General features: G+C 39.7%; 5 protein-coding genes across 12 annotated transcripts; 4 read left to right on the plus strand and 1 right to left on the minus strand.

Moving 5' to 3' along the window:
• The first annotated feature begins 812 nt into the window (after positions 1-812).
• On the plus strand, positions 813-86820 carry SV2C (synaptic vesicle glycoprotein 2C). Its single transcript, XM_005532510.2, has 12 exons — positions 813-1500; positions 21978-22158; positions 38051-38202; positions 55616-55749; positions 55927-56016; positions 60153-60263; positions 62223-62311; positions 62662-62826; positions 65495-65628; positions 66872-67075; positions 67957-68116; positions 77350-86820. Exons 1-12 carry the CDS (start codon positions 921-923, stop codon positions 77531-77533), a joined length of 2184 nt encoding a protein of 727 aa, XP_005532567.1. The 5' UTR covers positions 813-920; the 3' UTR covers positions 77534-86820.
• An 11846-nt stretch (positions 86821-98666) lies between these two features.
• Positions 98667-223476, plus strand: IQGAP2 (IQ motif containing GTPase activating protein 2). Of its 6 annotated transcripts, none has more exons than XM_014261058.2 (38): positions 98667-98718; positions 120360-120459; positions 163498-163654; positions 164820-164897; positions 166645-166721; positions 171236-171303; positions 171671-171784; positions 175543-175724; positions 176287-176374; positions 176938-177101; positions 177633-177720; positions 180136-180299; positions 180836-180996; positions 183309-183433; positions 185457-185620; positions 193947-194037; positions 198400-198561; positions 199759-199901; positions 200874-201044; positions 203806-203889; positions 204591-204662; positions 204826-204895; positions 205201-205409; positions 206087-206236; positions 207024-207187; positions 207818-208042; positions 208559-208699; positions 209041-209125; positions 210558-210790; positions 212908-213040; positions 214449-214551; positions 215439-215580; positions 217316-217403; positions 218256-218468; positions 219318-219478; positions 220275-220418; positions 221981-222089; positions 222546-223476. In XM_014261058.2, exons 1-38 carry the CDS (start codon positions 98673-98675, stop codon positions 222657-222659), a joined length of 4983 nt encoding a protein of 1660 aa, XP_014116533.1. In that variant the 5' UTR covers positions 98667-98672; the 3' UTR covers positions 222660-223476. The 6 variants fall into 6 exon arrangements, with proteins under 6 accessions (XP_014116533.1, XP_014116534.1, XP_014116535.1 ...); XM_014261059.2 differs by having other exon boundaries at positions 175543-175721; XM_014261060.2 differs by lacking the exons at positions 176938-177101; positions 177633-177720.
• Positions 187982-191945, minus strand: F2RL2 (coagulation factor II thrombin receptor like 2). Its single transcript, XM_014261062.2, has 2 exons — positions 191786-191945; positions 187982-190075 (listed from the first exon to the last, which is right to left on the minus strand). The coding sequence occupies exons 1-2, from the start codon at positions 191841-191843 to the stop codon at positions 188988-188990; spliced, it is 1146 nt and encodes a 381-aa protein (XP_014116537.1). The 5' UTR covers positions 191844-191945; the 3' UTR covers positions 187982-188987.
• A 3867-nt stretch (positions 223477-227343) lies between the features above and the next one.
• F2R (coagulation factor II thrombin receptor) lies at positions 227344-235258 on the plus strand. Of its 2 annotated transcripts, none has more exons than XM_005532505.3 (2): positions 227344-227550; positions 233795-235258. In XM_005532505.3, the coding sequence occupies exons 1-2, from the start codon at positions 227490-227492 to the stop codon at positions 234994-234996; spliced, it is 1263 nt and encodes a 420-aa protein (XP_005532562.1). In that variant the 5' UTR covers positions 227344-227489; the 3' UTR covers positions 234997-235258. The 2 variants fall into 2 exon arrangements, with proteins under 2 accessions (XP_005532562.1, XP_087910465.1); XM_088054339.1 differs by lacking the exon at positions 227344-227550 and adding an exon at positions 227824-228090.
• A 29819-nt stretch (positions 235259-265077) lies between these two features.
• On the plus strand, positions 265078-271348 carry F2RL1 (F2R like trypsin receptor 1). 2 transcript variants are annotated; one of them, XM_088054272.1, is made up of 2 exons: positions 265078-265136; positions 268538-271348. In XM_088054272.1, the coding sequence occupies exon 2, from the start codon at positions 268552-268554 to the stop codon at positions 269638-269640; it is 1089 nt and encodes a 362-aa protein (XP_087910398.1). In that variant the 5' UTR covers positions 265078-265136; positions 268538-268551; the 3' UTR covers positions 269641-271348. The 2 variants fall into 2 exon arrangements, with proteins under 2 accessions (XP_087910398.1, XP_014116532.1); XM_014261057.2 differs by having other exon boundaries at positions 265083-265209.
• Positions 271349-288358: the final 17010 nt, after the last annotated feature.

Raw genomic sequence — 288358 nt, forward strand, 5'->3', positions numbered from 1 at the left:
CAGCAGGGGAGCAGGGAGATGAACTGAGGCAAAATATCTGGGTGCTTTCATGCAGCTTGGTTAGTGGGAGCACTTGGAGATGCATTAGCTGATAATATACAGCTGTTCCACTCTGTTCCTACTGTGAGGATGGATAGGGAAAGGAATATAGATAGGGAAAGGAATGTGTCTGCCCATGACTTAGGTACTGGGAATCTCCAAAGTGTGAAAGTGCCAGAACTTCTTCCCACACAGCTCCCCACACTGAATTTTTAAGGGTGGGATTTCATATTGCTAAGACTTGGTGTGAATGCACTGTGAATGCACTGGCCAAATTCTGCCAGCTTTGAGACAGTGATAGATTGGAGGAATACTAACTTCCTGTAAGATTTGTGTTAAATAGAAGGAGGGCTAGAGAGATATTTCATGGTAACTCACTGGTTTAGTGGTCATAAAGGTTAGTATTTGTAACCCTTTCTTACAAGACAGGGAGTTCAAATGGAAAAGGACACTGCAGAATGAATATGATGTATGATGCATGGAATTGTTTGGTTTCTTTCAGAATAAAACCTGGTATCCAACACTAGAGAGTAAAAAATTGAATTCTGAAGATTGATAGAGATATTAAATATATCTTCAGCATGTTTTCCTTATAACCTGTGGTATTTGTATCTCTGAAGAAAATACATGTTTTTATATTCAAAGCCCTGCATTTCATTCTTAAGTCCATTGCTTAAATAAAGATTGGGATGAGTCTTTATCAGTGTGAAAGGGCATCTAAAAATAGTGAAGTGTAAGTTTTTTCTCTTGTATTTTACAGGTTGAATATTACAGCTTCACTTATCCCCGGGCTTTCTCCACTGATGTCTGACACACAATAGACATTCCAAACAATATTTGGCAGGTGCCTTTGCAGCTTAACAGCAGTCCTTTGATACAGGATGGAGGACACATACAAAGACAGGACTTCACTAGTGAAAGGGGCCAAAGATATTGCCAAAGAGGTGAAGAGGCAAGCAGTGAAAAAAGTGAATAAAGCTGTTGACAAAGCCCAGGATGGCTACACACAGAGGTCCTACAATAGATTCCAGGATGAGGAAGATGATGATGATTACTATGGCCAAGGAGGAAATTATGGTGTAGAAGCTAATGATGATGAAGGATCAAGTGAAGCAACTGAAGGACATGATGAAGATGATGAAATTTATGAAGGGGAGTATCAGGGAATCCCCAGCATGGGGCAGGGTAAGGATGACATGGTGGCCTTAGGTCAGTCCATGCGTGATGAATACAAGGATCGTCATGAACTGGAAACAGAGAGGAAAGCTGATGAAGAAGAGCTAGCACAGCAATATGAACTGATAATACAAGAATGTGGCCATGGTCGTTTCCAATGGGCCCTCTTCTTTGTGTTAGGAATGGCCCTAATGGCTGATGGGGTTGAAGTGTTTGTGGTTGGATTTGTGTTGCCCAGTGCTGAAACAGATATGTGTATACCCAATTCTGGATCAGGATGGCTTGGTAAGTAAAGTCTTCATTCTGTCTTTTTGCTATTAAAAGTTTTGCTTACACTAAATATAGTAACACTAAACATGTATTTGTCAACACAAAAGCTTATATGAAAATAGGTTCATCTTGAATATAAATACAATTATTAAAATTAAAATTAACTGTATTCATAATTTAATTTTGTCATTTTGTTTTTTAGATTACTATTTTCTTAGCCAATAAATAAATCACTAAAAAGAAAAACTGCACTGTAAAACATAACAAAGAGAGAGACAGATTTTGTTCTTATATACAAGAGTAGATGTCCAAATTAACTAATCTCAGAAAAAGCAAAACCACAAAACCAGGAAACAGATGGAGAATTGGAGTCCTGCTGAAATTATATAGATGTAATAAAGAGCAGATGATACAGCTGTATGGCAACACTTTCACATATGAACCTTTGCAATGGTGAGGTGAAATTCAGTCTGGAAAATTAAAAAAAAATACAGTGAAAATGCTATCTATTATAGCCTTTCCCTCTTTTTGTCTCTGTAGTCTTATTTTAGCAATGACTGTTCTCTAGCCATCCAAAAAGAATGCTGTTTACTTAGGGTCAGGGTGACAGAAGAATGAGCAAGTGTCTGGGATGTGTTTTTTGTGTCCATTCTGTTGATGGGGATGAGCTGTGTCTCATCACCTTGCCTGTTTCCTCCTGGGGTGTGGGAACAGGCAGTCTGCGGCAGACTTCCATGGTTTGGTGAGAGCAGCAGTGCTGCAATCAGCCACATGCTTTCTTCACTGGACATGCCTGGGCACAGCAGGTAAAACAAGGCTCTCATGGGGCAGGGCTGTGGAGAAAAGTTCTAGAAATGGTTCCCCAAGGAAGAGGGAAGTAGGAGCCTGGAAAATTGGGACAGAGCAGGAAATGGAATGTATATGTATAGATGAGTGGCTTGGGCCTGAATTCTATCACACCAAAGGAGGACTTCTTATAAGAAATTTAGAATCCTTTGTTTTCTAGCAGATGTTCTGCTGTATCCTCCTTCTTTGCAGCACATGGTTATATAGCAACAGATCTCATTTTAGCTTTGCTCAGTTTCCTGACATATTGATACCAGCAGTTTGGCTCTGTGGGTTTCAACACTGTGGGCTGCAGTCTCCCCCAATTATAGCTCTAAGCCTCCCTCCAGGTGACAGGAGCATAACTGGAAACAGGTGAGGAGTTCTCAGGTGACTGTGTTCCTTGTGTTATTCTTTGCCATTTAATCATTTGTTATTAGAACTACTTTGCTTATATATACAGTGCAGGGTTTAAACTTAGAGTGGATGGAAATGAATTACAAAAGTTTTAATGGTTAAAGAGGCTGAATGCATATAATCTGTTTTGTACTGCGTGTTTCCATGAAATGCCAATATTGTATGTGTCATGCTTGGACCTGTGAGCTTTCAAGTCTACTTCTTAAAGAAAGATGAGAAGCAAAAACAATGCAAACCTGTATCACTAGATGAATGTCAATGAGTCAGTGCAGACAACGTCATACAATGCTTCTTAGAAAAGTAATGAATGCCCAACTTGCTTTTTTTGACATGACTTTTCTCATCTAGTCCTTGGCAGTTGGTGATATCTTTAAAATTTACACCTCACTTTTTATAATTTTTGCAATTTTTATAATTTTTATACTCTCAGAAAAGAAAATATCACACCCCCATTTTTAAATTACTGATAAATCTGCTTGTTTTACTTCATGCACCCTTCTCAACAAATGAAACAATCAAAGTTGTCTTTGTTCTTCAGGATGATGAATTATAAGGGTAACCCCCAAATCTCCGTGATTCATATTAAATTGTATTTTCTACAAATAATATTATTTAGAAATAATATTTCTAAACAACTGCATTAAGCATTATGGAGGTGTTTGGAATTGGGAATGGGGAGTATTTTCCACACAGTAGTAGGGGCCATGAGTACTTATATCCACCTGCTGGGGTCTGACCCATGTCAAGAAGGCTGAGGATCTCCCTGTCATTAGAGTTTTTATGATGCTGTCTTCAGATGTACTGGAATAACTCTGTAAAAGTTTAACTAAATTCAGTATGGAAGCTGTTACCTTGTAGTTACACGTGTGTGTGTGTGTGTGTGTGTGTGTAAAAATGATGCTTGTTGGCAAAATTAAGGTAACAGCTCTGGAAAACTCAGCTCTGCAAATAATATATTCTCATTCCCAAAATATAGAAATTGTAATGTATCTTCCTTTTGCAATAATATAAAACTAGCCTCTCTGTTGTGGCATTAACAAACAAATAATTATGTACTAAAAGATGAACATACAAAAGCAGGAAAGAATGGAGATCAGCAATTTCTTTCCCAGCGTGTATTGAAGGCATTGTAACATGTGACTATTTAATCAAGAATTTCACTAAATAAAATATATTTCTTGCCCATTGTTACTAGAAATATATCATAAGCTGCAAGTCACCAGTACACCAATGTAAGTATGGCTTACAAACAGAGCAGATATCCTGCGTGTAGACAACATAACCTTAATTTCACTGATACAAAATATTCATTGTAGCAGTGAATGCTTAGTAAAAGCATTTTTATATTGCCATAGCTGGGCCCTCACAGCCATGAATTTCAATTACTTTGCACTTGTGATTTCAACTTATAATTACAACCTAAACGGGGTCTTCCAGACAGGTATAATTCTTTTTTTATGATTGGAATTCCATAATCCAGAGGATTCTAATGTTGTTAGAATACTAAAGTCACAGGACTAATGCTAAGAGTTATAAGGTAAAATCAGTACACATACACAATACTTATTTGTCAGGCAATTTTCTAGACTGTCAAGATACACAATAATAACATTTTAATTTGTCTTTGAAAAAGCATTCATTGATTTCGTTGTAAATACTGATTTCTCATATATCATGCCATGACAGTTTACTAGGGAACCTGAGCTAATTAAAAACATGTGATGATATTTATTGAGCCTTCTTGTGGCATTTTTTATTTTTTAAAAAATTCACTTTCACAAGGAAAATTTCCCCAAATCCTTCCATATTGGCCCTTGCATGATTACTGAGATTACTGTTTATTGATCACCATCAATGTCTCAGAGCCTATAAAGTCACATAATGAGTGTGCTGATGTCATGAACCAGCTTCAAGGCGTCTTTTGAATTATATAATAAGCCAATAGGTTTTCATCTCGAGTAAGTGGTCTTCTTAAGGAAAGGACATAAATTATCCAAGATTATAGTGGCATGTCACTAAGCATGAGAGAGAAGTATATATATAAATATATATATATATATATGTACCTGTATATATAACTTGGCTGTACTCGTTAACTCCTGCATATGTGGGCTCACACTGGCCTCTTGGTTCTGGCATCGATGAGGCAAGACTGTACCTTCATGAGACAGGTTCTAGGCTCAGGCCTAAAGATGTTATTTTAACTCTTTTCTTGATTGCATCTTATCTCTTCAGTTTTATCAGTCAGAAACAGACTGATTTTAGGTTAATTCCCTGGGCTCTGATTTGGGTATACTTTTCTACCCAGTTTTTCTGTGTCTTTGCATTCATATTGGTCAATGCATTAAGATTGGTCTTAAGTTTTATTGTGGTGGGTTTTTTTTGTTTGTTTTGTGCTTGCTTTTTGGTATTTGTTTTGTTCATTTTTTTGTTCATTTTTGGGAGGGTTTTTGTCAGTTTTTTTGTTTGTTTGTTTTTGTTGGGTTTTTTGTTGTTATTTTTTGTGGGTTTTTTTGGGTTTTTTTCTTAATGTAATGTAATGTTTTTTATGATGGCCTTTTCTTTCCTCAGCATCTCTGTCCCCAAAATACTGGAACATTGTTTTTCCTAAGCTAGGCAAAGCTAGTCTTTCCCAGCTATATCTGTTCAGGATGCCATGCTCCTGACCATCCTGTCACTGCTTCTCCCACAGGACCTGTAAGGGCTCTCCCTTGTGTGTGCAGGACCAGCTGCACTGCTGTCACCACTGTTAGCGGTGCATACATGACTCCTGCTCAGCTGGTCATGAGGCATCAGCTGCACCTTTTTCAGACAGATACTTCCATTCTTTATTTGTACTTTATCATGGAATCATAGAATAGTTTGAATTGGAAGGGACCTTTAAAAGGTCATGCAACCCAAGCCCTCTGCAATATGCAGGGACAGCTTTAAATAAATCAGGTTGCTCAGAGGCCCATCCACCTCAATAGCAGAAAAAAATCTGCACATCTCAGGATTTAGTGATTGTTTTTAAATATTTTATTTTTATTTTTTGCATGTGAACCATTAGACACTCTTATTCACTGATTGATATTCTTTACAGAGGTCAATTGCTCCTCAACGATTTCTAATAGTCTCCATGGTCTGTTTTGAATTCCTATATAATCCTTTGTATTAAGTTTAGACTGAATGAACTCTTGAGGGAGAACAATCTTCTTCTCTGTTCTGTTTTACCATTGTGTTAACCTATGTGTTAGTCAAGACTTTGATACAGGTTCATGGACAGTATAGTTACAAACCTAGAAATAATTTGTATATGTAGAAGACATTCTTAGCTGGTAAGTCAGCCTACAGGCATTTTCTTCCATCTAAAAAATTCAAGTACTGTAAATCACTGGACTGATAATGCTGGTACTGTGAATATGAATAGCAACAAACAGCTTACCTTGGAAATAAAACAATTTTTTGAAACCCCACATTTTGATCTTTTTTTTTTTTCTATTATTTTCTCAATTAATTAATCAAATATTGTGTCGTATTTGTAGAAAGAAGACTATCATTGACATAACTGTCTTTTGGGCAGAGGTAGCTCTCAGTCTGGGACATCAGCCTACCGATTCTGCATTGATCACTAATTTGCACATTAGCTGCTTTAATAACAGTGCTTCCCTTGTCTACTCTGTCTAAAAACCTACCAAACATAACCAGTGTAATTCAAATCCATAATGTTCTTTCTCTTTACAGGAGAAGTGCCCTCCAGAGGTTTGGTAGCTGATGCAATATGCTTATAAGCTCTGCTAAGATCTGCTAATGATCTCTGAATTTTTCCACTTCTTAGTTTAAAGAAGTACTGGCTTGCCGGATTCTTGCTATTTAATTTGATTCTGGTTTTACAATGATAATTTTCAAAAATTTTATATTTAACAAATACCTTCCTTGAAACTCATCAGTGATGAATACAAGTCCTTCCATTGGAACAGAATAACCCAACTCACTGGGAGAGGCTAGTCACTAAAAGGCTGGGCAGCAAACAGCTCTGCAGGAGGATCTGTGGTTTTTAGTAGGAAGCGAGTTCACCTAGGACAGAAGTGCCTTGCAGTTGTGTTGGCAAAAATGACCAGTAAGCAGACAGGAGTGATTATTTTCTGTTCTCAACACAGTGAGCCCACATGTTGGATTCTCTGTCCTGTTGTGGAGCCACCTGAAAAGGAGAAATAAACAAATTCAGAGAATTTTAGCAGAAGTCCAATAAAGTGACAAGAGGAGTGGAATACACAGCATATAAGAAGCAAAAAGGTCCAGTCTTGTTTAGTGTGAAGGAAAGAGGTGAATCTCTCTGTACTATCTGGCAACAAAACTGAGAGAAACTATAGTGAAGGTGGATCAAAATTTTTCTCAGAGGAGAACAAAGATCAGAAATTTGGAATCATCTGCTACGATGAAGAAAGTTCAGATTGAGGTGGTCAACAGCTGGGAATGCTGCATAGAGAAACTGTGGGATATTTGGGAGATTTTTAGAAGCTGACTGAAGGCTTGAAGCAAAGTAATCTTGCTCTGAAGGCAACCATGTTTCAGCAGACATCAAAATAAAGCTCTTCAAAAGTCCCTCCCAACCAAAATTTTTCTGATTGTTTGCAAATGTATGATACTTCCACCTACCTATGACAAAAACACATATGCAGCTTTTACACTTCAGTAAACTTTTAAAAGAAAGGAGGATTAGAACTCATGGATTGTACATAGGCTTGCTCTTTCAAACACAGACTAGTGTCTAAATTAATTTAGGCATAATCATATAGCTTTAATTATTTTTTCTCATCCTAAGATCTGGCAGAAACCTGGAAGCATGTGACAAATGTTGGTGAATAAAGGGCTGCACATCCTGAGTTTGAGGGGAGTGGTTTTTAAATATTCATGCATATACATGCCTAGTGGGATTATTTACTGGTTAAGAGGCTTGAATTTTAATAGATTGTCACAGAACTGTTCTTACACCACAGTAAGTAAAATGCCTTCTGCTGCTTTAAGTAGTTATCTGTGTATAACATTGTTGTCTTTTTTTGTTAAATATTAGTCGGGTCATTAGAGATGGAAGAGATTTATTTCACGTTACTGCATAAAATACAGCGTGAGAAGGTGAGTGTCTTCTGGTTATACTCCAGTTATGAGTTTGGTACTGCATTTGTTATGACACAATACACCACAAGTGACATAAAATAAAGGAAACCCAGGCTCTGTTACTCTCTCTTTTACTGTATGTTCACCTAGCAGATGTCCTCTTAGGCCCTTGAAAATTTCAGGTGAAAATTCTTTTTTTAATTATGGAAACCATGTTGAAGATTTTTTTAAATTATTTTATACTTTTGGGATAGGGAAAGAGATTAAGACCTAATTTTTTAATGTGGACACTTGGCCAAGGTACCCATTTTATTCAAGAGAGCACAGATATCAAAAACAGTTAGGCACTTATGTATTATCTGGTATATATTCACAATAAAAGCATCTAGATAGAGAGTACTTACTGGAGCCATATCAGACATTTGCTTGTGAGGAATCTCATTGAAACAGCAGTGAGAGTCTGTTGCACTTTTAGTTAATAGTAGTAATAAATCTTTAGCAGCAATAGAAATATTTAGAAATAGAGCTGTAGTCATTGAAATGCATTCTAAATATTCCAGAACAAGGTGAAAATTGGTCTGTAGGATTAATGTCTTACTCCTTCAGAAGGAGATGCCAGAAATACAAATGCCATCATGCATGCTGTTCACCTTTGGTACAGTTCAGCTCCCTTGCAAATGACATTATTAAAGTCCTCCTACTGCAGTGCTTTTTCCACTTGCCTTAGAAACACAGTTTTTTGAGGGAGCAAAACTGAGAGACAGATCCTTATGATTTCTAAGCCGTTACAATATAGGGTCCAGTGAAAATGGTGGTTATGTCTGGTTTTGTTTTCTGAGGCGAAAAAGGGGACAGTGGAGGGAATACGCAATATGATTTTGTCTGCTATGACCTGGAGTAAACCTGTATCACATGAAACATCATGGACTGTCACAAGAAGGGAGCTGGGAGCACAGATTTGAACCCTGAAGGAAATACAGTGTACTCAGTCCTCTGAGCTGGTGCAGGCTCCCACTCTAAGCCACTATCCAAGGTGGGTCATAGCTGCCCTCTGTTTCTGAGTACCATGCTGTTACCAAACCACCTTATTGGAGCCAGTATTAAGAGGGTGGACAGACCCATTTCAAATGTTTTTCCTCTTTCTGGATGTTTCTACATGCAGCTTTACTGCAAGGATCCATAAGGATCATTGAGTCCAATCCATCGTCCTGCTTAGAATATCCCCCAAAATCACATCATGAGCCTGAGTGCATTGTCCAAATGCCTCTTTAACTCTGTCAGGCTTGATGCTGTGAACACTATTCTGGGGAGCCTCTCCCCATGCCCAACCACCCTGTGGGGGAGGAACATTTTCCTGGTATCCAACCTAAATCTCCTCTGGAACATCTTCATGCCAACTTCTCAGGTCATGTCACTTGTCACCAGACAGATCAGTGCCCACTCCTCTGCTTCCCCTTGTGAGGAAGATGTAGACTGCAATGAGGTCTCCCCTCAGACTCATTCAGGCTGAACAAACCAAATGACCTCAGCCACTTCTCATAAAACTTCCCCTCAAGACCCTTTATCATCTTCATTGCCTGCTTTGGACACTTTCCACTAATGTATTTTTTTATTTTTATTTTTTTTTACTGTGGCACCCAGAGCTGTCCCCAGCTCTCAAGATGAGGCTGCCCCAGAGCAGAGCAGAGCAGGACAATCCCCTCCCTTGCCTGGCTGATGCTGTGCCTGATGTCCCCAGGACACGGGTGGCCCTCCTGGCTGCCAGGGCACTGCTGACCTATGTTCAGCTTCCTTATCCCTTTCCAAGGCGCTACTCTCCAGCCTTTTGTACCATTTATTTGCATAGAAAATTAAAATTAAATAATTATTGCTTTAGTTTTCCTCAAATCTGTCTCAGAGATATAGTTTGTCTAAAATAATCTAAAATCTTTGGGCTGCTTTTTTGCTCATGACAGGTTATTTTCTGGCTCTACCTATCCCATCACAGATCAGTAATTTTACCATTTATGTCACTAAAATTTATAGTCCTGCAAAAGTGGCCAAAAGAAGGAAATGCTTCCCAAAGGAAAAGCCTGAGGGCCATGTTGATTTCACACATTTAATTTAGCTGTCGCCTTCACTTTTTCCTCCCTCTCTCAACTACCATGGGATCCCTGGTTGACAATACATCACTGTTTATATCAGTGTGTCAAACAGAGATTTTAGCCAAACTGAACATTTAAAATATGATGGTGCACTGTCTTCCAAGTCTCTGGTTAATTCTGCAGCAGAGTTTAGTGTAAACTGCAAGCTTTCACGGTTTCTGTGTAGCTTTGAATTTTACATCTTGCATCAAATTCTGAGCTATTAAATGGAGAATGTATGAGTTCCTTGTCAAGAAGAAGAAATATTTTCACAGAGACAGTGTTAATGAACTTCCTTAAGACATGGACTAAGCATTAATTAATGGCTTGGTTGACACAGCTGAGTAAACATCTTCCTATGCATTTAATCCTTGAATTTAATCAATCAAGGATTTTTAAGCCTGTCAAAGTTTGACTTGTCTTTTTATCTTACCCTATCAGTATGTTGAAGAATTGAAAGAAAATTGTGTGTTATGACAGCAACCATTTGAGATAGCTTCTTATTCCAGACCTTTGGCTTGTTTAAGGGAGTGTCAGTTCTGAAAAATATGGAACAAAAATAACTTTTTAATCTGCTCATCTGCAGATGTAATTTTTTCCTAGTGGTAGGTGCATCAATTCTCACTGTATACACTTGTTTCACTTGTTTGAGCTATCAGTTTAGGATTGTTTCAAATGTATGGAGTATCACTGCTTTCATAGCTGATGCAGAATCAAAGTGGTGGTTAAAAAATATTATACAATAAATACTTACATTAAGGAATAATACAGAGGCACTGCCAGAACAGTCATTCATTTTTTTAATGCTTTGTCAGCCCTATAAAAAGTCTTGATATAAGGGAACAATATAAATGTAGGATTTTGTAGTTCCACATCCTACTAATAGGCCACAGAAGTCTGGGAGGAGTTACAGAGTTATTATGTGAGCAGAACTATGGGTAACTTAGGGAAGTTCTGCAGATAATTTTTTTTTACTAGGTAATCTCAGATTTTACACTCAGATCAACTTTACTTACTATTCACACTGCTAGACAGGCATTTCCATACTGCTAAATAGATAATCTTGTTCCCTGGTCTACTAAACCAATGACTTGTTACATCTACCAGTCTGCTCCAGCTACAGGGAAAGAAACCAAGAGGTTTTGATAACACATTACATTTGTCAAGTTATTCTTGCTTAACAAATGAACTTTACTCAGGAAGAACATGTAAGGGACAAAGTGTTTTCAAATACTCACAGAAACCTGTTTAACAGGCAGAAAGGTGTTTTTATATAGCTTTCTGAGGGGATTGCAGATAGTTGGGGGACAGCTATAAAGTAGAAAAATTAAGAAAATGGTGTAAAGTGAAATTGGCTTTACACTATAGTATGTTAAAGAAGGTCAACATTTTCAGTGATTGGCAAAGGTGGCTATTTGCAAATATCTTCATATCATTCTATCTTGACTAAAATTATTTGCTTAATACTGGTGAGAAGTGGAGCATCTTATATCAGTTTGAGGAAGTATGGATGAATATAACCCATGTGATATGAGACTCTATTGTGCTCCATATTGCTTTTGTCTGATGTTTGTCAGACCTGCTCATTTCCACTGTTTCCAGAGAACAAGTATTTTCCTAATCCATTAGAATTCAGAGCAATTTTCAAGGTTGGTTCTGAAGCTGCCACTAGCAAGTCATGTTAAATGGATATTATAAACAGATAGATGCAGTCATCTAAAACATTTTCCATTTAGACATTATAACAGTGCCTCCTGGTACTATGGTAAATACATAATTAAAAAGCCTGTTTTGCTTCACCAGCATCTGCAGGTGTATTGGCAGCAAACAGAAGATTATTCTGATCCATTATTTTTAATTCTGACACTGGATTTTTTAATTTGTTTCATTGACTCTAAATTGGAAAGCAGAAAGAAAATGTGGGACGGAAGATTTTTGTTTCACTCTCATACTGCTCTGTGCTAGGTGAGGTACACCAGGCAACTTGTCAGACACTGGGAAATGTGTGTGTTTCAGAACTTTATTAATTTTGGTAACGTGTTTCTGAACAAGTTCAGCCTAATTTAATGTCTGTTTCTGAAAGCAAAAGGTTTGGTTAGGTTCTGGGGCTTTTTCTTTAATTTTGTTTGGGTTTGGGGGTTTTTTGATTGTTGTTTTTTTTTTTTAATGTAACTTCTCTTTTCCCACCCTTCTTGTTCATTGGAACAATGGTGGTAACAGCCACTGTATGGATGGAACAAAATAAAAAGAAGGTATTTTCTCCCATTTGCGAGGAAAGAAGTTTTCTTCTGCACTGGAATATAGTTACAGAAAAGAGACTTAATGGCTGATTGAACATTGAAGAGATAACCAATGATTAGCTTAAATATTGAACAGAAACCACTGAGATTGCTGTTTTGTTAATTAATTCTTAGTATCACCTGTTTTTGTTTACTGCATTGGATGCATCTGTTATTAATGTAGGTTTTTATGCTTTGGAATTCTTGTTTTAATTCAGCACTAATTAAAAGTTAGTGATATTCATGGGCTGTGCTCTGTTTAGGGTCAGAAGCAGGACTAGTTGAATAAGAAATTAATATTCAGGCAATAAAACATGTAGCCAAAATGAACAGTTTTGATATGAAATGAGATGATTAATATAGATGACTGCCTGGGCAACTTAAAGCTTTAGTGAAATATATCTTTTGGCTTTGAAATTTAATTAATCCTAGCTCATTGCACAGTGCTGTGCACTGTTCAAGCATATGCAGCATTCATAATCATTCTGATTCTTGGGACTGCCATGGAAGTGCATTTCAAATTGCAAAGTCACAGCAATTTCTACCATGACAGGGTCAATTCAGAGATGGACAAAGAGTACATTGAATTTAGCATCTAAATCTGAGAGCAGAAAAATCCGAAGGAACCTCCCACAGCTGCAGTGGGATAAAACAGGAATTAGGGTGGCTAGGACAGCTTAACTAGGTGTATTTTATCCAAAGCTTGTCTGTTAGGATTTTCTTCCTAGTGCCAGAGGGAACTGTTGGATCAAAGGAAAAGATAATGTGAAAATAGTATGTTCAATGATAGTACCTAGGGAATCTGTCAGCAGCTTCATGTCATTACCTGGGATTACCTGAGTTTATGTTAATGTCTGCGCTCTATATATTGCATATTGGTAGCTACCGTCTTGTCAAATATTGTTAATATGGGAACAAAAATATCATGTATTGGTTAATATTTACAGTTACATATTGTTAAATTCAAATGTTGATTGACTAGTTGTGCTGGAAGTAGCAAGGGAATAGTGCATTAGTATTTTTTTTATAATGCACTGTTGATTTATCTAGCCAAGTAATATCTGTATGAAATGGCTGTGTGCTGCTGTTTGATGAAATAGTGACTATTGGTATCCAGTTTATAAGTTATTCCAAAGAAGAAATTGAATAAGTCTGATTAAATTTTTGTTCTGATAAATCTGTTATGGAATAAATAGAAATTATGCTAGCATCTGGCAGGAGATAATTTTTTTAAAGAATAAAGTTACTGGCATGATAGCATTTTAAAAGTAGAGTGATGATGACAATGTAGTGCTGCCTTATCAGAAAATGCAGCTGTGAAAAAAGTTCCTCATCCTAGCAAGTAATCTATTACCTGTCACAATCTCTGCAGCTACTGATCTTCTCCTATTAATTTATTAATTTATCTAATTTGGACATGAGGATAAGCAGAAGCAGTTATTCCTTTTGTCATTACAATGTTTCAATTAAAATAATATCTGTGTACAAAAGAATGTGTGTTATTAATGAAATAATGCTCCAAAACTGAGTACTGTTTCATTAACAATAAAACAAAAGTATCAGCACACCTGCTGGTGTAAATTTTATTGTAAGGTGAATGCCACTATAAGGAAAGTGAGTAGCATACAGAAACGTAGAGCAAGAAAATATGATGCTTTTCAAAATGAACTGATAATGTAGAGGTCTAAATCTATATAACCTTTGTTTGCACTAAATATTTAAAATTAATCTCGTTAACCCAAGGAGGAAATATGGCAGCAAAATGCTTCATGATGGAATTAAATTGAGTTCCATGCTAGAAGCACTGCAGGTTGTAAATCTCACAACTGAGGTACAGGAAACTAATCAAAATTAAGCATATTAGGCATATAAATATAATATGAGGATGCCAGAGGAAACAGAAAAAAAACCCTACTAATAACTGAATGAAATTTGTGTGAATGATTGTTGTGGACTCATTGATTTTCACACGGACAGTATTTCTGAAAAACTGAAAAATTTTTATCAAACATTTCCAGAAATGAGATTTCATCTTTGTGATTTCTCTCAGGATGGATCCACTGATCCACACATCCTGGAGTAGATTCCTGAGACGTGCAAGTTGTGTTCCTGAGGAAAAAAAGAAGCAATTTTGTTTTGGTTGTTTTGGGGTTTGTGGTTGGTTTTGTTTGGGTTTGAGGTTTTTGGGTTGCTGTTTTTGGTTTTTGTTTTATTTTGTTTTCTTTGTTTAATGGAGAGGATAGAACAGTTGTCACTCCTCCTTTCTTTCCAAGAAAAAGGAGCTCTTAGCTCATCTTTGACCTTTTGACCTTTGGAAGAGCAAGCTGATCAGTTTGTGTAGCTGTGCTAACAGGTGATTTCACTTATGTCTCAATGTTAAATTGAGACAAATAAATTGTAGTTATTTGTGAGTCTAAAGTTTTGGTGAATAAAATGATGTATTGTCAAATTTTGTCTTGTTTTACATTCTTTCTGCTTTCTAAGTATGCCAGAAGTCCTATTCACTTAGTTTCAGTTGTTTTTCAACAATATTGGAGGCACTATATTGGCTTCTGTATCTATTCCCTTTTTTGAGTTAAGTTGTCTGGAGAATTTGGACTTGATTCTTTTGAAAAGGAAAAAATATGGGGGCAATCCCCAGTTTTGTGTTCTTTTTAACTTCCATTTAATGTTTTTTAATTTTTAGGCTGTATTTTATTTTTATTTTTTTTTTATATTTGTGAGATTTCTCTTTAGAACTATATTACTAGGCTACCTCACAACAATTTTTCTTTTACTAAATCATTCATCAAATTATAATATCTGTCTTAATATAATAAACTTACATTTTTTAATTGTTTGTACCACTGATAATGTTTTTTCTCATTCTCTTAAAGAACATAAAGAGATTTGCATAAAGAACTGTCCAGTTACTTGCTCTTTTCCTGTCTATGCTGGTCAGCTGAGTATGATACTATGATTTTTTGGTTTTGCTTTAAGTTCCATTTTCTTGATTTTTATGTTTGAGATCCTTTATTGCAGCTCATCAGTATTGTCTGAGAACAGGATCATTTTGTATAAACACTGGATAGAGTTCATTTGACTTTTAATTTTGTAGAATTTTTGGGTTGGTATTTGACTGAATATCATCAGATGTTTAGTAGGAATATTTGAAAGTGGTTCATGAGTTTGGTGGTTGGGGTTTTTTTTTAGTTTGTTTTGGGTTTGGTTGGTTGTTAAGTTTTTTGTTTCTTTTTTTAGGTTGTTAGGGATTTTTTCCTACTGATGGAGCAGAGGGGCTATTTCTTATTTATTTTAAATCAATTGCAGTGAAGTATCAATTATATGGGATGTATTTTTGTAGCTTCTACATCAGAGGATTTCCCTGAGTTGTTTTCTTATGTAAATACTAAAAACCCAGAATTTTATAAATAAATAAATCATTTTTAAAATTTGTCTTTGGTTAAGCCAATATTTTTTAGGTTTCTTTCATGAAAACACTAATGTTTCTGTATTGCTCAACAGGTTTAAGAAGAGGTGAGGTTGCATTTTCTTTTTCCAGTGGTCTCACTGGAATTTATTCTTTTCCTTTTTTGAATTTATATTTTTCTTTAGTTATCATGGAGATAAAGTTGTCCTTTTTTTTACTGACTGTGAAGGATATCCAGAATGTGTTGTGAACTAAGCTGCTAAAAAAATATGCAAAAGCAAAATGGTCTGTCATGCAAAGGCTCGTCACTTTAGAATTATTACTATTAGAGAACTAAACACAGAAGTTACTGAGCTGCTAGTTTCCTTCTTGAAGGCCCAAGAATGAAGGCAGCATGATAGGTGCTGTAAAAAACTTCTGTATTGAGGATTGGGAGCTTCAGCATTCATTTTAAAATAGCTTTATATCTTTCATGTATTTAAATAGATAAACCCTATTACCCTGATTTCTAAAAATAATTCTGATAATACAAGTGAAACTTGACTGTTTGTAAATGTATTGTAAACCAAAGAGCAAAACTTCTAAACAAGTGTGTAATTAAGCATCTACTCTGAAGAGCATGGGATTTCATATCAAAGCCTGTCTGCAGTTGTCTTGAAATGGAAGGCAGGAGGAGTGGATTAGTCTAAAAAGTAGTAATAGAGAAAGAGCCTGATATGCTGTGACATTTGGGGGATTTGCATACATTGCATATTATTAGGTAAGAGAAGTCATTTAACGTCTGAAGTTAAGACACAAAATGATTACTCTGAGAAGCGGCTAGTGTTTAGGTGAAGGAAATCCAAGGCTTGAGAAGCCTTGGACTTGCAAAGACTCATGAAAAAGTTTAGTTTTTGTTAATATGGTGTCTATCTTGTATGTTTGTTGGAAAACGGTACTTATTAGCTTTTTCAGATGGCTGAACAATTTGTGTTTTACTTTAACCACTTAGACCCACACATTAAAATTTTACCATTACCATGTTGTGTATACAGAGTTTTTGTTTCACCACCATAAGAACTATTTAGAGAAAAGAAGAAATAATTATTTCAGAGATATGTTAGTTTGTGGCAGTTCTTTATATATGAATATTGCATCCATTGTACATCTGAGGGGATGAACGGCATAATATTAAAAAAAAAAGTGAAGATCGAATATATTAATACGTAGGTTTTAGACATCCAAAGACAGGGGCTGTATAAAATTTGAGTTCTTTTGTCAATTCTAGATTCATTACCGCTTTCTTATACTTGTTGTCTTAGTGGATAAGTATTTTCCCTTAATTACCTCCCATTGCAAACACTTGATTAGAGGTTATGTTCGACAGTTGCTGCATGGGTTGCTACTATTTTCCAAGTCTTTTCCAATCAAAAAAAATATTAACAGATTATAATTAAACACAGGTCTGAAAGACATCATGTTTAGGCTCCAAACATACTGTATTATCAGGGTTAAGACAAAGAAAAATCTGGATATTCTTATATTCATTATGCTACTTACAGGCATTGCAGTATTTCACTAACATGATTATATTTTAAACATATGGGAAGATCCTAGTACAAGTAAATAAAGCACTGATTACATTACAATTCTTATGAAAATTGTTTTGCTTCTTATGGAACTGCCTTAGCACCACATTTGTAATTGCTTTTTCCAATATATAAACAGTATTTTATTCTTATTTTTAAAGTTTTTTTATAACATGAGCCTTTTCTGGCAGTATGAAATGCATTCTTCATTCAGACAAATTACCTAAACAACATAACAGGAAAAAAACAACTTCATACTAGTTTTATAACTGGTTTATAATAGGTGTGTTAATGCAAAAAAGGTAATCAGGGAGTCCCATAGCCTCTGAGTCTCCCTATTGCAATGAAGTCCAACTTTTCTTCCATTGCTGTATTTTTCCTGATTAAATATACTTACAAACTGATTTCTTAGAAGGTTTTGTCTATCATTTAGATACCGGGCTATGAATTACAGCAGATATCAGCAAGCAATGAAGTTATGGAAGTATAAGAAGTAAAATACTGCTTAACTGAAGTGACGGGTTATGCACTCAGTGTTATGTCATTGTTTAAATTGTCCATAACTAGCATTTGTATACTGAGGTAGGTCTTGGTCAGCTGCTTTGTAAGGCTAAACTCTTTCTAGCAGTCTGAAAGATGCTGTGTGCACATCCATTTAAAAAATATCTAGCCACCTGTGGCATAGTGTAAAACAATTCCAGACTCAGGTTCCCTTCTCTGCAGAGAATTCAAGTATGTATTATGTATATTTGTGCATCAAAAGTATGTAAGATTTCTGCTGTGGAAAGAAAATACAGGTTTGTTAAAACTTGTCAAAAGAGCAATAAAAGCGATTATTTATTCTAGCATGTTTCTTTTCAGCTGTCATCTCCCTCTTCTCAGTGCTTTTCCATAAATTGACAGAGTTTTAGATTATATGTTACCTTGCGGGGAAAATCCAAGACATATGATACAGATACCATTAAAAGTCTTTACATTTTAAAATATTTAAAAATATGTTCTAAGATCAGACTGGATGTCAAAACAGTGTGTTCCTTCTACTGTATTAGCTGATTTCTTTAGAGGCATGAGTGTGCTGTACTAAAAAGAAAAAGAAAAGCAGCCAGTCTTGTGATCTGTAGTAGCTGTTCCAAAAGGGAGTACCACCCTCAGCATCATATGCTAGGTTGGCATTATATACATATATGTACTCCCATACAAGTATAATGTTTTGGTGGTCAATCTTAAAGGGCAATGAGAAAAGGGAACAAGGTCTGACCAACAACATGGTATTTAATTTTTACATACAGGAGTTTATGCAAAATGTAATGTGTGCATTATGAAAGACGTGCAAAAATTTTAGTGTTATCCACAAGAGTTTTATGTTCTGACCAGTGGCATAACGTAATAAACAAGAGCTACCAAGGTTGGAAAGGAAATGCTCATGATAATCTGATGACAATAAAATTATCATCTTATCTCATTGGTTACTTGCATTTGCTGGTTGGTTGTTCAGCTGTTTTACATAGTTAGAGTACTCCTTTACCATTTGTCACTTTTATGACTTATTGTGAATATTGCTGCAGGGCAAAATAATCTTAAGAAAAAATTTGGGAGTTGAGAGGAAGGGGACTTCCTTTTTATGATGCAGGAAGGGTCTAAACTAAAGTTTACAGGGATGAGAACTTCAATCTATCCCACCCCTAACATTTTGATGCCAGTGCCAACAAGAAGTGCCCAGAATCTGGAGAATGTTCAGCAGGTTTAGATAAGGAAGTTCTAGCCAGGCACTGGAACAGATTGTACGGAGAAGCTGAGAATGCACCATCCCTGGAAGTTTTCAGGGCCAGGGTGGATGGGGGTCTAAAAAATCTGGTCTAGTGAGGAGTGTCTCTGCCCATGGCAGGGGAGTTAGAAATGGATGGTCTTTAATGTCCCTTACAACCCAAACCATTCTATGATTCTATGATTCTCTTACAATAAAGAGAGACAGGAAATACAAAATAGAAGTAAGACAGAAAGATGCACAGAAACACCTACTGTTGGTAGCTGGAGTAGGTTCAGGATGGAAGGGTTACAGATCTTTGGTCAAGGAGAGAGCTGTGCAAAGACTACAAGGCAACTAGGAAAAATTGGAAGTTAATATAATGGGAAAGAGTAAGATAAAGCTGCAGCTCAGAGAACAGCTTATTTATAGCACTTTATTGACAGGATGAGAATATTATTTTTAGCAGCATCTTTTGAATGCTCTTTAGAATTACATCAGTGTAAGAGTCCAAAACACCGTACAATGACCAAAGGATTTGTCATTTAAAAGAAAGGTTAATGTTTTAAACTCAAGACTTAGAAACATTTCATTGTTCAAAGTGTTTTGATATTTTTGTGCATCACAAGGAATGTAAATTGGTAAAATTAGGATTATCTGCATAAGAATATTTCAAAGTTATCTCTATAAAGAAATAAAAGGCTATTTGATTTGTCTTCTCTATTTCTTATATTAGAGTGTTGACTGGGAAAGCCCAATAATATTTATACAGAGAAGAATGTAATTAATTTCACCATAAGAATAAAAATTAACTACTTCTTTTCATTTTTGAAAGCTGTCTGCTGGCAATGCAGATATTTGACTATCTTTGTTACATTTTTTCCACTGCTATTGACAAGCAAGCAGCAGGTCTGTTGGATGGAGTTTCAAAACTGCTTATGAACAGCAATCCACTTGCAGCATGGTACAATAACCTTGACCACAGGAGAGAGCTTAAAGCAGTTGAATGAATATGCTAAGTTACCCACCAATCTTTGTCTCCTTAGGACCAGAAAATACACCAGCCGTGTGCATTTATAGGAAAATCTCAACTAGTGGAATAAAATTTCTGATCAGAACAAAAAAGCTAGCCAATAAATGTCAGCTCCTAAATACCTCTAATCTGAAAAAGAATATTGTCATGTCTGTCCTTCCTGGGCTAAGGAAAGTAAACAAAGATGTCTTAGTAATTCTGCAATTCTGGATTTACCCACATTATCATCAGTATTCTTTGATGAAAGTCTAAGAACCTAGCAACATCTGGAACACATTCATAAACAAAAAGTTATTTTTAGAAGACACTTAATTGTTGTTCTTATGGAATTTGTTGCTTTAGCAATTCTTCTGTGATAAGCAGCATTGGATCAGTTATCTTGTCCTGAGGTTAGATGCTGTTGTGAGAAATCTGATTTAGTGGAAGATGCCCCTACTCATGGCAGGGGATTGCAATTTAAGGTGGTATTTAAGATCCCTGCCAACCCAAACTGCTTTATGATTCTAATTCTATTAACTTGTTAATATACATTTGACACAATGTGTACCCTGTTTTAAAAATATCTTATTTTAAATTATGTCTCATAAGGAAACAGCAGTGGAAACTATTTGTAAAAAGTATGAGAGGGAACAGGGACGATTTAGGGTGTATGAGACCCTGCAGATGTCAGCACTTCAGATGTTATAAACTGTGATTCCACGAACAGAAGTACTGATGAGTAAACTCTACAATGATAAGCATTTAACCAAGCCCAAGCATTTAAATGGGGTTTTTTTCAGCTTCTTTTACCATCCAACCTGCATTCTGAAATTCTGCATTCTTTTGGAGACTAGAATTTCAGAGCAATTAGAGTCCAGCAGAGATGCTGGAGAATTTGTCTATTCTTCAGACTAATCAAAAGGAAACACATAACAAGGATTTCTAGTATTTTAATTTCTTCCAGCACCTTTGTAATTAATTCCTGCTCTGAGGAAGATGTAGAAGATGGTAGCAATATGTAGCATATATAAAACCTAACCTGAGAAGTTAGTTCAACAAGAAATTAGATGGAAAAAGAATTCCATGTATCAAACAAAATAGAATATTAATAGTTCTGCCCAAAACTTGGGAATTACTTTTTCCTTCTGACAGATGTGTTGTACATGTTTGTCAAATGTTCCACAGGGTGTTTGGAAAGGAAATTATGTACAATGTGCTAAGATGTGAACAGTCAAAATGTTAAATATTTCAACTAATCTTTCTGTGAGAAAGTACACGTACGAAACATAAAAAAATATCACCCCAGTATTATTTTTTGCTATGTCATTTTAATAAATGTAGCTAAACTGTAATGTACCTGTTCAAAATTATTGGGAGGGGGGAACACGGCAAAAAAAACCCAAAGCAACAAGTCAAGAACATTACAATGCTTTTGCTTTGAAAGGACATTGTCTTTCTAAATAAAAAATACACTGAAGTAGGAGGGAGTAAAACCAATCAAGATGGATGTCTTTAATGCTATACATCTCAGGTGGAAAGTGTTTGTTTTGTAAGCAACTTTCTTTACATTTAGCACATATTGCTCCCAGTGACCCCAGTGTTTAGTCCCCTGCAGGACTGTTCATATTCTAGATATATTCAGACAAACTGTATCTGTAGGTAGTTTTTTTCAATATTTAACATTAATTAATTTTTATTCTGAGGAAATAGTGGCATTTTCTCCTCCTATTCAGACTTATTTGCCTGCACGTTTATTGTTTTAGCTAGAGGTACCTTGTTTAATGTTTATATTAAGCTTCAGTTTAATATTTATATTAAGTGTGTCTGGTAAGAGATAACAAAGAGAGTAGGAAATCTATTCTCTCTAGATACATTTGCAAAACTGTGCATATAATTTCTATTCAGTGAAAAAGGATAAAATCTGTATACTACTGTAAATCTAGAAGGTTAACTGTTTTTGGTGTGGTCAATTATGTAGCTCATAAAACATCTCTCTTTTGTATTTTTTTGTATTACAGGTAGCATAGTGTACCTTGGGATGATGGTGGGGGCGTTCTTCTGGGGCGGCTTGGCAGACAAGGTGGGAAGGAGACAATCACTCCTGATATGCATGTCTGTCAATGGATTCTTTGCCTTCCTTTCATCCTTTGTCCAGGGCTATGGCTTCTTCCTCTTCTGTCGCTTGTTTTCTGGATTTGGGTAAGCTCCTCTGGTTTTGTTCATTTTCACAATTCTGTGTGTTAATAAAACATTTCTGTTTGCAAAAGCACATTTTTTAGTGTAGAAATACACTAATAGTGTAGAAATGCACTCTATGTCAGAGGTGAGAGAATTAAGCAAGGCAGCTACTACACTCCTAAATAACCTGAAGGGGAAAAATAATTTTGAGGGAAAGAAACAGACTGAAAACTGTGAAACTGAGTTTGTTATATTGCAAAGGATTTGTTTTGTGAACTTAATCAACCTGTTTAACTCTTCTATGCCTTGTCTTCTTTATGTATTTTGTTCGGTCAGCAAAATAACACTCTCCTCACAGTGTATGCTAAATACACAGAGGTGTATTTTGGTAATATTTATTAAGTTTCTAATGTCTCTGTGTGCACAATATTGTTTATAATACCATTGCATCAAGATAGTCAACTTTAAAATGGGGTCCTAAACTGTGCCAGATTCACAGAATTCACAGAATCACCAGGTTGGAAGAGACCTTCAAGATCATCGAGTCCAACCCAACCCTAACACCTCAACTAAACCGTGGCACCAAGTGCCACATCCAATCTTTTTTTAAACACATCCAGGGATTGTGACTCCACCACCTCCCTGGGCAGATCATTGCAATACTTTATCACCCTTTCTGTAAGAAACTTTTTCCTAATATCCAGCCTATATTTCCCTTGGTGCAGCTTGAGACTGTGTCCTCTCGTTCTGTCAGTTGCTGCCTGGAGAAAGAGACAGCCCCACCTGACTACAAACACCTTTCAGGAAGTTGTAGGGAGTGATAATAGATAGACTCCTCCTCCGAGTCTACTTTTCTCCAGGCTAAACAGCCCCAGCTCCCTCAGCCATTCCTCACAGGGTTTGTGTTCCCAGCCCCTCACCAGCCTCGTTGCCTCCTCTGGGTGTGCTCAAGTGTCTCAATGTCCTTCCTGAACTGAGGGACCAGAACTGGACACAGCACTCCAGGTGTGGCCTCACCAGTGCCGAGTACAGGGATAGAATGACCTCCCTGCTCCTGCTGGACACACTATTCCTGATCCAGGCCAGGGGCCATTGGCCTTCTTGGCCACCAGGGCACACTGCTGGCTCATGTCCAGCTGGCTGTCACCAGCATCCCCAGCTCCCTTTCTGCCTGGGCACTGTCCAGACCCACCATCCCCAGCCTGTAGTGCTGCAGGGGGTTATTGTGGCCAAAATGCAGGACTCGGCACTTGGACTTATTAAACTCCATCTTATTGGACTCTGCCCATCCATCCAACCATTCCAGGTCTCTCTGCAGAGCCCTCCTACCTTCCAACAGACCAACACACACTCCCAGCTTAGTGTCACCTGCAAATTTACTAATGAAGGACTCAATACCCTCATCCATGTCACCAATAAAAATATTGAACAGGACTGGCCCCAGCACAGACCCCTGAGGGACACCAGTGGTGACTGGCTGCCAGCTGGGTGCAGCACTGTTCACCACCACTCTCTGGGCCATCCAGCCAGTTCCTAACCCAGCACAGAGTGCTCCTGTCCAAGCCATGGGCTGCCAGCTGTTCCAGGAGTGTGCTGTGGGAGACAGCGTCAAAGGCCTTGCTGAAGTCCAAATAGACACATCCACAGCCTTTCCTGCATCCACCAGGTGGGTCACCTGGTCATAGAAGGGGATCAGGTAGGTCTTACACAACCTGCCCCTCCTGAACCCATGCTGGCTGGGTCTGATACCCTGGCCATCCTCTAGGTGCTGTGTGATGACACTCAGGATAAACTGCTCCATTACCTTACCTGGTACTGAGGTCAGGCTCACTGGCCTATAATTACCAGGATCCTCCTTCCCACTCTTTCTGTGGATGGGCATCACATTGGCCAGCTTCCAGTCATCTGGAACCTCACCAGTGAGCCAGGACTGTTGGTAAATGATGGAGAGTGGCTTCACAAGCTCATCTGCCACTCCTCATCACCCTGGGATGGATCCCATCTGTTCCCATAGATTTATGAACATCCAAGCAGCTCAGCAGGTCTCTGACTGCCTCCTTTCGGATAATGGGGGGACCATTCTGCTCCCTGCCACCATCTACCAGCCCAGGAGGACAGCTGTCCTGAAGGCTTGCTTTCCCACTAAAAACTGAGGCAAAGAAGGCATTGAGCACTTCTGCCTTCTCCTCATCTGCAGTTACTAAGTTCCCTCCAGCATAAGACTGAACAAAGGTTGGTCTTACCCTTCCTTTACTTTTAATGTATTTGTAAAAATATTTTTTATTATCCTTTACAGAAGTCACTGTTTTAAGTTCAAACTGAGCTCTGGCCTCTGTAATTTTTTTCCTACATGCCCTAGCAACCCCCTTAAATACTTCCTGAGAGACCTGACCCTCCTTCCAAAGCTGATACATCCTCTTTTTATTCCTAAATTCCTCTAAAACCTCCTTGCTCTTCCAGGCTGGATGTTTGCCTCATTGAATCGTCTTTCAGCACACAGGGATAGTCTGTTCCTGTGCCCTCAAGATCTCTGTTTTGAAGCACATCCACCTTTCCTGGACTTCTTTGCTTTTAAGGGGCTGCTTCCCAAGGAACACTCTGAATAAGTCCCCTAAATAGACCAAAGGCTGCCCTCCAGAAGTCCAATGTAAAAGTCTTATTGGTGCTCCTCCTGATTTCACCAAATATTGAGAACTCTATAATTTCATGATCACTGTGCCCCAAGCAGTCTCCAGTCACCACCACATCTCCCACCAGCCCTTCTTTATTTGCAAAAAACAGGTCTAACATAGTCCCTTCCCTGGTGGGCTCGCCCATCAGCTGCGACAAAAGTTGTCCAACATACACTCTAAACAATTTCCTGGGCTGTCTCTTTTCTGCTGTATTAAGTTTCCAGCAAATGTCTGGCAGGTTGAAGTCACCTACAAGAACAAGGGCTGGTGATCCTGAGACATTCTCCAGCTGCTTATAGAATGAGTTGTCCATCTCTTCTTCCTGTTTGGGTGGACGATAACAGACTCCCAGCAGGATGTCAGCCTTGTTGGCCTTCCCCTTAATAAATATTATTATTCTCTCTGAAAGAATGTTTTTTATAGACCTGTGTTTTCTTTACTTTTCATATAAATAACTTCTCAGTGATTAAATTTATAAATTTAAACTCTTATGAGCAGAGACAGAGGTACGTAAGTAAATTACTATGAGAAAGCCTCTACCTCTACTGCACCCTTGGATACACAAGAGCTCTCTTCTACAGACTGCTTAGTTTAGCACTTCTGGTCATTGCTTGGTTCAGATTAAGGCTCCTAATTACAGTTCCAACTCAGACCACCATCAGTCTTTAGTATGCTGAATAGACAGCATCTGGTGAGAGCACAGCAGCTGTGTTAAAGTCATACACAGGAACTCCACTGCTTTTATGGTTTGTTTCCTTTATGTTACATAGCCATGGTTCAGCAATGCAGTTGTGTGATATTTGTGTTTTGAGAAATCCTTTGAACTCATCTGAAGTAGGCTAGGGCTCGACATGAATACCAAAAAGAAATTACCATGGCACTCAGTAGTTTTAAACTGATTTAGGAAGAGGAATAGAAGGACAAGAGGAGAGAGAAAGATGTGAGGAGTCTTCTTGCTAGAAAAATCTCCTTAGTCTGTCACCAGATTATCAGATATGACTATATAAGATAACAAGGGAAAATGGCAATATTCTAATTCCTAAAAACCCCAAATCCCATAGAAAAACAAAATTTTAAAATTCCCACACCATAAATCATCGTCAGTTCCAGGAGCTATTTTTTTTTCACCCCATGGAGAAACACTACAGATCATGTTTCATGACACTTTCACTCTTTTGTGATCCTGGCAAAGTTGAGAAGCTTGTTGTATTACTGCTTAGCCTGGCCAATTCCCTGGACCCTTATGCTACAAAGGTTTGTTTGTTAGCAGACAGGTTTGGCTTTAACCTAAATTGTCCATTTAGGGATATATTGCAAAATATGTATTTATTATGCCTCATTAGAAAATTGCCTGCACCATTTCCTCCTCACCTGTCCAGGAGCTTTTCCAGTAAGTGTCAGCAGCTTTCCTTGTGATACATGTACATCCTTGACTGGGAACCATGTTCTCTTGTGTACTCAGCTTATGATTAATGGTCCTTGAAGGAGCAGCCCCTTCATATCTGTATCCTGTACTTTCCTCACTCTGTTCAAAATCCTCCTACTTCATCTTTGAGAGCTACAGGGATAAATCATAGATAATTTGTCACCATATATGATATTTCAAATGGAATCTCCAAAACAAAACAAACCCCAAACCAATCAAAACAACAACAAAAATGACAGCATGAACTGCAGAATCATTCCTCACAGAAATTACTGCAGAGAGAGGTTCATGGTTGGCTCATATTTGCTGTTTTCTTCAAAGATTGTATTTTTCCGATGAATAATCCCCTTCAGATGGTTTTAGGGTAGCAGTGTGAAAGCCATGAATCTTCTAGAAAAGAATCTGCTTCTCAGATGAGGAAAAGTTCATCTTGATGGGTGCTTCCCCTTTTCCAGTCAATGAACAAGTCACCAAATTGCCACAATTTCTCAGATATGGAGGATAGTGGCTTATGAACTTTGTCTTCCAATTCCATCAGGACCCACCAATGTATCTTATCAGGTCCCATCAGCCTGTGCACCTTCAGGCTACTTAGATGTTCTTGAACCTGAACACCTCCTAGAGTGGAAAGTTGTCATTCTTCCAGCCCCCCTGCCTGACCTTCTGCAGCTGGTGTGAGTGGAGCTCTTTGCAGTGAAAACTGAGGGGAAAAAAAAAAGTTGAGTGCCTCAGCCTTCTCCATATCCAAGTAACCAGGTCTATGGTTTCCTTTGGGGAAAGGTACACATTTTCCCTAGTGTTTTTGATGACATTCCACTGTAATTCAGTTTTCAAGGGAGGATGCTTTGTTCCAGTAATTTTGTGTGATTCAAAGAGCCCAACTGTGGAATTAGAATGATTTTAAGGAAAGAACTGAAAGATATATTTTAAAGGCAAAATAGTATTACTCATACTGGAGAGGAGCAGGAGTTTTCTGAAGGGACAGAGAGTTATCTGAACAATTTTTTCTTTTAATTAAAGATTACAGAAATATCAAGGAATACTCAAATTATCTAAAATAATTCAGGTATATAGAGTTTAAACTGCCCTGTTATTTTCTAGATAATAAAAATAAAGGTTAAGATGCATGAAAAATAAAACCAGTATCTGATAGATTTTATTTATTTAAAAATACTATAAAATATATTCTCAAAATTGCTTGCAGTGAAACTGTGTTATAGAAGTAAAATATTCAGGGAAAAAATACCCCTTCAAGTACATCTCCCCCCCCATTTTTAAATGGAAAAACCCCTAAGATTAGTAAAACTTTTGCAGGCAAAAAAAAAGATATTTCAAATGCAAACCACTATGAGTAATATCAAGATCCTGCTGCATAAAGAGTATTGAAACATATAAAATTCTGAAAGGTAGGCTTTAGCCAGACAAAAGAATGACAACATGTTGGAAAGCCTGCAAAATAATTCCCCTTTCCAGAAAAAATATTAGAACTGTGATTCTTCCATTGACCAATTGAAAACAAAAACTCAAATGGATATTGAATCCAAAAGCTTGATAAAGGCCTAGGAGGCTTTAGACAAGATTTTCACATGTTTTTTCACAAAAAAGTGAAAATATCTAGAAAAGGAACTGTGAGTTGTATTCATCATTAGCCAATGGGGGAAAGTGCAAATATTTATCATCAAAAAGCACCTTGTTGTATCTGTCTGAAAATGTCAAAGGAGGGTTTCTCTGATACAGAGAATGACTCACAACATTAACTTGAATGAAGATGGAGTTGTTGTCTGTTCAACATCACCACTGTGAAATATTATTCTCAGCTACGTAATTTTATCTAATTTTTCAAAATCATTAATCTAAGCTACTATTAGTTTATTTTTTTTATACTTATAATTTTAGATGTATTTTTTTCAAAAAGTACAACAACTAAATTTATAATAAAGGGATTAAAACTGCACTACAGATTTGTCGTATCCCAGTAAATTTCATTTTGGTTGCTTTGAGATATGCAGAGATTATACAATTTGGGGGGAAACATCATGCTTCTCCAGCCCAAATATTACTTTTAAAAGAAATCAAAGTTTCCATACAGTGAAAACTAGCTGAAATAAATATCCTGAGGTGAACTACAATTTAGAAATTTTTCAGACAACTTCATGTTTGCTCCTGGTAGAAAGATATTCTTTCTTCTGAGCAAAATAAAAATTGATCAATAAATGTGTCCTGTTTTAAAAGTATGCAGTATTTCCAGACTGCAAATATTTCTTTGAGTTTGCCAAAATTGCCAATTTGGCCTAATTTCTTCTCCAAGCCCACAGAAGTATGAGGAAATACAGGTTAGATATCATTAACTGATGTAAATAAAAGCTATTAAGAAGCTTGTCCTCGGCCTGTTATCCCTTCTGAATAAAAGTCTTTCTCAGGATGTATTAATGTAGCTGTCCTTTTCCAGATTACTTTAGACTATACTTCATTAAAACTGAGACTTAACTTCAGACAATTTTCTTCATCTGTCCTTAGACAATCTCTAAACCTTCCTGCAGTTCTCCTTCTACATTACTGGGATCTACCACAGAGTGCTGGCATCACTATGGTAGAACAAAACTCATAGTTCGGATATTTTCTCAAATTTTTCATGGGGAATCAAAATTTTCATGGGGAATCAAATTTTCTTGGGGAACCATAAATTAGCAAAAATCCAAAACTGTGAATGTAGTTTCTTGTAGCTTGTTTCTTGTAGTTTTCCAGTTTTGAGGGGTTGCCTGTGTAAGTCCACACATTCTGACTTTTACAATTTTTTTTACCTTCTTGAATATTATGTCTAGTGTCAAGAAGCACTTAAGAGTTGTATATCCACCCCTCAGAGACTATGACAAGAAGGGTGTGCAAGCAGTCTGCATACATAACAACTGCAAAAATGTTCCAACAGAGATGTAGACCATGTAGAAACAGGACAAGATGGCTGGCCTACACAAGTAGTTCCTTCAGGAACTTCAGGTGTAGACCAACATCCAGCTTTTATAATTTAATGTCATCACTATTTAGTAGCATGTTGTATTTATCTTTTACTACTTCATACCCACTTGTTCCACTTCTTTTTCATGAAGCACCTTCTATTCACTCACTCTCAAAAGGTTGTAATCTTCTGCCTCTGATTCCTCTTCAGCACCCAGCTGTGTCCTACCCAGGGCTATCAGTGTTTTTACACTGTGTGCTAATGAATAGCTCTGCAGGTGACTGGCTTCAAAGCTGATAGGCTATGCCAGAAGGGATATACACTTCTCTGTGAAGCCAAGTAAGCAGCTGGCAAGGTCTGAGCTGCAGAAATAACTTTGATGCAGTCCTTGCAGCTTCAGATGGAGGTAAAGACTGATGAATCTAAACCTCAGGGAGAAGTAGTCTTCCTTAAACCTTCTCTTCCCTTCCCTACGAGAAGACAGTATTTTTATGAGGAAAGGAAGATCATACAAAAGGGAGAAAAAGACTAGACAAGGCTAAATAAAGGGAGACTACATGACAGAAAAAAGATCAAAAGAATATTAAAAAAACATATAATTATTTCAGTTGGAAAGGATCTTTAAAATTGTTGAAGTCAACCATCAACGTAATACTTCCAAGTCCACCACTAAACCTTATTCCTAAGCACCTCATCTATATACATACATACATACATACATACTTTAAAACCCTCCAGGGACAGACATTCCACACTTCCCTGAGCAGCCTGTTACAATGATTTGCAAACCTTTCTATGAAGAAATTTCTTCTACCTTGCAATTCCTCTGGCATGGCTTGAGGCTATTTCCTCTCTATTTTTTGTTACTTGGAAAAGGAGAGACCAACCTGTCTACACCTCTTTTCAGATAATTGTAGGGAGTGATAATGCTTTTTTTCTTGTTTTCTCCAGCTGAAAGATGTCCAGTTCCTTCAGTCACTCCTCTTAGGACTTTTGCTCCAAAAAGTTTTGCCAACTTTGTTGCCCTCTCTGAACATGTTCCAGCATCAAAATGTTCTTCCCGTAGTGAGGGGCTGAAAACTAAACTAAGATTTGAGATGTGGCCTCACTAGTGCCCAGGACAGGGGGACAATCCCTGCCCTGCTCCTGCTGGCCACACTATTGCTGAGCCAGGCCAGGATGCCATTGGCCTTCTTGGCCACCTGGGCACATCCTGGCTCATGTTCAGCTGCTGTCACCAGCACCCCCAGGTCCTTTCCAGCCACTCTGCCCCAGCCTGTGGTGCTGCCTGGGGTTGTTGTGACCCAAGGGCAGGATCCAGCTATTGGCTTTGTTGAACCTCCCACCACTGGCCTCAGCTCATGATCCAGCCTGTCCAGATCCCTCTGCAGAGCCTTCACACCCTCCAGCAGATCTGCACTCCCACCCAGCTTGGTGTCACCTGCAAACTGACTGAGGGTGCAGCTGATCCTCTTGTCCAGGTCATCAACGAAGGAATTAAACAGGACTGGCACCAGTACTGAGCAGCAGCACTGGTGACTGAACACCTGCTGGATGTAACTCCATTCACTGCTGCTTTCTGGGCCCAGCCATCCTGACAGATTTTTACCCAGTGAGCAGTGTGTTTGCCCAAGCCATCAGCTGCCAGTTTCTCTAGGATAATGCTTTGGGAGATGGTTTCAAAGGTTTACTAAAGTCCTGCTGGGCAATGTCCACAATCTTTCCCTCATCCACAAAGTGAGTAACCCTATAATAGAAGGAGATCAAGCAGGACCTGCTTTTGACAAACTAGACCTGTGATGGCTGGGCCTGATCCCCTGGTTCTCCTGTATGTGCCATGTGATGGTGCAGGCTGATCTGCTCCATGACCTTCCTGGACACCAAGGTCAAGCCCATAGTTTCCCAGATCCTCCTTCCAATGCTCCTTGTAGATGGGTATCATATATCCCAGCCTCCAGGTAACTGACACCTTCCCAGCTAGCCAGGACTGCTGGTAAATGACAGAAAGCGTCTCAGTGAGCACTTCCAACAGCAGCTCTGTGACCCCTGCATCCCATCCAGGCCCACACACTTGAGCATGTCTAAGTGCTGTAATGAGTCACTGAACATTTCTCTTTGGATGATGTAGGCTGCATTCTGCTTTTTCTCTCTTATACATCAGGAGGCTGGGTACCCTGAAAACAACTGGTCTGACTGGTAGTCTATAGCAGATTAAAAATTGAGACAAAGAAGACCCCAATCTTTTCTTTACCTTTTGTCACTGTGTTTCCCCCTTCATGTAAAAAAGGCTGGGTATCCTCTTTAGCCTGCCTTTGTTGGAAATATATTTATTGAAACATTTTTTTGCCTTTTACAGCAGTAGATAGATTAAGTTCCAGTTGGGCTTTGGGTCTTCTGATTTTCTCCCTGCATGACCTCATGACATCCCTGTACTCCTCCTGAGCAGCCTGCCTAGACTTTCATAGATCCTATACTCTTGTTTTTTTCTGGAGTTAGTCTCTTCGTTCAGTCAGGCTGGTCTTCTTCCCTGTTGGTCCAGCTTTAAGCACATGCTGACAGCCTGATCATGATTCTAGAATTTTCCTGAAGAATGTCCTGGGCTCATTTGCCCACCACAACTGCCTCCATGGGATTTTCTCAATCAGGCTTCTAAACAGGCCTAAGTCTACCCTCTACAAGTTCAAGGTACATGTTCTCCTTGCCATACTTCTTACTTCTCCAACAATGAAAGCTCTGTCATTTTGTGATGACAGTGACTCAGAGACCCTCCAATCATCATAATCATATCATATCATCCAGTCGTCCTTCTCTGTTCACAAAGAGCAGGTACGGCAGAGTTCCCTCCCTTGCTGACATCCTGACCAGCTGTGTCAAAGCATTATCATCCACACACTCCAGGAGCCTCCTGGGCTGGCTCCTCTCCACTGCTTAAATTTCTGGAGCAGGCATCTGGTAGGTTGAAATCCCGCACAAGAATGATGGCCAGTGATTGTGAGAGTTCTCCCAGCTGCCTCTAGACTATTTCACCTCCCTTTTCTTCCTGGTTTGGTGATCTATAGCAGACACTGACCATGGTATTTTTCTTTCAAGTAAAATCTTGAAAAGAAGAATTAAAAAAAAATAAGAAAATCTACAAAATAAAGAATTCATTATCAGTGATTTTGTGGCTACCAATACTGGCATATATGAAAGCAATTTATCTGACATGTCTGACAAATTCTTTGCTATTATATGCTTGAATGTAAATTAAACTTGATTTTTTAAAAGTGTTGGGTAAATACAGGGAATGAAATATTTTTTTGTCAATTCATCTTCCATTGGAACTAACTACTGTAGAGTTAAGTAAATTATCATGTGAATATTTTTTACAAGGACTCTCTTGCTATTAATAGCACACAGGCTACTTATGTACCTGCAAGAAAACTTCCTTATTATTCATAGTTCAAAGAAACAATTGCATTTAAAAATGGGTACAATGATCGGCGAAGCTTAGTCTTTAGTGTGATGCAGTTTTCTAGGGCTTTATCCAACAGTTCTAAAGGAAAAGGTCAATCTGTTTGCTCACCCTTAGATACTTTGCCAGTCTAATGGCAGTTCTGAAAGGAAAACAACAGAGATATTTTTCAATGAGACTTGTGGTACTGGGGTAGAAAACTATTAAGAAGAAGAGTTTTGTGTAATTGAATGGAAGGACAAACAGTGATGGGCAGATTCTAAATCTCTGAATCTGTATTTTGAGCTCTATCACTTTTTAACAAATAGCAAATTAGAAGGTGACAACTTGCAAATGCCATCTCTCACAGACAGTATCTATTTTTAGTCTGGATGTTGTTCAAGTTTGAAAGAGAAGACAAGGCATTTCAGAAGAACACAATCCTACCTTGTATATTTAGTATTCTGTAAGGGCTTTTTGTCCTAATTATTTCATGTATGCTTTTGCATTTCAAGCCCCTTTGGCTAGTGAATCAGCAAATAAACAATAGCTTCTATCTGAAGCCAGAGGTTTCTGAATGCCTCACAGACGTGTTTTCATCCCAGCTGTCACACTGTGCAGTTGCCAAAATCTGTTGTGACAAATCACAGCTCTGAAGGTAGATTAGCAGACATTTATCATCTTTGTTTGTAACAAAGAAAATGCAAATGTATCTTAGCTTATTGTTTGCTTCTCTGAATCCCACTCTCCTAAGGTGCATCACTTAAATCTCCTTTTGGTTTTACCTTTCTCAGAACAAACGTGACCTGAGCGTGTACATAAATACATGAATATGCATTCCCTCTTGCTCTGCCTACTTCTGGTGAGGTTTATTACATAAGATGAAGAATAACTGAAAAAAAGATCAATATTTATCATTCTTTTGATTGACATATATGCTTTTCTCCCACATATAAACAATATGTTCAGTAGCAAAAGGTTCCTGCTGTTTCTTCAGTGCTGTTCTTGCATATATTTATACATATTTACAAAAAAAGCAAGGCTGAAGGCATGCATCCTTTCATTTCACATGAATAATCTGATCTTCATTGAGTGAGAGTGCTTATTTCATGATCTTGGACAAGCTCAATGAAGATTTGCCTCCTGTTGGTATCAGATTGTGTCTCATTACAGCATGTGTTATTCAGGAGACAGATATCACTCATGTTCATCATCCCAGAGGTTTATATCAGTGTTTTAAAATCTTTTTTTAAAAGTTCAGATTCCACACAATTTACCTGTGAAGATATTAAAAAAGTACTTAGTTTTTGTACATACTAACAAGATAAATACTTCTTGTGACCTCTAAGGAAGTAGTGCATGGATTTCTCTCTGTTACCTGTGAGTAACATGCTTATATCCACTGCTTTGGTTAGAATAACTGAAGAGATAACAGAAATGAATAACAGATGAAATATAAAAACTTCAGCTTGTTTGAATAATTTATGTTTAGGAAAGTTAAAATCCTTTCCATTTCTAGAATTAATGTTCCTCTCAAGTCTACACAGTTTTCATGTGCTTGTCATCTGCACAGGCAGACATAAGAGAAGAATATAGTTTCATGTATCAAATAATTTTCTACAAGTGATGGTGAGCCATATAATTACAAACACAGTAACAGCAAACAGCCCACTGTATCATACCACTTAATTGCCAGAAGCAGACTTAACACTGCATGGTGTGGGAAAATAGCATTTGCATTTATTTCCCTTAAAACAAAAGATGAAGTCTTCCTACTGAAAAAATAGTAGTGGCTCTGCTTTTAGTTTTACTTGAAATTCACTCCTGTGCATGTCACCATGCATTTCACAAAATGTTAGTGGGCAACAAAGAGGTAGTTGCTTTCAAACCTACAATACAATACAATAAAAATATTGAGAATCAAATTCTGTTCCTTCCATAGGGAAGGGCTCACCTAGCTTACCTTTTATTTTTTTTTAAACTGTAAGAATTATATTCTTCCTTGCAGCTGTTGGATGATTTGGTGGTGGGTTTTTAAAATATGAACTTTTGATAAGCTAATGAATAAATAGCAGTAGCAGCTGAAGGATCTGGAAAATCCTTACAAGACACCGATGGAAATTGGAGATACTCTGATCTTCTCTTGCCCAAGGCTTTGAGAGGTAGTTTATGCTTCTGCTAGCAGAGTTCCATATACCAGGTACCATATTAGTTCTATAATAGAAAATTACTGTAGTTCCAAGCACAAGTTTAAATTTCTGCAAGTCAGGAAGAAATTTCTTTGCTCCTTGGAGGAGTTCTCAAGGTCCATTCAGTTTTTAAGGCTATTTATCATTGTTGTTTGGTGTGATAACAGTTGTAGCTGTTCTTACTCTCCCTTTCTGCTGTCACTTGCTCTGCATTTGGGTGCAAGTTTTAGGGAATGGAGACATGGCTACTGCCACTTTGAGATTTTTCAGCTTTAAGAGCAAAAGCACAGTCTTCTGCAGGAGGATGTTTCGTCTCCATCTCTCTCTTTGCTCCTCCAGTTTTGCTGTTGATTAGCTTTTCTAAGACATTCATAATAGCTTTTTAGTCCTTGTAGTAGCTTTCTAATGTAGGAAGAGCTTCATAGGTGCGAGTATCCTAAAATATTGTAGCAGTATCAGTCTGCACTTATATGAGGCCAGAAGAAAGAGTTCAACCAGCTGAGAAACACATTTTCCATTCTCCGGTTTGAGGTGCAAAAAAGTGCACAACACACTTCATTATACTATCTCTGTGAAACAAGGACCTACAACTACACATAGCAGCAATTTTCATTATGATGGAAATACATCCTGTATTTCTCCTTTAAACCCTAGACAGGTTATTTTCACTGTTTAGTCAATATGAGCATGATATCTGGACTTTAAATTGTTTCTTAGCCTGTTGACATACTCATTGGAAGTGCCAAATAAACCAACTGGTTGAAACAGAAAAATTTTAAGTTTTCAGAGCTAATTATTTTTTTCCTGCTTATTTGCATAACCTAAATAAACATTTTTATTTTCTGGCTCCTGAATTCCTTTAACATGTATAAAAAGTCTATCTGCTAGGAAAATTGCACTATTGATTTGGTCAGTATAGACAGGGTTTTTCTGTAGCTTTGGGGAATCTTTAGGGTGTAGCATATACATCAACCTACTTGGAGCAGTTTTGACTGCTAAAGCAGCATCTATCTCTCAGCATCCATAATATAGTTGGTTCATGCTGACAGGTAGGAGATGCCTTTTTTTTGCTACTTTTGGTCAGGTTCTCTAAATTTTATGACATTAAGAAAAGGTAGGTTTTCTCAGTTTGAAACATCCACGCAATTGATGCCATGAGCAGCCTATTAAATTAGGTCTTCTTGAAAGTGGGCACCTATAACTCCCCAGCCACAGTTTTCAGCTTTGTCAAGAAACAAGAATATCTTGTTTCTGGTTGTACTAGTAAATTTTTAACCTTAGAAAATAAACTCTAATTAGAGCCATGAGTACTCTATTTGGAAAATTGTGGGAGTGCAATTCAAAGCTGTCTCTGCACCCTGGAGGGTTTACATCATAGCTGTAATCCATTTATATTTTGGGAACCAGAGAGCCCTGAATCCATAAAAGCACTGAGATAGAAGGGTTTCCCCATCACAGGAAAATGAGTTGTGTCTCTACCCTTAGCCATGACCCCTCAATTTTATCTCAGCCCAGGTTTCCAGGGAAAGCTCCAAGGACATTGTCGCTTGTTGCCTTTGACAGGGCAGTTTCCTAGTGGAGGCTTTCAGTATTTCCACCCATGAGAAGAAATGGGATACAGCCTTTATTAGCTGTATATGTAACAAGAATTCCTAGAGGTGTAAATGTTTGCATTACCAGCTAGCAGGTTCAACTATGCAAAAGATTCATTGTAAAGCTGAATATTGATCAGCAGTATTTCAGAGTAGACAAGGCTTCAGGATGTCCTAATTGGACCCTCCAGTACCTGAAGGGATCTTGTAAGAAAAATGGAGAGAAGCTTTTTACAATAGCATGTAGTGACAGAACAAGGCTTCAAACTGAAAAAGAACAGGTTTAGGTTAGATATTAAGAAGAAATTCTTTCCTGTGAAGGCGGTGAGGCACTGGAACAGGTTACTGTTCCAGGTTACTGAGGAATGTTATGCCATCCACAATAGTGTTCAAGGCCAGGTTGGAGGGAGCTGTGAGAACTCTGGTCTAGTGAAGGTGTCCCTGCCCACATGAAGGGGTTGGAATCAGCTGGTCTTTCCCTTCCAGCCTAACGGACTCTATGGTTCTGATTCTGTGAAAACGTGTATAAAGGAAAAGAGAAAACAGCAGTCCCCTGTACAAGCATAACAGCTCAATCCAGTACTTCATCCCAGTACATGAAGATACATTAAAATAAACTGTATGGCTATGGCACTGAATTTTTTTAGTGGTGAAATACCATTTCTGTAGCCATATTTCCCTTTTTAATATTTGTTTAAAACTGTTTTGAAGTTTGCTGTTTGCTTTCAGTTTGGCAGCTCCCAGATGACATTATAAGTATGCATTTATCTTTAAAATTCACTTAAAAATTCAAACCATGCCATATATTGCTTTCAAGTATGTAATCTGAAGGTATTTTCTTAACTGGAAAAAACAAAATCTAGAAGCACTTATCCTGATGTAGAATATTAAACAGCTTGTGTACATAGTGAACAGGTAAAGATAGTAAAAGATAACTTGGAAACTGGTACTAAAAATGATACATATTTTGAGTTACTTTAATTTTTGTAAAACCGTGTTGAATCTTCTTTTTCTTTTTTTTTTTTTTTGTTCAACTGACCTTCAGACCATGTTTATTTTACCAAGAAAAAATGAATATTTTTTATTATGAATGCATACGCATATGCTTTTCATAAAAAATTAAGTAATAAGCCAGCATGGGCTTAGTTATTCATGTAGTGCAACTGAGTAGAATATGTTTTGAATTGTAAAAAAAACCATCAAGAGTTAGTTACCTCTTGGTTACCTAAATTGTGGGAGGTAAGACTTAGAGAAATAACCTATTACTCTTTGGGAAAATGATTAATATTTTTCCATTAGAACCAATGTATTTTGACACTTGTCAGTAGACAGCCATGATTTTGTAATGGTGAAAGTCAAGACTTTGAGCTGGTGTCTGTTCCAGTGACTGACACATTAACAATCCCCTTGAAACATTAAATGAAATAAATAGTACACAGAACTTCCAAGGAAATATTTAACAAAAATGTCATCCAAACCGATGAAAGTTTTCTCTAGAGTTCTCCAACACATGGTGCAATTTGAGAAAAAATACTTGCCAGAGAAGCCGCTTGTATTTGAGGTTTCTGATGACTGCTGCTATGGACTTGTTCAAACTTTCTCTAGCTGTTACTCCCTTGCTTAATCCATGATCTGTATCTCCTTTTAGAATCGGTGGAGCTATGCCAACAGTCTTCTCCTATTTTTCGGAAGTGCTTGCTCGGGAGAAACGAGGTGAACACCTGAGCTGGCTCTGTATGTTTTGGATGATTGGTGGCATCTACGCTTCTGCAATGGCTTGGGCAATAATTCCTCACTATGGTAAGAAAAGACATAGAAGAAAGAAAAATCTCATTGTGATTTGGAGGTCTTCTATGAAATGAAAGTATGAAAGTAAAGATCTTGAAATACAGCTTAACGAAGAGTCATCACGTCTGTTCTTGAACTACTGACCTAACTGATAAAAATAAATTAATTCATTTTGGAGTATACAGTGGGAATAGGTTGTACATCAAATAAGAAATAATTTATTGCAAGATGCAAAACTTCACCAATATCCACATTTAGTCTGATTCTTTAAAACACTGAGAACCTGTACACATGACAATTTAATTGGTGTTATTGTTAAATCTGGAGAAAATAGATGATGTGAAGATTTGCATCAGAGAAATTTTAAATTGCTGGAATGTCAAATTAGCAGTTCTTTTGACACAGTGATAGATTAATTGAATTAAACATTCTTGCGAAGCAGAGTAAGAGCTTTTCTTGATGTTTGCAGTGCTGAAATTTGAAATTAGTCTGAGAATAAATCTGTACTGAATGTTTCTTAGTAGATATTTCTAGTGGTGTAAAAACGGATAGATGTAACAGAGTACATTTAAATGCTGTAAGGATGTATGAAGGCAGTGGCTGAAGTTATAATCATATGAAATAGAAGCTACTCTGTCAAAGAACTCTTTAATTGCCCTGACATAGTTAAATGTAATATGGAGGTACAGATTCAGTTCTTTGTCTCCCAGGCTTGCCTTTTAGAAGAGTTAAGTGTTCACGGGTCTCCAGGGTTGCTGAGACTGCTCAGGGGTTCTTAAAAATCAGCTTCTCAAGCAGTTCTCTCTGGCAGGTCTCAAATGAAGTAAAGCAGCACTGTGAGTAAGCTGGCATCCAAAACAGCTTTCTTTAGCAAAGCAAAGAGGTTTATCAAAGCCATTATTGTGAAGGTTTGCCCAAAGTGATGGGAACATTTAGCAAGCGATAATGTCCATAAATAAATTATAATAATGCAGACTAATCAAATACCTAGACTGTTACATTAAAATTAATTTTAGGGTTCAGTACACTTAACCTGAATCTATATCTTCAACCTTGCCTTTCGACTTTGAATTGCTGGAAACAAAGAGAGGAATTTGTGCTGACAAGGCACAATATGGATTTTTTTTCCCCCAAGTAATAAATTGCTCTGGATGCCAAGTACTTTTCTGCTTTCCCGTGGACTTTTGTTTTTTTATCTTCCAGTGGAAAATGCAAACATTATGACAGACTGATTTACATAGATTGTCTAATTTCTTGTAGATTTTATAAATAACTTTATATCCTTTACTGAGGTGCTTTTAGAACATCACATGGCAGTACATTTTAATACCATACACTTATACAAAAACAGTGTCACTACAGGGAAAACATTTCTTCTTTCTTTAGCAGCAAAAAAAAGGAGTGCTGCACTGATTTTTTGTTGTTATTCTTATTTGTCTTGTTGCTTTTTCCACATATTTGTTAAATACCCTAAGACAAAATAAAGTAAAAAACAATTTCAAAACATAGTATGCTTCAGTGCTAGACATAAAAATCACTACTTGCAGTTTATTAAGGTAAGCAATAAGAAGTCTAAGGAAAGGACATTCCTTTTCAGAAGTGAAGATTTCTTGCCTGGTGTAATGTGTCTCTCTGGTTGTGAGTGGGAATGTATTAATATGTTCTCTATTCCAGCGGAGTTTTCTATTGCATCAGCAAACAACTGGTGTTTTTTTTCTGTGACTAAAAGTCAGAATTACAAATTATAAGGTAGTCACTAGTCACAAATGATAAAGTTCTTTACAGTAACACAGAACTTAAAAATACAGACATAGAGGTGTCCAAATAATGCACTCACTCTTGACTTGCAAAGCATTGCCCTTAAAATATTAACAATAACTTTTAATTTAAAAAGATTTAATTATGTCTCCTACTTGAAATTTTTTGTATTCATTTCCTGGTCTATAAAATATATTAATTTTTATTCTCTCTTAAGGTTTTTGGTTATAACTTTTCTCCTGACAATACGATTAAATGACAAACTGGGACTTAATTTAGAGAGGATAGAAGTTAAGTTTTAAATACAGTTGTTGTATAGTACTAACATGAACTGCCAAATATATTTACAGAATCTTCATTCACTGGATGTTGCCAAGGGCACAAGAAACTAAAGCTTAGAACCATGCTAAATTCACTAGACCTACCAATGGAGACCTGTTGACTGCTCTTAATTCTTCTTTCCATAATTAGATAAGACTTTTTGTTGGCACAGGAGTCTGAGTCCATAATGGCTTCTATCCAAGTGTAAGTGTGTGGAGAATGGACCAATCTCTTTTTCTTTAGATTAAGAAGTGGCTTGCAAAGTGGTCTGAAAAATACTCCTCAGTTTGTAGCAGAAGATTGTTGCAGTAAAGCAGTTAAATTCATCTGAAGAAATTTACTCTACTGACAGTGAAAATGATCCTTTTATCACACTTTTGCATGATGGCTTGAGAACAGCTTCTGTTGTATTTTCCATGTCACGTTTGCTCCGTTTTTGTGTCACCCAACTGAAGATAAAAAAGATAAACTTATCTTCAAAACTGCAATGAAATCCCCTTCTGCATGAAAGCATGATGAACTGTGTTGTAATAAAACAGGCAAGGCAGCAGAGCATCATGCAGCAACTGTGCAGATGAGGAGATAAAGAGTTCCTGGCTCACTGTGCCGCCCACGGCATGTAAAGCATCAGGCAGTGTTAATGGAGGAATTAACCTCTCAGCCTGCTGCAGATTTAACTGAGAACATGATGGACTAAAACTGTGGAGCAGCAATAAAAAAAGAAAACCTTTTAACTCCCTTATTCTCTCTGGGTTTTTGTTGGGCTGAAGGGTTTCTCAGTGTCACATGGTAGCAGTGGTATTGGGTTAAAAATTCCCACGCTAGTGTTACGTACTATCTGTGGGTTAGAGGCTTAGGGCACAGCAAGTACTAGTGCTTGATGGGCAATAAAAGCAGAAGGATCTTAGGAGGCATCCATCTTTCAGCACTTCTGGTGAGCAGACCTGGACCCTTTTGCGTGGTAGGGGAGGTGTGGATTTACAGAGACTGAGCTGATATTTCTGTCAAGGGAAGGTAGTATAGGTAATGAAAAAGATTTTATAATGGTCTGTTAGTTAAGCATCTGAATGAAACTGCCATGAAAGTAGTGAAACCTCAGGCACTGAAATTCCTGTTGCAGTGGCTGTGTTTGATTCTGGTTTGGAGCAAGCTGATGCTCCAGATGACCCTCAAGGTGCCCTCACCCCTGTTCTATTAAACAGATACTGTTCCTTCAACACTGTGTTGGGGTAGACCAGAAAACTGCAAATGAAGAAAAAAAACATTAGCATTTTTTAAAAAAATAGAAAAAGAAGGAACACTGAATATTCCCAACATACACAAGAAAATGCCTGTCTATCAAATTATTCTGGTTGGTAGCTCCAAATGGAAGCAGAAGGCTTCTTGACCAAATAACCCTGCACTGCTAGAAAAAGAAATTTATAGGTTGATCCTTCTTTAATTTTTAAAATTCTGGACTCTCAGTTTAAAAATCTCCAACCCCTTAATATTGTTTTCCCTTCCTATTGTTTTCCTCAAGCATGTCTCTAAAAATCCTCCTTTTCCTGGTAGTTCAGAACAAATTCATACCATAGCAACAGCTTTTTGGAAAAAAGTTGGACCCAAGGTACTATTTTCTAGTGTAGAAATAGATTTTAGTTTTTGCAGAAGATATATGAATTTTTTCGGTTGTCCAGTACAAAGAGAAATGCCAAAGAAGATGGCCTGGGGAAGAGAACCATAGTGGTTTCTTCAGTTGTAAAAAGCCCATGAAGAAATCTGCAGACTTTGAAATCAATATATTTTCCTTTTTTTCAAACCTGGAGGAAACGTGAACCAAAGTTTAAAACCATGAATAAATTTTCAAATTTGCCTCATACAATTTCCTTTCTGATATATCTTCTGTCTTCAGAATCAACCTTAACAAGTGAAAAATATAATTTAAAATTTAAAATACTTAGGGATTTGCTAAGGTTGAACCTGCATTTGCTATGAGACTGTGTCATGCTGCATAAATTGAAGAGATCAGACATAAAGGCATCTAATACACAACACAACACCTGTTGATCTGTTTTACATTCCTCTAAGAGATAAAGTGATTGATTCCCAATGTTCTCTGCTTCCCCCCTGCAAATACTTAATGCATTAAGATTAATGCAATGCATTAATCAGGTATTTTGCAGATGAAGCTCTATCTATACCTTTTTTCAATCTGACCTAATTGAAGTGTGTAAAGGCAGTTTCAATGTTAACTTAAGTTATCAACTTCTACTTGTGAGTCGTTCCTCATTTGAAATAATCCTATTAAATTAGATTACACTGAATGTGTACTTTAAAAAAACCTTCATCTTGGGGAACAATAATGACAGAATACAGCAGAATTTAGAAGAGCTGCTGATGCAAATCCAGCTAGGAGAGCAAAACAAGTCACTTTATTAGGTTTTTTACTTTCTGTGCTGTAATGCAGAGTTTGATATGGTCATTTCAATGTTTATATTTGTAAGCCCTAGAAGTTTAAGTAGCTTTTAGCACATCTACTTAATGAGTACTAAAGATGCTCATTAGTGAGCTTCAAATACAACCTTTTCCTTGGTACTTTAGGTTGAGAGTGAAAGAGAAAATATGTTTGTGGACAGGTTGAATAAAAGCCTAGCAAATTTTTCTGTGAGCAAGGAAGATACGGGGCTCTGTTTCCTACGGGTTTCTGTCAATCACATTCTGATCCTGGCAAACTCTATTCTTCCCTCTCTTTACCTATGTTGCTTACAAGGTACCACGGCAGTCCTTTCAGTTTCTCCTTGCTTTTCCTTTGTCCCTTTCTGCGACAGACTTTATAGTTCCCCTTTCTTTCCCCCAGAAGGCTGCTGTAAGAAACACCCAGATATCTACACTCTCACTGTGCACCCTGGTGCAACACAGCCCTGCTCTGGCCTAGCTGCTCTCAGGTAGAAGGCAACTCTTTTAGGCCTGGGTCAGACCAGTGCCAAAGCCAATGGATTGAATGGGACCACTGATCTCCAGCCTTTTCCCTCATCTTCCAACGGACTCTCTCTTCTCTGCTTGGGCAGCATATTTCACAAGGCTTTGGAGAATTTGACTATCTTTGGGAGTATTACTTCCTGTGACATTTGATTGAAGTAGATTAATGGCTTCAAAGAATGCTTGTGGAGGAACTGACACATAGGTGAACAGACTGTTGTCATAAACATCATTGTTCAATGCCATAAACATAATTTTCCAAAGAAACCATAGTAATAGTCAATCATTCTTATGACAATAAAATTGTCAACTTCCCGGCCTCACTCTTAATGAAAATTCAGTTTCACACAATGAATTTGCCTTGAATATAATTTAAGGAAAATTACTACCAGGCTAAAAAAGCTGCCTTAGAAACCTGTCCAGACTGACCAGGAGTATCAGGCATTAACCTTGCTTTTTACTTTTAGAAACAAGGAAGATGCTAATCTGGTAAGATTTCTTTGTTAATATTTTTAATGTTAAATCACAAAAAAACCTACGTGTGGTAATTGTTCTACTACATATGAAAAATTAATGTAATTATGCATATACAAAAATACATTAATTTCCTCTGGAACGTAATAGGACAGTGTATATTCATTAACCATACTTCCATATTATTTCTATGGCTTGTAAAGCTATCTGCTTTGAAGGACTTAGTGGTTGTCCTTTTAGTAACAGTTTCTTTTCACTTTAATAATGTATTCTGTCTAGGGATTGCATATACAATTGGAATATAATTTTTCAATTTGCAGTCCAGTTGCCTTTAAAATAAAATTAACAAAATCAATTGCAAATGACATTGGATTTTTTTTCAGGAAGTTTGGTTGTACTTTTTCTCAAAGGAAAATATTTTATGTTACTTTTGAAAATGATGCGTACTTTAGTGAAAGTAATTCCATTGTGATCTATTCAAAAATCCATGCTCACCAGAGTATCTGAATACAGCATCTGACTGTATTCTTTCTGCTCATACTTGTATGAGAGGAACCTGTACAAAAATATGGCAAGACCTGATCTACCTCCCTTACAGTGTCTGTGCACTTAGTATTTCCAAGACAGCTGTTTTTACACCTTACAAAGATGTCAGCAGAAAACAGTATAAATTGAGCAGTGGTAAGCATTGAGATTTCATAGTGAGGGCTCTAGGCTGAGGTTTCCATTCCCAATTTCCTCAGCTTCAGTGCTGGGCAAGGTGAAGAAATTCTGCTTTCTACCACTCACTCTTCCTCCCTTGCTGTTAGAGTTGGTATTGTTTTCTTTTTTGTACTGGGGCAATTTGACTTTAGGTATTGGAAGTTTTGGTCTCCCTCTTAGCTGTTTCATGAAAGTTGCACTGCCATATAATAAAAAAGTAAGAAATTGCAGATAAAGGAATCAAGGTAAGGCTTTTGTACTGTTTTATTTTCCCACAGAAACATTATTAAATTCCATCTGATACAAATATTTGATTCCTTTATGCTTCTAGACTCTCAAGGAAGTAATGAGGCTGTATAAAAGAAAGAATTCTCTGTTTTCTTAATATATTATATTTTCATTGTTTCCTTTGATAATTGCATTTCAAACACTGTGACTGTTCATAGACAAAATCCACCACCCCACTGCCACTATGAGAGACTGAGAATGGTTAGTACTTGATTTAAGTGTGTAAAAAATATTTTGTTGAAAGTTTGACCAAGGCTTGAATTCAAGACTTGTGATTGATGTTTCACAGTATGTACAGAAAGGCCAGAAATGTGACCAGGCTTGCTCAATTGACTGCTGTTAGACTAGAAGATAATTTCTAGAATGCATATTGGCGCTAATAAGCTGATCACATAAAGTACTTGCATAGTCTACCTTCTCTCTCACAGTGATAGGATATTGCTCCTTCTCATTTAAAATTATTTTTAAGAAGAGAAAACAAGAGGCAAGTGAAATAGCAAAAAAAGGAAATAAGACTTAAATCACAGCACTGAATGCTCACTGAAAATCAGATTTTCCTTGCAACACCTTTCAAATTAATGAATATAATAGAGTTAATTTTTGAAATAATTTCTTGAACTGCACAGATATTCTGTTGTTACCGTGCAGCGCACAAAAGGTAAAATGTGTATCTCTGGTAAAAAACATGTCTTCTTGGTATTCTTCAAATATTGTTCCAGCATTTCAATTAATGTTTTGTTTCTACATTAAGCTAGATAAGGACACCCCATTTTCTTTTCATAAGCTACAGTGCTTCATTGTGCCTTTTACTGATTGTCCTTTTTGATTAATTGCCTCTCTTTCCTTCTTTTCCATGAACCCATTATTTAAATATCCTTAGTCCGGAGGCACATAAATCACTGTGAGTCCTGGAGCAGGACAAGAACACTTACATTTTCAATTAGTTTCCACATCTAACTGCTGCTTTTAGTAGTGTCTGCAACAACTCATCACATTGAATAGCACCATTTGTGATCTCAGGGCCGTGGATAGACAGTGGAGGGCGCCACAAAGAAACACATAGGTATCATTGTATCTGTATTTTGTGTATGGGTAGGACAACAGTATGAGGGGATTTTACTGCAAGCAAGTGTTTCCTTATAGACTTTGTTCATAATGGCTACTGCACAGGACATTTGACAATGTTACATTGTCTTCTTATACAAGTGGATTCTGTCTGCTCTCAATGATTTACTCTTACTGTACTCTTTAGCACTGTCCAAACAGATGCCTCAAAATTAATACAAAGCTATTTTTCAGTTCTTAAACAAAGTAGTGGAAAACTACTAAGCACACATAGGAGAATGAAGGTAAAAAACCTTCCAGAAATTTAAAGTTACATACAAATGAAGTTCATGCAAAGTTTGAAGCACATTTCAGTGACATTTGGTTGCACAGTCTTTGTGCCAACATTGGCCATGTTATTTTGAAGCCCTGACAGCAGCATCTCTTAACATGCTGTCTCCCCCACTTCTGACATTAATTGCATCTGTTTGAACCATCATCTCTGGAAAGCTTGACATAACCTTTTCTTAGACTGACAAGCCTCTAAGTTGTAATGTTGTCAGTGTTGTGGCTAGCAGATTTTACTCTTTGTTTTGCAGATTGTGAAGTGCCCTCATTGAACAGCTGCACAGAGCCAGACCCAAGCCAGGAAATGGCTTGTATGTAGAAATGCATGAGTACATAAATCTCTGGGGCCACTGACTCAGTCAGCCAGTCAGATCAATTATGTGCCACAGGCCTTGTAATGAGATTTTTCAGCTACATATTAACCCTTGGTGGCCTATTCTTATTTATTTATTTATTTATATCAGAGTACTTAAAACATCATCTTTACAGTTTTAAGTCTCATTGTAAACTTAATGCAGTTATTGAATAGATTTTGTTCATATTGGAAAAAAATATTTCAAATTTTATGCTCATTTTTATCTGATTGTCAAACTAAGAAAGTTCAGCTATGGCTGGTTTTTGATAGCAGGGTTTCCACAAAATGCTTCTAGACCATATGGATACACACACACACACAAAATTAAGATAAATGGATCTTTCTTCCATAGGTAGCCTTAGTTAGTTATGTAGTATTCTACAAATACATTTGAAAAATGTCTGGTAGTCATTAAATTCAGGAAGGATATAAACTACTGACCTGTAACCATCTCAGCACTAATTTTTTTTCCTTAAGTCAATGACATTACAAAGGCATTAGGAAGATTCGAAATATATATACAAAAGAGCATCAGAGCAGTAACAAAAATATTTGCTTCTTCTGTAAATGGTGCCATATAATGTTATATTAAGTTTTTAACTAAAAGGAGAAAAATTTCTAAATCTAATTTACATGCAGAAATGTGACAAAAGTAGACACTTAAAGGAAAATAAAACATTTGAACTTTTGATTACATATCACAGCTCTTTTCATGTTTTGCACCTGAACCCTAGACAAAAGTAGACCTGTGTTTTTCTATACTCATTTCTAGCAGACTTGGACAGTTTACTCGGAACAAGGCCATGAGTGCACATAAAGGAAGTTCAGAACATTCTAGCCTGTAATATGCATATTTACTTAATTTAAATAGCTACGCGGTATTTCTTATTTTAAATTTCAGGAGTATGCAATCCACTTAAGTTTCAGGAGAGATTTTGCTCTGATTTGTAAACTATCTGTAAACTATTTATAAACTATGGGGTAAAGAGGAAGAAAATTATTTTGAGAATGCACAAAGTAGAATATTTTAGAAACACAGATTTAATATCTAGGCAAAAATTAGAGATATGCACTAGCAAGCTTTCGAAATCTGTGCTCATTAACCAAGGAGCATATGCCCACTTCTCAAGGAATATAATGATATTTGCATTCAGAATAAAGCCATGTTGAAGTTACTCAGGCTCAATTCCTGGTAATGGGTGTCTGAAGTCTGATAAAATGACAGGGCAGTGGAAAAACTCTTAATGGTGATCAAAGTCAAGATGTTGCAATGTTGTGTGGAAGTGCTTTTTTGGCAGGTTTCCAATCCTATAGAACAGTTGCATTGCAATTGTATTCAGAATTCCTAGGCTGCAAAATGGTATCCTGCATGGTGGCGGAGACATTACACCAGCAAGATGGTCTTACCAAAGAACATTTCTACTATTTCTCCCTTGCTTGAGGATGGAAACTTCTCAGTGGCCAAGGTTAAACAAGCAGAAGAAGAGCATCACAGACCTGTTTCCACTCCTCATCAATGGCATCCGTTGTTCCTTTCCTCTAAGTGGAAAGCTTTACTCTTAGCCCTTATTTTCATGAAGAGTCATATTGTGGGGTGGAATGAATAGTTGAAGTCGGGATCAGTCTAGGAAAGGCTTACGAAGTTTTGTGTGGTAATCACACATCAGACAAGCACATCTCCTGGGTCAAAAATGTATTGGATAGCAGCCCTAAATTTCCTAGGAATGAGGTGCAGGTATATGAAGAAACCAAGCAGAAACTTTGAACAAATTCTATGTGTCTCAATTTGGAGACAAATTTAGGAGAAAACACTCTAAAATGAGTGCTTCCTCTGAAGAGAAGGGCTCCAGTAAACCCTTTTGCCAATGAGAAATGAATGCCCGCCAGTGAAATTGGAAAAAAAAAAAAGTAAACTGTCTATTAACAAAAAAACCCCAAACAAACAAAACAACAACACCAAAACAAAACCAAAAAAACAATACCAAAAGGGTGCCCACAAAGCACAGAAAAGGATTGAGTAAATGCTAGATACTGAAATTTCAAAACCTTAACCCCACCCCCCAGCAGACCCAGTGGCCGGGAGGCAGAGTTGGTGGCTGTCTTCTTCATCTCAGGAAAGGGGAGGAACGGGAGTTTGCGAAGCTGCTTTTAGTGTGGTTTTAGTGTCCTTTCCTTTCTCAACCTTTTGCTTGGTTCAGCTTCTCTGAGGTCTTGGATTTGGGGCAGCCCCCCGCCTGCTCCCTGAAGAGACAGAAGAAAGCCAAACCAAAGCTGAAACTGTTCAAGGAAAGAAAAAAGAAAAGAAAAAAAGGAAAAAAGAAAAAAAAAAAAAAAGAGAAAAGAAAAAAAACTCCTGAGACCATTCTGGACTAGGAGAAGGGAAAAAAAACCCATAACCTTCTTGCTGCAATCTAGCAAAAACATAGTCCAACAAAAGGAACGATGTGGCCTCAGTCCACTCTGCCTGAAGCACACTGAAAGTGAGGGTTTGAACCAAGATGTGCAGGAGACCAAGGCTCCCAGCCCCACTCCTGGGCCTTCCCAAAGCTACAGCAGCCATTCCTGGGTATAAAGCAGGTGATTAAGGAATAAATTATCATCATAAAATCACCCCAAAACATGATGTCTATCTTTTCCTGCTCCCCTTATGGAATAATGGCTTTGCATTTCATGTCAATGTCTTTCTTCAGGGATTTTAACAGTACAGTCTCTTACAAAACTATCTGTACCTTGGCACTAATTAGTATCTTATTTTTACACCTCTTCAGTGTTACTGAGGTGTTACAGCATTGATTTACGATTTAACCTGGGTAAGAATTACTGTTCCTGTTTTATAGCTAGAGATGTATTATATAAATATAGAGAAAAACCACAATAAAACACTACAGATTGCCAAAAACTTGCCATATATATGGATGATGTTATGGAGGGTGGTGGCTTGGAGACAAACTAAATTGAATAAACAACTTGTATGCCTCTGTGCAAGATAACTTAAGAGGCAGAGAAATCTTTATCTCCTATCAACTGTTTTGATGTCAGCTAATTCCTACAGCTACCATTCAAGACGGAATGTTTCCTGCAAACTGTACTAAATTTTTTGTTGGTTTTTAACATGCTGTTTTCTATAGAGGTGATAATTTGTTTTTGTGCTGCTTTACATTAGTTAAAATGGAATTTGTACAGCTCTGTGAACTGTGAGTGCTCTTGCTATCATACTTTTTCAGTCATATAGTAAGGGCTGAAGAGGCAAAAACAATTCTGAAAATACCACAAGCTGCTTCTTGTGAATGCTTTTTAGTCTTTTGCCTTTGTTTGTTATACCTATTGGAACAGTTATAACTTCTGAATGGTTGGGATAATCCCCTGAAGGAGAGTATATAAGGTGAATATGTAGAAAATTTATAATGGTCAATTTAGTTTGCAAGTCCTTGCACTCTGGTTCTGTATAGCTTCTCTTCTGCCCTGCCAGACTTCATAACATATGAATGGATAATGAGTGATTTTGTCATATTCATGTCTCTGTTTTATTTGGCTGGCCCAATATCCTTCCCAGTAAAGAAAAATGAAGTGAAAGAATAGCTTCCTTTGTTCAACTCAAGATACAGGCGAGCCATTCCCATTAGACCCAGTACTGGAAACAGCCTTCTTCAAGACCCTACAGGTTTTAGTATTTACCTACTAGGGAGGCAGGAGTGATTCATGTTTCATAATCAAAAATAGACTGGTAATTAGACACCCTTTGCCACTTCTAGCATCTGCCAAGATTAGATAAATAACATGACCAGACTCTTTGGTACCTGCAGTCAGTTCTCTTACAAGGGATACTGCTTTAATTCTCTTATATGATTAAGTCTGTTCATCTCTCCTTCATTTTACATATTATCTTCTTGACTGCATTGACTACTATGACTCACAGCATCTTAATACAGCTATAATTCAGAGCCAAATGGAAGTCAGATTTCAGACAGACCATTTCAAACCATGCACATAATGACTTATAAATTTCCCTTACTTTCCCCCTACATCTACCTCCACCCCAGCAGTTCTAAATATTCTGATTTGAAACTGATTTTTATGGGTTCTTATTTTCCTATCAGGCCTCCTACATTAGCATTTCCATGTCAAGGAAACAAACCTAACAGCTCTGTCAGTATTCTGCAGAGCATATATAAAATTTAGTGAAAGCCTTACTTGTCATTACTAAACCTCAAATTTTGGGCACATATATAATATAATTTTCTGAAGTATGAGGATACACAAACTTCCTCCTTAATAAAAAGTAAAACTTTTCAGGGCAGTTCTACAGCAGGTGTTAGAGAAATTTAAAAAGTGGGCTGTTGATGTCACAGATCAGAATTACTACACCAGGACTACAGTGCTATGCAGGAATGTGTTTGATAGCATTTGAGAGCAAATTGTTTTCTATGCAAGATTGGCTCTTCTTGCAGCTGTCCCAGGGATTGTCTGAATAGAAAATACTGCCACTGGAGTGACTGGAGACCTGATTTTCAAAGGTTTTCAGATAGATACCAATGCCAGCACAGAGTGACTTAAGTCTGTGCTTACAAACCCCTTTCTCTGAGACAGAGGAAATGTGTCTTTAGAAAATGCCTTGTTCCTTCTCATCACGGTTTTAAGTGTCAGCAGACCAGCTCTGAATCTAATGTGTTTGCAAAATACATCTGTTGAACACTTTTACATTCTTCAGTTGAACTGGTGATCCTCAAGGGCTAGTTGCATTTAGCAAGAGAACTGTGCGTCTTTGTTAATTTCCTTGCATCACAGCCTGCATATTCTTTCTTCAGAAATTACCAGCAGCTGACCTGCTGAGACCAGGTTTGTAGAGTATCTAACTATCTATACAGGCTAAAAATAACACTACTTTTCCCATGTGATATTAATAATTTAATCACAAAAAAGACAAGTGTTCTACTTTGCACTGTTGGAATTTCACAGTAATACAACATAGAAAAATTCTGAAAACATCGTTTCTATGATTGTATAAAATAATGGTTTTCATCCAGTTTTGTAAAAATGTGTATCAGATCCTCCTCAGCTGCACAGCTTACCTGAAGTTTTTTTTTCAGTTTCACTGATGTTTCACCTTTATTGTAATGAGTAGCACTACAATATATGGTCACAAATCCTGGATGACACTGACAGTTAAACTTGGTACTGCCAGGACAGAAAAAACTTAAGTACAATTATAAGGTATTTGAATGACGAAAGCTTCAAAATGTTTTCAGTCCTTATAAACATGCTTTAGCTTTTCTGCAAAACAGCAGCATTCAATAGCAAAAGTCTTCCTGCAATAGTTTTAAGCTTAATTTCTATTGAGTACGGTAACAGTGCCACCAAGTGACAATTTAGAGCAATCATGCTTCTTGATTACCGTAAATATTTCAAACAAAAACATTGAGAATGAAGGCTAGAAAGATGGCATCCGACCAAGGGTTGTGTGATAAAAGAGAAATAAGAAAAGCTATAAGATCATATAAATAATTCTTTGGAAGAAACTGTACAGTCTATGAGTTCCAAGTTCCTCAGTTCTCTTTCTCCCCTATCTCATTTTTAAGTATGTTTTTATATCTACTCCCTCCTTTGATCTAGTAAAAGACAGAAATCTATGAAAAGTCGGGTTTTGGCAATTTATGACACTGCCATGAAACTAGTTCCTCTTATTCATACTGAATGACTAACAAAAATTGTCAAAATGCTCAGTCTTTAGCTAACCATGCCATAAAATAACAATATTTGATAGGATTTTCTTTGCCAACTTCAGTGTCTTAGAAAGATGTTCACAACTTTATTCCTCTGGTATATATAAACTGTCTCCTTGCCAGCCAATATTTATACAGTGCCTGTGGGCATCCGTTTTCATTGCCCACATTGCAATTTAGTGTAACATGTATGTATTTTTAGAGATCTATCATGTTCCTTGCAACCCTTATTGTGGAAAATTAAGCAAATAAACCCCATAAATCTGCTCTCTCTTAACGTGTCTCCTCTAAGAGAGGATCCTTATGCTTGAAGAGACTTGCTGTTTATCAAATATTATATACTACTAAAATTCATCTTATGATATAAGATCCCCTCTATATATTCAGAAAGTTTATGACAAATTTTCTTTTCTCTCTCCTTTGGAGCAAGCATTTTCTAATATCTTTTTGATACATTAATATTATGGAGCTGATGGTATGCTGTTTTTAAGTTTTGTTGACATTTTGTTCAACTCATAAATTTGTGATTGGATACAGATTAGCATCTTGTACATTTTGATTTGTGCTCCTGTGTTTCTGTAATCAGTAATTGCCATGTCTGTGATTCACAGCAGCCAGGAAAGCAGGAGGGTGGTATTTAGCAGGTTCCTGCAGCAGGTTCAGATTCAGCCATCACAGGTTTTGGGCTGCTCTACAATACACTACCCCCAAGATGCATTTGGGCCAAATGTATTGCAATTTATAAAACACTGGGACTTGCCCCCATTCTCAAGATTAATGACTCTCAAATACAGCATAGCCATGGAGCAAGGGTGTAGGTTGGCTCCAGTTGCTGAGCAGGGCTCTGGATGCAGCCATGTAGTGCTGCTGTGCCTTTGCTATTTTCCCATAAATCAGGGGAGAAGGAGGTTGACTTACAGCCAAGAACACGATTTCATTTATTTTCAAGACTTGCATACAAAAGGAATGAAAGCCACTTTGTGAGCTAAATTCAGAGCTGCACTAATGGCTCCATTATCCAGATTAGCTCATGACCTGGGGAAAAAGGATGTGTTAAATATAAAAATAAATCCAAACTTGCTGTGCATTTGGATTACATGTTTGTTTTGCTGATCTAGTGCTGGTGCTGGAATAGATGGGAGGAACAATCTCCAGAAAGGTCTGTTGCAGCTCCAGGTTTTTCCTACAAATTGCTTTTTATAATCCTGACATTCCTCTTTATCATTAATTCAGCAGATACATTAAATCACAAGATAAATTGCAGCAGCTAATACAGTACATATTGGAAAAGATGGAACAAAACCAATAAAAACTATAATGAACATTTCACTTGAAAAATCCCTCAGGTATTTTAAGGAGTAAAAATGAGGTTTTGTAGGTTGTCACAATGACAGCAGAATGAACAGTGCATTTATTGCTTTTAATTAAGTGTATTACGGTTCACTTATATTAATAAATGACAACTAAAAATAACTTACCAAGAGAATTTTCCAGGACTGAATACAGAGCACAAGATGTTGCTGTTGCTTTATAACAGGTATAAAACCTGGTTGATTTCATTTACTGCAGAACTGCCCTTTGTACAGCTTAATCTCACAAAATATGAGCTGGAGCTGTGAAAGGCAGATTGCCTAACTACACCAGTGGCTTCAAGTATTTCTGGAACAGTTTCTAGTAACAAAAAAAGCCAGTGACTGATACTGAATGTTCTGAAAGATGAAAACACCCATCCTGTGCTGCCTTCCCTGCAGCTTGCACAACTGCCCAGAGATTCAGATCAACTCACTGATCAGACCAAAAATTACCTTCACCAAAAAATTATTTTTCAAATTCTACATCAGGTGATTTTGTGCCTTACTTTAAATTATGTAATGAAGAATTTTATTCTAATTCTTAGAATAAAATATGTACACAATGTCCAAGACACAGATGTGGTCTCTAATTGCTTCCTTAACACACTGTAAACCTTTCTTTATTTTGTTCCCTTCACAATTTAGATGCAAAAGACACCCATATAATTTAAGACTTGAAATTCCATGAGATGAAATGTTAACGTTTTCCAAAAATCAAAAAGAGTGAATCCTAATACACTTCTATGTCTTGGTTTTTGTTTTATTTACATGCTTATTTGTAAATTTTAACTCCAAACTCAAAGTTTTATTTTGGGATAAAATGTAACATTAATTTCTAGACATCCTTGTTTAGTTGGAAGGACATTTTGAGCAGTAAAGTATGTCCATATGGAGCCTTAAAAGTAACATGGGATCCCAAGATTATTGTCAATACTATTATTGATTTTATCCCCTTCTCCCTGAGGTAAAGGTGCCCATGCTAAAAAGCTGTAGAGCAAACTGATATAATTTCAGAAACACAGGAAGTTTGTAGGAGGCCAGAAATAAACACATTCCCACACCTGCTGATTAAGATGTTTCACCAAAACATTGATAAAGAATAAAAATTAATAATAGGTTGACAGTATTTTTCAGTATGTGGTAGTATGTTAGTACATTAATATGACAAAGAAATCTTTTCCCCAGTAATTAATGTGTTTGTGATCCACAGCATAGAATCTTCACATTCCAAAATACGCTTTACATTTCTTGCATAAATACCTCCTTTGGAGGACAATTTAACATGTCATTTGGTACTGCATCCTACTAGTTGTTTACTGATGTTCAGACAGATTTAATTAGCTATGTCTTTTGCCTAGAAAGTCCAGGTAGCAAAGAATAGATTCATCCAGTATACCAGTTCTTTCATTATACAAGAATTCAAAAGGACTCTTTTGTCCTTCACCATTATTCTTATCTTCCCCTCACCTTCTAGTAAGTTATCCTTGAAAATTTTACTTGAAAATTTCTGCTGTAAATTCTTAGTTTTCTTACAATTATAACATTTCAATAGTCCAGCCATAATATACCAATCAACAAGGTATTTTATTAAAATGCTGAACTACCAGCCCTCCCGTTTCACATGGCTGATTTTTATTAAGAGTATTGAAATCAACTTTGTAGAAAAAGTTGATCTTAAGGAAAGCTATGTAATTCCATAAAGTATATGATTTATGTGTAGATTTTTAAGTCTCTCCATTTCCATTGTGCACAGAAAACGATTTCTTCGTATGTATATTCTTATGCATGGTGATGACATCCCTCTTTGGTTCAAATAACTACCTTAATACAGATTTTGCTAAGAGAATTGAAAGAAACTTCTTCATCCCTGCATAAGAAAGTCTTTCATCCATAATACAACCACTTTCCAGCATGACTAGTCACATGCAAAAGGTTAAAAGTCACTTGTAAAATTATTTTTCAGATGACTGATACTTGTGGAAATATGTCAGTCAGGCTTCATTTAAATATAGCTGTCATTTTGAATCTCCAAGAGGCAGCATGTATAGGACAATGCATATAATACTCCTTGTTTGTCTACATTTTGTGAATTTCTGCTTCCACAGGATGGAGTTTCAGCATGGGCTCTGCCTACCAGTTCCACAGCTGGCGAGTGTTTGTGATTGTCTGTGCACTGCCTTGTGTCTCCTCTGTGGTGGCCCTCACCTTTATGCCGGAGAGCCCACGGTTCCTGCTGGAGGTATAACTTTCTAAACGGTTTCTAGATTCAAAAATTTCAAAATCATTCCAAATTTCAAAATTATTTCTGTTTTATATCATGACCTCTACCAAACAGGCATTTAGATCTTTCAGGGGCTATAGTGAGTAACTTAATTTGTATGTATGTTGTACTGAAATGTTTTGTTCTAATATTCAGGTTGGAAAACATGATGAAGCTTGGATGATACTCAAGCAAATTCATGACACTAACATGCGTGCTCGTGGTCAGCCTGAGAAGGTCTTCACTGTGAGTATTGCTTTTAAAGCTAATCACCTATCACATCAGCAAGCCTCCTGATTGGTGAGGTCTGGAAGCCTTAAATAATCAATATTAATACTCTAAAAGGCTAAGCCAATTTTTGGCACTCTAAATACCTAAATAATAAGTATTGTGAATTCCTACTGAAATTGTTATACATATAGTGTCTGCTAAGAAATCAGCCTTTGGCCAGGATATTCATGGGTGTATGAAGCCACAGCATGAGAATTTTATCTGGTGTACCAAGATAGTTTATAGATTCCATCTGAGTGTTATTTCGACCCTTAGTAATAATAGTAGGCACATAGAAGTCCAAATTAGTTAGCTGCTGTGTCTTTAGGACTTTGAATTTTTTTCCATTCTTATCAGGTAGAACAATGGTTTTAAAAACTGCATTTTCACTTCTATAAAATAGTAACTTCAAACTTTTAATATTCTCAAAATGTATTGGAAACTCCAGTTAATTATGTTGAGGCCTAATTATAAGACCCTATTTAAAGTATTGATGGGTGGTTTCTATAGGAGGAGAAAATGTCAATTCAAAAATTGAATTTTTTATGGCTTCTTCGTTATTTATGAAGACTATACACAACCATCTTGACTTCCTGGATACAGTAGGATCAAACAGCACTTTCTTGCTTTGAAATCCAGTCAGCCTCTCCAGCTTGTGCAGTGCTGTGGCAGTACCTGTGGGATGTTTTTCCTCTTCTAGAATATTTCTTCTTACTATAACACACATATAACTCAATTAAGAAATCCTCTTAAAGGTTCTGCATTTGCAGGCAGTCTTGAGGAATGACCATCTGACCATATAACTTATATTCCACTGAGACTTGCAGTTTGCTGCCTTGGATGTAGTTTCCATTGACTCCACTTAAACATCTCCACAAAGAAGCTCAAGAATTCCTATATTTAACTTGAAAGAAAGCTGGCTAGGACATTTACCATGTTAACTCCACTTTTATTGGTACACTGGTGACCTACCCCTAATCCCACCTAATCTAATATTTTATTTTCTGATTTAATTTATGAGTAAAGGGATTTGCCTAACACCATATAGCTATGGTGTAATTTCACAATTGGCTCTCGCCGACCTGAGCTGCTCTCAGACAGAATATGCCTGCTCTTGGTGACTCCAGGGGGTTCTTTTCTGCTACTATCGATATTCATTGACTGATTTCACAGCCAGCCACGGTGCTGACCCTGTCCCCCTTTAGTATTGGTTTAGGCACAAGGCAGAAGACAGAAATGTGTTAGGAGAAAATGTGGGAGGAAGGATAAGCCTCTCACGTCACTTTTACGTAATCATAATCACGTCTTAAAGCAGCTGCGGAGAAGAAAACAAAGCACATGCTCAATGTTTCCAGCTCTTGTGGTCTAGCAAGCCTTTGTCCCTGTGGCTGTTAAAATGTGACACTCAGACACTTTATCTACAGTTACTTTTGTAAATTGATCAGCCATTAATTTTGCCAGTTTCTGCCTTGAGCATTATGACGACTACTCCATTTATCAAATTGAGATTAGAAATACTGTGCTGTGTGTCAAGGTTAGACATATATAGAAGTCTCTATTTTTAGCTTGCATTAATATAATTAGAAAATGCATCATTCTCCTCTTATTGTACTACATCAGCACTTCATCTCATAAAACCCAGAGAAAAATTTATGCATAAAGAACCTATGCATAATTTGTCTGGCATATCCTTTTAGTTTGTTTTTTTCCTAAGTCAGTCCTCAAGATTGTGACATTTTGTCTCAGTAATTTATTCACGTACTTCTCCTAAACTTTCCATAGTCCTCCTTTGCTTATCCAATGCCATTCTATGACTTACACTTTACTATTTTCCTCCACTTCATGTTGTTAATTACATCAGACACCCTTTGATAGTATATTTTCTGACTCTATAGATGATGTGGCTTTTTCTCCATTACGTCTATAGTTTTAGTGTGATTTTCTTTTATGCATTTTCCTGCATTCTATTGATTTAATATTTTTCTAGAAGCTTTTTTTCACAAGTTATGTTTATTCTTGTTGTTCATGTTATTGAGGGGATTATCTTCAAGCCTTCAGGAAGAAATGACATCAACTGACAAGCAGCTGGGTTTAGAGTTAATCCAAAATAGAGTGTTCTGATTCCTGAATTAATTGAAAGGGTAGTTCTTCATACTTTGACAAATTTGTTCTGAAAGCTGTGACACTAACAGACACTAATAAATTGATAATATCTTCAATCATGGAACTACTAAATTAGATGTTTATGTACACACTTTATTATCTTCCTGGATTTTTAAAATACCTATTCATTAGATCTCTTGGTTTAAATATTTAATTTTTTTTAAAAAATTATCATGTAATAATTCTTCTTCCTGCAAATATTTTTTCTTGCAACAAGTATTGATTTTTAAAATTTAAAACGTTGCATATTTCTAACCATTGTTTTTAAACAGAAGGATCATTTTCATTAAAATTGGCTTTCTTTTCTGGGTTTGGGGTTTTTTTTCATTCATCATACACTGACATGCTGAACTTGCATGCTCCTGATGGACTGTTATCTGACTCAATAGGACTTTTCATATGTTAAAGAACCACCAAGGCCAGGGAACTTTTGTCCCCTACATACAATGTCCTAGGATACATATGTTTCCCCTAATCTCCACAGTTCCAACTGAATCAGGTGTCCATTACAGTGAAAATGTTGTCCCTGAGCCCACAAGAGTGGGATTCAAAAGCCCCAGAGGCATGGTATGCAAGGATTTCTGTATGTAGGAGATATCAGATAATTTCTGAGGACCTGACTCAGTCTTTTGTATAACATATTTCCTGAAAGCATTTTAAGAAAAGCTTGAGATCAGTGGAATGATGTGGACAGGATTATTGGAAGAGGCATGACAAGAATGTTAGAGTCTTTTGATAAAGTCATGATCTAGCAAAACAGTGAGCTGTAGTACTTCAGAAATGAGGGCAGTTATACCTCAAACTGTTCAGTGAGCTTTACTATATCCTTGTTCATGGGATGAGGCTGCTGTTGCATCTCAAATAGAATACATCTGTAAAAGCAGTGGGCTCACAACTTGAGCTTTTTTGTCAATATTGCTATTCCCTGATGTCCTGTCACAGTGCATACTGTGGAGAAGGGCACAGGGGGTGTCCTCATTCTGTTAAGAAGAAACAGAAGGTATGTCTAATTTCAGAAACTGCAGCCAAACACCAAATGTGCAGTCTCTTGCTTTCTCCTTCCTTCTGTGTCAGTCCATTTCCTCATTTTATTAATTTTCTTTCTGTTCTTCGCACATCTTTTAAAATAAACTGTGGACGAATACACTGCCTTTTGTGATATAATTATGAAGCTGGGACCAGAGTAGAAACTAAACCAAAAACCATATAGTACTATCAGTTTCTCAGGTCCTGTGTCTGGAAAGACCATGTAACACATCCTGGTTCTGCTACACAAGAGAGTAAAAGTAAAAATTAACATTGTAAGATGCATTACATTCTCTGTCACTGGTAATTCTGTATTTTTCCCTGATGTCTGTTTATCTCATTTCACTTCAGGTAAGTAGATGATAAAAGCAATAACATGTGTCCAGATCATTTCAGCTCACTCCTTCTCTCTTCATTGAGTTCCCTGTTTAACACTAAGAAAATAAAAATAAAAATAAAACGGTTGTCCAGCTACTAGTTCATAACATTTTGAATACTTCTGTTTTCACTGCTGTGTCCTTTAGCAAAAGACTTCCAAAATGTTGTGATAGCAAGTCTGAAACAATTTGAAGGCAAATTCTGGGCACAGTTAACTGGTGGTTTAAATTAATGTTTTACCCTTTGTGACATCAGAGGTATATACAACAACTCTCTAAAAGAATGTGACAGACAGCAACAGCTTATTGTAGGCAGAGAAAATTTATTTCCAGCATGCATTGAACACAGAGTTTTCTGAAACAATTGCATCCATAAAGACTTCAGTTTAGAAGTTTAGACGCAGGATGAGTATCTGCTCATTTTTATAGATGGGGTGTAATAAACCCCCATACTCCCATACTCACATAATAAACACCCCATACTGCTCCACAGGCAGTTCATGATTCCAGAAACTTCAAATATTTTTGTTCTGTTTTTATTTCTAGGTTACCAGAATCAAAACACCTAAGCAGATAGATGAGCTCATAGAAATAGAGAGCGATACCGGAACTTGGTACAGGAGGTGTTTTGTAAGAATCCGCACAGAGCTGTATGGTGTAAGTAACAACATGTCTCTTCATTCTGTAATTGCCTGCTTCCTTTTTAATTGACTTATAGAAATGAGATGGATTTTCTGAGCTCCTGCTGTTGATAGCTGCAATGCTACATTTTCCATGCAACAGGAACCAGTGTAAGGTTTAGGTTTCCTGACACAGAAAAAATGCTGGTGAATCACAGAGCTTTATCCCAGCTTCAGAGGAGGAAAATGCTGCATTGGTCCTCACAGAAGTGATTGCTAATAATTACATAGTGATATTCATAAACAGCACAAAATACCTGTGTATTGAGAATGTGGATCAATATGTATGTATGGAAGGACTTGACACATGAGGAGATGAAAAATTATCACGAGGAACACAAGGCAGCCACATTAGTTAATAATGATAAATTCATTAATAAATTGTGTAAAATAATGCCTTTATAGGCATTGTATCTGCACTTATTTTTTTAGGTTTGTCAAGTGTTTTACCAGAAAAATACTTTAGAACTATTTCAGATTTTAATACAAGCTTGCTGGGACTGTGCTTTTATCCTTTTGTTACTTGTTCTGTAAAACCAAAATTGCATAGTATCTTTGAGCCTTGCAACAATATTTGAAAAAGGCCTCATTAATTAATTTTTTTTAAGTTCAAAACTGTCTTTTCACAGCTATTAAAAATCTGTCATTTTAAGCTCTCTAGAACTATCATGAAGTCTTGCAAGCCAAGATTTGTCACAAAATTATGTTGTTAGGAAAAGACACATTTTCCCCAGGGAAAAGAAAAAAGTCAGAAACTGTTTACTTTTATGATTACTGACCAAAAATGCAGCACTTGAAGATTGAAATATCATTTGGCATCTTACTAAACCAGCTTTTAAGGAGTTGAAGCTTGGTTGGCACACATCCTTTCCATCTCACTAGACTAGACCCTGGGTCAGAGCACTTTCATCATTGCATGACGGGTGTTGAGACCTCCGAGTCTGGTAATGCTGTATTCTTCCCTTCCCTTCCCTTCCCTTCCCTTCCCTTCCCTTCCCTTCCCTTCCCTTCCCTTCCCTTCCCTTCCCTTCCCTTCCCTTCCCTTCCCTTCCCTTCCCTTCCCTTCCCTTCCCTTCCCTTCCCTTCCCTTCCCTTCCCTTCCCTTCCCTTCCCTTCCCTTCCCTTCCCTTCCCTTCCCTTCCCTTCCCTTCCCTTCCCTTCCCTTCCCTTCCCTTCCCTTCCCTTCCCTTCCCTTCCCTTCCCTTCCCTTCCCTTCCCTTCCCTTCCCTTCCCTTCCCTTCCCTTCCCTTCCCTTCCCTTCCCTTCCCTTCCCTTCCCTTCCCTTCCCTTCCCTTCCCTTCCCTTCCCTTCCCTTCCCTTCCCGCACCTTCCCTTCCCTTCCCTTCCCGCACCTTCCCGCACCTTCCCGCACCTTCCCGCACCTTCCCCCTGAAAGGAGAGAAGGACAGAGATGAGAACATCATTCTCAGTCAGCTCTGCTGTACCATATACAAGGTCTCTGATCTTGGGGTAGTGCAACGTTTTCCTCATATAGTTCAGACATCAATTTCTAGCCATGGTAGTTTAGAATAAATCAAACTCTGATTGTATCCCTCTTTAATCATGGAATGTAGTTTGTCTAATACTGGGAAGTGAGAAGAAAATGTTTCTGAGAAAATCCCTGGTTTATGTGAGAAAGTAAAATGAAGCTGCCTAGAGATTAAGAAAGTTTGAGGTGATCAGAATAAGGTTGAATTGTTATACACAGTCCACACTGTTTACAAAAGAATTGATATGAGACTAATATGTTCTTACAGATGAGAAAACAAATCACGTTCTGGGCTGCATCAAAAGAAGTGTGGCAAGAAAGCCTATTTGCTCTCTCTCATGCCCAAAAGAAACAAGCAAATAAGAATCAAATATCTTCTAGCCTTTAAGAAAATTGTTCAAAATAAGTAAAGATATGTAAATAAATGTGTTTCATAATGATTTACAGATTTGGTTGACATTTATGAGATGCTTCAACTACCCAGTGAAGGATAATACGATCAAGCTTACAGCTGTGTGGTTCACCCTGTCTTTTGGGTAAGAGTGGTTGAGATTAAACCATTTTTTATTGTCTTGACAGACATAAAAATCATCTGCATGTACATTTCTGACACTATGATCATCTGTTTTATTCAGGATCTTTCCACAAAATGTTGTATTTGTCAGTCTGTTCTTGGTTGCAAACTTGACTCATTAGGAATACCTCCTTTGAAAAACTGACATCTTCTGGTGTCAGTGTCTTTCAAAAATTTTATGTTATGGAGGATTTTATTCTGATGGAGCAACAGCCCTGTCACATAGGTGGCCAAAGGAGCTGCTCATTCACACCTGGCACAGATTTCTGAATGAGTAAGGTTGGTGCCTGAAGTTCTTCTGTTTTTTCACAGCTACTATGGCTTATCTGTCTGGTTTCCTGATGTCATTAAACATCTGCAGTCAGATGAGTATGCATCCCGAGTGAAACATTTCCGCAACGAGGAGGTCTCACATTTCGTCTTCAACTTCACGCTGGAAAATCAGATTCACAGCAATGGAGAATACATCAATGACAGGTTTAGAGGTTTTTTTAATATCTTGGCTTAGCTGGAATAAACAGATGCATGCTTTAAAGCTCATCCTAATAACCCAGTTTTTTCGATGAGCTAATGATAGATGGTTTTGTTACCTTTCAGTGAATATTTATTTCTGTTCTTAACTTCTTATGACTCATGAGCATGGGGAGAAATGTACATGCCCTCGTGGTTCCTGTGTGAGGATCTGCGATGCAAACCCAGCTTACCTGTCATCCTGCAAAACAGACCAAAAAGTCTACGTCAATTTTACTTCCTTTCACAGTGTGATTCAAAGGTTTTCAGATCCAACATATGCAGTATATTGTAGGGGGCTGGGCAAAGATGTACTTTCATCTCTGTTGCTGGTTCTTTTTTTATTGATGAAAGACACTTCTGTGAAATGGCTGAACATGGGGAGGTTAGGATCTTATCACAGAAAAATGAAAGCTAAACATTACTGTAAACCAATAAAAAGCATGAACAGCTCTGAAATGGGAAACAACATTCTGACAAAGACTTCTGTGATTTTTTTAGCCAAAGGCAAATATATTAAGGCTATATCTGGACTCACAAATAACTAGATAACTTTGGGGAAAATTAAACACATCTGGTTTAGGTATCTGGTTTCTATTAAGAACTGTACAGAGCAACCATATGAATGGTCTGCTGGAAGTCATGATATTAAGAAATTATTATTTCCGTAGGAAAATCTATATGTAAGTGAATAAAATTGATTATTTTGTGATGATTTAGCAGTAGTAGTAGAGCTTGGGTTTTGACACAGTTAAAGGTTTCTGCATTGAAGAAAAAAACAGCAGTTATTTAATTTTTAACCTAGCCATAACTTCCAAGTCCCACTCCTTTCCAGAATGCAGATGTTCTCCTAAAATCAGTGTCAGTAACTGAGGTTGTATCAATTTAAACAGAATATTATTGTAAAGCACTAAATATAACATTAATTTATGCTAAATCAGTAAATTACTCTTTCAAATGTGTAAATTTAATATGCCTCTGACAGCTATTTGGGATTCACAAAACATTTCCCAAGAGGCATGAACCCATTTGCTATCCTTCCTTCATAAATGTTTCAATACCCCACCCACCCTCAATCTCACTGTTTCCTTCAAGTTCTTTCTTAATGAGAAGATCCATCAATACTCGACTTTTTTGACTGTTGGGTTTTAATTCAAATCATTATGACACCAATTTTAATGTAGTCACATACTTCCTGTCCAAAGGTAAAAAGTGCTTCAGAAGAATGTAGAATGTGTAGTCTGTCAGTTCTGTTTCAACTGACTAATCTGATCACTATATTTTCTTTGTTCTCCTCTGGAACTAGTCTACATTTTAGATTGGAAAGTGCTGTATGAAAAATGATAATGAGTAACTCCAGCCTGATTTTAATCAGACTGTCACAAATGAGAAATTATATAGTAACTAAAACTAATGGACTGAAAACACTATTCTTCTGACAGATACAAAAAGAGAATTCATTAGTTAGTAAGTCACTTACTGTGATAAATACTACTAGCTTTTTCTCTCCCTTCTCATAAAGATGTGGTTCCAACAAATTTATTCATGGGAGAGTTTAATTCCTGCTCCTTTGTAGATAGCATATTTTTTGTGTTCCTATTCCTACTATTACTCTTCTTATAAGGAAAATACTTAGCTAGTGACACCAGGTTTGACTAGAATAAAGCCAGGTATGCATTTGGAAGAAAAAACTGCCCTTTTTTCCCACACCTTCATGTGAAATAAAAGACATCATGAAAATGATGATGCATTTCCACGTCTTTGTTGTGGTTGGTGTTGTTAACACAATGTTATTTGGTAGAATTTTACTAAAAATTCTTATTCAATAAAGCATTGTTTTAATCTAGTGACATTGAGATAGAAAGTTACTGTATGCAATATAATTTGTCACTGACTTTTTCTATTAATATTTAATAAAACCTTGTGTTAAATGAGTGTCTGTAGGAAGAAGGATGTTCAGAAATTTAAAAAAAGCTACCAGCAAATTCCTTATGGCAGCTTTAATTACACAGTAATTATAATTGAAATAGCATCCATAGGCAAAGGATTAATGGGGACATACTTATAGTTAGATGTCTAGCTCTGTAACTGGCAATGTAACTTTTTATTCATGTTATAACCATTCTGTGAAAACAACTTTCAACACCAGTATGTTTTGCATTCGAGCCTAACCAGTGTGTTCCTCTGACAAATCAAGATTGTTTTAAAACTTTTTTCTTTTCAGCTTCTTGGTATTAGCCTGTGCTTGTTTATTCCCAGGGACTAAATATCTGAAGCATTAACTCCCTGTTTACAGGTGTAATGTCAAATTATTAGCAACTGTGATTTTACAAGGCTGTTTCATGGATGTCATAACATTGGTTCTGATTGATGATTAAAGACAAGTAACAACAGAAATATTATCAAATAAATCACATTACCAGTTTGGGCCAGTAACTATGTGGAACTATATGTGTTACTAATTCTTCTTCTGAACAATAGTATTCTAGAATTAGCTAATCATTAATCATAGCTGTAAAATGCATCAAAGGAATCATTGTTACTGGGTTCGAGATTTTTTTAGATCTATATAGCTCTATTTGTTTTTATTCAAAACTATGAAGGTGGATTGACAGCAATTCTTTGTATTGGGCAGGTTTATTATGATGAAGTTTAAATCAGTAACCTTTGAAGATTCACTCTTTAAGAACTGTGTTTTTGAAGACATTACTTCACTGAACACATACTTCAGGAATTGCACTTTTGTGAACACCACCTTCTACAATACAGGTATGAGAAAGAGCCTCAAATGCCCACTGGTCATCTGCATGTCCTCATCTTATATTGATTATTTCTGGTTTTCTAGTAAGACATACAAGAAGTCCTCCTTTAAGTCATAATAATATATAAAAAGCAGCCAGCTTGCTACAAGAGATAAGTGAAAGTATTTCACTGCGCAAGAGATAGTGCAGGCCTAATATTGACTCAGATAAAAAATTATTTATTTTATTCACATAATAAAAGACCTTTTTTTAATCTTTGATATCAACTATCTCTAAAGAGATAGTCTGAAGAGAAAAGAGAGTCAGTCTGGAGAGAAGAAAATACATTTACTATTTTACTGGTAGATTTAACTACTGTATTTTTATATTGTATAAAATGGACTGGTGAAATGTTTTGTTCACTGTCCTTGCTGTGGCAGGGGAATCTGAATTTAGGATTCAAATTACCTAGTCTTTAATCATTCCCAATCTTCTAAGTAATGTGAAATCCATATTTTCATATGTTTCAACAGAAGAATTTATTTTTCTCCAGCTTAATAAAACATAACTGAAAGTAGAACATGGCCAACTAAGCTTGTTGGAAAGATGGGGCACTTCTTCCCACTTTCCTGTAACTACAGCAGTCATAACAGTAATAGACCTAGGTTTCAGAGCAAGCAAAGACCTTTATGTGGAAGGAAGGTTCAGGTTTATAAGGCTGACAAGAGGAACAGGAAAAAAAAAAGATTGGTACTGGCAGAAGAATTAACTACAAAGAGTTAGTAACTCATCCATGGACAAGCTGGAGACCATGAGGACTTCTCAGAAATGAAAATTAGTTTAAACTGAATTCCACAGGAATATTTCACTTAAAGGAAATCAAACCAAATTGAACACAATAGACAGTCTCATCAGGAAATTGGCCTGATACTGAGAAAGACAGAGTCAAAGAAACTTGTGAATCCCTAGTACATTTTGTGCAAGACCAGCTGGTGCTGAAAGGCCTTAACCAAATACAATCCAAGCAGGGTAAATTACAGTGGTATAACTTCCTATTTCCAGGCTGTAGTTGGTCCTTTTCAAGAGCTTTGAAAATTTTTCTAGTAAGGGAAAAAACTATCAAAATTAACAGAAGTAACTAGTCCCCTTTTTGTAAAGCTGTGAAAGCTCCAAGTTGTCATTGCAGTTGCTTGAAGTTGAAATGTTTTTAATCAAAAGTTGCATATGGAGTTGGCTGCTAGCTGAAACAATTCTTTTTCTTCTTTCCACAGATCTCGAGCAGTATAAATTTGTTGACAGTGAATTGATAAATTGCACATTTTTTCACATCAGGACAGGATGCCAGATTTCTTTTGATGATGACTACAGTGCCTACTGGATCTACTTTGTTAATTTCCTTGGAACTTTGGCAGTGTTACCAGGAAATATTGTGTCCGCCCTCCTGATGGATAGAATAGGACGGTTAACGATGCTAGGTAGGGGATTCACTTTGGTTCAGGGAATGTTAAAAGTAACACATCCTCTTTTCAAGGAATTTGGCTCAGAGAATTGGAAAACATTCTTTCTGCAGATGTGTTATTTATGTGGCATCATAAGCACTGTTTTTAAAAGCCCCCAGTTTAGAAACTCTAGGGAAAAAAGGCATCTGCAGCCACCTCTACTTGCTCATCCACACAGATATTACAAGACCATAATCTAGGCATTTAGAATGTGATTTTGGAGACTGGTGACTGGTGGTTTATCTCTGCTCCAGCTGAAAGGAAAGCAAAGTATGCACAGGTGACCCTCAGCTAGTGGAGCAGCTCCTGGAAAGTATCAGCTGTTCTTTTTATGTTATCAGTTTTGCATAGGAACACAGTTGAAAGGTATCTCCTGTGGATTGTCAAAAATGAGAAATTCGTTTTCAATTTAATTGAGTAACTATGTGGTAGTTCATAATCTTAATTTTCTAGGGCAGTATCTCTATATAAATACAATAAAATAAATAAGGTGTTTTTATTATAATACATGAACAGGTTTCATCTACTTGCAAAAGATGATGAGCAAAGAATAATGGGAGGGAAGTTTTCCTCAGGCATCTTGCTTTGGGAATTCAAAGTGGCTTCCAGCTGAATACTTTGTGATGCATTCTGATACATGAGGAATTGTATTTTTTTCCTGTGACCTCCATCCTTCAACATTTGTCTTTCTGTCTGGCCTTACCAGTAGAGGAGGTCTCTTTGGTGTTTAACTCAAATATTTGGGTCACTTATTTAGCTACACTATGTACACAGAAATATTAGACAAAACAAAGGTTATTCTTTAAATACAACTCCATGTTTGCTTTATATATTTGCTTCACCTGCCTTGTACCTAGGTGGTTCCATGGTTCTTTCTGGCATCAGCTGTTTCTTCCTGTGGTTTGGAACCAGTGAATCTATGATGATAGGTATGCTGTGCCTGTACAACGGCCTCACCATCTCAGCATGGAACTCTCTAGATGTCATTACTGTGGAGTTGTATCCTACAGACAGAAGGTATGTGCAGATATACTTCCCCTAACCTAAATGTACCAGCAGAAATGGCAAAGAGAAATTATTTTGTATGAGCCTTGCAGAGGTAGTGATGTTTTGAGAGGGCCAAATGAATAATTTTTCTTACGAAAAGCAAAGGGAAACAATGAGGGGTTTTGAGCAATTTAGTATGTATTTGGCATCAAGTATCACCTAATCAGGAAAATGCCATAAACGTAGTTTCATTTGAAAACAGAAGGACTAGCAGCTACTCTCATTTAAAACACAGATAATATTTCTGAAAACAATGATGGAATATTTTTGAGTTTCCCATAGTTTAACTGTATATGAAGGCAGCAGTTGGTCCAAACCAGCAATACAGCTGCATTTGTCTGCGAAATGGTGGGTATCAAGATAAAAATCGTTGTCTGAACCACCCTCAGCTGCTAATCAGTCTGCCATGAATTTGTATGCAGGACCACTTGGAGTATACATTAAGTGGGTAAAAATTATCTTGGGCACCGCTCTTGACTCTTCAGGGCTCTTGTAAGAAATGTCAGGACAATTTTCAAATCCTGCATTTCCCCTAGATGACATGGGTTGGGTTTTTTTCAGATACAGGGCACTTTTTAATCCTGACCTTATGTCATTTAATGGACTTAAGGCAGAACTGTTGAGTCATATTCTGTTTCATGGGGAGTGCAAGGATGTAAAAGCTGCATTATCTTGAATAGCCTTGAATATTTTTCCCCCGCGCAAATCCCTAAAAAAAATATGTAAAAATGCCCAGATTCCTAACAAAGTACATTGTGTCCTTTCTCCTGTTGCAGTGCTAATTATTATGTCATTCACTGGATGTTTGAAATGAAGTGAAAAATATTTCCAGTTTATAAATGCATGATGCCTTGGTGGCAGGTGTAATTTTTTGGAAAGAAGTTCCACCGTCTTTAGTGTTGTCCATGAAGAGATATAGAAAAGTGTAGACTAGCTTCTCTGTACTCCTTTCATTGTCGTTTTAAAATTATGTGCTTCTTCAGACAAGAAATTGATGTCCACAGCTGTAATTATATCAAATAACAATACCAGGCTATTTAGGAATCCCAAGCACTAAGCCTTAATACTAAGTGCTAGTATTTTTATTACACCTCAGGAAATTGCTCTTCTGACGAGAATTCTTCCACCATTCAAATGCTATGATATAATTCTAATAAATATCCTGTAGAAATTACCATCTTTTGGGCATTCTCGAATGTAGCAGCCACATATGTTTTCCTAAAGTAAAGAAGTAAAGAAAAAGAATTGGAAAAGTCATTGGTGTTAACAGAAAAAAAAAAAAAAAAATCATTACTAGGAATGCTATAAAGAATGTAACTGATATTTATCTATATATATCTATACAGATGTTAAGGCATCTTTAGTTGTAGCTAATAGTCGTTTTAAATAGTTTCTGCTAGCTTTGGGATTATAGCAATTTCTGACTCATCTTTTCTCTAAAAATCTTTAGTATGCAGGAATAACTGTCTGGAAACAGAAACTGAATTGAAACAGCTGTTTTTAACAACAAATCAGAGAAATAACTTGTCTCTTTGTATTACCACTACAAAAAGGCTGGTGGGTGAATCTACCTGTGCCTGGAAAGACATTGGTGACATATGTTATACGAGACTTTTTTCCCAGAAGCTGATAGTGATGGAACCATGACTGCTAGGTTTTGCCAGCTTGGTTATAAGCAAACAGCCAATCTGAGTTTTTTTTTCAGACTGGAGCAAAGCTACTTCTTGTTTTGTATAACTTTTTGAAAATTCATACCTTCAGGGACTCAAATAAGTTGCTTGTGAGAATTTTTCTCTGATTTTTTTTTTTTTATCCAGACTAGCTGCAATTTAACAACCAGCACTGCTCACCTCTGATAATCCTGGGTTTCTTTCTCAGACTCCTGTGATCTCCATGACCAGGCACAGCTTGCCACAGTTTGCTAGGAATTTCCAGCTTTTCCAAGTCGCTGTAGGGCTGAACAGCCTTTCTCAGCATATGTGGAACACGAAGCTTCCTGATCCGTTTTTGCATATGAAATCCTTCCTACTTAAGATGATGCTCTCTTTTGCTACAAAGCTGCACCCAGAGTGAATCTGGCCCTGAAACCGGCTTCCAGATTCTCCTGTAAAGGGAATATAATCACAAAATCCTTGCTCACTCTGTCAATGTTTAATACTGTTTCCTTACAGCCTATCAGTGAAATGACCAGAAATGCACAGCAAAAGGGTAGCTGGAGGTTGGGCTCGAAGAAAGGTGGGTGGAGGAAGGCCAGTTCATGCTACCATGCACAACAGGACTGGGTAGCCCCTCCTTTTCCTCCTCCTGGAGACCAGCCAGTTGCTGAACTGCAGGGGCTTTGCTGGTGTTGTGCAGTACAATACGAAAGGTGTTTCATAAATCGTACTCTAGGAATTTAGGGATCATACCGGCTTTTTTCCAGTAGGAGTGTGGAGAACAGTTTGGCAGTCTGTGTGATATAGAGCACACATTTCAGTTTCTTCTTCATCAGTTAGGGTTGCTTCAAAATCTTGACAGATTTGGATTCTGTATGAATTCACACTCTTCTACATATTTACATTTTAGTTTAGTGATCCCTGGAATTGAGGTAACTACATAGTTTGTCCTACTTTCTTGTTCCAAATTTTATGCTATTTTAGGTCAGCTTTTGCTTTCATGTTCTTCATAAAACCTCAGCTGGTTTGTACAACTGCTGTAATAGATATTACAGGACATACAGATCTCAAATGGTTCTCAGGTAGACGATGAAGTAGTGTTAAAATGGAAAATAACATAATTAATGTTATAATGTCATAAGTGGGTTTCTGTCTTCTAGATGATACTTATGAAATAACGAACAATGTTTTGATAATACAGTACCACTTTCTGAACTTTTCAATACACTACTTTTAAAACACAGACATGATATCTGGATATAAACTAGTTATTTCCAATAAGCAAGTAAAATATTACAACTCAAGAATGTAAATAACTTACATTTTCTCTTTGTCTTCTCTTGTCTTTTACCTTATCTTCTTAATGGGCTCTGCTGTCCATCAGGAGAAGAAATCTGTAGGCTGGAGTGTGTGACACCAAAAATTCCAGTCACTGAGCATTTTGGAAGGAACGGGCTGGAAGTGTAACTTCAATACTGCTCTAGGTGCCCAGCACTCCAGCAACATAAACCTGAAGGTGCTCAGCTGAAAATATGAAAGGCATGCTTAAAGACCATTTTGTTAACTTTATGTGACTTGCTTGCCTCTTATGCAAATTCTGCAACAGAAGTTGGGATTTCATCCTTTCTTCTGACAGCACTCCACTCTCTTAATCATGAAACTGTTTTCTCACGTTGCAGTCCTCAGTCTTATTCACAGTGCAGCTTCCAACTTCTACAGCAGATGAGGGAAACTAAGTTTTCTTCAGTGCATCTATATTTTACCCTCAAGCCCTCTTTGTTCTCTGCACTGGCAGAGTGATGTGGAAAAAGAAATATTGTGTGATGAGGTAATTACGGCTTGTGTTGTAATGTGCATGCCCAAGGGGCCTGCAATAACACTGCACGCTTTCTCAGCTCTGCCTGTAATATAAGTAAGAATAGAAGAAAGCTTAAGTTCTCTGAAGAAGGAGCATTGAGACATTTTTATTACTTTAAAATGCAGTTTTCATATAAATGGTACCTATCTTCTGGTGAACTTGGGAAGCATCAGCATTATAAGCCAAGATTCCCATCAGAGAGATGGTACTACAAATAACCATAACTTAAACAGAAAGTGGAATAGAAATAGATCATCTCCCACATAGAGAATAAATCAGATTGCATCAGATAACCAAGAATTCACCATTTTACTGTGTCTATCATAGATCTGGGTTTGAATCTTGGCCAGGAATACTTAGAATTCAAGGTGAGCTATAAAATTAAGTCATCCTGTTTTGCCTTTTTTCAATGCCTCTGAAAAAATTTCATAAGGGTTTGGCCATAATTAAGAAATATAAAACTCCTATATTCAGTTCATGATACTTAATTTTTTCACTTCTTCTTTAACCCTTAGGATCTATGCCCAGAGCAATAAATAAAATTCTCACAGTATCTTATGTCCAAGTTTGTATTGGTGTGGGTGACAGAAGAGAAACTTTCTATTCTTTTGAGTCATAATAGCAGTAATTGACTTACTGTAGATCTTCTGACAGCTATTTTCTACTCTCATCCTGTGGATATAGCTCAGCTGCATTTTGCTGAAATGTTAAGGTTTTTAAGGCATGACCTGCCACACCTATGCCTTTTGCAGTAATCCAAGGAAGAAAGACAAATTCCACGGTTTTAATTGCACACTAAGCACTATAATTGATCAGGCCATGATATGTATTTCTGTACTAACTTTTTAAAAGAATATAAAATATTAGGACATCATAAAATTGTCCACAGGACATTTGGAAACTCTCTTTTAATGCTTTCCGTATTATTGATTCCAACAAAATTTTGTTGTAAATTGTTCTTGTAAATAGCTTTGGCAAGAAAGAGAACAAATATTTGTGCTACATATTTAGTAGCACTCTGCCACAGGACAATGAAGCTTTTAGATATTTTATCAGCAGTTAAAAAGTGCATCTGAAGTATTTTATGTAGGAATACAAGCACCTGGTCTAAGAAAGAACATATGTGGCAATCAGGAAACAAGCTCTTTTAATCTAAAGGCTTGGATAATCCCTCTATTTTTAACTGTTTGGACTCTTGCCATTTTTATGTGGACCTTGGATGAAAGGAAGCTAGGCATTTTTCTTTGCCCCAGCTTTCTCAGCAGCAGAAGTAAAATACATCAGGGAAAATTCCTTTTCAGTAACATCCAGCTTTCTCCTTATCCTGACATTTTTATAAAAGACGCATATATTTTTCTCCTATCAATACTAAAATCTGTATCTGGGTTGGTTTTTTTTTTAAGACAAGCCCAAACTGATTAGCAAGAATTTTCTTACTGATGTGCCTGAAAGACTTAGGTGAATTCTCTAGCTGGACAAGGAATTCTTGCTACTTACAGCTGGTCTCCCTTGAGCAGTAATGAGGATTACTCATGAAGTCAACATGAAATTTTTGTGCAAATGTTGGTCCAATAATTGATCAGTGCAAAGAAAATTGGTGTATACATGAATGGTGTATACTTGGAATTTTTCACTTAATTTGTTCAGGATGGTAAGATGATGCATCACATAACTTTGATCATTTGCTAACACTTGCACTTCCCTCAAACATTGTAGCAGAGACTATACTAACACTGCCTAACACTGCCTAACAGTCAATAGTCATATACACATGTGATTTGCAGCATATTTATTTCCTGGCTATTTTTATTTCCCTGGATTCACAACAGTTAATTATAAAAGCATGAATTAATACAGATTTTAAAGGGTTTGAATCCCAAACACTGTTCTAAGAAAGATGTTTAAAAAAACAAGCAGTCTGAATTTTCTACCCATTGAGCTCCATAATGGTTTGAACACCTTGTTCTAACTATAAGTACAAACACATTCAAACACAGTATTAAAATTGAAGGGTACGAAGGTATAAGATTAAACAGTGACAATGCTTTTCAGGTCATAACAACAATTTACTTAAGCCTGTTAAAATCTTATTGTTCATGCCAATTATGTGCTTATTTTAGGCAAAAGAACATGCCTGAAATCTGCTTAAAGATTAAAAGATTGAGCTTCTTCTGGGTTGTTCATTTTTTAATTATCAGGACAGCTAAGGGTAGTAAAATGAGCTTATTTTTTCTTACTTTTATTTGTTTATAATTTGATAACACTAATGGGATTAGACTAATAAAACCTCCTTACAATCAGCAAAATTCTGTAAGTCCATTTTACAAATAGAACTGGTTTTTCAGTGCAGAAAAATTCCCTTAATTTTGTTCAGACAGAAGTATGTATTTGTATGTATTACAAAATTACTTTAAAACTCAATAAAGTAATGCTGAGTATATAATCAATAATAGATCCAAAGAACAGTGGCATCTGTAGAGACCAGAACATGAAAAGAAACGGTTCAAATTGCGCAGAAAATTGTATTCAGACCACTGTCATAATAGTTGATATAAGCAGCTAACATCTGTGGAACAGCTTACCTTTATACCTAGTATATAAAACAACACTAACCATAAGTAAAATATCCCCATATGTTTTGTGCTATTGCTTTTCTAAATATTTCCTGCCTGTATCTATCCAAATTTGTTTTAGCTGGATCGATGTATTCTTTGGGGAATTCTGGTATCTCTGAATTTACTGAGGCTGTTGATTGACTAGGTGTCTAGTTTCTCTATGTTTTGGGGGTTTTTTCTGCTACTGTTATTTGGAGTTAAGTCTGATTTTGCATCAGCATTGGCAACCAAGAAAACCATATTTATGTGCAGCCTCTGATCACAACCGGTCACCACCATAACTTCAGAAGTACTTTCTGTGCATAAATGAGGCTGATATTAGAACCATTCTGACTCTTTTCCTTTTCTTCTTCCCTTAAGTTCTTCATAAAAGCTGCAATCTCTTGTTATCCTATCACATCAGCTTGGGTTTCAAGTTCAGATGTGATGTCTTTAACCTCTTTCTACCTGCTTGCAATACAGTCTATTTTAACAAAGTCCTTTCCTCTTCAGGAACCTCAAAGACATTCATGCTTTTTGCAGCTCTCCAGAAGGACCTTGACAGGCTGGGGAGATGGGCAGAGAAGAGCTGTCTGTAATTCAGCAAAGGCAAATGCCGGGTCCTGCACCTCAAGAAGAATAACCAGTAAAGTCTGGGGACAGACCTGCTGGGCTAAGATGAGCTTTTGACTGTTTGAGCTTTGGTGACTGACTGTGGCCACTTTCAACCTTACCCACCCCGTGATTTTGTGAACCCTACAACATCCATCAGTCTGGTGCTCTTTCCTTTTCAATAGTTACACCCTATCCTGGGTCATATTCCTCCAGATACTCTGGGCTTTATATGTTCCTGGAGCCCAGATGTTTCCATAGCAGACTTTTGATTGTTTTCTCATTGGCTTTGGAAGTTCACCCCAGTAGAATGGCTCTTCTCTGCTTCCTTCAGTGTTATCTCATGGTCTTCCTTCAGACCCATTCCTCCAAAGGTCATGCTTAGAATGGGCATGTTTCAACTTGCTTGTTTCTTCTCTGAGGAAGGTATTTTCAAAGAGCTGCTGTGACTTTTTCTCTGTCAGAAATATTCAAAGGCAGCACTTACCCAAAGTGTCCTCATCTGCTGCTCTCAGCAATGTGCTCTCTGGCCCTTAGGGGTCTGGATTGCTGCAAGGCAGAACATGTAATTTTCAAAATTGTTATGTCCAGGATGTGCATGATTAGGTTTCCTTAGCACTATGTATTTTGTAAAAGTACTGCAGGTTCAATCAAATATATATACAAAACAAGTAAATAATGACTTTGAACATATAAGAGACACATCTAGGTCTCTTCCACTTGTTTTTTTCCACAGATTTTTGGGTAGTTTCTACTCTGCCATAGAAATTACCTGTCTCCTTTTCTTTAGATACTGCCAATACCTAGTGTCATGCATTATCTGGATGAATGCCATGCTTTACACAAAGAGGAATTGTGCTTACTTCAGACAAAACAGTAATTTTTTGGCTAAATATCAGACATTACAAAGAAATTAAAATACTGCTGGGGAGTGCAAGAGACATACTGACAAACAAATAATACATAAATATATAATCACCCAGTTAAAAAAGTAATTTGTGTTTTGTCCAAGATTCAGAAAAGACACATAATACAAAAAGCTGTCACTAGGATGTTATCAGGTCCTCTGAATTTACTTTTATAACATTTTAGGTAAGAAATTGACTTTGGTCTGCAACAATGGAAAATAAACATTTAAAGTAACAGAAAAGCAACTATTTGAAGGTGTATTAATTAGTATGTTACATGTCTTAATTCATATTAAGATATTCTGCAGGTAGTCTTTTAACTGATTTAAGAATTTGACAGGAAAGACACTATTATTTCAAAATGGCACATTTTGTTCAGATCTTGTTCAGAGGACCTCTCATGCCTTGATAGCATCGTTTGCCATTTTCAAAATCAAAAATCTGTTCTGTGAAGAGCACTGAGACAGTATATCCTTGCTCTTAGCTGTGGTCTATTGTTCTTACTTCAGTTCTCTGGGCTCCTCTTTAGTAGCTCCAGCAGAAGCTTTTCAATTCAGTCTATATCTGAGCATAAGAATTCTTCCTTTCCCTCACAGGTGCTTCAGTAGAATAAGCAGAGCGCATTTTAAGTCACTTAGATCACTAGCATTTCTCTTAATTCCTGTTGTTTGGACTGGGGCTTTTAATTGCAGTGCAAGCAAGAAATATTTTCTGAAAGCTAGAACAACTACCTTCTTGATTCTTTTTTTTTTTTTTATCCCAGAAGATATGAGCTCCTCATAGACCTTGTCTCTAAAGGAAACTTTTGGTAGGGCAAGTTTATTCTTGCATCAATGAATCATACGGTCATGTCAAAACACAATTTAAATTATGGCAGTTTGCATAATACATCTATGCAAGAGTTACAAAATAATTAAAATACTTCAGACTACTAAGATCACATCACTGCAATGCAAGACTCCACCTGAATTACCTATGTCAACTTTCTGTTGGCAATCTATTTCCTTTTCCTTTTGTCCAAAGTTTCTTGGATATCTCATTCACCCAACAGGTTTTTATATACCCTATCTTCTTTAGCTCTAAGAGATGAACAGTCATTAATATTGGAGGTCTCATTAGCCTTTGAAGAAAATCTGTTTCAACATGTATCACCTGTAAGAAGTTCCATTTTAATTCAGTACCCTAAGATTATCAGCCTTTATTTCTGTTCAATAATCATCACACAGATGGTGAAGCAGTTCTCTTCGGGAGCTCCTACTGTAGCCATTTAAGTCTTACTGAATTTCCATTAGCAAGTTCCATGTTCAACTTTAGAGGTGCAAACTCACCTGTTCAGTCATTCATTTCAGATTTTGTTCCCTGAGGCAGAAGAATTAATTACCTCAATGAAATACTGTAGCAGCTGAGCTTTAATTTCTAATTTTAAATTTGAGCACAGAATATGAGCACAGAATCCTTATTGGCATAAATTTTATTTAAGATATTTGGGCTGTACTGATTTATTCACACTGAAGATGTGTCTCAAAGACATTACTCCTTCACCTATTTTTTAACTTTCTTCTTTTTTCTCTTCTAGGGCAACAGGCTTTGGCTTTTTGAATGCACTATGCAAAGCTGCAGCTGTACTTGGAAACCTAATATTCGGTTCCCTTGTTGGTATCACCAAAGCAATCCCTATTCTCCTTGCTTCTACTGTTCTTGTATGTGGAGGTCTGGTAGGACTTCGGCTTCCTGATACAAGAACCCAGGTGTTGATGTAACTGGAAGAAACATTCACTATTTATTTCCCTCTTTGTACAAATGTCAATTCTCCTGACTGATAGTGCAAAGGCTTCAGATTTTCAACACACAGTAGAGTGCTCAAATGTCAGAAATCAAACTCAAAGGATACTTTAGAGTAGCAGAGATTTAACAACCTCTGTATGAAAGTTTTAAATTTCACTTTTGTTTGCTTGCATACCTTGCTATTCAAACCCATTTCACTTCAAAGTGCAAAGCTACCTCTTAAAACAGTTTTGGTGACATACCCAGGAAGGTAAAAACCATACTGATAATTAGATATTTAAAATGCAAGCAGTCAGATTATTTCAAAAACACATGCTAAATTTGGCCAGGGCATTGTGAGCTTTATAACAGTACAGACATGCAAGTCAATTACTTAGCAGTTTTGGTGCAGGGAATGTTAAAGTATCAATGCATGCAGCATTTATCAGGAAACTCAACTGATCACATCAGTACTGGGAACAGTGACCTTCTGCAGCTGTGCTTAGGTGGCAAAAACTCGTGGCAAAGACTCTTTCTTGGGAAACATTTTTAGGCAGATTCAGTTCAAGTAAAGATTACCAACTACACCCCATACTGGCTGAGAAGGCAACAGCTACTGCAGGGAGTTTAAAAGTCCATACAAGTATGCAGCAGAGAGAATAACAAAATTAACATTTTCACTTTTTGCCTCTGATGCTCCAGAAAATTTTTGTTTTATTCTCACTTGTGGTATCTGGGATATTTTTTCATTTAAAACAGTGAATTTGTCTTGTTCCAGGAATGAATGAATGCAAATAGTTTTGTTGTTAGTATGACTAAAGTTAGAATCAGGCCATTGAAATATATGATAGGGAAGATACTTTCAGAGTGGAATTTATATATGTAAAGGCCTTTTTTTTTCATATTTTCTACACTTTTTAACAAAACCATTTTCTCAGCTAATTTTTAATATTTCCAGAAATGTCTGACTACTTAATATTTTTACATGTCTCTTTGAAAAGCTGCTAAGAAATCAGCTATGGCAAGGCTGCAGGGAGTGGTAATGTTTTTATTAGACCAAGTGCATAGATGGAAAGCAAATGGTAGTAAATACATTTCTTCTATGCTGTGGACCATTCTGATTACTGGAAAATGCCCCATCAGTCCTAATGGTATGCAAAAGTTTATGGGATCTCTAAAATATCATCATTACCAATGTAATACAGATACATTTATAAAATTATCAAAGAAAAGAGGAATGTTTCTGATGGCAGAAACTGGCATTGCTTTCAGTGGAGCTAAGACACCTGATAAACTATCTGCAGATTCAAGTGTCAAATAACAAATTTTCTATAAAACATGTGGAAAATTTTATTCAGTATTTTTTTTCTAATTTTGTCTGACAGCATTTATTAGGTAAATGAATCATTGCCATGGAACTAAGCTCTCAAATAAGGTCACCATATAGTAAGCTAGAGTTTTTTTCATTGATTTTTCTCTTGCTCTTAGATGTGAACTTGGTTTTGGGTAGTAATATCTGACCCTGCAGTCTTTTTAAGTCATCATCTTTGTTATATTAAAATAATCAGTTAAAGTCTACATAAGAAGATGATTCAAAACACTTATAATTCACTGTTTAATCTACTGATTCTAGAAGTGACACTCTCAGTTACTAACAAATGTCTCTGCTACACATTGTAGCAGAAAAAATGTTAGCCCAAGATGTTATTTTCTCCTATGAAATGAGAAAATTGACAGAATAAAAAAAGCATGAGTATGGAAAACTAGGGGACATTTTTTTTATGTTGATCATTTAAATATGCTGTAGTAAGAAAAAAATAAGTTTAGCAAGTGTGTTTATTTTGGAGTGTTAAAATGAAGACATTTGAGATTAAATATTTTATGTTTAAATCTGACTTAGACACGTCTCTTAAATTTCTAAACTATGCTAATAAATGAAGAAGAATTGTTTTTCACTAAGTTCTGGAACAAAATTCTGGCCTTAGTTTTGCATCAGTGGCTTTTGTCCACTAGTCATAGCCTTTATGTTATTTTAAGGCTGTTTTCTACAGTTAATATTGTATTTGAGCCCTTTTTCTCTGTGCAACTCATTAGTAGCACATGTTCAACTCCTTGCACATACCACACAAGTTACTTTGAAATCTGAAGCCTCTGTACATATTTGGAGTAAACAACCACAACAATGGTAAAGTATTGCTTTGTGTTGCTATGCACTGTCCTCTTGCAGTAGTATATTCTGTCCATCTCTGCATGTAATTCCCGTAACACTCAGATACAAGACTTCATTCCTTCTGACCAGCTTGAAGGAAATGGGCCACAGAAAAATAATACTCAGATTTCGAGGGCTATGATTCAAGTTAAACACTAAAATCTCATGACATGATTTCAGATGATTTTATGTTGATTTCAGTGTTGTTCTTACTGTAAATCCTGACTGTGTCATAGGTCTGATTAAGTCTGGATGAAATGGAAGATTGCAACAACAGGAATTAGCAGAGATTTTAAAAAATGGACTCTGCATGGTCCAGAATTAAAATATTCTCTGGTAGAAAAAAGAAAAAAGAATAGTGGGTAAGATCTGGGAGAATAAGTAAGTGAAAGAAAAAACCCGAGAACAATTCCAACACAGGAAACAAAACCTAAAGTTAGAATTTTCCTAGCTGGTAAGCTAGCTGGATCAACAGACTTGAGCTGGTGTGCAAGCCACTATTAAAGTTGTTTGAACAATCAATAATTTTTGATTGAGCACAGTAAAGATTTCTCTCGTAAAGACAAAAAAGTGAATGCAATTTCATGCTATAAATAATTTGGTGAGATAGATGAAATCCACAGACTGGGACTGAAGTCTATGGAGATCTGGACACAAATGTTACTCACATTATAAGCAAAAGTAATTTAACCAGTCTTCAACAAATCTGTCTTTTCTTGCAGCCTCCAAAGCAATCACAGGTAATAAATATTAAATGGAAGGACCTCCACTTCCTTTCTATGTCTATTCACTTACATGTCACACAAAGAAGCACCTAGTGGCATGGCTAGATTCCTAATACACCAGAGAGAAGCAAGCTTGATCACTTTTGTGTTTTACAGTTCTAAAACATATGTAATCAAAACTGCATATTTTTGTGTCACAGAACTGACTGACTGCTAGCTAGAAATCCCTGTCAGTCTAAACTGAAGTAGGATATAACATCTAGGAATTTTCTTTGCAGATGAAAAGCTCATCCCAACAGCAGCAATGACAAAAAGAACAATGGCCTCTGAAAACACTGACCACTCACAGCATTTAGAATGCTGTTAACCATGATGATCAACTCTTTTGAAATTTGGAAACTGTCCAGAAAAGAGACCACATGTTTTCACTTTTGGCAAGGAAATTTTATTCAAAGTAGTTTTACTCTTACAGTTTGTCTAATAGTAGACCTTGACTTAACAGACTCTAATTTCTTGAAACCATCTTATTCATCATGTTAGTATGCTTTAGCCAACTTGATTATACCCATGCTGCCACCCTGTCGCTTGGAAGCATGCACTACAACATTTGGCAACCTTTGCACTGGTTGTTGAGTACAGGCTCCTGGGAAGGGAACTAGGAATAGGTGTTCATGGTGGAGCGCCAAATAGGATTGGTAATGAGTGAGGTACTGGGAAACCGTCTTCCTCTTTGCTTGATTTTAACCAGTTCTCCTACAGAGTTGTGTACTAGAAAAATTGGGCACTGATGAAAAAGAGTTAGCCCTCCTTCCTGATGGCTCTAGTAATCTAGTCCTCCTTTATCGTCTTAGGAATATGGGTCAAAGTTAAGGTTGCTAACTCAAGCTCTGCTTGCTTTCTCTTCCTGCCATTCCATGCATTTCATCCCAAATTACTTTTCTTACCAGGGGACCAGCCTTAAAGAGGGTCAAAACTCTTTCACCCAATTCTGACTTCCCAGGAACATTCAGTAAGAAGTTTTGTTACATATCTTTTTTGTTTCAGTTATAACTTTATAAAACAATATGGAAGGCAGCCTTAGAAGTCCTTCTGTTTGTGAACCTCACCTTTTGAGACAGCCATACTCCACGTTTCCCTACCTTTCAAGAAGGCTGACCTAATACAAGGAGATGTGTCCTCTCAGAAAGGCCCCTGATGACCTCCTGATTTGAGGGAATGGTCTTGCCTGTGCACCTAGCTCAGCTCCATTCAGAGGTAGTTATATTCTGTATTCTTTTTTTTCTTTTTTCTACCACTATGGAGCTTTATCTTTGAGAAACTGCTCTTGAGGCACAATGGTGGATACCAATTCTCAGCAAAGTAATATAGTCCTCAATCACTCATATGGACAGCTTCTGTGTGCTAGGCTTTAGTTCTCTTCCCCATTCTGAGTTTTAAATTAATCTTCATTAGTCAGAGAAAGCTGTTTACATCCAGTCACACCTCTTTACCTAAACAAGATGATATCATGCTAATACAGCCTACAAGCCATGTTTCCTGTTTAATAACCTGGAAATGCAATTGAAATTTCAATCACAATGTTAAAAAATGAATCCTTGCTCTCAGGGGGTCAAAGACACAAGAAGTGAAAACAGAAATTCTCTGCTTCCTCTGGTGTTTTGAAAGAAAACACATGTTCAGTAATCATATTCCAGAAGAAAACACATCTGAGAGACTGCTTTTCTGTTATTTCCTGCCTTCTTGTTCATTAAACTTACTGTAAAATATTATGTATTTGCCTGCATTAGTACTTTCAAATGCTGCTAGTTGAGAAAACACAGCATGAAAATACAGACTTTTGCTTGTACTTTCAAGCTAAGATATGGTTCAGGCAATGATGTGGAATTAGAAGAGACATGTTAGCCAGAAATCTGGAACTCAGTTCAAAACCTGAATTAAATAGAAAGCATCAACTTATAATGCTACTTGCAGATCTCACCTTCATTTAACCTCACATAGTCTACAACCAGTCCATGTTCTTCTATCAGCTTCGTTTGCCTTCTAATAATTTCAACAAGTGCTGCAAAATATATTTGCATTCACTCTCATTAGCTGGATTTCTTTTTTTTTTTTGGTAGAGGTAAATTTCCTATTTCCTCCTGCAAAGGAAGGACCTTCCAACATTTAGTCCCACTCTAGCTGTAAAAGATTGTTATAAAGAATTTCATCCATTTTCAGGACCTGTTTTTTAATGCACTGACTTGGTATGTAAAAAGCAGAAAAAAAAGATAAATTTGACCTGATTTATTTACTTTTCTTATTGAACATTTTGTTGAATTATATACATAGATGCTGGCCTGTAATATGGAGTTCTAGGCCTTTGAATACATCCTGGGGAACTCAAAATTAACAAAGCAGTAGTTTTCAGCAGTCTTGTCCCACAACATGCACACTAGTTATATTTAATAGGACCAAAACACTTATGGAAAAGTACAGTGCTTTCTAGGGCAAACAATCTATTCTCTTTGACAAAGATCTAGAACGTATTGCTCGCTTTGGACCAGTACACAGTCCGATAACCAAAGATTGGGGATTACTTAACAACAGAAGTATTTGGGTGAGGATGACCTGACATGAAAGTATTGTTCTTTCAGGATACTCATGAATATACATTTTAATGCCACATAACCAAGATGATTTGTGGAGACCTTGCCCCTACTGTGGCCATCAGCACATTTGAGTTGTAGCCAGATGCATCAGTCCACAAGTGAGACGGAAAGTGAGAAAGAGCTGGCAGGCACTTTCAGCAGTTTTTCCACAGCTAGCCTTCTAAGCTCATTTCTCTTGGATCCTAAGAATATGGTTTTTTGCTTAGTTTTCTACTTTCTAATTTTGGACATCTACAACTTGCCATTCAGTTTTCACCAGCAGTTGTGATGAAGCAAGCTTAAACCACTTCAGTGCCAGAGGACAGCACATAGCTCATTGCCAGTAGAGTACTCTGCAAGAGTCCAGTGTCATATGTATTGTTCCAGTTTCATTTGTTATCAAGCACTAGAGCTGTCGGCTAGCACTTCTCTTGTAAAATTCTGCATGTATTCTTATCTATAAGACATGTCTTCTATCCTCTTAATGTCTGCCTTGTATGACCATATGTATGCCCATCCCCCACTGGCTATGTGATAAAAATATTTTGTGAATCTTACATGGGTCTGTCTTACCCAGCCGAAAGGTGATCCTTCAAAAGAAGAGGGTTGAGAAAAATAATGAAATGGAATCAATTTAAATGTAAACAGTGAAGAGTGATAGTTCAAGATATAGGCCTCAATTATTTTTATTTTTTCAGATGTTTTCTTCAAATCCTAGCCTGAAGCTATATAATATTGTATATTGTAAAGAAATAGTACACAGTTAGAAGTGAACACATGTGCAGACATATATGAGTATACACACATATGGACGCACCTCTGTAACACAGGTGGATGTTAAATTTACAAACCATGTTCTCATCTCTTTCTCCGCGACAGAGTTGCTTTCTTCATTGTGCATTATTCTTTGAACACAAATAACATTCTGCTCCATTCCTTGTGCAGAAACCTTTACTTATTCATGAGCAAAATTGTTGGGATGCCAAGAGTCATCTCGATTAGCCATTAGCTTCCAGTCATCAGAAGGGGATTCCTAAAATGGTCTGAAAAATGAGCTCTGACTTAGCTGTTGCCTTCCCCTGCCTGCCCACCCCACCCACCTGCCCCATCACACTGTGCCAAACAGCAAAGCAGCACATCATGCAAAGGCACTGGTGTTCCAGTGACTAGGAGAAACAGCACTCTCAGATAATACATAACTCCTAAAAGCTATGAATTTTGTCTTATTCAACCAAAAGGCCTTCAAAATGGTCCATGGGGATATCAACATGCTAACTTCTGTGTAATGTATGAGAAAATGTCTGTGATTTTCTGTATTGTATGTTTTTCATTGTTTCTGCATATATGGCTGCTGTTGTTCTAGTGATGTGGTTAAAAAATTATTTGCTACTGTTCTTATCAGCAATTTTTGACCAGCCTGAAAGACCAGAGCCATTGCCAGGGTGTTTTTCAATTAATGATTAACACCCATGAAGATCTTCCACAGTAATTAGTGCCATATAAAGTCATGCATACTATAAATCAAGCCAATCCAGGGTGAAAATGTCAGCACATACCCACAGACCAGTGACAGAAAGAGCTCTTCCAAAAGCTCTGGCATCTGCTACATATCTTCTTTGCTCTTTTCAGGATATTCACTCTCTGCAGTATTCTTCCTCTGGCAGTGGACACGCACTTATGCTGCAGAAGGAAGAAAGCAGAAGAAAGGGCGTATTCCTTTCTCAGGAAGGAATGTATATTTGCTATAGGAAAGCCGGCTCTATAATAAGATTAAAACAAACAAACCAACCCATGCAGCTTGCTGGTCCTTTTTATCCCCATGTCTCCTGTGAGTCGGTAAACTAAATACTAGTGCATACCAAACCTTTGGGAGGAGACAAAAGGTAGCCAGGCTTACATGGTATTTCTTTTGGAAGGGAGAAGGTCTTTCCAAGGAGAAAAAATATGCAATGAGTGAAACCATAGCATATAGTTTCTAATTGTGATCATGAACAGGCAGTTTTAAGTAGAAAATTGTTGTTCAAATCTATAGCAGCAGTAGATAATACTATCTGTTATACAGAAATGTGTAAACATAGATTAAAATCAATAGCTTGGGAAAAAAAAAGGACAATATTTGAAGAGCTACTTAAAAAACACAACTTTCCATCATCTCTTTTGGACAAACCTTTTAGCACTTTCCTGTTTCTTCCTGCTACCAATATGGTGACTAATTCCTTTAGTGCCTCACTAATGAAATGAAAGACTATATTGACATTTACAAAAAAATTGAGAGCAGGCATGAAATTAGCACTGTAGGAAAGTTAGCTCATTTATAAGAATTTTAAAAATGCCACAAGTTTCTAGTGTCTGCCTGCATTTATTGTCCTCCAAGTGGTTTAGGATCCTACAAAGTGTTACATGAGAGAAGCTTTGTACGTGTAATCTGATCCCTGTTTAAATCAGTGAAGCAGTTTTTTAGGATCAGGATCCCAGCTTTGTCTTTCAAAAATATTAAGTATGTGTCTGTGTACACTGCCATGCTGGAATTGCTATTGTGAGAGAAATGCATTTTTTTCAGCCCTTTTTTAAAGGTGAATAATTTTAGCTGGTTTTTCCTATGAATGTAGAGTTTCACAAGCATTAAAAGGATTTTAATAGCAATGCTGCAAGCTAGGTAAATCAACTGGCTACTTATTTTAACCATTTTCTACAGAATATTGTATTAAAAGCCCAAATTAAAAAAAAATACTCTATTACCTTCAGCTGCACAACATTGTCACAACTAAATTGTATCTCATACTTGGCCTCAAATATATGTAGGAATATACTGTAAAAAACTAGATGTTTTTTAAGCAGGCAATTTCCATTGCAGTATAATGAAGTATGTGCAGAAGTCAGGTATCAAAGATGAGGTACAGGAAGTAGAGGCCTCTTGGCCTTCACTGCAACTTATTGGGATGGTAAGGCTACCAATTTTCTTAAAAACTTGTTAGTTTTTTACTTTCACTGCCATTTATTGGTATTGCCAGGCTACTGATCTTCTTAGAAACCTGTTAGCATTTTCCAATGCTAAGCAACAGAAGGAAAACATGTATTCTTTTCTAGTTTTTTTTCCAGTTATTTTCTGTTCCCAGCTTCTGCTTCTAAACTTCCACTTGGACTTCCAACTGCTCTGAGCCAACTGGCTATACCATTTTCGAACAGTCTTTGATGTACAAACACACAGGTATGTCAGTGGGCATATGTTGCCAAGAAAATCCTGACCGTTTCTGACAATCTCCATCTCTCAATGCAAGGTAACGTGTACATATTGTATATAAGGGTAAGAAGCTACTTTAAAGTTGAATTGCCATTTTTTACAAGGGAATTCAACTTCAGATCTGCTAATCTGCATCAAGATCTTGGCAATGGTCCTGACCTCTCTGTTTTTTTCTTTCTTTGTTTCCTTTTCTGCTGTGTGCGCCTGGAAAGCAGGTTACAGTCATCACTATTGTATATATGTGTTTGCATGTGTGTGCCTTGGTATATTCTCTCTTTTGGAGTTCTGAATTTTTCATTTCAAGTCCAGCTGGTACAATTGTGAACTCATCTTTCCAGTACCCTCCTCTGCGTCAAATTGCCAGCTTCCAAAATGTTTGACCAAGTGTTTTGATTAAGTCCTCTGAGGAAAGCTGTCTGTATATTTGTGAAAGGGCATGCTCTGTGTAGGATGACTGTGTACAGTATAAATCTATAAAATGTGGAAGTGTTTATAAATTTATCTGCAAAATATTTATCATCTGTGTAACAAATGCAGTTATTTAGTGTACATCAGATTAATAAATGGGGATGATTTTTTGCTCTGCTATATTAAAATAAAGATATGTTCTCTGCAATGAATACCAGGTGTGATAGCCAGAATATTTTTATTTTTTATTCACAAGATACTACACTACCCACTATGCAAAAAAACAGTTCTTTTGCCTTAACTAGTTATTTTATAATGGTTCTCTATGTATCTCATCTTCAGTGCCTGTAATAGAAGTTTAACACATAGTAAAAAGTAAACATGGAACAAGTTAATAAATGAGTTTACGTGACTGTGAAAAAAAGATAGGTAAAAGTTACTACGGTTGTCAAAGTTCTTCAGTTAGCCATCTGGGATTCATATTTTTATGGTACATAACTACACAAAATAGACACCTGGTCTTTCAGTATATGACTGCACTGCAGGAGTACGTTATCAACAGAAGGGTCTAGTCTAACTCAGTGTGAAAAACATACTGCTGCAAAGTAAAATGATCCATGAATCTCAAAGGCCAGTGGAAATTTACACAATAAACTATGGTTCCATAAGAACTTAGTATTTACAGGAAAAAGCCCACCACCACCAAAAAAACCAAACAAACACATACTAACAGAAAAACCCCCAAACCACCATACACACAAAAATACAACAAAAACCAACCCAGAAACCCCCAAAACTGAAGCACAACAGCAACAATATTAAGTTAAATGCATTTGTGCTTTTTGGACACCCAAAAAGCATCAACAGATGAAATGTGGTAGCTTTAAAATACAAAAAAAAAGCTGAGTTATTTATATTCTGATATTTCCATGACTAAATCGGAAACACATTTCCAAATATAGGTTATTTTAAACAGATGATGGACTAAACAAAACACATGAGTCTCTTCAGCTGTGTCATCAACAGAGAAAAGTTAAGCTACATGTGAATTGAAACATTTTTCAGCTCATGCAAGAGTACTGTCTGCAAAGGGGATGTTTGATTTTATGACCGTCCTTTAGCAACTAGGTTGTTTTGTGGTAGTGTGGAAATTAACATTCTGTATTTATTAAGTACAACCAACAGAAGTACTAATTCATATTTTAAGTCTCCCTAGAGACATCCTTATCTACCTGCATTTGAGGGCATTCTTCTCTCAGTCTCTAGTAGAGATTTGTGTTCTAGTCTCATTCTGGGAAGAAATACTGTTCTTATCTTCTACACTTTTATGTAGATATGCTTCAAAGCTACCTTTCAGAAACATCACCTGCTCACTAGAAAACCTTCAGTAGCATAGAATCTTGTGTTGGAGGACATCACTCTGCAAAGAAGGATGCTTCACTTGTAGGGCAACCTTCCTCCAAATGAATTTTGGAAGGATATATGTTTATACGTATATATATAATGCTGGCTGTCAGAGCTGTGCTATCAAAATGGTGGTACTTAATTCAGAACGCTCTGTTTGTGTGTGTCCATTTACATATTTTTTGGGATGAGTGTACAGAGACCAAGGATGCAAATGTTAAGAGGGGAGTCATTTTGTGGTATCCAGCACAGTATGTCCTTGAGAAAAAATGTTAAACTAGATCACGTAAATCCTCCATGTGCCTTGCTTTCCACTAAGATGCCAGCTAGGCTATGATTCATATTTAACCCATAGCAATTGTAAAGTTGCACAGGTTGTATATTGTAAAGTTGCACAGGTTGTATATTATGTAAGACTGGTATCTAACCTAAACTGCTCCCCAACCTCATCTCTGGAACTTTTTAATAGCACTTTACCCTGGCAACAAAGATAAGAAATATTGGCTGAACATTCCTGATAGGCTCTCCTAAAAATATTAAGCGGAACTGGAAGTCATACCATTCTGTATGTTTTCTGGTCACCATAAGTAAACTTCCACAGTATACAAGTTAATGGACCCTTTCTGCAGATGCATTTCACACCGTGTTGCTTGTGGCTCTCACAGCAAACCTAGCTGATCTGATTAGGACTTCAGTAACGATTTGAGTACACACAACCATAGCAGACAGGAGTCGAAGGTACTAATTAGCTTGGGAAGAAAAAATGCCTGACTGAACTACATTTGGAAACTCCCACACTATTCAATCCAGACAATGTTTCCAGCTGTGAAAATAGAAAGACAAACCAGTGTCAGCCTTATCAGTTCTTGAGTAAATTCCACTATCCTTCAGAAAAGCCAGACTGTCACACTTCTAGTCACAGAATGACAAATTGTCAAAGTATTCCTCAAGCACACTGTTAGGAGCTGGAAAAGTAGGTGCTTAAGAATCCTTAGCTGCAAGAACGAAGTGTGAAATGCCTGCTGCAAAACCTTAAAATGTTGCTTGGATATCCAGATAATTTGGCTGAATTCTGAGCAAATACAGTCTAGGCTACAGATATGATCTTTATTCTCTGTCCAAATAGCACTTTAATTTAAAAGTTTCATGATAATGTAGAACAACAGTTTTTTGCCAATAATTACAATAGATCTGAAATGTGAATTTTACAACGGCTAGTTTATAATGCATTTAACTTTATTCTGTGCCCACACAGACTGCAGACCACTTAACCCTAAGACTTTGACGGTGTACGCAATTTTAAATAAAAACATCCTTTGCTTTGCAGTTAGACTGGGATTTACAGAGAGTAAGAAGGAGAAATCAGGTAAAACTAAGAGTACTCCACCTTCACAAGAGTTCTGAAAGTGAAGTCACAAGTGGACTCTTGTATTTGCTGTATCATTTACTTTTAGCTGGCTGTCCCTGCACACACCCCCCATGGATTCCCTTGCAAACTCAGGTTCTGCCAACAAAGAGTGTTGTAGCATGGGCTTTAGAACCAGGCTATCTGAAAGGCATCCTACCTGGTGTGTAGGATTACATACCAGTTAGGGTATTTTTTCCCAGGTTTCTTTCCCATCCAAAAGGTCTGAGAACTGTTGTCTGACTGTTTCCCCAACCCTCCTATTCAGTCCATAAGGACTTACAGAAATAACTGTTTGATAGGGTTCAGTATAATTATACGAAAAGGAAGCTCAGGCTGCTAGAGAGTAATTGCCCATCAGCTCAATTCTCAGTATGCAGGAGGAGTTTGACTATGTCCCTTCAGTCTTCAGCTAAAATAAGAGGGTTTAAAATTTAAACATAAAAAAAAAAGAAAAAAAGAAAAAAAGGTTAAAAAAAGTGCCACAACTGTCAGTAAAGATGCTGACATAGAATAAAGGAACACTAAGATGTTGATGTGCTTTTGGGTTACAGTAATATTGCTATTGCACTGATAGTGTGAACTCTAACTCTCTGTCTGTGGTAGGGCTGCCATATTGTGTTTTGTCATATACAGAATATGAAATTATTGATGACAAGGATACAGGGTCAAATGGAGCCCAGTTCCCAGGGTAAAACTCTGGACTTTGCATGCCAAAAACATATCAGAACTATTGACTGATCATAAACCAAAAGAAAAAACAGACAGGTGAGAGCACACATATGTTTAAGAAGTCATCTGTAATTAACAATGTTACTTTGCATTGTTACTGTTACACAAATGTTGAAACCAAGGAAAACTACCTGTCCAGGATGATGCAGGATCTTTCCTTAGTGACTGCATTAACACTGACCATGTTCAGGGACCATATTTTACTGTCAGTAGTAGAGTTACGGAAAACAAACTGGCTCACACTGAAACAGTGCAATCGCCAAACTGACCTACAGGTGGAGCAGGAAAAATAACTAATGGAAGGAGCAGGAAAGACCTTATTAATAAAGTTCCCAGAGTTCCAGCTGTCGCTGCTCAGCAGCAGACCGAGATCCTTCCCTCACCCAGGCACACACACCTTGTGAGATGTGTGAGCAGTGTCCTCATCCAGGGATCGGCTCATCTCTGACATGCGTTTTGGTGGAACAAGTCGTGAGTGGAGGCAGCTTTGGGCCTCTCTGCAAGTGGTGCTGCCATAACCCAAGGAGCCAGTGCCAGGATGCCAGTGCTCCCCAACCTGCAGAAGATGCTGATTAACTTTTAGCTGCTCGTTTTTCACATGCTCATTTTGATGCTACAGACGCAACTGATTTGGAATCTGGTTATCTGAGGAATACCTGTTTTTCTTTCAGAAAACAACAAAGACACTTCCAGGAGTATAATTCAAAAGGAAACCATTTTGATTTAAATAAGAGGAGGCTGCTGACACTCTGTTCTCTGTGAAGGGTCCTGGATGTTGGGATTAGGTCTCCTGGCTGAGCCTCCTGGAGCCTGAATTTGTCAGTCCTTTAGACATGTTCTTCATTTTTTACACTAATGTGAATAATGAGGAGCTTTTCAAAAGGCTGGAGCTGTGCCAGTGGAAAAGTGATGGAAATAAGAAGACCAGAATTAATCTAGTGGAAATCCATGGGAGTTCAGCCTGTGCTTTATCTGTGGGGCAACTGTTGGCAGGCAAGAAGTAGTTGTAGGGTTGCCGTAGCTGTCACTCAGTATGCTGTAAATGCAAAGCTCCTAATGCTGTGCCTCAAGAGTAGTAAATAAATAAAACATTAATGAGTGAATAATGCATAGACTTTTAGTGGAGTGGAAACATTGCTAGGCATATGCAATCACAAAGAAGCACACAGATGCTGTGTTACAAAACCAAAAAAAAAAGCCAGTCCAAAACCCATAAAAATCCCCCCCATCCCCCCCAGAAAAGAAAAGAAACACTGAGACCACTTATATCTTGTGGATAACATGTGAGGAAATCAAGATCTTTCTTTTGTTAAATGCAGCTCTATGGATGCTGCAAGAAAGCAGGCAGGGAGCACAGTGCCTGTGTGAAACTAGTTCTCACTCGGGCCTGAGAAATCATGAGGAATCCAGACAGTCCTTGGAGAAGGACAACAACCTCTGCAGGTATTGCTTGGATCCTTGTTATTTACTTGCAAGAAAACAGTCAAGGGGTGTAGTTCCTAATGTCCAGTGATGGCGATGTGTTGGTTTAATGGCCAGTGAGAGTTTTACCGCTCAGACCTATCTATAAAAGAAGAAGGAATAATAAAACTAGCTCACTTGTGACATTCAGCTAGAGAATCTGTGTTGTACCGCCTCGCAGTTCCTAGTATAGTGCAACACAGCTCAGTAAGGGATGCTTTTTTCCTAAGTCTGTGAGCTGCAGCCGGCCACAGATGTTCCCTGCTTTCAAACAGTTCTGAATTCATTTTTATGGTTATTCATTATGTCTAGACAAGGAGGGTCACTCCACTCCGAAGTACTCTGTTAAATGAATAAATATTTATTCCAACAGGCAAATGGAGAAAGCTCTTTTCTGTCAGGGTGCTGGCAGAAAGATTTCCACCTCTGTCTCGCTAAACTCATGCAACTTTTGCAGGAACCAGGGCATTTGTCCAAGACATTTTGAACAAATACTTCTTTTTAAAAAAACCTGTTCAAGCAGAGAAACTGGTTTCTTTGATGCCTTGACAGACAAGATTTAACAACATCTTGCCCAGATGGGGAAAGCAGAGGGAGCCCTCACCTGACAGGAAAGGGCACATAAAAGTACATCTTCAAAATGCACCTTAAGTAATGTTAGATGCATGACATTTAGGCAATTAGAAGTAGACACAACAAGCTATGACATAATCTGGTATTCCCACTCCACTACTGCTTCTCACTTTCAGCACAGGACATATCACTCCAGCCTCTTTCGCACTTAAGTACGTTTATGGGATCTGAGCTGGCTTCTGAAAAAGAAAACCACAGTTTTTGGGCAGCAATAAGGAACATTAAGTCAGGTTAGTCCCATGACTGAGATAGTTGTGTGACCCTACAGACACCCCTGTGAGCACAACCATGTCAGCATGAGCAGCGTTTCTCCAGTTTGCAATGTGCAGTCTAGGGCCTGGGAAGAATCACTGAGGAATCACAATATTGCTTTCTCCAGTATGTCAGTGTCTGAAATAAAAATCCTTGCATTTACTATTAAATTGCAAGCCATAGGGTGTTGATGACAAAAATGCTAGAGCGTATACTGCTATTCATATTTCCAGGACTGTATTTGCTAGTTTTCCCTCAAAATGTGAGGTCTAAAATGGTTATTTTCCTCAGAACAGCTGAGGTGTGGGTGCTTAAACACGTTCTTACACTGAAGTAATTTCTCTAACCATTTTCTTTTTCAGGCTTCAGTGCTATACAAATACACACTTTTACACACATTTAATGTAACACTTTACCCTTTAACATGCCTTTTAATACACATCTTCTGGTTTCTTTCTCTATAAATTGGGTCAAAGTTATTCACGTTTGTTTCTTGTCCATCCCACAAACTGCTTCTTTTGCTTTTAAAAAATGAGTTTTCAATTTTATCAAATCAGAATATAATTTGGTTTCTTTTCTTTATATTGATGCCAAACAGAGCTTAGTTAGGCATATTTCCAACTACCTTGCCTTACTCTAGCAATCATTACAAAATCTGAGAAATGTGTTCCTCTAAGTATTGAGGTTTGGTGTTTAGTGTTGCCTCCCACCATATGCCAGGACAGTTCATAAGTTAAAATCACTTCCTCAGTTGGAAGGAATCATTGCTGCTGAGAGAGAAAAGCACTTCAGCTCTTTTGTTACAGGTCTCCATTTAACCTGCCATTCGGTTCACCACTATATTTTGAATTTGTAAAATCTCACATTTCTTTAAGAACCTTTGACTGACATAGCTCCAGTCTAGCCTGATATTAACATACCTTTTTAATTAAAAAAATTAATTTTTTTGTGCTGTGACCACAGGCCCTCACTTATTGGAAAGGAAGAGCTGAGAAGAGAAGGAGGGAAGCAAGGGCTGAGTGGCACCATTGCCTTTCCCCTCCACTGTCTCCCCACCGACACAGGCTGTATTTTCTCCAGGATCCCTATGGCCAGTTATGTGATGACTTAATTGTTTACTTACCTCATGATAATAAATAATGCATAAGAAGAATACTGTGCTGAGGGAAAGGCAGTAATCCAGTACAATTCCCAGAGCTGATCCCTTTCCCTGCAGAGGCAGCTGCTTCAAGACCCACAGCAGACCATAGACAGAGGCAGCTGCACTGGGGACACTTCCTGATTTTGTGTTCCCTAACATAGCCTTGAGCGCCTCTTGACCTTTGAGTTGAATTCATAAACACAGCAGCAGTTGTGGCCTTTTCTCTGCAATGTATGCAAAATTGTTAGTCTAGGTTCACCTGGTGCTCCCGCTAGTCGTATCCTTGTCAGCCCAGGGCAACACCAGCTCTGCCACCCTGCCCCTACGAGTCACCACCACTTCGGTCCCCGGCGGTATCCAGCAGGGCTGAGGGACCCCTCCCACCACCCCGGGGCACTGAGAGTCCGGTCAGGGTGGGACCTCCCCGAGCACAGGGAGAATAAAGGGCAGCAAGACATTTTGGGTTACGACACACTGCCGTCGGGTCTGCACAAGCACTGTGTGGCACGTCCAGATTAAGCTTGTCAGCCTTTAATTAGCTGTAAGAAGGAAACAATTGAAAAGGTCCCTGAGGTAGCTGGGAGCCTGCCTGGAGCTAATCTTCTTCCGTATTGTGCTGCAGAGATTCAGGCTGACCTGCCCAGGGAGCAGCTCCGCACTCCCACTCACCAGGATGATCTCTCCAGCCCGGGCTTTCTCTCCTGCAAAAATAAAAAGGATATGGACTTTCTCTGCAATAACTAATAGGAAATAATAAAAAAACAAAAAGCAAAACCGGAAAGAAACCCCAACCAACCAAGAAAAACCCAAACCAAACAAAAAACCCCAAACAAATCAAAACCAAAGCCACCAAACAAAACCTCTTTTAAATTAACAAGTGCAGTTTTCCTTTCTATAGGACAAATGCAGCCAGCCAGGGAGTATTATTTAACAATAAATTCAGGTGTTGTCATAGAAAAAGTGACATTAATGCCTCTGTTTCCAACAAAAAGCCTAGTGTCTCTAATTACCTGCATGTACTTGCGTCACTGCTACATAAGCCACCCAAGAATTTCAAATATCAATATCCTTCACCATATAAAATCTCTCTGTACACAACAGGACTGTCAGGAAACATAAGGTAGCAGAGGCCTCTGCAGTTTTTTGATCCAAGTACAGGCAATGATATGTACGAAGGGTACATTTTCATCCTCCCCTCTTTCAGCTTATTTCCCTTTTTAGATCAGGAGCAGACCAGAGCTGCCTCTGAACACACAGTTCTTGTATTTAAACACGGACTATTCATTCCTAGCTGGCTCTCACATTCCGTCCCTACTGGGGCACAGTGTCCCTCACAGGTAGGTGTGGAAGCTGGAGCTGGATTGTTAGTGTGAATGCAGTGGGAAGCATGTTATCCACAGTACAGTGTCCTTGATAATATGGTGAGGACATTGATCTTAAGCTCCATTAAAGGACCCAGAGTATGAACAGGAAATGTTCACATTCAAACATTTACTCTAGATAGCTGACTACACTGATTTCTTTAGTGCATGCTTTTTTGTAGCATATAGAAGTAGAGTGTTTGTGTATGCTCATAAAAAAGAAAGTACTGTCCATAGTGTTAGCTCTGGTGTGGGTTGCCTAAAATCTATGGCTGACTTTAAAGCTTCTACTGACCTCAGGTTCCCATAAGAAAGTGGGAAAATGCAGTCTTTTTTGCAGGGAACCTTTCCAGCCAGTCACAGCTGCAGTAGGACTTTGGAAGGGCAAGAAGGAGGAAGACAAGGAGGGAGGTGCAGAGGGGTTGTTCCTCCACCCCACACAGAGCACCCAGCAGTTTACAGGGGCAGGCTGCAACTTCTCTGCCTGGTCCCTGCCAGAGATGTTTAAATCTTCATACCACAAACAGCTGATGGAATTTGCCTTTAAACTTGGAAAAGTAGGGATTAACAAACCTAATGAAGAATGTCATGAGCAAGCCTGGGTGACTGCTGCTTGTTACTCCAATATTCTTTTACCTGTCTCAGTTCCCACTGAGAGCAGTTGGTTTCTGTCATGCCTGTTGTTCTGCAAGCATTACAGAGGCTACTGCTGCCAAAAAACTATTCTCACTTCTCCCTACCCTGGCCTTTCATTTCTTACCCTGGTCTGCCCCCTGCTCTAAGCTGGCACTTGAATGCAAGAGGCAGCTGTGTGAAAGCAACAAATTAAATTTCTTAGGACTGTTGTCCTAGGAAATAACCCTACTAAGAGAAAGAAGTTATTTTTCAGTCTGCAACAACTAGCTAAGTCCCCGTGCCATGACAAAAATGCTGGTGCCAACCTAGAGCGAGGACATCCACGAGCAGGAGGAGGAGGAGGAGGGTGGGGACACATTGCAGGCACAGAGGCAGAGAGACAGGGATGAACAATGTCTCAGCAAAGGTGTCAATATACGTGTGTGTGATACCATGTCTATACATCCCCTTGTCTTTCCAGCAGGTAGGGGAATAAGAAAACTCATCACAGACTGGCAATATCACACAGAGATCCTCTGGGGCTCTGGCAGATTGTTCCTTCAGGACAGAGACCCCTCTGTCAAAGTATCAAACCCATACAACCTGCAGACCAGGCCAAGCATTTCATTGAGAAAGAAGTGTTGTCATTTGAAACATGATGTAGTTGTGTCAAAATGAAACTTTACAGGGGGAAAAGGCCCCTTGATTTTAGCCAGAAAATATATTTTTAAGAAAACTTTGAAATATCTTTCTTTAACTAAAGAATAAAAGAGATGGAGAAAGTGTTCTACAGTAGATTCTTGACTTAGGCTGTAACAGTGTAAAAGGCTGTCATTTAAAGCAAATACAAGACTTTCAATGAACTTTTTAAATTGTGGAAGCAAATTTATTCTTTTCCATGTTTGGTTTGATCACCAACTTCCTTTTCCAAGAGAAGAAGCAAGTAAATGGGTGTTTGTTTAAAACGCAAGAAAGCATTCAGAAAGCCAAGTGCAGGCTGCAGCTCTACTGGTGCTTGCATCACACACCTCTGCTGTAAGTCATCCTCCCTGATCTCTGGAGATGGGAGGGAAAGGGAGCAGAGGAAATCAAAAGTACCTCAAGAAAAATAAGTGTGTTGTTTTTCTCCTGTACCTTGTCAGTCTTTTCTTCCTGAATAATCCATGTCTTAAGTACTATGAGGAGTGTCTTTCCCCACCTCAGTGAGCTGTGACCAGAACAGCCAGAGATGAGCAAAAAGGGAATGAGCGAAACAAAGTCCTCACAAACTACAGACATCCTCAAACCTGTGGAAAACCGTGGAGAAGACTCCGTAGATCCAGCAGTGTTTTATTTTGAAACGCAAATGACTGCAATCTTCCAGACAACCTGCAAACACACATAAAGAGTCAGCTGGTACCTGTCACTAGAATACAGGCGTGCTCAGGTGCATTGTGTCCCACAGGCAGCTTGTGGCTGTGCACAGACATTACCTCAATCCTGTCTTCCATAAAACTTCATGGTAAGGGGTTAGTGGTTGTCAAGAGGATATAGTCCTGCCCTGTAATGTACCTCCATTTGAGAAAGCTCTGTCTCTGACCATCTTCAAGTGCATTTCATAGTGACCTGGAGTCTGTGGCCACAAAATGTGAATCATTGATTCGTGGATTTGCTGCTCAGCTGTCCAAAATCAAGCCCTCTCTGACAGGGACACCTTGGAGAGGAGTGCCAAATGGAGGAATGTGCCTAGCTCCCTCACAAAACCCCTTAGAAAGGAGCACCAACATGGGACAGGTCCAAACAAGTACCCAACTCCAAAGGTGCCCTGAAGATTATGGTGGTGGCTTTGTGCTTTGGCAAAAACACTGCTTGTGGGGAGTGAGAATTTTTCAAAAGAGTAAAACTACAGGAGGGAGTCTTAGACCTGGTTCTTCACCTCTGTTTGGAGTATGGTCTGCCAGAACACCATAGAGGAGTCTCCTTGGCCTTCTACATTGTGGAATTTGATTTATTTAAACTGTTTGGTGCTTTGGGGTGGTGTTTTTTGGTTTGCTTCCCCTTTTTTCAGAGGGTTTGTATGGATTGCTGGTTTGGTGTTCTTTCCTGCATATGGGAGGGAAGGGCGTCTTCTTTTTGATTTTTGGTTTTGGGACTGTTATTGTACATTTTGTTTTGTTTTGCTTTTCTTGTTTGTTTTATTTGTTTTTTTGTTTTTTGCTTTTTGTTTTGCTAGTGCTTGGGGGGGGAGTGGATTCAGTTTCTTCCACTTTATTTTTTGGTTTCTGGTTGGATTTTTTTATTTGTTTTAGGGGTTTTGTTTGGTTTTATTTTCTCTTTCTTTTTTTTTTTTTCTTTGGGGCTTGGCTTCTGATTGTTTTCTGCATTGTTATTTGTTGTTGTTTGTTTGTCTATTTGTTTATTTTTTGTGTTTTTAGGGGGTTTGGGGTTGATTTTTTTTTTTCCCTTTGCTTTGGGGCTTGGATTTTGGGTGGTTTTTTTGCTGTTTTTCGTTGGTCTATAGGTTGGGGGGGGGATTTTTTTGTTTGTTTGTTCGTTTTGCCTTGTTTTGCTTTGCTTTCCCTTTTTCTTTTTCTGCTTTCTGCCCTGGCGCTTTCGCCTCGTTCCTTTATTTCCTTTTTTTTTTTTTTTTTTTTTTTTCTTTTTTTTTTTTCCCCTCTCTCCCCCCCCCCACCCCCCACCCCCCCCCCCCGTCTCCTCCTCCCCCCAACTCCATCTCTCACTTTCTTTCTCCCCTTTTCCTGGTGTTTTTGGCACTTTCCCCTCCCCGCCCCGCTCTCCCCGCGGCCCCGCCGGAGCCGCCCCGGGTGGCCCCGGCCCCGGGCGGGGCGGTGGCGGCCGCGGCCGCAGCAAATCAGCGGGGCCCGGGCCGAGCATAAGAAGGGCGGGCGGGGGCCGGCGCCGTCCCTCCCGGCGGCGGCAGGATGCACCATGAGGAGCTGGCGTCCCTGCAGCGGCCCCGCTATGGCTGTGAGTGGGGTCCTGGGGGGCGTTTCGGGACGTTTTCTCAGCAAATTCCCCCCCCCCCCCCCCCTTTTGTTGTTGCACTCCCTTGCTGCTTTCTTGGTTTAATGGTAAAAGAGCGAGTTGGAGGCGAAATAAAACCCGCCCAGCAGACTCTGCGGCAGCGCGCAGCGCTCCGGCTCCTTTGAGGTTAGCCCGCAGCCGGCTCCGGCTGGGTTTTGAACAGGTTTTCACGGGGCTGCGTTTTGTTCTGTAACTTTGTGAATGGATTATAGCTGTAATTCCGCACTGCAGCTCGGGAGTTTTAGATTAGAGGTCCAGCTTCGGGTTTTAGACTTGTAATTTGGTATTACAGGTATGGGTTTGGGTTGTAACTTCGTAACTTGAGTTATGACTGTAGTTTCAGGTTGTAACTCGGTAACCTTTGGATTACCACTTCGGAATTTCGGACTGTAAAATTAAACCTTTGCTTTCTAGTTTTATAACTTTGTCTTAGACCTTTGCAACTCTTAAGAACTTGGGATGAGGGGAGGGACCTTGCAGGTACTGGGTATCTCTTTTCAGAGGGGGTGTGTTTACTCCCGAAAGTATCTTTAAGAAAAACCCCTGAAGCCCTTACCTCCTCCAGCAGCTGGTCTGTCCCTCCCGTGCTGTGCCGTGCTGGGATCCTGCACCTGCCTCTGATTTTTCTGGCTCCTGTGGGGCAGAGCAGCGCAAGCCCATGGCTGTGCCATTCCTACAAGAAACGCCTCTGATACTTCAGGCATTGCAAAATGGGAACGCACAAACGATTTGCAAAGTTCAAAACAACCCTGGCATCCTGCGGTCTAATGAGCAACTTCCCAGTTCTTATCGTAGTAGCTTTGTTTAAAACCGGCTTTGAAACCTCCTTTTAGAAAGAAACACAAAACTCCTTAACAGTGTTAGGGCCCACTTTGATTCCACCTAGGGCAAGTAGAAAAAGTGGTGCTTGGCAGTAAGACCTTCAGCTTGCAGAATGCCATGCTCTTCTGAGCATTTCTACTTACTGATGACAGATTCACCCTGCTGATGCTCCCTGTTGGGGCAGTTTGTGGAACCTACGTGTAGGTTTCGTTTTTGATTTTACCCAGTAGGTAGATGAGATCCTTGTGAAGGTGTGTGTTCAGTGGTTACTACAGGCGTAGTCCGAGTGCCATGCTATTGTGTTAGCAAAGGTGAATATTTTGCTTGTGAAGCCAGTCCTCCCAGCTGCTTGTGCCATTGCACGTGTATGGGCAGTGTTCAGGTGTGCAGCATTGCGCTCCAGCCCACTTGCCTGAGATGCAGAAATGTTTGTTGTATGCCCAGCAGGACTCCAGCAGCAGGGATTTTCCTGCATACATCTAGCCTGGCCTGGCTGGTCCTAAGATATGTGGGTCTGGATGGGTAGAAGTCAGTATGCCATGACTTCTGGTATAGCCGAAGATTAGGCTTTGACTTAAAGAAAAAGGCTCATCCTTTGAGTCTTGTTCCTGCCTGGGTGCTGAAGATGACTTATCATATTGCCAGTATTTTAAGGATTGTAGGTCTCAATTGTTATGGGAAAGAATGACCATGTTAAGGATGCTAAATAGAGCTTTGAAGATATACTCTATCCTCTTAGTGCTTATGTTTTGCTATGGTAGTTGAGAGCATTTTGTTCTAGTTACCATGGGGATGTTCCTGTTCTGAGTTGTAGCTGCTCTTGGTGTCAGGTCTCCCTGCCCCAGGTACACGAGTGGATGAGAGTACACTTGTCTTTTCTAATGGTGCCTCCCCTCTGACCAATAGGGTCTGCTTGCTCGGGATCCAGTATTGATTCTGTCCTTCCCTGAGTGAGAGGCTGTGGCTGCTGTGCCACACTGCATCCACTTCTTTTTGGAGTGCAATTTTTGCTGCAGGAACCTTTGAAATTACTTTCCTTTCAAGTTTCTAGGTGAAGGCTCCTTAAATATGCCAGACTGATGGCAAGATTTAAAACAAAAAAAAAAATACACCAAAAAAACTCCATGGAGAACTCCATACTTTAAAGAACAAGCCATAGCCTTGTCTGCAGTGACAAGTAGAGGTGCATGTTTGGGTTTTTTAGCCTGTGTCTAGAGAAATATATGTGCTTTATCTGCACTACATTTGTCTGGAATTTTGAGAAGCAAAGTAGACCCAGCACCTTAAAGAAATGAAAAAAAGAAACTACTCTCTAACTAGGAAACTTACACTAGCATTATCTGGGCTTTTATGAAAGCCCATCAAAGTTTGTAGGTTCTCTACATAACTAAAACTTTTGGATTACTGACAAACAGCTCCTTTTGTTGAGAGTACCACATCTATGCTGCATTTCCTAAGGAGTTTAATAAAATGTCCAAGTTAAGCTATCAAATTTCTAAGACCCCTTGCATTAGTGGCATAGAACTTTTTTAAACATTTAACTCGACTTGGACTTTTGACTTTTGGCTTCAAGCTCCTAGCAGAGTTTGTGTATTGCTCTGAAGAATGCTGGCGTTTTACTATCATAATTTTCAGCCAGGTGCTATATAAACTGCCGCATGATTGAGTAGCATTTAATTTTGATAACTAGAGGAGAAGGCACATGCAAATTTTGGCTGCATTTTATAGACTGAGGGATACCATCAGGGAAAAGAACTCTCCTGAGCATAAGAACTTGTAGCACAGTGAGTAACTGGGAAGACATATCCTTAACTTAAAAGTAGTTGTACATTTACCAGCTTTGCTGATACAGTAACACAAAGAACATCTAGAAAAAAATCTTAGAGCCCATAATGTCCATATTTCAAGTCAGGAAATAGATGAATGAAACCAAGCAAGACAGTCCCTTTCTGTGCTGTTGCAGGATGAGCATGGTTCATGGGAAAATCAGAGCAAAATCCTAGAGCCTTCTCTCAGTCTCTTAGGGTGAAAGTTTTGTGGCTTCCCAGACCACTTGCTGAAATGTGCCTCCAACTCTGCTTGCTGTCTTTAGTTTAAAAGAGATGCAGAAGAGATTTCTGTTGGTGCTCCACTGAGCCCTTCAGACAGATATTAATCTCCAGTACCAATTCAAGTGAGAACATAAAATTACAAGGAACCAAGCTTATACAGCTGAAACTGTGTTAACAGGCACGCTGCAACTGAATTTACGTAGTGGTTTCCAGTCTGGCTACAGCTGCTGCCTGCTTCATTTCTCAATCCCAGCACAACCAGAAGCAGAGTTTCACAAAACAAGAGAATTTGGACTTACACTACAGCTACAACTTTTTTATAACAAAAATGTTTTGTGCTGTGGAAGATTATGAAGACCAAAAAAAGGGATAAATCTCAGATGGGCCTCACAGGTTAAGCACGAAGTTTTGAACATGGGAAAATAGCAAACCAGGCAATGGTGTGTCTTTGAGAATGTTCATTTCCTGACACTCTCAGCTCCTTTATAGCTAGATTTCCCTGAAATCTGTGAGCAGAAACAAATGTTTAATATTTTGTGAACTATCTGAATGGCTTCACTGCACTTCCAGGAATGTAGTGAAGCTACAGAGAGTAAGGCTGTGAGTATCTGGACTTCAAAAGGATTTTAGGCATTAACATGCTTGGAGTAGCTGAATTAATATATGCCCTGAGTCCTTGTCTACTGAGCTAGGTGCTCCAACATCAGCAGATGCTTCTGTTGGAGACGCAGCTAAGTCCGCACCTCTGCTCCTGAGGCAGGAAAGCTAGTTTCACTGGGCATAGATGATGGGTTAATACAGGGGAAAACAGACTTTGGTATCCAGTAATAAGGGCGTTGCTTGTACTTCTGGTGCTGACTCCCAGAATTGCTACTGTTTGGCGCTAGGAATTTGGAGATGAGACATACTAGCAGTGTGAAGCTTCGTGGGGGAGTGCTGCTCTGCCTGTGGAGACAGGCAGGGCAAACCTGAAGTGAAACACAGCCTACGCCTCCCTATGAAACTACACCTAACTCCTCTGCTCAGCAGGATGTGAAAGTTTGCAAACCAGTGGCTTTTCAAAAAGCTTTTAACATGAAAAACTGTAAATTTGTCTGCTTGTCTAGTAAGTGCAGGGAAACAAATGGCTGGTTTTGAGTCTAGAAAGGGGGAAATGTCTTCTGGTTAAAGTTCCATAGGATTTTCCTAAGTGAAAACGGATGGGATTTTAGGATTTTTTAAAAGTTTTTTTTAAACATTAAAAAAAAAAAAAAAGTTTTTCTGTGTCCTATGCATATATATTCTTTCGGGTGTATGCTTTCTTGTAGTAACTTTGACTTATGAGAACACTTTTCTCCTTTTTTATTGATGGGTGTTATTTGGCAACCAGACACACTGTTTATCTCTTCCACTCTTTTTGTAGGTTGCTAATAATTAAACTGCTGAATGAGAACTCAAAAAGTTTAACTTCTTTATTTAACCAAGTGCACATAATTCACTTGGTAGGAGTGGTTCTCTGTGTGCCTTTTGTACAAAGCAGGTTCATCTCCCCTAAAGTCTACTGGTAAAGAAAGGACAGAGCTAAGTTACAGCATGCTCAAAGCTACTTGAATGCTGTTGAAAGAGGAAATATTAATATTGCGCTGGAAACAGGATTTATAGCGTATGTGAGTGTGCTACATCAAGTCCAATTCTTGAGGCAGGGAATATGAAGCATTCAGATTTTTAGGTCGCCTCTTCTGGTAAGTGGGGTGTCAGTTGCATGATTTTCTAACTCAGCGTTTGCTTGATACAGTTGCTGATTCAAGCTGACTACATTTTACTAGGAATAACCCTACAGGTAAGGCAGAAAAAAAAAAAAAAAAAAAAAAAAGCCTGTTAGTGACAGGCAGGACTGGTGGGTCATATTTCAGTGTGATGATAAGCAAGTGTGCCCTCCTGTGCTTGCTCCTTGCAGGAAATGATTAACCTGCTGTGTTTGCTTCACTTGTTCAGGCTGTTTCGTTGTTTTTTTGGAATGGGTATCCTTGAACTACTGCATGTTGTGGAATGAAAGCACAGCTACTGGACAGGGGAGGAGTTGTGCCCACCCTGGCCTGGGGACCATGACTGGGGGGACAGGTGACAGGTGCCCCCATCCTGGCGAGGGATGCCTGCTGTACACGCCTCATTTGCTGATCCTTGATAAGACAGGCTGGTATAAGAGCTGTGTCCCACGCTGCTCATTCATGGGTCAGCACTTCCTGCACCTTGGCACTTGTGCTCGCCTTCAGAAAACGGCAATGTCCCCTTCCGAGTGGTGCCAGCTGGGCTTTGAAGTGGTTTGCTGAACATATACTGCCTTGTTTTCACTGCTGGGAGGAGAAGGGTGCTGCGGAGTATCTGACACAAGGACAGGGCTGTGCTAGAGACCAGCATGTTGTCCTGGCACTACTCCAGTTGAGTTTTACCTGCGGCACATGACAAGAGTGCCATGGCCTGTGGTGGTGAAGGGCTCGTGGGGCAGTATGTTGTCTGGTGGCCAACAGCCTTGCTAAGGTGGTGGGAGAGGGAGGGAATGGAATACTACATCAGATGGTATTGCTATAAACTCTGAACAGTGAAACATTTAGCCTCTAAATACCTTTTGAAATATGTAAGCAAATAAACAGCTATTAAGAACCTGTGCTGGTGGCTGATTTCAGTTAAATTACTATTTTGTTCAAATGAATATGCACTAGCAAGAAACACTTATCCAGAGGGATTGTGTCAGTTCTTTGTTATCATTTATTGCCCAAGTTGAGGTTGTCCAGCTATAAATTCTTCAGGAATCAGATTCAAGGAGCACTTCAGAGCTCTGACTCACAGCAGCTGGCAAACTGCTGCTAGCCCATAAAGACTTTCTGCCTGCAGGTGTGGTCGTGCCCTGTCTGCCAGCCGGGCTCCAAAGCTGTTAGAAACTACTGTCCTCATCTCAGGTGCCTATTTTGGCCTGCATAGATCAGTCTAAGCAGTCTGTGGCTTCTGCTAAAGTGAGTGTCAAAGGATGTGGTCTCTGCCAGGCCTCTCTAGTGGACTCTTACCTGCTTCTTTGAAAGCACAGTAAAAGTTTTTATGGCATCTAGCAAGGTGTTTAAAACAACTCTTTCCAGGCTTCAAGATGTGTAGAGGAATTTATGTTCATGCATGCTATTAATCCTCTACTGTCTGTTCCTCCTGAAATTAATAATAACCTCCTGCTTGATTTATAGAACTGCTCTATAAACTGATTATATTTGTGGCATTAGAGCCTCCTTTTCTGGGAGGAGAGCACAGGTTAATCCAGAGGGAGCTGGAATGGGAAATGCCCAGACTCTGTACAGAAGTGTGCTTTACTAAGGCAGCTGCTTTTCCACAGGGTTTTAGGGTCGAAGTAAATGTTTCACTTGTGTTTTAAGGGTGTTGTTTCAAAGATGTTTTGAGGAATCATAGATGAGTACTGGGGCTACCTGTGCCTAATAGTCTGGCTGAGGTATTGGAAACAAGGCAAAAAAACCCTTGAACTAATCAAGGATACAAATTTTTTGAGAACATGATCCTGTGTCTAGGGTCAACATCACTGATAAGATGTTGTTTTTAACCGGTGTTATCTGCAATGGGATCCCATCTCCTGCTTTGCTCCAGACTGCTGCAACTGGTGAGGTTTTTCAGCAGTCTGAACTTGTCTTCAGGTGCTCTGTCATGCTGCTGAGGACAACTTCACCTCTTGCCAGCACGGATACCCAATCTGTCAGGAAGCTAATCTCTCCTAGCAGAGCTGATTTGCATTGCTGGATTTGCAGTCACTTCTGGTCTGTGTAGGGGGTGACTGCAGGTCTCACAGCTTTGCTTGCTGGCTGAGGGGGGATTTTCTGGCCAGGTGGGACTTTGGCAGTCAGAATTTAGAGGTGTTAAAATTGCCCTGGAACCACACCCTGAAACTGTGGTTTTGAGTGTGCTTTCAGTCAACTCTGCTGGTGGAAGAAGTGACCTTGACTCCTCCTATGGAATTGCTTTGTATGAGAACAGGTCCCCAGTCTGGGGTGCAGCATGAGCCTGCAGGCAGGTCTGCCAGCATGATGGAGTAGCTGGATGAGCACCAACACCTGGAAGAACGGCAGATCATGTTGAAGTTGTGCTACTGCTGCACATAGAGATCTGGAAAGTGTGCATGTGGTGGGACAGGAAAACGTGCAAGCAGAACTCAAGGGTGGACTGGGGCACACAGGAAGGAGCATCTCTTGCATCGCCCTGGTGTCCCCAGCTGCCTCTGCTGTGGTGCTGCTGACACCCTTGTCTGCCTGAAATGGCTGGGGCTGCTTTCAGCTCTCTGTTGCCCAGGGAGCTTTGAATTGCAGAAATATTTTTGGGGTAATCTTGTCTTTAGTGCTGTAATTTCACAAATCTATGCCAGTAAAAGGCATGGCAGTGTTTGTCAGGCAGTGCTGCAGTGGTAAGAAAATTTGAAGAAACTGAGCTGTAGACTACTCAAGCAAGACAGAAATTATTATTTATTTTTTTTTTACACACACATGCATGCTAGATGCTTTTTCAACCTTTTTTTTGTAGCTGATAAAATTGCTCTTGACTCAAAACTGCGGGGATGAGATGTAACTTGTGGTTTGTGCTGGCTATTTCTGGGATTTTTAGTTTTTTCAAGATCAACTGATTTATCCAAGCTATAATTGACTGGATGGCCTATATTCAGTGGTAAACAATTCAAAAATTCCATATCTTCTCAATACAGTATAGTGGAACAAATATCAGCATGGCTAGATTGTGGTCTAACTGAAAAGGAACGTGAAGGACTCCTGGGTGTAGAGCAGGGATTATATTTGGAGAAATCTGGGGAAAAGCTTTTACCGAGGAAAAATGTCAGCTATTTTGAAAAGAGGCACACAGTAAACATGATTTCACTACATCTAACCTAAGAAGTTGCTTTGAATACTGCTTTTCAGGCCACAGCAGAGTACAGATTTCTTCACTGTGATTAGTGGAGGCTGGGAAAAGAACCAGCCTTGGCTTGGCATTTGAAGCTGCATGTCAGCAGATTATTGAAGGTGGTTAGACAAATTACCTTAAAGGACTGGATGTGACTACCTGCTAGTTTATATCACCTCTGACTGTGGAAGTGATGTTTAACAAATGGGTTAGAATACTCCAGAAAATACACAGCTTTTTTATCACTTGTGAAACCAGCCCCTTGTGCTCCAACTGATATCTACACACAGAAAATGAGAAGTAAGATCACATGGTTTTGCTGAAGATTACACAGATATGAGCTGTCCTAGAACAAAATGAATCAACTTTCTTAGTACTGTGGTTAGTAACAGGCAAACAAGGGCTGGTGTTTCCTATAACACTGAACCATGGCAATAACACTTAGTAGTTTCCTCTTTTTTTGAGGTGGGGGGGTGGGGTGGAGGGGAGGTTTGTTTTGTTTTGTTGTTGTCACACTCAAAAAAAATTAAGTAGCTTCATAAATGTTAGCAGAAGTTTCTGATAAAAGCAGAGGTGGATTTCTGTAATGTTCATCTGTATTCTTTTGCCTGAAACTGTCAGGAAGGAGCTGACTGGTAGGCTGCTTCTGTCTAGGATGCAAATGCTGCTCATGGACAAGCCTGTTTGGACTTCGCAAAAGGACAAAGAAATGAAAAGTTAAGAATTTTGGGTTCCTACAGCAGTAGTAGAAATTGTCTCTGATAGCTTCTCTGGCACATTTCAGATGCAAATTTACTTGTGATTAAGTTTTTTTTTTAATATAATTTCCTAAAGTTATAAAGTATAGACTTTCTTGAAAATTGACCATTTGTATGAAAACTGTTACAAATTAGGTGGAAGGTATTTCACATGTGCTCATGCTTCACAGCCTTTTGTGTGGAGGCCAGGAAGAGGAGGAATACTTGTGATGAGCAAGGCTTGTTGTGACAGTGGGTCTATACAGAAATAGTTACTCTATGGGATGGGAATGGTAAAAACTCATCTGGGCTGATGGGAGTAGCTATATTTTATATGCTCCACTCCCTCTACCAGTAGTAAATGCCTTATTATAAGGAAGCTGTCCATAGAGTGTGAGTTGGAAACCAGGGCAAAACTTGGATGAAGAACTGTTACAAGCTGATAAAAAGTCTTGCTTTTTGTGAAGAAGCTCTTTAAGAAAGGAAACAAACTGCAGCTATACAAAAGATAATGAAATTCTGTGCCCAGCCCTTATGTGTGCAAATTTCTTTTTTGGATAGAGACTTCAAAAATTGCAAACACATAACTTAGTTTGGTGTTAAGTTTATGTATATTGCTTGTACTGTTGTTGCCATAACAGTGATTGAATGCTAGTTATGCTTCCTTTATTTTGGTGCTCTTAATATTGCTGTTTCAAGGAAAATACTTGTTTTGGGGTGTTTACATAATGCTTCTGATATGCTCCTGATATTTTTTTGCACAATTAATATTTAGCATTATCACTGTGATACTGTCATTAGAGGAAATGTGCTCAAGGTAACAAGGAGGCTGTCCTCAGGTCAGTACTTGTCCCATTAACCCAGAAATTGCTTTGGGTTATACAGCAGACATAAGCAAGTAACCTGAAAAATTAAATTATTCATGATGCTGCAGACAAAGTCTCTCCCAGGTTAGAGGAAATTTAGTAGAACAAATACTAATAGTTGAAAACTTACGAGTGCATGGTTCGGATAAAAAATTTATCTTTTGGGTGCAGCTGTCAAAGACTTGTCCTGGAAATGAAAGTACTTGGCTTATTGATAAGCTAGGGGCAACATCTAGCTCGCTCTGTACTGATTTTGCAGTGATATGTGCAGTGGTAGATGTGTCATTGTCACTCAGAACAGCTTCAAGTTTCAGTAAATATGTACTGGATGTACTGACTTAAAAGGTCAAGATTTGTCTGCTCTTTTTAAACCTTGCTCAAAGGTCTGTTATTCAAGGCTCAAACATGTTGTGATTTCTTTCTCTCCTATGGTTCTAACTCCCAATGATGAAGGAAAAATTAATTCATATTACTGGGTATGTATGTAAACGAGAAATAAGGGTCAGAGTTGTCCAGAAGTGCCGTGGGCAAGTGCCCTACAAGCAGTGTCTGCCCGCTGTGCAGTGTGCTCCTGAAGTGACCTACCTGAGAGCCCTGGCAGAGGGTACCCTGGAGCCAGCAGTATCGGCTCCAGTACTTCTGTAAACACTTGCTTATTGCACAGTGAAGGCAGCAAGCAGGCCTCAAGTGATAAGTGAGGTCACTGCCAGCCTGACACTGCCCCTGAACGGAGTACCCACACAGGTACACTGCGCCTGCCTGCCTCTTGCAAGAATTTATCATCTCACCCATGAAGCAGGAATGAAGAAGGTTCATCTCCGTTCACTGGGCCTTTTTGCCTCTGTGTGGACCAAGAGGTTTTGGAGTGAGATTCTAGCTTGTGAGCCTGATGTTGTGCCTCCACCCTTTATTTTGTGTGTGGTTCCTGCTTGTGCAGGGCCATATCATCTACAGAAATAGCTACTGAATGCACAGCAGTTTTGAGACTTGTTCAACAAGCAGGTCAGCTGCCTTCCCAGGGAAGACAGGAATGCTGGAGAGAGGACAGGAGCTGCCATGGCTTTGTTCTTCTCTGCCTTTGGATGCCCTAGGGTCCTGCTCATCACCTAAACTTACCATACCTATATATAAGTATTATGCAACATAAAGCATTTTTTTATGTTCTTGTGATTTTGAAGCCATTTTTGTATTTTGACTGCTCAATCTCATTGTCAGGTCTATAGCTGAAACTAAATTTTCAGTTCTATTATCCCTAAAGCACAAGTTGTTTCTCCACCCCACTAAGATTAAACAAAAAAATAAATCCATTGTGCCTGTAAGTAAAAGAATTTGAGTTACAAACTTTGAAGATATTTGGACTGTAATAATTATTTGGGAATGAAAACCCAGGCAGGCAGAGGCAGATGTGCTCTAGCAGTTAAACCTCATGGTATATGTTCACATGCTTATTTTTGTATCTTGAAGGAAAAATGTACTGCAACATTTCAGGTGTTTTCTGGAGCTCCTTTCAGAAAGTGGGAAAAGTGAGCAGATGGTTTATTCAGACCGTGGTAGAAGGACCCTGCAACAGACTGGCTGTGAAAGAACCAGAAGATGATGAGTTGTCAAAGGAAGAATAAAGACCAGATGTCAAGGCTGAAGGTTTCTACACTGCAGTCTTTCTCATGGTGATTTTCAGTTTACTCCGTGATTAACTAGTGCTCTTGCTCTATGGCTTTTCCTAGACAGATGTTTCAGTCCTCTGGAGTTGAATAGTTCAGACCAAGAGCTCTACACTCTGAGGTAGTTAGTGACCCAGACACTGCTTTCTTCACAGATTCTCTTTTATTCCAGAATTCCTGCCTGTCATCCTTATTTTCTGTTCTTTATGCTACACCTTACCACATTTCTTTTGGTTGGTTACTGTACTGAGCGTTTGGTTAATAGGAAGCTTTCTGGTTTCAGCCCTCCAATGATCTGAATATTGAATCCATTTGATAACTCTTTCCTCCCAAACTTCCTTCAGGAGGTCTGAGTTGCTCATCCTTTCTCCTCTCTTTCACTTCCCCATCCCTGTCCTTGTCTTCCTCTTTTCTTGCACTCAAGTGTAGCCTTCCCTAAGCAGCCCCTGGGTAGTAGAGGTCTGCTACAAATGTATTTATGAATCACTCTTCTGGCCTCAAGTTTTAACACAGATCATTTTCAAAACAGAAATTGAACAAGGTCCTCACTTACCCAGAAAACCTGTGCAGCATTTGCAGGGCATGATCTTAATTACCTACTATGGTGGTAGTTTAAATGGCTATCTGTATTTGAATTTCTACCAAGGAATAGCAATAAAAACAGCAAACCTTTGTGTTATGCTCTTCATTGTGGACTTCCAGTAGTTTGCCTTTGGCGAAGCATCAGTAGCTCTTGTTAAACATGCCTACTTTCCTCAGTCCCTGGGGTCCCTCTTTGCCACAAGTAAGCCTGGTGCTTTATTCTGGCCCTGTGTGCTGGCTGAGGTGTCTTAAACAACACAATTAGGGTGATCTTACTGTTGCTGGCTCAGAGGTTTTGCTATGCAAATAGCTAAGAGGAGTGCCACGGAGGTTGGGGTAGCAATGTGTGTGAACACACGGTGGGCAGACAAGCCTGCATTTGGATTTCCCACTGCCACTGTAGTGAGTTTTGTCTGTGCCCTGCCCTTTCTACTGATGGTCTCCAGCCTCACTTTCCTGTTCTTCCACTCCACTTCTGCAGTGGCTTTCTGCTCTGCCACCAATGTTGATGGGTGGGGTTGTGGCCCCAGGCTGTGGTGTGGTGTGATTGCACACAAAGACAGCTGCCTTCAGGGGTCTGCAGAAGGCTGCAGGCACAGTCACCTTTCCTGTTAACTTGTGACTCTTGATTCCAACTGCTTGCATAGGGATGAATGCCTTTGAATGCCTTTTTGATTAGTTTTTTTGTTTGGTTTTTTTTTTTGTGTGATTGTCACAGCATTTTTAGTGCCCACAAGTTACTTGTCCTTTTAGGTACACAAATATATATATATATATACACATTTGACTTATTGATAGATGTGCAATTCTCTTCAGAGAAAAATTGAAAAATTAAAGTGCCTAATACTAGAAATAAATTTTATGGCGTTTTTAGGCAAAAGACTTGCATTTGTCTTCTGACTAAATCTAATTACAGGGTTGATACTGAGGCACACTACAGACACTAGCATTTTTGTGTCTTTCATAGTTGCATAGTGCATTTCATTAGCCTGGCAAGATTAAACTGTTCTTCTCATTATTTCATTTACAGTCTGCTTGTGTTAAGTTGAATTGAGGTCACAGTAGGTAAAATGTAAGGAAATGGAATCCATATGGTGAAATTATGGCTCTTTTATTTAGGATTTTAATGTATATTACTACTCAAAAGCGAACAGGTTTAAGTAATTCCAGTGAAATGAACAAAGTAAAAAGTGTATCAAAATACATAGAATTTAAATTACAAGCTCTTTATTTAAGAAAATAGGATAAAGGTGGCAAAGGAACCCTTGACACTTTACAATTTGTTTTCTCATGAGCTAATCTCAGAAGGAAAGCTTGTTTGAATGCACAATGTTGTTTTGAATGCTTCAAGTGTTCAAAAAATAGTTGTGTTTTTTGGGTTTTTTTTTAGCTCACATGAAAATGTCATTCTTGTTGTAAACATATGTAAAACTAAATAAACCTTCCAACCAGAGGCAATACCAGTGTAGCCTTCTAAAAGCTGCCTTGAAGTTTGTCATGCTAATGTGTTTGGACTAAGCACGTGGAGATAGTATGGCCTGTAAGTAAAAGAAGTTTTTTGTAATTGTTATTCACTGCCTCTTCAGAGTGCTTCTTTAGACTTGTGACTTTTTTGGGAACTTAGATTGAGGGTTTATTAGTAAATAGTGAGTATGAGTAAAGAGTAGTGAAGAGTGCTAAGGTCAACTGTCTTAGTTGACCTAAAAGGTTAAGGTCATAGAAAGGAACTAGGGTTTTAATGGTGTCTTTTGAGCACTTGGATCTTGGGAGAACCTGTTGTGCCTTGAACCGACCAGCTAGCAAAGTATGCAAAGACAAACAGTTACAAATTTTTTTAAGCAATTGCACCAAGTATGCAGGAGATGGTGAGACCAGCAGTTAAATGTTGGTAGAAATGGTTGAGCAACAAGCTGATACATTCCATGTTTGTAATCATAGATGGCAACACTTTCAGCTAAATGAAAATAGTTGGGTTTTCATATTCTTCCTTCAATTCCATTACTTTGTCTCCTTGTTCTTCCAAACGCACTGAAGAATTATAATGAAGTTAAGCTAAAATGAAACATTATTTTTCTGCACAGGGTTAAATGACCCTACTAGGAAAGAGATGTCCATGCTCTAGTATCACCATACAGCAAGGTAACACCAGAACTACTTGGTATTTTTTAGTGTTTACCTCTACTAAAGTCTCATGTGATGGTACTGTAGAAAGTGAGAGGTTTAAAAGCAGAATACAGGATGTGTATACCTATAAGCAGAAGATTGAATACTGAACTTCCTGGCAGCATGTAGTCACTTGCTCAATGCCCAAGCCATCTTGTGTATGTGTTAAATGAGACTTTTTCTGAACTTTGTGGGGATGGAAGTATCTTGAGACATGTCTGAGGAGTCCTACAGACTTTTGCCAGTGTCTGGCTGAAATGAAGTGGTTTTGACACTTGGCTCCAGGAGCATGAAATGTGGTTGCTGTTGCATCACTGTCCCCTTGTATGATAGTCCCAAGGCCCATGTATTGCAATAGTGCTCAGTATCCGTAAATGGATGTGGCTGGCCTTGTGGTGGCAGATGCATAAGACTGAAATAAGATCTTTATCGAGGAAATGGGAGGAGGAGCAGGAGGACTCGGGAAAGTGAATGCACAGGAATGAGGCTCTCTGGGAAAGCTCAGGGGAAAGACTGGTTTTAGCATACATTTTTAATTTTACATCAGGATGTCTGTTACTGGATGTCTGTGTTCAACTCTCCCATGCTAATGGTGCATGTTTGCTTTCCCTGTTTGTGCGGTGTCTGGCAGAGAGACACAGTCCAGAACAGTGGCCCTGGAGATCCTGTGTGACACACAATTTGTGAGAGAGGATAATATCTATCTGCTGGCCAGAAGATGCATTTGTAATTTTGTTTGAAAGCATGAGCCTGCATGCTTTGACAATGAAATAACTAGATTAGGAGAGATACAGCCATTTTTAAGAGACAGAATAATTCAGTGTTGGAAACATTTGAAAAGTTATATACTGAAGATCCCCACTCTTTAATTAAGTGTTTTAGTCTACTCTCTCATGTGAATCTGCCCTCCAAGTTCACAGCTGTTGGAGGTTTTTTAGTCCTTGCAGTGTCTGCCTTTGTTTAGAGCCCTTCCTTGGAGCAAATGTTCAGGGAATGGACTGAATACCCCTAACTAAAGACAGAAAAAGGTTCAGGCCATCTGGTCTCATTGCTGTGACACACATGCCAGTTGCTTTCAATTGTACCTTTTGACAGAAGTAGTCTATAGAAAGCTGTTTTCATCAGGGCCTTATATTTTTTGTCCAAAGACAAACAACTTCCAGAATAACAATAGACCTGTATGTACAAAGTACCTTAATAACAGAACACCTGTAGTAGGTGTTTGGTGCTGTAAAGCCATTTTTTCATAGTAGCCTGTTGAATTATCTCTGTTCACATAGTTATGGTTGACACACTTGACTGCATATTTAATCAACTGCTACGTTAGATACCTGCAAGCTGATATTGGGAGTGGAAGCCGGGGGGGGTAAACTCCATCTGCTCGTGGCTTTGAGGAGTGCTTTTCTAATATCTGTACATGTATCTTTTCCCTGTATTTTGCAGCTTCCTGGCAGAGCTCTGAGCTCCTGTTGTGTTGCAATGGGGACAGCTCAGGGTGCAGTGAGCCTGCCTCAGAGCATTGCCAACTCCTGCTCCATGTACAGGGCTTGGCTGGTGTTGTGTTGGTGCAGTGGACAGCATAAGAAATGCCAAACTAGGAGCAATCATGGAGTTGAACTGTCCAAGGCGGGTACTCATGGGGTGCTAGGTACCTGAGAGAACAAATTTTACTAGGAATAAAAAGAAAGCACAAGAGATGAATTTATTGGCCTCTTTCAAACCAGAGCAAGATTGCTGTATGTTCTCATATAACGTAAGGTTTTAAGTCACTGTGACCATCTAAAATGCAGCTAGCTTCCTCTTGAAATTACAGCACTGAATTGTGATGACAAACACTTAAGGTCCTCACAGTACAGGGAGACATAAATGGGATGCTGTCTAGAGCGTGTTGCACTGGGCTCAGCTATGACTGGGACTAGCTATGGCCAGCAAACTGTCATTCAGAAGTTTTTGTGCAAGAAAGGCTCCCTAGCCTTTGCTTTTGTTATAGTATATCTCTGTTAAGTACTTTTGACTGTACTAATACTGGACAGGGGGTATGAGCTGGGGAGGAGGAGACAGGAAGGTGTCAGGGGGAGGTATACAGAATTTGCAGAATTTCTTGCCAGTGGACTGAAACACTGCCTTGCTTACTGTGTGGCTCAGACAGCAGACAGCTGAGACTGCCAACTATGGTTTAGCTAATGTTTAATTCAAATACTCTGGTGAAAAACTTTTATCCCAGCATTTTACAGTATTTACTCCTGTATCTTTCTTCCCCCTCGCCCACCACCTTGACTTTACAAACTCTGTTCTATCACCATAAGAGGATTTTGTTCTCTCTATCATCTGTTATGTCTTGTCCATTGAAATTCCCTGTTGTGGTGCCAAAAGAGCTCTCTTCCTCATTGCTCGCATCTTGTGTTTCATGGGAAAAAGTCTCTAGTGGCAGGAAATTGAGGGGGATTGGCCCTGGGAAATAAAAGCTTCTGTTCCTTTCTTTGCCTTCTTCAGTGTAAGGAGTCCTTTGGTATGTCTGTGGCAAATGCCTTATTAAAGAGTCTGCCTGCTAAAAGCAGCCACGTGCTGTTCTTGAACTGCTGCAGATAGTCATATGTACGAGAAAATGAATGACTAGGAAACCTTAAGTGCTGTTGTAGGTTTTCCAGCTTCCGTTTTTTCAAGATAGGAAAAATTCTTTGGTAAATGGTTATACTGGAATAACTTAAGGATTATGCCTCATAAAATGATCCATAAATTTGTATTCAGAAATTGTAACAAATGTTACTTTTCCTAGCATGCTCTTTTGTTACATATTACAGAAATTTTAAGTTTAGCATCATTTAAAAGTACAATCCATGGATCCATGGACTAATGTGCAAACTGTTGCAAGTTAGATCTGTGAAACATCTCCTAGTTAATGTAAATTCAAACAAACTACTGTGACCAGCAGGTCAAGGGAGGTGATTATCCTCGCTCCTCTCCAGCCACATAACAGCCCATCTGGAGTCGGGCATCCAGCTTTGGGGACCCCAGCATAAGAAGGATGCTGATCTGTTAAAATGAGTCCGGAGGAGGAGGCCACAAAAATGTTCAGAAGGCTGAAACCTCTGTCCTATGAGGAAAAACTGAGAAAGTTGTGGTTGATGTGCCTGGAGAAGAGAAGGCTCTGGGACACTTATTGTGGCCTAGAAGAAAGATGGAAAGGTGCTTTTTTATAAGTGTATGTAGTGATAGGACAAGGGGGGATGGCTTCAAATTGAAAGAGGATAGATTTAGATTAGACATTAGGAAGAAATTCTCTAAGGGTGGTAAGGTGCTGAAACTGTGATTAGATTACCAGTAAACTCAGTATCAATATAAATTATCTCTAAATATAATATAAATTATTATACTATGAGGATGAACTCTGAACTGGATGACATTTACAGAGACAGTACTTGTTTTTAAAATTCTTGTGCGAAGTGACCACATCTCTGTGAACCTGAAGTTTTGGTTGTATTTCCAGATTCTGTTAGTAAGGTCATGGTTCCAGTGGCTTTTTTGCACTTGAGCTGATTGCTAGTTTCAGTAATAATATTGCATCTTCAGACATGGGGTCTCTATTTCCAAAAACTTGCTCAAATCTAGAAATTTTCACGTTGTCTATTAATGCTGAGTCTGACTTCGTAAATCCTGCAGGCACTGTGTAGTCTGTAGGTACATGGAGCACCTTGGGTTGAGTTGTCAGCTCTGTGGTCAGCAACTTGCATGGCTCCAAGAATTTGACAACAATTGGAGTGGCTATCTTGGATCAGAGAACATCAGAAACTTTTTGCAACTCATAACCAGACCCCAAACATCAATTAGTCCTAGATACTGCCTACATAGGACAATTTTAGAATGAGGAGGGTGCATGTAAGTGCAATGTGTCAGTTGATGGAAGATGACCAAGTCTTCAATTTAGGAAAATTCCTTGGAAAACACTTTTGTGCTAAATATGTTGAATATACATATGTAGGAAGCTGCTAGTAAACATTTCGTTACATCTGTTGAATCAATTGTGGGAAGAATTAGAAAGATGGTGCACCATAACTGAGTACCAGAATAAATCTCTCATGTGTGGCAATTAAAGCTTTAGTGCTGCTCTCTGTTCCTTGTGTTTGATACATGGAATGTATGAAAGATTTAGTGCTTTTTTCATGAAGAAGTGTCTATGAGTGAACTTGGCAACTTAGCACATTTTGTCTACTGACTCTTGGCTAACAGTTGTCTTGTTGGTTGTCTGGATGCACTCTTAACATTCCCTCTTCAAGGGACTATTTTAGATTTTTCCTCTCAATTTGAAATTAAGTTACATAAGTAATGAATTTAATTGTAAGGTGTTGTTTAGATGCCTTTTTTCCCCTCTGTGTAGCTTTCATGTAGGGTGTGCCTTGTTCTATGGCATTTGGATCTTCTCAGCTGGAACATTTTGTGTCAGGATCTTGCTTGGTAGAGGTCCTCAGGTGAAGCCCAGCCCTGATTACTCTGCCACATAACACCCTTTATTGCAGAACTCTTTCTTTGTGAGCTGAGCATTATCAAAAAAGTTACTGATATAGCAGAAATATGTTTATTCTTTCATCAATCTTCCTAGTCTTCTGACTAATACTTGCTCTGTTAAGCAGAAAGACTGAGCTTTTTGTCTCCAAACCAAACTTGTTTGTGTGTTGAACTTGGTGTGGCTGGCTTGATGGATGCTCTCAGAATGTTTGAAGAAAGATGTACGCAGGGTTCTAGTCAAAGACTGACGCCCTTGCAAAAATCTATTATTATAGACTAGACTTTAAGAACCCAAGTCTTCAAAGTAATTGCCTCTGCAGCTCAGTCCTGAGGCCACCTTTATCCTGCAGGTTGTCATTTCTATTTCTAAAGCTGTGTCTGCAACCACTCTTGATGTGATAGCACAGTTGCTTTGAAGCCAGTGTCTGCTGGAGGGTAAGTGTGTAATCAGACTTATTGGAAGCTGGTGTTGTAAGGGACTCCTCCCAGGATTAGCACTGTAGGTGCTGGCGCTCCCTGTGCTCTGTATTTTTAGTGCTCAGATATTCAGCCCAGAAATTTAAGCTGCTTTGGACCTGACAGGAAAGAAGTCTGATTTCCAACTTGTGAGCTGCTGATACCTCCTCTAGAAAGGAACTGGGTTTTCTACTTCTTGATGTCTACAAGTTACTTATTTTTGAACCTTGCCCTTTCCTTTCATTGTTACAGTGTTTGCTAAGCAGAACAACTATTACAATTCCACAATATCTGTTGGTGCCTTCATCCACTCTCTGAATCAATGTTTGCAAATAATTTTAATGGGGGATTTGAGGTTGACCAGGGCTGCTTGATCTGGGATGTCTTTGTTGGGGATGGAAGGCACCCATGAATGTGCACATCTAGGACTAGATCGTAAAGCATTAGTGTTACTCAGGTTTATTTGTAGATACTTAGCAAATGGGTCATGTGGATTTCCTTCACCTGTCGTCAGACAAGCTGCCTTTTTTCTGATTTGCTTATGGCCGTGTTCAGCTGTCTTTGGAGGGCAGGAGTAAACAATCATTTAACAAGGTACAAGGAACCTTGTTGGTTCATTGGACAATGGGAATTGTCGTGGGGGATGAAGGTTTGGCCTGGTGTTGACTGTCCCATCCCAGCTGACGGGACCATCAGCCAACTAGGACAATCAGCTGGCTCTTCTGACAGCACACACAGCTGGGAGAGCTTTTGAAAAGAGACCCTTGATCTTGGTGTTGCAAACAATAAAACAATATATTTTCAGCTTCAGTGTGGTGGCTCATCAGTACTTTTCCCTTGCTCTGGGGAGTCAGGAGCCCTCTGCAGTACAGGTGCTATGTCATGGAGCTGGGAGCAGCCTGTCTGGTTGTGCTGATGGTGGTGAGGGCAGGAGCAGTACCAGAGCAGCCTCCACGGCCAGTTTGCCAGGCACAGTGTTTTACCATCTGCACCCCATGTTTGCCTCCAAACGAATGTTTTGGTTCATGGCAAGTGATATCCTGATTATAGTATCTGAGGGCTCATTTTAGAGTGAGTCATGTGTATTGGAGCTACCAGACTTAAAAGAAACTCTGAGAAAGACATGTATTTGTTTGATCGGTGTATGAAACATCTGGGTAATTAGGAAGAGCAATCTTAAAAGCAAAGGAAGATTAGAGATATCAACTCCCATGTGGTCATTAAAACTTAAACTACAAAGCTTGAAGCAGCTATACAAGACCTTAACAAATGTATGGCAGCATCAGTCCAAAATGTGGGTGAGTAATTTCTTTTGTGTCCCCAGTAAATGCATGTGAGATAATTTCTCTGGCCTTTTTTTCAATTTATCTTTTTTTTATTTTTTAAATACTGCTTTCAAGGTATGCAAGTACTTGCAAAGCCTGTAGTCCTGCTGTTTTTAAGTGCCTTTTACTTGAGTTGCCTGTATCCATTACCAGAAAGTGTTTATCCACTACTTAAAGCAATTGTCAGGGAAAAGCTGAGAACCTGCTCGTGGCTTGCAGAAGTCTGTGTGGGAATGGAATTAACAGAGCATGTCACAGTGCATTTCAGGAGAAGCAGGGTCTTTGTTTTTTTTACTGAGGATGTGTCATGATGTTCTCAGCTAACCGGCTTGTGGGCTGCCACAGAAAGCAGCTAGCCCAGCCCTGCATTTCCGTCCTCTCCCTAGCGCCTGCACCGTTGTGCCTGCAAGTGGCTCAGATCAGGGGGCCAATCCTCCCAGAAACAGGTCTCTTTAGCAAGAGCTGCCCCTTGTTCTGGCTCACTCATGCAGCCACTGGGTGCCAGCTATGGCATGAGAGGTGATGTGAGCATGTGGCTGAAAACATGAAAGAATGTAGAACCACATTTTTCACAGAATCATCAAGGTTGTAAAATGCTTTCAAGATGATCTAGTCCAACACTCAGCTTAGTACAGATAGGGTGTCATTTTGGTAACTGACTTATACTGAAGGCTGTTTACAAAACTCTCACCTGCTGTGGCTGAAATTCATCTAGAAGTCAGCACTACAGTATGCTCCTTCAGACTCACTGCTAGAAACATTTGGAAGAATTGGAGAGATGCTCACAGAGGGCACTCTCTGTACAAGCAGAGAAAGACCAGTCACTGAGTAGAAGCTGTAAATAACTGGGGTAATTTCCACCTGGAGATGTGCACAGACATCCTTAATGGTCTGGGAATGTTTTTATGGGAGGTGATGAGGTTGCAGCAGTAAGTAGGAGAAACCACAGATGGTTCATTTGATTTACAACCCTCATCACCTCCATCAGTGGGAGGCAGCTCAGCATGTTGCAGTCTCATGGGTTCCTGAAGTTGCAGCCAATTCCTGCGTTGTCCTTGAGATACCTCTCCAATGTGTTGCCTTTGTCTCTATTGTTGAGGATCTGCTTAGCATGGGGCTGTTCCACCTGCTTCTTGCCTTGAGCTTCCTCATGAACATCCTCAAACTCCTCTGAGGAAGTGTAAGCTGAAGCTCTGCTGGCTCCCAGCTACAGGCCCCCATGGTTGCGTGCTCCATCCTGTCCCCAAACCAGGCAATGACCTCAGAGCAATACATGCTTGGTCTTAAAGAAGTGGAACTTGAGGACTTCACTGTAGAGAGAACAGAATGCTTTTGGTGACCTAGACATCTTTATGCAACACACTATAAAATGCTTCTTTTAAAGAGAGGTGATAACTATTTTAATTTCCCTTCCTCAGTAATTCACCCAGGTTCCAAGTAAAATTCCTGTAAAAATCACCCTGACTCATGTGTAACTTGGCGTATGGGTTTCTGTTTGCAGCTATTGTGGATGATGAAAGGCTTTCCGCAGAGGAAATGGATGAGAGGAGGCGTCAGAATATTGCTTATGAGTATCTGTGCCACTTAGAAGAAGCAAAAAGGTAAGTAAATGAAAGCACACTTATTTCTGGCCTTTAAATGCACACGTTCAGGCCTGTTATGTTCTTGAGCATCATAATTTTTGATTCAACATCTTGAACTACTTGGATTAACTGAATGTCTGAGTATCATAGCGCTCAGAATGAGAAACTAATGCCCAATATGAAAAATTTGATTTAAAGAAAGATTTAGAAATAATCAAGGTAACTTTCTGAATCAAGTCACCACCTGGCTGGTTTTCGGTCCATTTTCACCGAAAGTAGGCGCTGGATACTAAAACACAAGGCTGTAGTTTTGTGGGAATCTGAGTCAGGCTTATGTGACTAACTGAGGAAAGTATTTTGCTCCTGGCTCTGTGGCTGTGCTCTCTTCTCGGCGCTACTGCTTGTGGAGTGACTCAGGTTGCTAAGATGGCAGAAAATCACCTGGGCTCTTACGGGTTTAATGATTGATATCATCTGAGTGTTACAATGGTAAGTGCAGGCAGAGCAATAAGATAAGATGGACTCTGCTCTTGCTTCAGTTGTTACTGGTCAGCAGTACTCACCTCTTGAAGCAACAGCCTGTGATGAAATACTAATTTGAAAGTGCACACAATTTTGATCACCTTTGTGCAAATGTACTGTGCCATGCTCACTTCATTCTCAAAACAAATATTCAACAACATTTTCATAATTAGAGAGCAGGGAAACAGGGTACAGTATGCTTGTGCTTTTGAAGTAGCTTCAAGTGCTGCAATTACTGCATATGGAAAAGCATATTTTATATTCTGTCTGATCAGACTTTTTCAAAGATGCCTATTATACTGGTGTTATTGTTATTGGCACCACTGGTAGTGTCCTGCTTCTGCTCTGTGTTTATTGATGATGGTGTTTTTAGTTATAAACCATATTTGGATGACTTTCCTATGAATTTCTATTGAGAAAAGAAAACTTGAACTGTGATTAATAGTGCAAGCTGTGAAGATGAAGCATAGAATCTCAGTAATGGAGTAAACCAGTGTATTTCAGTCAGTAATCTACTATTAAATTGTGTTCTGGGCCTTGATTCCGCAGTTTCCCTCTCAATAACTGCCAAAGGTTTTGTCCTAGGGGGCACTGTTATAAAAATCAGCCACTCTTACTTTCACTTCATTGTTCCATTTGGTGTAGCAAACATTGCCTCCTTTGCTCTTTCTTCCTCTTTCTCCTGCAGGGGTTCCCTGTTCAGATGTCTAAGATGGCAAGTGTGTTCCTGCTGCCAGGGAGGAGTGAGCTGCTCGGCATGCTCCGGCTGCCCCCATGGTGCAGTTGCAAGAGATTGCCCTCAGTCAGATGAGTCAGCTTGCTATGCTGACAAGGAATTCTTAGCTCTTTTGTTGAATTAGTTTTCTGTGGTTTAGTGAGCTGACTGGTCTGATCAAGGGGTCAGAGGAGAAGCTGTGCAGGCAGGAGGAAGGGGATGGGGTGTAGCTGCACATTAGAGAGAGGGAAGGGAGCAGGTTTCACTTGTGTAGATGCTAGATCAAGTCTACCATCTCAGGTAACCTCAGTGAGTCAAGGTTTGATCTCATGCAAGGTTTCTCCTTGGTATGTTGCAACTCACCTACCTGCTGCCTTATGGCATCTAGTCTCCAAATTCAACCTTTTCTCTTCTGCTGCTATTCTGCCTACTTTTTCTTCCTGGTTCTCTTCGACCTTCCCCTTTCCCAAGGCTACTTGTCACTTTGAACTCAAGTCCTCTAGTTAATTTGAAGCAGCGCTCTTGATATTTCACAAGAAAATGTGAAGTTATTTTTACAACTAATAGCTTAAATTAGCATCTGCTATGAGTAACCACCTCCCCTTCCTTGCATTTATTTTCATGGAGATTCTTGCCATTAGCAGCTTTCTAGATGAAGCATTCCTTTTTAGCTCTGCAGTCCACAATGGGATTTCATATCCAGGCCAATTACTCCCAGGGTTGTTAGTTACCTGGAAGCTTTTCTGGATCTGTGTTTGGAAAATCAGAATATACAAGTACTGTTCAATGGTTATTACTTCATAAGGTGGGGATGAGTTCAGTGTAAGGAGCGTTGTACATCCCTTATCAAGGGATTGGGCTGTCATAGATGGAGCTGATGTGGCAGTATGATTCTGCTGGATGTCCTCTGCCTCAGTGCAATGGTCCCATTGCTCATTAGGAAGGAAGGGGTGATCATGCAGGCTGTGGTGAAGGCCCTGGGAGTGCTTCTAGGTAGAGAACTGCTGTAAGAAAAAAAAAGAATGTGAGGGGAAACTTCTCCCTTCACAGAGAACCATTGAGGTAATTTTGTTGTACCATGAGACTGCCCCACAACACTCTTACTACTGTGAAAAAACCCAGCAGCAAACAGATCCAAAAATCTTGCACAAACAAGTAGAAATGCCTGTGTCTCATTGCTGTGTAGCCCCTACCCCTGCTTTCCCAGGAGGCGACTAATGCTGTCCAGGGAGGCTGAGCTAGTGCCAGGCCCAGGCTCGGATGTCAAAGGTGCATGCCCACATTTTTCCCAGCCCCAGTCTGGTGAAATGGGAAACATAAGAAAGTTCTGCGTCACTCCTCACTGCATGGTTATTCACTCTGCATGCTTGATTAGGGATGAAACGTGCTGATGTGCAGTCTTTGTCTGTGCCCGCATGATTGTAGCATTTTCACTGTCACTACAGAGCCTGAACAAAACTGGGGACTCTGGAAACTGAGAGAGAGCAACAGGGTCATAATTCAGATGAGACTAGCTGGGGAGACTTGAGTGTAGGCTTCTTCCACAGCACGTGGTGGGTCCTGCCCTTCAGCTGCGTTGGGAGAGCACTTTCACAGGAAACATTCCCAGGGGAGGGGTATCTGTGACTTTTGCTGCTGTTGGACAGAGAGGTCCCAGCTGTGTGCTCTCCAGCTCTGGAGCAGTACCCATGGGATGTGCAGGCCCTCTTCCCCTGCTGCACACTTGCAGCACAGGGTGTGAGTCAGAGCAGGCAGGATGGTGCCTACAGCCCCAGGTGCAGCAAGTGGTTGTGAAACCACCCAGAGCTGTGCCTGCTGCCTGCTTGCTCACAGCAGTACCCTCCTGGGTGAATCTGGGGAGCGGGAGCTGCCTTTATGACACATTTAATCTTTCTCCTGAGGGCTTGGAGAGGACTTTTTAATATTTGTAACACTGTGGATATCAATGACAATACTGAGTGGGCAAGGTGAGTTTTTCCAGTTGGCAGCTGTCAAAAAGACAGCAAATACTATTTTAGGTAATCAGCTGTGTGCAAATACAATGTGCTTTGGTCCATATTGGAGAATAATAAATACTGAAATTAACAATAAATAACAAAAGTTCAGGCAGAACATGACTGGGACAGCACTATGTCAGGAGGCATATTTTCTTTCTCACTGTATTTGTAACATAAACATTATTTTATAGCAGCTCTGCATTTTGAAATTCCAGAATTAATTAAACAGGTGAAGAATGTGTGCTTTCAGCTGCTTTTCAGATCACTGTTTGCATACTTAATTCCTGTAGCCCAGCTTTAATAAAAACTTGGCAAGTTCAACATGAAAAAAGAGTCCTGTCACTGGTAGCTGATGCTTCTGCAAATGCCTTCTGAGCTAGGCACAGTATCTGTTACACCTATACAACATAGGAAATTGGTTTTGAAACACAATGAGGTGGCTTCTAATATCTGCAGAGGTCAGTATAGTTTGATAGGGTATTACATTTGATATTGAGGAAAAAAACCTTTTTTTTTTTTTTCTATTGAGGAAAAAACCTTTTTTTTTTTTCTATTAGATTGCTGAGCCCCTTTCTTCCTAAAATTGCAGGTTTTGCTTGCTGGTATATATTGTTTGATTTATTATTTTTGCCTTTAAAGAAAGTCTCTTGCATACTGAACAAGAAACCAAACAGAAGCAAAAAATTGGTAACATCCCATGTCCTTGAACTTTTGAGGAGAAAAATATCAAGAATATACAACTAGGAGTAGAGATTTTCACACTTTAAGAAATGCAGCTGTGGATGCCACTAATAGAAGCCTTCCAGACGTTACCCTGGCATATATCCAGTATAATTTGGAAAATCATACTAGTAAATAGGAAACGTCTAAGGTGGGCATGAACAGCTGAATCACAAGCCCTCATGTCTTCTAGAATTATGTGAGTTTTAGCAGGTGCATGCCCACATTTTTCCCAGCCCCAGTCTGGTGAAAGTGATATTTACTGCAGCATCCTCCTTGCCAAAGGAAATACCTAGCCCATCAAATTCTGGCTTGGGTTTGGCTTTTGCTGTTGCTTGTCTCTTTGCAGATGTGTAATTATTCCACTGTAAAGATAATACAGATTTGAAGGACTTAAACTGTGATTGAAGCTTTGGCATACAAAGCAAATCAAATTTTCACTAAATGTGTTGTGGCTGGCTAGCCTTACAATCATTCATAGTTAAGTAGATACTGTTTCTCTTGGCTTTCTAGAAATTATACCTTTTTATGATTGAATTTGAACCATGGAACTCCTCATTTTACTAGCCTTGAAATGGACAATTCCATATGAAATGGAATACACTTTGTTTCATCAAGCACATTCTGCAATTTCATAACCAGAGCAGCCCAGAACATTTCTTTACTTGCCCAGCTGTTCAGAAAGGCAATAAGTTGTGTAAAACACTGAAGCTTTAGCTTCAGTATTAGGACAATAAAGATCCAGTAAAAGAAAACTATCCAGGAAATTTCTTTTTGAGAAGTCCTTTCTTTTTAAATGTTGAAAAAGTAAATTCTCATTCTTCTGCAACTTCTTTTCAATGGAAAAACAAATTATCTGGTTTTGTTTCCAAAACCTGCCTCTTTCATAATGCTGGTTTTTGTTAATTGGTGTGCAATGGCTAGTTGCAGTATCAGTCGATGATATGACAGTAAGGAACTGCTGAATGTAAATGTACATGCAGTTTTATGAGCTTAAAAGGTGCTGAGGTGCTTTCTTGGCTTTGGTTAAAGCCAAAAGTTTTTCAGTATCATAGCACAACAGAAAGCTCAAGTTGCCAGCACTGTGGGACCATGGAGGGGTAGCTAAGGGGATCACTGTTTCTGGGGAAGTTAACAGCATCCTGCAAAAGCTTGGTGTACTACAAGTGAAGTCTGCCAGGTTTCATGTTACTGTTTCTCCAGGCATGAGAATTATGGCAACAGTTCAGCCCTGGCAGGTCATGAGTGAATTAATGCTACTCAAATACTTTCAGACTACAGGAAATACTTAAATATCTGTGCCCTTAGTAAATATAAAATATTGTAATCTAGCTGTAAAACTACCTAATATTAGACAAAATATTAAAATATTTCTTAGTAACATGTTTCATATGGGTTTGTCAGAAAATTCTTATGGAATTGGTAGTCTACTGTCATGTAAATGATGAACTTTTCTTTTTCTCCCCACCTCTGCCTGCTTTAAGCCAAATAAAGTACTAGTGGCTGGCAGCACCTCTGTAAATGTCAAATGTTTGAAATTAGGGTGTGTCATGAGGTGAAATTCTATTAAGAAACATTGCTGTGTTATACCTATTGCTGAAGTATCTTGGTCCTTGCAGAAGTACTGATCAACAAGTATACTTGCTATTTCACATCTTGGTCCTCAGCATGCTTACCTAGACTGCCAGATATTGGTAGAACAGTGTTGTGGAGAGTTTTGTTTTGGAGAGTTATACAATTGTATGGATAAGCCAGAATTTTTGTGTTCAGGTGTGATGTCAGTGATATCAATCAATTCAATAATTGCTTGGATAATGATATTTGCATATGAAAAATCTTGATGGTGAGATCTAAAGGCGAGAGAAACCTTTTGTGCTAGTTTCTGTACAGGATGCATTGACCTGCTTACTGGCATGTTGAGGTAACATGTACTGGGTCATTGCTCAGTGTGTATGGATGTGGAATAATGATGCTGAGTAATGATGGATGTGACCTTTGTTTTTGTAGACTGAACCATATGGCTCTTGTCCCATAGCACGCACGGAAGCTAACAATATAGTCCCTTCAGAGCCAGTAAGTTCTCTTTCTCAAAGTTTTCCACCTTTCTTTTAGGCACTACAGTCTTGTAGAAGAATTAACAGTTTGGTTTTTTTAATAGAAGACTGACAAATCTGTAGCTAGTTCATGCTCTGCTGCCCATGTATTGATGTTTGTAGGCTCAGGTTCACCCAGAGAGCACACAGCATTTTCATTTCTCCTTCACTTTCCCTTCTACATCTTGGACTATCTCTGGTGCAACTAGAAAGCTTCTTTGACTTTATACTCCACTTACAAGACTACACAATTGTCAATTCAAAGTGATGGCTTCATTCTGCACCCTGGTTAGCTCCTAGCTAATATTAAGCATGACCTGAGGTGGCCTCACCAAGGTATCAGTAGTGGCTGAGTTGTTAAATTGCCATGGGGAGCACACAAAGGAGTAAGGACACTGGCAGGGGTGCTTGTACATCACCAAGCCAAAACTATCTCTAAAACTGCTAAAAGAAAGCTTGGGGATGAGATGTGTAGTGAGGAACAGAGCTGTGGGAATTAGAGGTAGCAGAGGTACTTGGGGTTTGCACCTTGCCTAAGAGAGTCATATGAAGCTGCTGTTGGGAAGGATCTGTGATAGCACCCATGGGAAGGAAGGACATTTTTTGTTTAGTGTTGAAGAGCTTCTTAAATGTTGCTCTTGACTTTTGCTAAGTCCTTCTGCACTGTGTCCTATTTACCTGAGAGCAGCCAAGGCCTTTGTTTCTCTGTGTGCTAATGACAGCATGTGTGGCAGTGCTTGTGTGCTGTGCCCATGCCACCTGCACTGGACTGCAGGCTGCGATGGTTGCATGCCATGCTGCTAGAGTAGCTGGCCAGAGAGCAGTGCTTTCTCCCTGGCACACATCCCATTGGAGTATATCCCTAGTGTAGCTAGGGATGTGTATCGAAAAGCTTTATGTCATCATCTGCCTGTTTGCTTTGGACCAGAAGAGGAAATTACCTGGACTGAAGGAATTTGCTTCTTAACAGCCCCTTTGCAGAAGTGTACTTTTCACATGTTGAGATCCTTCTTTCTCAATTTACTGTGTCCTGGAGAGCTGTTGATCTTTGGAAGAAGTGTTTGTTCAGGCTCTGGCAGAAAGTGTTGTGGGGAGTTATGAATAGTCCTTCATAGATGAGAAGAGATGGGGCAGCAGCTGTATGTGGTAACCTTTTTAACACTACTTTGTACTGACTCCTGCTGCTAGTGAGGTGCCCACAGGTGTGTATGGGATCTTACTGTATTGAATACAAGAAATGACTGTTCACAAGAAACATGCTGCTCTAGCAGGAGGCTTTTGCTATTACTTTATGGAGGCTAGAAATCCACATCTCTATGATTTAGCTACTGCTTTGAGACTGAAAGTGCTGAAATCAGTCCAATGAATGTTTAGATTTGCAAAAGAACAAATGTGCTGCTGTACCTCCAGCTCTGGATGGGATAAACAGCTCAAGGACTGGAGGGATCCATGCTCACTGAATGTATAGGTATGGCATTGCACCCAGCTTTTGCCTTCTAGGTACTGCAAGAGAGCAGTTTATAGAATAAGGTGATTTCTGAGGGATGTAGTCTGGGTTCCTTTGAAAATCACTTCTGTTGCAAATGTCTCAACAGTTCACTGTTCAGAGAAGGAGCACTCTGGCAGTTTGTATCTCATCTTTAAGAATGGAGTAATGCTGGAAACCGCCTTGTCTGTGGACGTTGCTCATCACAGACCACGTGAATCCTGTGCTAGTAGATAGAGCTCTTGCTCAACCAGTGCTCCCTACCATGAGATGAGTGGCAGTCCTCTGCAAGGGGTGCAGTTGCTTTTTAAAGCAACATGTGGTAAGATTTACAACTGGGCTGATTGGGTTGTGAGGTTGTATGCACTGTATGGTGCTTTGGATTGCTGTTGGTCTCAATGATTCATGTGCTTTAATAAAGATGACTTCATATTCACCTGTATTTAAAGTCAAGGCTCTCCTAAGAGGTAGAGTGTAGTAGTGTCCCAGATGAGACCAGAGCCTATATGGACTTCGTGGGAGCTTGGACATTTCTCACAGCACTTCTTGATGTTCTGGAACCACTGTCATTTGAGGCTGATAGTGTGACAGCTTCCTATAATTACTTTTTCTATTTTTGTTGCTAGATTTATATAGGCATCTGCAGACCCCTGTGTGTGGCTATGTAAACCCCTCAGATGCTTTCCACCTCACTCAGATTAGGGAGAGCTGTGAAAATGACTCTGTTCTTCAGAGTCTTCTCTGTTTCCCAGCTGCCCATGTTACTTTGAATTGCTTATGCACTTTCTGTAATGCACAGGAAAACAGGTTTCAGGGTAATCTCTTCAATCCCAGATTAAACACCAGAAGGGGGAAAGATGCTTTAAGCCAAACCATCCCCTTGAAAATTTAAGTGGTGTGCCTGTTTTTCAACTGAGTTGTGGAACTGGCATGCATTCTTGAATTAGTACAATTTAAAGTAATTCAGTTGAATGTTTTCTTTCAAATGCAAGGAAAAAAAAATTCTTGACAAGATTTTTGTTTTGTAGTTTCAAATCATATGAACTGGTTGGTGTCTCATATGAAGTGGTTGGTGCTATTAGATATCAATTCACAAATAGATGAAAAGCAAAAAACCAACTGTGGAGTTACCCCTTTTGTGAAAAGAGAAAAGGTAGCACAAATATTGCTGTAATCAGGTGCATGTGTTCAGAATTAGCCTTGTGTTACGCACAAAATAAAGAGGTGAGATACTGGTTATCTGTTTCAGCAGGGGCAGCAAGACATGGCCTCAAACATTTAATGTATTATACTGTTTCTACTATACAATAGCACCATTATTGACAGCTAAGGCATAAAACTGGTTTCAGAAGCAGAGACTGAGCTGCAAATTGGTTTTGAGCCTGATAGATTTCAGTCTGGGGGAAGCAAGTTCCATTCCTCTCAAGTGAATTGAAGGAGCTGCTCTTGAACTTGAAGTGCTGGGAAGTACTTCATACAGCTGGCTTCCGGTGTCTATAAATGCTAGGCAGGTTCTGCCTTGGAAGAAGACACCTCCACCATCTGCAAGTGTAGCAGCTCTACTAGCTTAAAGGGGAGAGAATCTTATAGGGTTGTTTGGTTGGGGTTTTTTTAAATTATTTAAGTTAAATTTATAAGCACTGACAAATGAGTTGTACTGTGGCATTGAGTACAGATTTATTCTGGTAGGATGATGGCTAATGGCATGTATAATTTTCCAGCTATCCAGAGGACAAACAGATAGACTGCCCCAGGACAGGAGTTCACAGATTGGCAGTTGTGAAGATGTATAATTCCTGCAAGGCAGGAGTACATTATTCACTTTGCAGCAAACACTTGAGCCTGTATTCTCTTCCTGGCTTTTATTGCTCCCATATGGGCTGTTGGTGATGTATTCACCCCAAAAGAGAAGTCATAAAGCTTGTCTGATAACTCGAGCCCTTCTATCAACAATAGCATGTTAACTATTTCTAAAACTCGCTTGCCATCAAAGCAGATGGATGCATTATAAAATTAGTTGCAGTAAGAGTGTAAGAGAAACTCTTGTAATGAATGGAAATGACTTAAACTCAATGCTTTTCATTACCCCTGTCATTCTGTTCTCTAGGAGGACCTCTTGTTGGAGGTCCAAAGGCAGAATTTGTCCACTAAGTCAATTAAAAACACAGTGATTCCTGCAGGCATGCATATCCCATTGCACAGAAATTGCCCTGCTGTGTTGTAGCTATGCCCAGGTCACTTGTGTTTTGTTTGCCAGTGGACAGAACAGAAGAAACTGTGGGAGCAAGGAAAGATGGGGAAATGGCTCATTGGAAATGTGCAAAAAGTATCCCAGATAGGAGGCATAAGATGGGAGGAATTTGTGGAGGGTGACTGCATGCAGGCTATGTATCCTTGCTGCTGCTTCTGGGGTGTGAGGCTGGGTGGGGTTATATGGAGGATGCTGTTGCATGCCAGTCACGTTTGCCCATAGGGCAACCTCTCAGTGGCCTTGGAGAAAGGTTCAAATCATCATAAATTACATTCTGTGGCAGGACTGTCTTTAAATCTTGGCTGTCAAACAGGCTGCTCTAAAATGGGTAAAAATCAAATTTCTATTTACACATTGTGCCAAACTCTCTCTCTCTGTTAAAGAAACAAAGCAATGAAATGATGTCGCACCAGTAGATGTTAAAAGCTGGAATGTATTTCTTTCCTGACAGTTTCCAAGTTGCAGATTGCATCCCCTCCCTTGCCATGATCCAAGGAAAGCGCAGTGTGCTTTATTCGAGTACATCTGCATTTGCCTGATGTACAGACCCGGTCATGTGGGATTTACTTTGCAGCATGTTTGGGGGAGTGCCAGGCCTTGGTCTGGCAGTCTCCTTGCTGGAACAGAGTTCAATGGGATTCGTGACTGAAGTTGGGTTTTAGGGCTTCCCATTTTTCTGTTTAACATCTACAGAATAGAGAAGTGTTGACTTGATCCACCCAGAAACGTTTGAGGCATACTATCTTCAACTGTTTTAAAAAACAACCATCAAAATTCCACTTAATGTTGAACATAAGCTATTGGCAGAGGGGAAAAAATTGCAGTTTGTTTTTCATTTTTTTTTCTCTGAAATACAGATGGCATTGAAACACATGTGTTTGCAAGTTTTTGAATTTTTAATAGTATGCTTTTACAGCATTTTTAAATAATTTGTTCATTTCACTTTTCCATTTTTTTCCCTTCCCACAAGAGCCCTGATCTAACCTTGTGATTAGTGTAATACTTAATACTGGGATGTCTACTGCCTATTCTGGGGAGAGCTTACACTTTATATAAAGTCAGTAAATGAGAGGTAAAGTATTGTATGGTATTGGTCTTTTTTTTTTTTTTAAATAAAGCTGGAGGTTATTTTAAATATTCCTGTTGCTTTCTGTCTTGGCAGAGAGAGACCTTGATCTGTCTTTCCTAAGTAAATATAGCTCTGCTCTGATTCCAATTTCAACATTTTCTCTACTTCCTCAGGGTCAAAGCGGTATCATGTGATGGTTAGTAGCACATACTGTTTTTCTAATTGAGAAGCAATAGAAGGGAACAAAATTAATCCTAGAAGTGTTATTTATTTGTGATCTTATTCACTCCTACTCTGTTGAGATCAAGGTAGGCGTATAGGGAGACTTCTTGTTTTTGTAACACCTTCTGTTTCTTTATTGTTGGAGAATAACATACGTGAGAAAAATGATTCCCGCTTAAGTTTTCAGTGCGTGAAACTCGCAGGGAGTAACTAGTTTGCTGTGGTGGTTACTGGCTGAGATTGCAATGGTATTTTTAATGTCAACAGCAAGTTTATTTCTTGGGAAATCATGAAGTCATAGAGTATCTTGAGTTGGAAGGGACCCACAAGGAACATCAAAGTCCAACTTCTGGCCTTGCACAGGATGGCCCCAAAAATCACACCACGTGCCTAAGACTGCCATTCAAATACTTTCTGTCAGGCTTGGTGTTCTGACCAGTATCTGGGGGAGCCTGTTCCAGTGCCCAACTACCCTACGGGTGAAGAACCTTATAATTATTATAATAATGATGAAGATGATAAAAATAGTGATGATGATAACAATAGTGATGATGATAGCAATAATGACTGCAATAAATAAAAAATCCCATGTTAATCAGCATTTTCAGACCTTTGTAAAAGTGTCTAACTAAAGTTTGAATTTTGCATTACAGTGTGAAAAAAGACTAGGAAAGCAGGGGTAACTGAAGGATTTAACAAGATTGACCTTTAATAACCCAAGATGCCAAGGAAGAGGCAAATAGACTGCAGCTGCTGAATTGAGACCTCCTCTGAAATCTGTAAAGGGCTCCTTATGTACTGAACATTCACTGGGGTCAGCAAAACTATTATTTGTACTTATTCTGCTTTCAGCAAATGAAGTAAAAATCTCTGTGTCTGCAAAAGATTATACTTTATGCATGTTTTTTGTTTGGATTCTGCCTTAGTGCAGAAAGAATTGGATCTGTACATCACTTTTACTTTCTTGTGGCTTGTCTTTAGATTTCAAAACCAAGGGCTGAACTCTGCCATTGCTTTACAGCAATATCCTAATAGCCTATATTCTAAAAGCATTGATACCTACACTGCTGTGCAGAATTTTCAGGAATGCATTAATTTCCAGCAAGTTCAAAGAGAAAACATGCATGCAATGCTTCTGATTTACATTGATGTCAAGATCAGTGAGTTTCAAAAGAAGTGTCTGTCTCAGGGCAGAGTTCACAGGGCTCCATGGTTATTATGTTTCTGTGCTGTCTGAGCTGGGTGTCACCAAAGGAATTGTATCTTCTCTGAAGATCCTGCTTAGCTGGTACTTTGATAACATGATCAGATTAATAATTAATGCTGAGTGTGCTGTGTGGCCTTTCATGTGATGCAAGATGTGAATAAGCAGGTGACTACTGAAAAATTTCCTCCAGTCTACAAAAGGCTTATGGTTCATCACCAAGAAAAAGGCATTTGTAGAATGTTTTGATTTTATCTGAGTCTTTTTCTCTTGTTTACAGGAATGGGAAGGATTGGGACTGAGAGGGAGTGTGAGGTTCATTTAGGAGTTTCCAAGAATAAGCAAATTTCTTTTAACACCTCTTTTTCCCCCCCTTCTCCCCCCCTTCTCCCCCCCTTCTCCCCCCCTTCTCCCCCCCTTTCCCCCCCCTTTCCCCACCCTTTCCCCACCCTTTTCCCACCCTTTCCCCACCCTTTTCCCACCCCTTTCCCACCCCTTTCCCACCCTTTCCCCCCCCTTTCCCCCCCTTTTCCCCCCCCTTTCCCCCCCTTCCCCCCCCTTTCCCCCCCTTTCCCCCCCCCCCCCCTCTTTCCCCCCCCTTTTTCCCCCCCCTTTTCCCCCCCTTTTTCCCCCCCTTTTTCCCCCCCTTTTTTCCCCCCCTTTTTCCCCCCCTTTTTCCCCCCCTTTTTTCCCCCCCCTTTTTCCCCCCCTTTTTTCCCCCCTCTTTCCCCCCCTTTCCCCCCCCTTTCCCCCCTCTTTCCCCCCCTTTCCCCCCCTTCCCCCCATTTTCCCCCCCTTTTTCCCCCCCTTTTTCCCCCCCTTTTTCCCCCCCTTTTTCCCCCCCTTTTTCCCCCCCTTTTTCCCCCCCATTTCCCCCCCCTTTTTTCCCCATCTTTTTCCCCCCCTTCCCCCCCCCCCTTCCCCCCCCCCTTCCCCCCCCCTTCCCCCCCCCTTCCCCCCCCCCTTCCCCCCCCTTCCCCCCCTTTCCCCCCCCTTTCCCCCCCTTTTCCCCCCCCTTTCCCCCCCCTTTCCCCCCCCTTTCCCACCCCTTTCCCACCCCTTTCCCACCCCCTTCCCCCCCCCTTCCCCCCCCCTTCCCCCCCCCTTCCCCCCCCCTTCCCCCCCCCCTCCCCCCCCCCCCCCCCCCCTTTCCCCCCCCTTTCCCCCCCCTTTCCCCCCCTTCCCCCCCCTTTCCCCCCCCCTTCCCCCCTTTTTTTTTTTCCTTTTTTTTTTTCCTTTTTTTTTTTCCTTTTTTTCTTTTTTTTTCCTTTTTTCTCAGATTCATTTAGAGATGTAAATGAACAAAGCTCCTGACCTTTCTCTGTGGTCACTTTCAGCCTTTTGTTTCAGGTCAAATAATTGTGCTGGGACAGAGCAGGGACAGGTAGCATGAGTTTTTCTTGAGCATCTGTAACTCCAGAAGCAGGTACAGAAGAACAATCTGCAGCTGGGGTTTTCCTCCTGCTACAGGAGAGGAACCTTTAAATTTCTCAACTGGTGGAGCAAGGATTTGGGAAAAGTGTGTGCAAATTTGTTACCTGAACTAGGTCTAAAAATATTTTATGTGAAGCATTCAGCTTTTTGAGTGTTGCTGTTAAAATAAGAATGTATCTAGTGTAAAATGGGATATATATCATCTCAAGGCAGTGAATCCTTTTACATGGCTGCCTCCTAGTAAAAATTCTGTCTGGGAAGCATTAGAGCATACAAGTAAAACAAGAAAAGTGCTTTGTTTAGAAGTACAGCTTTGGTAATGCCTGATAAAGCACTTTCTAAAATAACAGTTGTTAGTGCTTTTGCACAATACTGCTTTCATCCAATTTTGACATTTAAACATTGAAATACTATTGAGTTAGTGTTTGCAGAATGTTTTCCTGATGACCATATTACTCCAAGGAGTCTGATCAAGGAGCCAAAAAATGGAATAACCTCGGGTGTCTTTGCTCTTGCTGCATTATCTGTTGGAAAGTTTCTTTCAAGGCACATATTCAGAAATCCTGATGGAGTACCCTGACATAATATGTCCTTAATGAGTTTAAAGTACAATTCTGCCTTGAATAGAGGTCATGTTTTAAAGGTCAAAAGTGCTTGAGCTGGTGATAAAAATGAGCCTTTTTCATAGTTTGTTTCTGCTAGCTATGCTGGCCTATGGTGCTATAAGTGAACTGTATTGGATTTTCATAGATGTAAGACTGCTAACTAAAATTTAGTAATTACTGTGAACCTGTCAAGGCACACCAGAAACTTATTATTTGATCTGCAGAAGTTTTCCCAACAGTTTGTGAAATGGCTTATTTTCATGGTAGATTTTCAAGGTTGGAGACTGGAAGAAGTGTTTTGAATTCTAAATTTGTCATACCTATAGGTGAGTTGAAGATGGACTCCTGGTGCTTTCCTGAGGAAAACTGTGTCAGAAGCACTCAGTAGGAGCTTTGTGATGCAGACCTTTTCTCCCTCTTTCACTGGGAAAGTGCCATGATATATGAGAGGAGACTGATAAGTTTGTTTGTCTTGCTTATGTTCAGCAGGTTTGTCAATTTTCCATGATGTGAATAGTAAAGGTTTCTAAAGAGCCCATTAATACCTTTTTTCTAAAACTTAAAAAATGGGATCTCAAAGATTTAACTTTTTCACATTCATTTCTGGGCCTGCCTCATTAAAGTCAGCAGTAGCTTTGTTCCTTTGGTGTGTAAGAATTACAGCTGGCAAGTCTTCAACACTGAGTGTGTTGGAGGAACTAAAATATTTTTAATACAAATCTGATGCTAGCTGCTGAAATAATTTGGTTTGGGTTAAAAGAGATCATCAATTGCCAACCCCCTGACTTGGGCAGGGACAACATTCACTAGGCCAGGTTCTCAAGGCCCCTTCCCATCTGGAAGGAGTTCCCAGCTCCTCTGGACAACTTGTTCTAGTGCCTCATCACCCTCACAATAAAGAATTTTTTCCCAATATCAAATCGAAACCTGTTCTTTCAGTTTTTCCTCCCCAATTTCCATCAAAAGTCTCTCTCCATATTTCTTGTAGGCTCCCTAGAGGTATTGGAAGACCACAACTAGGTTTACCCTTAAGCCTTCTCTTTTTTCAGGCTGAACAAATACAAGTCTCTCAGCCTTTCTTTGTAGTAGAGCTGTTCAGTCCCTCTAATCAGCTTGGTGTTCCTCCTCTGGGTTTGCTCCAACAGGTCAGTGTCCCTCCTGTCCTGGGGACTGCCAGATCTGAATGCAGAACTCCAGAATCTGGGATCCCACCAGAGCAGAAGGGCCCAATCCCTTTCTTCTCTCACTTCTCTCCTTTCACTCACACTAGGTCTCGTTTTAGAAGTGCTTTACAAGTAACTGAAGTTCTAAATCTACAGATAAAAGGAATTCAAGTTTCAGACTTGGACAAGTTATAGCTCTGATTAAATCTGGGTTTTTGAATATATATATATACATATATATATATATATATAGATTGATTGAGGCCTGTGTTTGACATGCTTTTTCAGAGTATTTGGGGAAATACTATTTTCCAGATACTGTGTCAGTGGTGTGTGCATCACTGAACTCTGAATGACCTACTTGAACAGATTAGGGATGAATACAGTGAATATCCTGTCTCGGTGTATATAAAAGACATTGCACAGCGAGTATGGCATTGCTGTAGCACATATGGCTTTCTGCTAGGCAGGCAGAAAAAGAAAACTTTTGAACATGGTGCAGTGCAGATGGTTTATTATTGTCACTGAGTGTGCCAAAGCATGAGGTTTGGATGAGGAAATAGAAATTCTTACAGAGGTGCACTGGTAAAAGAAACAGGTAAGATGATGTTCAGATGTCCCCTCTGATGATACCACAACCAAATGGTTTCATCAGCAGAGAAAGAGGGGAGGGAGAGATGAAAAGCTACTCTGAGAGTGATTTGAAAGGTCACTTCTGTTCTGTCAGCTGGGTCTGTGTGCTGGGGTCTGTGATTTGGGGGTGACCTAGCCACTGAAGATAAAGTCTATTCCTGAATTTGAAGAGACTTTATCTTGCTGTTCCTCTGCTTTAGCCTCAGAGCATGTCCTGGGAAAACCAGCTGGCAAAGTCATGGACAGTCTTTATGGCAGAAATCAGACTAGGATGACATGAAAAGAATTCAAGTGTGAGCTTGAAGGAAAGGAACCAGATGAAGAGCAGAAGCAAGCATGGGTTGATGGTGTGGGGGAGTAGGGGTGACTCATGGAGGGAGAAGAGGAACAGCCACAGAAAACCCTGCAAACTTCTCCCAGGAGCCTGCCCCAACAGGCCACAGTCAAGCAGTCTAAGGAACTGGAAATGCAGCCAAGGGCGAGATGAGGAACCGAGGGTAGCTTTTTGGATGATGGGGGAAAAGATTGATTCTTCAGAGGATGAAAATACTGTTCTTTGCTTCGAGCTTGCAGACAAGAGGTGGATAGGCAGACAGGACTGCAAGGTGGTGTACTTGTGGAGTGGGCAAAAAGGGTTGGAGTCTAATCAGGTTAGAGCTGTGATGAGAGGGATGGATGAAAACTCAGGTGGTAACATGTTGTACAGGAAGCTGACAGCCTGCAGGACCATCAGGTAATGCAGGCTTGCCTCATGATGGGCTTCTTCTGGTAGTTGCCAGGACATAGTTTTGTTGTAACCTCTCTCAGTTTAGCAGGTATAGTGCAAGTATTTCCTGTACTGCTATGAACAGCTAAACTGGTCATGTTCATTCGTTTTTAAAAAAATTATACTTTGCAGTTTTTGAAACCTTGAATCAGTACAGTTCAAACATTGCTCTTCCCTCAAAATAAGTGCTGAGTGCTCACTTCCGTAAAGATAAGAAAATCTTTGTTCTGTTCCATCCAAATGTTGAACTGTAAGCTCTGTATACTCATGAGGTAAACAATTATTTGCATCTAGTAATGAACTGCTAAAGCACTCTGTGTTATTTGCTCTTTTAAAGTAGCTTAGATGTGCTATAACTATCAACATATTTATGCTAACTATGTGGTGATTGTTAGATCACAGCGCTGTACTTGGTGGGGAACTCAGCTACAGAGAGGGGGACAAGGTCTGCTTATCCTTGGTGGTGCTTTTCCTGGAGTGCCTAAGACCTGATAATCACTGATCCCTAGATTAAACAATTTCTGAACATGTAGGATTAAACAGTTTGTATAACCAAGATATTTGACAATCAAGTGGTGATTTGCTATAATAATTCTGACAGTTAAAAACATGGTGCTGAACACCTACATTAAGTGTGTTATGGTGGAGTTTTGAAGATGTGCATTATGCTTCCAGTCAAGGACTGAATAGCCAAGAAACTTTTAAAGTGAATAGGACAAGACTTATCAAATAGTGTTTGAAAAACAGATCTGTACTGTATAGAGAAACACAAATGAAAATATCAAACCAATGAAATAGTTTGGGAATATAGAGAGATGACAAAATTTAAGGAACCATCCAAACTTGGCATGAGGATGATTCTTGGGATGAGCGGAGTCTTCTTCCTTAGTATTTTGTACTGACCTGGTAAAATTTGTGACCTGTGAACTGTCCAGAATGAAAATTCATCCAAACAAAAGCTCATGTGATGTATTCCCATGCTCACTCGTTGATTCCTTTGAATCTGCTCCTGGTTTGCTCTTTGCCATCTGTGAGAAGTGAGTGTAAAACTTAAGCTCTAATTATTGCCCTCTGTTTCTGTCTTATTTTGACTTTGCATGGAAAACTTCAAACATTTGGCTTTCTGGAGGTGTATCCTGCGCAAACTTCAGCAGTGTTTCCTGAGCAAAAATAGGACCTGTAATTTGATTTATACAAGTTATTCTTAACAGAGAGAAGGAGAAATACAATCTGTGCAGGAATAATGAGAATTTATTTGTGGTTTATATTTTTCTACACATCATTAAAATCCAAGAGATTTGTTTCTTGCTTGCTATTTACAAACTGATATAGTTTTACTCATATGCAGAGCACTACCTGCTGTATCCCTGCATCAAAGGCTTTCTCTTGCTACTGTCTTTCACATTTGCTTCAAACTGGAATAAATTGTCTGATCTAAAGCAAGATGAAAGTCCTTGACTATTTGTGTAGTCTGAGCAATATTTTAAAAGCTGCCTGTTAGATAATGGCAAGAATGAAAATTAAAGCTTGGTCAGGGAAGGATCTTTCTCAAAATCACACCTCACCATTGAGAAGGAAAGTGGCTGTGGGGATAAGATCTGGTATTTTTCAGCAGATCTTGTTTCCAACTCTAGATGAAGCCTAATCAGTGTCTTTATTTTTTTGAAGTGGAGGAGTGGGAAGCCAAAAACTAAAAAATTCCAAACATCCTATTTTCTAAATCTTGTTCTGCCTCCTCACTTTGGTTTAAAAAACAGTAGAGTTTTCTTCTGGCTTGCTTTTTACAATTCTCTTACAGACAATCTGATTTCTTCCCCCTACTGCATCTTCCTCAATTTTTGCTTCTGGGATAGTTGAGAGACTGGCTTCCTGTTTATGACTGCCAAATCGGCTCCCACCCTTTACTGGCATTCCCTTCTTTGCCCCAAACAGGTGTGCATCTTTATCTTGAACATCAGAAGCAAAAGTACTTAGAATCATCTCCCTGGTTTTGCAAAGACACTTAATTATGATTAAAATACTGCACCAATTTGTCTACATGCTCAGGAACTCGGTGATTCTTTTATGTTACATTCAGATTTTAAGTTTTTTGCTGTAATAAGAAACCTTAACTATGTATTTTAATGAGATCTTAAATTCTATGGAAGTTCATCCCCCCAGGTCAAACTTCTTGTTTGCAAGTGGTGGAAGTTTGCCAGTATGCTGTTCTTGAAAGGAATCATTGTGTAATATTTGTCCTTTTAAGCTGTCCTATCCCATAACAGAATGCTATCAGCTCAAGAATGCTGCTTTTTACATAAGAACAAGCTTAATGACACAGAAAACAGATATGCATCTGTTGATTCTTATTTAATGCTCAAACTTGGGATAAAGAGGTGCAAAATTTGTCAAAGTAAGCCACCTAGCCATTTGGCTTGTTTAATAATTAGCATGTGCCTACACCTTGGTGTAGTCTGTTTCCGGGAGGTTTGTTTTTATGCAAATCATGATTGCTACAAACTAAGCCTCTGACCTGAATAACTTTCAGAGCAAACCCTGGCAGGTGTGATGGAACCTGGAAGAGATTTCCTTTTCTTGGCTCCAGCAGCTGGGCGCTGGTAGAGGAAGTGGCTGCCATGGCACAGCTGCAGCTCTTGTGCTGTGCTTCTTGCTGTCTGATACTTTCTTTTCCTGGAAAAAAGACTTGGTTAGCTTCAGAAAAGTTGTTTGTTATTATGTGCACTGCAGATACTTTTTCTGGCAAGGATTTTTCCATTTGGTGTGCATGAAGGTAGAAACACTAGATAGTTTTGGTTCAGCTAATGCTCTTCTCTGATCCTCAAAGAATGATTTGATGGTAGCCAGATGTTCATCATTTTTAATGTTCATTCCATAATTTCCAGGCATTAGAACAATGATTGCCTTTTATCATTGAATGTGGAAGCCCTTGCAATTTACTTGGTATTTCATTTTAGCATTTGATGTAAGAAAGACGAGTGGCACACTCACAGTGTGCTGGGCAGAGTAGACAAATAGTGCTGGCTGTGACTTTCACTGCATCTAGAAATCAGATTAGCATTCAGTACATCTAGACTGTGGTTTCATCTGATTCTCCTCATAGGAGTACATTTTTTTAAGTCAGCATACCCATCACTGACTTGCTGATTAGACATACAATTAAGTAGGAAATATGTACATCTAGTACTCATGGCCTAATTAGCTTTATTTGTTCGTGTTATTTCTCAGAACTATAGAATATGTGGAGAATGAACTATGGAGAATATGTGCTGCTACAGCTAGACCTCTAAAAATCTAAAAATGGGGCCTGATGGGATCCTCAAAAACTGAGTTGAGTCCATTACAAAACCTCTCATGATGATCTTTGAGTGGCTTTGGAAATCCAGAGAGGTCCCAGCTGACTGGAAGCTGATGAAGTTGTCCCAGTTTTCAGAAAGGGTAAGGAGGACTCTGGTAACTACAGGCCTGTCAGCCTCACTTCAATGCCTGGTAAATTTATGGAGAAGATTATTCTGGAAAGTTTTGATAAACACCTGAAAGACAGTGCAGTCACATGTCACAGCCAGCATGGCTTCATGAGAGGAAAGTCTGGCTCATCAAACCTGATTTCCTTGCATGACGAGGTAACCTACTTGGTTGATCAGGGGAAGCCATTTGATGTGATCTTCCTGGATTTCAGTAAAGCTTTTGATTTTTGATAATTGAGAGATCTTGATTTTGATCTCTCATAGGATTCTTCTGGACAAAATGTCTGGTGCACAGATGGATAAATATTTCATGTGCTGGGTGAGCAACTGGCACACAGGTCAGGCCAAAGAGTTACCTCAAAAAATTAAAGGAGATGCTTGGCTGTCCCTTTACTGGGGAACCCTGATACAGTGGACATCAGTAGAGATTACTAGACCGTAATGAGGCAAATGCTGATTATAGATTACAACACATGGAAGAACTATAATGAAACTTTATGAAAATAGCTTTCTGCTGTATGCCAAGGTTGCTGTCTAGGTACTAATCACTTGTTTGAGGTTGTTGTGGCTTCTGTCAAGGAACTTGGGGAGATCTGGAGAAAACCCAGGAGTTACAGTAGTAGCCTGTTCTGGGTCAGAATGAATTAGGCTTAGGTGCTTTACTTTGGTTCAAGAAGCACTTTTGTTTAGAGACATTTGCCAAGTTCCTCTCTGTGCAAGACTTATTTCCTTTGAAACGGATGCATCAAAGAAGACCTCTATGTGAGCACTTTTGCCCAGATGAAAATTTATCATGAAGATGTTGTGTCAGAACTGTTAAAGTCAACCAAAAAGCCATATTCTCATTTTAAATCTTAAATGATTCAAAAGCATCAGCTTCAGATTCTTAAGAAAATAATTGTGGTTTTTTTTGAAATTATCTCCATCCCAGAATGTAATTAAATGCCACATGGATAAAAAAAATAGGTTTATATAGAGATTCAGCATAAAAAGAATATTTTATGTTTAGCGAGAGGTTGAACCATTTTATTGGAAAGCAAAAGGGTAGTGATAAGAACACACAGCCTTTCTGTCCCTGCTCTCACTGCTAAAGGTGGAGGGGGTCATAGATATATCTGTAGTATCTAACCTCTGCCGTGTCAGATGGTCAACTTCAGACACTATGTACATGATGCCACCTTTTTTTTTGCTAGCAATTCAGATATGGCCCATAAATCCTAGGCTAAGAATTCAGGCAAGAATGAAAACTTGGCTTCAGCTGCACAGTAATATAGTGGCTCTGGTGATCAGTGCCTTGAAAGCAGAGTGAAGTGTTTTTGGAAGGTAATGAGCACCACTGTCCTCAGACTCATGACATTGCCTCGGTTTGTAGAGGAGAGGTGTAGAGGACCCATCTGTATATCAAGTATTCAAATCAGGTGAAACAGACCTACACCTCACAATGAAACATGCTGATTGATCTCTGACAAAGAGCAGGCATGTGCAGCTTTAAGATGCTGGGGTAATGACCGATAATGTAGTGGCAGCCTTTGATCTCCACAGAGTTCTCATTTGTAGATTAGCTTAAAAAAAAATTTGAGCAGCAGCTTAGCTCTGCTAAAGATAATTAGACTAGTCCGTCTTAGTCCTTCATACATGCCATGTGAATGCATAGAAAAATGTCTAGATGTATTAATAAATCAAGTATTAATTTGATTTCAGCCTGATGTGATTCTAAGCGCCGCATTTCCGTATGTTTGGAATGCACCAGGTAACTCTGAGCTTTTAGTCCTTGGGAATTCTGCTTTTCTTGTGCACTATCTGCACACACCTGTGCATTCCCGCAGTGCAACTGCTGGAATATATGACTGTGCTCTGTAACAGTCACTTGAATAGCATCCAGTGCTGTTTGTGTGCAAAGAAGCTTGATGTCTTTTACCTAAACTTGAGAAACTCAGAACAGAAGCTCATTACAAACCTGTCACATTCTTCCAGCTCTGGTTATGCCCTCTGAAGTAGGTAGTACAGAGAAATTACATGTTTAAAAATAATTTTTAACTTCTGAGCAACAGAGATTTAATGGAACTCAAAGTATTATGAGATTAATTAATAAACATATTTATACCTCTTTGTTGGATATGCTGGGAAGTAAATATGGAGCTATGGATCTGTGGTCTAGCCTGTGTAACTATTACTCCAGTGTATGTTCTCTGGTATGTTTCTCATATTCAGGTTAACTTTTAGATGCAGGACTGAAATTGTCATAAACTATTTGCTTTGAGTCTTCTGATGGCAGGAGGAAACTTGCACTTGCTCTGTAAACCCCAACACACTTATGATGACAAGTGCTTCTCAGAGACTGGTTTAAAAGGAGTATGGAATTAAGATACTTGCTCACATAAATGGGTGAGAACCTGGTCCTAAAAATAACAATTTCAGATGTGGTTGACAAAAAGTGCTTTTGTAAGTATTTGGAGAAGAATTTACAGCAGACAACAGATCTGTCTAGTTCAGTAGTTTGACTTGAAATACTGGCTTTTTGAGAGTAAGCACAAATAGCGCATTCAAAACTGCAATATTTTATTTTGATTGATAAAACACAAAATGGTAGTGTTGACTAGCTTTTTTAGAAATCCAGTTTTTCCATCAGAAATACTGTGCTTTTCCTTTGTGGTTTCAATTTGCATGTGGGTATGGCAGATTTGACTGACTTGACTCACCCAGGTGAATATTGGTTACTGCTCCTTTTCCAGACAGCCAGGTCCTGGGGAAATTGCTCTTTAATCAAAGAGTTGTTCTGCATAATAAGAGCAGGAGTGATTGCTGCATCCAAATTCACAGAGCACAGGAATTAAACAGAATCATTTTTCCACTACTTTGAAAGCCATGCTGTCCCCTTGTTTGCCCAGGAGCAGAGAAGACACATTTTCCCATCTTTTTTGAGATAAGGTCTATCTAACTGCTTTTAGCTCACCGTGCAATTTTATTATATTGTGATATAGCCACAAGTATGGTTTTTTATTTTAGAAAAGCAGATAGAAAACAAACATTGATTTTCTGTCTTTAAGCATTTTGCTTTGAATAATTTGATATAAAATTCAGGAACTAGTAGAATTTCCTGGCATTAAAATAATCAATATTCAGAAATCCTCATATACTTTTCCACTAGGAGACAAACTATATATTGATAAGCCCGTTTCTGCATGAAAGAAGGACCATCATTGTTGGATGGAATAATCTTTCTAACATCTAAAAACGTACCTTTAAAGTTACCCAAATGCATAACTGCTTAGCTTGTAAAGCCTTCTTTGTGACTAATTTTTAGCAGAAATATACTGCTAATGTAGCTTACTGTAAGTGTAGCAAAAAAAGAGGTAAAGCTGAGGAATTTTTTTGGTAGTTGAACTTGATACAAAATCCAAAGCCATCGTGGAGATCTGTGCTTTCAGTGACTAAATGTGGTGGTACTAGCCAGTGGGGGATGTTGGGCTGCTGGTCCTTTTGTGACCTGTCAGCTTTGCAATTCTGCAGAGTGGTGCTGCTGATGTGACAGGTTAGCACATGTGAGTTTTCTCACACCACTCTAAAAGCAGAGATAGTTAAAGCTCCTCTGCTGCTCTTCTGTCAGAAGTAGAGCTGCTTGAGGGGAGAGGTTGTCACTGTTTGAATGACATCTCAGTGATTCAGGGATGAGTGAAGTTGTGGCAGGGCAGAGCTGGCTTAACAACAGCTTTGCTCTGTATCTTTTTACTGCTGAGGATTTCTTGGCCTGTGGAGGCCATCTGGTACCTATGTCTGAAAATTCATCTAGTACTGTCAGCTGGGAGAAGTTAGTGTCCTCCACAGCTGGTGCACAAAATACTTCAGGATGCTGTGGTCTCTGCTAGGGTTCAAAGAACATGGTGTATTGTTGGCCTTTCCTTGACTAGAGGTCAGAAAGCTGAAGTCAAAAATGACCAAAAAAAATAAAAGTAGCAAGCACTAGACAATACTCTAATATGGGAATGACTTTTTAATGGTAACTGTGTTGGTTTGTTAATGTCATGAAATGCAGAAACACAGAAAAAGTACATAATTTGGCTATAAATCATCAAATTATGGTTACTTTTAAAGTTATAATTACTTTAGGGACCCAGGGGTAGAAAAATCTGGAAAAAGTCTGTTTCCAGCGTCACATGAAAGAGTTGTACGCACATCACAAACTCAGACACAGCATTCTAGGTGTTTTTAGCTAACACAATTATTTAGGAAGGGAGCAATGGTTGTGTCTGAACCAAGGAGACATTGGTACAGCAAATGTACCAATCTTGCTCCTGTATGCACCACTGCCTCCAGTGAGCAGTACTTGCTCTTTCTTGGAGTATGTATCTCTTAAAGCAATTAATATATCTGCTATTCAGTGTGCAGACAGCCCTTCTGGTTAGCAAACACTTGAAATGAGACTCTGCAGTTGCGGTAGATGAAATGCTTCCAACACACCTTGAAAAGAGTTGTGAGTGTTAGATCTTACCCAAGCTACAAAATAAAAGCTAAAAGGAAAGCAGTGTATGTTAATGTGTGCCTTGCTTTTATCTGTGGACGATATTTCTACTGTCAGCTGTGGATAGTCATTTAAACCTTCTGGCCCTAGAGCAACCTTGTTCCCAAACTGTGACAGACTTAGAAACAAAGACTGGCTTTACAAACAAGATCCAATTACTCACTAAAGAGGAAACATTCTTCTCGGGGTGGATAAGTGTCTGGATTCAGTGAAGAAATGGAAACACTTCCATGATAATTAGCATTATTCCTCAAGAAGTCTGTAATGAGAAATCGTTTCCATAGTCTTCTGTGCCTGTTTCTGTCTATTTCTCAGATTAACTGGAGGGCTGCACAGGGTTGAGTAGAGAAGACTGGTTTTGTAGTCTTGTAGCCCTGCCTTGTGAGTAGGGTTAGTGAAGCTGCTGCTTACAGCTGTGGAAATGCTCAGCTGGAAAAAGCAGGTAAAGTAACTTGTACCTCAATGTGTGTTTGCATACTTGCTATGAATTGCTCATTAATAAACCAATCCATGCGAGCATGTGATAGTGTAACTCTGGTGTTCGAGACTTTAGAATTGTATTTGCCTGATACCTTCTTTAAGGTGCTGCTTTTCATTTAAGTGAAAAATGAGATTTATAGCTGCTTTTTCTGTACTGAGTGGTGGTTGAACTTGTGTGGACCCCATGGTCCCCTAGAACAATAGAAACCTTTGAATCATATGTACTCCCTAGCTAGGCTCTCCCCACATTTTGCAAAGTGACTCACAGGCTAGGCCTGCCATAGTTGCCAGAAAATGATGTCATCTGGATACTGTAGTATCCCACGTCCAAACCAAAGGCTATTTAGAAATTAGGCTGACAACTACAAAAGGGAAATAGCTTCATATCAGATGCATATCTCAATTTAAAAATCTGTATAATTGTGTGTGTGCTTATTAAATACAGGACTAGTGCAAATGGTGTAAAGAAAAGCTTCAGTGTTTCTCATTTCTTCTGATGACTGCAGAGTGGGTAATCCTAATTCTCCTGCTGTTTGTCTTGTGCCAGCAATAGTTCACACAGCCAAGCTGTGTCAGATCAGGGAATTGATTTGGTCAAACACTAACATATGTATCTTGTGTTGTTGCATTTGTTCTCAGCAGGATCAGTTCCCTGGTTCCACTCTCCCCACTATCCCTGGAGCACTGATGTGGCCAAAAATCAAAGGCAAAATGCAGACAACAGTGCAGTAGAGAATGGGAAGCAGGAGAAGCACGTTAACTTGTCCAGTAGCTATCTGTACCATAAAGCAAACTTGAAATTATATCCTTAGCCTCACTTAAGTAGTTTGACAGAATTTCAGATATAAACACCTAATGCTTACCAGAAAAACCCATGAGATGGATGCCTTTTTGTGTCCCCTTTGGCCCCCCACCCCCCACCTCTACATGGTCCAAAAAACCAGCATGTGCTGTTTATGGTCATTGTGCAACACTGGGACCTGGAAAAGGGTTTACTCTGGGGGGCAGCTTGCCATCCTTAGGAGTCCTTTGTCACAACAACTTGGGGCATTCTGACGCTGGCACACAGCGTGGAGCTCCTGGCCAGTGGCCTGCACAGGCAGATGAAACATGCATTAAGTAAGACTAGAGTCAAAGGCTTTTCCTTTGTAAAATGTCAAAGGCAAAAGAGGCCAACTGATATGATTTTGTGGGAAAATGAACAGTCTTCTAACAGTACTTTTTTGTTCTCCTGTTTCTGGCAGATGTACCAATTTGAGTTCTGCTGGTTTGTGAATGTATGTGGAATTTAACTTGCTACTAACCACCATGTTTTCAGATGTCTGACCCTGGCCTGGAATATTGTATACAGAGTATTCCCAAGATAAATGAACTGAGAAGCATGTTTCTTATTACATCATTTCTGTCTCTGTGTTCTGTGTTAAAACCAAACTGTGAATAAAACCTGGCATGTAAATTGATCCACCTGTATTAAAGCACAACACTGAGCAAGGTAAATCTAGATGTTCAGCCTATGCGCTTCATTTCCCTGCCTATGCAGTTCATTTCAGTGCTGGTTCTGCCCCTTAGAGCAGTGTATTTTGCTGCTTCTGCTGCTCCTGATTATTGCAACCAGAATTCCAACAGATGCTCCTGGTAAGAGCCTCTAATACAGCATTTAACTAAAATTTTTCATAATTTTAAGCTCATTCAGAAAGAGATCTTTGCCCTTCAGTTGTCTCTAACCTATATCATATCTTGGACCTGTAACTTAAAAGCAGTTAGAACAGCTTATGATTTGGCTGTCTTCCCCTTGTGGAGTGGGATTTCCCATTTAGGCATTGAGGTGACAGGTACTATCAAAAGAGATTATTCTCCCACCAGCCTGTAACTAAAGAGCATTGAACATAGGATATTGTTCATCCTGGTTCAAATAGTTGTTCTTCATATGTCATAAATGCATTGCCAAAGAGATATTAATGGTGATTGGTTTACATAGATGTAAAAACTCCAAACAAAGCATAAATCAAATGTTAGGCATTAGGAAAGCTAAGCACAGACCTGATAATTCTTATGCAAAACTAAAAGCGGTTGCAATGCATTTATAAAGAAACAAAACAACAAACCAAAGCAACAAAAAATCACCTCTTCTAGCTTTTTGAGAAGATGCAAGATGAAGGCACTGGCAATTGCTGAAAATTAGAATTAAATTTTCTTGTACCGGTATTTTGTCAGAGAAAATTAGTTCCCTTTGGTAGAGGACCAAGGAGAGACTGAAAGCTCTTCTTTAAAATGAAGAACTACAACTGTGTACAGGTTAGTTTTTGTTCTTAAATAGAGTACTGGTATCTCACCTATATAAAAGAAATTGGTACAACACAAAGGCAGCTTTTGAGTTCTGTCCACTGTTGAATGGTGGTAATTGGCAATATAAAGACGGTGTTTTAAGTTTTGTCCGCCATCATTTTACAGTTAAACACCTAAAAGTAAAGGCAGATGTGTGGTTACTGCTATACAGCAAATACCTTAATGTATAGTGCTGTCTCTCAAGCAAGCAAATATCTTAATTTAAATTTTAAAAAAATAAAGCCCATGTAAAGTTTGTGCTTGACTTAGAGCCCCAAATTATCTAAAAATTTGCATATAGGAAAATCTAATTAATGTTAACATCCAATGTGAGACAGATTGGGAGTTTACCATTTGCATGTAAGCACAGTCAGTAGTAGAATACATATATACTAAAATAAGTTTTAAAATGCAGAGCAAGAAAAAAACCTGAAAACTTTCTGAAAAGAATCTAAGTTTAGTCTCCCTTTTAATCTAGAGTTTTTGTGCCTCTCTTGCTTCACACAGTTGGTGTTTCTCTATTCAGTTGTTGCAAATACTTCACCCTGAGATGTGGTATGCTGCAGTGGCAGGAGTGGTTTTTTTTCAAAGCAAACCAGAATGGAGCAAAGAGGCAATGTTTATGTAAAGTAAGCTGTGTGAGTGTGCTATAATTCAAGAATAACGTATACACTTATAAATGTAGAATTAAGTTTCTCAGGATTTTGTTAACAAGCTACTTGTATTTTAAGACTGCATCTGCCACCAGAGTGATATTGAAAAGACAGCTTATCTTTCACGTAATGTGTTTGTAAATCAATTGGCAAGGAAAAAAAACCCTTATTTCTGAAGGATAAATGCTTACACTCTTTCCCTGGCTAGCCATAGTGAAGACAAAACACTTTTGTACTGATTTATAGGAGAGAATAATTTCCAGCTCTTTGTCTGAGAGAATGGCATATCTTTGAATTAGGACTTTTTGCCATCTGCATGCTGGGCACATTCCACTATTTTTCATAGGACTAAGAGAAGTAAAGGTTATGGACTTGCCATGAGCAGTTCATGGGTAGAAGAATTAGTCTAGTGCTTCATTCAAAGGCATGTCCACTGTCTGTCACTGGGCATGAATTTAATTTTTTTTTTTTTGAGCGGCAACATAAGGTGTAAGTTGATCAGTGGAAAAGAAGTTGCCATTAAACATTTTGATTTCCAGTAGCTATTAAATGAGCTAATCAGACTTGCTGCTCAGGTAGGGGCTGTGCATTCCATTTGGCTCTTTAAGCTGGTTGTATCCTTTTTTTTTTTACTTTCATGTGCTTCCCCAGTCTACATCTTAATGTTGCCTTGGTGTGCTTGCAGACTGTCCTATAGCAATAGGGAGAGAGGCTGGTCAGATGTTGAGTCACTGGGTGGGAAACACTAGGGTTTGTTCAGCTCTTGAATGCTCTTCTGCACTTCCTTTTCCAGACTGCCATCCCCCAGATACTTTCACACTGGCATCAAAATTCTTTAAATATGTATATATGCATATCTATAAACATTCTTCCCACTTAGACACTGGATTTACAGGTTATATTATAGAATTCAGTAGTACTGGGTTTTGTTTCTTCAGTATAAATGATTGTTCATCCACCCAATGAGAAGCCTACTTCTGTCAGACCCATAACAGCTGAAATGTGGGTTTGGTTATTTTCTTTTTTAAACAAAGCATTTAGCGTGCTATTGCATGGTCTCAGTAGGGCTTACCCTATGTGAGGTGTTGCGGTGGCAGCAAGGAAGGATATGCAGGTATCTCCTGAACACTGATTTTGAATTTTAAGGAACTGGACATCTGACACTTGGATAAACCTAGACCTCTTGATAAGCAAGTATGTTGAAAGTAGACGAAATGCTAAAGTTGCAAAGATTTGGCCTATTTGAGAACCTGATGCTATGAAGATGGGACAAGTTGTCTGCTTGGCAGCTAGGTAGGATTCTGCTTTTCCACTTTGGAGAAACTCCCTTATTGTAGTGTGGTCATGAAAACATGTCTGGAGAACTTGGAAATGGCTGTCTGCACAAATATCTCTTGTTTGTACTAGAAGCAGATGAAGTTCTAGTGGCTGACTATGTTATGAGGGAGCGAAAAAGGCAAGAAGGGCTTATTCCCTTTTTTCCCATCTGAAGTAGATGGAAGTTGTTGAGAGGGTCTTTGGGTATTTTTGCAGCCCAGTGAGAGAAAAAACTACTTGCACCTCTGCATAGGGAACATCTGCTTTGGTGGACATGGAACTTCTGCTGGGCTTTTCATTTCATTGCAAGAACACTTGCACTCAGGAAATCAAAGAGTGCAACTCTCATGCTCAAAATTAAGAGCAACTGGGCTGTTAAGTTTCTTTGAATGTACGTATTAGTTCTCCTGAGGAAGAAGAGTATGGAGACATTTTGACTATATTGAATTTCATATGAAAAGCTGAAGTAAATTTGCTATTTAAGGATTTGGCTGGATTTCAAAGGAAATGTGCAGAAGTTCTGCAAGACATACTTTTTAAATCTTACATGAAGGGGAATGTCGAGGGATGAAGGTGCTCTGTGTCAGAACTTTGTATTCCTTCAGTTTCAACTTGCATCTGTTGGAATATGTGCACAATGATACTAACACTCTCTTTTGGGGTCTTCTTTATTTTTGTAAGTTACTCTTGAACAATTTTAGATTCACTATTTCAGCCAAATCTGTTGTGATCCACAGGCAATTTCCTGCCCTTCGTTAAGCTCCTTTTTCAGTGCTCATGTTCAGACTTCTGATAATTGAGTTGATGGGAGGGTAGGGATCCCGTGTGTACCTTAGAGTTTGGCAAATCTGATTTTTGCTGGGCCAGAGCTGCATCTTCTTGACCTGGGCTAAGATACAGAACCCTCCACATCCCTTTAAAACCTCAGTCATCATTGTCTACCAGGTTTTTCCTTTCCTACTGTAGATCTTTGTCCTGCTGTTCATCCTGTGGGTCTCCCTTATCTAATTTCTACTGTGGTTGGCTCCTCCTGTTCATTTCCCTTGTTGACAGGAACAGTTTGGCACGGTGACAGCTGCATTTCTCTTCCCTATGGCAGTTGTTTTCCCAGCACTGGTGTCTGGCCAGAGTCCCCACACCCTGCACTGCTGCCTTGCTTGCTGCTGTGCAGGCGGCTGACTGATGCTGCAGGAGAGATTGCCATGAGAGCCAGTAGCATCACTGTCCTTGATGGTCAGGCTCTGCAGGCTGCAGCTGCCAGTAGCTCAGAATGCCTGAGTCCTACTAAAAACATACAAAAACATGCTCTGTGAATTACAGGGGAATGTGGGGATCTAGTTTTTTATGGTGGCTTCTGGGTGTAACTGCAGCAGTATCTTCCTGGAGTGCATGAACAGCACTGTGCAGGTTGGGATAAAGTGTAGAGGAATGGGCAGAGGAAGAAAGGGAGCAAATTCACAAGTCAAAATAGCAATCTAAGTCGCTTAGGTCTCAGTGGAGGGCTGAGTTAACAAGTTGTGATGGTTTGCTGATTAACTTGATCAAAGTAACTAGGTCATTAATAGGCTTGGCAGCAAGGTAAATTGACCTAAAATATCTTTTGGTTCAAGTTCACAGGTACAAGGGATTTTTTTGTCTGTGGTAAATTGTTAGCTGACTACAGATTAGAGGCCCTGAGATTACTGCAGTTTATGAAGAAAAGTAGGAAAGTACTCCTGTAAACCATTTTGGTGTTTCTTCTTCCTTGTCATCTTCTTCTGACAATAATAAAGTGAGCTATACCAGCCTAAAATTTAGTTTCCTAATGAAAGAGGGCTGATCCTGGGACACCTGGATGTCTGCCCTGTGTTTCACTTTGATTTCAAAATAAAGATGACTGTTGCTACTTCCATTTTTCTAATACAGAAATTTTTAAGTTCATTTGCCTGAAAGCTCTTAGAGGTGGTAATGGAGTATTTCCAAATAGGGCACTGTGTTCGTTGAAAAAGTCTCTATTGAGCCTCTCTGCAGTTTTTATTTTTCAGAAATTACTTCTACAGAAATCAATGAGCAAACTTTTTTGCAGCCAACAATTTGCTAGAAGATTAGAGCATGTTGAAACCTCACCGGAAACAGAGACACAGTAGATAAGTTCCACTTATGGTTTGAAATAATCTTTAAAACTTACCAGTTTTTCCTTTGAATTTTAAAATTTTTGCATTTTTTTTTTCATCTTTGTGCATGAACAAGAAAACAAAGATGAACTTTGTTTTACACTTACTACCCTGCATAAAACACTGTGGTTTCTCATAAGTAGTCTCAAACATCCAAAACAGGGTTTAAGAATATTTTTCTTGCATATGGCATTTTGTGTTTAAACAACGTGACCAGTAATGGCAATAGCATTCTGCTTGGTGCTGTGTATCTGCCATGTGCTCCACTTGGCTTGGGCTGCCCCTGGCAGGAATTGCCTGCCTCTCTGCTTTTCTGCTGCTGGTTGACACGATGACACTGACTATCCAGAGGCATTCATGGCATGCCTGAGTGGCAGCTGCAGTGGTAATAGTGTTACAGGACATCAGAGCCCGGGTCAGCCATGGACATGTGGCTCTTGTGTTACTGGGTCAGCTAGCCAGACAATGAGGGCTGCCTGGAGAGGGCAGCCAGGCAACAATGTAGATGCTGGTAGACGGTTTACCCGTCCAAAACACTGAAAACCCTTTTTTTTTATTATTTTTTATTTTGACAGGATAGAAGAGAACATTTTATATTCAGGTGTCCTCAACTGTTTCTAGGTTCCATAAGACAGACTTGATACACCGTTGACATGTTTGTGGCCTTTGAACCAAATGGTGTCCCAGTAGCCAGTCCTTAATATCTGGTCTGGTAACTGGAAGGCTCTTAGCTGATTAAGTATTTCTCATACCTCTCTTACTGTCTGAAGTAACTTGAATACTAGGGCATAGCTGGCAGATTCTTATCACTTGGTGAGTACTCTGATAGGGGTATATCACTGTTTGCTCTTGGAGAACAGATTGTCTCGTGTATACAGATGTTGGGGATGGTGATTTCAAAACCCTTAAACTGAAGTACTGTCACCAGATACTGGGTATTCGTTGCATGACATGATTAACTGCACTGTTAAATTTTTACCATGCTGATTACGATCAACTTTTTTTTCTTCCTAGTCTAACCCAGTCTTTAAACTACTACAGTTTAGCATTCACACTGTCCTATTGCTACCTTAATACATTAATATAATTCCTTACTACATTCTTCATTCCAAGAGACTATTAGAGAGTTTTGCAGCTAAAACCTCTTGTTTTACCACTTAGCTTCTCCAGTTCATTTTCTTAAAAAAATGGTTTTATTGCTGTATCTTAAATGATATTTAGAAAGATGTGTTTGAGATGCCAGTTACTGTTTTATGTAGCATTTAGTTACATGCTCTCAAGAAAACCTCCAACTTACACTGTGAAAATTACAGCTAGTTCTTCACCAAGAGCCCATGTCTACATATCATATAGAAATTCTGGTTATGACCCTTAGTGTAGTAAAGCAGTGCTAACTGTCTACTTCAGGTCTGTGAACAAAACACTATGTAGTTTTGAAACTTAGTTTTCTTTGGGCAAAAATATATGGTCCTGGAGGATCCAAAGCTTTGTTTAGCAGTTATCACCTTATGTTCTGATGATAAAGGTGAGGCTGCAGGGCACTCATGCATATTTTTCCTATTTTCTCTTATAGAGTGGCTGCTTTTCTTTACCAGTGTAAAGTCATACCATTAATTTCTTTGTTTTTCATATCTTTGTGGATTATCAAATGCTGTTATATATCAATTGCCTGCATTTTCCTCCTCTATAACATATTTGATTTGTGTGCATGTGCTTCTCAGAATTTTATAGATTGTTATGAAGTGGGTAGGGGACTACTCTCTCTCCAGCCATGGAAAGTGGTAGAGAATATTTCTTTGCATAATCATGGGAAGAAGTAAACAGGAAAAGGTAACTGTAGGTGCTGTGCATGTTATGTCTCACCTAAATGCCTCGGTTTTAACTTTGTTCCTCAGTCTTTTGTTTCTTCTTGACATGGGACCAAGTTTAAACTCCTTGTTGAAGTTTTGTAGAGTTTACATAACACTAAATGCTTTGAACAGTTCAGCCTTTCACAAGCTGGCTCTTTCAGTCTTTTCACTACTTTAACATCTTGCTCTCTCATGCGTGGCTTTTAATTCTGATTTGGCTGCTGTCCTGCACCTTTCTTTAAAAGTTCCAGCTGCCTGTCTAGTAGATGTACGTCTTGGGTTATTTTATGGTTTCTGTACCTGCAGACTTGCTGCTAGTTGCTTTCACAAAACCAACCTTTGTCAGACATTAGAATGTAAATGTCCACATCTGATCCAGCGAACTTGAACTGTTGAAGGAGTCAGAAAGCACTCTGCATGCTGCCATGCTCAAGTTTGGTTTCCTCCCCTGCCATAGGTCTTCTGTGTGGCCTTAATGCTACCTTTGGCCTGCACCTCCTCTGGGGTTTTCTGCTGATCCAGCTGCGTTAGTTTCCAATGTGCAGGTCTGCAGGCACAGCTGTCTCCTTCTGTTGCTGATGTTGAATCATAGCCTTGGCTTTAACATTGCACACTGTAAAACTGCTGTGTTGAACCTACACTGGAGGTCACTTCTTTGTTTTCTTTTTCTTTTCCCTAGGTCACTTTTTTTCCCTAGAAAGGTGTGGTGATTGTAGGCATGGTGGTAATGTTTAAGCCTGCCCTCTCACCTGCAAAGGAAAGTAATAGCACATCCCTCTGGACACCTGAGGGCTAATACTTGTACGGAAGGCACTTAACAGCACTAAGGGACAAATACATACAATACTAGATCTTGATGTAAAAAATACTGTATTACTTCTACGGTGTTTTTAGATGTTCTTCCTTGTGTGGCTAGTCTGACAGTGCTAGAAACAGCACATCTGATGATGCAGTGGATTTTGGGAGAGGCTTAACAGAAGATGCATGTTTCCTAATAAACAGCGATTTAGTTTCAGTAGAAGTTTCATGAAAATGACTGTTGGATAGATCACTTCATAAAGACTATAGCTCTGTTTTCTGTGGATTTGGATAGGAATTATTGCCATGGCAGGGTGTAGGCTTTGGGTAGAGACTGTGATTTAAGATTAGTGGGGCTATTATGTGAAGGAGGTGTGAAGATTATCTCCAGGACTCATTGGTTATTTTACTGCCACATTTCTGAGGCTTGCCAGGGGCATGCATATTCTGCTGAAGTGGATTGCTTGGAAGACTGTGAGATTATTCCAGGCCAGAACCTTTTAAATTGGAAAATCTAAAATATCATGTGCTGTTTCAAGAGGGTGCCCTAAACGGTATTATCATACTGTAGCTATGGAAGACATAATATAGCAAAGCAGACTGATGTAGCATGTAGTGAGACGGTATAATGTGAAAGTCTAAACTACAGTCTGCAGCATTTTCCTAAAGCAAACATGGTGTGTTTGGGGGGAATAACTTGTTTTGCAACATTTTCACATGTACAAATGCTGTATTGTGTAAATGCGTTTATTGCTGTGTCTGCTTCTGTTTATCAAATCAGTGTCTATATAGATTGGTGAAAAACTAAGTTTAGATTAATTCATATGCCAAATTCATCTTCTTTTCAGAGAAAAGCATTGTTCTATTAGTAGGGAGACTCTTTATATTTGTATGTGGGACTTGTTATAGAGCTTGTGTCTGCACTACCTAAAAGTTCATTAGTGATTTGAGTCTGTCATCTGTCTGAAACTGTGCTTTCCAGGGGCCACTGAGCCACCACTGCCAGACTAACACAGGAAATACTTGTGTTTCTGCTGTTGTGTCACTGTTGCCTGTTGGAAGAGAAGGCTATTAAAACTGGTCTAGGCACTGCAGCTGGGTGATGCATGTCAATCTGAGTTGTATTAATTTAGTTGCACAGGTTTTACAAGATTTTTAGTGCTATTCTGTTCCATCCTTTTTTTCCCCCCCTTTTAATTCAAATGAAAATCCAGTTCTTCGCATTAAAAAAGGGCTACTTCAGACCACAGAATCAGCAGATACTTTTCCTCTCCTGAGACCTTTGAACACAGACTTAATAAATCCACCTCATTTACTCAGGTAACCTGTTGAGTGCTGTTGTTTCTGCTTAGAAGAACTGGGTGAGGTTTCTTAAGGACACATACTTGCTGTGGTTGATCAGTCTCCACCACCATGGTGAGCTCCCTTCCTGGCACTGCCCTTTCTACTGCCTCTTCAGTTTCCTTCTCCAGACCTTGGCAGCCTGGAGCTGGGCCAAGAGCAGGGAGAAAAGATGAGGTATCTCTGTGGCCATCAGCCTGGGCGCTGTTGACCCCCCACTCAAGCACCATTATCTCGAACAGCAGTCCTGGAGTTTGTGGTCGATACCCGGCGCTAAACCTTAATGTCTCTGCAAACAGACAAGGCAGCAAAACAAAGCCTTGCTGATGGCTAAGATTGAGGGCTGTCCTGCAACACATGCACGATGTGTTGCTGTTGTCAGCTTTGGTGTTGGTGGAGAGTCTCTAAGTCTTTTCTCCACCAAAATACTGCTGAGTAAACAGGACTTGGCTGCTGCTGGGGCAGTCTTCAATGGCCATGGGGCCTCGTCAGGGCTCCAGAGCCAGCTTCCTGAGCAGCACCTTGCCTTGTGGACTTTAATCACTGATTAACCCACATAAAGGGTGGCTGGAATAAAACAGATTAAATCAGCACACAGTATCTGTGCTGCCATCTTGTGCACCAGAATTTTATAACACCTATAAGATTATTTTGTAAATATGGCAGTGTTGTCATGGCAGCAGAAATCTGGTGTGGAAAAATGTTGCTGACATGATTTATTGCTAGTTTAGTGTGCTGTGCAGGTCAGGCAAGGCGTCACTGCTCCTAGCTTCTGCTTAGCTGAATTGAATATGAAATGCATCAGAAGGGCTTTGATCAGGGAAATGAATGTCGCAACAAACCTCCTGCTGGCACGCACAGCTCAACTAAATGCACAAATGTGCAGTGAGATCTGTATTGTTTTAACATTTATACACTAAGAATCTACACACGAATGTTTCATAGTTTTCAGTGTAGCTCTTGCTGTAAGTCAGTATCCTCCTTGGTGAAATCATGATTGTAGAAAGTTGAGATGCTGTTAAATCTAACACTAGCTGGAGACTCAAAGATATGCAGCTTTGAATTTGATCCGACTTATGGAAGTATACAAAAATTGACAACTACAAGTTTATCCAAAATTTCTTACTTAAGGATTTGACATTTTCTTTATGTGCTGAAGTTCTGAGGCCTTGTGTAACCAAATGATTCATGGTGTCCTGCATGTTGCTGCCTTCATGTTGCTTCCTGTATGTAACATGAGAGAACTGGTGACTGGGGTGACCTGTATCACACCTTCCTTCACCCTACTGCTAAGGTGACTCACAATCACAAAATTTCATTTCTTTCAGACAAGGTAAGTTCTTAGAATGGGTAAAACTTTAGATGCAGTAGAGACTCTCTGGAGTATGAATCTAGAACCTCAAATTTAGAAGCTGGTGTTTCCAGGGTGTCTGGCTCCAGGAGTAAGTTGGCATCAGAGAACTGTAGCTCTGACTTAAGTTAAGGCTCCCGTCTGTAAGAAAGGTTTGGGGCTGAATGTACCAGAACATGAGAGGGGAAAAAAGGGTGTGAAGAAATCAGTTTTTAGCTACCCACTCGACTCTCCACAGCCTCAAAGTCAAGCCTCCAAAGCTGCGCACTTTTTTATACAACTAATAGTTTTTGCTGTGACGGTATTCAAATTTTATGTATCTATTTTCATGGAATGGCTGGAAGCTTTACATGCTTTTCCTCTGGAAGTAGCCTGTGGTTGTTTGTGAGAAAAACTTTTTCTAAATTTTCTGCTTTAGGAGATGTATCATATTAAAGCTTGCAGTATAATGAGAACAAATTCCAAAGTTAACATACAGGTTTTCCTTATAAACAAATCAACATTACCACCACCCCACTACTCAGCCAAGGAACACACCCAGGTTGCTTTGGCTGCTGTCACCCTCCTTTATAAAACAATATTTAAGGGAATGTTGGCAGATAAAAGAGAATTGTATTTTTTTAAGCAAATTAAAATTTAAGAGCTGAGATTTCTTAACAAATCTGTAGATTCAGAAACTAGAGACATAAGAGTGTGGAATTTTAAATTATTACTTCAGAACTGAATTTCAGACAGTTGTGTATTTCTGAATACCTCCAAGTAAAAGTTTTGATTTAAACCACTTCCACCACTTCACAAACATTTAAAGATAGAATCTAACATTTTGCTTCGGGTCTCATTGTGTTTACTATTTTCTAGCAAAAAGATTTTTTTCTTGGGAACAAATTAGCCACACTGTACTCTCTAGGCCTCTGTCTCACTTGTGCTGAGCTAGGTTGAAAGGCTGTAGTTGTGAGCAAGGGAGGTAATAAGCGAGTGGTAACTTATGTTTGTCTTCACTACCCTTTTCCACAGCAGCATGCTGTGTTTTGAGCTTTGGCTTTGGAGTCCCATCTTTTCTTTTTTGAAGGTCTGCTTCCCACAAACAAACCTGATGCCTTTGGATCCACATGTTGTGGCATAAATCTGAAAGGGCAGGGCAGCAAAAGTATAAATTTTACTTGCACAATTGTGTGCTAAATGTGATGGTCTTTGGGTGGGTTGTACAACATATCCTCTTTTCTCTGCTGAACATTGACTCTAGCATCTCCAGTCTCCTGACCAGTGTTTGTGCTTTGCTGACCACACAGGCTGTCACTGACAACTCCATAACTGGTTGAGTTCATAGCACAGCACTGCTGCTTCCAGTTCCCTTAACCTTGCCTTGAATGAGATTCAGCAGGGGGATTTTGTTTTAAAATGCAGTCTAAGCTAATTTTACTGCTGCTGTTTTCACTCAGTGATGGAATGGTTAAAGCTGGGAGGGACCACAGTCAGTCATCTGGTCCAACTTCCCTGCTCAGGCAGGGTCATCCCAGAGTACATTGTACGGTATCAAGTCCAGCCAGTCCTCGAATACCTCCAGTGAGGGAGACTTCACGACCTCTCTGGGCAATCTGTTCCAGTACATGGTCAAATGTGGAAACTGACTCTCCTGGTGAGTGGCTTGCTGTTTGCTGCTCTTCAGTCTGGTGTAGAAGTCATCACTGTTGTCTCGCTGGAAATTCACTGCTGAACAGCTCTGCTGGATTGTCAAGAGTTAAAACAGAACTGAGCAAAGCAAAAGGGAATTGTACCTCAATACCCATTCCTAGTGACTCTCTAGTGCTATGTATTGGAACTGAAGCTTTGGAGATTTATTTTCATTGATTGGTTTGCTTTTTTGTCTAAGGCAAGTCCTTTGTTTCTGTGTTGGCAAGTACTGCAATACTATGAAAATCAAAGTGGACTGTACTTATGCATTCCCAAGTACCTATCTTTAGGAAAATACCTGCTTATGCATGTTTTATCCAAACAGTAAGACAATAACTGGCATAGGTAACTCTGTAGGACTGTTCAAATGATTGTTAACTTTCGGTGGTACTACCCAGAACTTTAGTGATACTATATGCTTTACTCTGCTTCCTGAGGCTGACTTTCGTCCCTCCACCATGGAGCAGGGTTTGGGTTTAGCTTAAATGAGTGACCAAATAAGGCATCATATTCACCATTGTGTCCATTTTTTGTCCATTTTGTCCATTTACCTCAGTCGGTAAGCTGAGGCTGTTAAAAGTACAGTTATGGCATGATATTGTTAAAAAAGGAAGGTAGAACTGCATGTGCACACTTGATAGCTGTAATAGCCTTAGTCTGCAAGCTTCATTCTGAAGGAAAATATACTGTTTAAGAATGAGTTATGGGCCCCTCATCATATGTACCAATGATATTAACAACTTTTTCTGGGCAGCAGTTTCTGCAACAGATTTGAAGGTGATGCTGATGATGCAGTTCTTTGTGCTCAGGAAAACAGTGGGTGAGTCAAAAGCAATGCTACTTCTTTAGCCTTGAAGCAAAATAAATTGCTTCAAAGCTATCTATAAATCCTTACTGTCACGTGGATATTCTCTGTTTCACTTAACGAAACAGAAGTAGAAGCATTTCTGGTTTTCTCAGTCCAGTCTACTCCTGCTGACTGTATCATGTCATATAATAACCTTCATAAACTCACCAAACTATGTCTTAAAAGCAGAACCTCACAAGGTTGGAAGTAATGGTTCTTTCTGTTTAAAACCACAATTGCCTTTTAACTGAATCAGTGTAAAGGGAACAAAACTGTAACTGCAAGAAGCATTGGGGAGAAAAGTGCTATAGATATGCTGGATGACAGGAAGCTCACCATGACCCAGCCATGGGCACTCCCAGCCCAGAGAGCCAAACATGTCCTGGGCTGCATCCAGAGCAGCGTGGGCAGCAGGGCCAGGGAGGGGATTCTGCCCCTCTGCTCTGCTCTGCTGAGACCCCACATGCAGGGCTGCATCAGCTCTGGGGTGCAGCACAGGAAAGATGTGACCTAGTCCAGTAGGTCCCAGAAGAGAGTTACAAAATTCATGGAAGCTGGACCACCTCTTCTGTGGGGACAGGTGAGAGAGTTGGAGTTGCTCAGCCTGGAGAAGAGAACGCTCTGCAGAATACTTATAGCACCTTCCAGCTGTTTGCATAACTGTATTGCAAAGTTGTTTGTATACTAGCAGGATTTAATTAAAATCCTGGGGTTTTTCCTTTCTCTGATTAAACATGTGCAAAACACAGTAAATCCTTTCACAGTAGATCTCGTTGTAACTAAGTTCTGCAACTTCCAGACATTGGTAAAACATATCTTATATGTAATAGAGCTGTAGCTGTGTTCTCAGTCTTGGACACTGATTACCAAATGCTGTTTGTCGCCCTATTGCAGACCCCTATTTTTTTCTAGAGTAGATATAACTTATAGAGTTTTGGCTATAAATGGAAATTAGCTTTGCACCCTGCAAAGGTCTGCTCCATTTAGTTCTCTCTAGTTTTTCCCCTCTTTTTTCCACTGACTTATTAACATTCTCCTTCTCAAAAGATATTTATTTCCTTGTATACTTATCTGGACTTGTTGGTTTGAGAGTTGTATTCTATATTACCTCTTTTTTTTCTTTCTGCTTTCTTTGCATCCTCATACTTTTTCCTGTTTGTTCCTCAAGGTACTGCATTTACTCGTTAGACACGGTAGTCTCCCTAATTAGAACAGGAGGGTTCCAGATTAATTTTTAAGGCTTATCACCATGCTGGAAAAAACCCACAACAATTTTACTGTTGTTGAATTACAAGAGGTTTGAAAAGCTGAGGACTAGCTTTCACTTTGGATTAGCATCTTATTTAGAGCTCAGAGAATGACTCAGTTTTATATATAAGCAGTAATTTTTTGTACTGGAAAGAAGAAAAGAAACTCTAGGTGGGCATGTGTGTGCATCTTCTTCAAGAACAGTTCCAATGCAGTACCTTGTTGGTGTCCTGGACATTATGATGTTAGAAAAACCCTTTCACAGGAAAACTGAGACTTAGACGTGTAAAGAATCCCAGTGCAAGGTACAAAATTCTGCTCTAGGCACACAGTTCATATCTCTGGAGATGGTCCATTGAACAGCAAAGTCAGCTGTGGCTCATGGTGAATACCTGCTGTGGTTCAAGCTCCTGATGCTTATGTGTACAATCCTTTTTCTAGAAGACACTAGGAAATTTATTTCTAGGAAAATTCTATAGGAAAAGCTAACTGGCTCGGGTAAAAAGCATATTTGCCTGGAAGTACACTTTCTTTATATATTCTTACTTTTCTTTTTTGGAGAAGTCAGGTGTGATGCCTTGGTGAATAAATCTATTTAGTTTATAAAATGCCATTTGGGACCCTTGGCATGGGCCCATAACACGCGATCATGCAGTGCAGGATAAAGCTGGGAAACTCGTCAGGAATATGATTCTCCTCACTAAAGCAGCTTTTATACTGCAGGATGCAGTTCTCCCAATGGCACTTGCTTAGTGCAGTTTTGTGTGATATTGTGGCAGATTTATGGGTGTTGGTTTCCTAAAGAGCTATTTGGGAAGTCTTCAGTGAAACAACTTTCGTATGTCCTGTGACAAATCCAAAAGTGGAATGGATTAGAAGGTTAGCCTAGAGTTTTAATGTGAAACAAAATGATGTAGTGAGCTTTCTTCTTCTACTTGGTGGAGTGAAAACTGGCTCATTTTCAATCTGGATCCAAGATTTCTGGTTTCTGAAGTCATCCCTATGGAGGTGATTTTAGATTTGTAATGCTTTCTCATTTACAGTGACACTGTCTTAGTGACAGTAAGCAAAGTGAAGTAATGTCTTCAACTTTATTCTTGCCCTTCAGCTTTCTTATTTGTATTGATATTAATGTCCTAAAAGCATAGGAGTTTGACTAAGCAAACAAAAAAAAATATACTATGAAGGACTAAACAGATTTAAAGCTCTTGTAATGTGATTTAGCTGCTGGAAATAAGAATAATATTACAGGGCCAAAGCACTTAGACCACCAATGTAAGGAACTTCTGGTCCAGTGATTAAGACACTAATCTTTCTTGGAAGTTCTTTGGAAGCAATTTCTCTTGGCGGCTCAAGATAAACATACTGGATAACATGGTTTCATGTCTGTTTTTTGCCTTCTGAACTGCTTATGTATTCAATTGATACAGTTTTCTGTCTAGTACCATGTCTATCATATCTTAAGTCTAAAATGCGTAACAAGTTTAGCACCTGGGAGGATTTAGTTGCTGTCATTAACAAGAAGCCATGTTTCAATTTACTTACTGCCAGGCAGACCTCAAATGTGTAAATTACACTGGGCTTTCCCACAAAACCCTCACTCATCCCTCTAGCACCACTACTGAGTTTCATGGGTGAGAGTAGAGAGCTCCCATGCAGGAGCAGGATAATCTGCAGGAGTGCTCTGTACTGGCCTGGGCTTTGCTGTGAGGTTGTGTGGCACAGCACATTGGCTACAGGAACCTGCCTCACCCAGAACACTGCTGTCCTTGATGCTTATGAGGTTCAGCACTGGCACAGAAATCATACAGGTTTTTTAAATGCAAGCATCAATAATACACAACATTCCATGTCTTCTTCTAGTGTTCAGCTTAAACTACTGTTTATTCAAAAGCCTAGTACCATTAAAAAAAATTGAGTTAAACTCCTTGGCGTGTGAATACTTCAAAGCATGCTGTTTGCTTATTGATGAGTTACAGTCACAGCTATGACCCACTTTGGTATGCCATGTGAATGAATATGAGAACTTTCTCCTTGGCCCTTGTCCTTCTCTGTTATAATTACATTCTGGTGATGGCATTTAAAGTATGATAGTTGTAGACAAAAGCTGTAACTCATACTAAAACCCAAATAACCATGTTTCTCAAATGTCTCTGTAGATGGATGGAGGTCTGCTTGGACGAAGAGCTGCCCCCAACTACAGAACTGGAAGAAGGCTTAAGAAACGGTGTTTACCTTGCCAAGCTTGCAAAATTCTTTGCACCTAATGTGGTGTCAGACAAAAAGATCTATGATGTGGAGCAGGCACGCTACAAGGTAATAACTTTCTCAGTTCTCTCACCAGGATGACAAAACCCAGTAATGTTTGTCTTCCAGCTCTTAAAGATTTCCAAGCATGGCCGGTTGTGTTTTCTTTTAAGCTTTTTCTTTAAGCTTTCTTTTAAGGCTGTATGGACAAGATGGAGGATGCACAGCTGTAAGAAGCCTGTACAATAAGTTAGAAATATTCTACCCTTAGAAAAAACGTTTCGGTGTTGCTTCAAGTTTTTAAATCTGCACAAATTACACCTCTGGCTCCAAGAAGAACATGAGCTTTGCAAGTTATGAAGTTGTTTCTCATTAGAAATAGAAGTTAAAAGCAATTTGATAACTATTTCAAGCTTCCTTCATTTTGTATGCAAGCATATTTGAAATTCACTTCATTAGATCCATGTGTTTATTTTATCAACAACAAGAAGCAAAAAAACAAGCAACCAGTAAGTGAGCTTAGCTTGTTCCCTATTGCAGGCTTCTGCTAGCTCCAAGAACCTTAATAATACAGAAATATATACACTCATGCACAGTAGTCCCACTATGGAATTCATTATCTCAGCATGTAGAGGGGGCAGAAAAAATTTATGGTTAAGAATTCTAGTTACATTTAAATGCTTCTCTTGAAAATCTCCAAAACTTGTGAGATTCCTTTTTCCTTTTATCCTAAAAGATAACATTGAAAATAAAATAAAAAATACTTCCGCACTTTATTTTTAAACTGCTTGCATACACTTTAAGGGAGGAGAGGGTCAGGTATTCAGGTAGAACTGAAGAGTTCCAAGACTTCCTTATCTGTTCTTAATGGTTAGCGTTGAGCAGTGCTGCTACTTCTGTGTTTTGGTTCCCTGTCTTTGACATGCAGCCTCTACTGCCAAAGAAGGACTTTACTGAAGGACTATATAAATTTCTACTTCAATCGCAGTCCACCCTGATGGGTGCAAATCTGTCTCATGTAATATGAAAGAATGGGCTGAACTCAGTGTAGAGCTGTTGATGTGTTAGGATGCTTCATTAGCAAAATTAAAGCTGTTACACTTTGGTCTCTGGGTTCAAATAAGGGGAAATTCTGTGAATTAAGTTCAAGATATAAAACTGGGAAACAACAGGAGGATCAATAAGTAGATAATCTGTTTAATATGACTTTCATAATCTTCTATGTTTCCAATAGAGATCTGGCCTTCATTTTCGGCACACTGACAACACTGTGCAGTGGTTAAGAGCAATGGAGTCCATTGGTCTGCCTAAGGTAAGCCTTTAAATTTCAGCAAAGAAAGTGTCTCAAATCATTGGCTCACTGAGATCCCCTTTAATCTGCTTGAGCATAAACAGTTCCTTACAGTAAGTCTGCAGGGAAGGGGTAATTCAAAAAACAAGTCTGAGGAGAAGGTAATGGGGAAAGCAATGGGAGTGTCAGTCCTGTGTTGCTGCTGCCAGTGTGTGTGGGCTGAGGCAGGGACACTAGCAGTGTCTGAGCTAGCTCAAACACTTGATATCTTACTGCTAATGCAGTCTCTGGGGGGCCTGCGAGGAACATGGTTTAAAGCAGAAAACTTAAATATTTGCTTCCTTTAGGTTGCCTCTTCGCATCGTGCCTCTTGCTGCCTCTTCCTCTTACTGTACGTCCCAGTTTCTCTGCCTCTACCCTGTTTCCAGACTGTTCTTGCACCCTTCAGTGCATCTGCGTGACTCTGCTGCTGCTCCTCTTCCACCAGCTGCTTTCTTGGGTCACCTCTTACATTTACCTTCCTCCTTGCTGGTCTTCGCTTGTCATCTCCCCCCTCTGCTGCTGTTTCTGGGCACCAGTGAGTCTATTTTGGATGACAATCCTTTAAGAAAGGGCTGTGTGCAAACACCTATGCCGCTTGTTTGTGCATTCTGGCAGCCACACATGGGCAGAGGTGAGCAGTTCCCCACCCCAGGGTGCCTGGGTGCCCTCTGCCTGACTGCTGCCTGAGGCACAGAGGGGGATGCTCAGGCAGCTGCTTGAAGGGCTAAATGGTCAGCTACTGTAGGCAAACTCACTGCAGGTATATAACCCTTTTCAGGTTCTATTTCCTATGACCCAAAAAGGTCACTCATGTCTGCCATCAGAAATGCCAGAGAGATGGGAAGGGGTCCTACCCTTTCCAGGTCAGGTTTTTTTTTTTTTTTTTTAACCCTGTTGAAAAACACAGCTCTTTGTTCAGCTGGCTGGTTTCCACCCTGCCATCCCTCCTCTGAAAGATTGTGTTTCTGTCGCAGAGGATGGTCATAGCCAAAAGCTTTCCCAATTCTCCCTCACAAAGCTGTTTTGAGTAAATGATGAAGAGGGCACTGTGCTCCTGACTTACTCAGTCTGGTCCTATTAACCATGGGACAGTGCAGCCCCGAGTGACCAGTCTGGGCTGGAAGCATGCTGCCAACTCCCACGGTTAACTAAGTCTTTTTATTATATTTTTGTGGAGAAACACTGTTTAGTGACTGGGACCAAGGCCAGGAACAAATTAGTGGTAGAACCAGAACTGGAACTTATGATGTGACTTCTTGGCTAAATTGCTTATTATTCCTCTCTCTAAATATCCTTCTTTGTAAATGATGTATTCACAAAGTTAAGGGTGCTGGCAATTAGAATTATGCATTTTTAAACCATACTTGATAGGTTTGGTTTGTAATGAGGCTTTGCAAATTGTAACTGCATTCCAGGTTTTGGGTGTCTGTAGAGGACAAGGACTACTGGCTGAGCTTATGCCAAAGGACATTTTCTAAAAATCTTGTTGAAATGCTGCCTGCTTATCTTCCTTTTTTCCCTTCTTATTAAGTAGCTTTTATGCTTTATTAAGCTCTTCTTTATGAAAACTACTGATAAAGTTAAAATAACATCAGAAAGGGTGTGATTCATAGCTGTATAAAAGTAACAGCTGAAATTCCGGAAATTTAAGGTATGGTTCTGCAGAGTAAATGTTTCTGCTCAGTAATAAGTCTACTTATTTAACTGTGTGCTCTTTGCTTTCTAGATCTTTTATCCAGAGACTACGGATGTCTATGATAGGAAAAACATCCCTAGGATGATATACTGCATTCACGCTCTGAGGTAACTGCTGACAGGGATAAAAGTTGTAGTAACTGCCAAAGTTAGGAGTGCAAGTCTTGAAATGGCTTTAGGACAACCAGTATATCAAAATCTGTCAGAATTTACAAGTTCATTAGTTTTGAGCTGGAGACAAAAGTTGAACATTGTCACGTCTGTTGGCCAAGTAATTCTCAAAATAGAAATTAAGGACTACTGAATTTAGCATGCACATCCCTCTCTCAATAGTTCACCCCCTTGCAAAATGAATGTAAAATTTCAAAATACATACTTCAACAGAAACCAAACTAACTAACAGAAATTTAGCAAAATATTAGCACAACCATGGAGCAGACATGCTGATCAGAGTGAAAATAATGATGAACTGACATCTTTCTGTCCTCAAACTGGAGCAATTAATTACTGTATTTTGTAGTAATTAATGTAAAAAAACTGATAAATTCTGAAAGATTTCAAAATTCTGAGCAACTCTATTTTTAATGTAAAGTTAGAGAGGCTTTGCCTTCACCACTGAAAGCAGTGATTAAAATTTTTTCCTGCTCCCCCTTAAGGATTTTCTTGATGTTTAGCACAAAAACGTCTGCCCTGTGCTGTCCCTGGTGTGAGGGACAGTGCTGTTGGTACACAGCTCCACCCTCCTCCTGTGACTCTTCTAGTTCATTTCCAGCACATAGACACCTTCCCCTTCAATATTTTTTTGGCACTAAACTTTCAGAGAACGTAATTAACTTGCACCTCAAACTTAATTCTCTGTATCTAATGGTGTTCAAAGCCACATCAGCTGCTCCATGCGTATCAGACAAACTATTCAATTCATGCTTTATTGAAACTTTTTAAGGCTAATCCTGGAAATTATATGTCCACTCTTGAATTCTGGGATGTGCACTCCTCCCCATAAACAGGACTTGCCACTAAAGGTTCACAGTATTTGCTTAACATGCCAGGTGTTCATAGTTGACAACCCAGTATATTTTGCCATCTTTGACAAGAGTTGCCCTTTGAAATTATTGTAGTTGGTGTAATATTAACTGGGAAGTGGCCCCAGGACTGTTTGAGGGTGATTCTTGCCTGTAACTTGGTAGTGCAGTCTGTTCTGACAGCGAGTGTGTGGTCTAAGCTTGAAGTGATTTCCTAAAGAGGATGTGTGGGGCTATAACCTCAGCCCAGGTCAGGCTGACTCAGTGGGCTGTGTGTTGCACAGCTCTGTTATGGGTCAGCTCAAACATTTTGCAGGAGGTGTAATAATACATTTAATTTTTCTAATGTCTGCTCCCTCATGTATATAGGACATTATTAATTGTGGATTGCAATGCTACATAAACAACAAATCATCAAATATCTTCTTAGTATCTGCCTTATCACTGCAATGGCAATAACTCTTATCCTGAACTGAGGTTTACCATTGATTGACTTATGGTAGAAATTTTCCTTTCTCCATATTGGCATGCCCCAGAATTTATGCAGTGCCAAAATTAGTTTGTGTTGTCTCAGCTTTCACTTCCAAGTTTGTCCTCCTTAAATTACTTCTTCTTGATGCGTACCAACACAAAGCTCTAACTCTGTACTTAGTATGTTTTGGGGGGGATTTTTAGTGCTATTATTTTAGAAATGGATTTTTATATGAAATGTGCCATTTCACAATGAAGGAAAATAGGCCTGGAATGCTTTTATTTATGATGCTTTCCCATGAGTTTGTAGGCCCCTGTGCCTGCATCCTGTGCAGGATGTAAGAGCAGAAGAAACAATGATTGGGTTTTATCTATTTCCATACCTTTTCCTAAAATGCATGCCAGAAGTCCTTCACAGAAGTCTTTCAAATCAAACTTCAATCTCAGTGTTAAGTGGCAGCCAAGCTACATTGAAAGCTGTTTGGGAAAGAATAGAATTAAGCACAGGGCACTTTGCCTGGCCAGCAGTGCTCCCAGGTGATTGGCACCAGAGAAATGCTGAGCTGTATATGAAATGTATATTTGACATCTAAAATAATAACATTTTGCAGAGAAAGTCTTGCCTGTTTATTGTTTTGCTGATCTTTTGCTCCTTGAAGATGGATGGAAACTCTAAACATGATGGCTTAAATATAGTTTTAGGATATGTCCTGATTCAAGTCTGAAATTAGGGCCATTGCACTTAAAGCATATGGGATGACTTGTGCTGTCAAATACAACACTGCTATGCCCAGGAAGGAGTGACTTAGCAAAAAATTTCTTATTATATTCCTGTTGAATGTAATTACCTCTTGCTTTCCTCTCACTGAAACACCAATACTTAAAGTGTTGACTAGGACAAAAGCCAGGAAGAAATTAGTGGTAGGACCAGAACTGGAACTTCTGGTTCCAACCTAAAAATTACAAAGGTATAGGTTCCATTGCTTGAACCATTTTTTTTTTTTTTGTGAAAGTAGATTTGCAGTGTTCCTGCACTAAAGGAGTTTAAGAACAGCTTCATTTAAATCAAGATGCTATCAGTGATTCTTCTTCATATATAGCGGTGCTTTGAGATATTTTTTCCCTGAAAAATTTAGTTTTCGAATTATCTTTGCAAGTAGACCACTGCTATATCCTAGACAAACTATTCCTCTAGAAGCTGGAGAACTTCAAAACATTGTTTTCCTAGGAAGCGGCAGAATAACATGCATGCCATAAAAGAAAAAACATGCTATTTTCAGATCTGTTTTCCCCAGCATGTTATACATGAGCTAAGCATAAAACAAGTCCTGGGAACATCTGCCCGATAAGAGATGCAGTTCTGTGTGGGTGATGTTTTCTATTGAAAGGAGCTTCACCTAGGAACTGCTTTCTCCTTTGTTTTTCCCTTGCTCTTGATGCCTTGACTTCACTTTTCTTAACCATAAGGCCCCCTGCTTTTGACTTTGTGTGTTTTCTGAGGTTCAAGTTACACAACAAAAGCATTAAGCAAGCTGTTTCAAGCGAAATTAGATGTTAGCTCAGAGAAGCTTTGTGTCTTTGTGCTCTCTGCTAGACTTGAAGAACATTTCCAGCACCATCTGGTGGTTAATAAGTTTATCCAAACAAAGGAGTGTAGGAAATATCACACATGGTTCAACATCCTTCTGGAAGTGCTGAACAGCAAAAAAAAATAAAAATTCTTTCATGTTCATAGCACTCTTTCGTCTTGTATCTTTTTATTGTGGTGACCCAAAAAAGAGTCAGCACAGTCAGCTGCTGATTTCCATAGCTGTCTGTATGACACCCAGCATTTCACACAGGATTGTGTCCCTGTCTCAGACTTGGAGCAGAATCTTTCTTTACTCAGAAAGACTGGAAGGCAGACCAGGGTAATAGAGGAACCTGGTTCATTACTATAGTCTTGTAGAATCTATGAGTTCTTTCTAATTTAGATTTTAGACAGATTTGAAATGTCAAAATGGCATCAGCAATGATTTTGAGAGGCTGTAAAGGCATGTTGACACACCTGAGATCCTTTGTTGTGTTCATTCGGATGGGGGCAGGACAGAGGAGTAGCTGTGGCAGCATGGAAGATAAATGCTGATTCCATGTGCTCCTAAATACATACAACACCTACAAATACGTGCTTTGAAATCTCATCTCATAATTTGCTAGTAGGAAAAAATCCCCTCTACAACAAAACACAAAAGGGAAATGCTCTTCTCTAGAAACAAAACCCCTAAACCCCAAAGCACTTTTGCAATGAATGATGTTGGGGTGAAGTAAGCTTGAAAAGAGGTGAGAAACAATCCTTTTGGAGGAATGTGTTACTTAAGTATTGCTTTAAAAACGTTTATTTTTTTTATTCTTTCTTGCTTGACTCACTTGTTTATTGAATTTTACTGATAAATTATAGAAACATCAGTCTTTTGTAGATAAATACATGCCTTGTGTTTGGAAGCTACTGAGAAAATATGTATGCATTCAGCTATTTTCTTTCAGATAGCATTCCAGACCTCTAGGAGTGAAGGTATTTTTCATGCTATATTGAAATAAAGGTATTAATTCTTGGGTAGTACATTAAATCAACTTTCTTTTCCAAGAGTAAAATAGCTAAAGACACAAGTATTTTGAGATGGTGTTGGAATGACTTACAGGTCCTTGTTCCTGTACCCTTAGTAACAAGGGTGTCAGTGTTATGTGTTCTTCTGTTAGTAATTACAGGGATATAATTAATGCAAGTCAAATCAGAACATAGATCCAAAGATACCAGCTGTGCTAAAATTTTATTTTCCCCCAGGACTAATTTTTGCATTTCTTTACCTATCTTTCACTGAGGTTTTCTACTTGTTTATACACACCCTGTGACCTGAGATACACTCTCAGTGCCTCTCTCTTAGAGATGCTTCTTGGAAATAAAAGATTTCTCTTTCTGTAAGACTTAAAAACACAGCTTAAAGAAAACTATTGTGTCAGTTTATTTTAATTTCTTTTTGCATATAAGTCAAGTGTTAAAGAACAAGCTTCATAAAAGTGCTTTTCTCTTGTACAGAAAGCAAACAGCCCAACCACATGCAGAATTTTAAAGCCTAATTTTCTTCTTTGCAGCTTATATCTCTTCAAACTAGGACTAGCTCCACAGATCCAGGACCTTCTGGGGAAAGTAGACTTCACAGGTAAAAAGATGCTTATCTAATCATACATTAGATGGTTTTTTTTTACACTGCAAATCTGCTAACATTGTACATATTTTCTATTATGGCCTTTCTCCTCTGACAACATTGTTAGAAACACTGTTACAAATTAAACAGGTGGGAGGCTGCTATTTTTAATGATTGTTGTTCTCAGAAGGATAGGAGGGTGGGAGTTTTCATTGAATACTTGTCATAACTTAGTGTCCTTCAAAATGGGGAGGAAAAAGGCTTAGAAGCCCTGGTCAGAAGCACTTTGAAAAACATTTTTGTAGGTATGGCTATTCATAGGAAATTGTCATGCTTTTGTTCTGATAATATTCTTTTCTTTTTTTTTTTTTTGTCTCAACAGAGGAAGAAATCAGCAACATGCGAAAGGAGCTAGAGAAATATGGTATACAGATGCCATCTTTTAGTAAAATTGGTGGGATTCTGGCCAGTGAATTGTCAGTGGATGAAGCTGCCTGTAAGTGTGACTCTTGTTCAGTAAATATTTCCTTGTTCTCATTCACTTAGTTTGCCACCTCTTAAGAGCTAGAAAGAAAAGCAAACAAATTTTCACTACCACATTGCTTCATTGTTACAAGGTCTCTTCAAAATTTGCAGTCTGAGTTTTTTGGTATCTCCATTGAAAGCAAAGATTTCTCACAGCATTTTGAATGTGTTTAATATTTTGGTAGGTAGTGCTCCTCTAGAATAATGAATTGACCTCTGTGTGTCTGCACCATAAGAGTACACCATGTGAGGCCATGGGAACACAGTGCCTTCTCTGTGCCTCCTCTTTTTGTTTTTTGCCTTGTGCAGTTTTCCTAAAACACCCAAACAGATTGCTGGGAGGACAAATCATTGCTCCAGACAGACAACTCTCTCAGATATGGTGTTGTATGTTTGGAACTTGCCTCCATGGGTAGCTTTCAATCTGTCTGACCACTGGTGTGTGACCCATTGCATAGTAGAACCCTGCTGGAGGGGAGGTCCTGCTGGACAGTTAGGGTTCTTTTGAGTCTGTCTTGAACAGCTTCCATTAAAAAACAGAATTAAATATTTTTTTCTGCTGCTCATGCCTATTCATGTGTAAGTCTGGGTGTTTTTATCTATATCACCCCTTTTCTCTTTTCTTTGCTGCTTTATTCAGCCTTGCAAACTGATTCATGGCATTACTTAGTGTGCTGAAGTTTTCAAAGCCTAACTTAAAAGACACTTGATGTTGATTTGCATTGTCTTTGTTGCATATTTTGAAGCCTTCTTAATAAGAGTATGCTTCACCAAAGCTAACTCTTAAAATGCTGCCTTTTGAAGTAGCAGGAGATTTTTAGTAGATTTTTAGATATTTAGTGACTACCAAGCACTTTTTCAGGGAGCTTCCTCCCCTGAAGATGAAATGGTTCAAGCATCCTTCACTGAAAGCCTTGCTATAGTGTGTAGGGCCTCCTTTAACTTCTGAAGTGTTTTCAGTCTTAGAAAAACAGGGTTTCCTGATGCTGATTCTGTCCTTCTGAGCAAGGATTGTGCTGTAGATTACATTCTCTGCCCCAAGACAGGAAACATCTGCTATGGGAACCCTTATACACTAGTGATGTTGGATAATGGAGATCCTGCCAAAGGAAGGGGTCTACCATCCTTCTTCCTAAGTGGAGTATGCAGAAGGAGATATGAAAGTGGAACAACTGGTGATGTCTCCTACTCAGCTGCCAGCAATAGTATAAATCAGCATGGAAAGTATAAGTTAAAGTGCTTTCACAGAGAGCTTGTTCTGCAAGGAAATCCCTCTGTTATTCCATACTTCCAGACTGCTTTTTCAAGACCAATCAGGCTTCTTACTGTTTCTCTTGATAGGTGGATTTACATCTACCAATATCTGCTTGATTCTTGAGCCTATCTTTTGACTGCTTTTTGCTAGCTCCATCCTTCCTATGTGTTCTGTTATGTGAGGATGTTGGGATCATATACGTATCTAAGGACAGTTTTCTTAGTCCCTTGGAGTGGATATGGATGAACCACAGAATGCCTCAGGTGGGAAGGGACCCATAAGGACAATTGAGCCCAGGTTCCTGATCCTTACAGGATTACCTAATATGAAATCCTACAGCTGAGACCATTGATCAGATGCTTCTTAAATTCTGTCAGGCTTGATGCTGTGACCATTTCCCCAGGGAGCCTGTTCCAGTGACTTACCAACCCCTCAGTGAAAAACCTTTCCTCATGTTCAATGTGAACTTTGTCTTTTCATAAAGTTTAATGGCCAATGAAACCAGTGTGCTTCTCTGCTTGTATCTCCTCCACCATGCTAGCTGCTTGTACTGCCCAGCTGTCTCGTGCTGAGCTGGAGTGAAGCAATTTTAGAACAGCTTTCTGGCATGAAGTCAGTGCTAAGTTCTGAGGGTGTATAGCTTCACTTCATCCTTCATTTGCCCCTGTTGAGTGTTCAGTGATATGACCTGTTGTCTGACTTCCCTAAATTTGTGCACTCCTTTCTTTCCTACAGCCTCAAATTTGAAGCATCTTTGCTTTCTTTCATAAATAGAGAGAAACTGAAGTTTTTCAGACTCAGATATTTAGACCTTCAGTTAAACTTAATCCAAATAACCCCTTTTTACTGCATGCTTGTCACCATTTTAGTAGAACCATGCAGGGCAAAGTAGAAAGTAAGTATTGACAAAGTAAGGAAAGATGGTCATTGTGTTTTCCCTTCACACATGTCCTTGGTGGCATGAAAGTAAATCCTAGGCAAGCTGCTGTGATGATAAATGGGGAGCTGCAATGTTCCTCCTTTGGGATATGATCTAGATAGACATTTATCAGGAATTTTACATTTTGTATAGTAAAGTCTGTAAGATATTTGAGATTAATGTGCCACCAGACAGCCAATGGGTCTCTTTGTGGCATGAAGGTCCAGATAAAGTGCAGCTCTAGTGCAAGTCCTTCATCTAGACTGATCTTGGGGCCAAATGGAAGTTCAGGAAGTAACTGGGAGGGATGTGTTAGCTACTACTCTACACCTAATTCAGCTTTAAGTGGTTTCCATTTGTATACTCATGTGAATTTACTGTGTGAAAAAACACGAGCTTCCATGACTCCTAAATTCTTGAAGTCAACCATTTGTTTACTAGACAAAGTTTTCCTTTTTTCTCAAAGGAAAGGCTTAAGCCGATCGATGGCTGCGATGAGTCCTACGGCACTCTGTTTTCCTGTGTAGTAACATTTTGAGGACCCTGCAAAGCCTGCTGGGTGTGTTTTGCCTCTGTTTGAACTCTGCTGTGCTGTGGCTTTACAGGTGATAGTAGAGACCATTACATCGGTGCATCTCGTGTGCCTAGGGGTTCATGGAGATCTTGATGTGCAAAGAACCACCTCAGGAAGGCTTAAATGTGATGTGCAGGTCTGCATCCTGCCTGGGGGTGGATTTTTTATTTACCTTCTAAATAAAATAGGACTCAAATTATAAAATATAACTGTTTTCTGTCAGTAAAATATTAACTGTGTCATGGTTTAACCCCAGTCAGCAGCCAAGCCCCACCCCACTCACTCCCCAGCCAGGCATGGCTGGAAGGGTGAAAGCTGGAGAACTGGTGGGCTGAGAAAAGGACAGTTTAATAGGGAGAGCAAAGGCAGTGCACATAAGCAAAACAAACCAAGGAATTAATCCAGTGCTTCCCATGAGCAGGCAGGTGTTCAGCCATCTCCAGAGAGTCAGGCCCCATAATGCAAAATTGTTACTTGGGAAGAGAAATGACATCACCACAAATGTCCCCCCCCTTTCCTGCTCCTTTCCCCCACTTCATACACTGAGCTTGGTGCCACACGGTCTGGAGTCTCCCTTTGGTCAGTTTGGGTCACCTGTCCTGGCTCTGTCTCCTCCCAACCTCACAAGCACCCCCAGTCCCCTCACCAGTGTGGCAGTACCAAAAGCAGAAAAGGTCTTGGCTCTGTGCAAACCCTGCTCAGCAATAACAAAAACATCTCTGTGTTATCAACCCTGAGTTCAGCACAAATCCAAATGACAGCCCCATGCCAGCCACTGAGAAGAAAATTAACCCTAACCCAGCTGAAACCAGCACACCCCTGTTTGGCGGAAGGGTGAACAAGAGGAAGCATGGAGTGGAATGTTGAAATCTGTCAATTATTGAACATAAATTCAACGCTCCTTTCAAATAAATTAAAAGAAACAGTGACAGCTTTGACTCTTTTGCTTCCTGAAGCTTAGGACTGTCCTTTCAATTTTAGTGCATGCAGCTGTAATAGCAATCAACGAAGCTGTTGAGAGGGGAGTAGCTGAGCAAACCATCGTGACTCTGAGGAACCCAAATGCAATGTTGCTCAACGTGGATGAGGAGCTGGCACAGGACTATCAGAATGAACTCTTTGATGCGAAAAGGAAGAAAGAATCAAATGCAAGACTCAAGGTAGTGGTGTTTTATTCGTGCCCCAGTACATGTAATTTTTCATGTTTGTTGTCATGCCGCAGCATTAATGTTTTAAAAATTAACTTGATTTTTAAAATTAGTACAATTAAGAAGAAACCTCCACTTTTAAGATAACTAAGAGAAATGATGGCAATGCAATAAGGTAAAAGCAAATTTTATAAGAATATGATTACTGTGACTATGATGCAGCTTCACTTTGCCCAAAGGTTAAATATAGACTAAATAGAAGACAAAATAGTAAAAAATACTAGTTTTTCTTTCTTAATTTACTGCTTAAAAAGTTGTAAATACAGTAATATCATTTTTTGAGTATAAAGTATAATCTCTGCCACAGATATTTAATGTGAAATTATTTGCTGTGTTTTTACATGAGAGCTAATGGTCTCTATGACAAAGTGCTAATTTCCTCAGTTCACTTAGTCAACAAATTGTCTTACAAAAACATTCAGTAAATGCTTCAGCTGATGAAGTTTTAATGAGTGGCTAATAGCTTTTTGCTCTGCAAACTGTTTTGTGTGAACGAGCAAAAATTTTGTTTTCTTAGAATGGCACAATTTCTGATGAAGAGAGAGATGTCTATGAGGAGTTGCTGACACAAGCTGAGATTCAAGGCAATATCAATAAAATAAACAGTAAGCTATTCTGGATCCTCGTGGAAGTATGCACACAATACGTGACCTCCCAGATTCCAGCTGAACACAACTTGAGTCCACCTGAACAAACAAAATATTCCTATGGAAACTTGTAAAATACGCACAAGTGGCTAATATCTGTCTTCAACTGTTTTTGTCATGCTACTCCTGCTCTACTAATCTTTGGGGGGGAGGGGCTAATTTATTTTCGTGATTTTTTGCTGTAAGGATTCCTCAGTTCAGAATCAAATTATTTATTGCCTGCTCTGTTTCTTTACGTTCCTTTTTGTGTGCAGAATACTGTAAATTTTGACCCCCTCTTCTATACAGAACCAAAATTCATTCATAAACTTTTGTTTAGCTGTGGTTGAACTGCTTCCACACAGGCTCTCATAGAGCCAGAGACTCCCTTTGTAGGATTGGACATGAAAGAGATATTTCTCTGCTAGACAGAGATTGCCACCCTATCTGGCTTTTACAAAAAGTGAGATGCTGACAGCAATGGACTTTTTTTTCCCCATGGAAGCCATATTTGCTGTTTATAGGCATTGTTTTCATTTCAGTTCACATAGCTTTAGTCCAAGTGAATGAGGCTATTGACCGGCAAGATGAAGGGGCACTGATGGCAGGTTTGAACCGTCCTGCTCTGAGCCTACTCGATGTTCTGCCACAAAATTCCTCATGGTACCTATTGCAATTGTGTGATTTTAAAGACCAGAAAATGCAGGTAATTGAATTGAACAGGTACTACATGTCAGTTTGCACTTTTTTAGCTGTTTAGTTTTAATCCAGAGAGAAATTGTCTTTACTCTGCCTTTCAGCATCATTTATGAAAAGTTATCTTTAAAATCTTTATAAAGATTTGAGAATAATTGGTGTACAAATCAGCACTGAAGAGCTGCATTTGCTCTGAAGAGCATGATATTCTTGTATTTGCTAAGATGAAAGAAGAAAATCTAAGCTGTAACATGCAGCCCCTAATATTTTGTTTCCAAAATTACTTATAACTTGAGTACAAATAAAAGTAATATTGAATCATTAGCATTAATTTAAAGTACCAATTGGGTTTTAAGGAGAAAATCTATTATTTTAAGCGAGATGAAAATCATAAAGAAAAGATTAATGCTATGTTTAGTGAGCCTTGTATTCGAGGCACAGGTGATAGTATAATCAAATCCCAGTGTACCATCAGCAGACATTATCCCTTATCTCCCATCAAACAAAAACATAACTAAACCTTGTTTTTCTGATCTGTTAGATAGCAGGCATTCCAAATATGCTCGACAAAAGTGAAATACAGAAAGAAGTTAGTGTTGCCAATGCAGAAGCTGAGGCTCACAAGCTTAGTGAGTAACTGTTTTAATACTCTTTACCATCACCATTTAATTACTAATTATGTTAAGATATTTGAGTTCATTTCTTTCACATATGCAAGGTTTCTCAAACTGAAACCATATATGCTGCATTTTACTCTCATAATCTTTCTTCTCAGTGTCACAATTGCCAAGTCACCAATCTGTGCTGCACTGGATGTACTCTTATTGAGATAACAGGTTCGAGCCACTGGCAAGCACAGTGGCAAAGAACTGAAAGCAGTGCATGGCTTGATGGCTTGGAAAAATATTTATCAGTGCAGTATTAATACTCACTTGGGAGCAATGACTGTACTTGTAGAGTTAAGACAGAGGAATGTTTTTCAATCACATTGTAGAAAAAAAGTATTCTCACTTGTAGGCACACTCTCACTTTTAGATAATTTTTAGTTACCTAAATCTATTCTTAGTCTGTTAAGAATGCCACACGACAAAAGTTATAGTTTGTAAAAAAATATAGTTAAAGGGGATCTAAATTTGCAGTGCATGTGTTGCTGCTTTTGACTGGAAACTTCTTTGCTAGGAAGTTAACCTTTGGTTCATCTGCTGTCATTTCATACTGCATCTGGGCATGGCTATTTTGTTTCTGGTACTGTATTCAATGCTTTGAAATCCAGGCTGCTTGCTTTTGTAATGTGCCTTAAAGGCAATATTGTGAGGTCAGCTTGAGTCAGAAGATAAATTTGGCTTTATACCTTAAATGTTAGCCTGTTTCAGATTAGTTAGCCATGGTGAGGAGTACTTTCTCAGAAAGAGTTACCCCTTAATAAAGGAAAGGAAAAAGAAAATGTGAGGTGTGAAAGGCATTAACAGCAATCTGGAGAGTAACTTAGTTCTTATGTTTGGCTTGAGAAGAAAAAGAAAAAAGTTGCTTTTGTTATAGGACTGTGAGCAATATAAAATATGTTTTGCAATTTGCATGCTGGGTTTCAAAACTAGAAGTCAGTAGCTTGGTTGTTGGCTGCAGAACTAGTCTAGCCCATTTGTGGACTTTGACTCCATTCCTCTTTACTGTTTTCTTTTAAAAAGCATGCATGCATGCTGTAGCTGTGAGAGCCTTTCCTGGTTTCTAACTTTAAGAATAGCCAATAGAGAGAGAGTCTTCAGGGACAATGTGGCCCCATATGACTATGCTTCAGAGAAAATGAAATGAGAGGTGAGGGGCTTTTTTTAGGTGGGCATGGCTAAAAGGTTTTCAAAGACTTTGTGTTGTATAATCAGCTCTAAGTGTTCCTGTATACACAAGCTGTGGATGGTGTCTTCTGCACAAGTAGTCTTGTCTCAGATTTGGTCAGTCAGTGGTAAATAAAAATGTTCTCTGGGTAACAGTACACAAAAAAAGCCATATGATAAGGTAGAGGAGTAGGGCTTATTGATGGAAAAGGCATTTGCATAATTACTATTCTTCAATTGGCCACATATGCTCTGACCTTCAAGGTTGCTTCCCTTTGCCAGACCAGAGTGGTGCCTTGTACAGTGTGTTCCTGGGTGTGTCCTGGCCTGGTTTTTTTTCAGAGATGGCTCCTCCAGGTGTGTAATTATGGTGGCAGTGACTAAACTGAGGGATGTTGTAATACTTCTGCAGCTGCCCAAGTGTTTTTCAGCATTTTTCTGTTGGGCTTCAAGCCCCTGACAAAGTCAGTCCAGCAAAAAGCAAAACAGACAAGTTATTCAGGGTACTGAAAAGGTTTACGCTCATACCCTCATATCCCTCTATTCTGGTCTGTTTAAATTAAAACCTGAGCTGTGGCAAAGGGATTCATTTCTAGATGGCAGTGCCTGGAAGGACTGATCTTCCACACTAGCAGAAAAACAAACAGGTGTTGGGATGCAGAGGAAGTTCTAGGAACCATAGCATGTGGTTTTCCATTAGTAGTTCGGCTACTGCTTTTCTGGCAGAAAATCCCACCCCTCTAATACATTTGGCTGATTTCCACCAGGCCTCCTGAAAAAGACACTAATAATGGTGTTGGTACTTCAGGTACTGGCCTGTTTTAGCTAGCTCAGTTAGATCCTGCCAAAGGAGGAGGTGCAGAAAGGAGTGTTTGGGGTGAAGCAAGATCGAGGTGCTGGAGCTGACATCCACAGCAGTACCTGCTGCAAGCACACCCAGGAGTGACCTAGGGTAGGGTCAGCTCTTTGTTTTGTGTTAGATGTGCAATAAGCAGTCTCTCATTTCTAAAAGTCTGGTAATTTTAAAGTCCTCCAGTCAATTATTTACTCAATACCTTTGAACAGAGACTGTTTTTGTGACATTCAGCAGTCATGGCATTTTTTCTCTTATGACAGTGAATTATATTCTTTGTAATAACCTAGTTGTCATTTACATGGCACGAAGAGCAAACAGCATATAAAAATTAATGAGCTTTTTTCCCTGCTGTTCTTTAGAACTTATAGCGGTTGACAATATCAATACAGCAATTCGTAACTGTGATCCTAGTAAAACACTGGTTGTGCTGATGAAACCCGAGGCACAGCTGCCTGTTGTTCACTCATTTGCTGCTGCTGTCTATCAGACTGAGCTGTTCAACCTCCAACAACAGAATGCTGTGGTAAGAGTGAAAAGCTTACAACCTGCTCGTTGATGTTGTGTAGTCAGACCATGAAAGAGCACAAACATAGCATGTTGTTGTGTAAAATCAGATGTAATTCTCTTGCCATGGTGTTATGTATTGCATGAATAATTTTGGTTGAAAAAGGCAATATTTAATTGCAGTTTGTTTCTTGCCATACTTCAGTCTGGCTGAGCTCTTGTGTTGCAACAAATCAACTGACTTTTTTTAATTTTTGCATGCCCTTAATGAGGACTAACTCTCGTTTATATATTGAGTAGAAAAGCAATTCCCTGTCATGAGTAGGACCAGAAGAGATGAGACTGTGGGGCAAAAGAAGGAAAGGCAGAGTGGATGGGACATAGAAACCCACTGAGCTCTACCACCACTGTTGTCAGTCTGGCATGTCTGTGATTAGGAAACTTTCTAGGCTTCTTATATCAAGCCCATCTCCTTGATGGTATCTAGAGTGTGTAACTCAAATTTGTTACACTGCTTATTTAGCTTCCTGACTGCAGTACATTATTGTCCTACAGAACTACCTGGCACATGATGAACTATCTATTGCAGTAGAAATGTTGTCAGCTGTTGTGCTGCTAAACCAGACCTTGGAAAATAAGGACATCATAATGATAAAAAATCATCTCAGAGACCCATGCATTGGCTTCAATAATCTGGAAGAGGAAAACTTGCAACGGTAAAGGTTCATTTTGTCTTGTCTGGATGAGACTTGGCAACTTCTGAAAAAAAAAGTTTTTTTTTTGGGGTGGGCTGTCCTGTGTTGTGGCTGTGAAGTTGAAAGAGTTGCAAGATAAACATCTGTATTTTAAATTAATAAGGGAGAGTATGACAATTGATGTACTAGTTGTATCTAAATGTAAGCCTTGAAGGCTATAGGTGTGTGAGTTGCAGGGAAAATATCCTCAGAAAGCAAACATGAAGATCTGACAAGAGTTTTTGCAGGCACTGAAATGTGAAACAGCTGTAGCTGAGAACTGTTAATCAGTAGCCACTCTTTAATTCTGAAAGATGATCTGTGGAGTGAGGTAGTGTTTAGTGCCTCAGGGTCCAGGAGATCACCTGAGCCACGGATGAGCCCTTTTCTCTTGCTGGAAAAGCGGATACAACGCTGGGGCACACACATACGTTCAACATTACATTGCAGCCTCCACTTGGCTGCTAGCTGCTTGCCCTGTCACTTGTCTGACCACAGAGGTGCTGCTACTGCAGTTGCTCTCGTGTCTATCAATAAAAGATCAGGCAACACAAGAGACCTGTGCCCCCAGCATGCAAGGGAGGACATGGGAACAGCATGGACCAGCTCCTGTCTCTTGGCACAGCTGGTGGAAGCCTCCACTTGCCTCTGAAAGACGTTAGTAGGCAAGAGGGACCACAGCAGCTGAAGATCTTCACTAGGTTGTCAGGAGACGTGAATCTGAGAATGGCCCTTGCTGAGTCTCTCAAAGCCAGAAGGAAGGCAGTCAGATTAGGAATGAGGCCAGTGTTTTGGTCAGAGAGCGGAGAATGACATAAAATGGAGCAAAATTATTCGCTACTTTGCCTCTGCTAATGTGAGGTGTAATGCTTGTGAGCAAGAGAAGCAACACTATAAATATGCAGAAATGGCCCCAGTGTGTCCCAAGTGCAGAATTTCTGGTGACGTTATTGACCCAATCTTTAGACTACACTGTCAGTCAACACAGATGAAGAAGCAGGAATTAGTTGGACTCACAACTAAATAAAATTTTCTTATGCCATTATGTAAACCTGTCCTGCCAACCAAATGTTGAATATCACAGGAAGCTTTGACTTGCACAATACCAGAAGAGATACAGTGGAGCTAGAAAAACTTCAGTGAGGGAAATGCTGTTGAATGGCTTTCTAGCAGAAGAGATGGACTTGTTGGGAATGTGTTTTCTGGGAGAGAGAATTCAGGGGAAATATGTCACAGGTCTCCAAAACTGTGCATGTTGTGGAGAAGGTTAGTAGAATCAGTTACCAGCTTCTAATAGTTCTAGTTGTTTGGGGATATTTGAGAATTTAATAAAGAAAATATTGGACCCTATCAACCATAAATTTTAATATTTTTTTAAAAAGCTGTCATCTGACAAAACACATAGTGGGGCTAATTCCTCAGTAATATATAAGACTTTAAAACAGAGCAGGTAAATTAATGGAGTGTAGCCTTGTTTGCAACTATTGAAGTGTTATTAAGCTCCAGAAGTACTTAAACACAGACTACTAGATGCTGGAAGGACAAATCAGATTAGGAAATGATGAATCTATCATATTATTTTTTCTCTGCTTGCCATTCATTCCTCAGGCTTCTGATGGAAATAGAAGACATGCATTTTATCTGACATACTGTAGTAGATCTGTGTTTGATTCAGGAATACAAAAAATTATTTAGCTTATGTACAGATGAATTTGCACCACTATGAAGGTTTCCAGCTCATCTGATCTGTAGAGCCTTCCAGGAAGAGTAGACATAGGCTTCAGAGCCTGTGCTTGGAGGCTCTTGAGTTGTGGAAAAAGGGGCATAATGGGGTTTTTTTTTAAGTCCCTTGCCCATTGCTCATCATCTTCCTTATGGAGGTAGCAGGAGATGCTACTACCTGATACTACTGACAAAAACTCAGTAGTTAAATTAGAGTCAAGAAGACAACAAGAGTTTCCTAAAGCAAAAAGCTGACTGTAGTTTTCCCCACATTAGTCTGTTGCACCATACAGCAAGTTGTTTGTATGTGTATGTTAACATTTTTATTGCTGTCATGCCATAGAGCCAAGAAAAGTTCTCTGAATTACAGGACAATTTTTTCAGATCCTGAAACGCATGTGTAGAACAGGCAGCTTGCATGTCTCTATAATTTCTGGCAAGAGCTGAGTTTGTCTGAAATTCATTGGAAAAAATACTAGTCACTAAATGATGGATGATACATCTGACTAATTCTTTATTGCCCTTTATCCTACATATGAAATACACTTAATGTATTTTATATCTTCTTATAGTTATGCTGATACACTATTGTCTATTAAGTCAGAGGCTTCATCTCAAGGCCAAGATTATTTAAGCTGGAATGATATCCAGAACTGCATTGACATGGTTAATATGCAAATTCAAGAAGAAAATGAAAGTAAGTAATTCCTCCTCCACACTGCCCGCAGAGGTCATAGTCGGGTCTCTTTGGTATGTAAATCTATGAACTGAGTGGCCTCATTCAGACGCTCTTGAAAAGAGAAGAGCATTTAAAATTTTTGAAAGCCTGATGATCTTTAAATGTCCTTGAGATATTCCTGTTTGTTTCAGACAGCTGAATCATAGGGTGCCTGCCTTCTGCAGTGTTAAAAATGCTATGGTTCTGCCTGCTTGGCAGTATCTTCCAGCCCTGGATGGTCTCACTTCGGGGATTTTGCAGTTGTAAGCAGAGAGCATACTGGGAGATAAGGGAAGAAATTACAAGCAGTGTTCCATTGAAAATTGTGTTTTAATGTGTAAGTGGTTCCAAGTGATTGTTTTTTTCACAAGGGAATCAGAAAGGAGTTAGACAATGCAAACATCTGTCTTGCTCTCCTTTTGGGTAACTTGATTTCCTGTCTGCGAGTAGCTTCTTATGCCCATGTGTTGTCATGTGAAAGGATTTAGAGTTTATTTTCTAAGCTGAATGTAACTATTGCCATAAGAGGGTGGTGTTATATTAAATTTGCTAGGTGGTCATTTGGGCTTCAAAAAAGCTAAAGCATCAAATTCTTCCAAAGCATGTAGAAATTTGAGGCTTTCGAGTTATGCCAAACTTGCTGGAGCAAGGAAATGAGAGGCAGCTTTCAGTCTCCCTGCCATTTCGGAAACAGTCTCAGTACACCTTGAGAGCCTGTGTAAGACACAGGCTGCTCGTGCCCTTCCTCTACTGCCCTTAGGCAGGCATGCTGCTGCTTTGTACTGGTAAGGGAATTTTTATGCTGCAGAATTTCTAAAGCTGGCTGGATTATTGCTTCCTAAATGTAGTCCAGTGGTTGCCATGGATCCTCACACGGTTGCTTGCCATGTGTGCCCTCTGGCAAGCTGGGGTGGTGAGAAGCTTATTTGTCTGGCAGAGTCACTTTATTGTCTGAAACTCTGCACTTAGTAGGAGTTGGAACAGACCTTGCAGTAGCAGTGAAAGTCTTCAGTACCAAAACAGCTGCTCTTGCTCTCAGTGACACTGACACACTGACCTCTGCCTGGGAATGTTCAGAGAGGGCAGATGGGCAGACAGAAGAGGAAGAAGGGAGGCCCCTGCTTCCATAAGCAAGTCCCATATCTGCATAGTCCCTCTTTTGGACCACCTTGGAAAAATTCCTCATTTCCCCAAGCCTTATGATGACCTGGATCTGTGACCTCACCAGGTGGGCTGTGATGGGTCTAGTGAAGGATGGTCCACTGGGAGTGGGAATGTCATCCCTCACAGGTGATGGTGAAACCCTTGACTGATGCCTTCCTAGGGAGGCTTTAGTGACCACAAGCAGGGCATTTTAGTACTGTTTAGGGGCAGGAGGAAATTGATTTGAAACTGTTGGGCCCAGTCTGAAGAAAATGAGTAAAGGTTTTATTAAACACACTGGGCCTTACTTCCTGACTGAAATACTGGGTGCCACTGGTCAGTATTGTCAGATTGGTTATTTACAGCGAAATTACAAGAAATGAAGTTAAGTTGCTATGTAATGCTGTAGCTGGGAGTGCAGTATATATGTATTTGTCCAAAGCAGGGTTTCAAGTAATGTGGTCTGAAATCAATTGAAAATAAAACTTTCAGCACTGTGAGCCAACATGTTAAACACATAAATACGTGGCACCCAACTTTTTCTTAAGCTTTATGTAGGTGCTTGTTCCCAGAAAATAGGAGAATCTGTTTTCTCTTTTTTGTCAAGGATAATTTTGATTTTTAGGAGGAGTTTCCGCCAGATACATCAATAACTTTGATAGGAAGGAAAGTTGTATAGCACAATAGCTTCAAATGCATGTAAGAACAAAAATAATTAAAAATCAGCTGCTGTTGCTGCCTCTGCTTCTTGTTTTGTGATTTTTCTCTTCTTCATGTTAACGCTTTGTTTGTATGTGGTATCACAAAAGTTGAAACTTCCTTTGATAAGTGCATCCTTAATAACTTTTCTGTTTCATAGGAATCATTGCAATTGGACACATTAATGAAGCAGTTGACCAAGGAAATCCTGAGAAAACTCTAGAAGCCCTGCTATTGCCCACAGCCAAGCTGCAAGATGTGAGACCAGTAAATGCAAGGCATTATCAGGATGTTCTGCACCATGCCAAAGCACAGAAATGCAAGGTTACAATTTCTACTCTTTTTCTCTGTGGAAAGTGAAATGCCAATTCTTTTCACTTGCTTCTGTGTCTCTGTCCTGATCTCCTGATGTCTGCATTATCTTTGCCCAGTGAGGTTGTAAATAAACCAATGACAAGAAACTGGTACTAAGTAATTTTGCATTATAACTTATTTCAACTGGCAAAATGAATTAATTCTCAATGTAGCAAAATTAAGGCATTTTCTGCATATGTCTTGCTGCTGCTGTAATCTCGCTTATTTACATTCTACTAGGTTGCTGCAGCTATTACAAAGCATGGGCAGCAGCAATACTCACATAGTTATGAATTTGTGTAAGGATACAGTTACAGGACTGTGTCAGGCAGATAGCTACAATATGGACGGAAATTGAGGTTTTTGCCAGAAGGAAATAACAATTTTGGTGTTGTTTAAGAAATCTCTGGGAATTATTTTGAGGAGTCTCCTTTGCTTATGTTGCTTTATTATAGTGGAGTTTTGTACATAATTATTTTACAGCTTTATCATGCAATAACAAGCTGATGGTCTTGTATGTGCCTTAAGTTTAAACCTATCTCAGCAGGATGTTGCTATCTGCTTCCCCAAAAGCAGTGGCCTGTTTAGCATTACAGCATTACAGCTCAGGGAAGCATAAACAAACAGCCTAGCAGCTTGCAGGATGTGGCTGAACACAAGATTAGCTAAAACTAGTAGCACAGCACTTAAAATGTCCAGTGTCTGGAAAACATTATTAAAATTCACAGTGTGTGCCCCTAAGGTAACATGATGAGCTGAAATGTCGAACTTTTCAAACTTTGGCTTGTGAAGTATCTTCCAGCATTTGTGTCACCTCACCTGGGGTACCTGCTGTGAAACCATGCATTTGTGTAATCTGGTGTCACAACTCCAGAAAGGCACTTGCGCAAGTCAATTTCTCACCATGGTTGCCAGGTAAGGGCTGGTTTCACAGAGCCCTCAGTATTGAAAAGCCTTCTCCCTCACCACATGTGCTGGGGAGAGGGATTTGTGCATCCCGACTTCACCTGTTCTGGCTGGGCCGTGCCAGTATTTGTGCACAGTGCGGGTGCTGGCTGCGCAGTGCTGACCCAGGACATGTCTATGTGCCATGTGCGTGCACAGCGAGCCAGCACGTCCCCAAGGCAGAGATCTACAGTGCACAAGTGCCTGCTAACAGCAGCCATACCCTGGCTCACTCCTGCCAGCTGCCCCAGGCCTCCCCAGATGCAAACCTGGTGCCTGCTCCTGTCCTCGTGTGAGTGCGCTCATAGGAAACAAAGGAGTGTTTCCAAATTTTGAAACAAAAAATTGTACAATATCTTTCAAGTCTTCTCATTCTAAGATTTTTGATGTTCCTAGAGACTTCTGCTGGCCTTTCTCTTCTGAGTTATTTTGGTTTTGCAGTCTTTTGACAAGTGCTTTAGAGCACCTTCTCTGTGAACAGGAGTGTTGCTCCTGTCTCGGAAGAGAGCAAGACAGAGCGCTCCTGAAAGAAACACTCTGATGCATACTTACTCTTTACAGTAATCAATCATAGATATGACCATTCTTTAGATAAAAATATGATTTAGACTGACATTTCCTTTAAAAAAATCCATACACAATTGTAAAGGTAGTGCAATTTCTGAAGTATGTTTTCCATGTTTATACACATTTCCCTGTTTATAAAGCAGATCTGTCTTAATTTGTGTTTTGCATGTTTTAAGAGTGAGCTGTGGTAAAAGGAAGTATTTGATTTACAAGGATCAGATAGGTCTCCCAATAAACTTCCTGCCCCAACATCTGGAAAAAAACATACGTGTCAGACCTACTCACTTGTTCTAAGCAGCTTGCCGTCAATTCCCCATAGCCGTGGTGATCTGGGGGAGTCTGCCCCCTAATCCACCAGAACCCATTACAGGTCCTTATCTCATATCTGGCCCATTTGTTCCTTGCTTGAAACTGAAAATGCAAACCTGGAACATATTTTGTCCTGTAAATCTTAAACCACAGCTTTTAACAGTTCAGAAAGCCTTTCCAAACCAAATGTATTCAGGTCCCAGTGGAGAGAAACCCTGTGTTAAGGGAGCATATTGTGGCTAACTGGAAAGTTAAGCAGATGGACCAAATTACTGTGTTCGCTTGAAGGGTTTTTTGTGTGATAGGTACAGAGGTTTTAGTCAGGTTCACCTTGTTTATATTTTCAATAGTTTTGTAATATTTGAATTATTTTAGAGTTATCTTTAAAATTTGTCCTTGTGCATTTTGAAGGAATGGCAGGAAAAAAACTTTAAATAAGAGCCGGAAGAAATAGAAAAAGGGGAGCCTCACCAGGCTGCAAATTTCCTTGAGGTATTTTCCAGTGCAACTTATTTTATTTAAGTAAATATTTTTTACAATACTGTTATCAAAACAACACAAAACATTTTTATCCCCACTTACATGCTGCAGTTACAGATTCAAATGACAACTACTGAGCTTATTTTCTAGGAACTTAGTATATATGTGGGTTTTGAGTTTCTGTAAAGGTAAAAGTTGACCCATTGTTTTACTAACAGTCAATGGTAACTAGCTGCAGTGTTTGTAACACTCTAGGCATTTCCTGTGAGGATGTGGAAATAGAGAATACTACAAAATAGTTTCCCTGTAATGCTTACCAAGCAAGAGTAATACGTGCCTGGGTTCACACTGATAAGGGTTAGCTCCCAGCGATTCCTGTGGGTTAGGGGAGTACAGGCACTGACGAAGTGGAAGAACAAGTCTCCAGTGCAGAGCTGGTTAAGCAGCCTCATGGGAGAGGAGGTAGCCTTGGAAAAGCCAGGTTCTGTGTCCATGGCTGTAGATTTACTGTTCTGGAAACCTATGGGCACTCTGGATTTCCAACATCCAGGGAACTATTTGCTTTTGACTGCTCCCAGGCATTTAGAAAGTGCTTTTACTTGCTCCCATTTTCACCAGGCCATAAACCTGTTTTTGCATCACTGTTCCTGCAGTGATTGTTGGCTGAGAGCTAATTTCAAGTGCCGTGAATTGCCCTAGAAGTGCTGTTTGGATGCTGGCTCCTCTTCTGGTATTTAGAGGCTGTGGTGACTGATATTCTGGCAGCTTCTCCATGGCCAGAAAATGATCTCAGAAGGAAAAGGAGGTGCAGAGCAAATTCCCTTAATCTAGGTACACAGGTGTTGCAATACATGTAATAAAGTTATAGAGCTGAGGAAGTGTATTTTTGGAGATATTCCTTGTGCAGAAGGAAGTAAATTTAACTGAGATTGTGTTTTCTAACACATTTTACTTGAAGTACAAATGTCGCACCTGAGATTTGTTGCTGTCTGTGTTAATACTATCTAAAATCATAATTCCAGTAATATAAATAAATTCATTTTTCCCTGGATATTTTAACCATTGTTAGATAAGTATTGGATTGACTTCTAATTTTTGACATCAGAAAATAAAGGAAAGGATCAAGACAACTATTTAGGCTGCTAAGACATAAAGCAATTAGATAAAAAGAATACAACCCATCTGTGTTGTTATAGTAATAGTTGATGTGATGGACAATAAGGATAATATTGCTTGGCACAAAGCAAATAGCAAAGATGGTAAGAATCAAAAGACTGACTTTGACGTACCAGAACCATTCCTGAGTCTTGAGTGTCCGTATAATTGAGACATAGCAGAAGACGATAGTTGCAAGCGGTATTAAGAACCCAAATACAGCTAAGGACACGTAGTAGTAGAACTGGAAGGAAGATATGGTTTCACAGGCGCTGTGCACGTCGTGGCAGGTATAAATGTCCAGCTGCTTCACGTAATAGCTTTGCTGCATGATGGCAAGCGGGAGCATGTACAAGAAGACGACGGCCCACACGGCAGCACAGGCTGCGATGGCGTAGGCGCGCTTTGGGAGGCTCTTGTAGGTGAAGGGGTGAACGATGGCCACGTAGCGGCTGACACTGATGCACGTGAGCAGCAGAATGGAGCAGTACATGTTGCCATAAAACACCGCCGTGGCCGCTCGACACATTGTCTCCCCAAATATCCAGTTGTTCCCGTTGATGTGGTAGGCTATTTTGAAGGGCAGCATGATGCAGAAGAGCAGGTCTGAAACAGCCAAGTTTGTGTAGAGGACGGCAGTGCACACGGAGCGGATCCTGAAGAGCAGCATCCACAAAATGATGGCATTAGACGGTACGCCCAATAAAACAGCACTGAGGTAGACAGCAGGTATTAGCTTGGTGCTCAGAGAGCTGGTCAGGTACTGCAGCGTGGCGTTGCTCACTTCTGTTAACGTGGAGTCATTTGACTTTTTTGAAGTGCATTTGTTTTCTCTGATATGGATGGTTGTTGTTTCCCCTTCTATAGCGTAAGGGGGGATGTAATCATAGTCTCTTGCTGAAATTCCACGAAAAGTTTTGATAAGAGACACTGTTTTAACTGCAGAGCCATTCAGTGAGAATTCTGAAGCTTAGGAATAAAGCAAAGTTAAAATTATTAAAAAGGACAAACTACTGTATTAACAATATAACTCACCTTCAGGAACAGAGATAACCATCTTTTTGTGAGAAACAGTATTACTTTAAAAGATTTGGGGACATTCTCCTCTGCTTTGGGTGTTCAAATGTACAAACAAAAGTCTTCATTTATCATTTCACACCAAATCTTGAAAATTCATCATTAATGTAGTGTTAGCTGGTCTTTCTGCATTTCGCATGTTTTCAGTAATCTTTGGTGAAAAATATCAGAGACTTCTGTAATGTTATGACCAGTGGAGGGTTTTTCCCAGTAGTAGAATGTTGGTCATTCATCATATAAACAGTCTTTGTTTAGGCTTGATTAAACACCATTACTGCCATCAAATGCATGACTGCAAAAGATGCAAAAAAACACTATCTGGCCTAACACAGACTGAAACTTTTCAGTTAGAAAATTGAAATTACCCTTGGTTTTTTTGGTCTTACATGCAAAATTGTTATTTTTCAGCTTCTGACTAAAGCAAACCAGATCTTTTCAGGTTCTCATACCTGAGCAGGGGCAGTGCCTTGAGAATCGAAAACAAATGGTTGGGCAGGTATTAGGTGTAATTTACTGTGAAGTGAATCAAAACTTTCAAGCAGCAGGAAAATTTTCAGGGTGTAAATATTGTCAGCATGTGGGCAAAAACCAATAATACTATTTAGTTAACACCTGTTCCTCAATCTTGAGAAATTTGTAGAGACATCTACATTTCCACATGAAGCACAAACGTGTTCAAAATGCTTTTTAAAGCCATGTGTTGTAAAATAGAATTTGCAGAGTAAACAACTGTGAAAGTATTTGCGTTACTTAAACTTTCTTACTTGCATTTAATGCAAAAGTACTTATTGTAAAGCCTACAGCACGTACCACAAAACTGGAATTCATAAGCAAAGATGAAAATTTTTGAACTTTTTTTTTACCTTTCTATGTTTGAATAAAATAAGGAAAACAGTTTTATTAATGCTCACTGGCAGATTTACTGTAGAATATTTAAAATAATGATTAGTAGACTGCATAGTTGCTAGTAGTTTTTTGCTGGTTACTTCAGAAAACTAGTTTTAACTGCTCATTGAATGTCATACATGTACCTGCATGGGTTGGTGTGTGTATAGATATATATAGGTAGATAGAAATAGGTGTAAGTACATATATATGTGTATGAATATTATATATATATGTGTGTGTACGTTTTTTTATATATGTATTTATGTATACCAGCTTTTCAAAATGAGCTTGGTTTGGTAACAGTTCTAATTCTAGAAAGGAAAAAAAACACTTTTATTATTTGATCATTTCCTTTAGTTATTTTTATCACAATAGTAATCTTAGCACTTCCTTCTAATAACACCGTCTGTTAAGTTGTAAAACAAGACACTACAGGTTTAAAATTATCATATTGTTACAAAAATACTAGATAAAAATGTGTCTTCAGTAAGTGCAGAAAGTTCCCTTAAATAAAATCCTTTATAGAAAATGACTGGCAGAGGTAAGGTGTTACTGAAATGAAAGAATAAAATCTGCTTAAAAGGAGACATCCTGGAGCAGTTTGCTGTAATTGGCATGTACAACTCATTTCAAGTTCACAGTTGGTAGAGCAACAGTGTTATCAAAAAGTCGATGTTATTGAATTATGGAATAGATACAGAAAGGAAGACTCACCAGTAGTGCAAAAACTGGAGGTAAGAGAGAGCAGTCCAGTGAAAAACAATATCTTCATTGTAGTGTGGGAAATCCAGCCCGCTGAACGATGGTGCAGCGCTAGTTCATCTCAAGAGGCGTTTGGGGGGTGGGGGGGGGATGGGTTCCCCTCTGTAAGGGACTAAAGAATGATTGATCTGTCCTCCAAAAGCATCCTGTAAGCGTGAGGTTTATGGTAAGGACCTAATTTGTTCTTTGTCTACTACAGCAAGAGGGTGTGACGTATCCAAGTATGCACACATGACTCAGTTTCAGCCTCAGCCCAACACAGAGATAAAATTGCTTTACAGCAGCAATTTAACTCCTAATTTGCCACAAGCCTGTAGATGATATACAGGGTTCTGCTGAAATTTGTACATACAGGTACTTGGAGTAAAAATGTGTTTTCTGGAAAAATCAAGGGGTGTGTTTAGTAAATCCTCAAGGTTCTCATTCAGAGACCAAAATGTCATGTGGCTCAACTCTGTGCCTTTCTCCAGGGAAAAGCCGGGCTTGCAGAATAGTGTGATGATCTCAGTTTAGCAAAAGTTGAAGATGGAACGAAGCTGCACATACAAACATGCCTTAGGAAAATTGCATTCTGCTCTGCCTTTTGCCTTCCTATCCACTGTTAGCTGTCTGACTCCTTCAGTCCACCTACTGTCTCCCCTCAGACAGTTTCCACCGCTCCACAGACTGCAGTCTCTAAAACCTTTCCCCTATTTTCATTTGCTCTTTTGTTGATTCCTTCCTTTTTCTCTGCCTGGCTTTTTTTTTTTCCCACTTTTTTTTCTTTTTTCCTTCAATGCCAAATTACAACAGCTTGTTTCAGCAAGCAAAATTAGCCCAAGTCTTGGTCTGACTTCCAGGGTTGTTGCGAGGCTCAGCATAAACTGTGCATGGCTCCAGAGCAGTATTTGTGTCTGTTCTTGTATTTAATGTGTAAAAGCTGGATATCACATGAAGAATTTTTTTCAGTTTCTCAATGTTTTTCTCAAAATTCAGTGGCAATCTGGGAATTTATTAAACATTCCCTCAAGTGCTAGCTCTAACTCTCACTTGGTGGAAAAATAAGCAGTATGTGTCCACTGTCCTGTGATTGTCTGACACCATTCATGTTATTTATGTATTCTGCTACCTTGTTTACATATATAATGCAAGCTGATAGGGTTTTTCACCCTGTTTTCTCTTTGTAGCCTCTATGGATATCAGATTTATTAGATCTTAGATTTAGATTAGATTAGATCAGCCTGAGTTCAGTGCTTAACCAGGGATACTCATTGCAAAGCTGCTTCTTTGTCCACACTGTTTTAGTTTGAATGTGTTTCTAGATGTCTTTTTTCCCCTGAAATATTTGTGTGTATATCATCCTAGATCTCTCTCAGTTGATACATTCCAGCTTCTCTCATCATTAGTCTGGTATAGGCCTGGCTCTCCCATTTCCTCTTTAGCATGAATTTCCCACCCACCTGCTGGATTAGATTTTAAATATTACTTTAACCCTGTTTTATCTGCTGAAGTGCTGGTATCGCCAGTGAACCTGGGCAGTAGGGCTGGTTAGTGGGGATGTGGAGCCCACTCTGTTACACCTTTTATTTTAACTTGGGTTTAATGTCACGCACTTTAGGCCTGAAAGAGTGGTACCTATCCTGCTGCTTAATTACAGAAATGTTGGCATAGGCTAAGTCATCACTACTAAACCTCAGCTGTCTTGATCCTATCCAAATAAGAGATTTTGAAAGAAAGCCAACTTCCTGCAGTCTTCTGCTGCTCTGTCCTGCTATCACAGTGCTGCCTGATAATGTGTGATTTTGTGACTCAGACTATTTTGCCTACATATCATGGAAATAAAAGTGTTTCAATTTTTATTGATCTTTAGTAAAATGAATCCTATGCCAGCAGGATCAGCAAATTCTCCTGTTCTTCTAAACATCAAAACTTTCAGAGCTTTGTATCTGAACAGGATCTTTTTCAAGTCAGTAAATAGAATATGAATGTGTTTCATTGATGATTTTCAACGAATCCTGCTTAGTGTTCAAGGGCTTTGCAAAGCAAAGTATATTGTATATTGGAGCTGTATCAGAATACTGAGACAACACTCACTATTCAGTTTTTTCAAGGCTTTTTACTGTCTTATTTCCAGGAATCTCAAGATGAATCAGCACTTCTGTGGCTGGATGAAATACAAAGAGGAATCAATGACAGCAATAACAACTTAAAAGAAGCAGCAATGTGTAAGCATTAACCTGAATCTACATTGCTCTTGTTTTTTCTTGGTCTTGGGAAACTGAAATTAGTAATTTACATTTTCCACTTCAGGGAAGGTGGAAGCCCTTTAAATACATGAAAATAAATGAATGTGTGTTCTTTGTCATACTAAAACTGAGATGACTTAAAACTACAGGAGTGGTGTTAGTTCTATCTAAAGTGGTGATCATTAAGGTGTGGCTAGTAATTCAGTGGATTTGGTCATGACCAATCCTTTAAAATGTCAGTGTATCTTCATGTAGCTCCTGAAATACATGAATGAGAAAGGATGTGCTGTTCAGGAGCTTGTATTGCTATGTATAAGACTAAAATCTTTATGCATATTTTAAGAGCAAATTTTTATGTTTGCAACTTTACTTGTTCATATTTCTTTATATTGTCTTTTATGGAGTGCTGACAAATGAAAATCAGGAAAAATGATTAACAATTACAAAAGTAAATCATATTAGCTTTTAAAGCAGAGTAAAAGGAATGCTAGGTCTCTTTTAAAAGTATATGCTCTTCCAATTTGTAAGGAAGAGGAAATCTGTAGGAAAAATGGTGACTCTTAATCTGTCAGAGTTCTGTGTACTGAATGCACTCAACACTTTTTGTCAAAGCTTTGGCTGATTATAATAATTTTAGAAAAAATATTCATAATACATAATAAATTTTGGCAAGTAATGTAGAAGCAAGCCCCTCTGGGTTTACGGGGCACACTGGAGAGCACAGTGATGTGCCTGCCTGTTCCAGCTCAGACAAAGCACTGGGTATTGGCCAGCCTTCTGCTTCACTTGGCTTTGGGTGAGTCAGTGTCACCTTCTGTTGCACCTTAGCAGCCTGTGAATGCAAGTGCTGAAGTCGGTGCATTCCTGCAGCACTGTGCTCATCCCTGCGCACTGCGGCCACTGTGAGCCCCCAGGCACCGCAGGAGGAGGTACTGCTTGGGAACTTATGGGTGGGAGAGAACACAGCTGGCATTACAAATAGCTGTCCCTGCTACAGGAACATTGCGTTTTGTGTTACTACTACTTTAGAATTGATCTAAACAACTAATATTGTCCTCATGTAACAAGACAGATACACTGAAGATAGCTGAGGAAGGAGGTATTTTTGTAGGTCACATCCATGGGAAGCACTGGGCTCCTGTCTTCTGAAATATAGGGTCAGATACATGCACATTGTCTCAACCAAGCTTTTGTACTGAGGAGTGCTGATACCCTTTTCTGTGGAAAAACCTGTTTCCCGTGAATGCTACCCAGAGCCATGAGGAAACATGAGCACAGAGAAGGGAAGGAAATGCATAGCTTATAAATGGGTTTGAATTAAACATAAAGAGCAACTTGAAAACACCCTCATTTGTGTTCACTGGTGTAAAACCATTAAGAATATGTATTATAAGCAGCCTGCAGAAACTAGGACAGCATAATTAATACAGCAATACTATACGATGTTGCTAATGGTAAACCGCTGGTGCATCCACTACTTAGCTGTTGTATTAAGATCTTTTCTTATAATCTGTTTTGGTAGTAAATGAACAGCTTTTCACAATCAAGGATGTCAGTGGAACTGTTTTAACATTTCACTTTAAGGAAAAAAATACTGATCTTGTGTACTCTGCCCTGTGGGTTGAAAGGAAGCTGTCAGTGCAGCATACTCTTAAAGAGCTCTGAAGTTTTGCAATTAAAACCTGAGATTTAACATTTCCCCATGGTGAAGAACCTGATACTTCCTATAACCAATAGGTTTTAGGAGCCATCCTGTCTCAGGAAGTTTGCATGTTGTGTTCACATAGTCTAAACTTAAGGTTCACCTTGGTCACAACTTGGAAAGGAACTTTTATTTGATCTATCACACAAGCACTATTTTTTGAAAGGCAAACAACTCCAAAACTTTTTCAAGGTAGTCAAAGATGTATTCATCAGTTAAAAGATTGGTTTTGAGATTGCTGCAGTAATGGCAATAAAACAAGCAGTAAAATAAGAGAAGGTATTGGCAGCAGTACTGAAACAGTCTTGATCACTTCAAACCAACTTTTATGTCTTGTATAAATATGGTACAGTATTAAAATTTTGAAAGGCTTTTACAGTCTTCACTGTCAGTAAAGGACTCTGTATATTGTACCTTTATTTAGGAAGAAGTGTTCAGTAAGTGCTGGTGCACTTCCTAATTCATTGTGGTGCTTGCTGTGTGTTTTGCATTGCCTTGCTTCACTTCTTGAATAAGTTCAACCATTGTACTCTTCATCTAAGTGGAGGACGAAAAGAGATCAGCCAAGTATCAGCTGTATAGCCTTCAGGAGTAGATTTGAACACTGACTTCAGCCTTGCACAGGAAGAGTCTGTCAAAGCAGGAAGTCTGTGCATCCTGAGAGAGTCCAAGTTATAGGAAAAAGCTGATCTTTGGCCTTGTTTGAGAATTCAAGCTTATCACACCAGACAGCTGTGGCTTTGTATATCACAGCTGTTTAAAAGGGAGGACGGGTGTGGAAAAGAGCCCTTTGCAGTGTTGATCTGGTACTGGATCAACACTGGAGAAGCAGACTGGAGCTGACAGTTTTCTGGCACTTGGGAACAGCTAATCCCCAGTTATCTCACGATTTTTCCAGGGTCCCAATGGCCTTTCTCTAGAGCAGCAGCCACAGTATTAATTGCTAGCACTTAAAATGAATGGAATAATTTCTGCTGAGTTTTTTTCCCCTGAGAAACACTTTTCTTATATTTTCCTTCAAAAATACAGGCATAATTAATTAAAAGATGAGGGAAAGCCAGATGACAGCGGACCTACATAAACAAATCTTAGCTTGAGCTGTGTTTTCTTTCATCTTTGTAAAAATGTCTTCCAGCACCCTTAACTACTTGATGAAAAGGAGGAAGGAAAGCATTCAAATACTGCTGAACAGAGTTGATGTGGCACATGGGGCTGTGTATGAGTCTGGGCCAGCAGCAGCCAGCTGTAATGTGTGGCTTGCCAGTGTTTTTCTGCTTCCTTGCTGCTGAGGCCAGATGCCTGGATATCACAGTGCACCAGCAATGGCAGAAAGACATCTCCAGTACACTTGTGCTGGGCAGAAGTCTGTTTCAAAGCACAGAAAATTAGCAGGATGCTATCAGATAGAAATCCAGATGGTGTTGGTATGTTACTGTGTGTCCGCCTTCTTTCTCAGCTGGCTGACAATGTATTTTTGGTTGATCTGTTACTGCCTAGCCAGAGCTACCCACCTTAGTCAAACTAGCAAAGAAAAACTGTTTCTATCACTGAAATCCTTTCCTGCTTGCTCAGTCTCATGGAGTAACTCCTGTACATGAGCTTCTGGTACTGAATGCATTTTGGGTCAGCTCTTGTGTATTCAGTGTGTGTGCAGGGACTTCCTTTATACTGATGTGGTATAGGTCAGTATAAGATCAGGGAAAGTGTTTGGTGCTGCAGCATGAAGTGCAGCTGTGGGGTGCAAAGGTAGCCAGATTCTCTCAAGCTAGGATATATTGTGAACGTTTTAGATCTATTCACCTGTTTCTCTGTGCATGGATCTTGAATTTAGATGCGAAGGAACACCTTTAAAGACCAGGGCTGCCATTTCTAAAGCAGCCTAAATATCTAGTGGGTAAGGTACTTTTGAAGTGTCACGTGCTTACACATGTATGCATCTGTTCCCTTGGAGATGGTGGGATCTGCACTAGGAAGTCCTGAATTAGAGCATGGGTAATGCCATATAACATCAAAGTCTGCATATGCTTCACAGCATCACCTCTCAGGGTGCTTTTATATGTCCTGAAAGCAAAAGCTGCATCTCTGGCAAATTCAAGGGCATTAATTATCTTTAAACAGGTTCCTGAGGAGGTGAGTTCAAGAAGGGGTTGCTTCAAGAATTTACTCAAGGCAATCAGTTTTAATTCCTATTTTGTACAGTAGAAATGAATGTTAATGTTTACAGCTTGTAACCAAATGACTTTGTGTACCTCTAGAGGGCTCCCAAGTGATCAGCAGATGGTCTGTTAGGGCAGCCTGAGTGTGTAGGTACTTGCCATTCTCAGCCCCTGCCCTACTGCCACCTGGTATGTCACTTGATGGGGAGCAGCAATGCCCTCAGACTGATCTCACTGTGCTGTGGCTGCATCCCAGCCTGGGTGGAGCACACTTTCGACCTAACACGCTTGCTGTTCTCCAAAATACTTCTCCTTGCACCCATGAAGGAGGCTGAAAACGGGTAAAGCACTGAATTGCTGTGTATGCCATGTTGTCTGTGTGTGCCGACATTAGAAGTCCATTTTCAAAGTTTCTGGAGGCTAGAGTTATGGGTAAGTAGAGTATAAGACACCTATTTTTTCTATGTTATTATTTTACCCTAGTGGCTGTTGGAATATCAATGATTAACAAGAGCTTGGAGAAAGGTGATTCACAGCCAATCCTCACGATACTACAGTCAAGGTTTGGACTAAGAGTCATTCCAGAATGTGCTGAAGCCTATTTCAGGAACCTCTCTGAAGCCAAGAACAAGAAAACTACGGAAGGTAAAAAACTTCCTAAACAGGACAGTTTCATATGTCCAGATCCCTGAGGCAACCAGAAAGCTAGAGCAGGAAGTTTACCTAAAATTGCTGTAAATTGAAGGACACAGCTGCTGCTTTAAAATCTTTTGACAAATGTTATACTTTTCCAAGTGCATTTTTACATGATATTGTACTGTTGTGCACATAATGCAGACCACAGTGCATACTGAGAAGTCTAGTGATATCTAAAGTCTAGCTGAGACTTTCTAGAATCTCAAACCCTCCTCTGAGTGAATTTAGGGCAGCTTCTCTGTGACTGTCAATAGAATAGTCCATTCTCTCAGAAAACCATATTACTGCTGGCAAATTTTTTTCATATTAGCAGATGCAGAGATGCACACATCAGTCTCACGGATTGCTGGCAAAGATCAAGCCAGTATCTGACAGTGTTCGCAGCCCAGTTATGGTCCCTGTGCATTGCCAGGACAGCAGTTACCAGCGGAAGCTGGGGCTAGAATCTGTTCTTAGCAGATGATGGCATGTTTTGTCATGTTAGGGGCTGCAAAAGTTGGTTGTAGATAACAGCAGCCAAAGTTAGCTAATGGTTACAAAAAAAATTACTGTCAGTGTAGTACCCATTCTTAGAGTAGATGGGAATGCTTCACTTTGCAACATGAGTATTTTGAATGCCCTACTAGTTTTATCTTGGGGCCTTTTGTCCATGAGGAAATGAGGTTTTTCCTGCCTGTCAGGATGCAGACTGGTTTACCAAAGCAATAAATAAGAAAATGATGTGGATATAGGAAATGTCGTGTGTGAGGTAAGAGTCAGTAAGTCCACAACTTGGGCAGAAGACAAGAAAAATATTTTTTATAAACACAGTCTGTTTCACTTATGAGTGATGATGTAAGATGGAGGGCACACTGTTTCGGGAACACTAACTTGGCACATTGGGGTTTGGAGAGGCTAGCAGTGGATCTGTATCAACCCTGTAGCAGTTTCACTAACCTTATCACCATTTTGTTCTAGAGGAATGACCCTCATCCACCTAGCAGGGTATTTTGAAAATCCTTCCTACAAAAAGGCACAAGATACATAGAGATTTTGCATGTCAAAGGGCTTCACAGCAAGCACAGGGAGGGGAAATGAGTAGGGAGAACTGTAATTTATCAGTGAAACAGAAGACAATTGTGTACTAATGGTATGAACTGCTTTTAGGTTCTAGTGAAAGTCCATGGATTAAACTTGTAATGAAAGCCATGTATGATTACTATTACAATGTGGAAACTGAGGAAGGTACCTGTGTTGCCCCCAAAGGAGTTGTACCAAAAACTTCGTGGTTAACTGGTGAAGAAATACAGGTAGGTGGCTAAAACATCAGTGTTTATTGCAAAGGAAACATAAACATTTGAGAGAGCGTGAGACATGACAATGTCAAGAGGCTGTGGTGGGTGAAACTGAAGGTCACTTTATCAGTATCTGCTTCTGACAAGAGCAGCACCTAAGTCTAAGCAGGCAGTGATAGCACAGCTTCCTGTCTACTGTCTGACAATGATTTAGGGATTTCCTTACTGGAAGTTACAGCATTTCTTTTAATGACCATCAGCAGACACCAATGGAGAGAAGCCTGATTGCTTCCACATCCCTGTATATTTTATGATATATTTGCATTGACCTATAACAAATAATTTTATGATGTATTTGTGAGCAGATGGAACCACTATATTCTGTTTAAATCTAATTCTCTGAAAGAATTCTTGTATCTTCAGATTCAGGAGGATGAGTGTGCTATTTTAGCTCCCTTACTGAAGAGGTTTTGTGCTAGTGTGAAATATAACTTAGAACAAAGCAGATCACACAAGCCTCTGAGTAATTTGTTCTTCTATTATTCTGATGCAGGTTATCTAAGTTACAGGCTTACTCCTCTACACAAAGAACTCGAGTCAGTGTAAGTCCTTCTGAAATTCTGAATGCAGCAGTACTTGAGTGTCCTTCTCAACAGAGTTAGTTATTAATACAGTTAGTATTTCTAGATGCCTGAGTTGTACAAGACACATCTAAGTGCTAGGAAAGCAGAACCCTGGTAATGTATAAAAGAATACTCTCTTAAAATAGCATATCCACTCGAATAATTGAAGCTTGAAAGCAGCTCAATTACCTCTCCTATAGGGTTCAGCAGTAACAACACAGCTCCTTCTTACTGATTAAAATGCAGGGCCATATCAGAGGGACTTGGATAGGGTGAACATAAACTGCAGAGATGGAGAGCACACAGTCCAAATTCCAGGAAGGTTTTGTCTTTTAAATGACCTTTTCCCATCATCTCTTAACAGAACATTGCTGGGCAAGTTACAGCGGATTATAATCGAGAGCAGCTGTGGCTTGCTAATGAAAATCTGATTGTTGGGCTGCAAGCCCGAGCAAGGGGATTCTTAGTCAGAAAAAACTATCAGGAAAGAAAAGCCTATCTTCAAAACCAGGAACCATCTGCCATCAAAATACAGGTATTGTTCTAGAACAAGAAGGTAATGTGGCTTGGGCAGCTTTTTGCATATAACAGGTTACATGACTGATTACTACCACTGATAAAATTCTCAAGCAGATCTGTCTCCCTGTTTTCAGCCGCTGCTGAGAGTTCAAAATTCTACATCTGAAAATAAATGTGCTTTCACATTTTAAAAGAATTTATCATATCAACCTCCAGTGTAAATTACTTGGGAGAAGCTCATTAATGCACAGCCCTGGCTTTGCTCTGACGCGCTCAGATTTTTTGTGGTGTGACTAACTATGCACAGTACAAGAATAGAAGATATTTGTTAAGTATTGAAGCAAAAATTCCTTGGCAAAGAACAGAAGATATTTGCTAAGTATTGAAGCAAAAATTCCTTGGCAAAGCATGACTTAAGAAACACATTCCTTACTAAACTATCCCTAGTTGGAAGTGGATTGTTTCTGCTTCATGAAGTCATAGCTTGACAGGGAGTGGCAGCTACCCTTGTGTTCTTTGGCAGTATTTCTTGGATGTTTCCAGTTTGCTGAACTCCAAAAGGTGTACAAAGGAAATACTCTGCTGAGGGTGCAAACACGGACAGAGGCATGCACACTGGTTTTAAATGGTAAAATATTCAGCTCCTATTAGGAGCAATTTATTCCACCACCCACTCACAAAAGAAAAAAAAAGGAAAGGTACACAAGAGATTTCTTTTTAATCGACAGTAACTATATTTATCAATTCATTATGACTAAAAGCAGCTTTTCCACTAGTGGCTGTTATTGATTGACTTCTGGATTTTTGACTGTTGGGACAGACTTTTCATTTTCCAGCATGGTGTATGAGCCCAGTAAAGAATTGTAATTTGAGAAATTCAAAGTATGTGTGAATAGGTTCAAAATATGGAGAAATGTAGGTAAATAAAGCTGTTCTCTCTTTTCTTTCTATTGGCATTAAAGTAGAAATTATTTGTGGAAGGACAGCAAATAGAGGACAAGGCTGGTGTCACTGGCTGATAGAGATGATAGGCAAAAGCAGCAGTAAAAGTATCTTTCATCCCTCTCACTCTGTTCCTTGACAAGTGCTTGATTCTGAGCTAGCAAATGGAGAGTCAGCTGAAGGAATTAACTTGGAAAAGAGGCCAAGGAAAGAATAATGTGAGTCCAGATAGGCAAGGGACAACTTCTGGATGCAACAGAGTGACAGAATGGGTAGGGCTAGTAGAGACCAAAGCAGGTCATCTGATCCAACCTCACTTTTCAAGCAAGGTTATACCAGAGCACATGGCAGAAGATTGCATCCAGCTGGTTCTGGAATATCCCCAAAGGCTCCACAACTTCTCTGGTTAATCTATTCCAGTGCATGGTCACTTGCCCAGTAAAGAAGTTCTTCCCCCATATTCAGGTGGAACTTCTTGTGCATCAGTGTCTGTCCACTGCCTCTTGTCCTTTTTGCTCAGCACTACCGAGAAGAGCCTGATCCACCCTCTTGATAATCTCACTTCAGATACCAATAGACACTGATGAAGAGCCTCTCAGTCATTTCTTCTTAAGGCTAAACAGGCCCAGCTCCCTCAGCTGTTCCTAGTAAGGGAACCACATCCAGACCCCTCATCATCTCTGTAGCCTCCACTGGACTCACTCCAGGAGCTCCATGTCTCTCTTGTCCTGAGTAGCAAAGAACCAGACAGCACTCGAGGTGAGGCCTCACCAGGGATGAGTACAGGGGCAGGATCACCATCCATGACCTGCTGGCAATGCTCTTCCTAATGTCCCCCCAGGATCCCATTGGCCTTCTTGGCCACCAGGACACTCTGCTGTCCACCAGGACCCCCAGGTCCTTCTCTTCCAAGCTGCACCTCAGCAGATCCGCCCAAGGTACCTGGGGTTGTTCCTCCCAAGGTGCAGGACCCTGCATTTGCCTTTGCTGAATATCAGATGGTTCTCTGCCCATCTCTCCAACCTGCTGAGGTCCTTCTGAAGGGCTGCACAGCACTCTGGGCTATCAGCTCCTCTTCACAGCTTTGTGTCCTCTGAATTTGCTGAGCAGGCATTTGCCCCATCATCCAAGTCATGGATGAACAAGTTAAACATTACAGTGTTGAACCTTGAGGGACATCACTAGGGACAGGCCTCCAGCTAGTCCCTGTGCCACTGATTTTGACCCTCTGGGATGTGTTGTTCAGCCAGTTCTCAATCCACCTCACTGTCCACTCATCCAGCTCACAACAACATCCTCATAGACGAACTCGGGGATAAGAGACAGTGTTGAAATCCCTATTGACATCAAGTAGACAATATCCACTGCTGTCCCCTTACCCGTATATGCTTACTTCAGCAAACTCATGCTGCCTATTCCTGACCATCATCTTGCTGCCCGTGTGGACAGAGATGGTCTCCAGAATGAGGCACTCCATTGCTGTTCCAGGGATGGGAGGTGAGGCTGAGTAATGGGCATGAGCTGGAAGTTGCTTACATGGGATGAAGACAGGGACTGGGATGCTAAGGATGTGGATCTGCTGGTGGTAGGATTTCAGGAGGGTGAAGGAAATAGCATTGGACAATGTGTATTGAGATTGGTCAATATTAATGTGAAATGTATTAGGGCACCTTAAAAAATAGAGGCAAGCTTACTCACACCTTAGTTATCTCTTTATCACAATGTCAGATTTTTTTTACAAAATAAACACTGTTAATGATTTTAGTGTATTACATAGATTTAATAAACATTAGTTTCTTGTTAGGCATAATGGTCTTCTGCCTTCTCTAAAATAGGCTTACTGGAAAGGATTCAAACAAAGGAAAAGCTATGTTGACAGATTAAAGGTGCTTCAAGGCAATGTTGCTGCTATTGTTAAGGTAAGAACACCCAATGTGTTTTGGGGGCCAAGTAATGTTTTATGCTTTTACATCATCCGTCACCACCTGGGAATCGGGGACTGAGAGCACAGGCTGGAGGTTCTCCAGAAATTTGCATGGCGTTGAAAGTTGTTTAATTGATAGCTTCAGCAAATTGCTTCTTGAAAGCTCTGTGTTTGACTTCCAACAGGCTTTGCAGAACCTGAGGGGCTCTTGAAAGAGATTTCCTTACATTTCTTTTTCCAACACTTAACTAGAAAGCATTTGGGATGGTGGTACATTATTTCCTTAAGAGCTGTCGAATCTCTGTCTCTGAAAGCCGCTCACTTTTCTGAGATGCTAATGGGACCATTGAGTCAAAACTGGATTGTAAATCACAGATGGAATATTGTAACAGGATCTCCTGTTTTTGTGGGAGACTGGTTTAGAATTGAGACCTGGGACCTGAAGGTAGAAATTATTTCCAAAGATAATGTTACACACAGGTGGTAGAAATTTAAACTCAGCTTGATTTAGTGGTTTAGTGGAAACCCCTCTATCTGGTCACTGACCAGTAGGAGCCTGGTGGTACAGTCATCTATGGCCCTGAGCACAGGAGAACAGCATGCCTGCACAAGTAGACACTCAAAAGTAAATTTAAAACACACATACAAAAGTTTGCACAGTGTCCCTTAATTTTTATAATTTTATTTAATTTTCAGATTCAGTCATGGGTCAAAATGTGGCTAGCAAGGAGAGCTTACAGGAAACGCCTACAATACTTCAAGGATCATGTAAGTAATTTTTCTCAATTTTGAAAATGAAGCATTGAAGTATGGTAGTATGACTACAGGTGCAGTTTTGGGAAGCTGAAAAGAGGGTGCAAGTTTTGCAGTATGTTTTTTGAGCAGAACTGTGTCATAATTAATTCTTTTGCCTAATCCTGATCCATTTCAGAATGACCAAATTGTGAAGATACAAGCATTTCTTAGAGCAAACAAGGCCAGGGAGGACTACAGAACACTAAGTAAGTAGTAACAGGTGAATATTGTATGTCTGGGGACAAGAACGTTACTGTGTTCAGTCAGGGTTTTTTTAAAGTTTCACATGAGATTTCTCAGTCTCATATTTAATTTCAAAAGCAGGTGCAAGTGTTTGTAACACAATTGTTCTACAGCTGAAACTATTTTGCATGACTGTAGTAATAAAGTATGATAAAAATATTGCTAATTGGCATAAACCTCAAATTTTCTGCATAGTGATCAGTTTCCTGAGGGTTTTAAGGGTGTTCAGTATTACATCAACTAACAAGCCCATTTTCTTCAACTGTAGTTGGTGCTGAGAATCCACCCTTGACTGTTCTGCGCAAATTTGCCTACCTCTTGGACCAAAGTGACTTAGACTTTCAAGAAGAACTGGAAGTAACAAGGTTAAGGGAAGAAGTGGTTACAAAAATTCGATCCAATCAACAGCTGGAGAAGGATTTGAACTTAATGGATATAAAGATTGGATTGCTGGTGAAAAACAGAATCACTCTTCAGGTCAGCAGGCTCCCTTGGTAGCATGCACTGAGCACTACCCCGTGTTAAGGAATGCAGGGTTACACAGTCACAGCTGAGGCTGGAAGGGATCTCTGGAGGTCATCTGGTCCAAACCCTCTACACAAGCAGGGACACCCAGAACAGGTTGCCCAGGGCTGTGTCCAGATGGCTGATTATCTCCAACAGTAGAAACTCCACAATCTGAACAACCTGTGCTAGTGCTCATTCATGCTCAATTAGTCACAGTACTCCTGGTAAATTCAGCACTATCTTCACATGTTTCTGCCTTGCACCAGATATTGCTCTCTTGTCCTGAGTTGTACGTCACTGTGTTTTGCTAGTTACGGGCAACAGTAATTACATGGCAGATTTAAAATCTTTTACATCTTTTCTGTGTTAGAATAGACTTCTGATCATATTGAATGGCTTGTTCAATGTTGATTAATCATGAATTAATCTGTGTAGGAGATCAGGCCTCATCCAATCATTGTTTGATGCCATACTAGTAAAAGAAAGATGTTAAAAAACTGGGTAGTTAATAGAGCAGCAAATTTACAAAGCTGCTAATTAAGGCACTTGGAGTAATACCACATTTAACATGGTTGGGAAAATGTTCATTTTTCCATTTTGTCTGTTTTGTGAATATATAATCCAGATTTTTGATCATCTTTTTGCAGGATGTGGTACTGCACAGTAAGAAACTTAACAAAAAGAGCAAAAGTCAATTGGAGGAGATGGTTATGGTTGACAAACAGGGCATCAAAGGTTTGAGTAAGGAGAGAAGAAAAAAATTGGAGGCTTATCAACACTTATTCTACCTTCTGCAGGTAAATTTTAATGCAAAAATTAACATGGCAGCAAATTTTTGAAGAAAAACTAGAAATATATTGTACTGCTTATTTTATTTTAATGATTGTGATAGTGATTATGAAAATATTTCCAGATACCATGCAGACTGCAGCAGACACTATGGTCAATTTCTAATACTTCCTGTAATTGAGAAAATCCTTGTTGTTTTTAAAGTGTGCAGCAAATATGGTTGGTTTTTGCTTGAGTATACTTCAGCCTGTACTGAAGCTGAAGAGAAATGTTTACTTCCACATAGTCCATGTAAATTGCTGTCACTAGTAACATACATTATATGTGGTAGAAGGGAAGTGGTCTGCAATGCAGTTCACAGAATATGAGGTGTCTGTTCTTGTGCTTTTTTTTATCTCACCTCGCTGATATTTTTCTAGAAGAATTTCAGATCCTCCCAGGGCAGATGCCCTCCAAAGCAGACATGTAGTATGCAAAGTTTTGTTGGTAGACAGCTATTGTCATATGGTAAATTGTCATCAGATACACAGACTAGATGCAGAGAGGTACAATCCAGAGACTGCAAATAAAGCTCCACTGAGGAGCTTCTCACAGATTGTACAGTATTCCGTGTTTCTTATGTACTAGGATTTGGAGAAAAGTTAAATGCATGTGGAAAAGTGACATATATTCGAGTCAACATAACTGCTTTAGGTGCGAACAAATGTAGAGGGCTCTTCCTCTAAGTGTGGGGAGTTTGTCCTGGACTGCAGACAACCAAATGAAAGTCTTTTTTTGTTTTGTTTTTCTTTGTAGACTAATCCCACATATCTGGCAAAGCTGATTTTCCAGATGCCACAAAACAAATCAACGAAGTTTATGGATACAGTCATCTTCACTCTATACAACTATGCCTCCAATCAACGGGAAGAATACCTGCTTCTCAAACTCTTCAAAACTGCTCTGGAAGAGGAGATCACGTACGTGCAATCACAGAAAGTATTTAGCTAGTTTCTGTTTTAGACAGTTCAATCAATCTTCATGCTTAAAGGAAACTTGTGCTTAATCTTTAAACTACCATAAAATTAAGTACATAATTTTATTACAAGAGAAGTTTGTGTTCTGGGTGTTGCTCTTAAACTCAAGGAACGCTGATTCAGGAAAAAAAAAAATCTTTCTATGGCAGACCACATTCCTCTATGAAAAAATGGCCTGTAAAAAGATGCTAGGGCTTCTTGGTTTGAGTATGTAAGAGTGGAGAAAGTGTTATCTTTCTTTATGCAATCTTACATACATAAGTGAAGATTGATGGCTTATCCTGAAATAATGAAATGTTATTTAATGCTCTTAACAGATACTGGCTGAACAAGTATTTGGGTCTGAATCAGGTAAAAATTATTTGACTATGGACTATGCTATATTCTGGGACATTACTATAACACACTCAGAATTCAGATGGCAGTCTCTATAAATCACCTTGTTTTATATAAAAGTCCTAAGAAACAGACTATATAAAGAGGTTTCAACATAGAAAATAGGACAGAAAGTGTGGGGTTTGCAAATATGCGTAACAGCATATGTAAGTCAGAACCCTTCTGTTCCTGATACAGCTCTAAGGTAGACCAGATTCAGGATATTGTTACTGGAAACCCCACTGTCATTAAGATGGTTGTCAGCTTCAATCGAGGCGCCCGTGGACAGAACACTCTGCGCCAGCTCCTGGCCCCGGTGGTGAAGGAAATCATGGAGGACAAGTCTCTCATAATCAACACTAGTCCTGTGGATGTTTACAAGGCATGGGTAAACCAGCTAGAAATGCAGACTGGTGAGGCCAGGTGAGTGAGGAAGCTGGTGGACATATTGTAGCACACACATGAGGAATCCCTCAGTTCTGCTTGTCAAACAGGTGCTTAAACTTGTTCTGAAAGTGATCCTTTTGTTGTCATGACCTTCCAAAGTCAATTACTTAATCTTTATAAGTGTAATAGATTATGCCATGGAACAACTTAGGGTTTTTCCTCAATTTTTTTACTGACAGCATGTTAGTATTGTCGCAGGCTTTTGATGAGCTATGTTGGGATAGGGATGTGGAGATGCATGCTTTATATTTGTATTCTCCTTTTGTTACTAAGGGAAGGTACATGATAATATGTGCACCCCCAACTAAGCAAATAACTTACCCCCAAAAAAGAGGAAGCCAAAGCATCCAATACTTACAGCAATAAAACCCAGCTTCATTTGTATTTGTCAGACTTTTGTTCACTGATGGCCCCTAAGAAGGTGGAAAAATAAATAAATTTTATTCTCAAATGTATTTAACCTGGTTTAATGTTTGTTTTTTTGCCTTGCAGCAAACTGCCATATGATGTGACCACAGAACAAGCACTGACACACACAGAAGTGGTCAATAAACTGGAATCATCTATTCAGAGTTTGCGAGCAGTAACTGACAAAGTTCTCACATCCATATTCTCTTCCCTCAATATGATGCCGTAAGTGCTGGGTTAGGACTCTCCAAGTGGCAGCTCATGTGCAGTTCACTTGAACTTCTGTGATGGAGATCCTTTCAAATCCTTTCCATGCCTTCGAAGGCTCGTGATCATGCCTCACGAATGAGTTGCCCAGTAGAGGGAGTGGTTTCTCTGCCTCTGCCCTGATTTAGCAGCCTGGCAAACCTCTCCTCATACTTGAAACGTTTTTTGTTTTCCATTATCAACTCATTCTTGTGTTTCAAGGGAGTGGGAAAAAAGCCAGTAACTTAAGCTGATTAGAATGATTGTGTTTCATCTAACTCTTTTCCAATATTTTGCCTTTTCATCTGTTCTACATGTAGTTACGGAATGAGATACATAGCCAAAGTTTTGAAGAGCTCGCTCCATGAGAAATTCCCGGATGCAACAGAAGATGAACTATTAAAGGTAGACTTCTTAGGGCAGGCTGCCAGCAGCCTGTTGTTTTAATGCCAAAGTGGATTTTTATTAACACTAAATATTCTAAGGAACTGGGAAAGTAGCATTTATTGAAGAAATTTGGCACTTCTTTTTGAGTTGCAAAGGGGCTGAGGAAGGGGCGAAGGGAATTCTGTTGCCACAATCTAGGTGTGTTAATCTGGGTGCTTCCATAATTCTTATGGAAGAGGGTGCTCAACCTGTTTTGGATAGTAACTGTACTTCAAAGGCTGGAGTTTATCTGAATCATCCTGGGGCTTGGGTTGGTAGTGAAGTCCTTGTCACCACCAGTCCTTTCATTGAGAACAATGCAGTCCTCTTCTTCTTTTTCTCCTATATCTAAAGTTGTTAATATATCATGAAACTGTAATTTAAATCCAATGAGAAATGTCTCTGAAAGAAAAGTTCAGGTAGATTACACTACATTTAAGATTCTTGTAAAAGCTGTAGAAGTGGCATTTGTACAGACTGGAAAATAAGGCATGGGTGGTAAATATAGTATGGTGCAGGGACAGAGGCTGTTGTTACCCTAGCACAGCCATGGTGTCTCTTCAGAGGACTACGGGGAATTGCTCCATAACCCTTCCAAACAGCTGAGATACTGACAACCCTGTCAAATCAGAACTATTTTGCACTTCAGTAAAGAGCCTTTTATCAGTGTTCAATTACATGGTCCTAAAAGTACAAGGTTTTCATTTTAACAGAACCTCCCTATTATTCTTCACTGTCCATCACTCCAGCAATGCAGATGAAAACATTGCTGAACACATTAAAAAACTTAGAAAGCAAATGGAGTACCCACTTGAAAACCTTTAAAGGTGTAAGTAGGAAGTTCTGCAGGTGCATGCATATAAGCTAAAGCAAATTTTCTCTCTTGTTCCCCAGAGCAGGAATTCTTTTAAAGTTGCCATCTTCAGAAGCTGCTTGTAACATTGTTATAGAAACTGCAGCTTGGAAAATGTGTTCTCTAGCTCTCTAGGGCTGCATTGCAGTCCAGTCCCTTTGAGAAATAATGGGTCCCCTTATCAATTAGTGCATTAAATGCTGCCAGTATCCGCAGCATTTCAGAGAATGAGCCTCAGCAGGGGAGCCTTGCAAAATTCAGAGAGCTGTGTCTGTGTTTAATTCCATACCCTACATTAGCTGAACTACAGCCAGTATCAAATGGAAATGTGGTTGTAAACGTCTGTAACTGGTGCTCACAGAGGTGTTGTAGGGGGATCATGTAAAAGACCACAGGTTATTCCAGTTAGCCCCATAAGTAATATGTTTCTTAACAATTCTTCCAGCCAGTTCCTGTGGTCTAATTTAGAAGCAGAAATGATTAGTTGTGTTTTGTAAAGAGTCATTACTGTATGCAAAGGGAAGATCTCTCAACTTTTTTCTCTAACCATTTCTTTAGATTGTTGGCAACCTTCTGTACTATCGCTACATGAACCCTGCCATAGTTGCTCCTGATGGCTTTGATATAATTGATATAACAGCTGGGGGCCAGATACACCCTGACCAGAGGAGGAACCTAGGCTGTGTGGCAAAAGTCCTCCAGCATGCTGCTTCTAACAAACTCTTTGAAGGAGAAAGTGAGCATCTGTCATCTATGAACACTTACCTCTCACAGACCTACCAGAAGTTCAGGTATGCAAAGCCCTCACAAATACCTACAGAGTAAGCTTTCCTCTAGGATCAGTAAGGGAGGTGGACTACTCATTGACAGGAATTTCCTGTTCATGGTTAAAAATGATATGGCAAAGAGAAATGCTCACTGAAAATTAAACTGGAGCAGTAGTAACAGGTTGTATTTTAGCTTGTGGATTAACTTGAGATCTCTGCTGTCTTGGTTGAAGCTCCTTACTGTAAACATAGACTGAGTACAGACTGAAGTAACTCATTATCCAGCAGAATCAATATCTGCTTTGATTTAGGAGGACATCTGACAGTTTTGTCTGAGGAACACAAGAAGTTGCAGGTTTTATTTTTATTCTCTCATCTTTGCTGACAGATTCTATACAGATATCATTCTTTTATCTTGAAGTCATAGGAAACTGCATGTTTTTCTTCATTCTGGGACACAAGTTCTTTGGGGTTATTGCCCATTTTTGGGCTATTACTGTGTGGTATTGTTGAGTTTTGCAACAAACTTGCACTCAGAGCTTCTGTCTCCAGTGTCTGCCCTTCATGAAAGCAATCGCTCTGTTCATATAATGGGTTTCCTTGGAGATGTCAACCATGGACACAGACATAACTCAGCTTAGTAATTTTAATAAAGTATTTAAGGGCACAACATAAATATGGAGAAGCTATAAACTAGAAAGTGTTACAGCTAGAATACCAAATGCTAATACAAGAGCAGTACTCTAGTCAGCCCTTGATTGCTACAAAAGGAAGAATCCCTCTCCTAATTGCACTAACTTAAATATCTGTATGCCTGCACTCTGTACTTTAAGCCCTTCTTAGACAGCAATGGTGGCTGCCCTCAGCTGCCTAGTCCCCTTTGGGACAATATTAGCAATGTTAGCTATGCTAAAAGCTATTAAGCATGTCTATATCGTTTACTCTGCATTTATGAACTTATGCAGACATTTGTCGACACTCTTCCTAAGCCTTTGAGGTCATCTACCTCCACAACTCCTCCTATACCAATATTTAGAAGTTTGCTACCCAATGGTTAAAATTAAAATTTTTATTTTCAGCAGTTTCATTGCATACCCTATCGGCCATTATTTTTTGGATTTGATTAATGAATTCTGCACCCATCTCATGCAATACCACTGTGATTTTGTACAACTTGATTTGTAGTCCCCAGCTTTTCCTCTCCAAAGTGAAGAATTCCAGCCCATGGTTTTTTGGTTTGTGTTTTTTTGTTTTTTTGGGGTTTTTTTGAGGCTTTTTAGTGTTTTGGGATTTTTGCAATTATTCTTTTCCAATATTTTAAAGGGGTTGTGGACCTGAAACATTATCCTCTTCAACACCACAGGGCTGGCACAATGTGGCTCCAATGGGAGCAAACCCACATAGGCATCATCCAAAACCCTGCTTTTCCCAACTGCCCCATTTCACATCTTCTCACTTCAGAAAAAAAAGTGGTTCTGTGACAGGAGGACTCTGCTGGCTCTTGGTTGTCTGTGCACATCCCTGAAGAAGTCAGTAGCTTGGAGAGACAGCAGTTCTTGTTTTGGAAAGCAGGACTCAGTACTCCATGTATACACTAGTCATATTGAAGCAACACTTCAACCACACTCTGTGTTTTTTCCTCTCAGGATTCTTATATTTATAAACAATACTACATTTTCTCTCATTTTAAGTGCTCATTTTCTGCCTAACAGCAATGTAAACATTTGTGGGACAAATGGGAATTTTGTGTATCTATTTCAACCAATTCCTTCTCAGCACACCTTACACTGAAAAGTGCCTTCATAGAATAAGAGGGAAATCCTTTTATGACTTCTAGGGCATTAAACAGATATTTCTCTAAGTCCTTCAAATTTACCAAGTTTTCACTCCTTGTTTAATAAGGAGGGGAATAAACCCAACCCATTTTAAACAGTCTTCCACCAGCTACCCAGGAAAGAGAACACTTCATCATTTGTATTGATGTGTTGCCTTCAAAAGGCTCCTTAAAACATTTAGGGTGGATTGCAGGTTATAAGAGAAACATAATGTGTGTCAAAGACTTGACTGTGGCTTTTTTATACAGGCTAAATAAAGTGAATTTATAAGGGACAATTATTGAAGTCTTTCTTATTTTCTCTTAGGAATTTTTTTCAAGCAGCATGTGATGTTCCTGAACCAGAGGAGAAATTCAATATTGATGAATACTCTGATATGGTGACCCTTAGCAAGCCTGTCATCTATATCTCCATTGAAGAAATTATCAATACCCATTCAGTAAGTCAATGAAAACAGACTAGTCAATGGACTATAGCATGCAGATTATCTAATATTTGCAGCTAACACTCTGAGGAAAGCCTACTTTTCATTCTTACTTTTGAAGTAATTTCTTCATCTCTGAAATGTTCTCAAGATGAGTATTAGATTTTTTTTTTTCCTAGAAAAAATGCAAATACTGCTTTCATGCAAAAGCATAATCTTGAATAATTACCAGTATGTAACACTTACTGATGAGGGAAAAGAGCAATTATGTTCCAGTCTCATGTGATATTTTTAACTTTAAAACTATTTTCTGTCTTGGGTAAGAAAGTGAAAGCAGTTTGAAGAGCCTTTGGGAATAGAAATTATATACTGTGGATATGGCATTCTATCATATGACTTGTTGGAAGCAGATGCAAACATCTGAGTTAGAGAAACTGATGCTGTGTTATCATGCCTGTTCTTACTGTGGGTAAAGAATAGAGTAACTGCAGTCTGAAGTATGACTTAATAGGGTGTAAGTTAGATGTTTACCACATGTTCCTCCTAAAACTGGGTTTCTGCTATCAGTTTCCTGGCTTGCAATATATCCCCTGTGTGTCTCCCCGCCCAACTTAAAAAAAAAAGCCCAGAACAACATTCCCCCATCAAAAAAAATATGCCCACAAACACCACAAAGAATCTCTCTCAAATGCTGCCAGATACACTATGGAAAAGGTAGAATACCCAGTTCACAGCAGGCCACACCATAAGTTAGTTTTATTCAAGTGAAAACTAATAACCTAATCTGCTAAAAACAAACTTTCTGGTTTGTCTTTGTGCCTGTTCTTTTAATTTTTAAAGCGATAGACCTATGCCTGCACACAATGACCAGAAGTTATATGTGAACATTAGTGCTGATCAAATACTCCTTTTAGTGAGTCCAATGACTGGCATAACATGTCTCTTAAGTGCAGTGGGTGCTGCAGAGATGGTTCCTCACTTAGAAAATACAGTCCTTTCTGAAAGGTATCACCAACACTGTAGAAAGCTACTGGAATGGATATACAGAAAATAGGTGCCTTTCTATGGATCACCAACACTGTCTTTATTACTCTGCGTGTTAATGCTCTGCTTGGGATTATTATCCTTTATTGTGTGATGATTAGGACTTCAGTAAGTCCTATTTGCAAATCTTCTGCTCAGCCATGACATTTAGCACCCCAGAGACAATTGCTGGAGGAGAAAGACAAGCTGTTTTACAGCAAGGGCAACTCTGAACTCCAGCCCAGAATCCAGGGTGCTTCCTGGCCATGGGAAGGTCCTCCATAATCCTGATCATGCTAGGTCTGTGTTTTTCAACATTTAGTTCCCAGATTTATTTTCACATATAAAGATACCAGGAAAGCTTTTTCTGGATGATGATTTCACTCACATTTGTTTACAGCTGCTTTTGGAACACCAGGATGCCATTGCCACTGAGACTAATGACCTGCTGAATGAATTGCTGGAAGGTCTGGGACCTGTTCCTGATATAGAATCTTTCCTTGGTATGCTGTTTTTGTCTTCATGGGTAACTTCATTCTAGGGGCAGAATTAAACAGAGGCTTGACTTAAATATTCCTGTGTCTCTCAGAGCAATAGCTTCTGCTTCTCTGTTTTCTACAGAACTCTTTTCCAAACATTTATTGTAGCATTGTGCCTTATGTTTGAACCTTTTCTAACTAAAATATTCATTTTAAAAATTAATGTGTTTTTCAAAATTCAAACATTTGTAATATTTTGAATGATCCACTTGTGCAGATAGGAAACAAGGTTTTTTTAAACAATCTGGTCTCAAGATTTGCTAGTGTTGGGTAGAAACTCAGAAAAAGTATACTGATCCTAAAATCAGCCATTTTTTCTTTCAATGCTTAATTATCCAAATAAAAATTACTTCTTTTAAATTAAGCAAATTTCTTAGAAAGTAATACATTTGACTGATACTTAATTTGCATTTTTTGTAGAAAACTGTTTAGAAAGTAGCTATGAGTCATGGATAACACCAACATTCAAGTTGAATGAATTCAAGCCTGATAACATAGCTGCTACTCTTCCATTTCTTCACAATCACTGTTAAGATAAAGGATGTAGCATTGTTTATATTGTTCTTTAAGAAGGCGACATGAAAGTCCTTTGCACATCAAGAGCCTGAAAAGAAAGGATTGGTGCAAATTGGTTTCCAAAATATTGTAACCAGGCTTATAAATAGCTAAGTTATGGTTTTGATTGTTCAATGTTGAAAACAAACCTGCCTCTAAGTGGAAGGAATAGAGGTGCTATATAATAAGCTTAATATTTCTGATTATTAACAGTGATTAATCTAGGTACTTGTTTGCTTCATGTAATGAGTCATGGGAAAATTGGAAAACTTGGAGTAAAATATGCTTCCTTTCAGGGGAAGGAGCTGTTGATCCCAATGACCCCAACAGGGAAAGCACACTGAATCAACTTGCAAAAACAGAGATTTCGCTGTCTCTAACAAGCAAATATGAGTTACGAGAAGGTGAAGATCAGGATCTCAAAAGCCTGATGATAAAGTATGTTTTGCTCAAACATTTATATTGTGGCAGCGCTTTTTGTTTGTTTCTTTCTTTGTTTGTTTTTCAACATTGCTTTTTAAAAATTTGACCTTCCTAAGTACATTTCTGAGGTGCTGAGTGCATTCAGTTTTCAAAAGCCAGTCTGTGTTATGTGCTACTCAAACTTTTCCAAAACTCAGAAGAACTGTCAGTTTTTCCAGAAAAATAAATATATTCCCATCTGTGTTTTGGAGCATGACTCTATCATTATCTAACCTAGGAAGTGCTTTTTCATGCAGCTGTAAGAGCACTCTGCTTTAAAATGCCACAGCCTTGGGAAAGCAGAGATGAAAAGTCTAGACGTGTAAGGGTCAAATAGTATTACCATGTCCTTTCCTCCCCCTCAAAAATAAACACTTTCCTGATACGTTGTCATCAGCCATTTGAAAAGAGTGTAACTGTTACTTCAGCAGGAATTGTGCATGCTGCTTGCTTTTATCTAGGAAAGAAAATTTGGTTTATTCTATCTGGTGAACAAATTAAAAAATGGCTATGGGGATACTCTGGAATACACGTTATTTTATGGTAAAAATTAGTCATATAACAGCACTTAGTTTCACACTATTGGCACCCATCTTTTGAAGTTATTTCAAGCTATCCAGAAAAGGGATTGACCTGCTTAAGTTCCTAGTACAATCTGAGGAGAGGGGAGAACAAGATGCTGCTCTCCTCTATTACCGTGTTTATAGTACCCCACATGTGTGAAGGCAGAAGCTCATATTAAAAGGGAAAAACAGCACCAATAACTAGGTGGGCAATAGCTAGGAAGGAAGACATGAGCTGTAATTCAAATCTGATCTATTAGGCTGCTTTGGTTTGGGTTTTTTTAATCTGAAAAAAGTATTCTGGATTTGTTCAATGGCGTGAAGTTTTACTTCTGATGAAGTAACTGTATCTAGGCAGACTACCACTTTAAGCCACTAAGTTTTATCATAGAAATTTTGACAATATTTAGACATTTTCTTTGGAAACTTAAAGCTGCATCTTTAATTTTCTGTTAAGAATAATGAGCTATTTTAGTAATCCTGTCCTCTCAATTAATAGAATTCTGTAGCAGGATGTTCTTGGAAGCATTATGAATGAATAAGCAGCAGGAATGAGATAAATTCTTACCAAGAAAAGAACTGGTTAACATATCAGGGTGTAGCAGCTTCCCTTTTACAGCAAGGAAATGCTTGTCTGTTGCCGCTAGAGAAATATCTGTCCTTAAGTGGTTTGTGTAAATTGCACTGCATCAAATGTTAAATTCCTTCAAAGTTCAGAAGTTCTGAGTGCATTTTGACTTTATTCAGTATATATGACCTTTAATGGAATGATGAGTAGCCCAGGCTTTTCAAAAGTTACATTTCTGTCTGCTGTTTTGTCATGACCACAATTAAAATCCACATGTGAGTTGTTGCTTGTATTTTTATTCAAAGTAACAGCTTAACTGTGCTAGTTGGTTATCTGTTTTCTAAAATAAAAGGAGGGAATCTTACATGTATTTCTCTACTCAGACTGTGTGGAAACCAGATACTCAATATAACTTAACAATACTCTTAAGGGAGGCTATGAAACATAAAAAGCTAAAAAGCAAATTTTAACAAGAATCCATAATAAAGGGGGAGTTTGCTACTTTTATGGTTGAAGAAATGACATGTACAAGTGATCAAGTGATAACTGTTTTGTAATATCCATAAATCTTTTTCAAAAGGACCAAAAGACTCATTGTGGATGTGATACGAACACAACCAGGGGATACACTCTTAGAAATATTAGAAACACCAGCCACTGCACAACAGGTAAGTGTTACACTGTGTCTGAATAGGGAAGGAAGTATTTTACCACAGATATTTGAAAGCCTTAACAGATCTCTTGACAGCTTTCTCCATCACATTATAATAATGAAATTGTTTGTTGATGGTTACAGACTATTCAGATTTAGAGTCTTCAAATCATGAAACTTGTATAGTTGTTTCGGTTTTTTTTTACTTTATAATTGGAAATAGCTTCAGACAGAAATAAAACAAAAGTCTTGATGAGAGCTAGACTAAATTAGAATATTTTTTTCTTCACATTTTTAGTAAACATAGTCTTTTCTCTCCTATTATAGTACAATCAAATAGTCTTTCTACTCTATCTTTTCTTTCCCCCCTCATTAAATTCAGTATTGTAACTCAAGTTCCCTGACACTTTAGTTTATTTACTTAATCTACCCAAGCAAATATCAGGGAACTACTGCTATCCTTAGTATGGGAATTGAGTGGGAAGAGCTCACACTTGAAGTCCTTCCTGTAGACACTGACATACAAACTGCATTTTAATAATGTGCAGATTTTAATTAACCTCAGTGTGTGCATATGTAGGAAACACTTGTGAGATCTGGACAGTCTTCCCACAACCCAGTGAAGTCATTGAACCTGGCTGAACTGGATATTTTGATTAATTCAAATGTATGTCTAGGTCTTGTCACTACATACATAAGGTATGTCCAAAGGCATAGTAAATAGGGTACTTTGAGACCAAGTGGTAACAGGACATAAAGCCTGCACCCTGACTCTTGATAATCTCTGAGAATTCAATGTACTTGAACACTTAACAGTTATCAAAATCTGGAAAATAACTGTTCTGGATGTTTTTTTTCCTCCCCTCAGGAATCCGAGAACTTGAAACTTGTAGAAAAACGTGCCATCTTAGATTCCAAGACTCCAGAGAAAATGAAGCACAATCAATCTGTTTTTGAAGATGGGCAGCTACCAATAGAACAAAAGAAAAGGAAAATTCAGAGAAATCTCCGGACACTGGAACAAGCAGGACTAGTGTCCTCAGCAACTAAGTACCAAGAAATTATAAATGAGATTGCTAAGGTAAACAAAATGTTTCCCTGTGTATTGATGTTTTTTTAGCATCTAGCCCAAATCCATTCCAATTAGAGAAGTAAAATACATACTTTTCAGGGAACGTTATCCTAAACTATTGAAGTGTCCGCATACGAAGCAAATTGTTTTAGTTTCCTGGCAAAATAAGTGAAAGACAGTACACTCCTGCATAACTGTCTGAACTGAATGCCATAAAACTGGAACCTTTGTTATCTGAATCTGATATTGAATTTGATGCTGATGATGATTTAACTCCCCCTTTATAATGTTTCAGTGTAACTTCGTATACTTTACCAGTAATTGGAATTGCTCAGTGGCATTTCAATTAAGAATGGCTGTGGTCTTGATAAGGTTTCAAATTGCTTAAACCCCTATGAAATATTACCTGATTGGTATTAACACTGATCTGCTGTGGTTGGGCAGGGACACAAGAAGAAAAGTGGGCCAATGTGGTGCCCATCCTGTCACTGAAAAAGCACAGGGACTATTTTCAACAAATCCTATTCCACACACACAACCCATAGAAATCATAGTATATTGAACTATCTTTATTACAACCAGGACAAATTCCTTATGAGTTGTGGGTCTGTTAGGCCCTGTAGGGCACAGCAAAGTTCAATGTAACACCATGTGTACTTATAACTAGCAATGTGATTGCCATATAAACAACCTGTGGTACTCCCTACAGTCACTGTTCTTGTAAGAACTATCATGATGGTTTTGTGCTTTCTCTCAGTAATTAAGTCAGATTTTGTAATTACAAGTTGGAATGGTAATGAATTGAGTCTTTTTAAAATTTTAAATTAATAAAACAATTACCTTAATAAATTTATTTAGGATATCCGGAATCAAAGAAGATACAGACATCATCGAAAAGCTGAATTGGTCAAACTCCAGCAGACATTGAATGCACTTAACTCCAAGACAGCATTTTATGAGGAACAAATTAATTACTACAACACCTATATAAAAACTTGCTTAGACAACTTAACAAGAAAGTGAGTTGAGTCTTTCCTTCTTTAAATGTGTCTTTTGTGTATTTTATCAAGAGGGAGAGCAGCTGTTAATCTGTAATTTAAAGTTTGATTCCAACAGATTGACAATCTACAAAAGGTCCATGAGAGCTGTAAACTGCATCAGCATCTCAAAATTTAAATCTTGCATTTATTTAAGAGTGCCTTTGAGTAAGAAAAGTCTGAATTGTATAGATATTTTCAATACATTTAATTGGTGTTACTTTGAGATCCATTTGCCTGCTTGGAGGTCATGAAGCTTTGGGAAGTAATTATTGGTTTCTTCCTTCTTTAAAATATTTGGGGTTTGTCTTTAGAATGGAAGAGGAGGAAATAAATGCCTAAACAATTTTACCTTTTAGGTATGATGCAGTTACTTAAAAGCAATCCCGCCACCAATGCTACCAAAGTGTCAAAATGAAAACATTTTACTGACATGAATAGGAACTTTCCTAGTGCATTCTTCATTGATCCAAAAATTAACTCTAATTACAGAGTATTTACCATTTACGTCACCTTAAGTTTACAAATTGCTATTTTAAACTGTGGATTGTGGACTCTTTTGGATCAGAATTGCATTTCACAATAGAATTAAAAGGAGCACTAAAAGATGATCCAAAATCATTGGCAAGACATTTAGATGATTCACTGTGTGCTAAAAATTCCTCTTAGATTTTTTGGGCTGTTAAATATTGTGTAGTTAAATATGGATAAAAGAGTAGCTGAAGTATTAAGGATCTGACAAACACACCAAAAGCCAGTTTTCTTGATCTCTTTCCAGAAATTCGCGGAGGTCAATTAAATTAGATGGAAAAGAGGAGGCAAAGGGAAGCAAAAAGCTGAAACAGACCTCACTAAAGTACACAGCTGCAAGACTGCATGAAAAAGGCGTCATACTAGAAATTGAAGATCTTCAAACCAATCAGTAAGTGCAGTACAATTCTGAGCCTTTTCTAATCAACAGTTTCTGAAGGGGCCTGGATTTTGATAAGAGATCTTAATTTCCTGTGCCACAGTTAAAATTACCTTAGACTTGTGCTTTCAGAAGGATGCTACAGTCTAATTGTCATAATTAATTTTTTCAATTTGTACCTTGCTCAATGACTACCTTGGGAAAATATTTTAACAAGCCAGCCCTAGCACCATCGCACACGGACAAGTGCAAGTTTGGCACCAGACTTACTATTAATGGTCACTGTGGAGGCAGGCCAGCCTGCCAAGGCTTCCCCTTTGAGGAATGAAGCTCCTGGGGGAGCTGTGATAAGCTTATCGAGACACCCCTTAGATGGGACCTTCCTCTCTTGTCATGGTGAGCTATCCCACCATGCTTGGTGACTATGCTGATCCTTTGTAACCCATTGGTTTTCCCCCCTGGTACCACCCTGGCTTTCCCCCATAAAACCCTGGCCTCTGCCCAGTTCAGCAGGGAGCTGCTGTCCCTGTCTACCCTTCTCAGAGCTGTTGGACAATAAAGCCATCTCTGTGGAATCGCCACACGACGCTCCTGTCTCTCTATCTCTGAGTTGACCTGGAATAACTTCACGGGCAGAGCTGAAATCACTGAGCTGAAATCACTTGCAGCCACAGGCTGCCCCTTGCAGAGGTTACCCAGAGGCCAGGGATCACCAAAGACCCTATGAAGGCTCTGTCATGGGGCTGAACTCTCTGGGAAAGTCGTGGCTTACAACGTCAGACCAATGAACCCAGCCTGGATCACTACAGACCATATTTTTAAGCAGTTGTAGCAATTTTTTTTCATATACTGACCAGTCACTTTCAAATAACTTAGTAAACCCCAGGTTTTCTGCTCTTCCTCACTATAGCAGGGTGAATGTATGTGCTAGTTTAACATCCCTTTGTAGTTTTCCATTTTGAGGCTGTGGTAGTGAAAGTCTTCCATCCTTTGCACCTTCCCATTCACCTTCTGCATGGAAAAGTTTTTTTTGGTTGGTTGGGAGTTTTTTTGATTGTTTTGTGGGTTTTTTTTCCAAGTGGATTCCTCAGGTAGAGGAAGTCAGATGAGTCAAATACATATCTGAAAGGAGACACTTGGGCATGGCAGAAGTAAAATCTGGCTGTCCTGTTTCTATCCACTGGATGTTTGATCCAATTTGTTCACTGAACTTCCCAAAGCATTTTTCTTTGGTGTGTTTTGTTTTGTTGAGTTTTTTGTTTGTTAGTTTGGTTTTGGTTTGTGGGTTGGGTTTTTTGTTTGGTTGGTCTTTTTGGGTTGGGTTTTTTTGGGGGATTGTTTCTCCAATACAAAAGACTTCAGAATTCAATATGTATTTCATACTACCAGTAGAACAGAAAATCTCTAAGACACTGCATGGAGTGAAGTGCAGGCAGAGAGAGAGTGATTCTTTTGACACCAATAACACTGCTAGTGGTCAAAGTTCTGTGTTCTGCAGGCTTTTTCTCCAAAATTGTTGCTGGATTATATGAAATTGCACAGCCTATGTACTCAACTACCTTTCTCATTTCAAGGTTTAAGAATGTGATGTTTGATATCACACCTGGAGAAGAAGTGGGTGACTTTGAAATCAAAGCAAAATTTTTAGGAGTTGAGATGGAAAAAGTGCAGCTCCATTTCCAGGTTTGAATTTTGTTACTTTGCTATATAGCTGCTGTTGCATTTCCTGTAGCTACAAACTTTTCCAGTATTTTTTTCACATGGATGCATGAACCAGTCAATCAGTACAGAGCAGCAGCTCATGTGGACAATAACTCTATAAATTCTTCAGGACACCGGGCATGGGCATTGAATGAATGTTTATCTTGGGGCAACTGCATGAAATCAATCACCACATTAGTTCAGTGGCAAGCAGGAAATACTAAAAGAAAATGGAAATACACATAAAACAGTATTTCTTCTGGTTTGCTGTTATTGACCATCTGCAGCTTAGGATTGTAATGTTTTCTATGTGTACACAAACTGTTGCTTGCAATTGTTTAAGTTATGAGGAACCTGGAGCTGATGATGTCTTATCACATCTTGTTACTGTAAGGTATGTTTTTAGACAGACATTAATGATTTTTTTTCTCATTTCAGGATTTGCTTCAGATGCAGTATGAAGGTGTGGCTGTAATGAAAATGTTTGATAAAGCTAAAGTGAATGTGAATTTGCTCATATTCTTGTTGAATAAGAAGTTCTATGGAAAATGAGTCCCTTCAAGATATCATGAGCTTCATCAATCAGTGGGAAGTCTATTCAGTATTTTTTTGCTTATAAACATTTGAAGTTTGTCATTTGATGCTTGTTAACTTTTAAAAACACATCCTAAAACACCAAATGTTCAGAAGAATGTACACAGTGCCTTTTCAGCATTGATAACAAAACAGAAAACCAAGAAATTGATTTATTTAAACAGTTCCAGATTTCATTGGTGTTGGTACTTTCAAATCAAAATATTCTTTAGGACATACAGCTATTGCATAGATTTTAAGGTAGGCAGAAATTGAATTTAGTTAAATATATAAACCTCCTCCTATTGAAACATTTTAAAATTACCTCAGATACATAATATAGTTGATACTAGACTTTAAGTATTTACCAAAAGAAAACCTAATTTGTTTCTAAGGGATAGTTTGAGCAAATATTTAGTTACATACTAGGCCTATTTTGTGGCAGTTGTCAATTGCAAAGCAAACTTATTGTGCAATTCAAAAAATTTTATAGGTAATTTTAAAGCAACAATAACGACTTTCTTCAAAAAAATGTATTTTGCGATTCATTCCTACTAAATGCACTACTGCCTCGTGCAAAATGACATTTTCTACTTTCACAGCCTTTGGAGTGGTATTGGGGAAATCTGAATAGCGAACAGTTGTTCAGTTTGAAGTATTTGAATACCTAAATTGTGCCTGTCTGTCTTTTTTTTTTTTTGTAAGAAAATAAATGCAATAAAATCAGTATTTAGATTGGTTTTTTAAAATATTCTTTGGAGATTGTTCTATGTAAAATAAACATTACCTAATTAAACTGGCTTGGTCCCTAAATTTTATTTCAAGGAATTAATAAAGCTTAGATCTAGATGGTAATTGAAAAAATTTCTTTCAATGTGTTTATAAAAGTGCATGTAATTAAGCCTGAGTGTCCTCAGTACACCTGGGGAAAGCTGCTCGGCAGTGAAGACTTCATGGCCTTTATGCCAATGTGATAATGATTCTGCTTAGGAATTATCACTTATACCTACAGAGCAAAAGTCTGTGACATAGGTAATGTGACCAACAGAAAATACTGCCTTCTCTCACTTTTCTTGTGACAAACACTTCAAAAGATAGACAGTGAGACATTCTGGAATGAATTAAAAAGGCAAATATTAAATAAGTATTAACTCTGCTAAGGGAATAGAACATTGCTAAGTCAGTGGCAGATATATGGATTACAAGCTCAGCTGATATACTAACTGATCTGTGGTGTTACACAAGCTGAAAAAATTATTGCATTTGCCAGAGATAGTAATTTATGTATGACATTAAATTTGAATGCATGACTACTTTAAAACAGTTAATATCCCTAATTAAAGGATTAAAAAACTACTACATGATTCTATTTAACTTCTATCTGATTATGTATAAGCCATTTTAATATGACATAAATGCTGCAGTATAGATACCCTGGTTCACTTGAAATAGCTGGATAGAAAAGAGAAAGCAGCGCTTCACTTTTCCTTCCAAAGAAGCGAAGTGAATTTTACTTGGATATTAATTAAATTCCCGATCTTTTGTTCCCCTTTTTATTTGCAACAGACTTGACTAAAGTCTATATTTTTAACAAACTCTAGCTGGGCACTACATCTGCCACAGCTGTGATGTTGCTCCTAAAAACAGATTCTTGAGGTAATGTGTAAAAATCCTGGAGCTGTGCTGGTGAGACATGACAGAGCCCGTTGCCTTTATGGGAGTAATTCACTCCTGGATATGAAATTTTGTGTGATACACTTGACACATCTAGTACCTGCCTCGTTCTAATGCAAATAGCACATTCCTCAGTTGTTTCAGAGCAGGCAAGCTTAGAAAAGCTTCTTTGGTCCCCATGTAGTGACAAGCAAGAATGGTACAGTCTATATGCCAGGATGCCCCTTTTCCAGCCATTTCCTGGGCTTCCTGTTCTTTCTAGTGCACATCAAAGAGTAATTCCTATTTAATTTCTTTAAACTCCTTTATAAGCTTTTTTCCTTAATTAGCTAGTTCCATTTAGGGCCTTTAGTCAATGAACAATAATATGAACCCTGCTAAACAGGACTGCCCACAATGTTTTCTACCTACATGTAAGACTGATGGTAGTATGAAGTACACACAAACAAGAAAAGTGATTCTGTTACCACCCAGTGCTGCTGACAGCTACTAAGTACAACAAAAAAGAAAGGCTTTTTAGAGGCTACTGTAAGATACAATGTGGGGACTTCAACATTAGATAGGCCTTGCTAAAACCAGCTTCAATCATGCAATGGTGGTGTGGAAAGACTTTCATCGCTGGTTCAAAAGCTGAGAAAAAAAAACCAGTACAACAGAATATGGCCTATGCATCAGCTGTCACCACCAGAGAAACTGCATCTTTCCTTGCCTATCTCTCAACTTTGTCCTCCTTAACTCATGGCAGTGAAAAGAAATTAAAATAGGCAATAGTCTCAGTCTGTTAACCCCATGGCCTGCATTTTTCTGTCACATGTCTTTAAAGTTGACTAAGAGTGCTTGGCAGCTAACTTAGTTTATTTTGGAACTTTTCCATTTTCAAGGACCTCCGAAAATACAAAACTACCCACAGAATTGCAGAACAACATCCTTCTACTTAGGCCAGGCAGACAGGAACACCACCACTAGCACTGGATTTGTTTTGTTTCACTTCACACTGATCTGCAGACCTCCTTTAGCTGTCAGTCTTTCTTTTTAGAGAATAGAGGAGTAAAACAACAACCTGCATTCCCAGAAAATCCAAACACTGACAGTCACATGTGATTTCAGAAAGTTTCGAACTAGATACACAACCCTCTACCCAGATGACTTAATTTCCCTGCTTGAGGTATGTTTCCACGCTGATCTTTCAGCAGTAACTATCCACCTCTGACATGTACCAGGGTAATCCATGTATTAGCAGCAAGGAAGATCTCCTTCCACAAATAGTAATCCATGAGGCACTCTCACTAGATAGGTGCAGTCTTTTTTGGTAGACTTAGTATGTTTAGCAGGAATGAAGTTATGCTCTTCAAAAACCCAAAACTCCGATAAAGGTGCAAGAACTAGAATTAAAAACTAAAGATTTAGAAGTCATGAACTCTTCACCTCTGTTACAGTAGGTAACCTGCTCACCTCTGAGAGGAAGGAGCAAGTTGACTCACAAAACAACACAATGCGAAACTTAAATTTAGTTTTCATATGGGGATGTAAAATTTAAAAAGCATGGGTTTTATTCACTTGCTGTATTTATAGTAACTAGGTTACAAAGATGAAAGGGCGTAGCCCAATGACTGTTTCTAATGTCTGTGACTAAAATACTTCCTGGAGGTTCAATCTGAGTTTTTTCTTCATATGTTTCACAAACTCTGTAATTAATATATTCCTCAAGCACTCAGGCCCACTGGTTAAGTCTTCTTGAAATGTAAGAAATGGCAATATCTGCTTTTTTTGAGAACTTGAGTAATTTTTACAATTATCTGTTTTAGTTCCGTTCTATTTTGGGTTTACAAAGTTATAAGAGTTTACAGAACTGTGAGACCACAGAAATGACCAAGAATAGCCTCACTTTCTCTTCCCAGATGAAATAATTCAATCTGATTAAAGTATTTTCTAGACAGATGATTAATTCAATTAAATATAAGGCATTTTTTCTAAGTTCCTTAGAGCGTGGGGGTCAATAAGAGCTGTAGAAAGGCTGGCCAGATGTAAAATTTGTGTTTATTTCTTGCTCTATACAAACGGAGTCAGCTTCAACCATGCTATAACTAGCACTGTGAGAGGAACACCATAGAGACATAGAACTTACTGAGAACCATAGGGAAATTTGTTTTCCATAATTTTTATTCTCCATTAAAAACAAAGGTCAGTGTTTCTGCAGTAATAAAGGCACTTCATACATATAAGCAAGTTAAAATCAGCCTTCCCCTCCTTACCTTTTTTTGTCTGTACTGCTGTAAAAAGAAAGATATACAGTAGAGTCATGGATAGGACACCCTAGCAAGCCAGTGTCCACTTTAAAGCTTCTGACTTACAGGCTTTATAAAAACAAAGCACTTAAATATCACTGGGATATTTTTAAAGCAAAGCATCTAAATAATAGCTGCAAAATTACCAAAATACTTTCCTATACAGCCTTCATGTAGGTTCCACTACATCCACTTCTCGATAAAGTAGCATCTCTAAAGGAGTGCACGAGCTTTCGCACATGCCGCTGGACTGGGGGGTGGCACCACTTTCTCGGGGATTTTGGACAGCGGACAGGGCTGCGGAGCTGGGCAATGAATCACTCTTGGGTAGCCCTGTGTTTGTAGAGCCGTTTACTGAACACAGGCGATACAAGCAAGCTTGGACACCATCTCCTTTATACGAAGTACATCGACTGTAAGGGGCTTTTCTGAACCAGCGTGATCTTTCCGCTATGAGTAATGCAGCCATTTCATCTGGTCTTGGAACTGCTCCCGTGAGGCATTCGGACTGCAAATTTGGCAAACTTAGTTTAGGATAATTCCTCGAGCAGAACCCTGTTCCAGAGCTCCCGACCTCTCACCCCGCCCGAGCCCGCCACCGCTTCCCGTGTCCCAGCCGGGCGCGGGGGCGGCGGGCGCAGTCCCTGCGCCTTCCCCTCCCCTTCCTTCCCCTGCTCTCTCCTCCCCTGCCGCCGAGCCCCTTCCCTGCGGCTGGAGGAAGTCCTGCTGCGGCTCTTCGCCAGCCCCAGCCTTCTGTGCGCTGCGTTCCCAGCCCCGCGCTGCCCGCACGGGCGGACGGGCCGGCGGGCAGACAGACGGACGGACGGACTGCGGGAAAGAACGCGCGGCCATGCGGCCCCGGGCGCTGCTGTGCGCCCTGGCGCTGCTGAGCTGCCCGCCGCCCCGGCCAGGTGGGTGCGCGGGGAGGCGGGGGCCGGCCGGGGGCCTGGCGGCCGCATCTTCCGAGAACCGCGGATCGTCAGAACCCGTCCTAGGCACAGCACCGTGGGCTGGCTGACCCGTAGCCGGGTCGTGCGCCTCCCGCCTGGGGGCTTTAGTGCGAGCTCGGGCCGAGTTTTCTTGGGCTCTTTGTGCTGATGGCAGCGGCGAGGGGAGGCTGTTCTTGGCGGTGAAGGATGGCTTGGGGTGACGCCGTAGCTAAGGAGGCGGGCAGGCAGTAGCAGGTGGTGGTGGAACGGACCAGATCGGCGAGACTTCTCTCTCTGCTGGATTCTCTTAACTTTTCATTAACAACGTAAGAGGAGGGAATGATAGCTGAGTCTCTAGGCGGTGCAAACCTCGGAAGGCCTGCCAGCACAAAATACTTAAGAATATCCACCCCAGGTAGATAGATGACTTTCGCGGTTATTTCACCAATAGCAACATCAGCACTCTGACTGATGTCATGGATCCATCCAGCTCAGAGCTTGTTGGACGTTGGAGATGCTGAGGTAAGGAAGGTGAGAGAAGACATGAGTGCATGTAACTTCACACCTTACGGCAGAGATACAGCAGTACAAAGGATTGTACATTTAGAGATTAGCACGGCTTTTTTTTCACTGTTTTGCTTGATTCAGTTTAAGATTTTTTTCAGTCAGCTAGTGGTGATAGTGCTGCTGTAGAAATAACTTAGTCCCATGAGGTGGCCTGCAGTAAAGCCTCAGGTCCTACATACGTAAAACAGCTGATTGGATGAGCAGCTAAGAGGAAATTTCAGAGCATAGCACACTTCGACTACTGAGCTAAACTGAAAGGGGATACACCTAGTGTTTGTAACTGTGCTGGGAGGGAAGCATCAAAGAGGGCAAGTAATTTTTGCTAGACAACTTTTTGGCACAAGGACAAGCGGGAATGAAGCTGTTGAAATCATGTTCATATGGAAAGCTTAAGGAAAATATCTTTTTAAGAAAAGGAGTGGTGGTGTAAAAGAAACATGTTAATGCTAGGAGAAAGATTTCACTGTTGGGTGCTATTCTTCCAGTTGCTTCATGCACAACAGAACTAACAAAACCCCATCATTCTGCTCTTCTTGTGCTCACTCCCATAGTAATAATATAATTTCCCCACTGTCCTAGATAACCTTCCTTGTTTTTACCACAATGTACTTGGTTCCTCTTGTCCATGCACTGTTGTGTCCTGAGGTCTTCTCTGGCCTTGGCCTGCAGCTTTTCTCCTGCTTTTCCCCATCCTTCACTATGCACAGTTACCACATTACTGACCTGAGCTGTTCCTTTGGGCAGGTGAAAAAGCACTAGTTTTGGCAGTAGGTTGGTGTTAAGTGCCTACTGATTATCTGACCAGGTGCTGTTGAGGTCTGAATTTGTCTAGACTTTCCTGCCTTGGGACACTGCTGGCAAGATAGATAGATGTTACAGTTTGTAGCCAGCATATGTAGTTAAAGAGATGATAAAGGAGAGTAAAAAGGAGCAGACACCCCGTTGAAGAAAACAATAGTTCAAGAAAATGTGTTCAGATTGCTACTACATCTGTTGTGTAATCTAATAATGAATTCTGTATAAATGGAGATGTGAACTCATAAAAATTCAGTTTTATTTTTTTAACAGCAAATAACTGTCATCACTCCTACAAGATTGTGTCTTATTTTGTTCATTGATGTGTCTGACATGCACTTCACAGTCTGCTTTCACATGCCTATTTATGGGCCATTGAGTAATTTAGACTCTAGATGCTTATTACTTGGAGTTATACAAAGCAGGGATAAAAGAAACCTATCTGTTATAGGCTCGTATGCAGCTGTCACCAGTAATGCCCAGAAATCAGTATTAATTGTTGTCCAGCAGCACACAGGGAAGATATTTAATTAGCTTGTGTAGCAGCCTATTCTCTAGTGTCTCACATCAGAAAGATATCCCTTGGGATATAAAGTCTGCCGGTCCGTAACATTCTGTCCATACTTAAGGCTGACAGAAATATTTTTCAAGCTTGTTGTGGAGCTCAAGAGTGCTCTTTAAGATTGGTCAAAGCTGCTGTATTTTTGCTGTCTAATTCTTTCACAGAGTGGTATGCAGAGTAGTCCCTTGCATATGAAAGTAGACATGAAAAGAAATTACAGCATATCTCTGTATTTAAAAAAAAAAAAATGTCAGGGTGCAGCATATGTGTATACTAATTGTGAGATGAACAAAATTACTGTAGTACTTGATAGAAAATAGCACATTGTGGATTGTTAAAATTAAACAATCACAAACTTGCTGAGCTTTCTACGTAATTTCTCTATGTCCTTGTTGGAGAACTGATGAAAAAAATCACAGGGACTAAAAGAAAACTTTGGGCAACTTGGGTGTCGTAATGATTCTTTTTAATTTTTGCCTTTTGAAGTACTTGTTGGAGGCAAAGAAAAGACTGCTTATCATTCAGTGTCCTGACTACACATACCATAAGGATAAAACCTCAATGCTTTATCCTACTATTTCTTTGTTCATAGTTTACTAATCTTGTTCTTTCAAACCTGTTTAAATTTTATAGGTATTTTGACAGAGCAGTTATTCTCATTGCTGATGCGACAGAGTTACTATTTGTTATAAAAGTAGAAATCAACCAAGCTTGACTTCTTCCAAAAGGACTGGATGACTGCCTAGGAAAATAAGATGATCCTTTGAATATTCGTGATCTTTATATAGGTCTTTACTTCTGTTTTCCTAACAGATTATTTTAATTATTAAAAATAATTCAGCTGTAGTGAAATATGTTTTAGACAAATGGTATCTATAGCTTGAAACTAGCTAGAAAAAATAATTTCACACATTCTGGTGTAGTTGTAGCTATCAGTAGTTTCAAAACCTTTTCTGTAGAACTACTGTATATTGGCCATCTTGTAATAACCCAGTTTAAATGTAATGCCTCTTTCCCATACTGACCTTTTTGTTTGCTGTGACGGTTCATTACGATATTTTGAAATAATATGTCATGATTTCATCCTGTTCCCTTCTGTGAATATGTCTCTATCTTCTATCTTTTTCATATAAACACTGGCACAAAAGGAATGCAAAACCTCAGGAGAGTATCTGTCTTCTTTTCTATTTCAGAAAGTATGGAGACCATTTTTTATTTTTTCCTAGAATTATGCAGACACTGTCACACAAGCAGCTTGGAAAGGATAAGAACTGATACATGGCTGTCAAGCTTTCAAATTAAATTTAGTTTCATCAAGAAAGTTTAAGTCACTATTCTTTATATTATCAAGTGGTAGAGAAATAGCAGGTGTGATGCCTCGTTACATTTTCCCACAAAGCTGGCTTGCAAGTAGTACCTCATGTAATCTAAGTTCAAGATGGGGACATGGATTGAGAACAGGAGTCAGCATGGAGGTGATGTTGACAAAATGAAAGTTGAGTTCAGCTCTTAGAAAGCCTTTGCTTATACAAAGAACACATACAAAGTAAATAGTTTTCACCAAATTAGAATATTGTTCCAGAGAATTTTAACTAAACTTAAATTATTTATAATTTTTTGTTCTGATTTATTGTAATAGGATTCTATTTTTAGAAAATTTCTGTAATGGAGTAAAAGTGACTCTAAATCCTTTCATCTAATAAACTTGTAAGTAAGATATCTCCAAGAATTCAGGATGTAATTAAAATTATTAGCCATGTTCAATTAACTATAAGCAACAGCTAAGACAATGTCTGGTCATCAGTAAAACGTACCTGTACCAAACATAGCATGTTTTCCTTGTGACATATTTTTATACTGGTCTCAGTTGTAACAAGAAGTGGGTCAGGTTATCACCCATGGCATCTGCACTAAGAGACTTAACCTTAGCCGTTAAGGGTGAGTGACTCTGATTGGGTTGGCTTGCTAGTTCTCAAAAGTGTGAAACTATTGCACAGCTCATGTCCTTCAAAGTTCAGGGATACTGAGATGAGAGAGGTGCTAGTGCCTCAGTTACCATGTTATGCAGTGGTAATCTTAGCAACCCAGTTCTTAACTCCAGGCTTTACCCTCTCTCTGTTCAAGTCTGTTTATATCTTGTGTTCCCAAAAACATGCATTCCTCACATGGAACCATGTCACCTTTTTGTCTGGTTCTCCACACTCTTCTACAGTGGTGGAGAAAGCAAGAAGGACATGTCAACCTTTGGAGGAGAATTATCACTGTCTTCTCTTTCAGTAATTTTCTGGTTTGGAAATCAAGTCTTAAATTCATAAAACTTGTGTGTACTGGAGATACTATAGGTACAGATTTTTCCTGACTTTTATTGATGTCTTCACCATGGAGACTAACTTCTGGGCATAAGAAATCTGGGGAGAGGGGGTGTTCATTCAAGTATTGTTATAATCCTCCCAAAAGAGATGAAGACCAGTGGTGTCCTTCGTGACATATTTCTTTTGCAGGATCATTGAATACAGAAAATCTCCTAACTCTTTGATGTCAGCCACCAGCTGAAGTTAGAAGGACTTGTTCTGCAACTTAACGGCCAAGCTGGGAGCTGACTCTTTGAGCCATCCAACTGCTTGGACTAAATTTACAAAGAAGTGTTACAGATTAAGGCTCTATAGCTCAGCCTGCTGTTCTTGTTCTCTTTAAAAAGACAGAAAAGACCCATGTGTAAATGCGCTTAGTGCCCTTCTGTGCAATCACCAAATCTCATGTACTTTCTGTCATTTCTGCTTCAAACTACATCATTCTTACTACAGTCTCTGTAACAAGCTCCCAGCTACTGGCAGAGGTTGCAATCTAGTCACTTTGCATATGAAAACTATTCTCTCAAACACTTCCCTTTTGTTCCTCTGCCCCTAGAATGCTGCTGTGACACAGCATGGTACATAAAGCACAGCCCTTCTAAATAAAATCATTAAATTGCCTTACCAGTCCTCTGATCTCCCCCCACATTCTAGTTTGAATTTCACAAAAATCCATGCTGGATAGGGCCCTTCTCTCACTTCCTGTGCACAAAGGGAGGTAAATGGCTGCTTAAAGCTGCAGCCACTCTTCTCTTTGCCATCTGCCTCCCTCAGATGCTTTGGTTAAAAAAACTGGTTTCAATTACTATAGAGCAAGTAATTGCTTCTAACAAGTAGCATTTTACACAGGTGAATCATTACCATGTACTTTCAGCTCACAGATCTGAGCTAAGACTCCCTCATTTTTATTTTAATTGTCTTAGATCCAACAAAAGATCAATTGCACAGCCAAACAGGTGACTGGTTAATTGAGTAGTTGTAACTTTCTCACGTCTGTCTACCCACAGTACACTTGAATTACTCTATGCCAAAGCAGATTAAGCCAAAACTGAAAATGGTAGGTCATACAAAATGTTTCTCCATACAAATAACTTTGCTGAAATAATGCCTAAATAGCATTTTTGATTGGCTGGGTTTTTTTTATTTTTTTACATAAATAACCCCCTGCCACGGATTTAATGCTTTATCGCACTGATTTCCTGTCTTACAACATTTCAAAAAGCAGAGATAACCTGTCCTGACTCAGCTACCAAGCCATGCTGCAGAAGACCTTGCTGTAGAGGGAGCTGTAGGTTTCAGAACCCTGCCCCAGGTGTATGCCAGATGCACACTATCCTGCACACCGTGGGTTAGGATATAGAACTTGGAAAATGTTCCAGCACAATATGTGGCTACCTGCCTGTTACAAGCAAAAGGTCAATCCACATCTGCCTTGAAAACTGCTCTGCCATCTCTCTTGATGGGAGCCTTCGGGTTGAGTAAGATGTCTCCTGAGCACACAGAAATATTTCAAAAACATGATGTTTTAATTGCACTTTTTGTGATTTTCGTGATGAGTACTTCTAGTGGGAATTTTGTGTATGAGTACTAGTAGCTATGCCAGCATCTCATTTCTTAAAAAATGTGTGAAGGATCTGGCCAAGACAGTTCAAGGCTGGCAAATTCTCTCTTGTGTTTGTGCTAAAGTTGGCCAAAAAGAGCATAGCTAGAATCGCTACTAATAAAAGCTTTCAAGCTAAGAGATAGGAGACAAAGGAGGACATCTTACCCAAAATTGTAGCAGGAAGAGCTAAAATAAAATGGCTGACCTGTGGGCAACCTGTGCTTTGAATCGGAAATTGCCCTTATTATTTTGTTTACCTAATGTAATCTTAACTTTCCTTCTTGAAAGATATTTTCACTTCCCTGTACTATCTAAATATTGGTTTATTAATACTTTCTTTCTTTTCAGGCTTTCCAAATAACAGCAGCATACCAGGCATCAGAAGTTTTTCCATGCGTTTTTCTTCCAGTCCAGAGGCTGATCTTATACCTATTGACGGTGATACTGAAAATGACTTGGAAGTTGGATCAGGAGCCACCAATCAGACTGGATTACTCCTACATGAACAACGAATGATGTCAGTTCAAACAGCAAGATACCTCACTAGTCCGTGGCTGACCCGTTTTGTTCCTTCAGTTTACACCCTAGTGCTTGTGCTGAGTCTCCCTCTGAACATTACAGCCATACTTGTGTTTCTGAAAAAGATGAAAATCGAAAAGCCAGCTGTGATATACATGCTGAATTTGGCCCTTGCAGATGTTCTCTTTGTAAGTGTGCTTCCATTTAAGATTGTCTATCACTTTTCTGGAAATGACTGGGTTTTTGGGCCTCAGATGTGCCGTTTCATCACTGCTGCCTTCTTCTGCAACATGTACTGCTCAATAATGCTTATGACTAGTATAAGCTTTGATCGCTTCTTAGCAGTGGTGTACCCCATGCAGTCCCTGGGGTGGCGTACACTGCCTCGTGCCTCACTGGTTTGTTTCATCATATGGCTTGTAGCAATAACTGGAGTTATACCTTTTCTCTTACGAGAGCAAACAATGGAAATACCCAGGCTAAACATAACTACCTGCCACGATGTGCTGAGAGAATCCGAACTTCATGGCTATTACCTCCACTTCTTCTCTGTCTTCTCTTCTGTGTTTTTCATAGTGCCGTTTATAATTTCTACTGTCTGTTATGTGTGTATCATTCGCTGTCTTAGTTCTTCCAACATTGTTGCAAAGCAAAACAAGAAGACACGTGCCTTGCTCTTGTGTGTGGCTGTTTTTTCTGTTTTTGTTATTTGCTTTGGACCCACAAATATTCTCCTCTTAATTCATTATATCCATTTTTCATATGACAACAGCTTAGAGTATCTCTACTTTGCCTATCTACTCTGTGTTTCTATCAGCAGCATTAGCTGCTGCATTGACCCCTTTATTTACTACTATGCTTCTTCTCAGTATCAGAGACAATTTTTCAGTCTCTTCAATTGTAAAAAGACTTTTGATCCTAACAGTAGTAACAGCAGTGGCCAGTTGATGTCTATTGCTAGTAGTAGAAGGGCTACGTTGACTACTAATGTGAATAACAGTGTCTACAGGAAATTACTAGCAATCCATTGAGATAATGTATCTTATAATTGTTTAATTTTTACACAGTTGCAGACAAAGACTGTTATATCCAAGGAATGCAAAACCTTAAACCAAGTTGCTGTACAATACATAGCTCTATGAATCCAATATAGTAATACACAGTTCAAATTACAGCTCTGTATGTGTGTGTGCATAGATATATGTATAAATATGTATAGTATATGTAAATATGCTAATGTAGAGGGGAAAAATAATTTCTTAATAATGTTAAGTGTTTTTCAAATAAACTTTTTTCAGACAAATCCTTTGCATTGTTCAGTTTATTGTTGAAATCCCATTTTAGTATTTTGAACTGTTTCTATCAGATTGAATAAATTCTTATATATGGAATCACTCCATCCATCCAGTTGTTCCAGAAAAAAAGTGAAAATATCTTTCCAGGCTTTTTTGTTGTTGTTGTTGTTTGGTTGGATTTTTTTCCCTCCTATATGTCATTATTTCTAGAATTATCTAGTAACTTATTTTCTTAGCATTATTTTGACTCTTGGGACACTGAAATTGTTAATATCATATTTTTACATATTCCACTTCAAAACATTCTGTATGGATTTCTTAATGTGAGGAACCAAAACCCAGCTATTGCTTGGTGCAGTGTGTGACATGGGAGATAATTTCCAGCTGCTGGAGCTAGCTTGTTTCTGATGTTCCTACCATTAGTATATGCTAGACATTTTGGTTAGGAATGTGGTATTTTTGACAATCAGTTTCACAAAAATTTGTGAGATTTTGTTTCACAATAAATCAATGGCTCTCAAAAAAATACAATGGAAAAGCTCTATTCATCACGTTACGCAGTTTCCAAATACATTTTTCTAGCACATGGTTAGTCATCATGCATATATTTAGGACTTGAAAATATCCTTTATTCCTGCTAGTAGGGACATTTTTCACATTTTACACTGTGTCCATATCTACTGAAATAGTTGCGGTATTTAGCTAACCAACAGCTAACTTCATTCTGTGCAGCAGTCTTTTGCTACAAAGAACAATAATGCAAAAATAACAGAAATTCAGTTTTAGAAACAAGCACTATAGTCCTATAGGTAATAGGACTGTATATGAAAATGGCGATCAAATTAAGTAGAATTTTGTTTATAGGATTTGCCATAGAAATCTGAAGTACAGCAGTGGAAAAAAGTTGTCTTCAGCACAAGTGATACGAGACCTATTCTTTCTGCATACAGTGTGACAGTGAGAGAACTTTCTAACCATGATCTCCTGTTGGTTTGTGTCTGTTCCTTAATGGATTTAAACAGGATTAAGTATTGGATTACCAGAGTTTCTTTAGATTTTTGTTCTCAAGGTTTTGCCATTTTTAAGTATGTGAGTGAAGAAAAATACAGGTATATGTAGTTTGCAAGCCTAAGACACCACATATAGTCAAGAATATATATGTGTATGTAACTCAAGTTACATTCTCATTTTGTTTAATATCACATTAGGGATGGTCTTGTTTTTCAGCAAAATCTAAATCCGTCTCGAAACTATGGACATCTGGTCTTTGCTGGCTGAAAAGTATTGGCTCTGGAGTTACAGACTGGGGGACTGCTTTTTAGCCCAGGTTCAGAGGAAGGCTAGGAAGATGATCAGAAGAATGGAGCATCTCTCCTGCAAGGACAGGCTAAGAGAAGCCTGTTCAGCCTGGAGAAGGCTCTGGGGTGACACTACTGCAGTCTTTCAGTACCTGAAGGAAGTTGGTAAAGAAAGACAGGGAGACTTTTATCAGGACCTTTAGGGATCGGATATGGGCTAATGGCTTTAAACTGAAGGGTGTAGGTTTAAATTAGATTTAGAAAGAAATTTACTGAGAGGTTGCTGAGGAACTGAAACAACTTGCCCAGAGAAGTTCTGGATGCTCCATCCTTGGAAGTGTTCAAGCCAAGGTTGGATGGGGCTCTGAGCAGCCTGGTCTAGAGGAAGGAATATCTGCCCACGGCAGGGGGTTGGAACTGGATGTTCTGTAAGGTCTTTTCCAATCCAAGCCATTCTATGAATTGATGGTTGTATGAGCTGCTGAGCATGGTATGCATATGATGCATGTAGCAAAGCAGAAGGTGGTAGCTTTTTGAAGAAACTGAACCAGGAAACTACTGCAATTTAGACTGACATGCTTAAATTAACAGGAAAACGTAACCATACCTTCATGCTTACCGCACCTTGCACTGCTAGCTGGGAAAGAAAATTAATAGCTTGTTTCAAGGGGAAGAGGAAGCAGTAAACATCTGACCAAGAGAAGTGAAACCATTGTATATGCTGTTTTACCCATACCTTCTGCTCTTCAGTCTTTCCTTCACTTTTTTTCCATAATGTTGGAGATAAGATGCATAATTTTCTATATGAAGCAAGCTTACAATCCTGTACTATATAACATTTGGAGACAAGGATGTGTCAGATGCTAAACATGCATAAGGAAGCTTGCTAATCTTCCAGTTATGCCAACTGCATGTTGCAGCAATACTGGTGGAGGCAAGATGTGTTTCTGTTGGCAGAATACCTCATATACCGTTAACTGGTATAACTAATTTCACATTGGGAGGATTTGCTTAATTTAGCATGGCAAGGATTTTGCAGGGATTGGTATGTTCTCACTAGAAGCGATGCATCAGGGAATGTCGAGCATGCACCTGCCTTACAGCCTGCCACCTGCAGCCTGACTGCAGACAAAATACAGTCTGCTGGCTGTAAGCTCTACTTCCCTGTTTAGGTGAACCCTAGCCAGAAGTGTGAGCATGGCTGCAAAGTTTGTTAACAGTGTTTAGCACCAGGCAAACTGCATCAGGTTATTGGATCTCTCCCCACTTTAGACAGGATCAGAAATGGAAAGAAAATACAAGCCAGGTAGTAGATCATCAGTTACAGCTTTGCACTGGAGCTCTCCAAGAGCTGTGGGAAGAATAAGAAGCGTCTAACATGCTGGGTGCAATATTCAAATAAATTCCTAAATAAAGCCCTTTTTTTTTTTTATATATAATTTTAATCTCTTTTGATCTGACCACAGTTTAATCTTACAAGATGCTGAGCAAATTTAAAAACCAAAATGAAAAACCCAAATAAATGCTTTTTCATTATGTTTTGCAAGTGCTGTAGAAATGGTTTAGTCATAGCTAATGCAGCTGGAGAGGGTGAAAACTTAACATGTTATAATCCAAGTCAACACTAGAGAGCACTAGAATAACTAAATAATTAAGATATGGCTATTGTAATTTGACTTGTTGGGGAGGAGACCACTAGAAACCAGATCTGATTATCATGCTGAACTGTAAAATACTGATTAGCCCTCTCAACTCCTATGTGTGCTTTGAAAAGTGAAAAGATACTGGAACTTTGTTGGAAAAGTAAGTGGCTTTATTTTAAACAGAATCTGTGAAAAGGTTCGTCAAAATTTTGGGAAATAATTTTTCTTATCTTTGTGCTACCAACCTTGCAATCATGGTGTCTGTAGTGTCTAAACAAGCTTCTCAAAAGCAGGGTCTGACATTTAAAACATGTCACTAAATGCATAGCATACAACGTTAACTCCATCAAGGTCAGAATGGATAACATCAACCTACAATAAAAATCTGTCCTGCTGTTCCCTCACTAAAATAAAAGTGAATGACACTGAGTCAAATTCTTGTTCATTCCTTAGCAGACCTGGAAAAGTCACTGTCCTTGCCTTTGGATCATTTTGGTTTCGTGTAAGGAAGCTGGCGTCTTCACTATTTTTTTGTGCCACACTATTATGTACAGGAGCCGGCAATTCTTGGGAAGTTCTTACGTATGCTTCCTCATCCTCATGGATGGGGCAGCATGTGCCCAGAGCAGCAGTGCAGGTGGTGCCACCGTGCCTGGGCACAGGGCTCCCAGTTCATGCTCCCATGGGGCTCACAGCCCACTGCCACTGGCTTGCCGTATCTGTCCCTTTGACTCCTGTACAGGTGGCCAGCTTCTTTTACAGATGCTTTCCTCAGAAGGGAACATCGAAATGGAAAATAATTAAATAGACTTTCAGAATCAGATTACCACTAAAAATTTTATTATTTTTGGTGTCTTATAATGCTCTTTTTTCCCCCCCTCAGATATGTGTTAATAATAATGCAATTCGTTTGCTTACAAACTGGAAAGAGCATTCACCATCAGCAGTACAGGAAGCAGGCTATGTTCCTTAGACCAAACCTTTTAAATCTCTATTTCAGCCAGGTCCCTCTACTCAATTTATACTTCAGAGGGTGGGGAGCCCTTAGACCCTGTGTACCTGCTAGAAGGGGATATGGTGGTATACAAGCCAGTGGTAATACTGATGTGAAATGATGCTGCTGAACACTTTCTTTCTCAAGAACCACACTTAATTGAAAACAGACATCCAGCTCTGAAAGGGTGCATTTTATCACTGCCACCTCCTACTATGTCCTGTTTACTGAAACCTCCCTACACACCAAATGTTTCTCATCCAAGACAATATCCCACACAGTTCCCATCATCATTTACACAGCAAGATGCCTTGGAGATATACTTTCAAAGCACACAGGGTTTTCTATCACCTAGTGAGTCATTACTCAACAACTTAACTCAGAGATTCAAATATTTCTTTTCTGATATGGTCACTCCTGTGATTTTCCTGCCATCTTTTCTCTTTTAAAATAAACAATCCTTACTGCTTGTTCAATCTTCCGTTGCTCATCAATATTGTTGCAAATAGAAGAATCACAGAATATTCTGAATTGGGAGGGATCCACAAAGATCAAGTCCAACCCTTGAGTGGTCAAAAAGGGGATCCAGCCCATGACCCCCATGTTACTAACACCATACTCTAAACAAGATTTCTTCCTGCCTGCAGCAAACCTATGGATTTGTAAAGTGATGCCATTCACACCTGACATGTTTTGTAGGAAACCATATAATGAAAGAAATATAAGTTCCAAAATTGGGTCAATTAGCATAACTGGAGTAATTGTATAACCTGAATGTGGATAAACTTTTACAGCTTGCCTTAACCATGTGTACTGAGAACTCAGTCCCAGATGGGGAAGAACAAAAGGAGGGAGAAAATGTTGCCATCCAAACTTCTACATTGTTTTATCTGCCTGTTCAAGTGTTAATATTTCTCCCTCTTTCTGAATAACTCCAAGGATATTTTTCTTGAACGCTTTTCCTATAGGTCACTGTTGTGGTTTGATGTTGGCCAAACACCAGGCATTCACAAAAGCCATTCACTCACTCTTTCTTGCTACAGTTGGGCGGAAGACAGGGGGGAAAAAGAAAATTAACCAAGGGTTTATGAGTTAAGAGCTGAGAAAAAACACTCTAAGGACAAAACAGGTTCAAATTTAAAGGTATGAGGTACATTTTTTATTAACAGAGTCAGAGGAGGATAATGAAAAGTAAAAAAAGCCTTTAAAACACCTTTTTTCCCCCCCAGCCCCTCCCTCTTTCCCACCAACAGCAGAGGAAGATAGGGCATGGCGGTTTTGGTCAGTTCATCACCCAAGACCTTTTTCTGTTCACTCAAGGAGAAGAACCTTTTCTCTGCTGTGCCCTGGGGTCCCTCCAACAGGCAAACAGTCTTCAAAAACCTGGTTGCAGTGCGTGTCACTCATCCACGTGGTGGTTCTTCAAGGATAGGCTGCTTTAGTATGGGAGAAAAGGCCCGCTGTCTTTCTCCATTTTTGTAAGCAGGGGCCTTCTCTCTCCACCAGATCTCCCACTGGATCACAGCTTTCTCCAGCATCCACTCCCTCTGGTGTGAGTGCTTCTCTCATGGGCTGCAGGTGGATCTCTGCATCCCCTGTGGATTCCCATGAGCTGCAGGGGCGCAGGTGCTTCACCATGGTCCTCACCATGGCCTGCAGAGGACTCTTGGCTCCAGTGCTTGAAGCACTTCCTCCTCGTCTTTATACACTGACCTTGGTGCCTTCATGTTCTCCATCATGTCCTCACTTCCTTCTCTTCTCTGACTAGAAGAAAAACTGCTGCCATAGGTACTACTGCCAACAAGTTTTACCAGTTCAAAGATTCCTGCAGGATCCCGCAGTGCCAAGAAGTTGATTTTGTCTAGACTCCACATCAGCGGATTGCTCACCATGCTTCCACTGCCAGCCAGGTAGCCCCATCACCACCGAGCAAGCAGTGGTGGCTGCCGTGGTGCTGGTGCTGTTAAAGCCTCTCTTCATACATGGTGCTGGGAAGAAGATGCCACCACCATCTCTGCCCTTCTGCCCTCAGTGCAGCTGGCTAGGGGTGGCCAGGCAGGCAAGGCTCGCCACAGCTGTGCCAAGATGGCAGTGGCTGTGGCACATCGCCACACGCTGTGCCAGGATGGCCTTGGTGGCACTGCCTCGCCATCCCTGGAATAAACGGCACTTGTGCTTTTTTGATTTTCCTCTTAAATATGTCATCACAGAGATGTTACCACTCTCTCTAACTGGGCCAGCAGCATGTCCATCTCCAGAGCCATCAGGGACTGGCTGTGTGGGACACAGTGGAAGCTCCTGGCAGCTTCTCACAGAAGCCGTTTATGTGGCCCTCCCCTGCTACCAAAAACCAGGCTGTGCCAAAGCAACACAGTCACATAAGGAGTAAACCTATATATTAGTGCCACTTGTAGCATTTCTTTCAGTTTCTTTTCACACTTTTTTTTGGTCTCCTTTTCCTAACTCCAAGAAATATATACAATCCTACCCAGCAAAGAATATAATTCATCTAGTTACTTACCACAGCTTTAATGACCAAGGAAATGAAAAATATGCTGTAGATTTCTACTTTTGTCATTCAAAAACAAGCTAGGAGGTGTAAGAATATAATATAGTTCTTCTATCTCTGAAAACCATATTTACAGAAGTTCTGAAATACAGCATAGATATCTTACTTTGCTTCAATTTTCTCTTTCTTATTTTCACTTGCATGTTGTCTTTAATAAAGTTTCTGTAAGGAAGGACAGTAAGTCCTTCCTTAAGTAAGCATTTCCCTCACTAGATGAAACATATACGTTAATTTGCTAAGCTGTACGGACGTTTTTCATTAAATAGTTTTTAGCCCTTTTATATCTACAGCAGAGATATTGAATATTATTACTAACAATTCTTTCAAATATTAAATCTGCTTAAGAGACAGGCTTGTCTAAAAGTATATTATCTTTTGTTCACCCAACTTATACATTGTGGTAGGAAAAAAAAAAACCAACAGTGTCTTGTGTTCTTCAAACCATTCTGAGTACTTTCAGGTCTGTATTTTATTATCTCTTTTTATGTACTGGTATCAGTAGTGCACTGTCATGATCTTCAAAAGCAGTAAAAATATTTTCTAACTTGAAAATCAGTCATTAAGAGCAACTGCTATTTTGAAAAAAGTATTTTATCTTTGCTTCATAACGGTATCTCCTGTTTGACTCTTAATGAAACTAGATGTTTTAGTTTTTGACTTCCTTGCCTCCCTTTCCAGACCAGAATATAAAAACCAAACTGAGCAAAGAACGGCCACTCAAGAAAAAAACCACTTCTCCATTTAGGGCTATTTTTTTACAGTAAAGGTAAACTAAGAACTGTAAAAGCATTGCCCATGTGATGAGGGTTACAATTCTCTTATGAATATACGGGAAACTCTACAAATATATTGATGGTATCTTCTTTTCAATTTCTGCATGCTGCTCAAGAGAGGGAGGTACCTGTTGTGTTGGACAGCAATACTGGAATCTAAATAAGATTTTTAGATTTTCTTTAATTGTCATGATTTCAAAACCATGAAAGAAAGGCAAATCCGCTCAGCAGAGCAAGCAGACGATTTGCAGTTACATTGAGTGCTCCATGTACCCAGCTCAGCATCACATCCTCAAGGTCAGACTGCGGACAAACACCCCCCAGGTATAGATGCTAACTAAGAAGCAGGGAGCACAGAGCTTGTGGAAAAGCAGGCTGCATAACTTTCTCAGTCTCGCCTGAGAAAGTGGCCTGGGAAATCATGGGGAGGAATTAAAACAATCCTCAAAGACAGAAGACGGACTTGCAGGTGCTGTTTGTCTGTTCCTTGTTTTCTTGCAAGAGAAGGTCGAGGGGTGGTGTACCCCACTGACCAATGATGCTGATGTGCTAGTTTAGTAACCAGCAAGAGTTTTACTTTTCTCTATTTTCACGTATAGGTCTATAAAAGAAGATCTGAGGTAATAAACCTTAAGAGAGAAAAGAGAAAGAACTCTCCTGTTCAACTCACAAGAGTCTGTGTCGTTCTTCTCGCCGTTCACAATAGAGCGACACCCAGGTCCCTGGGGACAGCTGGGGTGGCAACAGGTGCCTCTGTGGCTTGGCTGTCCTGGCCCTCATGGGTCTTCAATCCCCCACCCGCGAACTCTCATGAGCACAGTTGCACATCCAAACTGAGGAGGAAGAGAGGCAGGAAGGATGAATCAACATCCACCTACCTCCCCCTGATGCTCTCTGCTGCAGTCTGGGCTCACATCCAGCAGCATTCAAGCTCTGGGATGTGCACCAAGCAAGCAGTGCTATGCCTCCTGTTTCTCTGGAGCTCAGGAGCTTGCCTAGCCTCTGGCCCCAAGCACAGGAACAGCTGTGCATGAGAGTTCTAGTGCCAGGCAAAGCCTGGGATTCCTCTGGCATATGCAGGGTGGGAATTTTTGCTGCCCTCATTAATAAGCAGGTACTAGTCTTGCTTGTGCCACAACCCAGGCACAGCTTCTAAGATTTAGCTGCCTCTGATGAAAGACACAAGACTTACCTTAATGAATCAGCAACAGGCTTCTCCCATCTAAAATTTTGTGGGTTTGCCTATTTGGGTGACCGTGAATAGGCTAATTCAGGAGTTTCTGTTGAGTAAGGAATAACCTCTCTTGGCCATGGTGCTAAAGAAAAGCAAGTAGCTGTCTCCAGCTTTCTTTCATTTCTTCCTCCTGCGTGAGCAACATACAAACAGTCTAGACAGAAGAGGAGTAGGTGGAAGGCCCTATGCAAGGAAAATGGGACCATGGAGCTAGAGGTGGCATTACCCTTGGGTTAATGAACTGGAACAGTCTGCTGGCCTGCAGGCATGGGAGGTTATAGAGCAACCTTATCAAGCTCTGCTAGTGCACAAGATACTCTGGAGTGTATGCAAGATGGGAACCCACCTTGACAGCCCCCTGCCCTGCATGATATATGTATGTGTTAGTTGTTTATTAGAGTTTTATTTTAATTTATTGCTGTCACCATGACAGCAACATTCTCAAACAAGCATTTCCTGTTTTTCTTTCTCACATAGAGAAGCAGATGTTTTCTGAGCCATAAAACCAAAGTCAATCACTGATTGTAATGACACTGATAACAACATCCAGCCCCACAGCCTAAACCTTTGGCTTCTCTACCAAACCACAAGTTACAGTCTGCAGTAGTGAGACTACATGCAACAGAAGCATGACATTTTCAAAGATGATCTTTCAGTGTAGTTGAATGGGAACAAATTCTACATAGAAAAACATTTGGAGCTCATTTTATAAACAAAACTGAAATACCATGAGTGAGTCCTTGCAGGTCGTGTTAGCTCCTTAAACTCATTGAGCAAATGTTTTGGGACAAAGGTAGGGACAAATAGATAGCATTGCTGTCCTTTCTGTAAGAGGTTGCTTGGAGAGTTTTTTGACTCTTGCTTGTTGTATTGTACAAGTAACATATTTTGATTGAAGCATAGCAGCTTCATTTGCATCATGGCCAGTACAGGCTGCTATCACAGTCCTGGTTTCATAACCAACTTTTTAGCATATAGTACATTTACTACTTATTCTAAAATCTTATTGAGTGTTGTAAGCAGTTCACTCTGATGGTGAAGAAAATCAGATCTTCACATGTGTCCTTCCCCACCACACCACTTACCCTCTGATGGTCAATGTGGTTTGTCCTAAGATAAAAACACCAGGTAGGTATTGCAGGAAGAACTGTCTGGATGATCGCATAATTAATGTCTTCCAGAAATGGGGCAGCTAAGATGTTTTCGACTGACTTTGGTGCACATCAGCCTGTATAAGAGTAAAGTGTTGATGGAGGCTAGGTCAACTGTGCAAACTTGTCTCCTGATGTTGTAGGCATCTTCAGGGTGAACCCCTTCCCTGACAGGGATGCCTGCAAGGAATACCCACTTTTGGAGGGTGAGTGAAAAGCACTACCATACAGACAGAAAATCCTAAAGTAGCAACATGGATGCTTTGTTGCTTTGTAATTGTGACTTCTGCAACACCGAAGACTCTAAACCTATACATTTCTAGCCAAACCTGCTTATATTATAGCACTTCAGAGACCAACTGTTGACCAGACTTAGACTAAGTCAACCTATCTGCACCTAGACTTCCCTGAGAAATTTAGAAATCAAAGTCTTACTGAAGCTTGCAAATCAACAGGAGGGACAATGACCTGATTATACTATAATCTATTGCAGTAGACGACAGAGTGGTTATTTAGTTATACTTCCCCAGCAATATTATTGTATCAGCAATAAATCTAATCATAATCATCCATGTAATCACTGTGCTCTCCTTCACATATGCAGCTGAGAGTTTCTCTCAACAACTCTTTCACAAAGGTCCAAATTATGCAGTTGGTCCAAATTATGCACAAAGGTCCAAATTACTGTAGCAGTTCTGTTCACTACAAATTTTAATTGCACAAAGAATGAAGACATTAGATTACATTAGAGAGTAGCAGGGCTCTCTCTCTCTGCTAATAGCTCCTTCTGATGTGTAGTCAAGAGTTTTATTCAGAAAAGTTTTTTAGGCTTTGTTGCGATTTGTGCTGAGTCAGTGCCAACATATTTTGCATGAGTCTTGGTTTTGGTATCATGGGCTTGTGTGTAGGGTGTAGCAGCCGGTTCTATCAAGTATAACTGTTTCTTTAATTAAAGGCAAGTTATAACACTGTGCAATTTCAATGAGATTCAGCACAATGAATTGGCAAAACTGCCAGCAACACTCATACCGTAATAGCTACTGTAAAATTCAGTGCCAGGTAGGAAGCATGACTTCACCACCATCCAAACAATAAGCCATTTTGCAGATTACTTCCTTCCACATGTTATTCTTGCTGTGTATTTTGTCACTGTGTTATGACTCCATAAATAAGCAGGGCTGGGAAAAGTTGACAGTGTAGAAACACCCTCTACCAGTTAATTAGAAAAATTATCTTTTAATCTAAATTGAGGATATGGCAATCATTAAAAACCATGAGATTTTCGCCCTCTCATTAGCTTTCACTATGCATTCAAGGGATATTCCGTTCTTTCCTCCTTCTATTCAGTCTAGGGAAGGACTGAAGCGCCTTTCACCTACTGAAGGTCTGCTTTTAACCATATGCAAAAATGCAGCTTTTTCAAGTTACTCAGCATCACTGACAGACTCCCCTCCTATTTACATGCACAGGTCTTGCATTTCCTCTCTCCAAGTCAGAGCTCAGCTTAGTGTATCAAACATGCACGATGGAAATTACCCATTATTATCTACTGGAACCTTACACTCATTATGACAAAAACAGTGAGATAATAAACCATTTTAAAGAGGAACACTAATTACAAATTATTGTTCTTTTAAATCTGAGAATTTACAAATACAACTAAAAGAACTATCACAGAATCACTTAAATGAGAAATGACCCTTAAGATCATTGTGTCCAACTGTTAACCTAACAGGTTAAAAGGTTGCCCAGTTCACCACTAAAACATGTCCCAGAATGCCACAGTTACATGTGAACACTTCCAGGAATGGTGATGCCACCACTTCCCTGGGCAGCTTGTCCCAATGCCTGACAATCCTTTTCATGAATAACGATTTTCAAATATCTAATCTCTCCTGATGCAACTTGAGGCCATTGTTTCTTGTCCTGTCACTTGTTACTTGGAAGAAAAGACTGATTGCCACCATGTTACACTCTCAGGTATTTGTAGAGAGCATAAGGTCTCTCGTCCAGACTACACACCTCCAGCTTCCTCTGCTGCTCCTCATGGGACTTGTGCTCCCAGCTCCCTTCACCAGCTCCACTGTCCTTCATTGAACTTGCTCCAGCACCTCAAAGTCTTTCCTTTTCTGAGGGTCTCAGAAATGAAAACAGAAGATTTGAGGTGTAGCCCCACCAGTGCCCAGGACAGGGGGACAACCCCTGCCCTGCTCCTGCTGGCCACACTATTGCTGAGCCAGGCCAGGATGCCATTGGCCTTCTTGGCCACCTGGGCACAGCCTGGCTCATGTTCAGCTGCTGTCACCAGCACCCCCAGGTCCTTTCCAGCCACTCTGCCCCAGCCTGTGGTGCTGCCTGGGGTTGTTGTGACCCAAGGGCAGGACCCAGCTCCGGACCTTGTTTAACCTCACACCATGGGCCTCAGCCCATGATCCAGCCTGTCCAGATCCCTCTGCAGAGCCTTCCTTCCCAGCAGATCAAGACTCCCACCCAGCTTGACATCATCTCTGAAATAACTGAGGGTGCACCTGATCCCCTCATCCAGATCATCAATGTAGGTACTAAACATGACTTGCCTCGGTGCTGAGTCCTGGGGAACAACACTGGTGACCAGCCACCAGCTGGATGTAACTCCATTCACTGTCACTCTCTGGTCTTTACTATCCAGCCAGTTTTTTACCCAGAAAACAGCGCACCCGTCCAAGCCCAGAACAGCTGGTTTCTCTGGAAGAATGTTGTGGGAAATGGCCAAAGGGTTTTTAAAAATATATGCAGAAAACATACACAACCTTTCCTTCGTCCACTAAGTGTGTCACCTTGTCATAGAAGGGTATCAGGTTGGTCAAGCAGAACCTGCCTTTCACAAATCCGTGCTGGATGGGTGATGACACCCAGGATGACCTGCTCTATGACCTTCCCTTGTACCAAGGTCTGACTGACCATAGCCAGTTCTGTGGATCCTCCTTGTGCCAACCTGGGACCTCTCCAGTTAGCCATGCTGATACATGATGGAAAGTGGCTTGGTGAGCTCTTCCAGCAGCTCCCTTAGCACTAATGGTAGATCCCATCTGGCCTCATAGACTTGCGTATAGCAAGTTACCCATGGATTATGGGAGCTTCATTCTGCTCTCTCATTTTGCTTCATTCTGAACAACAGAAGGCACTTAAGTACCTCAGCCTTTTTCTCTTCCTTTGTTATTGTTTGGTCCCACATCTGATAAAGTATGGAGATTTTCCCTAGACCACCTTTTGGAGTCAATGTATTTATAAAAATATTTTGTATTGTATTTTATGGCAGTACTTTGGCTATTACAGTTTTCTCTTTGCATATCCTCATGGAATCTTCATGAATTGCCTGCCCCTCATCCAAAGTTTTTAAATTCTTTTTTTTTTATCCTGAGTTCACCAAAGCTAGTCTTCTTTTCCAGCAGCCCATCTTTAAGCTCATGTCATGTATTTGACTACTGAAAATCATCGGAGGATGCAGATAGTGTCCTTGCACATAGGCTCACTAGGTGAACTGAGACATCAAATCCTTTCTTTTGGCACCGTCCAGTGGGGATGGAAAGATATGGCATATTATTATCTGACTCCTTTTACTGTAACACTGTAACAGTTACACGAGTGGGGAACAGAAAACACAAAAGAGAAAGGCATAGGCAGCGATGTATATCCTTGTGGCCTTCTGTTGCAGGCAGTCGATTAGTTTTATTTATACAATTCGTTGGTTTGTTCCTGTTGCCCCCCCCCGCGGTTCTGTGTTGGTTTCACCCACTTGTCAATTATTGTAAACCCTGTCCCCTTTTTCCAGATTGTTCCCCATACATCACCCTGATCCTGCCCCCGAGCCCCATCAATCCATGTAAACCCCACCTCTTGTTCTAGTTCCTTCCCTGCCTCTCAGCCCTTCCTCAAAGCCCCATTGGCGTTGTAACTGCCGCCCCTCCCACGTGTTGTCCCTAGTGGTCCCCAACATTGTAAGCCCTCCCCCCAACTCCTCCCCTGAGATGCCCTGATTGGTTCCTGAGTTTGTACCCTCCCCACCTTAAATTGTGTCGCACAGAGGTGCTCCTCGCTCAGTTTGTCCTGCCTTTGACCTTTCCAGTCCCTTCCCCGTCCGCTGTTCCTGTTCCTACAATAAATCCGGTTTCTGGGAAGATTCTTGGACTCTGAGCCTCCTCCATTCCTCCACCGAGCACCCAGACGCGCTGAGGGCTTAAGGGCTCTGAAGGTTCGGTCTGGGACAAACAGCTCCCAAGTCGTTCCCCACTCCTGACGCTGCTAGCGGTCAGTGAGGTAAAGCTAGCCAGGGCAGGAAAGGCCGCGGCAAGGGCAGCGTCGGCCTTCCATGCACAGTGAGCTCCTGTGCCAAGGACTCAGTGTTGACATCAGCAAATACTGGCATCATTCCAGGCTACCTCTTCATTTCATCACTTCAGGATGGGCTTTTCCTTAAAAGTGAGTTGAATGTATATTTTGATAGCACCTAGAAGAAGCAAGTGCAAAAAGCACACCTACTGAGTAAGCCACTATGTAATCCTTGCCCTGAAGAGCTGATAATTACCATCCAAGAGGTCTTATTATGAGAATTACAATTACTGTATTTTCTTAAAGTTTTATTGCTGAACTTAGTTACAGTGAGAATTCAGCTTCTGTGTAAAATTTAAAAAAAAAGAGCCCTGACTTTCCCAGAAGAAGTAAAAATCTTTTAAAAATGCAACTCACATATATTGTAATGGCTAGAAGTACAGACAACAAATGAAAAACTATGTTTATTATTTGCAAAATAGTATCAACCTGGGTGTTGACTGTCAATAGCTTCTTTTTAACTCAACCACATACATACTGTTACCTGTTACTGTTAGTCTAGTTTTCAACAGACCTGTGGCTTTTTCCAATTGCCTGGTTAAGTGGTAGTGTTTTGGGAACTAAAGAGAGAGGCCTAAAAAAAGGGAAAAAATATACCAGTTAAAATGAATGGCAAGCATTATTTTACAGCTCCATGAACAAACCCTCTAAAAAACACTGGTACGGTCTGGGGATGTCATGTTTGCCATTACGTTACAAAGTCAGTAATAAAATACAAGAATTCATTGCTGTCAGGGATGAACATGGTAATTTTGTAAATTTTTGCTGGATGTTTAAATTTTTCACTTCATTGCTGTAGATATTGAGAATGTGTAAAGCAATGTAGGGAATTACCCTTCATATTTATATTTCAAATTTCTGAAGATTTTGTGGTGTTAGGTCACATCCTGCCAGGTCACTCTTAATAAATAGAATGCAAAATATCTAAACATGACAGTACTTTTTAACTTAGTGATATGAGTGGTGCTTAGGATGAAGAGATACCTGAGCTGAAATCCCCTTTACGCATTTCAGTCCTCAAGGTAATGGGTACAAAAGGGCAGTGTTCCTCTTCTGTTTCTCTGTAGATTTTCTTTTGGGAAGAAGGAGGTTGAAAGCAAAGAAGATTTTTTTTTGTTGCCACATGAAATGGTAAAGCAGAATCAGGATCTTCTGGATTAGAGACCTGATGTCTCTCAGGCATGGAGCAAACTGCACCTTTATTTTCAGCAGTTTCCCCCTAAGCCCTTAGGCATGGAGGGCTCTAACTCAGTGCCTTAAGTAAGGACACTCCAAAGCATACTGCTGTTTTGGGGTGGTTTTTTGTCTTTGCAGTCAGGCTGTCTGCTTTAGTGTCAGATTTTACAGAGCAGAGACAGCCAGAGAGGTTCTCCCCCAGCTCCACACACACAAATCTTCCACAAGATGGTATCTGTAACTCCCATTAAGGCCAAAGGAAGCTAGTTTGTTCCAGCAGGGACAGCCTTGCCTGCAGTTCATCCAGAGGTCCAAGCTCACTGGGGCAGCCTCCTGCTGCTCTGCCCAGCATGGGAGGCTGAACACAAACAAGGCTACTTTCTTTGCAGGGAGTTGGGAGCCAAATACCAAGAGTTTTATCTCTTTGAAACAGGTTTTTACCTGAACCACCTAATTACTTTTCATAAATCCTTCAGATCCTCATACAATATTTCATTGTATTCTCCTGTGACCAGTAGTGAATGTTTAATTACATTTTGATTATATATTTTTAATGTAATAAAATGATATGTATTTTAACATAATAAATTTTTTCTATATAACTAGAGGTAAATTAATCATATTTCAATTATTTTCATGTGTACACCACAATATGCATGCTATAAAAAAACCCTTGTACTTCATCAGGTCAGGAAAGGTAATACAGTTATGACTCCATCCCAGAAAAACCGGATCAACCAGCTTTTCTGCTAAAGTCTAAACAAGCCTAAACACACTAGGCAGAATAAAATCTAACATTTTCTTTATTTCAAATCCCTGGAACCACAGATTGGTAGGTACGTTGAAAAGCATTTGGCTTCATTTTGCAGAAAATGCACAATGGTAAGGCTAGTGTTGAAGCTGCCAGCATCAAGTGATATGTTGAATTAAATATTCATCATTAACCTTTGCAGCCCTAGGAATATACCTTTCACTGACCAAACATTTGTGAAACATTTAGACTTTCTTATTTCCCACACTCATACTCCTAATTAAATTTCCATCAAACCCCGTGACGATAGATATTATACTGAGTAGCTGTAACAACCATGCAGAACTCATAGGGAGCAAAAATCCAAGTACTGCTGCTCCTACACTTCAGTCTTTTACACTGTTTTGAAAAAAGTTATTTCTTGGCAGTTCAAAGACTATACAGAGGTAAGATCATATTGTTTCAATGTAAAATTATTAAATGTAGTGTAAAAAGGTTTACTTGGATTTAGCAAAGGAAACTGGTGGATGTGAGTTCATCAGGGACCTTCCCTTAGCAGCAAAGGAAACTGGCAGGAGATCTCTGATCTCACCCTGCTGCAGTAATACTTGGTTGGGAGAGAGGGAAAAAACGGGGAACACAGCTGCTCACTCATCAAGAGCCAGAATTGTGAGCTTAGCTGCCTTAAGCACAGCAGAAATAGTGCCAGGCAATAGGACAAGAAGCAATGGCCAGAAACTTATACACAGGAAATTCTACCTGAACATGAGGAAAAAGTTATTTACTGTGCAGGTGACCAGATGCTGGAACAGATTGACCAGAGATGTCATAGAGAATTTCACTGGAGATATTCAAGACCTATCTGGATACAATCCCGTGCCATGTCCTCTGGGATGACCCTGCTGGAGCAGGGAGGTTGGACAACATGACCCACTGGGGTCCCTTCCAACCTGACCCATTCTGTGATTCTGTGAGAAAGAGGGAGAAACTGCCTGCAGAAGCCAAGCCCAGACTTGCAGTGGATACTGAACTAGAACCTTGGCAGAAGCAGGGATGTGAAGTCTCTGTAACAGACCCTGGCTTGTGCCAAGTACACCACTACCTGAGAACTGGAAACAGGCCATCAAAAAACCTCACAAGATTATTCCTCACTAGAAGTTAGTGAAGACAGGTTCTCACTGAATGCTTTCATGCCTGCATCTTGGGGTGAAACATCTCACTTCACCTAGCAACCAAATTAGTGAAAATTGCCTGGGATTGGTACAATCCAGTGCAACTGGAATAAATACAACAGTCAGAAGAAACTATTTTATCTCTCCTGAAGGAATTAACTGCTTGCTCTTTGCACTGGAGCTGATTAGCAATCCGAGTCCAGCTCCCTCCCTGTGCATCCCTTAGAGACATTTAACAGTTTTAGGCAGAAAGAGGAGAAAAGGAAAATGTTTCCTGATTCTGTGCCTTGCAGCAATAGCCCCACATTTATGGTGTGTTGTGTTCAGGTAATCAGGATAGGGTTGTTGGTGTACAGTCCTGCATGGGTTCACTTCTCCCTGCCACCCCAAGGGAAGTCAGGCAGAACCAGAGACAATGTGGCATCGGGAGGTATGACATTCCTATGTGGTCCTGCAGCAAGGCAGATGGAAGTTTTCTGTCTTTCCCATCCTCTTAACAGTCTTTCATTTCCACTTCTTCAGTGGTGAAAGTGACTGCTCTGCACATGCAGCAAATAACCTGCAAATCCTAACAGCTCTTTGCTTCTAAATATGTATTGTCTAAGAATTTTCATAATCAGTGTCTAGAACATATTACATATAGGACATAAACACGTTTTGTATGTGCAGTTCAAAAGTTAGAAATATTTCAGATGAATAGAAGAATAAATATTTTTCTAAATATGAATGATAATAATTACTATGTTTTCATTAAACTTAAAAAGAGTTATACCATTCATAATAAAATTATTTTTGGTCATAACACTAGCTTTTTTTAATACTGTGGTAGGCTTCAATTTTGGACCAATTAACAATATTGAATACGATAAAGTGTTTGTAGTTTTTCCCTGATTGTGCAGAGAGTGGGAGGTGGGGTGAGACACTGGGAGGGGACAAGGGTGTATCCTGCCACACTGAATAAACACTGTGAGAGCAGACAAGGATCCCTGTGTGGAAAGCCTGTGACTCAAAACAGCTGCATGGATCTCCCCCTCACATCCTTAGTACTGGGAGTTTCCAAATCATTTTTAGGCGTCCTGGTCAACTGACACACTTTTTCCATTAAACTAATTTCTTTGTGGACATCGGGCTCTGCTTCTAGATAGACCACTGATAAAATAATTACAGAAGTAGTTCCAATCTCTGCATTTTTTCATAAATGATCCCTAAGTAGAACAAAAGCAGCCCCCTCTCGTCATTAAGTCACCTTAATGACGATGGCAAGAATTCCCAAAACAGTTATCTGCAAACCACTTGAATTATGGTGAAACAGCAGCATTTACTGGAGTTAGAGAAAGGGATAACACCAAAACTATGAGAAGACCATATATGCTCAAACCAAACGGACACATCTCTTCCATGTTAGAGAACTGGGAGATACATGGGTTCAAACAGAGACTTCTCCTTCAGCTTTTCTAATTTGCCCATCCCAAAGATACAACTAACAATAACTGCAAGAAAGGTATATCACACAGCAGCATGTACACAGAGCTGCCCTATCCTTCCACAGATAACTTTTGATGCAGGGAATTCTGCAAAATTATGAAGTGCCAGCATCTCTCTCAAATGGTGATCTTTACTGCAGTCCACTGTTGTGGGTGCTTGCCCAGCCAAACCTACAGGTCCTGCCAATGCATGACATAGTTGGTCTCCCTGGAGAGCACAGAATGGCTCCAGGAGTCCTCTCCATCACCAAATTGTGGCTTTGTTGGCACGCAGAAGGAAATATAGAGAAGCAATGGAGGACATCAGAGTGTAACCTGAATGACATACATAACAACAAATGGCCATATTAAAGTTCAGCCTACCCCTAGGAAGAGCCAGATGGCAAATGCTCACACTATTCAAAGGAAGATCCACTGGCCTGGACACCAGCCACAACAGTCAGCATAAGTAGATGCACAGAAGAGGAGGAGGACAAATACAAATGGTATTTCCCCAATTAATCTCTCACTCAAATACTACATTCTACTCAGGGAAATTCTCAAGTTAGTTATGGTTTGTCTCTTTAGTAATCCACAAGAGTTGCACCATCTTCCTGGGAAATTACGGAAACCTCTTGTATGCCCAGCATCATTTGTCGAGAAACTTCACAAGTCTCCTACCTCCTGGACATCCTTTGTGCCATGATTTTTATATCTGAACTTGGTTCAAAGTATTTGAGTGGTTGACCCCAGCCCCTAGTTGTGTAGAACAGGTTGTGAATAGACTGAAGTGTTCCCAGCTGCCTCATCAGGTCTTACACAAATGTGATTCAATACTTTCTATCATGTGCCATAAATACTGCTGGACACTTGTCAAAGACTAAATTGTTAATGTAATCATTTTGTATGCTATGCCCAGCTGTAGAAGTTAACTTTAATCCCGTTCAATGTAGCTTACAAGAACCATTGGTATATCTATTGCTTAACTTCCTTGATATTAATCTATTGGCATAAAACTACAATAGTCAAGATATTAACCCCTGCCAGAACAGACAGTGCAAAAACAATAATTTCTTTATATATCTTTAAATATCATAAACCACAACTGTTGCCACATAAACTGCCTGACTCACTCGTTGCCCTTGGACTTTTTAAACACATATCTGAAACACTCTCTCTTTTACATCAACACAGGCATGACATCAACTAGACGGGAGAACTGATGCTGTTAAAATTCTGCCTCTCTTCGGATAAGTACGCAATGACTCTTATGCAGCCTAAGGGCCTACCCATGTGGATGGTATGGGATAGTATAAGTCAATGCACATTGTGAAGAAAAAAATATGTGGTCTTTCAAGTATTTTTCTTTTTTCCCATCCTTCTACCAGATGGCAGTTGCAATACTTCACTATCATGATGACTAGAAAAATTACAATTGTTCATATCTTATTTAGATCACTGAAATATTAAGAACCCATGTACATAACATGGATATGCTGACATACCTGCTAAAGTCAGGTCAAATTCATGGTCAGAAGTTAATAAATGCATGATTCTGTTAAAATTTTCACAATTGGTTAGGAGATGTGGCCAAAATGTTGTATTTCATACCTGCAACTTACACGGCAATTCAGAGTAGCAGCTATCATAAACTTCCAAAGGCTGCAGAATAAAAATGGGGAAATAATCAGATACTGTACAAACCTTAGACTCATTCAATTTTAGAATATAATACTGTGATTCAATAAATCATACTTTCCTAACAGTTATGATTTTTAATTATTTATTACAAGTATCAATTTTCGAGGATGAGTAAGAGACAGGTCCTAAAAATAGAAAGTTGATGAAGTAACTACAAAGAGAAAAACTGTTTAGAATAGGGGAGTTTTCAGATTTAGGAATTTTGTCCATAAGTCCTTCTTTATTCTACAATGTTCATATTGTTCATATAATCTTTACATCAGTCAGCCCTGTCATGAATGAATGTCACATATTTATCTATTCAACTGAACTAAAATCTTGGTGCAGAGATCTTCCATGAAGCTCTCTGAATTAATTTCTATTTTGTTCTTTGCAAGTATCATTTGGCATCTAAAAAGATTCTCTGATTAGACAGATCCCAGCATTAGCAACTGCTTAATTAGTGTGCACAGGATTTCATTGCTGCCATTAAATGGATGCTGACTATTGGCATTCACAAGTGAGAATGGCATTACTGTTTGGGAAAACTCTAAGGTCAAGGAACCATCAACAATTCCCAGAGTTCATCAACCCCTAAAGCTGTCTCAGAACATATCTACACTGTAATAATTACATAATGTCAACAAAACTGAGGTAATCCAACATCATCTGAAACTGACATGGGCAGAATGCACTGGCCAAATCACAGCTCACATTGTATCAGCTGTTCACTGCAGCAGTAAAGCATCACCTGCCTTTTATTGACTGTGGCTTAGATTAAAGCAAGGTTACAGTTTTAACATGGTGTAGGTTTCATGAGACTCTTCTGAGGAAGACTCTTCTTTCTCTCACATAACTGCCCCTCAGCTCATCCCTGCTTCTCCATATAAACTCTTCCCCTCAGCGGATTTGCTGTGGATTTACTTAAATGCTGGCCATTATGTTGCAATTCTGCTAAGCAGATAAAGGGATCATGACGGAAAGAAAAAAGTATCAAGTCATCACTCATAAATTACTGCTTTTTTCCTTGATTTGTGAATTCCTTTTCCACAGGCATCCCCTATCAACAAGCTAGAAGGAGTCAAAAATTCTGACAACTGTGATGTCAGGAGTAATAAGAGTGGGGTAGCAGAATAACACCCAAAAATATGTATACTTCTAGTAAACTGAGAAACATGAAAAGGCTGGTGGAAGTAGATGCATGAAGTACTGGTCTTTGAAGGTGACCAAGTATGGGATTCAATGTCACTCTTCATGCTCTTTATCTCAGACTAAAAAAGCAGTTATTCCCAGTGTTCACCAAACTTTGTGGTTTGTGATTGGCATTTTTCCACACCTGTGGTCTAGCTCCTCAAAATGGGTACAAATCCCATGGGGCTCCTCAGAGATCTACTGCTACTCTGAAACCTAGTTGGTGATGGTCTTCCTCAGTGCTCCACCTGGTGCTTCTCCCTCTGGGCTCCTGGTCTTTCACTTGATTGGGAAAACTGTCATTGTCTGTGTGGTGGGGAAGCAAGAATGCAGGGGGGCTGAACAAGTTTCTCTCTCAAAGATAAAAACCTGATGATCTCAGCAAGAGTCCTCCTTGTTGCCTGACTCACAATTGCTCAGTAATGTTGAACATGACCTAAAAATCTGAAGTGTTCCTAGCCAGAATCAGATTAGACAGGGTTTAGAAAGCAGTACAATAGCATTTTTTATTTATTTTTTTTTTAACAGAGGTACACCTCTATGAAACCACTGAGGGTGACTTACAAGGTAGAACATTATATCAAACCTTAGTGTTTTCAGATTCTAAACAAAAGTAAGACCACTAATGTCAGTATAATGAATGACTGGGATTTGATTTAGCTAGGAACATTGTTGTACAGTCACTAATGACTGTGCTGGAGGCATTACTTCTGTGCTCATGGCATCACCTAATCCTCCTACCAGGATGAGCTAGACATACCTACATCATTCCTGTTTATCTAAACTTTAAAAGTGCCAGTGATGGATGTCCTACAGATTCCCTAGAAAATGAGTGCTCAGTAAAACTGGTGCTTGTTAAAACTGTTGATTGTTAAAACGTTTTTCCTAATAACTAGCTTTGCCAACACTTCAGTCCACTCAGTGAACATAGAAAATATGCTGCAGCCCTGGACATATTTTAGGTACATCATCAGGTCCCTCCACAATCTTCTTTAGACTAAACAAATCTTTAGAATACAAACATTCTTCAGGTTGTTCCAGCTGTTTACATCATCTCTGGACTTTGCCTGGTTTTCTTTAGGGAAGATTTGGATGGAGTAAAGAACATCCAACAAATAGTACATTGGTGCTCAGTGGAGCAGCAAACTACACAGAAGTATGTTACAGACAACAGCCTTCTTTGATGCAAGACAACACTGTAGGCACACAGTATGTTTGTGATCCACTATGTAACAATTCAGACTGCCTGAAGAGGAACTGCGATTTTATACACTCCACCCTATATTCCTTCCAGCATAGAAGTACAAACAAGGCAAGAATTTTAATAAATCCATATTGAAAATAAATTTCAATTCCCTTCAAAACAGCTTTACAAACTCAGCCTAAACTTGTGACTGTGCTGATGAGTGGCGAGCAGTCTGCACATCCCTTTCTTTGCCTTCTATCTATGCAGAGAGAGCTCTTCCCCAGTTTTCAACAGCAGCAGGATAAGAAGTCAGTAGTAGCTGAATCGTGGTATTTCAAGTGTATATATACATCTTAGAGGCGTAAGTACAAGATCAAGTGTTTTTGTGAGCAGACTACATAGAAAGACTGAATATGATGTCAAAACTAAATCCCTTTCAAAATGTATGTGTTGCATCCCAGGAGCTGATAGGGGATGCTGTTTGTGGGATACCCTGGGATGGGATCCCCATTTAAGGAATGTTCTCCCACAGTCCTTCACTGTTAATGTACTCCAATTACATTACCCCTTGTCCTGGCCCCAGAGTTATGTCATCCCTGTTCTCCACCCCAGTTCTAGAATGTTCCCTGGCTTTTCTATTGGCCCCCATTCCCTGTCACTCCTCCCCTGGACCCTGGCTGGCTGCCATCCTTTAACCATGTCTCTGCACCACCCCTGTGCCCTCAACCCACTGGCCCTCAAACCTGTTGCTCCGCCCTTCCCTGTCTGTATATAATCCTGGACCAGCCTCTGATCTTGGTCCTTTGTCCCTTGTCACTTTCTCAGTGAGAATAAATTCCCCAGGAACACCATACAAAGAACCCTTCTGTCTTTCATCAGCATAAGAGAACATCATGGTGCATGAGCGTCTGGTGCGCTGAGCTATCCTCTTTCCTTGGAGACAGAACTCTCGGGAAGGCGGTGGTCTCAGCAGCTCCTGCCATGCTGCTGCACATATGCACAAGAATGTTAAGACTGAACAAATTGAAGCATCTCCTCATTTCCAATTGCTTGATTTTAGTACCTTTATTTTATTTCATGCAGGGACAGCTGAAGACAGATGTACCACAGGCTAAACAACTGTCAACACAAGTACAGAAGCACTGCTTTACACTCTGCTTAGACCAACCGTTCTGTTAAATTCACTTGTCCTCTGTCACTGCAAGGTCATGGTGAACATGAGTCACCTCTATACTTCTGTGTCAGCATGAAGCCTGTTTTGCGCCATCTATGTTTTTACCCCTTAGGCACTGAGAATACCTAACATTTTAACCTAGACCTTTAATCATGTTTCTCATGTCTCCATCCCCCATCCTGGATCTTGCTTTTGAGAAAAGTGAAAATATACAGAGTTAAAAGCCAAACACAGAAACAAACACAGGACAATGCTGGCAGAAAGTCAGGAAAATCAGGATGGTACCCAGTAACCATTAAGAGATCACCTAAAAGAACCAATACTACCTAAATGTTCTGCCAGCACAGTGACCCCAAAATGCCATAAATTATTATCCTACCCACACTGGCACCTCAAGTAGTGACAACATAATAACACATCAGCACAACAGGCTAATAAAGTACATATTTTTCCATGGCCAGATTTTCAAAAATGTGCAAGAAACTTGGTGTACATGAAATAAGGGAAGGAGGTAACAGACTTCCTAAATACAAAATGAAATAAAATGGATCCTTGCTCACAGAGAAACAGAAAACATACAGCTGCTGCCCATAATCTCTCATTTCCTAAACTCCTTGTGATGCAGTGCTGGATTTTTCCCCAGCCAGCTCCCAGCACTGGGCCAAGAGTGGGCTGCTCCTGGAAAGGAGGGCAGCTTAGGGATTATGCTCTACTGCACAGGCTGTCCAGCGTTGAGGGCAGGAGTAAGGACGAGGGAGAGGTCTTCCATGTGGCTTCCAAAAGGGATTTATTCTTTTGAAGGTTCCAGGGAGGAAAGACAAAACATACAGGGTGTACAGCAACTTAGATATGGGGGAGGAGCAAGAGGCGTGTACAAATCATGAACCAATAGGGAAGACTTATGGGTGGAGCACAAGGCAGGGTTACATAAAGCATAAGCCAATGGGGAAGACAAGGGGTGGAGAGTGGGGCACAAGGGCCAATGGGGCTTGGAAGAATAGGAGAATTCCAAATGGGGCGGTGCAGGCAGGGGGTTGGCACAAGGGAGGACTGACAACTTAACGGAAGGGGGAACACGGAACATTCGGGAACAAGGTGCAGGTATCAAGGTGGATTGGCAACTGGGGTAGGAGGGCACAACTGGGACTAAAGTATTAACGTGGGGGGGGTACAACTTAACAATAAAGAAGATAATTGAATCAAATATAATGAACAAAAAGGCACCGCAACGCCTTGCTAGACACACATAGAGCAAAGGCATTAGTGACAACTCTTACCTAGTACTTAACGAGTCTGCCAGCAAGGCCAACCAACTGAGCAGGAAATAGATACCTGTTCAAAGGCTCAGGAAAATAAGCAAGAGAGACCACTTGGGATGGCACAGAGGATTTTAAGAATGAGATACAGAAGGAGGGACTATAAAGAACTTAATCATGTTGAAATGAGTCGTCAAAAATGCTTATTATATCTACAGTCCCGATCTTGCCCTACTAAAGCAGAGTGTTGCTGTAACTTAGTACCAAAGTATTCCCTAGTTTCCAAGAAGACAGGTGGCTAGCCTGAAGGCAGGCTAAAGCACTGTGATATAATGCATCAGCTCTTCTGAATCAAAAATTAAATTAGTTTTTGAAATTAAATTCTTCACATTGTTTCATTTGACCCAAACTTCACCCTCTTTCGAGAATACTTCCACTGGGCACATTCTTTGAAGGATATTTTAAGTGCTGTGCCAGCCCTACAAGACATACTGATTTTTAAAGTTAGGGTATTTTTATTTCTTCTCCCTTCTAAAACCAAATTTTTCTTGCTCCTTAAAAAAAAAAAAAAAATCCATATATTTCTGTCAGACATATGGCACAAATAACCATCCTCTACCTTCTCCCCCAGTGCTGTACAATTAAAATATGCCACATACTAAAAAGATATTTGCCATCCGAATTCAGAAACTCCCATGGAGCAAAGAAGTACACAAAACAAACTCTACATAATAAAAAAGCTCCCACCCATTTATTCTAGCACAAACTTCACGAGTACTAACAAGTGCCTTGCAATAAAACCATGTTGATTTCTCAAATAAAGGGGTAACAAGTGTCTTTGACAGTAACACATATTCATGATTACATGACATCACCATGCTGTTAATATGACTCAAGACCCAAGGAGTATATGCCAGAAGGTCACCTTTGGAGCCCCTGTGCTAAACTGTGTTAAAACCACACTCACTACCTACTCAAAGTACAAGGGAGGGTGTATTTCCAGTAATGGCCTTTGTCCCATGGTGCACAAGACTCTCATGACAACATGCTCCAAACAAACATTGACAGAGCAAGGAATTACAAACTGTTGTTCAGTTACCTTTGTCAGCTTTGAGTATGCTTTGATAAGCAATGATGTGCAAGTTCAAAGCTCCTTTCAAGTCACTGTATTAAAAACTATTTTTCCCTACTCATTATAATATAACATAGGAGTATAACTACTTTAATATTTATATATAGTATATATTTATTATATATATATGTACACAGACACACATAGATATAGTTGACGTAGATATGTAACAGAAATAAAATGTACAGCAAAAAACCCAAGAAACTACCAATTTGTAACAAAGAATTAAGGTTTCATAAGCTTCTACAGTCACGTACTCACTTCTTCTGTCAGTTGTATTTATCTCAGTTATTATTCAATGATAAACAAATATGAACAACAGCACAGTTGCTTTGTGTTTATTTACAAATAGTTTATTTTCTTTCCAAACTGTTTGATAAACGACACGCTAGGACTGCAAAGAGGTTTGACAAATAAGTTGTCTTCAATAAAGACATCTAAAATCAGCAAGTTTTGACATTGCTCTGTTGAGAAGTTCTAGTGATTGAGCAGGGGTAAGACCATTTCTAGTTTCTATTAAATATTTTTTAAGTCATGGAGAAGAACTAATTTATAGACTATATGTGGGGAAAGACTATACATGGGGAATCTTCGTAACAAATATTACCTCTTCTGAAAGTGTAAACTAGGAGCTCTAATTTCTCAATAAATTGAGTAGAACAAAATCAGAACAAAAGCCTGACTGGCATCGCACAGACAAAGCAGCAAGAACTGCTTGGATGTGCCAAGGACCATTAGCTTGCTATAGAATCATAGAATAATTGGTGTTGGAAGAGATCTTTAATGATCATCTAGTAAAATGCCATTCCAGGGGTGGGGACACCTCTTTTAAGACCAGGTTGCTCAAAACTCCATTCAACCTGGTCTTGAACTCTTCCAGAAATTCCCCATCCACAATGTCTCTTGCCAGCCTATTCCACTGTCCCACCACTCTCACAGTAAAGAATCTCTTTCCATATGTCTTACCTAAATCTACTTTCATTTTAGCTAAATATGCTAGCCCTTGTCCTATCACTACAGGTAAAATGCTTCTCCCCACCTTTCTCAAAAGTCATCCCTCTACATAAGGCAACAATAAGGTCTCTCTTACAAGACAGGTTGATAGAGTTCTCTGATATTAAAGTCACCTGACATTCTCTCTTATAAGCTCCATTTTTCCTTGTTTGGGAATCTAATGATTCCATATTAATTATTATTTATATTTTATATTAACTATTAATATTTAGTATTTATATTGTTAATTGAAGGAAGATTATCTTCAGGTTAATTACATATTTCTGACACCTCTGTGAGAAACTACACAAATTACAAACCTATGTTGGTATCATTTCCTTACACTCACCTGGAGCAAAGTCCAGAGCTGCATTTGCAGAAGATGCACTTGCAGCAACATGTACTTCTACACACAGCCGCAGGGCTTCTCCAGTTGCAGCTCTGGTCTGTCACGGGACAGCTGGGACCAGATTTTACTTAACAACAGCAATGAATACTTTTCCCATGTGTGCTCAGTCCCTTCCACTGTTGCTGGATCCAAGCAAGAGAGAAGGATCTGTCTGCTTTGAATGTAAAGGGGACAAAAAGGTGGACTAGATGGAATAAATCAAGAGAGAACTAATAATGAAAACTAACTGGCAAGAGAGCGCTGGCTACAGCAGAACTGGATGAGAGAAAGACTGACCACCCCGTAGTAATAGAGATCTAAGAGGAAAAACTAGACACTAGTAAAGGGAGGCTAGAAAAAAAGCCAAATGAGAAGACTACGGCTCACTGGACAAGGTGATTAAAAGCAGGATTAAATGCCTGTTAAATGGTTTATAATGGTAAAGTAAATAAAACAGCTCTGAAAATGAGAGAGAGAGAGGCAGGGAGGGAGACTGGAGGGATGAGCTATGACTTTCCCAGTGTTTATTAAGAAGGCTGGGACTTAGATGAGAAATCCATAAACCGTGCGGATGACAAGGAGGAACTGTGGTTCAAGTATGCAGAAACTTATAACAGACTCAAAACCAAGAGGCCCTTAATGTCAATTCTGACAACCAAAACTTCTCAGTACCATTTACCTTCATCTCTCTGTACTCCCAGACATCTATTCCCAGCTGTATCTCATGACCATCACAAAAAGACAAAAAAAGAGTTTTCTCTTTCAGAACCATGTAAAACAGTATATTCATACCATTAAAAAGCGGGGGGAAAAGGCAATTTTATCACTGTTTGAACACAGAGTATTTTGCAGACTAAGGCAGAAAAAGCACTACTGTCTGCGGGAGTTAACCAGGGCTGAATACATGGTTTTAACTTTGGAATTTGGTAAGCAGTGTGCTTGGTTTGACAACCACAAAAACCTTCAAAATTCTTATCTGTGCAGATAAATAGAAAACACCAATTACATGATTTGTGCTTAATTTTGTTCCTGAAATCCCTATTTGCAAAATCAAAGGGAAGCTGATGTATTCTAAGCTTAAGTGAAGCTGCCAAGTGAAAACATACCTTACTTACCTTTTCTTATTGGGTCATGCCACCAAATCTGGGTTAAGCAGCAATTGCGTATCTTCCTGCCTATCTGTCACATGACAAATGTAACCCATATATGATAGATCTGGGCCCAGTGCTGTTTAACTTGTTCATCCATGACTTGAATGACAGGCCAGATGCCTCCTCAGAGAGTTTGCTGACAACACAAAGCTGGGAAGAGTGCTGTGCAGCAGCCCTTGACAGACTGGATCCCATCAATGTCTTTAAAGATCTGAAGGGAGGCTGTCAAGAAGAGGGGCTAGGCTCTTAGCAGCTACCAAGCAATAGGTTAAGAGGTAACAGGCAGAAACTGAAGTTCCACCTGAACATGAACAAGAACTTCTCTACTGTGAAGGTGACAGAGCACTGAACAGATTGACCAAAGAGTGTGGTCTTCTCCAGTGGTATTCAAAAGCTGACTGGACAGGACAAAATTCTGCATAATACACTCCAGAGAACCCTGCTTGGACAGGGAGACTGGACCAGATGACTTTCTGTGGCCTCTTCCAAACTGACCTGTTCCAAGATTCCAGGATTCTGTGATGTTATAACATGGAAGAGTCAGAAACCTGAAACGCACAACGCAGTATGTTACGAGGCAGCTAGACTAACACGCTCCGACTAAACGCCCCTGGGCCCTGCCGGTGTGATCCAGAACAACCGTGCTCCGCTCCAGCAGCAGCTTGGCACCAACCGTGCCCATTGCAGCGCTGGCCGCTCCAGTGCGCTGCCCAGCGTCGGGGGCCATTAAGAGCGCAGCCACCGCGGGCAGGGCCCACCGGCGGGCTCCTGGGCGGGCGACCGCAGGCGCAGCATGAGCGGGGTAAGAGCCCGGACCCCCGGGAGCCGTTCCGCCCTTCACCGCGGTCGCCAGGCTCGGCCTGAGGCTGGCCAGCAGCCCGCGGGGCCTGCAGTGGGCCCGCCATTTTGCGCCGGGCAGACCGAAGCCGGCGGCGAGCGACTCCCACCATTTCGGGGACAGCACCTCCCTTCCCGCCCTGCGCCGTGAGGGCAGGGCCCGGCCTGGGCCCGTCCCCCGCGGGGCTGGTCCTGAGCCTGGCCGCGCCCTCCGCCCCGCCCCGCTCAGGTATCAGGTGAAACTGTCGGGAGTCAGAGTGGAGTGGAGGTGTCCGGAGCGCGGTGAGAGGATGGCTGTACGCTTCGGGTTGTGCCTACTGCTGGTGTTGCTGCTTTATGCGCTTTTGGGAGCTGCTGCCACTGTTAAAGGTGACCGGACCGGCGTGAGCTGCCAGCTCGGCTGGGATCAGAGGGACGGCCTGCCCGGCACCTCCGGCGGACTCGGCCGCCCCTCAGCCGCGGGCGGGAACTCGGCGGGGCGCTTAGCGGGGCACTCGGCGGGGCAGGTGTCTGCCCTGGCTGGGGTTCGGGGAGCCCAGAGCGGACGGGGCGGGCTTCTGCGGAGTTGAGCGGGTCGGAAAACTCGTGCGGGTGGTGTTGTGGCTGCCGGGACCAGCGGGCAGGGCTCCCCGGCCGGGAGGGAAAGCGCTTCACGGGCGGGCAGCCGGGCGCGGCGAGCAGCCCCCTCCGGGCTTGTGGGACGTTTGGGGCACGGCTTCACTCGCTTTATAGAGAACCGTACAATGGTCTGGCTTGGAAGGGATCGTAAAGCTTCCATCTAATTCCGCCCCCCCCACCCCGCCCCGTCCTGTCTGGTCTTGAACACTGCCAGAGACGGCAGATCTCTGGACAACCTGTTCCAGTGCCTCACCACCTTCACAGTAAAGAGTTTCTTCCTACTATCTAGTCTAAATCTACTCTCTTTCCATTTAAATCCATTCCGTCTGGTCCTGTCACTTAGTGGCCTTGTAAAAAGCACCTCTCCAACCTTCTTGTAGTCCCCTTCCTGCCCGCCCGCTTACGATAAACATGAAAAAACTTTAAGGAGCGCGTTCTTGTTTTTTTCCCCGATCTAAAAAGCTAGGATTCTTTTTAAATTTTTAGTCTGTGCTATAGCTTGTTGAACATAAGTGCAGTTTGAGGAAAAAAAACCTTATTACTATTTCACTGCATGCAGTTAATATTTCACCACCTTTTATAATAAACCCCATTGCCATATCTCTGCATGCCTTTGCACTGTGTCCCTCTATATTTCGTACCTGCCTTATTTACCTAATAAAATCATACGTGTAAAGATTGTATAAATATTGAAGCCAAGCATAGGATATACGTCATATACGTATTGAAGCCAAGCATACGTCTTATTTTCTCAACGGATAGATGCTAGGTAGCTGCAAATTGTGTTGTTCAGAGAGGAGTTCCTGAAATTAAACTGCTATTTAGTAGCCTAATTGTCTGACCTGGACGGAGTGGGGCATTTAGAATTCTTGGAGAAGAGAGAAAGAGGTTGCAGATCCAAAAACCATCTTCATCTTAAATTTAGTCCTATTGCGAGTATTACTTCCATGAGTAAACTAGTTAATTTTTGGATACTCCGTGCTGCTGTCACTTTTGTGTCTGCAGGGTAGACATAATCCTGTGTTTAGTATTTGGTGGTTGTATCTTCTGGACAAATGGCAGAGGTGTTGAAACAGTCTTTTGTGGGAGGAGAGAGTATACTTTTCCCGTGGGCAGATTAGCAAGTCTGCATTCTCTGTATGTGAGTCAAGCAGGGTGAAACTCGTCTTGGAAAAGAGCTCGATTGTTATGGAAAATGGTACGTGGTGAAAGAGTAAGAAGAGGATGTAGAAATGCACATACCTAACAAAGGATTGGTTGCTCGGTGAGGGAGTGTTTACCTGCAAGAGAAACAGGATACTGTCTCCTTATATGTAGAGGTTGCTAGCTGGACTGAAAAAAAGTTGCGCATGATAATTAAACTTTGCAGTCTTGAACAGTATTGTTGGTGTGATCATGGGGCTTGAATGTCTAAACAGAGAATTTTTATAATTCTGCTTTGTTGTAACTATGCCACATATAGATCAAAATGACTGTTTGGCATTTGAATTAATTTTCTTTAGGATGGTGGTTTTATTAGTATAATTTAAGCCTCTGTCTTCCTACAGTCTACTGCAAAGATTTGTCCATGTCATTGTACAGGCAAAAAGTTTTCTTGCACCTCAATTTTCCTGTGAAGGCTACCTAGGCCTAGAGATTTTTAAGTGCTCAAGTGGATCTAGGTTAACTTAATTTGAAACTCTGAAGAGTTTCAATACATGCATATTTCTGTGTACATCTCCAGAAGGTTGCAGGGTCTAGACAAGGGTCTAATGCTGTACCTCAGACTTTTGCAGTTATAATTTGAAAGGAACAGCTATCTAAAGTGGGGGCTGCTTTGGTGAATCAATACTGGAAATAGACTTCTGTATTTATCTATTTCTTGTGTAAGAATTCTTTAAAATGTAAGCTGTAAGCATTTTTTTTTTTATTTGAAGCTGTATCAACTATTTACTAACAAAGGGGCCATACTTCAACATTTTTCATGACTGTTCAGATATTCAAAAAGACATTTTTTATATTTCACTTTGGGGGCTTTGGCTAAATAAATCCACAAATATTGATAGAAACTGAGTTTAGAAATAATCCTCCCTAAGCCAGTCACCTTCCATGTCCATACTGTTTAGCTGTATGGAGATGGATGTTTGAGTTTTTGGAATAGTGTGCGTTGCAGGACATTGCTGTGCAACTTAGCCTGTCAGTGGAGGAGGACTGTGCTGTGTATGCAGGTATTTAAAATTGGGCTATCCAAAGTCTGTGCTACAGGACTTAGGAGTCAGGAGCACCTGGCTCACTCATGGTTTGTAAGCTCCCACAGCATTCAAAGAGGCAGAGCAAAGCTTGTAGTTACAGCAGTTTGTATGTGAAGCAGCCTTCATACTTCAGAGTATTTCATACTTTTAGAGCCTTCTGCTCTATCACCTGATACTTCAAGTAGAAGTGTCTCTCCTGAAGGAGATCCCGGATGAGGACCATATTGCAACTTCATGCACAGAGTTAGTATGTTCAAGTTTCTGTTCAAATACACTGTAATGTGTGGCATGCCCTAGAGTTCCTTTGTGCATGGCTTTTGGACATGACAGGCTTTCAGTTTTAGCTTATCTGAAAGTAGTGTGTTCTTTTTCTATTGCATACCTGATTTTTGGGCCATCTAGACAGGCAAAGCTTCTATTGCAATTAAATTATCCTGCTGTGAAGTTCTCTATGTCCCAGTACTCAGCTGATCTGGCACTGCTGTGTGAAAAGGTAATGGTACCCTGGGGTAGTTGAAGCAGTTTCTACTGTAACTGTTCAGGTGGTAGAAGCACCCGACAGCCCATTTTAACAGGGCATTTTTAATATCACTGGTGATGTGGGAAAGTGTTTTGGTGTCTGGTAGAATCCTTGAATTCTTTGAGGGATAGAGGTTGTTGTCTTTTGGATAATAAATTCAAAAGAAAGGGAAGATAAATTGTCAAGTGTTTGAACATCAGTCTTAATTTTTCTGTTGATAAGGCTGTCTGTAAATATTCAGAGTAAATCACTATATCTAGTTTATTTTTAAAAGGGCAAAAATCTGTATTTCAACAACAGCAACAACTTTTTTTTTTTTTCGTTTTAGAGAATGATGGATCCATGAAATCAAAAGGAAGAAGTTTCATTGGCCAGAAGGTTACAAATGCAAATAATTCTGAAGAGTTATACAAGGTGGATGAATTTGTAACGGAAGTCCTCACAGGAAAGCTAACTACAGTTTTTCTTCCCATTGTTTATATCTTTGTCTTTATAATTGGTTTGCCAACCAATGCCATGGCCCTCTGGGTCTTTTTTTTCCGAACAAAGAAGAAACATCCAGCTGTGATTTATATGGTTAACTTGGCATTAGCAGACCTTCTTTTTGTTGTCTGGTTCCCACTGAAGATTTCATACCATCTAAATGGCAATAACTGGCTATTTGGTGAAGGTCTCTGCAAAGTATTTGTTGGGTTTTTCTATGGGAATATGTACTGTTCCATCCTCTTTATGACATGTCTCAGTGTACAACGGTATTGGGTTGTAGTGAACCCCATAGTGCATTCAAAAAAGAAATCAGAAATTGCTCTGGGCATCTCCATTGCTATCTGGATACTGATTTTGTTGAGCACTATTCCACTGTATCTTGTTAATCAGACGGCATATATTTCAAATCTTAACATCACAACCTGCCATGATGTGTTGCCTGAAAATGTTTTGGCTCATGATATGTTCAGTTATTTCCTCTCACTTGCAACTGGACTCTTCTTAATCCCAGCAATCATCACAGCTGTTGCATATGTTCTAATGATTAAGACCCTGAGTGCTTCCATCATAGATGTAAGCACTGGGAAGAAAAGAAAAAGAGCAATCAAACTCATTATTGTTGTCCTGTCCATGTATCTCATCTGTTTTACACCTAGCAATGTGCTGATTATTGTGCACTATTCGCTCCTCAAAGCCTACAGCCAGAGCCATCTGTATGTGTGGTACATAACTGCGCTGTGTCTTTCTACTTTGAATAGTTGTATTGATCCATTCATCTATTATTATATTTCAAAAGACTTCAGAGACAACCTTAAATATGCTCTTCTTTGCCGAAGTGTGCGAACTACACAGAGGATGCAAGTGTCTCTCTCATCAAGCAGGAACCTCAAGAAATCAGATTCTTATTCTTCAAACTCAAGTAGGACCAATAAATCAACCTACTGAGTTTAATCTTAGGAAAGTGAACTTTTGTTATTACTGGTGAAAGGATGTGAGTGACAATAGACTTACTTTGTACAAGAGAGTCTGAAGAAACACATCTGCATTTTAATTACATTGAAGCCTGGAATTTGGAACTGACAGTTGCTTATTCTGTGTTGAAATGATAAGCAGATAAATCTTTGTGGAAAACTGGGGGGAAAATAAAGACATTTCAGATGCTGTGGGAAAATGCTGCTGACTTAGAAGTGAGTTGGGGCTGAAGGCATTCTAGTTGAATACAAAAGTTGCATAAAAGCAAAATGTCTCTGGAATATTTGCAGTATTGTTAGTATTTTTAGTTACCAGAAAAATCTGTTTTAACTGTAGTGTATTAAGCATCTGAACAGATTGTGTGTATAGGACTTTGCTCTATGTACCTGCTTACACTGAACATTTGAAGCTGTAGAGAGAAGTAGAGGAGAATCCATTTCACCATCTTGGATTAGACTGCTTGTTATCTTTGGTATAATATAATTTATATATTTTTTGCCAAGTTACTGTGCTGTAAATATTAACATAGCAAAAGCTTGCCATGTTATCCTGTTTGAGTTGACAAGCTCATCTTGTTATCAGCTAGCACTGGGATAAAATGTTAGTTGAGATTATCCACTGTTACTTAACAGTTGCCAGTACATGATCTTATATGGGGATATACAACAAAGTGTTGATGGATAGCTATTTGATTTTATAAAATGTGCCTTGTATTTTTTAAGACCTCTAAATAAGAATTTTTTTTTTTTTATAACACATTTGAGTTGGGTGTTTTCTTTTGTTTTTTTACATGCAATTCAAAAGTGGTTCAACTTGACTAATTCAGCTTGCCTGGCTTCACATAGCAAAGATGATTTTCCTAGCGGTTAATTATAAGCGTGACAACTGTAGTTGTAATGTCTAAATGGGTTAAGTAAAATTTACCTAATGACACATTTGTTTAGAGAGCAATGAAAGTAGGATGTTTTGTGATGGTATTTCAGAGGACGAAGCTAAAGTAGCAAAGTTAATATATGTCTCATTAAGAAGCAGAGGGTTTACAGCTTTAGATGACATGGAACACAAACACTTCTTGGACACAGTTTTCTCTTCCTGTTTCCTGACAAATACAGGGAAAAAAATGCATATTTATTACTGAGCTGAAGGTGTTAGCACCCTTACTGGAAAATAACTGTGGATAAGAGGCTGGAGTTCACTGTAAGAATTTGAAATTAAGAGACTTACACTGTCTTCACAAAAGGCCGTCTGAACTCTTGCCATAGTCTGTTCCCTTTATCTTGCTAAGCACCCCAGTATGCTTCCTGCCCCATATGCAGTAGTGAGTAATATGAAGAAAGGGCATCCAGTTCATGTACTTACATACCTACCTGTGTTCTGTCAGGAGTACAAAGGTTATAGGTTGTATGTTATAAAGATGATAAATGTGAGTGTAGCTGTATAATACCACAAGGAGACTGCTCATGATTCACAGATGACTGTTAAATATCTAAAATATGACATGCTTAATATAGCCTGTCTTTTGGGGGACAAAATTTATTTCTTGTCATTATTTAATCAGAAGTGCACTAAGCACTGTTTATGTATCTATACTCTGTTCATTGTTTCTTTCCTGTCATTCCTATCAAAAACTACTCTATATTAATCACCTCGTGTGAAGGAAAGTGCTGTTCCTCTTGACCATTTCTCCCTTCTAGCTTTCATCTGCAGGTTGGCAAAGCAGACTGCAATGAAGGATCTTTCTTACCTGTGGCAACAGTGGAGTTCTGCCAATTACGTGAATAAGAATCAGATGGTACTCCAGTATGTTGAAAGCTTGTTGAGAAAGAAGTTTTAATAAATAGAATTATTTCTTTTTAAATCAAGGTTCTACAATGTGTGACGAATTTTAGAGAATACTATTCAAGGATCTCACAGTCCTTTAAGTGGCGTTTTCCCCCTCTGTGGCTTTATTGCAAATGCTTATCCTGAATTTAGCATGAATTAATTTGCTTCAATTAACATAGCAGTTAGGCTAGGCTGGTTGTTAATTCAATTTGATTCAGTTCCTTGAACTGGCAGTTATGTGCCTGTGCAGCCAGGTAGTGGTGGGGTAGGAACATACAGCCTAGGAGAGTTGTGGTAGTTGCTTAAACCTGTTTTCGGGGGGAGTGGATAAGGGGAGGCTGTACTCTTTGGCAGTGTTGGCTAATATAAAGATTATTGTCTTCAGTTTACAGAAAATATATTTCCAAACAGTGCCAACTTTGCAATTCAAACACTAAGAGAATGAAAAAACTCTCCCTACCTATTGCTGATTAAAGGTTTAGATGCTAAAAAAACAATCACTACAACATTCATGAAAACATCAGGGAGTTGAAAATTGGTGTATTTTATGTGCACCGTGTCAAGCTTTCACAAGCAGCTCAAGCTTATGCTGCACCTGAGAAGTAGATTAGCCTTTCCTGCTATTTGTGTGATCGCACTGTTTCCTCATACTGTCATCAGCAAGTGTGACCTTGGGGTGGATTGGATCAGTTCTGGGTTAAAGTTAAACCAGGAGGATGGTTGAAAGTTTGCTTCTGGCTTGGAACAGTATTTGGTTGTTTTGCTGGATGAGCTTTTTGTTCAGAACAAGGGAGATGCTCAGACTCTCACCACCAACATCCTTCCACTGTGCAACTGCAAGTTGACTCAAACCCCCCAGAGTGGCCCGGCTAGCTCAGTGATGAGATTTCTCCTCACTCTGGTTTTGAGCCAGCATATGTTTGTGGGGTTCACTGATTTTCTTCAGGAATTCAAGTCTATCAAGCGAGTAAAGAAATCAGGGGTGAACTCTCTCCCTGGTTTGCATTCCACAGTTTATTTCTATGAAGGGGAATCCAAAGGGCGAAAGACCAAGGATTTGGGGTCACTTTTAACAGGGTTTCTTGAAGGGAGGGAACATCAGAGAGAGAACCAATTATTTTTCTCAGCTAGTACATCTTACAAACTTTCTATAAATCAAGGTTACACCCACCAAGATAAGAAATAACAGACACCAAGTTCTTCAAATGCTCACAAAGTGTAGGAGTATTCTCCACAGAGGGGCAGAGAGGGGGAGGCTGGTTTCCTAGCAACACAGGAGGGCAAGAAAGGGAAGGTAAGAATGCCCTCTCAGCTTCCATAGCTCAGAGGCACTCTGGGACAGGAAAAACAGAATTACAAACTTCTGTGTTGGAAAGAAGGGTCTTTCTGCTATCACCCCTGTGCTTTCCTGGGCTACCGAAACTTCAACCAGCTGGAAATGCCAGCAGGGTCCTCTCTTTACTCTATCTGGCCTCTCGCCTTGGAGCTGAGGAGAAAAACTTCAGTAACCATGGTTACCTGACTTCAGGTAAACAATAGGAGAAAGAGAAGCGGGGGGGAAGTCACAACTAAAATAGGAGAAAAGATACATTTCAAGCTATCAACTACTAACATAAACTAACTTAACAGCATTCCAACAACTCTACCACAACACAAGTCAGAGCACAGTAGCTGCAAAGCCTCTGGCTAACCTCCCAAGCAGCAGGGAAGAAGCCTCTTCTGATGACCATAGGACTCTGCTCGCTCTGGCTCAGGATAGATCCAACTCTGCCAGAGTAATCTCCTCACCTGTGCCTCTGGAGGTCAACAAGAAAGCAAGGCATCAAGAAACATGTCAAGAAAACAGCAGAGCTGCAGCAAAAGGCACCTGGCTGACATACCAGGTTCACAGAAGATGTGGCCAGCACCACTTGTGTGCTGTGCTTTGGAGCATCGTTGAAATGTGCTCTGAAGTTCAGAAAAAAAGGAGACAAAGGCTGGGGCAGCTAAGCTCCTTTCCAGCTGTGAGGAAAGCTGCTCCCAAGAAAGACACGCTGTGACTAAGAACATGGGTAACAGCAACAGAAAGAAGTTAGAGGCAGATACCCTTCTAGGAGTAAAACCAGCACAGCCAAGAATCACATCCCCCATCATACTGTCTCAACATCCTGCTACTTTCAGCATGAGAATTTTCTTAAGTCTAATTTTGCCTGCCTAATTTGAGTGTCATTTTGTCAACCTCTCTTTACTCACTTTGAGTCAGGATCCACACTCTTCATTGGATGGCCCCTCATCCCTAAAGGAGAAGATAATGTGAATAAGGCCCTGTGTTGTCCATCTACTTGAAATTTTGTAAGCTAGTATCATATTTCCTTTCAGGTACTTTGCACATGTTGGTGTCAGACAATTCCTTCCCAGTCAGCCACTCTCAGCAATTGTCTGGTTTAATTTCTCTAAGACCTTCCCATTTCTATACACACTCTCGAAACGACACACAGTATTCGAGCTGTAGATGGTACATTGGCGACTTCTGTTTTGCACTGTGTTGCTTCCCCAATAGCCCCTAATATTTAACTCCTTAGCAATGAGCTGATGTTTTCATACAGCTGCCTGTACTTACATCTCTTTCCCTATTGGTTACAGCCATTTCACAAGCCATAGTTAGGTATGCCAAGTTAGAATGTTAGCAGCAAACTTCTGTTCCTCAGTGCTCTACCCTCTTCAGACCATTTATAAACACTGGCGAGTTACTGACATAGTGAATACTGACTGTTTTTCTGCTACTGTGTATTTTTTCCCTTGAAATCAGTTATTCTAAAACAACCTCTCCTCTTCCACGGCTGCCTTCTTTTTCTGAAAGTCTTTGATCAGGAATTTTGCCAAAAAGCCAGGTAGACTGGATATGCTGGATCACCCTTTTCTCCACTTGTGTTTGGCCTCTTCCAAGAACTCCACAAAGTTTTTGAGTCCAGAATTCTCTTCACAGAAACAGTGGCGACTTTTACCTGAAAGGTCCAGAAGTCCCATAGTGATGTCCCTTCTTAGACTCTTAACTTAGTACTCAGTACCTATATTTAGCTCATGGAACTATATTTTCCTTGACATGCCAGAACCTTTTATTGATTATGGCATTGGTTCCCAGTATTCAGGTATAATTTTGGCAAGAGATGACACACTTCAGTTATTAATTCAGCTATTTTGTCTTATTTTTTTCATAACTCCTCAATGAATACAACCTTGGCCCGCCAAGTTTAGGCTTCATTTTGCCTGACTGTGGTATGATGACTGAAGAGATTTAGGCCATTATGTTGTAACTGCACTGGGAATCAAGCAGCATAATGCCTTCCTGCAGTAACAGCCGTTTGGGACCCAAGTTTCATTATGGATGTATTTGATCTGTCATAGGCTCTTTGAACATGGTTAATAAAAAGCATCACTCTTAAATACAGCATAAGCACATTAGTCATCATCATTTTGATTCAACAACAGTCAGGAGAGTATGTATTACCTACATGTTTTGTCTCAGGAGTGATAACCTTCTTTAGGTTTGCAGGTAAACATTCTCCAGGCATTGTTTGCTAGCAGGACCAGTACAACAGGCTGGGTACATAGTCAGCTCTCTTGTCATCCAGACCAAGGGAGGTGGAGATGCTTCAGATAATGGAAAACAGACTAGAGATTGTGAAGGATGCATGGAATGCTGTGCAAAGATATTGTGACAAATTCCATCATTCTACAAGGACTCACCGATCCAATATGAGCTTTTGTGACTTGGACTTTTCTGTCATTGAAATGTGCCCAAAACCAGCTTCCCTGGTGATGTTGCCAGCTCTTTGGAGGCCAGGAAAAGGGAGAAAGGTGTATTTGTGTGAACATGGAGATAGGTTCATAGCTGCACTAGAGTTCATAAAGAACCTGGGATTTCTCCTGTGGTACAAAGAGTCAGCTCAGTGGTACCAAGGTCTGCCTGGTATTATCTGTGACTGAATCCTATCAGAGTCAATCTTCAGGGTCTATGCCTCAATAGAGAAGCAGCATTCGAAATGCAGAGATAGCAAGTGTGTCCACTCCCTTGTCTCTGGGTACCCTGCTTCCCTGCCACATAGCTGTTGAATGCTACATGCAGCTTGTGTCAGCATGGTGCTCACCTGCATATTGCTTTTTGCCAGAGCATAGGAGTGTCCAGGGGAGAGAGCAAGTATAGTCTTGGATCAGAAGACCCATAGCTAGGGCCCTAATGCAGCTGTAACCTAGAGACTGCAGCTTTGTGGTAGAACTTGCTACACCTGGTCTCCATGGGATTATTGTGCGTTGTAAAGCGGAGTCTTGCTGCTAAAGTTAAGTCTGTGTTTGGAGGTCTGCATGTCAACATGGTTTGCAGGTAGCATGCATGGACTGAGCCTCAATCCTTTGTTTTGAAAGTGTTAGTAATATGCAGTAAAGAGCATTAGTGAGCACTTGTATAATGAAGCAAGGCAACAAAATGTGGGAAGAGAAGAAAAACCTAGGTTTGACCACTCTACATATGGAACTTGAGAGAAATACCCCAATAACAACTCTCAGCTATCAATAGGTTACCTCCAGGTATTACAGCTCCCACGACCAGTTGGTACAGAGACCTCTGGGGAAACAGTGGGCAGGAGGAATGCCTGTGTTTTATGGCAGTTCTGAAAATCAATGTATAGTAATTCTTAAGGCTGGCAGCATTTTAACTGCCAAGCATGCATCAAGTGGTGAGTGCTTTCTGTGAGAGCAAACATGAGTTGCATGAGTGGGTATCTGTTGCAGTTATCACCTACATTTGGTTCAGTAACTGCATTCCAGCTTTGTGCCTCACCTTCAAGAAGCAAACTACTGGGAACAGAGTTCAGTGTGCTTGAGTCTGAGGTACTGTTTATTTGGTAACACCCTTTCCCCTCCCTTCCCCAATTTATAGCATTTGCCAGGCTTTTAATATCCATGTGATCTCTTGGAGAGGAGATTAATACTCTTCCACTGTTCATGATATGTGTATAGCTCCTGTTGCTTAGTAAGGGCTTAATTTGGTGAAATCCTGAACATTTGGATTGTGCTGCCATTAGCTATATGGCAATGCAGCAGTGTGGAACACCATCAGTGCTGATGTTTTCTCCGCAGAGTCTGAGGTCAGGACAGTATGTACTCATAGTGTTGTGGTTTAGCAGCTGGGTCCATGCTTCCCCAGCTGAATGACTGCAGTGGGGACTGCTCTATCACATAGTCCTGTGGACTGCAGCTAGTGGAGAGGTAGAGCTTGTTTGCATGGAACCTGTCTCTGCATATGTAAGCACTTGGGGAAAAGGAGTAATTTAGGTGGGCATAATTTATGCTGCTGCTTTGGAGAGGCTAACCCACTGAATAAGCGGAAATTAATGAAATAATTAACTTCAAGAACATAAATTAAAAGATACAGTGTGATGGGTAGAAGGAGTTTCCTTAACGTCCTGAAGACATTACAGTTTACAAAGTTAGGGAAATATAAAGTAAAAAGAAACATTCGATGAGTCAAAACGACTGCATTGACTCGGGAGGGAGCGCCACATTGTGGCGTTCCTGGATTTAGCTGGTGGTGACTCAGCGCATACTTTCAGATTGACACACATGACCGGAGACATTTCATCTTCAAATCCCAGTCTGGCAAACCTGTCTGGCTTTCTGTGAGTGGATGAGCTGAACAACATGGTGGTTCAAAGTGTAAAAGTATCTAGGACAAGCCTTTAGCACTAATTCAGGGGATGTTGGAGGCAAGTGGTGCTGTATCCCATTCAAATGAAGTTGCCTGCTTTTGTTTGAAGTCACTAATGCGTCTCCATTAGTTTCAGGAGCACAACTGGAAGTGCTGGGGGTGGCTGTATTGTGGTGATATTATTTGTGAGCTGGAGTGAAGTGTGCTATTGCACATGAGTGTATGCATATGAGTGTGAAGAGATTCGATGGTGAAATTAAATGCTGAAATGAAGTTATGGAGCTGCTCTGTCATAATTTATGAAGACTGTTATGTGTATTAGGCTGGTTGCTTGGAAGCTGCCCAAGTCACTATGACTGGTTAAACAGGCAGAGTCATGAATACTACAATAGCCAGTAAGATGATCCTCAGTAAATGTCTGAGTGGCTGCCAGACCCTGGGTGAGCAGACAAGGCTGAGGAGCCTTGCAGCACTCCCAGCAAGCATGGCATTTTGGTTAACAGGGTCAACAATGTACACAACAAAGGAAATCTCTAAAGGTGATGGCTGGTACACTGCTTGTCAAGGGTCTGTTTGGTCTGATGTTTCTGAAGAATGCAGGTGCCTTTGTTCAGGTTTACTGTTGAAGGATGTAGAGCTGGCTAAGAGCATCAGCAAAAGTAAGCCCACAGTGAGATCTGTGTAACCGGATTCTGCAGCAGGAGCCAAGAAGGTGCTGAGGAAGAGGTGGCAAGAGAGAGGGGAGAGGAGAGAGGAGAGAGGGAGAGAGAGAGCTAACCCCCAGCTACCTTTAGTTTGGTAACTGCTTAGCAGGGCATGGGCAGGTGGATAGAGAAGGTCCTGTCTCTAGGACATGGGATAGCACACCACAGATAGAATGGAGATACCTCTGCCAAACATGGGGAAATGGCAGTGTCTGACTTTGCTGCTAAGGTCATGGCTTTCACTGCTTACACCTCAAATTAAGATAGCAGGCCTTTAGGAAAGAGAGATGTCAGCAGCCCTCTTGTTTCAAGAGCCTTTTATCTTCCCTGTGTGGTTTAAGTTTAAACAGCGTTTGGCATGAACACCAACCCTAGAGTCACTGTTGGTTGTAGCACACAAAGACACTGAGCCAGACCTGTCAGATGTGATTGGGAAGAACAAGGGCTTCAGAGAGCACTGTGGCTTGAGGACAATTTGTGTTCTTGTTCAGGTAGCGTTGTCACTCTGGTGTGTACATGGCACACATCCTATGCCAGCTGATGCACAGTTTCCCTTAGCATGAACTCATGGTACCTTTTCACTGAGCAATTCATTCCTTCTTTGAAGTGAGAGCTCCTCACAGTTGGTAATCAGAAGTGGACTCAAGACACACATCTCTGCTTCGGTATCTAAGCATCCTAAATGGGTAGGCAGACATCTGCAGAAGGTAATTCATCATGCTTGGCAGTCTCTTTCCTCCCTCCCAGAGCACCTGCTTCACTTAAGGAGCCAAAGCCATTCCACTGAAGTCAGAGATGCAAGGTATTTGGCTCTTGGTGTTTCCGTGGAGTAGACAGCCCATCTTGAAATCACACCCACACTGTTGCATATCAGCTTCCTAGCTTCAGGAGGCTTGCAGTGCTGGGAAATAGTGCCTTCTGGGCAGACAAAAGGGACCCAGCATAGTGTAGGACCACGGCTTCTCAGCCGAGGGGGAGGTACATGTCACACACCAACCAAGCTGTCAGTCCAAGCCTAAGGAGGTTGGTGATATTCAAGAACTAGCTGAGGACTCTGTCCATCATCTGGGGAAAGAATGTTACATATAGGAACATGCTTTATTTAATGTTCCGAGTATCTGCAAACAAAGCTGATACTGTGATTCAAGGCTCCCTCTTCTGTTTCTGTTACTGCACACTTTCTTTAACAAATGCACAAGCGTGAAAGACAATCCTGTTTCCTTGTGCTGTGCTTTATTTTGTAATTCCCCATTTCAAAACAAACATACATATCTGATATAAGAGAAGGAGAAGGACTTAACAGGTGATATTAAATATCCCTGCTAGGTTTGGGATCAGGAAAGCAGATTGCTGGGGAGATAGATATGGAGCTCCTGGAGTGTAACTTTCAAAGCAGAATATTCTCACAATATCTTTCAATCTCCTTTGCTTTTTCTTGGATTTAAACCACTGCTAAAACCAAATCTTCAAAGCATAAGCTTATCTGAGCAAGAAGAGGTGTTGCTAAGTCTTGTAATCGCCAGATTTCTGGAATATGACATGCAGAAGTTTATTGTCAGTGGTAGTTGATTTTTGTCATTATTTCCAGAGCATCTGATGTGAATGTGAACCTTTCCCTTGTGGAAATGTTGCTTCACCTGTAACTCCTATCTGTAACTTAATTTACCATGGCCATTGTAGTTACAGATAACTACGTGCTGCTGAGAGTGGTTGCTGAGGCTGCTTCACAAGAGTGGACTCAAGAAAAAAGTTTACTTTTTAAGTAAGGAATCAATATTTGAGCAAAAGCAAAGCCTTGTATGTACTGGTTTTTGCCAGACTTTCATCTTCCTCAGCAACGAATTGTAATACTCTTGTAAGATGCTACAAGTCCTCATCTCTTTGATACAGGCAGAACATGGGCTGGGATGCATTTCTTGAGCTGCAGCCCATCTTGTTAGATGAGTCAGGAACAACTGAGGGTGCTGAACCTGTCCCATTAGTGGGATTGCATCATTAGAGGAAATGAGAGCATCTGCCTTTCATTTTACTGCATACTTCTCTTGACAGTGACCTGAAGAATGAAGAATGGGGAATGCCTGGGCTCAGTCGCCTGACAAAAAAAATACATACTTTGTTATATCATGTGGGAACTTTCCACAGATCAGCAACATCTGTAATTTTTGTTGTTGGAAAGTTCCGTGAGTGGCATCATTTTACATAGATTATCCCTAGAATAAAAGACATCAGTGCCTCTTACTTACTGTTCAATGACCACTGTAAGATACAACATGTGTAATTAATAAAGGTACCATAATTAGAGGGCTGTACAATTAATGCAGCAGTCACAACTGATATAATACTAGTTTCTGACATACTGCTGCTGGAGCATGACTCCAAGGAGTCTAAATGACCTCAGGTATTTGAGGTTGCTTCTTTCTATTTGAAAGTAAGGATACTTTCACTCTTGTACCAAAATGAACATATTTAAATATCCAGCTCAACTCAATAGAAAGAAGATAGTAGCATGAACTTGCTCCTGCAAACCCACTAACCTCTTATATCCATCAATTATCCCAAGAAACCAGAATATTCTAGAAAAAGAGAACAAGTAGGGATGATGATATCATCAAGCTTCTTAATTCAGGGATGGTAGTGCTTTGTATCATCAAAAGTACACCTAACACCTCATTTAACAGCAGTCTCTGCATATGTGTCAGTGTCCTGCTTTCGCTGGAAATAACAGAGTGACAATGAACTTTAAAACAACCTTTAAATTATGGCAAAATAGTTAATTTGGAAAATACTTTCCATAGAGGAAAAATCTAACATCATTCTAAAAACACTGCAAAAAAGGCAAAAAATATTTGGAGGGGAAGTAAAGGCATAAATTCAAAAATGTTGCACATTACATTAGTTACTGACATTCTCCTTTTCGTAGCTCAGGTACTCTTGATATTTTCAGTTCTCTGAAGAGCAAATAACAGAAATTCATTTGAATCTGATTATGAAGGAATTTCTGTTTAGAGTGATACATTCTTCTTAGAAGGTACAATATTAATGTTATTAAACTCTCAGGGATAACAGATGTGGAGAACTTTCTGCAATCACAGAGTTTGAATGCAACCTGTACAATGTACTGTGGTTAAGACAGAATTTCAACAGTGTTATGTCACTCTCTGAAGTAAAGAGAAGACATGTTGATAAAAGGTGTAAGGTTTCAGCATGGCAGGGAGGAGATGAGGAGGAGGCTGTGAATGTAAGCTTTTTTAAGGCTTATATAGAAGTACAAATAGTTCTGCAATCACCTGTGTTTGCTTTGTCTCTTCTGACATCTGTGTCTAAGGTTTTATACACTGAAGATATTTGCTGAAATGCTAATTTTTTTCCATTCACACTAATTTTGTGTATCTAATCTAGCAGACTTGGAAGTGAGCTAACTGATCACCCATAGAAAGCAGGTTTTCTGTAGCAGGATGATGGAAAATGATGCACAACCTTGCAAGGGAAACTCATGCTGCAGACTGAGATGGAATGAAGGCTGCTAGAGCTGGGGGAGTCCCTTTGCAAATGCAGGGGCTGAAAGGCTTCAAGGGTTACTCATGGGAGGTGCAGAAGCAAGGGTAAAAACAGCAAGGAGAATTGAAATAGAGGAGTCAGAACAGCAGTACAAATGCTGGCAAAGACTTGAGAATGAATGTGTTTGTGCTGTTTCCAGGGACACACAAGTGCAAGTGCATTCTCTGTCACCGTGCTGGGCTCTCGACATCAGACGTACCAGATGACACAGGGCTGTGGTATGAGATTGGCAATGTGTGGCCAGGGTGTGAGCCAGAAGGAAGCCTGGAGACCATCACATTGTTTGACATGAAGGAACTCCCTGACTGGGCAGGTATGGCTTGCATGAGGTATGGCTTGCATGTGGTACCAGGGCTGCCAGAGCTTTGGGAGCCAGGAGCTCCGGCTACTGCCCTGCAAAGGGAGAGATGGAGGCACAACAGAAGGGGTGGTGCATCTTGCTGATACACTTGAATGTATCTACACAGCATAGCGTATTATCGATTTCTCCTCCAAGTGGAGAGAAAACATGCAACCCCACATTTTAAGGTGTGAAGAGGAAATTATGTCTGTTGACTTTCTCTGTTACTTCCACCATGTCAGCTATTTTTGATTTTCACATGCATGCAAAACATCTCTGGGCCATTTATGATGTTCACTGAATCAGGAACAACCAATTTATTTCCTTGTCTTTTAAAGACAATTAGGTCAATTGAACTTTAACCATCTCTGCCTCCTCTTAATTCACATCAACCTCTATTGCTCTAGCTGGCTCCTAATGAGACATGCATTGCTCCTGAAGGGTTGGTCCAGCTCCTTTCCTAGTACCATCAGAAATTCACTTTTCTGAAGCAGATCCCTCAGAGCAACTGCAGCTGCAATAGCGATAAGGACATCCAGGAAATACTGTAAGCACAATGAATAATTACTTCTTACCTTCTTTGTGCCACTGTTGAATATATATAATTCTTTGGCATTCCCAGTTACCTACTTTTGCAGACTGAGATGTGTATTTAGCTCTTTCTAACATAGCAGCTGTTTCTTTGCTGCTCTTATAATTCTGATGTACTGAGTGTAAGATGAAGGTAGGAAGATTGCCATGATGTTGAATAAATGGGCTTCCCTTGAACTAAGTGGCATAAAAACACTTTTGGTTTTTTGTGTTCCATTTCTTTCCTAGCCTTGTTTGTTTTCAGGTTCTTACTGAACCAACATTTTCACTTGCAGTGAACCCAAAGATCTCTCTCATGATTTGTCATAGTCAACTCAGAGCTTATAATGTCCCCATGACACTCTGTGTTTAATCTATGTTGAATTTATCTGACACTATTTCACTTAATGTCATTAGGTCCTCTTGCATCCTGCACAGATGAACTTTAACTTCAGTCTTTTCCAAAATCACCAACGACCATATTGATTAGCACTGCCTCCAGAGCACATGCCTGTGAGACCCCATTGCTTGTTCTGCTCCCTTGTAAAACCTAATAATTTATTCTTTATTACCTACCTTTCAGTTAGACATTTCCTCTGTGATTCTTTTCACTGTATTCCATGGCAGCCTAATTTCCTTAAGAGTGAGGAATGTTTTCTGGGAACAAGGTGGGCAGTAATCAGAGAGGTCAGTCATCACGAACTCCTTTGGGGAGTGTCAGCAGGTTTGCATTATGACTCTCCTTTACTTTTCCTCAGTGTACTATGTTTAGTCATGTTCCTACCCTTCTGGTTTTCAGGTGGGTCTCTTCCCCTTTATCTAACATGACAGCAGAGCTAATGTTCATCGGCTCTCTTGGCATTGTACCTTCCAGTTTTCCTTGCCGTGGTCCTGAGCCAGAGGCTGCCATTGTTCCTCCCATTGTTCTAGAAGAACTTGAGGTTTTTCTAGCTCCAGGCTGGATTTCATCTTGGCTTGTTACCTCTTGTTTTGAGGATCTGTCCTATAACATCTACCTTCACTTCAGACTAAGACAAATCCTTCAACATATCTCTTTCTCTGTCCTCTGGGAACTTCTCCTAGCTCCACCCCAGTGAAAACACATGGAAAATACTTGGGCTTTCATCCAAGGCCTTACCTTGTTTTTAAGCCTACCTTCTGTACCCTCACCATCTACTGGCTCTCAATGCCCTCTTGAGGTTTCTTGATCCCATTGCACTTGGACAAGAGTGCATGGCTGTTTGCAGAATGCTCCTGTAATATTTCTGGAGAACATTACATTAGTCTAGACTTTTCCTATATTTACCCTTCAAACAGGAGCATTGACTTAAGTAAATTTTAAATCCTTTTTCCTCTGCAGGTAGTAAGTTTGGGATGAGTCGCTAAGGGCAATTAGTGGAATATAAAGCCTGACTTCAGCAAATCATGTGCCTAAATCCCACTATTTTAACACTGACCTATATTAAGTCAGGTTAAATTCTCTGCCGAGTTTGTACCTCTAGCTAGCAAGGCTGTGTGCAATGGTTATTTCTTTCCTATGTAATTTTTAATGATAATGCTTCTTGATTGGTGTGCTGTTGACAGTGCTGACCCCTGTACAGAGCTTTCTGTAGTAAAGCAGTAGTGAAACATCTACGCGTACCATGGAGCAGACAGGAGGGAGTGTCTCTCCCTTGGTTCCTGCAGCCTTGACAGTTGTTGCAAGCTTGAGATCTGGAAGAAGCAATTCTTCAGCAGGACACTAAGGGGCAGCCCCAGACCGAAAGAATATTCCTACTTTCTTATATACACACACATTAAGAGAATACTATATTTGCCTCGTTTTTCTATATTGATTTAACATCAGTAGTGCCCAGAAATACTGAATCAAGTTAATCTAGAATGTTTTTTTTCCTGTTGCATTTTTACTATTTAGTTTGGCACTGGGATGAAGAAGGTTTATTTGCCACTTATCTGCAAATGGGCCCACTTGAGCTCACAAGGAGGGTAGAGAAAATGGAAAAACGTGGTAAATTCTGCATCTGGAGCTGTGGTGGCCACCCCACACACCATGGCATGGCCAAGTACATATACCAATGTGTATCTGCATGGGCCGGGAGCTCTCACTGCTCAGAGATGCTCCTTGGCAACAGAGAGCTAGTCACACAAGGCCCTGGAGTCCCATTCCCAAAGTAGCAACTGCTGTATGAATATTTAGAAACCAGGAAGAGGAACTGAGGCAGGAATAACTCAACAACCCGCCTAGGACCACAGAAAATCTGTTTTTGTAAGATTTTGTTACCGCTACAACTTGATAGGTGCATTGGTCACCATCCTGGGACACAGGACCACCTCCTGCAAGGAGAGATCCCAATAATTATAAACATAAGCTGAACCTAGCTGCAAAAGCCTTGTGGAAGGAACTGGACATTGGTGTGAATTAGGAGGAAGACCACTGCATGCTGATATGAGTTTGAATTAGGAAAAAACATAAGTCAGTCAGAGCCACAGTATCTCCAAGTGATGGGTTTGCCCTACTGATCAGGAGATCTAATGTGAGGGGAATGAGTGTCCTGGCTTTGTTCAGCTGGTGATGTATTGCCAATTAATAGCTGTAATGTGAGCTGCACAGCCAGCTGGCACTGGGTGTGTGGTCTCTAGTTACCAGGCTGCTCTGTTATGGGACCCTCTGCCACTACCTGGGGCACAACTGGACTCTCCAGCTACACCAAGATATTTTACACTATTTTGGCATCCTTCCTGGGCATAGATAGACAACATTAAATTCATAAATTTCTTGGCTGATACACAGCTGGATTGATCCATCTGCTTCAGAGGCATGAGGAAGAAAGAAATCTGTAGCCAGAAATATTCTAAATTCCAGTTTAGAGTTAATGAAAGTTTTCTACACTATTTTACAGATAACAGTACATTCATATATAATAGATGTTGCCTTCACAGGCTAGTAATGGATGGTTGCTCACAGAGGTAGGAAATGGTGAGGAATTTTTGAGGAGGAGGAGGAGGAGAAAGCAGTAACTGGTAACTGAAGTTAATACTTCAAATACAGACAGTGCTCCAATTTCTATCCTAAGTGGGTATCACAAGAGAAATGACCACTGTGGGAAGAAGCAGGGTTCAATGATATGGACAGTTCAGTGTAAAAGTCACTTATGTATTTGGAAAAGAGGTGTGTAACTTGTTCAAAACAAGTCTCAACAGAGAATATAAGGACGTACTTAAGTTGGGCAGCCCTTGAGGTGTAACCCATTAAAAAAAGATACCTAGAGAGTAAACCACTAAATCTAGGTGGTGAAAGCTACTAGCAAGACATTTAACTCTTCTCTGCTATTCTGCTGCCTATGGGATCAAAGCAGTTAAAACAGCTTTGAAGATGTGAGCCGGAACCTGCCGCAGAGGGAGACATTCCTTAAATTAATAGACCAATCTGCCACCCAGATATGGAAACAAACCACCAATGAAAATGCTAACAATCCTAAAATGAGAAAATGCTCATTATAATTTAACAAGAACTTCTGACTCAAATGTAACTCTCATAAACTCCTAAATCTATTTAATACACTTTAGTCTAATCCAGCCTCTAATCCAATATAGGATTTTCATTGTGTAGTGTAAATGTCCTTATGAGCCTTGCAGTTTTGCTTCCTATCTCACCTTTTCCTGCTTTGGGGCTACAACACTGATTCAAAATATGTGCATACCAAGGAGCTGTATGAGTGTGGGAAAAGTAAATAATGACAGGATGTGGGTGGGAGGCTGACTTGCCTTTCCCAGTACAATAATTACTTTTGAGAATATGTTCCCCACATGCATTCTGGCAAATGTTGAAAGCCAGATGCCCTAAGCACAAGATTCTCACACTTAAGCTGAGTAGTATTTTACTCTGACTTAGAGTGGCACTTTATAAACTGCTCTGGCTTAACAGCAGCTTGTGTCATGCTGTCTCAAGAAGAGGTCAAGGAAAAATCCAGGTGAATAAGTCAAAGCTCCTTCCCAGCTGTGGAGAAAGAAAACTGCTGACCTATGTCAAAGACACCACCTACTTCCAAACAAGTCAGAACTCTGCTCATTTTTTTGAGGAACAGAGACCAGTGATAAGGTTTTCTGCCTATGGTCTGACTGCCCCATCTCCAAGTAGGAGGGAAGGAACAGTACTATAGAGCCTTCCAGTTGGGTGCGTGTTTACATTACTCTAACTAAAATAAAAGGAAACAATACTGCATGTTGGGTCCTTTCTCAGATTTACAGGGCAAGGAACAACCTCCCCTTCTCTCAACAGCCTCCAGTGAAATCATAAGAACCACAGAAAGCTTTTGTTTGGAAGGCACCCAAAGGATCACCTGGTTCCAACTCATCTGCAGTGGCCAGGGACACCTTCTACTAGACCAGGTTTCCCAGAGCTCTATCCAGCCTGGTCTTGAACACTTCCTGGGATGGGGCATCCGCACTTTCTCTGGGCAACCTGTGCCTCAACACCCTCTCAGAAAAGGTTGGTTTCCTTTTATCAAATGTGAACCAGCCCTCTGCCTGGTTTTGCAGCCATTACCCCTTGTCCTGTCACTACATGCTCTTGCACAAGTCCCTCTCCAGCCTTCTCATCAGCTCCCTTTAGGTACTGGAAGGCCACATTTAGATCACCCTGGAGCTTTCTCCTCTCCAAGCTGAACAACTTCAAGTCTCTCGGCTTGTCCTCACAGCAGAGGTACTCCATCTTTCTGATCATCTTCTGGAAGTCACAGTGACTGACTCATAGTGTAAGTCTAGCTACCCTAAGACTATCACTTGCTTGAGAAAAGATGGCACAATTCAGCCTTATAGACTGTGGTGAGCCAGGTGAAAACTCTGCCCCTTCCCCTTCTGACAGGCATCACTTCCACACTTTAATGTTGAAATATGCATTGGAAAGGTGCAATTAGGAAGTTTATAAGGGTCAAAGACATAATGAAAGGGAGAGTAAAACATGGAAATAGATTGAGTGAGTCAGAGGATAGACTGCTTCCAAGTTTATTTTTGAGTTTGAGTGAGGAGTCAAGACTGATTGAAGGTAATTTATAAAGTTGAAGTATTTGTGATAGTGGTAGATGATACAAAAAGGGCCAGTGCCCAAAACTCTACCTTGGGATGCTCAGACTGGAGATTAGGGCAGCTGTTTTCTCCAGGGATACAGTGCAACCCCTGAGCAGGTTACCCAAGAACTTGTGAAATCTCCATCCTTGGAGGTTTTTAATATTTACCCAAACAAAACTGTGCCTGTCTAGTCTGATGCTGGAGATTATCCAGCCTTGAGCAGGCAGTGGGCCTAAGCATCTCCACAGGTTCTTTTCCCACCAACTCTTATGTGATTTGGCAGGCTCTGATGCACAAAGTTTGGGCATGAATTAGGAAGGCACAATCCTTCACCATGTCTACAGGCAGTCCTACATTCTCTGTCAACCACATCTGGTGCTGCTCTCATGCTTGACCTGCTGGAAACCTGCAGGGTGAGGATTGATGGGAGAATGGTGTTTGCTCACACAGAGTCAGGTCTTGGCCTGATACTAAACTCCTTTTCAGTCTGTGCTGACTTTAGTTATCTTCAGTGCCAACTAGATATCATAGTAAATCAGATTGTGCTGGAGTGTTGGATGAGGAAGTACATAACATTTGATTGATAATCATGAATTTTGAGTAGACACTGCTGGGACTTGCCTTCACAGAAGTTGTGAGACATCTGTTGCCACTGGCCACTGTCACTAGTCAGGGAGGAAAGGACTGGACGCAGAAAATTGCTTGGACCCTTTGGCAAACAAGCTCAGTGCAGCTGTTCCCTGTGTATGTCACCCACTAGTGTGGAAAAGAAGGTTCCTTGCACAGTTAGCTAGAGTAAAAGGAGCTGTAGGAAGAGTCTGCACACATTATATCACTGCATAAATTATTGAGCTGATGTTCTGGAGATAATAGAGGAAACCATTAGTTCTTCTGTCCTGAGGATGGCAGCTCTGAAAGTTTACACCTGCTTTCTGGAAGTTGTAC

Source organism: Pseudopodoces humilis, chromosome 4 (assembly GCF_049639895.1).
Source record: "Pseudopodoces humilis isolate 2021_Gansu_Grassland_sample_001 chromosome 4, ASM4963989v1, whole genome shotgun sequence".
Lineage (NCBI taxonomy): Eukaryota > Metazoa > Chordata > Aves > Passeriformes > Paridae > Pseudopodoces > Pseudopodoces humilis.

What these genes read in the sequence shown, in the direction of transcription:
- SV2C (XM_005532510.2), top strand. Translation starts at nt 921, where the DNA reads ATGGAGGACACATACAAAGACAGGACTTCACTAGTGAAAGGGGCCAAA. An exon ending in TTCTGGATCAGGATGGCTTG is followed by an intron (nt 1,501 to 21,977) that starts GTAAGTAAAGTC and finishes TTTGTATTACAG; the next exon opens with GTAGCATAGTGTACCTTGGG. An exon ending in AGGACGGTTAACGATGCTAG is followed by an intron (nt 67,076 to 67,956) that starts GTAGGGGATTCA and finishes CCTTGTACCTAG; the next exon opens with GTGGTTCCATGGTTCTTTCT.
- IQGAP2 (XM_014261058.2), top strand. Translation starts at nt 98,673, where the DNA reads ATGCACCATGAGGAGCTGGCGTCCCTGCAGCGGCCCCGCTATGGCT. An exon ending in AAATTATCAATACCCATTCA is followed by an intron (nt 213,041 to 214,448) that starts GTAAGTCAATGA and finishes ATTTGTTTACAG; the next exon opens with CTGCTTTTGGAACACCAGGA. An exon ending in CACCAGCCACTGCACAACAG is followed by an intron (nt 217,404 to 218,255) that starts GTAAGTGTTACA and finishes TCCTCCCCTCAG; the next exon opens with GAATCCGAGAACTTGAAACT.
- F2RL2 (XM_014261062.2), bottom strand. Translation starts at nt 191,843, where the DNA reads ATGAAGATATTGTTTTTCACTGGACTGCTCTCTCTTACCTCCAGTTTT. An exon ending in CTCCAGTTTTTGCACTACTG is followed by an intron (nt 190,076 to 191,785) that starts GTGAGTCTTCCT and finishes TTTATTCCTAAG; the next exon opens with CTTCAGAATTCTCACTGAAT.
- F2R (XM_005532505.3), top strand. Translation starts at nt 227,490, where the DNA reads ATGCGGCCCCGGGCGCTGCTGTGCGCCCTGGCGCTGCTGAGCTGCCCG. An exon ending in CTGCCCGCCGCCCCGGCCAG is followed by an intron (nt 227,551 to 233,794) that starts GTGGGTGCGCGG and finishes CTTTCTTTTCAG; the next exon opens with GCTTTCCAAATAACAGCAGC.
- F2RL1 (XM_014261057.2), top strand. Translation starts at nt 265,131, where the DNA reads ATGGCTGTACGCTTCGGGTTGTGCCTACTGCTGGTGTTGCTGCTTTAT. An exon ending in AGCTGCTGCCACTGTTAAAG is followed by an intron (nt 265,210 to 268,537) that starts GTGACCGGACCG and finishes TTTTCGTTTTAG; the next exon opens with AGAATGATGGATCCATGAAA.